The 248,042-nt window shown below is 37.9% G+C and overlaps 20 protein-coding genes and 1 pseudogene across 33 annotated transcripts; 12 read left to right on the top strand and 9 right to left on the bottom strand.

Annotated features, from left to right (window-relative positions):
• Positions 1-3,467: 3,467 nt before the first annotated feature.
• Positions 3,468-4,847, top strand: LOC116287850 (uncharacterized). Its single transcript, XM_089030802.1, has 2 exons — positions 3,468-3,848; positions 3,924-4,847. The coding sequence occupies exons 1-2, from the start codon at positions 3,584-3,586 to the stop codon at positions 4,046-4,048; spliced, it is 390 nt and encodes a 129-aa protein (XP_088886928.1). The 5' UTR covers positions 3,468-3,583; the 3' UTR covers positions 4,049-4,847.
• On the bottom strand, positions 4,234-6,285 carry LOC148913490 (uncharacterized). Its single transcript, XM_089030799.1, has 3 exons — positions 6,153-6,285; positions 5,766-6,073; positions 4,234-5,318 (listed from the first exon to the last, which is right to left on the bottom strand). The coding sequence occupies exons 1-3, from the start codon at positions 6,193-6,195 to the stop codon at positions 5,121-5,123; spliced, it is 549 nt and encodes a 182-aa protein (XP_088886925.1). The 5' UTR covers positions 6,196-6,285; the 3' UTR covers positions 4,234-5,120.
• A 289-nt stretch (positions 6,286-6,574) lies between these two features.
• Positions 6,575-7,988, bottom strand: LOC148913489 (uncharacterized). Its single transcript, XM_089030785.1, has 3 exons — positions 7,846-7,988; positions 7,286-7,708; positions 6,575-6,846 (listed from the first exon to the last, which is right to left on the bottom strand). The coding sequence occupies exons 1-3, from the start codon at positions 7,880-7,882 to the stop codon at positions 6,575-6,577; spliced, it is 732 nt and encodes a 243-aa protein (XP_088886911.1). The 5' UTR covers positions 7,883-7,988.
• A 599-nt stretch (positions 7,989-8,587) lies between these two features.
• Positions 8,588-29,731, bottom strand: LOC148913488 (uncharacterized). The gene is made up of 4 exons (XM_089030790.1): positions 29,641-29,731; positions 29,091-29,474; positions 10,524-10,574; positions 8,588-8,744 (listed from the first exon to the last, which is right to left on the bottom strand). Exons 1-4 carry the CDS (start codon positions 29,684-29,686, stop codon positions 8,590-8,592), a joined length of 636 nt encoding a protein of 211 aa, XP_088886916.1. The 5' UTR covers positions 29,687-29,731; the 3' UTR covers positions 8,588-8,589.
• A 2,018-nt stretch (positions 29,732-31,749) lies between these two features.
• Positions 31,750-41,185, top strand: LOC148913487 (uncharacterized). 3 transcript variants are annotated; one of them, XM_089030749.1, is made up of 11 exons: positions 31,750-32,025; positions 32,944-33,071; positions 34,177-34,251; positions 34,796-35,200; positions 35,387-35,449; positions 35,644-35,706; positions 35,905-35,967; positions 36,169-36,231; positions 39,356-39,421; positions 39,764-39,918; positions 39,991-41,185. In XM_089030749.1, exons 2-11 carry the CDS (start codon positions 32,978-32,980, stop codon positions 40,033-40,035), a joined length of 1,092 nt encoding a protein of 363 aa, XP_088886875.1. In that variant the 5' UTR covers positions 31,750-32,025; positions 32,944-32,977; the 3' UTR covers positions 40,036-41,185. The 3 variants fall into 3 exon arrangements, with proteins under 3 accessions (XP_088886875.1, XP_088886878.1, XP_088886882.1); XM_089030752.1 differs by lacking the exon at positions 35,644-35,706; XM_089030756.1 differs by lacking the exon at positions 39,764-39,918.
• A 39,729-nt stretch (positions 41,186-80,914) lies between these two features.
• Positions 80,915-85,057, bottom strand: LOC148913486 (uncharacterized). Of its 2 annotated transcripts, none has more exons than XM_089030711.1 (3): positions 84,774-85,057; positions 82,577-82,659; positions 80,915-82,015 (listed from the first exon to the last, which is right to left on the bottom strand). In XM_089030711.1, the coding sequence occupies exons 1-3, from the start codon at positions 84,812-84,814 to the stop codon at positions 81,936-81,938; spliced, it is 204 nt and encodes a 67-aa protein (XP_088886837.1). In that variant the 5' UTR covers positions 84,815-85,057; the 3' UTR covers positions 80,915-81,935. The 2 variants fall into 2 exon arrangements, with proteins under 2 accessions (XP_088886837.1, XP_088886833.1); XM_089030707.1 differs by lacking the exon at positions 84,774-85,057 and adding an exon at positions 84,423-84,580.
• On the top strand, positions 84,446-92,052 carry LOC148913485 (uncharacterized). The gene is made up of 8 exons (XM_089030656.1): positions 84,446-84,586; positions 85,454-85,581; positions 86,685-86,762; positions 87,139-87,534; positions 88,913-88,975; positions 89,129-89,194; positions 89,923-90,050; positions 90,144-92,052. Exons 2-8 carry the CDS (start codon positions 85,488-85,490, stop codon positions 90,207-90,209), a joined length of 891 nt encoding a protein of 296 aa, XP_088886782.1. The 5' UTR covers positions 84,446-84,586; positions 85,454-85,487; the 3' UTR covers positions 90,210-92,052.
• Positions 90,047-97,089, bottom strand: LOC116306463 (uncharacterized). Of its 8 annotated transcripts, none has more exons than XM_089030690.1 (9): positions 96,382-97,089; positions 95,456-95,530; positions 95,205-95,266; positions 94,417-94,468; positions 93,911-94,291; positions 93,319-93,396; positions 93,031-93,057; positions 92,801-92,883; positions 90,980-91,902 (listed from the first exon to the last, which is right to left on the bottom strand). In XM_089030690.1, exons 3-9 carry the CDS (start codon positions 95,211-95,213, stop codon positions 91,852-91,854), a joined length of 681 nt encoding a protein of 226 aa, XP_088886816.1. In that variant the 5' UTR covers positions 95,214-95,266; positions 95,456-95,530; positions 96,382-97,089; the 3' UTR covers positions 90,980-91,851. The 8 variants fall into 8 exon arrangements, with proteins under 8 accessions (XP_088886802.1, XP_088886816.1, XP_088886825.1 ...); XM_089030699.1 differs by having other exon boundaries at positions 95,456-95,494; XM_089030684.1 differs by having other exon boundaries at positions 95,456-97,089.
• Positions 97,090-97,217: 128 nt separating this feature from the next.
• LOC116306466 (uncharacterized) lies at positions 97,218-102,558 on the top strand. Its single transcript, XM_089030649.1, has 7 exons — positions 97,218-97,367; positions 98,591-98,688; positions 99,466-99,624; positions 99,940-100,164; positions 100,396-100,524; positions 100,763-100,890; positions 102,075-102,558. The coding sequence occupies exons 1-7, from the start codon at positions 97,315-97,317 to the stop codon at positions 102,174-102,176; spliced, it is 894 nt and encodes a 297-aa protein (XP_088886775.1). The 5' UTR covers positions 97,218-97,314; the 3' UTR covers positions 102,177-102,558.
• Positions 102,559-111,006: 8,448 nt separating this feature from the next.
• LOC116306471 (cell adhesion molecule DSCAM) lies at positions 111,007-118,452 on the bottom strand. Of its 2 annotated transcripts, none has more exons than XM_031716537.2 (10): positions 118,009-118,452; positions 116,331-116,696; positions 115,515-115,784; positions 114,449-114,727; positions 113,530-113,799; positions 113,159-113,182; positions 112,903-113,004; positions 112,575-112,599; positions 112,175-112,205; positions 111,007-111,970 (listed from the first exon to the last, which is right to left on the bottom strand). In XM_031716537.2, the coding sequence occupies exons 1-10, from the start codon at positions 118,085-118,087 to the stop codon at positions 111,638-111,640; spliced, it is 1,779 nt and encodes a 592-aa protein (XP_031572397.2). In that variant the 5' UTR covers positions 118,088-118,452; the 3' UTR covers positions 111,007-111,637. The 2 variants fall into 2 exon arrangements, with proteins under 2 accessions (XP_031572397.2, XP_088886761.1); XM_089030635.1 differs by having other exon boundaries at positions 112,575-112,602; positions 118,009-118,451.
• A 428-nt stretch (positions 118,453-118,880) lies between these two features.
• LOC116306472 (uncharacterized) lies at positions 118,881-130,630 on the top strand. Of its 2 annotated transcripts, none has more exons than XM_089030624.1 (9): positions 118,881-119,086; positions 119,219-119,629; positions 120,917-121,174; positions 121,776-121,897; positions 122,483-122,544; positions 123,483-123,622; positions 124,777-124,977; positions 125,400-125,509; positions 127,824-130,630. In XM_089030624.1, the coding sequence occupies exons 1-9, from the start codon at positions 119,020-119,022 to the stop codon at positions 127,992-127,994; spliced, it is 1,542 nt and encodes a 513-aa protein (XP_088886750.1). In that variant the 5' UTR covers positions 118,881-119,019; the 3' UTR covers positions 127,995-130,630. The 2 variants fall into 2 exon arrangements, with proteins under 2 accessions (XP_088886750.1, XP_088886753.1); XM_089030627.1 differs by having other exon boundaries at positions 118,883-119,086; positions 127,863-130,630.
• Positions 130,631-131,922: 1,292 nt separating this feature from the next.
• Positions 131,923-133,208, top strand: LOC116306467 (adenosine receptor A2a-like). Its single transcript, XM_031716536.2, has one exon. The coding sequence runs from the start codon at positions 131,963-131,965 to the stop codon at positions 132,881-132,883; it is 921 nt and encodes a 306-aa protein (XP_031572396.2). The 5' UTR covers positions 131,923-131,962; the 3' UTR covers positions 132,884-133,208.
• Positions 133,209-134,986: 1,778 nt separating this feature from the next.
• LOC116294107 (U-actitoxin-Avd11a) lies at positions 134,987-140,873 on the bottom strand. 2 transcript variants are annotated; one of them, XM_089030611.1, is made up of 4 exons: positions 140,741-140,873; positions 140,517-140,662; positions 136,219-136,289; positions 135,821-135,959 (listed from the first exon to the last, which is right to left on the bottom strand). In XM_089030611.1, the coding sequence occupies exons 2-3, from the start codon at positions 140,647-140,649 to the stop codon at positions 136,222-136,224; spliced, it is 201 nt and encodes a 66-aa protein (XP_088886737.1). In that variant the 5' UTR covers positions 140,650-140,662; positions 140,741-140,873; the 3' UTR covers positions 135,821-135,959; positions 136,219-136,221. The 2 variants fall into 2 exon arrangements, with proteins under 2 accessions (XP_088886742.1, XP_088886737.1); XM_089030616.1 differs by lacking the exons at positions 140,517-140,662; positions 140,741-140,873 and adding an exon at positions 134,987-135,397 and having other exon boundaries at positions 135,805-135,959; positions 136,219-136,295.
• A 4,447-nt stretch (positions 140,874-145,320) lies between these two features.
• Positions 145,321-145,904, top strand: LOC148913484 (uncharacterized; annotated as a pseudogene).
• A 2,286-nt stretch (positions 145,905-148,190) lies between these two features.
• LOC148913483 (U-actitoxin-Avd11a-like) lies at positions 148,191-168,736 on the bottom strand. Its single transcript, XM_089030602.1, has 4 exons — positions 168,719-168,736; positions 149,157-149,215; positions 148,923-149,068; positions 148,191-148,733 (listed from the first exon to the last, which is right to left on the bottom strand). The coding sequence occupies exons 1-4, from the start codon at positions 168,719-168,721 to the stop codon at positions 148,624-148,626; spliced, it is 318 nt and encodes a 105-aa protein (XP_088886728.1). The 5' UTR covers positions 168,722-168,736; the 3' UTR covers positions 148,191-148,623.
• A 2,492-nt stretch (positions 168,737-171,228) lies between these two features.
• LOC116302841 (hemicentin-2) lies at positions 171,229-179,074 on the top strand. The gene is made up of 12 exons (XM_089030589.1): positions 171,229-171,400; positions 171,983-172,330; positions 172,819-173,070; positions 173,548-173,805; positions 174,311-174,577; positions 175,037-175,291; positions 175,564-175,824; positions 176,402-176,668; positions 177,066-177,320; positions 177,714-177,992; positions 178,318-178,467; positions 178,805-179,074. The coding sequence occupies exons 1-12, from the start codon at positions 171,331-171,333 to the stop codon at positions 178,819-178,821; spliced, it is 2,679 nt and encodes an 892-aa protein (XP_088886715.1). The 5' UTR covers positions 171,229-171,330; the 3' UTR covers positions 178,822-179,074.
• A 788-nt stretch (positions 179,075-179,862) lies between these two features.
• On the top strand, positions 179,863-182,646 carry LOC116302849 (uncharacterized). The gene is made up of 6 exons (XM_031712237.1): positions 179,863-180,020; positions 180,914-181,282; positions 181,607-181,741; positions 181,853-181,907; positions 182,074-182,137; positions 182,516-182,646. Exons 1-6 carry the CDS (start codon positions 179,960-179,962, stop codon positions 182,582-182,584), a joined length of 753 nt encoding a protein of 250 aa, XP_031568097.1. The 5' UTR covers positions 179,863-179,959; the 3' UTR covers positions 182,585-182,646.
• A 1,314-nt stretch (positions 182,647-183,960) lies between these two features.
• LOC116302847 (uncharacterized) lies at positions 183,961-202,759 on the top strand. Its single transcript, XM_031712234.2, has 18 exons — positions 183,961-184,217; positions 186,447-186,809; positions 187,209-187,529; positions 189,065-189,169; positions 189,388-189,696; positions 189,817-189,864; positions 190,687-190,995; positions 192,265-192,312; positions 192,931-193,263; positions 194,005-194,259; positions 195,029-195,280; positions 195,895-196,158; positions 196,689-196,946; positions 197,291-197,557; positions 197,934-198,206; positions 199,773-200,039; positions 200,320-200,565; positions 201,022-202,759. The coding sequence occupies exons 1-18, from the start codon at positions 184,151-184,153 to the stop codon at positions 201,558-201,560; spliced, it is 4,524 nt and encodes a 1,507-aa protein (XP_031568094.2). The 5' UTR covers positions 183,961-184,150; the 3' UTR covers positions 201,561-202,759.
• A 2,163-nt stretch (positions 202,760-204,922) lies between these two features.
• LOC116302843 (hemicentin-1) lies at positions 204,923-219,082 on the top strand. Its single transcript, XM_089033209.1, has 19 exons — positions 204,923-205,346; positions 205,627-205,884; positions 206,536-206,796; positions 206,978-207,235; positions 207,666-207,926; positions 208,622-208,879; positions 209,327-209,593; positions 209,712-209,969; positions 210,226-210,498; positions 210,800-211,063; positions 211,669-211,938; positions 212,164-212,424; positions 212,677-212,792; positions 213,070-213,128; positions 213,211-213,344; positions 213,580-213,705; positions 213,957-214,047; positions 214,127-214,193; positions 218,031-219,082. The coding sequence occupies exons 1-19, from the start codon at positions 204,923-204,925 to the stop codon at positions 218,481-218,483; spliced, it is 4,359 nt and encodes a 1,452-aa protein (XP_088889335.1). The 3' UTR covers positions 218,484-219,082.
• Positions 219,083-221,322: 2,240 nt separating this feature from the next.
• On the top strand, positions 221,323-233,129 carry LOC116302848 (immunoglobulin superfamily member 10). Its single transcript, XM_089030578.1, has 15 exons — positions 221,323-221,569; positions 221,863-222,225; positions 223,579-223,833; positions 224,189-224,443; positions 225,093-225,356; positions 226,081-226,329; positions 226,651-226,896; positions 227,019-227,285; positions 227,815-228,072; positions 228,575-228,844; positions 229,756-230,010; positions 230,518-230,811; positions 231,380-231,526; positions 231,838-231,865; positions 232,040-233,129. The coding sequence occupies exons 1-15, from the start codon at positions 221,485-221,487 to the stop codon at positions 232,431-232,433; spliced, it is 3,630 nt and encodes a 1,209-aa protein (XP_088886704.1). The 5' UTR covers positions 221,323-221,484; the 3' UTR covers positions 232,434-233,129.
• Positions 233,130-238,845: 5,716 nt separating this feature from the next.
• Positions 238,846-242,833, bottom strand: LOC148913482 (lactadherin-like). The gene is made up of 4 exons (XM_089033160.1): positions 242,462-242,833; positions 241,647-241,752; positions 240,651-240,958; positions 238,846-240,424 (listed from the first exon to the last, which is right to left on the bottom strand). The coding sequence occupies exons 1-4, from the start codon at positions 242,831-242,833 to the stop codon at positions 240,278-240,280; spliced, it is 933 nt and encodes a 310-aa protein (XP_088889286.1). The 3' UTR covers positions 238,846-240,277.
• Between the last annotated feature and the right edge of the window lie 5,209 nt (positions 242,834-248,042).

The following is a 248,042-nucleotide window of genomic DNA, read 5'->3' as shown; positions in this document are numbered from 1 at the left end:
TGTTACTTATGGTAAATATTTTATTGAACCCATACAGGAAAAAACAAAACAACCATGGAGATGTTGGACTCAGACATAGTTGTAAGTACTTTTTTCATTTTAATAAACAATTTTTTTCTGGACACTTTCCCCCTTACCATACCACAAACAGATCTTGTTCACAATCTCACCCTCCTCTCAGTACATGCTAATGTGCTAACTAGGTTCATGACAATTAACAATACTTATTGTGCAATTGTAATACAGTAATCTCCAAGTACAAGGTTGCAATGGCAGGTCTCTTATAACGGTACCCATTGCATATGTATTATTTTGCTGATTATCAAACAGTTGGAAGAAGGACCCCCAACGCAAACTCTAAAACCTAGACCTTGTTAAAAAAACCTTAGGCCTTTTGAAGTCAAGATTGGACCAGCATGGGTTTCAGGTCAGCTTGAAACAATAATAAACTCATAAATAATACAATTATGTATTGTGCATCTTATTCCTCTGTTGTAGTTAATAGTTGTAACCACAACATAGGAATATGACGAGGGACATACATATACTTACTAGAACCTAAAAATTCTTCTTATCATATATGATAGTAAACCCAGCAACAAGTACCACATTCTACAAACTCTCCATCTGCCACCTGGCACAGAAACCTGTGCATTAATTAATGAGAATATATACAGATGTCAATGTTTATTGACATTGGTCATAAGCATCCACTATAGAGATACGCAGAGCACTGAACTTTCAAATGGAAAACATTCATGAAGATGCTAATCGCAATGTAGGTAAGTTTGAAAAATTACTGTTTTTCGTTATGGAACAGTTTACGTGCCATGGTAACACTCAAGTGATTATGTTTTGTAAACTGGACAATTTACTTTTTTCCTGACCACAAGGTGTTGTAGAGCCCCATTATATTGTGATTTGGATGGGACCCTGCTAGTGATGCTGATTTATTAACACCGGCTTGGAATGCACTACATCTCCGAGAAAGATCTTCAATCTTTTCAAAAGCAAACAGTTCATGCACCCACCAAGAGCGGATCTTCTATCCAGGTTAGATGCCATAACTGAGATGAAGAGAGAAAATAATGGGAATATACAAAAAAATCCACAGACAAACCTGCATAGAGCTACCAGGAGTATGCTTGAGAGGACAGATGGCGTTGGCTGTGGGACCCGGAGGGAGTTTTCAGCAATGGCATTAGATCATTGAGAAGGAATATCGTATCATCATTTCAAAACCACTTATGTTCCTAGAGGGGGAAACTGATCATCGCCTCCCAATACATGATCAGTCTCTTCGTGCTATTGGGGCTTTTAAGGCTGTTGGAAGGATGATAAGTCACTCTGTCCTGCATGGTGGGCCATTTGTATATGGGTTATCTCCTGTGGTGAAGCAATATCTCTCAACAGAAGCTAATTGACAAACAGCTGTCTTTGACACTAGCTATTGAAGACATACCAGACATTGAATTGAGACAACTAATATCAGAAGTAAGTGTCAGCATGTGTAATTTTGACAATCCAGTTTCAACCATTTAAAATGCTATTAGGAGGGCCTTGTCAGAAATTTGCAGGTGGAAAACAAAACCATATATTGAAACTAGAATGGCAATTCTCAAATTAAAAAAGGACAAAAGTCACTTGTGGATGTTTTGTATATTAATGAATTCTGTGCAAAAACCTATTTACAAAGTACTGTGTAAGCTTTAGGTGCATTTCAGTGACCCCTCACAATTAAGCAAAGGATTGATTTTTCTAATCAAGGAATTTTTCGTGACCTTCCTTTTGGTGGTCTATTAAATTTAGTGACCCTCCCCTTTTTGGGTCTTAAACTTGATGACTCTCCCCCCTGTTTCCAACCCCTGCAAATTGCTGACAAGTCCCTTACTTTAAACGGACTAGGATATCTCTGACATACACATGTAGATGATAATTATTTCAGTCAATTGTCATATTAGCACAGTTGGGCAATCACTTTGCAGGCAAAATGCCATGAAAAATGGTAACACGTGGCTACACCTGTGAAAATTTTTTCTTAAATTCTTAAAATACCTAAGCACATTGTATTTGTATGCTACATGTCTATTTTCCCATCTATTCAAGCTTGATGAACTGCCTTTGGACCGAATGTAAGTCCAGAGCAAAGACTTGCCATTCAGCCTTACTTGTTTGAGGCTGGTTTAGACCCAGATGAATTAAACCCAGAAGAGGAAGTTCCTACTGGATGGTCTGATGACCTACAATGTCATAGACAAGAGACGCCTTGAGCTAGACGACATCATAAAAGGCAAGTCGAGTGTAGGGTAGTAACTTATAAATCATAAACACACAGTCTGGGGTACACAAAGATGTGAGTGTATCGTTCATATTATCAACTTAGAAGTCTTTTTATACTCCTGTGAAACAAATAATTGTATCCCATGAAACTTTTTTTTGGCTGTCAATAGACCTTTTTCATACCACATGGGAGAATGGGCACTGAAGGTATGAGATACATTATCTTAAATAAGAAAGCCTTGCATATCCATCTTTTTTCCCTTGATAAATGCTTCTAAGCAGTATGGTTGGCCATTTGTTGCAAAATTCAACAATTCATAGATTTATATTATATTATAACATATATTTGCATTCAACTACACATTTTTGTTGAACTTCAACCTTACTTTTTACATTAACATCCATATTATTTATCAAATTCTCTAATACCTCCAGTGTCTATTCCTCCACGTGGTACTAAAAGGTCTATTGATCTTACCCAGCACAAATGTAATTTTACATGTTATAATAATAAATTCAATACAGTTTATACATTTACACAGTTGTTGTTCATTGATATTTGTACAGGAATGATGAGGTTTCACTGCACCGTTTCTTCGGCATATCGAATTCACGGAATCAACGGAATCAAACGGAATCAACGGAATCTCTTTGAAACATATGGAAGTCAAACATCATTAAAATAAGACAAATCAAATTAAAAGAAAAAGTTAAGAACTTTGTGCTCGGTCGTCCTCTAAGAAAAAAATTATATAAAACAACTCGATCGGAAACCCTATTATTAATATTATTATGATTTATCTACATAGAATGATTACCCAGGAAACAATGACATGTCAAAAACATAACTTTAGTCCAAATCATAGCTAACCTTGAAAGAATCTGTTCATGGATCCAGCAAAACATTGCACATTTTTCCATCGTTTTATGACAAGTTGGACGCCATTTTGTAAGCACAGGTAGCCCAATTTTCAAACACAGGAAGCCCATAGACATAAAGAAGAAGAGATAGGAATGCAGAAATAAAGAAATATGTTGGAAATGAATTAGGGAAATTAACTAAATTTAATAATGATATCGTTTATTGTTTACGTTTTGCATAATGCAAGGTTAGCTATGATTTGGACTAAAGTTATGTTTTTGACATGTCATTGTTTCCTGGGTGATCATTCTATGTAGATAAATCATAATAATATTAATAATAGGGTTTCCGATCGAGTTGTTTTATATAATTTTTTTCTTAGAGGACGACCGAGCACGAAGTTCTTAACTTTTTCTTTTAATTTGATTTGTCTTTATTTTAATGATGTTTGACTTCCATATGTTTCAAAGAGATTCCGTTGATTCCGTTGATTCCGTTGATTCCGTGAATTCGATGTGCCGCCGTTTCTTAACAAGATTCCCTACTTTGGCTACCCTGATATTCCCTTCAGAATGCGAAAGAGTTATTTATGGTTCTGACATTAAAGCAGTAATTACTTATGAGGAGAAAGATTTAAATGAGTGTAATAAAAGGGCTGCATTATGGTTCAATGATTACATTGATGACATTGAAACAAATTCAGAAGGTAGGAAGTGCTTAATCATAACAACAGAGCATAACACTAGACAGTGGTTAAATTCTTTATTTACTTATTTATTAGATGGCGCTAAGCTAGTAGACCTGGTATGTTTCTGGACTGCAGGTGGCTTGCAAGTTCAAATGGACAGCTGTTGGTCAAGTTTGATGGTGGAGCAACAACCTTCCATTGTCAGAAACCTGCTTTAAATCTATCATACTTCCGACAAAACATGAAGAATATTCTTCTTTCAAAAAAAACATGGACATTGCTTTGAAATATGGGTCCAAGGGCTTCAGTTTTCACTGATGGCATGACAATAAAATTGGTATAAGGATTTTCTGTTGCCAAGTTGTCAGCAAAAGTGGTCTTGTGCATGATGCATATATATCTGTTGTTAAAGTTTATATACGTTTTACAGTATTTTTTAATACATTTGTAATTGATTTTTGTAATTACAGTTGGTAAAATTTTACATTTCCAAGCTAACCATTATGGTTTGAGTGTTAAGATTTATTGTTTCAGTTACAGATCTAGATATATCACAGTTTTTGCAATGAGACACAATGTCACCAATATATACACCAAATTGCAAGAATGTTGCCATACAAAAATTTAAAAAATTGCAATTTTGATGCAACTATTTTTTAAAACTGTTTTCAAGCTATTGACTTTGTTTTTAAATAACTAAGCAGTTTCTATTGTACTTATGGGGATTTAGATTAAAACATTCTTGCAATGTCAGGTGTATGACAAGGACATGTACTATATATATTATGTCAGTGTAAAGGACTGCGGTTGTCCCATGGTGCAATTATGTGTAAAACTAGAAACTGATAAAAGATTATTGAATTCTTAGATGATGAATATATATACATGCTTACATACTTTATTTACAGTGGAAAATACACTTGGCTATGTTACCTAACCTGTGAAATACAAATTACTTCTGTTGTTGTGTAATAGTCAACTTAAAACAAAGGAAATAAACTTGAAAATGTAAATGGACTTGCAAAGAACAAACCATAGAATTATATATATGTCACCTATGTCAAAAATGATCGACAACAGGAGATCTGAAATGCTGAAAAGATCTGAGAACAATGGCAATTGTGTGTCAATATTATTTTTTGGTGAATTAATGCAAAGAAAAAAAAATTATATGTAATATATATGATTCTAGCTAAGATTTCCCATGGTCAATGTTACTCAAAATACAAGTAGGTCTATATAATTCACTATGGAAATATTTCACCATTTCCTATTGCAATATTTTGAGGTTTAAGTGTCAGCAATCAGAAGGATCTTGATTTGGGTAAAGGCATCTACTCCTGCAAGATAATTCATGTTGTATGTGTTTGGCAATACATTAATTTGATCTTCAGTGAAAGGGCAGTTTGTATCAGGAACCTCAACGGAATCAGGATGTTGCTCAGGAATTGGTCCTTGCCAGTCTATGCCATAATTGCAAGGGTCTTCCTGTAAAACAAAGAAATGATGAATTGCTATCATCCCCAAGATAGTCAGTAGCACCACCACCATGGTGATGATGAGCTAACATGCAATCAAAGAATAAAGAAAAAAAATAGAAAGAGGAAATGAGAACAGGAAAAAAAAAGGTGACTGTGTAATAATCCCTTTTCCTCTCATGCACAAGATTTGTTCATTATATCACAGTATTTCCCAAATAATTAACTGGGGAAAAAAATTAATTTATTCAATAATTTTACTTTTCAAATATCTTCTAGTGTAATTCTAATGCTTGACAACAATAGCTGTTAACTCCCTATGAAGGTTTGTTCATTTGGTCATGGAAGTAGGAATTACATTATTGTTTTAGAAATGATAATTCCCTGCATTATAGAGGTCAGAGAAGATTATGACTAGTGACATTGTTGACAAAACACATTGATGACATTCCAATACCTGAAAAATTTCATTGTCGAAAGCTTGTAAACCACATGCTTCATGTAGTCCTCTAATCCATAGCTGCATGGGAGATTTGCTTTTCTCTGTTCTTAGTGGATGATGAATCCAGGCATTTTTCCAATTAATCAAGTGCCTATTAATGATAGGCAAGAACACATAATGCAGGCACCATAAATGAGATTCATCATCAGGATTTAATATACCCTGACCTTCCAAAGAATGAAAGAGATTGTAGAAAAGACTAAGGCAACCACTAAACACATCTCTCCAAAGCCTTTCAATCCTCTGCTTGTGAGTACTCTTCCCTAATTACAGAAAAGAAGGAAAATTCATATTTTTCACCTTTACTGTAATACTATACTATACTGTAGTACTATTCTGTACCTGTAATCATACTTCCCCTGCCAGTTCCTCGTCGACTTAGCATATATGCTGAAACATCCACATTTTCACCACCCTTATCAGCACGAACACGAGATGGGAGACCATATTCAGACACAGCTTCACGAAAAAGTGATAGAACAGTGCTTGCTTTGTTGTTGTTTGATGCCTTCAGAAAGACTGGGATTCTCGAGTATCCGTCAATCCCACCATGCACAACTATTCTCCACCTTTTTTATTTATAGAACAATAAAACTCTATTTAAGACTCTAAATCATTTAGTTACATAAAGTGATTAATAGTTATTACTATTAAGTTAAATGCCATTTTATGTTACCAAAATATTTAGAGTCTTAAAGGGTATTAATGGAAAAAAAGGAAGGTCACAAGTGATTTGGGAAATGTTGTCTTTGAAAACATTTTTATTAACTGATCAGCTTGTGATTCCCATCTATGTGCCATAGTGCTAAGGGATACTTCACTCTATAATGACGCCTGTGCACAGTATTTCGCCACCTCTGAACCAAGCCAATGGGATCTGTACGCAATAAGGAGGACCTTATTCGTTCACGCTGAATACGGTGATCCTTGCTTTGCAGATAGCTTTTCACCATTCTAATTCCTACACCGGGATGTTCATTTAGAATACCTACAACAAGTTGATCCAACTGGCCATCATCTATATGACTGTACATAGCTGTATAGAAAACAATCAGAAAAAATTAATAATTGTTCAATGCTCATTATTCAAAGTATGAGTAACAATTTAACTGGGTGGAATTAGGTCAGTTTATATAAAATATGAATATATATTTCTTATAAAAGTGACTGACTAGAGAACAAATTAAACAAGCAACATTGCCAATCACAATGGGCTACATAAAATAATATTGAATATTATAATCATTATTACTATTATTATTACAAATGCTATCATAATGTATTAAATATTTTACTAAAAACTTATCAACATGCTATATTTGATTAAGAAAGTAAATATGCATAATTTTGCATATTAAAGGCTAAAAGGTGTCTGTTAAGAGTAAAACATTAGGACGTTTTTATCAGAAATACTAAATAATTAATTGTCATTAATTATTCACATAATATACAAGCTTAATTGTTAAATGCTGTACCTTTCACACTAAGTCCAAAGTGTGACATCCTCCTTTTGACAGTTCTGACACTCACACCAAGGATATTACTTATATCACTTAATGGAAAATTTTGTTCCAATAGAAATGAAATCTGTTCCTCATTTATTTCATACGATGGTCGTCCACGCCACCCATTCTTATTTAACGGAGCTTTATAACTAGCACATTGAACTTGGTTCTTCTTTTCTATGTCGGACAACATTTTGAAGGCAGCTCCTACCATCTCAGTCACAGAATCGTCAATATCAAGACCTACTACCATTCTTTGTAGGTAGTCTAACTTGGAAACCACTGGTTGGAAGTCTGTCGAGACATCTCCTGAGTCTCTCAATCTGTCCAAAGCATTGATAACGCTATGAACGGCTTCAATCAAATACGTTATGTCGTCCATGTTTACACTCGCTATAAGAAAATTAAGTTAATTCGAGTTGTTTGAAAGAATCAAAACTAAAAAAATAGTATCAACAATAATGTAGAATTAAATATTACGGTAATTTCAGCTTTTAATGCACATTCATTCATTCATTTAGTGAACTTACTTGTTACTTGATATGAAGGGAAAACTACGTCCGCCATTGCAATTTGTGACAAAAATTTCAAACGTCCGGGATGGAGTGCTGCTTCCTGGCCTACCCTATTCTTTGCTTGCAATCACGTGACAATTTGACTAAAATTTTGCATCCGGTTTCCAAGTGACGGTCAAGTAAACAAAGATGGCGGCTCGCTTGGGTCAAGTTAACGATCAATCTGCCCCAAAAAACGCTCTTTCAGAGTACGCTAGTTATCTTGACTGCATACCCAAGTCAAGATATTTAAACAAAATATCTATCTGTGATGGAATTGATCCATATTCTATGAAACCAAAGGACTTTTCGAAGGATTTCGCCGCCATTCCTGACTTTCAGTTCCCGGACATTTCCAACTATCTTGTAGTGTGTAAACATCGTTTTTTATTTTCATTTAATGTCTTTGCCTTCAAGTCGGAGTGCTTTTGAGGTGTTGTATTTAACTCCTCTTCCATTGCACACAAAAGATCGCTGGTGAGATCCGTCTGGCATATTCTGCATCCTGACGATTCGGGTTTTCTGTCGTTTCTGTCTGTGTGTCTGTAATAAAAAAAGGGAATCGTGGCATCAATAACAAAGCTAAGTAGATGATAAATAAGTTACATGTTTTTACCTTGGAGTGATGAGTGATAGGTGCGGATCATATATGGTTTGTTCATAAGACATTTCTTCATCAATCAGCCGAGCTTGCTTCTGCATTTATAGTCAAGCAAGGCACTAGCAGCTTCGGAATGGAGACGTTTCAGATCTCTGTTTGCTTCTCTCACCGCGCTTTATAGAGCTCTCTGTGGCTTGTTTTATCTTCTGATTGCCAGGCTTCAATTTAGGGGCCCAATCTATGTCGTCTTCGTCATTTATATTGCTTGGACAACCTAGATAAGATATACATGTATAGAATTTGTTTAGTAAACAGACTTCGATACGACTCGACGAACCTACAAACACTCTACAAGCATCATCGTATTTTCATTGTTTACAACAAACCAACACGTGCAAAGCAAAGAAATAACATCTGAATTTCAAACTCAAACAAATATAGAATTGTTGAATACTTTTTACGAAGTGATCGCTACATACACGAGCGTGTGAAGATTCAACTCCTTTCGAAGATACAGTACTGTTAGTCAGGATAGCAGCCATCGGTGGCGACGTCTTTTTGATAAATCTCTTGTCCGATCTCCCTTGTGAACCACTTCTTTAGGTATTCTAACAAACCCTTTTCTTTTTTCTTATTAGATCGGTTTGAACAACCATAAACTGAACAGGAATCGGGCATATTTTACGAAAATTTTCTTTTGACAACTTGTAAACACATACATTGCTTTGTACGCCAGCTGAATGCTTGACCGTCAGCTGGAAATATGCATACATAATGACCGGAAGTGACGTGCATTGCAAGCAAAGAATTGGGGAACGTTTTGACATGTCCTACTTGGGGGTGGGGGACAACAGTAAATGAGTCCGCGATACATTTATCTCTTGGATTGCGGTTGGATGTCGAATGAGAAATCTTGCATGTTATAACAAAGGTATATATCGGAATAGCAAAACTAGCAAGTAGAATAAGAAATGTTGGAAGTCGAATATGAAAACTAAGCATTTATATCTTCAAAGTTGTATGTCAAAAACATGATGTTGGCAAAAAAACAGAAAGTACAATGTAAAATGCAAAGTTCGATTTTTGGCCCCGAATGTACGCCATAGACCACCTGTGGGTATCAAGCTATTGGACACCTCCAAACACGACCCCTTGTTGTAGCTACACAGAGGTCATTTTAAACAGTCGCTTCAATAGTTGTTCTCTAGCTTATAGCTTTTTGTCTAAATTTCATTCATGGATATGATTCGAAAAAGCTATGCCGCAGCAGTTGCTGGGTATTCTTCGGACGAGGAGTCGCAAAAGGGCGAAAATAAATAAGAATAAAGAATAAAAGTGAAAATACTGACTTGATGTTTACTTAAACGGCAAACGCCCAATTAGACGTCGAGAAAACATAACGCTTTAAGTCAAAATATTAGCAATTCATGTTAGTAAATAATACTAGTCGTTGCAATATGTAAGTGGAATCTTAGTGCTGCGAGTGCCATACAATGATGTAATGTTAATAAGATATAAGTTACATGTAACAAAATATCCAAAACCGTCTAGATATAAGTAACAAGGACGAACATAAACCAGGGAGTTTTCTTGTATTCATTATTATTATTGTTTTATACTATATTTATATTTTCATGGTTATTCATCATATGAATTATTGATTTATATATTTTACCTGTTACCCGTTACCCGTTACCCGTTACCCGTTACCCGTTACCTGTTACCTGTTACCTGTTACCCGTTACCCGTTACCCGTTACCCGTTACCCGTTACCTGTTACCCGTTACCCGTTACCTGTTACCCGTTACCCGTTACCCGTTACCCGTTACCTGTTACCTGTTACCCGTTACCTGTTACCTGTTACCCGTTACCCGTTACCCGCATTTTAGACACGCCGCTATTGTTGTCTATTATAGACCTCTTTACGTTCGTTGTTTGTTATCCCATTTCATACCTTGTGATGCCACTCTTGAGAGTTGATTCTTTCATATGCAAATATTTTCAAATTTTACTTTGCGTTGGAACTTATTGAAATGTTTTGATTATTACTCACTTGAGCTAGTGGTTGACTTCCTTGATCCAATGGTGCTTCTGGCTGATGGCCCTAATATTAATGTTAAAATGTTAGTAAACATCGAATAAATATATATTTTAGCAAAGGTCATGGTTCAAACAAAAATTAAAAATCAAGTAAATTCGAGAGAATAAATCATATTCTTCTTGGAACTGGCCCAACATAAATAGAAACTTCCAGTTATCTCGTTAATAATTTATTATATTATTTGTTTTTACCGCAATTTTCATTCAGAAATGTTTTTTTTTTATGACGAATACTTTAAGCTTGGTTTTCACTAGCGACGGAAGCAGAAGCAGAAGCGTAAGACACTTTATGTTCCTGTGAAAATCAAAAAACGGAGACGTAAGCAGAAGCAGAACATCGACGGAAGCAAACGTAGAAGGAACGGAAGGTTTCCTTTTTCTTATGCTTATGCTTCTGCTTCCGTCGCTTATGTCGCTAGTGAAAACCAGATTCTTATCCTTCCGTCGCTAACATGCAGAAGCACAAGGTGGTAAGCCAATCAAATTCTCGTACTCAGTCCCCTGCACGGGAAACTTCCTATTGTTTCTCTTATGCTTCCGTCACATTCATTTACACTAGAACATGACGATCTTATGCTTATGCTCATGCTTATGCCTCTGCTTCCGTCGCTTATGTCGCTAGTGAAAACCAGATTCTTATCCTTCCGTCGCTAACATGCAGAAGCACAAGGTGGAGTAGTATAGGGAATGGGGGTTCCAGCGCAATCTCAACACGGGGTAAGACCCGCGTCAAAAATCCATTTACGGACGACCCCCACTCCAAGTGTGGTTGAGGGCAACAGCGCACTTAAATATGTTAGTCTATATATGGAGTGCGAAGAATGTAAAGAGTTTGTTTATGATTTCTGTGTAAAGTGCTTGAAACCCAAGTTTGTACCTACTAAGCCAAATAAGTATATTTGTTGTGGTAAGAAAATGCAAATAGAAGACGACACCTCAGCACAGTGTTACGAGTGTGGTAAGAATATTCGTAATGCCGTACCAAATGCTACCAGAGAGCAGTATTACGCCAATGGAGGTCGTAAGAAAACGGCATATAAGAGAATAAAATACTTCATATCCAAGGTTTACATCCGATATATTTAAGCGACGAAGTAAAGAAGAAAATCATAGACCATTTAGAAGAGCCAACCCCACAAAGTCTACGGAAAACGTTGAAAAAATTAAAGCTAGGGAAATATTACAAAGCTATTCCCTATCTTTTGTCTGAAATTACCGGTAAGTCTATTCCTGAGGTTTCTGATATGACAAAAGCCGAGTGGATGTTTTGTCGGCTGGATAAGGATATTCCTTATTACCCTGACGTAATCTACGAAATATTTCACGAAATCGAACCCAACCACCCCCTCTTGGGATGGATTCCAAGAAGATAGTGAATCTTATGGTATAAGATGAGAAATTACGCGTAATAATTCGCCAAATAAGGTCATGCAAATAATTTATATTACGCGTAATAATTCGCTAAATAATTTATATTACGCGTAATAATTTACTAAATAAGGTCATGCCGTGTATTATGGTATAAATCTTATGGCATAAGATTACGCGTAATTTCTAGACTGACGTTCGATATGTAAATAGAATCCCGTCACGATATTTACTGAGCAAGCTTTCTTTGAAGCTCTTCTTTTGCCTCCTGGTAGATCTTTTTGCGAGATTCCTCGGAAAGATCTTTTACGACTGTTTTTTTATTCCTTATGTCCGACTTTAGTTTCTCGTATTTGTCTTCTTCGGCCAGAATAAGCGAGAATTCTACGTCGTCTATCTTTCTGTCACGCAAAGCCTTTGCTTTGAGACAAGATCGGTAATTGTATTTACTTTAGCCCTTGACAGAGCTATTGTCGTGTCGTGTTTTGATATTTTGCTTGACAACTGTTTCATAATGCCCGTAGCAACAGCCGAAATAATACCACAGGCTGCCCCAACGCCGGCCAAAGGAACTCCAACGATTATTCCCGGCCCAGTAAGCGAAGTAGCAACGCCGGAGCCCGTTAACACGACAGATATGGATCCTGAAGTTATCGCAATCTTATGTAGCGTACTCCGGGCTCTGACGTATTTCTTCCTAACTTTTTCGTAGTGTTTTGTCTGCCCTTCCAAGTAAGCCAAGATTAAGTTCGCTTTATTCAGACGAAAGTTTTCGGCGTTTAGTTCGTTAGGTGTAGTATAGGGAACATCTGGGTACAACTTAGGTGCTGATGGTATAACATCCATTATATATACTAATGTACGACGCTTTTGGGAATGATATACAGGAGCAGCCACATCACAACAACCGGGATTACTGGAATTGGAGAGCATTTAGGAAGATGTTTCCGCATGCAGACCCTAGTAAGTTCGAAAGAAGGCCCGATGGTATTTACTATAAGGGCTCTAGGATGTACAGCAATGCGGACTTGGAGCCAAAGCATCCTAAGATTTTACAACCAAAACCCGAGCATAAAGAAAGGCAACCTAATTTTCCAGAGAATCTATTGCCGGCAACCCAGAATTACCCATTTTACGACAACAAAGGTGGAGCGAATGACTTTGCTAAGATGGTTACCTCCTTAGAAATCCCCGTGGGTCCTACGACTTTCAAGACAAAGGTCAGAGACATCTTTAGAGAAACTGCCATGAAACATACCTCAGGGAAAGAATCCAGAGAATGGTTATCAGGTCCCAACATGCGGTATTGGCCGCAGCAGTTAAACTTTGCCGTCTGGGCTGCTACTAAAGGATGCGGTATAGCCGCGGATATGTTCCATATTCCTTTCCTGCGATTTCATGTTGCTTTTACTATTCGTAGGATATTGTTTGAGTTAGGAGCGCCGCTTCCTAGTGACACTATCTTTAACCCGAAGGATAACAAATATGACAAAGTCGCATGGGAGCGATTAAGGAATGAGTTTAAGCTTACCAACCCCGATTTTCGTAACAAAGAGGGTACCGCCCATGGTTTAGGAGAGACTTATACCTATGCTTCGTATGTTGGTGCCAGCATAGAAACGCCGGGCATGGGGTATCCTAGCTCTTACGAATTCTCGGACTTAGGAGGCAGCGGAACGAAGGGTAATTTAATTTACTACATAGAAAGCAAAGAAAAGTATCCTTGGGCGCCTTTCTTTGCCGCAAAGGGCATTGGACTGAAAAACCTAGCAAGGATTAATCGAAGCATCGAAGCCTTTGTTTACTGCATTCTAGGGGCCCAGGTTAGCACTCGCAGCCCCATCGTAGATGCCTCCGGTGCGTCACAGGAAACGCAACAAGTATTCCTTGTCCTCTTCGAAAGCGCTGTTATCGAGAATGAGATCTCTAAGTCGGTGCAGAGATATCAACTTGCAGTGCAGCAGTCTAAAGTGCGACTGGATTACGCTTTGTCGCCTGGTTGTTGGTTGATGCCAAGTAATTTGGTTATCAACGCCAATTCCGTCGTGGGTTACAACAATAAGCTGCAGCGAGCTACCAAGGACATGAAGTTTGGGGTGAACGACGTGAACTCTGACACTCTTAGAAGCATCCCCCATTTCGTGGAGAAGCCTAAGAAGGAGCACGTAGAAAAGCCCGCACCAAAGAACGTAAAGAAGAAGCCCAAAAAGAAGGTCCTGCCTGCGATACCTGAGGAATATGACCATAACTTACTAAAAGCCGGCTTAGCCGCCGCAGGCGTTGGTCTGAGTTATTATATATGGCGATGAACAACCCCTACGTAGCTGGAGTAGATTGTGTCTATACGACTTACACAGGCGAGAAAAAATACACCCAGGCATCTTGGGTTGATGTCACGGGCATGTCTGTAGACTTGAATTACTCAGGAAAGAAATTGATCCTTTGTAGTATTTGCATTGGCACGAGTAGTCACGCCAACGTCGGCTTTAGGTTCCTGGATGAGAATGGCGTACTGCAGCCTATGAGAAATAAGACGAACAACAGGGAGCCTACGCATTTCTCCGTAGAGCCCAACCCCGGCAGCGCCGAAAATCTATCGGTTTGGACTTTCCACATGGTCGCCGATTGCCATGGGAAGGTAAAGCTGCAAATGCGCGTAGATGACACCGGGAGCGTTAGCATAAATAGCATAGAAAATCAGAGAGATACAGCCTATAATCACAAGACCATTAGCACTCTTACGGTGGTGAGCCTTTAGATATATGAACCCACACGCGAAGGAAGATTGGTTTCTACGTTTTTTGGAGGAGAAGGACTACTTAGAACAGCATTGGCATGACACCGGGCTGTGGGTGAAGGTTGGGGGCCTGGGATTGATCATGTGTACCATTAGCATTTCGACGGGGTATTCGTGTAATGTCGGGTTTAGGATCGTTGATGAGAATGACCGCCCATTACTACCCTACAGAAAAAAGATAATAATAGGAACCCAGTTCATTTCTCGTCGGAACCCCCACCGCCGACTGTAGAAGACTTAACGCCGGTAACTTTTCACATGATAGCCAATTGTCAATATGCGAAGCTTCAGGTTCTTCCCAACGACGTTGCCTACCTTCGGATAAATGCCGCCCCGGCAAAAAATCCTCCGACGGATGCTGTTTGGAATCATAAGCCCATTAGCACCATGAGTGTGCTGCCGCTAGTTCCGCATTATCAAGGCGGTGTGAATACTATCTTTACTTATCCCCAGTCGAGGATGCCTCGGGTACCCGACGACGATAAGCCACCAGTAACGTACCCAGATAAGATCATCCCCGAATCTTCTTCAGGAGTACCACTCCAATAGCTACGACTAATATCCAAATGTTATTCCCCACAAACTTTAGCAGTTCTCCGCCGGCCCTAAGTGCCAAGGAAACAACCGAACCCAACAGCCCAGGAAGACCGGCTGCCATCTTTTTTCCCAAGTCCGTTAGTCCATTGCCTAATTTCTTTACGCCCGCGCCCGTAGCCTTAAGCGCGGATAGGATAACTCCTACTACGGTGCTAATAGCAACCGCAAATGCCAGCGGAATACCATACTTCACCAGAGCTCTTTTTATTTTTTCCTTGGTGGTAAGCCCCAGCTCCTTTTCCAGCTTTTCCTTTTGCGCTTGTAATTCCGCAAGGCGTATTTCGAGCGTATCTACTTCCTTTTGAGCTGCCTCCCTTTCTTCTTCGGGGCGCGCCTGGTCATTGATTACTTCTTGCTGCCGCTCTATTTGCCCCTCCAGGTCTTCGATGGCCTGATCTCTTTGCCGGATTTGTTCCTCCTTAGTATTGATTTCAGCCATTAACCGTCGCCGTTCCACTAAAGAGCCGGCTATGGTGGTTTGCAGGTTATCGGTATCGTCTTTAATTAGATCCAACTCTTGCAGGGTGAGGTTAAGAGCCCTTTGAGTTTGATTTCTTTCGCGTCGAATTTGGGTTCTTTGGTCTACCAGCTCCCTTATTTCTTGATTTTTAAATTCAACCTCCCTCCTATGCGCGTCGGCAAGCCGCTGGTTTTGCTTCATGTATTCCTCCTCCCTTTCTTCCAACGTTTCCCGCAGTGCTTCCACTGAGGCGCCAGAGCTTTGGGCTTCTCCTAAGTCCTCCCGTGCTTTATCCCTGTCGCGCAGGGTTTTATCCAACTGGTTTCTCATTTCTTTCATTCTTTCATCTTGATGGGCGGACTTCTTTTCAGCATCAGCGAGTAGTTGACCTTGCTTTGCGTACTCTGCGTCTCTTTTTTCTAACTCCCTTTGCAGCTCCTCGGCACGCTTTTCAATTTCAACCCTTTCGGTTAGGGCTCTCAACCTTTCTAGCATGCTTCTAGTAGCCTGCTGAAAGCCTTTTAATCTTAAGACGTCGCCCCTAACGTTGCCCTCCTCATCAAAGAGGTTTTGCGGTTTTGTCCAGCGGTCTTTGTCGGGAAATCTTAAGTCTTGGACGCTCATGAGGACTTTGTTTCCCTTTTCCGTGAGCTTTACGTCGTCAGCATCGAAGTTGTCGTAGCGCAGCTCTAGCTCTTGCGTTGCCCACTCTACGGTTTCCCGCGCGGCTGCTTCCGGCTCGCCCATGTTTTGAAGCTCTATGTGCTCACGCGGAAACGTGTACTCGCGTGCTTTGGGATGTCTTAGGACCTTTGCAATCCTATCCCTTAGGGAATCGTCGACTTGTTGGGTGGGAAGCAGCGGTTCTCCATCACCGTCGTTAATGTCAGCCTGACCTTCCTCAGTGGTGGGATCGAAGTCGGGGTCTGTTCCTTCTACTTCTATTATATATGATAAGCTCAAAGTTAAATCCCAACGTATTACCTAAGCAGGTTGGCGGGCTGAAAGCAGAACGCACCTTTCACCGGGTCACATTCACACCTTCTAGCGCTAAGCCAGGGGAAACCCTGTACGTAGGCGTGCCCCGCCTAACGGATAACCTAGTCTTAGTTCCTGGCACCTTGGCGTTAAGGTTCGACCTAGCGGTGCAGTCAAGCCACACAGACGAAAGGATTATCGTTAACAACGTGGGTCGCAACATTGTTTCTAAGATGCGCGTAAAGTTCGCCGGGGAATCGCTATTAGATTTGAATAGGTACGATCTGTATACCACCTATAAGGATCTATGGTTAACAGCATTTGACCGCGCGCAAAGGATAGAGCAGGGAATTGGTAGTGTCATTCTACGTAAGGTCCGCACACCTACGAAAACGCAACCTACTGACGGCAGCGGAGAAACCGCAGTGGCAGACGCAAAGCGAATAAAGACCGCCTATGGTAGCAAGTATGTCATACCATTAGACTTTGAAGTAATCACGAATCACGGTGTGTATTACCCAAGACAGTTATCCGAGTTACAGTTTGAAGTAACTTTAGCAGATGCTAATAACATCATTGGTGGGCTAAGCACTGCACTTACCACGACAACCCCATACTCTATTACCAACTTAGAGCTACAGTATGAGACCGTGTACAGCGAAGAGCTGGCCCGTAGCGCTGGCATGGAATACAGCGCCGGAAAGGCATTCCTTTACGACCACGTAGTAATGTATAAGACGTTTAGCTTCTTGGATAAGACGGATGAGGTTATCAACCAAAGCATTAACCTCCCCCGAAGAAGTCTCACGGGGTTAATGTTGGTGTTTGCCAAACCCTACGAGGCCGGTAAGCGCGACTCCGAAGCCTTTCACAACCCCAACATTACTAACGTAGGGGTCAACATAAACGGCGTTCCAAACAAGGTCTACTCCCAGGGGATAAAGCCCGCAGACGTGTACAGAGAGGCCATGCGCAAGTTTGGCGACCAAATTAGCCCTGAGGAATTCTTTAAGGACAAATATGCGTTATGGATTGACATGCGCACCATTAACGACGAAGACCTACATGGGCAGGGTTTACGTCTAGTAAATACGCAGGATGGTATAACATTGGAGATCAAACGCACCAAAAACGCCAGTGCGGGCGACGGCGATAAAATAAACTGCTACGTCTTCGTCGTCTCAGACGCGCAACTGAGCGTAGAAATGAATCAGCTAAAGAGCGTTGCATATTAATGTTAAAATATTTCTTAAATATACAATGCTTCGCGTATTTGAAAACAACGACACGAAACTGCAATGCATAGTGCAAGGCGACAAATTATACTTTAAAGCCCGCGAGGTTGCTTTGAGTTTGGGTTACAGTAACACCAGGGATGCAATCGGAAGACATGTTTCCCCAGAAAACCGGTTCTTAAGGGAAAACATAAGGGGCGTCGGTCAGGTCGACACCCTTAATGAACAGCCACATTCCAGGTATTTAAATGAAGAAGGTCTCTATGAGTTAATATTTGGGTCTCAGTTAGAAGAAGCAAAGAAGTTTCGTAAATGGGTCCTAGGAGATGTACTGCCGGCCCTTAGGAAAACCGGGGAATATGCTATTAACAAACGCTTTGACACCCCAAATAAGTTGGTCTTTAAGATCGAAAACGAATCCGACCTGCATTTTAAAGTAGTGGATTACATACGCAGGTTTCACCCCCAAATCATCCTAGTGCCCGGCCTAGGAGAACTACAGGATTCTGCAAAAAAGCGCATCGTGTGCTGGAAGAAAGGCTACAAACGTGGTCAGCCTGACCTCCTCATCTTAAACGCCCATAAAAAATACCGGGGATTCGTCATAGAATTAAAGACCCCGAAAGGAAACGGCGTCCTCTCCGCAGACCAAAGTCGGTTGATTTCCCAGTATGACCTTAATGGCTTTAAGACAATGGTCTCCAACGACTATGACGTCCTCTGCAGGGCTATAGACGAATACTCCGCGGGCATTAGAATTCCTTGTAAGTGGTGTATAAAGCGTTTTAAGACACCTGAAACTTTAACAACGCATTTAAAAATATTTCATAGATATAATGCGACTTAACTTAATCCACTGGCGCGACCTGGATCATGGTAAAGCATACGAAATAAAAAATTACGTCCACTTTGAGGAATTAGACCGCCTACGATTGGTCTTAAAGGACGACGTAGGCCAGGAATATTCCCTTTGGGCGCCGGATTGCGTGCGGTATGTCCTCCAAGGTGAGGAATACACCCATTTACGCAGTTATGGTAAGGTCGACGGCCGTTGGAAGTTTGACATCGAACGGAATAAGGAGGTTAATCCTCTTTGTGATTAAGTGCATCCGCTAGGGTGCGGTGTGCCTTAGGGTCGGCAAAGCACCAATGGTCGTCAAAGGCGTCTTCTAAGAATACCCTGCCACAATAAAGGCAGGAGTATTTTTTCTCCTTATGGGGGATTATGCAGTCAGCAGCAGGTTCACAAGTAATACAGTCCATATATTGAAAGGGTGATTAGAAGGCGGCTGCGTAGGCTAGCATATACCTTTAAAAGGGGTCCTTATATTTATTGTTGTTTTGTTAAATGTTGATGATACTTAACAAACAACAAGAAAAATAAAGTCGTATTTTGAGACTCTTTGCACAAGTCGTACTTTACTACCTAGGAATATGAATCGACGTCTTTTGGGACACGAAAAGAGGTCTATGCCTTATTTGTTCTTAGTGCGCAACCTCCTTTAAAAGGGGTCCTCATTTTTATTGTTGTTTTGTTGATGATACTTAACAAACAACAATAAAAATAAGATCAGGATTTGAGACTCTTTGCACAAACCTATCTTACTATCTTAGGTCCCCTTTCTAACTTCTACGGGCTTTCCTTGCCGCCTCGTTACTGGCATGCCAAGCATCAAAGCGATCTAAGTACTCTTTAAAACCGCCTTGACCCTCATACAAACACTGCCAAATATGTTGACCGCTCCTTTGACAGCCGCAGCGCTCACAAATTGCCTCCCAATATTCCCTATCTTCCCACCTTACACCTTCTACGAGGTCAAACTCCGCAAACGTTTCGTCTATTTCTTTCTTCCTTTGCGTTAACTCTTTCGTGGTGTCAACCGGACAACATCGGGCGGCAACGTCACCGTGCTCCTCACATGCTACGCCCAGCAGATCGTAATTACCAAGGCATCTATGTCGGTGCCAGACGTCGGTAACGTCCTCGTCGCAGCGCACGCATACATTCTTTAAACAAACCCTTCTGCTACGATGGTACTCCAACGCCTGCGCGCTGCTAAACTGCTTATCACAGTCCTCGCAAACGGTAACGTTGTTTACTTCCTTACTGCATACCCGTCTTTCGACGTGATATTGCAATCTTTGCTTGCTGCTGAACTCCCTTTCACATTGCTTGCACTTCATTATAACTAAGTGTTATTTAAGCCTTATAAGGGATGCTTAATAAAGTCCTGCACGCTTTCTTTTGCCCAACCGGCCATCGTCAAAAGCGCACCAAACCTTTCCGTGCGCTTCAGACCGCACATTTCATCGTACAATTCCTGCACGCGCTCTTTCAGCCGATCGATCTCCTCCCTTTGCATTTCTATGGTGTCTCTTTTATCTTTTGCGTCGGCGACAATTTTTGCACTGCTTCCACTGGCTCCATCTATATATCTAGTGAAAATCCCTGTGATTTTCTAAAATATAAATGAACCCAGATCACATGCCTTGTAACGCTCTGATAGTAGGACCCACCGGCTGCGGAAAGACCCAGTTCGTGGTAGAGCAGCTATTAGGACCCTTTAGATACCGCTTTGACTACATAGTGCTATTATGCCCCACCTACGTGAATAACCGCACCTGGACGGGCATAGGAGTGAAAGACGACGACTCCTTCGTAGATATCTTAGACCCTAACGAGTTATCCAGCCATTTGAAGTTTTGGCACAAACAATTCCCCAAGGATACGCAGACTTTACTCATATTGGACGACATTGCCTGCGGGGACGACGTAAAAAGACGCACTTCGGAGTTGGTGAAGCTTGCCTTTAGCGGTAGGCATGACAATATTAGCGTTTGGTTGCTTTCCCAGCAGCTTACCAGCGTCTCTAAACCCTTTAGGGAAAACATAGGCTCCCTGGTCGTATTTTATACTCCGAGCCGTAGTGATCTGGAAACCATTCTCTCTGACTACGGCGGTGAGATAAGCAAGGAACAGTTACACGAATACATGCGGCATTTAAAGACGCACCAACATTCCAAAATGATCTTCTCTTTGAGGTTTCCCTACACGGTTGGAATCTATGATTCCATTAACATATATGGACATTGAGCAGCTCTTAGATGAAGTCCCCGCGCAGTTAGACGAAAGTAACCTTAAGGAACAACTTAACATCCTTGTGTCTTCGGGGAAGTGTAAAGAAATGATAGGCAAGGAACTTACCCATGAGCAGGTTAATAAGTTGTCAGAAGATGAAGTCAAGAAGTTCCATAAGAGGTATGAGGCTGCCCTTGCAAGTAAGACCACGGACGCCGTAGCAGACTCCGCTATCCGACTTGCCACCAAGCTTCTCGGACTTGCGCTGCCCATAGACGACGTGGAGCAACTACAGAAGGACATAAGAGATGACTATGTCATATCCCAAGAACTTAAGATAACCTGCGGGTGGTTGTCTTTGAAGTGCGGTAAGTTAATGGCAGTCGCCTCTGCGGCTTTGCGCGTAGCTCAGCACGTCGACTTGAAGGAGGTACTGGTGTCTTGGAAGGACTTCAAGAAGGACAGAGAAGTCGAAAAGGTCTTCCAGGCAGCACTTGCTGAGGTACCTGATCAAGTCGCCTCAAGTACTTAGTCAAGTCGTCCTTAAGTACTTGGTCAGGTCGCGCCCAGGTTATTTCCAAGTCGTCCTTAAGTACTTAGTCAAGTACTTATCAAGTCCTTCAAGTCCTTAGATATAAATGAGTGAACCAGAGTCGAAGGTAGAGCAGCCCCAAGAGGAGCAAAAGATTACCAAGGTTAAATCTCCAGGCAGAGTCGCTGCCGGTAAGAAGCTCGCGGAGATGAATAAAAAGAACAAAGCCAAAAAAGAAGAAAAGGTGGAGGAAAAAGAAGAGGAATCCTTCATTAATCCTGGGTACGTCATTGGCGCGTTAGGAGTTGCTATAGCAGCAGGCAGCCTTTACTTACAATGGCGGGCTACGAAGCCAAAAGTAGAACCGCCAACATATCACGCGCCCGTGCACGCACCTGTGGAACCAGCTGTTAGAAAAAGTAAGATCCCTGAAATGGAGTAGATTTATCACCACGTGCCGTGGCGACCTAGATTTTCCTTCTCTCTCTGTAATATAATGTCAACCGCGTTATTGAAAACTGTTGAAGAAGCAGCTATTATTACTTCCATCGTTGCGGGTATTGGTTGGGTAGGTAAGAAAGTGCTCAAAGAAGACTTTACTGAAGACCCAAGCAAGAGCTTCGCTAATTTTGCCAAGATGACCGCTGCCGTAGGCGGAGCTATCATGGTAAAGGATTACCTACGGAAGGAAAAGTACCTGCCAACGACATAACTCGTGAAAATCCCTGTGATTTTCTAATATATAATGGCTAGCGTGGTCGTAGGTGGAGTCATTGCAGCTTTAGCATTCACTGGAGCTAATTATGGTGGTCAGTATTTGGATAGATTAGTCAGAGGCGACAAAAGCGGAGATTTGGCCGCTGAGAGGAAAAGGCATGATTTAGCGCTGGAGAAATATCAGCGAGACGTTGCGGCTTGGAATGAAAAAAGACAAGCTTACAGGGATTGGTTGGACAAGAACTACCAAGATAAAATGCAGGCAGACAAGAACTTTGAAAATACAGACTACGCCTTTAAGCTCTATGCGCAAGCACACCCCGCGGCATTAACGGGGTTGAGAAAGCCCCAGTTTAAGAATTACTACCAGCCTTCTAAGAAACAAAAAGATAGCGAGCTGGTCTTCGTAGGAGTCGCAGGGCTGGCCGGAGGCGTAGCTTTGGCGTATTTAGTCTAAGTCAGCAAGCGTAGCTTGCTTCTAGAAGGGGACTTGTCCCCTGTAATATATGATCGTCTTTTTGGAAAGCGACAAGAATGACTTTACCACTTATCTGAATCCCCCCATCAAAGCCCATAAGGTTAGGCTGGTTAGTTGTTCTTTGTACAATTCTTGGTATAATTTAGTCAATGCCTTGGTCACTGAGCATAAAGGCGGCGGCAATTATCAAGGCGTATTGCTGCCCGATGGACATTACACACCAATCACCCTTGCTAAGGAATTAGCAAAACACGGTTATACGCTCACCACAGGATTGCCGCACGAAATGACCTTCAAACATAATATGCCAAACTATTCAGTAACTTTTGGAAAGTCTGACCCATTGGGATCTTTATTATGTGCCTCGGGCAAGACAATTACCGACACAGCCATACCTGTGAAATGGAAAGTCGCATCCTCTTATGAAGTCTATTGCGACTTGGTCCATAGTTACAACAATGGAGAAAAGTCTTCTCTTATGTCCAAGTTTCTGCCCAAAGGTAATCCATTTGACCTGGTAGAATACACCCCCATTTCTTTGGAATATGATTTGTCTCATTTGGTAGAAAGCATAAACATCACCATTAAGGTGGACGGAAAGACGGTGGATTTCAACGGACGTAAGATCAATCTCGTCCTGGAATTCATATAATGGGCCGCGTAGAGGACAAACTCAAAAGGATTTACTATGGACCTGAGGGCTATTGGAAAGGAGCGTCAGCTATCAAGAAACTCGCGACCGCGGCCAGGGTATCAGAAGAAACGGCTAAGAATTGGTTAAGAAAACAAACCCTCTGGCAGGTTTATCTTCCCGTGCCCAAGTACATTCCCAGGCCCAGCTTTACCGTAAATGCCCCTAATGAAGTTCATCAGGCGGATTTGCTTTTCTTACCGCACGACAAGGTGAGAAAAAAGACCTATAGGTACGCTTTGACCGTAGTTGATATCGCAAGCAGATACAAGGACGCCGAACTCATAACCAGCAAGGATTCTGGGGAAGTCGCAGAAGCCCTAGGTAGGATTTATAAGCGCGTCTTGAAATGGCCTAAGCTGCTGCAAGTGGATGCGGGGACAGAGTTCATGGGCGTGGTTACTAAGACCCTGAAAGACCACAGCACTAAAATTAGGAGAGCCGAAGCAGAGTACCACAGGGGTCAGAGCATCGTCGAAAGATTCAATAAGACCTTGGCCGAGCGTCTCTTTGGGTACCAGTATTGGAAAGAGCTGGAAGATCCCTCCAAACGCAACAGGGAATGGACTCAGAGGCTCCCCCAGGTCGTCGCGGCTTTGAACAACGAGGCGGCCAGGGCTACGGGAATGAAACCCAAGGATGCTATGAAGAAGAAACACGTGGAACACAAGTCCTACGTCAGAAGTTCAAGGGCGGTCTTCCCCCATGAAAAAAAATTAGGTAATGTCACAGTCCGATATCTCTACGGACCGGGTGAATTAGAAGGAGGATCCAAAAGAGCTACGGATCCTAATTGGTCTTTGGAAACTTACCAGATCCGAAGCGTAATAGCTAAGAAGGGTCAGCCCATCTTGTATTATCTTCACGATGGCCCCACACGTGGGTTCGTCATGGAAGAACTGCTTATCGTGTGATGTCCGAATGCTATCGTATGCACTCCGTCATCACACATCCATCGCTTACCGTCAAATGCAGACAGCGACACCTTCTCCTGCGTGACGTTATGTATCTGATGACCATAGCTGCGCAGGCTGTTCATCTTATGCCGCTGTTCCTTACGTGTTCGTAATACGTTGAGGTAGGACTCGTGCGTAATGTCCTTCTTAACCACGTACTTTTTTACGCCTTTAGCTTTCTTTTCTACGCCGTCTAACTTTAGCACGCTGTACATCTTTGGTTTCAGACCCACGTACTCTACTATGGGTTTTCCTAACATTTCGTCTTTCATCTTCCCAATTACCTTCTTATTCTTCGCAGAGTAAAGGAAGTGCTCCTTCGGGTAACCGCTGGTGTCGTACTCGTCTATGTCGGGGAGGCAGTCTTTGTAAACGTCTTCCGTTTGCACTTCTAGAATTAGGGAGTCGGTGTCTGTGTACAGGAGGCGACAGCGGTCTCCGTACTTTGGCTTAAGCTTATCGTAGTAGAACTCATACATAAGCAGCTTCGATAGATCCAGCACCGTAAAGCCTGTGTAAACGGGCTTGTTTAGTAAGAGGTTTGCCCTTTTCATGTGAATCACGTAGAAGTTCAGCATTTCTACGTATCTAACGAAGCCTGGCTGTGACACGTATGCTTCTGCTTCCTCTTTGGTGCTGACTATTTTTACGCTTACGCGCTTGCGGATGTTCTCCATTGTCTTTCCGAACACGCTGTTGTTCATCAGTTTGAAGAGGTTTTTCTCGAAGTCATTTTTCGCTGCGGTACGCTTTTGCGTGTTAAAGTCAATGTAGGGGCGCATCCAGGGTTCCTGCGTGAATTTTAGGACTCTGTGGATCTTCTCTACGCGCATTCCGTGTCGCACGTAGAACTGCAGGTTGCGGTAATGTACCACATACTTCTTCTTATCCATCAGGTTCATAGTTAGTTTCCTGTACGGTTTGTAACCAGGGCACATTTGCTTTTGCAGCGGACTTAGCTGCTTAAATGGTATCTCTATCGCTTCTGGTGCTAAGGGGAACTCATTGTGTTCGTCGTGCAGGCGCTCTGGGTACTCCAGATCCACTTCTAAAACGTAACCCTTGTCTTCCTCCTTTCCTACCTGCATGTAGAAGTCTATCGGCTTCACTGGATCCCATTCGAAGTCTCTCACAGGTAGGTACTGTGACATTGCCCAACCATAAAGGTTATTCGCATCCAGGTAGTAAATGTATGTGGTTGGTTTCTCTGGGTCGTGCTCTACTAAGGGGTTGTTTGCGCGGGCGTAACGTCGGCTGGGCCCGCATACGCCGCCACGAATACCGTCTTCCATAAACCGATACATGTCGTATTCCGTTAGGAGATCCAACTGCGCATTTGTCTTCTTTAACAAAGCACTCTAGTTGAGCCCAGGAGCCGTGTAGAAATTAGCGGGATCCAATCCGTAATATTCCATAGCCATCTTTCTGAAGCTTTGGAAAACATCTGCAAGCAGCACTACGTCAGACCTTAGGTAGATGTCGTGGTAGTCCCCCATGTTCTCACAGGAGTACTTTTCCCACACGTCTAACGCATGCTGGTACTCCTCATCCTTTATACCGGACTCGTTTAGGGTGCTGTAGAAGCGATCTTTGGGTGGTAGGGACTCTTTGAATCGATCCCAGGAATCCATGTATTCGTATGGGTAGACTCCTTTCCTTTCCGCGCCATATTGACTGGAAATGGGAAAGTTGGTGTTATACTTTACGAGGTTTGCTAAGGAGTCCGCCATGAACTGCTGCGAATCTAAGAACTTTAGCTTACCCACAGTTACGGACATGTAGCGCTCTTTGTTGTTGGGTATGCATTTGACGTCGGAGCCGTCTGTTCCTTGTAGTAGCAAATGGGAGTCGTAACCGCGGAGGTTGTGAAAGAACACCGGAATCTCCATGTCTGGATTTACTTTGAAGTTTATATTGCATTTCCAATGAGCCGCTCCTCTGTATTTACCCGTGATGTGGCAGTGATCCCTAACCTTATCCACATAGAAATCCTCAACAAATGCTTTGTGGCAGTGAATGCAGTGCGTGGAGGGCTTTCCCGGCTTCTCATCCTTCTTAGCATACTTCCCGCATTTAAAATGAGCTTCTCCTAGATACTTTCCATCTTCATCCCACGCTTTCTTGGCTCGTCTTCCAAACTGAAGAAGCGTATGTTGGCAAATGTGGCATTTTTTTGCCTTGTTAAAAGCCTCCTGGTTCTCTTTGGTAAATTCCATCTTCTTTGGACGTCTTAATTGTTCTCTAATCTCCCCCTCCTCTTCTCGCAATGCTTCTAGAAACTCATTAGCTGCGTTCTTACCTCGGTAAATCACAGGAGGGTTTGCTTTACCGTCTGATCTGACTACTATGTAACCAAAGGAGCAGATCTCGTGTAATCCTACCTTATTCGTGGCACCACTTTTCTGCTCTTCCTTAGTTATCAACGCTTCGAAGTCTGCATATATCACGTAAGGCACTTGCATCTGCTTTTGATGGTCTGCGTATGAAAGCTCTTTGTTGGTGGGTATCTGGATCCGTTGCGCCACTTCTTCGACTCCGCGGCAGATCTCATCGTGTTTCTTTAGGGCATTTAAGGATGTAAATGACAGCAAGCAGCAGTCACAGAAGTACTTTTTGCCTTTGTGCTTAGTATGTCTGTAGAATAGTCTGCTAATGTGTTTAACCCATGAGTAGTGTCCGCCGTGGTAGAATAAATGTACGCGCTCTCCTTTACTTTTTGACAGAACTAACGGTACTATCGTCTGCTCTCTGACTCCGTAAACGTTAATTGCTAGATCGTTTATTTCCTCGAATATGGGGATGTCTATCAACTGCATGGGAAATTCCACACCATCCCACTCTAAATCATCTGTGGGATACTTACTTGTCCTACAGGGATCCTTCTCTGCTGGATACAGTGCAGACCTGATTGCCCAGATAAAGCATCGATTGTCTTCATTCTTCACGTTTACAATAGCCTTCTTCCTTTCTACCCACGTTGGTAGCGGTACGTAACTCCCCCCTCGTATGGGTACGTACCTGGCTATACTTATCTCTATTCCTTCAACCTCCTCTACTGTCCAACCCGATCCTTCTTTCGTGTAGTTAGACAGCGACTCCATTATTGCTTCTAAGGCTTCACTGAGTGACCTATCCAGATTCGTGGATTCTAATATCACTAACGACTTTGATCGCAACATTGCTGTCGTCATTACCTCGTCTTTTGACAAACTTACTTCTACCATTATGCTCGCTTTCAGGGCTCCTAATTCTTCTATACCTTTTCGGAGAGTCCTTTTAACCTTCCTTTCTGACTGACGCCAAAACTGTCTAACGTCAATCTCACCGTTACCGGGTATTGACACCGTGCTGAAGTTGCTTTGGGATTCCATCTATATAATAGGAAATATTTTATACCTAATACCAAGCACTTTTTAGGTCGTCGTAGTCGTACTCACAGTCCTGACAATGCCAAAACAATTTAACCTTAGTCTCAAACTTCTTACCACATCCACAATCATAACTGCTCATACACTTCGTCTTCATTTTCAAATGCTTTTTCAAATCCGCTTCTTTCTTAAAAGTTCTCTTACATTCTTCGCACTCCATATATAGACTAACATATTTAAGTGCGCTGTTGCCCTCAACCACACTTGGAGTGGGGGTCGTCCGTAAATGGATTTTTGACGCGGGTCTTATCCCGTGTTGAGATTGCGCTGGAACCCCCATTCCCTATACTACTGGTGGTAAGCCAATCAAATTCTCGTACTCAGTCCCCGGCACGGGAAACTTCCTATTTTTTCTCTTATGCTTCCGTCACATTCATTTACACTAGAACATAACGATCTTAAGCTTATGCTCATGCTTATGCTTCTGCTTCCGTCGCTTATGTCGCTAGTGAAAACCAGCCTTTAATGTTTAAAAGATCATAAGTACGTATACTCAGCGAACCATTCATTTTTCTGTCTGTACCATAACTTATGGACCGCAAATTGATCAATTATAGCGCATGGAAATACCTTGCCATATAATAATACCTCTTGTTATAAAGCAAACACTCTCATTGGTTGAAAGATGACTACGCGACACTAGTTAAATCCAAATGTATCCCGACCAGGAAAAAAGTTGCATGTGTCAGTAGTCGTGAAAATAAACAAGTGCACGTGATCGCGAACGTGAAAAACGCTGATGGCATCATATTTTGCACCAATCACATACAAAAAAGCGGGAACAAATATTTTGAATTATACAAATGGAACTAAAAAACAAACAAAACAAAACAACAGTTTTTCAGGGGTTTATTTTCAGCCTACAGAGAAATTATAGACTTTCATTGAAAAAAAGGATTCGGAAAATACGAAAAAAGCGACTAAGAACGCGGTTGAGCACTACTCTCCTCGCTTTTTGGTAGAGAAATACAAAACCGTATGTGAGTCGTATTTGTACTGAATCATCAGTTTTCATGCATTTAGCTCGCTAAATTAAGTTCTAGCTTATTTTCTAAACTGAACTCTCAATATTTCTTAGTTGCTATTAAACAAAACACTTTAAAAATGTCTGGTTGCGAGGGAAATAGTTTTGTTTTCCCGAGTCTATAAGTGTATATTATATTAGCTACTATCCTGCAGTTGTTAGTTTTACATGCAAACTTACCTCTTTTCGATGAGGGTTTTACAGACAATTTTACTTCATACATCTTACGCTTTAAATCGGTATCTTGACGAATACAGGCCGCATAAACACCTTGGTCGGCCACAGAAACATTTATTAAGCGAAACCAAGCATGACCAAGTGAAATATTTCCGATAAAGTGGGCTCGATTCTTGTATTGCCTGTCTGATGCAGTATCTAGGTCTGTTCCATGTGTAACTATTTGTGTGGTGACAATAATCAGTTTCATCGTGTGGTCGCATTCAAGAGAAGTTTTTTTGCCAAAATTGGCAGCGCGGATTGAGTTCCTATCTTTGGTTGTAAACTTGAAGTCCACGTCTTCACCTTCATTTCTTTTAAGCTCTTTTGGCTGTAAAATCTCCCCAGCTGTTGATGTGAAAGGAAGCGTATTAGAAGTAGTTAAGCGTATTTTAAGTAGTTAAGATCCAAGTTCCAAATTTTGGTGCAAATAGAAAAGTGGTTTGAACTTCAAGTTTATGTTTCAAATTACAGAGCAGAAAATAAAACATAAATTAAAAGTTGGAAAACTTACATATCGTCAAAATAAAGTGCAAGATCCAAACGAGCTCGAATGACATTTTTCGACAAATGACGAAAATATACGTTTAAATGAGGAAGTTCAGTATTGTTGAAATCAGGGAAATGGAACTGGCTAATAAAGAAATTTAGAAATTATTCATTTACACTTTTGATAGTAACAATGAAGACAGCAAGATTAACTGTGACTTATGCTTAAAAAATGAGCTTACGTAGCGTTTCTAATTAGCGCTAGTATAAATTAACCAATGAGGTCGCTGAACCGCTACACTTTACTTCTAGAATCTGACACGATGGTGCAATATCTGGTACTTCCATGATGGTGCAATAACTACGTATATACGTATTGACATAAACATATATACTTTAATTAGAATCACAGACAAACTGTGAATATATCGAATATAAAAACGATTCAACATATCTTAGATGCCCAATAACCATGAACGCTAAACTAGGTAAATAGCTAAAATAATATCAATCTCAGAATGATCAAAAGATCAATAACACACAAAAGGTCATTATAAACGTACTGAAAAAAACAACTAAACGAGATACAATGAAAATATACAAAAATAAGAAGTTAGTATAATTATTTAACAGATATGTCAAAACGAAAAGAAAATAAAGAAAACATTATACAATGATCATGGATAATGAGAGAATAGGTGGTGCAACTAAGTGATATGAAATTTGAATTATGTGTTTAAGATTCAAGTAAATTATTGATTAGCTTTTCTTTAATTCTATCTTTCTTCAGATTTTCCAAAGATTAATCAATTTCATTCTATATTTTAGCGCCCGAAAATTTGACGTTGAATCAGTCCCACAAAGTGTCCTAATTGTGGGTTAAGTATACACCAGTACACTTAGACTTAGGCCATTCTGTAAGAATGACTTTGATTAACTAAATGAAAGAAGCATTCAAAAGATTTGGTTAGTTTATTTTATACAAGTCATGCATAAATAGAGCAGTATGAGACCGTATAAGATCATCAAGTTTCAGTATTTTTAATTTGATACAGATAGGATTCGTTCGTGAGTCGTAATTTGAGAAAGTACAGTCATTAGACGCAAGAATTTGGCAGGTACAAGGTTGACTCTGATTTATACCAGCAACCTTTGCATTATTAATTCCTGCTAGTATTATTTCTGATTAGAATAGGTTGCTATCAATAGACGTCACTTCCGGTAATAGCTCTTTTTTGATGGCTTGTAGAATCCTGGAGGTAGTTTTGATCTCTTATTTTCTGGTTTGATGTCGTGAAAATAGTCAAATACAATAGTTTGAGGACTTATTTTGATATGTTTTGACTTAGCATCCGCTAGTTGCCCCCCAGCAAACCGCTTGTTTGCCCCTCAGTCAACTCCAAAAAGTCACGTGATTGATAGTAAGCAATAAGCATAATATTCTACAGTATTGAAAGTCGCTGATAGTCAATTTTCATTTGACTTAATCTTATCAATGTCAAAAATTACCGAACAACGTACTTTCCAATAGCACTTTGACAAAAATAATATTAATTGTATATTCAAAGTAATTGATTTTGAGGTTAGTAATCCTAACTCCATCATGGTTTGACTTTTGAAAAGAGGAATTTCCATATGACAGCTGTCACTGAGAGTAGTGTAGCAGCATCTTGTAAGATCTACTGTGATTGGTGAGATAAAACAATAGAATGCATTGTTTTCCCCTTCTATTGTATTATTATTTTTGTTTTACAGCAAGGGTATCAATCCAATAGGCTTAGATCTTATGAGCACTGCTACACCACCCGTCACTGAATAAAAAAGTTTCAAAACAATACCGGAGTTACGCAGGATAATTGTAAAAACTCGGAAGATAAGCATTTGTTTACTTAAAGTACCGGTCAATGAGCACATAAGAAAACACTAGGCTGCCTTTCCTTGAAAGCTGAAATATTTTATCCAAGTATATTCAAAGTGTGATTTTTCAAAATGTGTCAGATTAGTTTTGACCCCCCATAGTTTCACTTACAATCGTTCCGTATAAGTGAAGGCGAAGACGCCAAACATAATTATTGGGAATGCGATGGCCAGCCAATAAAAAAGCGAGAATCTAGGCTGTACGACAAACATTTGCATATTCAGTCTTCATTGAACACGGCCTGCAAAAACATTTTGTACCAGTATTTTATAGTGAACCGGATTTTTCGTATCATTTTTTTTTTACTCTGCTTTAGTCGCTTTTCCTACCATTTAGCTACCACCATCGAGTTTAATTTTGTACATACCGAAGACTGGCTTTTCCAGCGACTGTTTCTAGACGTTACATTCATTTACTCGTGGTATAGTAGACATATTTTAGAAGTCAGATCATCAACGCCAATACGATAAACACTAAAAACGACATTCAAAGGTAATCTCAATTAAGCCTATATACTCATAATAGTAATCATTATTGCTAGAAAGAAAGATATCCGTGTAGTAAGATAGAGTTAGATCAGACCCATTGCTTTCTAAAGCGTCGTTGCGTAATTCAGGGTCACATACGTGCTTTGGAAATGAAACGAATAAATTCATAAGAACTCTAAATATATACTTACCGTGGCCACTTTACCGTTACCAGTATTCTGATATCTCTCATTTGACTTTCTGATGGTTTCTTGAGCTTTTGAAGTCTTTATAGTTAACCATTAAGGCCGCATGTACCGCAAAAGCATTAGACTTTCATTAGTTGCAACGCAGCATGATTGAGTAATGGTCTTATTCGATGACCTTTCCTTGTCTCCGGTCAAATCATGAATAAAAGACTATGTATACAGCAAGTAAAACATCATTCAGCAAGTATAGCAAGCCCGGGGAGAGGAACTCTTTGATAAATGTATTTGGGATGCTCGTCGGAGATTCCCGATGTCTTCTTAATGGGCGTGGCTTTATTGATCTTTTGAACCTTAAAAGATACCATATATAAATTTCTAATGGCTTAGTCGGCGTTAATATATATCAACTATAGTTTTCTGTTTCGTCACCCTAAAAAATAACAAAGTAATACTGGGGTTCTAAAGCTCAATTTCAATACACTGAAATATATCTAGTTTAATCCCTAATAACTACAAGTACTGGATTACGACGAATATCTATTGGTCTCTGCTCTCTGTGACAGTCAAGAAAGTAAAGATATTTTCACAATTAATACTGCTGTACAGCACTGAATAATGCATGCGACGTCCAAAAACTGTTATTTCTCATTCCTGGTATCACTTTGGTTTTGTTTGATCCTTTATTTATTTTTTTTATTTATTTATTTTTTTTTTGCTTCTTCTTATATCTTTAGACTAGTTAGACGTTTCTCAAGAGCTTGTGTTAAGATGACTTGGCAAAGGAGTTTCTTATTTCGTATGATCATGTTTCTGACCTTTTTTCATCCGGATTGTTTTAATAATTCCAAGCTCGAAGATCCAGGTAAGTTATATACACAGTCACATACAAAAAAATTTACTCTTGACAAATATTAAAGTGGGGGTTCACATTTGATACTTTTTTAAAAAGAAATATTGACTCACCTGGTTTTTGGGTTGTAACGGGTGTGGTCTGTAAAGGAGGTATGGTAGGGACATGTGTTTCGGATAAATAAAAAAATACCGTTGGTCCTCACTCATTACAAAATTTTGTGATATACACTTATTTCAATAAAATTAGTCACCTGAAAAGCTATACAAAGCTGAGGCCGACCAAGATTATGGACAGATACATTTTACATGTTTCAACCGCTCAATAACTGTTGATGGATTTGCATATCTGTTACAAGTTACAGTCTCACCTCTGAACATCCTGCAAGCTGCAGTTTGTATCAAAAAAAGCTTTACTTGTTTGATCGAAATGAATTGTTTCCCATGATCCTCAGTGATCTCAGCTTTCTAGGTTTTTGGTGACTAACTTTATTGAAATAAGTATATATAAATATGTTAAATATAAATATGATGATGGTATAAAAAATGATGAGAAGCTTTCTTTGTACACATGAAAAAGTATATCAAAAATAAATCTGATTATAAGGTATACACCGAATCGACTGACTAGCCTATTATACACGTCAGTCTAGAACAATAGTTATTCAAATTGGTCGCCATATTGGGATTAGGTGTAGAATACCTGATTTCAGAAACACAGTAATGAATGTATATCTGTAAAGATTAATACCGTATTTACTCGTTTTAGCGCCGCAGCGCTTATTAAATTTTTGGGGTTTCACATGCGGCATTAACGTTAATTTGAGGGAGGCGCTTATTTAAAATAAAAACTGGATTGTTTACCACATATATAATGAGTATCTAGTGACTTAATGCAAAGTTAATGCACACGTACAAAATAAACAAAATATAATTCTTTTAATGCATGAAAGCGGCGCTTATTAGGGGCGGAGTTTATTCGAGGGCGCAATTATTAATATCTTTGGCCTTAGGTGCGGCTCTTATTTGAGGGCAGCGTTTAATCAGGTGTGGCATTTAAACGAGTAAATACGGTACTGATTTTTTTTTTTTTTAATTAACAAGCATTTGTTTATTAGGTCCTGCACAAAAGGAAAATGTAAAATGCATAACAAACCAAATTGAGGACGATTTGATGATTCAATCATTGAGAGGTATGTGGCCTTGCTATCTTCCTTCCACAAAAAAAGATACATTTTTTTAAACCTCTCTCACTATATATATAGTAGTAATAAATTATGCGTTCGGTGTGTATATAATGAAGTAGAGAGAATAAGAGAAAAATATCAAATGCCCTTGGCAGGATTCGAACCCACGTCTTCGATATTCTAGTCCGATGTGTTAACCACTACACTACAAGGACCAACCACGCTGGTAACGCAGCCAGAATATGAAATGTAGGGTATTCGTGAGGGTATTCACTATATATATATGTTAAGACTGAACTGAAGTTAAAATATTGTTTCGCATTAATTCTTTCGAACTAATATATTTCACTTACTTATCATACAGCTCAATCGATTATATTAATCTAAAATTAACCTTCAGTGAAGGTCAATGATGCCATATCATCCAAGTCAAGTTTTTGCCATTACTATTTCTGCTGAAAATTTGTTATGCATAGAGCTAAAAAGAAGTAAGCCACATGCGACAGGACGTACATTCCATTATTTGTAACTCGCTTTTTTCAATCTACAGATTTTTCCGAGCCAGATAAAAGGCAGAAAAACCCAGTAATAGAGAGGAGAGTAGCAGAAGGTACAAACTTCACGTATGAATGCTGTGGTAACTTGACGAAAAAGGCCATATTCAAATGGGGTTTATATAAGCGAGGAGAAGTTTCCCCTTGGCGCTCGTTTTCAAGAGTGAAACTTGCTATGGTTGATCCTTTTTGCTCGGTATTTTGGACACCTGAGTTCAAGAACTCGACATATTTTGGGAGGACGTTCGCTGAGTATAACACCTCTTCAAATTGCGTCCTATGGATTCTATCCAACCTAACCAGGGAAGATGAGAATATTTTCGTTGCTGCAGTTCGTGATAATTTTGCACAAGGCCATGGCTTTAGGGAGTGCACTCCAGTATCCTTAAGTGTGTTTAAAGGTTTGTATGCATTCGTGGTTTTATCCATTTGGTTTTCAGTTTCCTTTGAGCATGATGCTATTCTTTTCAGATACTTTGAAGGATTTATTATTCCTTCTAGAAGCATTACACTTTAGCAAACATGCAAAGTAACGCTTCATTTGGCTCGAAACTTTTAACTAACAATTTGGTATTTTTGTTATTTAGCTAATACACCTGTCCCTACTACGCCACCTTTACAGACCACGCCCGTTACAACCCAAAAACCAGGTGAGTCAGTGTTTAACCAGTTTCTGAGTACCTTTTCAGTTACTTTCAAATATCTAATATTTCGTCTATAGAAATTACACTTTAGTAAACAAACAAAGAAACGCATCATTTGGCTTGAACCTTTTGTAACATCGTAACATCGTATGTTTAAAGCTGGTATTATGATGTCACAATTTGGTAATTTTGCTATTTAGCTGAAACACATGTCCCTACAATACCTACCTTACAGACCACGGCCGTTACAACCCAAAAACCAGGTGAGTCAGTATTTCGAATTCTCTTAAACCAGTTTTTGAGTACCTTTTCAGTTACTTTGAAATATTTATTATTTTGTCTATAAAAAATTACACTTTAGTAAACAAACAAAGAAACGCATCATTTGGCTTGAAGCTTTTAAGATCGTATATTTTAAAGCTGGTATTATGATGTAATAATTTGGTAATTTTGCTATTTAGATGAAACACATGTCTCTACAATACCTACCTTACAGGCCACGCCCGTTACAACCCAAAAACCAGGTGAGTCAGTGTTTCTTTTTAACCAGTTTTTGAGTACCTTTTCAGTTACTTTGAAATATTTATTATTTTGTCTATAAGAAATTACACTTTAGTAAACAAACAAAGTAACGCATCATTTGGCTTGAACCTTTTATAACATCGTAACATCGTATGCTTAAAGCTGGTATTATGATGTAACAATTTGGTAATTTTGCTATTTAGACGAAACACATGTCTCTACCATACCTACTTTACAGACAACACCCGTTACAACTCAAAAAGCAGGTGAGTCAGTATTTCTTTTTAACCAGTTTTTGAGGACCAACTATGTAAAATTTACAGTTTTATTTGTTGTTCAAATAACTTGCCATTGGCAATCCCCACAACCCCCCCTCTCTCTCTCGCTCCTCCGCTCACATACATACATCATTTATCATTGGTTTTAACCAACATCAGTTAACACTATGTAAGTTTGTGAACATTGTTGAAAGAAAAAATATGTAAAACATGCTTAAATACAACTGCTTAGCAACGACATTTTATGGAAAATACTCTTTTAACTTGACTTTGTGCAATACTTAATGTCTATGATACAATAGAAGATGAATACGACCAAATAAGTTACTTTTTAAGTTTTGCATCTCATTTGATATCTTGCATCTCATTAGATATATTTATGAATGTATGCTACAACCTTTTTGCAATCAAGTGTATATATTTAACACTTATTTACTGGGACCGAGGGAAACAGTATGTTTTGTGGTCCCGAGACCGCAGCGGTCGAGGGACCACAAAACATACTGCTTTCCCGAGGCCCCAGTAAATAAGTGCTTTATTATTATACCAGGTGTCAAAGAGAACAAAACATCCTTTTTCCTTGCATTTGCGTAAAACGATTTCAACAGTTCATTGAGGTCTTCTTTGTCCATGTTTTCAAAATCTTGAGGTTTGCATATTTCCTCACAAAAAATCTCGTAAAATCTTATCTGCTTGTTTAGTCGATTTTTTTGTCGATGTAGAATCCTTGTCTTCTAGTAACTTGGATATTTCCGCCACTCCGCGGCAAGAAAATCGGGAAGACTCCATGTTTAATTTGATGTTTCGTGAAAGAAAACGTGTGAATGATTTTTGCAAACGCGCGCTCTAATGTGTTGCTTTCTGGTTTCCGTTTTTATATTTTTTCAATCACGTGACTTCCGGTTTTGTTATTCCCGGTCCTAAACATAATAATCCCCTCCCAGAATGGTCACCAGGAAACAGTCGAATTTCTTCACGTTCAGAAAAAGAAAATTAGAAATTGAGGAAAATTGAACTGACACTTGGTATATAATAATTGTTTTAGCACTATACCAACTTGTGTACAGAGTAACTTATTTATATATACAATAATTAAAAAAACACACAAACAAACAGAATTCTTTTTGTTTGCGGCTACGCCTCGTGTTTCCCTACGACTTCTCTCTTGCTCTACAGCTCCCATCGTGTTTATATCACGGTATATAGACACGCGCGCCGTTTTATATTCTTTAAATAATTATAATATATATACAGCCATTTGCAAAAAATATGGCCGCTTCCAATATATATATACAAGTATATCAAAAGCATATCTGAAATTATGGGATATCATCCCTGATATTTTTTTGGAGTTGTCTATCACTATGGCTTTCTGAAAAAAATATCATGAAAGATATCCCGACATGTCTGATATTTTTTTGATATACTTGTATATATATGTATATATAAATTTTTTTTTTTTTGATATACTTGTACATAATTTTTGCAAAAGGCTGTATTTAAGAAATATACACCTACTTGCAAGAACGTTGTCATACGATATTAGAACATTAGTAATTTAGTTAGAAAAGATAACATTAAAAGACAGAAGAAAAAGTTCAGCTTCAGTGATCTTCTTTTGTTTTTTAATATAATTCCTATCCCACTAAATTACTAATGTTCTATTTTCGTATGTCAACGTTCTTGCAATTAGGTATATATATATATATATATATATATATATATATATATATATATATATATATATATATATATATATATATACAGCGATATGCAGAAATTCTGATCCAACCAAGTATATAGTATATAACTATATCGAGTGCATTATGGGTAATAGACACGGCCCGCGGGATTCAAAGCTAAGTACCAACGCGTTGGCTGGCCTACCGAGTGTTGTTTATGAACAGCGCTAAAGTCAAGAGGCGGGTACTATGTGTTCACTTTTTAATACCTCTACTCTATTTTAAAAAAATGTCATATTGTTAACGGTTTTATTGATGTAAAGTGAAACATTGGAAGTTTTGCAATTGGTTGAGTTTAAAATCAGTTCTAAAATCGCTCTTCTTGGAAGTTTTGGTTGAGCTGAACTCAATTCTGAACTCGTTCTTCGCTTATTTATATGTGCCCTTCTAAAACAATCAAACACTCCGAGGACAGCAAAACCAAGAGTCGGTAATATGACTTATGACAAAAGTGGTACAAAAATTGTTCATGAGCTATACTCTGGATAGGATATTTTGCTTTATTCGTAGTCTACCGTGTTATTGTTATTGAGCATCAACTCAGTCAAATCTCAGTTGACGAACAGGCTGAATATAATTTCTAGATAAACGGAGGTTATTCTTACTTAAAAGAGGCATATTCTTCCACTTCTCCTCTGATAACTTAGTAATTCTTTGTGGTTACTTTTTATTTTATTTTTCTTTCTCTCTCTTTTCGCTCAAGCTATTAAAAGATTTGCAATTTTATGAAAAACAAGTTCACTCAACACTCACGAGAGTGAAAGTTTGAATATTAATCATCATTGCATTAAAGCCGTTTGTATTAATCAAAATTAACAGCGTAAAATAAACAGCGGGTTATATTGAAAATAACGCCGACTGTCGAGTCCTAGGCAGGGTGAAAATTATTTTTCTGGTTGAAACAAGCGGAGTTTGTTTTGAAAGGTAACTTATCTTTAAGCCAACCAACGCTTTGGTACTTTGAATCCTGCTTTGAAGCCCGCGAGTCCATTACCCATAATGCACACGAATAGTTATATACTATATACTTGGTTGGATCAGAATTTATGCATATAGCTGTATATATGTATATATATATACCATGATCAATGTGCAATATGCTCTCATAAAGCACGCGCTCCAAGCCAATCAGAACGCGGCATCCATAACAGTTATTATATATATATATATATATATATATATATATATACTCGATTGCAGAAACGTTGTAGTATACATTTAACATCTGTGCTGCTTATGTGGGATTGTTCAAATACTTGGATTGAAATACTTTGTAAAATCAAGTATAAAAAATTTTAGCAATAAATTATGTTTTTATGTCATTTATTCTTTCACAAGCCTCAATTTATCTATCATGGTTCTATATTCAGAGCCGTCTGCTACCACTCAAGAACCAACCTCGACCACTACACGTGTATTAACACCTACAAGTAATTGTAAGTGAATATACTTCTTGGTAAGAATGAACATGCTCTTCATAGGAAATATTAGAGTTACTCTGTTGATTTCAAATAAGTGTTTGTTGGCATTTGGGCCAATTTCAGTCTGTACAATTCATTGATTTGAACCAAATGCTTCGGCTTGAAAAAAAATTGATCAACAGAATCACTGACTGATCGGTGGGTTGGTTGGCGGGTCGGTGGGTCGGTGGGTTGACTGTTCGTCCGTTCCTTCGTTCGACCGTTTTTCTTTTCTTCTCAGCTTCCTCTATTCACATGTTCACTAGTTCATCGGAGAGAGGAGGTATTTTTTCTAACATTTTGATATTGTGTTCGCAGCTTCCCCACCTAATGAAATTCTGGAATGGTTGCTTCCGTTGATTATTTCGTTGGTGATTGTGATTGTGATTGTGATTGTGATTGTGATAGCAGCGGTGATTTGCTTTAAACGCTGGAGGAAATTGAAAGATCAGTGGGATAAAATAATTGACAAGGTTAGAAATGTTGAAATGTTAATGAATTTTTTGCAATTTGAATTGAAATGTAATTTGCTTATTTCTTTTTAGATTCGGCCTCCAGACGAACGACGAAGACGAACGCAGATCCAGTGATAACGTATTGCTTAAAGAAGTTCTCTTGAATGCAGTTGGTAATCAGTCCAATGACATTTTGTTAAAGTGCTAGTCTTACGAAAATATTAATAACGCAAAAAAATCCCCGATTTTGTATATGCTTTTATTATATGACCGTAAATCTTAGAGCCTGGACACTAGCAAATCGAGCAATCTGATTGGATAGATCGCATCGCGGTCTAGATTCTCCGGTATTAACCGGTCCGATCGCATATTAATCTTACGGCGAAAACATTTTGTCCTTTTCAATGAAAAGTGGTGATATGATAAAACTCTTATCAACCGAGTTTGGTCGGTCTGTACGGGATAATCTTGACCTCGGTCTGTACATTTCGACCTCGGTCAAGATTATCCCGTACAGACCTCCCGCTCGGTTAATAAGATCTAAGAATAGGTTATAATGTTCACCAATAAACAATAATTGGTTCGAAAAAGAAACTTTCCCCGTCTGAATTCTACTTCCGAAAATTGTTAAAAGCTCGTCCGCGATTTTTAATTTGTGTGACGTCATATGCGCAACTGGCATACTTTTTATTCACACTGACTCTACAGCATTCTCTGTAAGAAGGCATGACTTGGTTTAAGGCTTGTTTTTAAATCAAAAATAGTCGAAATTTGGTAGCCTGCGTCACATCCGGAATTTTCTTCGTAAATACCGTCTGCGAAACATCGCCAGAAAGCTTGTTCTAGACCCCCCGCAAATTGCGCGATTATATATAATAGATTCTGATTGGCTGTTAGCCAAGCTCATTCTAACGTGGGCAAACTTTACCGGCTAAATGCAACATCTTTCCAGTCTCGTATTGAAAAAGAATTTGGACAGTAAGCTATATTACATATCCAGTTTTATATGGTACAATTTCCAGGGATGGTGTCATTTTCGTAAGACTAGCACTTTTTAAAACCTTCTACCTAAAGATATGGAAATTTCATATTTCGTTTCTTAGTCATGTAAACATGCCTTAAGCTAAGTACCTTTTACACTTAAAAGTGTTCTCACACTTCCCCCTTCCTAAATGCTAAGTTATAAAGGTTCACGCTCATCTTTAGTTAGCAACTCGAATATCCCGTTAAGTCTGCTAACTTTTAATTTTAATTTCTGAAATATAAAAAAACTTTTTTCAGTTCATTTTAGCCTAGATACTGTAATATACCAACACTGAATGCCGAGAAAAATACTGCTTAATTTTTGTTTGAACATAGTGCAGATCAAGAGAGCCTTCAAAAAATTAACGTGAAGTAGTATAGGGAATGGGGGTTCCAGCGCAATCTCAACACGGGGTAAGACCCGCGTCAAAAATCCACCTACGGAAACAACCCACTCCAAGTGTGGTTGGGGGCAACAGCGCAAATATGTTAGTCTATATATGGAGTGCGAAGATTGTAAAGAGTTTGTTTATGATTTCTGTGTAAAGTGCTTGAAACCCAAGTTTGTACCTACTAAACCAAATAAGTATATTTGTTGTGGTAAGAAAATGCAGATAGAAGACGACACGTCAGCGCAGTGTTACGAATGTGGTAAGAATATTCGTAATGCCGTACCTTGTGCTACCAAAGAGCAATATTACGTCAATGGAGGTCGTAAGAAGACCCCATACAAAAGAATAAAATACTTCAGGGACTGGATGAGTCATATCCAAGGTTTACATCCGATATATTTAAGCGACGAAGTAAAGAAGAAAATCATAGACCACTTGGAAGAGCCAACCCCACAAAGTCTACGGAAGACATTGGAAAAATTAAAACTAGGGAAATATTACAAAGCTATTCCCTATCTTTTGTCTGAAATTACCGGTAAGTCTATTCCTGAGGTTTCTGATATGAGCAGAGCCGAGTGGATGTTTTGTCGGCTGGATAAGGATATTCCTTATTACCCTGACGTAATTTACGAAATATTTTACAAAATTGACCCCAACCACCCTCTGTTAGGATGGATTCCAAGAAGATAGTGAACGATTACGTCATATGTTTTCAGCCAATCAAAACCTTCACAATTGTGAAATTAATTTGCATATGAACCAGACAGCCGGCGTTCAATATGCAAATAGAATCCTGTCTTGCTTTTTTCAAAGCAGATGTTTACTGAGCAAGCTTTCTTTGAAGCTCTTCTTTTGCCTCCTGGTAGATCTTTTTGCGAGATTCCTCGGAAAGATCTCTTACGACTGTTTTTTTATTCCTTATGTCCGACTTTAATTTCTCGTACTTTTCCTCTTCGGCCAGAATAAGCGAGAATTCTACGTCGTCTATCTTTCTGTCACGCAAAGCCTTTGAGACAAGATCGGTAATTGTATTTACTTTAGCCCTTGACAGAGCTATTGTCGTGTCATGCTTGGATATTTTGCTTGACAACTGTTTCATAATGCCCGTAGCAACAGCAGAAATAATTCCACAAGCTGCCCCAACGCCGGCCAAAGGAACTCCAACGATTATTCCCGGTCCGGTAAGCGAAGTAGCAACGCCGGAGCCCGTTAACACGACAGATATGGACCCTGAAGTTATCGCAATCTTATGTAGCGTACTCCGGGCTCTGACGTACTTTTTTCTAACTTTTTCATAGTGTTTTGTCTGCCCTTCCAAGTAAGCCAGGATTAAGTTCGCTTTATTCAGACGAAAGTTTTCAGCGTTTAATTCGTTCGGTTCCTTAGGAAGTTCAGGATAAAGTGGAGGCGCTGATGGTATAACATCCATTATATATACTAATGTACGACGCTTTTGGGAATGATATTGAGGAGCAGCCACATCACGACAACCGGGATTACTGGAATTGGAGAGCATTTAGGAAGATGTTTCCACATGCAGACCCCAGTAAGTTCGAAAGAAGACCCGATGGTATTTACTATAACGGCTCTAGGATGTACAGCAACGAGGATTTGAAGCCTACGCTGGTTAATCAAATAGACGATCAACTGAAGCATTCGCCAATGCATAAGCCAACGCCAGCGCCAACGCATGTTGAACCCAGTTGGTCAAAGGAATTATTGCTTGGTACCAGTACTTATCCGATACCCGCAGTTTCATTTGATAAACAACCAAGCTTGGACCTAACGCTGAACATGCGGATTTCTAACAAGCATTCCTTTCCGTTAAAGGTGCGGGATATCTTCAAAGACGTACCCATTATTCATACCACCGCTAAGGAATCTCATGAATGGTTAAGTGGTCCTAACATGCGTTATTGGCCGCAGCAACTAAACTTTGCAGTTTGGTGTGCCACTAGCGGCTGCGGTGTAAGCGCAAGCTTGATGAAGAATTCAATATTTATGTTTCATTTTCACTTCACGGTTAGAAGAATACTGCATGAAATGGGTGTTATTGCGCTGCCGGGAGATGTCACGTTTTATCCAAGAGATAATAAATACAGCGTTCCGGCTTATAACAGACTTTGTAAGGAGTTTGACGTTGTAGGGAAGGATTTCCGATGCACTGCCGGCGCTAACAATGGTCTGGGGCATATTTGGGCTTATTGGGGGATTGGTGGACACGAGCTAAGTGATAAGGAAGTTCATGCGTTGAATCTACGATGGAACACTGGGTATCACAAAGAAACTCACGACAGTAGCGCCTTCTTTGAACCAAACGCTAAGACCACTAAGGAAGTTAGAGACGGACCTTTGTTCAAAGACGAGGGCGGTAAGTATGCAGGGGCTAATCCACTGATTATCAAGATTACCAACGACGAGCAAACGAAGCAATACTTTAATTTCATACCCCCAGAAGGTAAAGGACTAAACAAAGCCGGTCTTGCCCGTTTGAACCGCAGCATAGAAGCTTACGTGTATTCCATCCTTGGAGCTCAGGTAAACACCCGATCCAGCATAATCGGAAATACTGGCGCCGCAGAAGAAACGCGAGCCGAAGCCTTGATCTTATTTGAAAGTTCAATCTTGGAGGGCGACATTAGCAAGGGCGTACAGCGTTACCAACTAGCCATACAAAATTCTAAGGCGAGGTTGGACTATGCAGTAGCCCCGGGTTGTTGGTTAATGCCTAGTAACTTATCTATAAATACTGGTTCTGTAGTAGGATACAACAACAAACTGCAGCGAGCTACTAAGGATATGAAGTTTGGGGTGAACGACGTGAACTCTGACACTCTTAGGAACATTCCTCACTTCGTAGAGAAGCCAAAAAAGTCACATGAAACGAAGCTACCCACAGTTAAGAAACCATCAAAGAAGGTCCTACCTGCGATACCTGAGGAATATGACCATAACTTATTAAAAGCCGGTCTAGCAGCTGCAAGCATTGGTCTGAGCTATTATATATGGCGATGAACAACCCCTACGTAACTGGAGTAGATTGCGTTTATACGACTTACACAGGCGAGAAAAAATACACCCAAGCATCTTGGGTTGATGTCACGGGCATGTCTGTGAATTTGAACTACTCAGGAAAGAAGTTAATCCTTTGTAGTATTTGCATTGGCACGAGTAGTCACGTCAACGTCGGCTTTAGGTTCCTGGATGACAATGGCATACTGCAGCCTATGCGCAAAAAGACAAACAACAGGGAGCCTACGCATTTTTCCGTAGAGCCCAACCCCGGCAGCGCCGAAAACATCTCGGTTTGGACTTTCCACGTGGTTGCTGATTGCCATGGGAAGGTAAAGCTGCAGATAAGAGTAGATGACACCGGGAGCGTTTGCGTGAATAGCATAGAAAATCAGAGAGATACGGTATACAACCACGCTACCATTAGCACTCTTACGGTAATTAGTCTCTAGAAGCAAATTTATTTGCTTGTATATATGCATACTTACTGTCTAGACCAAAAGGCGTATAGCGAAGGGAATGAGTGGATTGATATCGGAATGTGGGTTGAAGTTGGAGGTTTGGGATTGATAATATGCACTATTAGCATTAACACGGGTAATGGTGCAAATGTGGGGTTTAGGCTCATTGACGAGAATAACCACCCATTGCCACTTTACAGGACAAAGGTCAATACTAGGGATTCGACCCACTTTTCGTCGGAGCCCCCTCCGCTAAGTGCAGAAGACTTAACGCCGGTTACTTTTCATATGATAGCCAACTGCCAATATGCTAAGCTGCAAATTCTCCCCCACGATGGCAATGTAAGGATAAATTACGTCGGCGGGAGCGACATTCCCGACAAACCCTGGAGCCATAAGCCCATTAGCACCATGAGTGTGCTGCCGCTAGTTCCGCATTATCAAGGCGGTGCGAATACTATCTTTACTTATCCCCAGTCGAGGACGCCTCGGGCGCCCGACGACGATAAGCCCCAGTAATACACGAGGATAAGATCAACCCCTCATCTTCTTCAGGAGTACCACTCCAATAGCTACTACGAGGATCCAAATGTTATTCCCCACGAACTTCAACAGTTCTCCGCCGGTCCTAAGCGCCAAGGAAACAACCGAACCCAGCAGCCCAGGAAGACCGGCTGCCATCTTTTTTCCCAAGTCCGTTAGTCCATTGCCTAATTTCTTTACGCCTGCACCCGTAGCCTTAAGGGAGCTAAGGATTACTCCTACTACGGTGCTAATAGCAACCGCAAATGCCAGCGGAATACCATACTTCACCAGAGCTCTTTTTACCTTTTCCTTGGTGGTAAGCCCCAGCTCCCTTTCCATTTTTTCCTTTTGTGCCTGTAATTCCGCAACCCTTTCCTGAAGGGCCTCTACTTCCTTTTGAGCTGCTTCCCTTTCTTCCTCGGTACGAGTTTGGTCCTCGATTACTTCTTGCTGCCGCTCTATTTGCCCCTTCAGGTCTTCGATGACCTGATCTCTTTGTCGGATTTGTTCCTCCTTAGTATTGATTTCAGCCATTAACCGTCGCCGTTCCACTAAAGAGCCGGCTATGGTGGTTTGTAGGTTATCGGTATCGTCTTTAATTAGATCCAACTCTTGCAGGGCAAGGTTAAGAGCCCTTTGAGTTTGATTTCTTTCGCGTCGAATTTGGGTTCTTTGGTCTACCAGCTCCCTTATTTCTTGATTTTTAAATTCGACCTCCCTCCTATGCGCGTCGGCAAGCCGCTGGTTTTGCTTCATGTATTCCTCCTCCCTTTCTTCCAACGTTTCCCGCAGTGCTTCCACTGAGGCGCCAGAGCTTTGGGCTTCTCCTAAGTCCTCCCGTGCTTTGTCTCTTTCGCGCAGGGCCTGATCCACCTGATTTCCTATTTCTTTTATTTTTTCATCTTGATGGGCGGACTTCTTTTCAGCATCGGCAAGTAGCTGACCTTGCTTTGCATATTCTACATCTTTTTCTCTTAACTCCCTTTGCAGATCCGCGGCACGTTTTTCCGCGTTGGTCCTTTCGGTTAAGTTGTGCAGCCTTTCTAACAGGCTTCTAGTAGCACGCTGAAAGCCTCTTAATCTCAAGACGTCACCCCTAACGTTGCCCTCCTCATCAAAGAGGTTTTGCGGTTTTGTCCAGCGGTCTTTGTCGGGAAATCTTAAGTCTTGGACGCTTATGAGGACTTTGTTTCCCTTTTCCGTGAGCTTTACGTCGTCAGCATCAAAGTTGTCGTAGCGCAGCTCTAGCTCCCGCGCTGCCCACTCTACGGTTTCCCGCGCGGCTGCTTCCGGCTCGCCCATGTTTTGAAGCTCTATGTGCTCACGCGGAAGCGTGTACTCGCGTGCTTTGAGATGTCTTAGGGCCTTTACAATTCTATTACTTAGGGAATCGTCGACTTGTTGGGTGGGAAGCAGCGGTTCTTCATCACCGTCGTTAATGTCAGCCTGACCTTCCTCAGTGGTGGGGTCAAAGTCTGGATCCGTTCCTTCTACTTCCATTATATATGATAAGCTCAAAGTTAAATCCCAACGTATTACCTAAGCAGGTTGGCGGACTGAAAGCAGAACGCACCTTTCACCGGGTCACCTTTACCCCCAGCAGCGCTAAGCCAGGGGAAACCCTGTACGTAGGCGTGCCCCGCCTAACGGATAACCTAGTATTGGTTCCTGGTACCTTGGCTTTAAGGTTTGACCTAGCGGTGCAGCCCAGCACTGCGGATGAAAGGATTATCGTTAACAACGTGGGTCGCAACATCGTTTCTAAGATGCGCGTAAAGTTCGCCGGGGAATCCTTGCTGGACTTAAATAGGTACGATCTGTATACCACGTACAAAGACTTATGGTTAACAGCATTTGACCGCGCGCAAAGGATAGAACAAGGAATTGGTAGTGTTATCCTGCGTAAGGTCCGCACACCTACGAAAACGCAACCTACTGACGGCAGCGGAGAAACCGCAGTGGCAGACGCAAAGCGAATAAAGACCGCCTATGGTAGTAAGTATGTCATACCGTTGGACTTTGAAGTGATTACGAATCACGGTGTGTATTACCCAAGACAGTTATCCGAGCTACAGTTTGAAGTAACCTTAGCAGATGCTAATAACATCATTGGTGGGCTAAGCACTGCACTTACCACAACAACCCCATACTCTATTACCAACTTAGAGCTGCAGTACGAAACGGTATACAGCGAAGAGCTGGCCCGTAGCGCTGGCATGGCATATAGCGCCGGAAAGGCATTCCTTTACGACCACGTAGTAATGTATAAGACATTTAGCTTCTTGGATAAGACGGATGAGGTTATCAACCAAAGCATTAACCTCCCCCGAAGAAGTCTCACGGGGTTGATGCTGGTGTTCGCCAAACCCTACGAGGCCGGTAAGCGCGACTCCGAGGCCTTTCACAACCCCAACATTACTAACGTGGGGGTCAACATAAACGGCGTTCCAAACAAGGTCTACTCCCAGGGGATAAAGCCCGCAGACGTGTACAGGGAGGCAAAGCGCAAGTTTGGCGACCAAATTAGCCCTGAGGAATTCTTTAATGATAAGTACGCGCTGTGGATTGATATGCGCACCATCAACGACGAATCTATGCACGGTCAGGGCTTACGTCTAGTAAATACGCAGGATGGCATAACATTGGAGATCAAGCGCACCAAAAACGCCAGTGCGGGCGACGGCGACAAAATAAACTGCTACGTTTTCGTGGTGTCTGACGCGCAACTGAGCGTAGAAATGAATCAGCTAAAGAGTGTTGCCTATTGATGACCATAAAAAATATGTTATATATACAATGCTTCGCGTATTTCAAAACAACGAAACCAAACTGCAATGCATAGTGCAAGGCAAAACTTTGTACTTCAAAGCAAAGGAAGTGGCGCTAGCGCTGGGTTACGAGCGCCCAAAAGATGCAATTAAGGCGCATGTTCGCGATAAAAACAAGGTAAAGCTTAGCGAACTTAGAGTGGAGGTGAATCGCCTCCCCTCTTATTCACAGCCTAATTCCCTGTACGTAACTGAATCTGGGTTGTATCAGTTGATATTTAGCTCTAAGATGCCAACGGCAGAGACATTCCAGGATTGGGTTTTAGAGGAAGTTCTCCCTACCCTCAGGAAAACAGGTAAGTATGAAATTGAAAGGCGCTTTGACGGTCCAAACAAGTTGGTATTCAAAATAGAAAATGAATTTGACCTGCATAAAAAGGTAGTGGACTACATCCGCAGGTTTTACCCCCAAATGCTCATAGCCCCTGGTCTGGGTGAACTGCAGGATTCGGTTGGTAAACGTATAAAGTGCTGGCAGAAAGGATATCAACGCGGTCAACCCGACTTAATGATCTTGAATGCGCATACACATTACTGTGGATTCTGCATAGAGCTAAAGACCCCGAAAGGCAACGGCAGGTTATCTGAAGATCAGCAACTACTCTTACAGAGGTATGAAGAAAACGGCTATAAGGTGCTCGTAGGCAGCGACTACGACGAAATCTGCAGGGAGATCACTGCGTATGCTGAACACCTACGAATTCCCTGCAGGTGGTGTTGTAAGGTCTTTAAAACCTCGGAGACTTTGGCAACACACTTAAAGATATTTCATAGAATATATGGACAAGGATAAATTTAACGAGTTAAAGTTCATCCAAACACACTGGAAGGATTTAGGAATAGGGGAAATCTACGAGATAAAGAATTATGTGGTCTTCGAAGACTTGGACCGCCTGCGCTTGGTCTTAAAGAATAAAAAAAGAACATACACCCTTTGGGCGCCCGATAGGATAAGGTACGCCATCGAAGGGCAGGACGTTACCCATGTTATGAGTCATGGTAAAAAGGATGGCAGGTGGGTATTTGACGTAGTCAAGTATGAGCCTGAGAGTCCTCTGCATTCGTAAGGACGTCTGTTAAAGTCCGCTGCTCCGCAGAGCACCAATGCCCCACAAAGGATCCTTCGGAGAATACCCTGTCGCAATGAAGGCAGGTGTATTTTTTACGTGTTTTGGGAGTTGTAATGCAGTCGGCAGGTAGTTCGCAAGTAATACAGTCCATATATTGAAAGGGTAATTAGAATGCCTCCCAGAAAGGCAGCTGCGTAGGCTAGCATATAACATACCTCAAAAAAGATGTCTGATAACGTTGACATCTAGGTTAGATCTTTGTTAAGACACCCGGAAGCTATTTCAAAGAGTGTCTTAGAATGTTAACAATTAGGTTAGATCTTTGTTAAGACACCCGGAAGCTATTTCAAAGAGTGTCTTAGAATGTTAACAATTAGGTTAAGTAATTGTTAAGCAGTTGAAGATATGTTCTTCTTCTCTGACACAACCACAGCGATCACACTCCTGCCTCCAATACTCCCTTTTAGTCCACGGAACGCCTTCGGCGCGTTCAAAGGAGGGGAAAGTACGGACTATTTTCTTATGGTAATCTATGCGATTCCTTAAGTAATCCTCTTTATGCGGGCAGCGACTCATCATATCCGCACATTGGTAGCAATCCACGCCTTCTAAGTCGTAGCTCCTAAAGTGGAACTTATAACTTAATTCATGTGTTTTCCGGTGCGTTTGAAGACGTTGTCGACTACTAAGTATCTTATTGCAGAAACCACACTGCCTGGTCTGATCACAAACTTCTCTCTTTAAGTGTTGCTGCATTCCCAAAGGGAATTCCTTATTGCAGCCCTTGCAAAGTATGCAAATACGCTTGTCTTGATGTTGTCGCATCTTTTGAACAGTACTGAATTCCTTACCACAATCCTTACAAACTTTACTCAATTTCTTTGTGCAAACACCATTACGGACATGGTATTGTAGTCTTTGCTTGGAGCTAACTTCTTTTTACACGCCGCGCAGTCCATCTATACATAACAGTACGATAACCACTATATAACATCTTAACAAAGATCTAACCTAATTATTAACATTCTAAGACATCTTTATTTCGAGGTATGTTATTCCTTAACAAAGATCTAACCTAATTGTTAACATTCTAGGGGGGATATTGAATGAAGTCCTTAACGGACTCCTTAGCCCACGTCGCCATCGTCAACAAGGCGCCAAACCGTTCTGCACGCTTCAGACCGCACATTTCATCGTACAATTCCTGCACGCGCTCTTTTAACCGGTTTATCTCCTCCCTTTGCATTTCTATGGTGTCTTTTTTATCTTTTGCGTCGGCTACGATTCTTTGCATTGCTTCCACTGGTTCCATATATATCAGGGAACAAGTTCCCTTCGAGAGGAGGGATATAATGAACCCAGATCACATACCTTGTAACGCTCTGATAGTAGGACCCACCGGCTGTGGAAAGACACAATTTGTCGTGGAGCAGCTATTAGGACCCTTTAGATACCGCTTCGACTATATCGTGTTATTATGCCCCACCTACGTGAATAACCGCACCTGGACGGGCATAGGAGTGAAAGATGACGACTTCTTTGTAGATATCTTAGACCCTAACGAGTTATCCAGCCATTTGAAGTTCTGGCACAAGCAATTCCCTAAAGATACGCAGACTTTACTCATACTGGATGACATTGCCTGTGGGGATGACGTAAAAAAGCGCACCTCCGAATTAGTGAAGCTCGCTTTCAGCGGCAGACACGACAATATCAGCGTTTGGTTGCTTTCCCAGCAGCTTACCAGTGTCTCTAAACCCTTTAGGGAAAACATAGGCTCCCTGGTCGTATTTTATACTCCGAGCAAGTCTGATCTGGAAACCATCTTAAGCGACTACGGCGGTGAGATAAGCAAGGAACAGTTACACGAATACATGCGGCATTTAAAAACGCACCAACATTCCAAGATGATCTTTTCTTTGAGGTTTCCTTATGACGTTAATGTATATGGAGATTGAGCAGCTCTTAGATGAAGTCCCCACACAGTTAGATGAAAGTAACCTTAAGGAACAACTTAACATCCTTGTGTCATCTGGGAAGTGCAAAGAAATGATAGGCAAGGAACTTACCCATGAGCAGGTTAATAAGTTGTCAGAAGATGAAGTCAAGAAGTTCCATAAGAGGTATGAGGCTGCCCTTGCAAGTAAGACCACGGACGCCGTAGCAGACTCCGCTATCCGACTTGCCACCAAGCTCCTTGGACTTGCGCTGCCCATAGACGACGTGGAGCAACTCCAGAAGGACATTAGCGATGACTATGTCATCGCCCAAGAACTTAAGATAACCTGCGGGTGGTTGTCTTTGAAGTGCGGTAAGTTAATGGCAGTCGCCTCTGTGGCACTTCACGTAGCTCAGCACGTCGACTTGAAGGAGGTACTGGTGTCTTGGAAGGACTTCAAGAAGAACAGAGACGTTGAAAAGGTCTTCCAGGCAGCACTTACTGAGGTACCTGATCAAGTCGCCTCAAGTACTTAGTCAAGTCGTCCTTAAGTCATTCTCAAGTACTTAGTCAAGTCGTCCTTAAGTCATTCTCAAGTACTTAGTCAAGTCGTCCTTAAGTCATTCTCAAGTACTTAGTCAAGTCGTCCTTAAGTCATTCTCAAGTACTTAGTCAAGTCGTCCTTAAGTCATTCTCAAGTACTTAGTCAAGTCGTCCTTAAGTCATTCTCAAGTACTTAGTCAAGTCGTTGTCAAGTCATTGCCAAGTCATTGTCAAGTCGTCATCAAGTTACTTGTCAAGTCCTTCAAGTCCCTTAATATAAGATGAGTGACACCGAAAAACAACCACCCGTAGAAGATACCAAGATTACCAAGGCTAAATCTCCGGGCAGAGTCGCTGCCGGAAAGAAGCTCGCGGAGATGAATAAAAAGAACAAAGCAAAGAAGGAGGAAAAGGTGGAGGAAGAGGAATCCTTTATCAATCCTGGGTACGTCATTGGCGCGATAGGAATTGCTATAGCAGCAGGCAGCCTCTACTTACAATGGCGGGCTACGAAGCCAGAAGTAAAGTGGGAGGCCCCAACATATCGCGCACCTGTGGAGGTTAGAAAAAGCAAAATCCCTGAAATGGAGTAATAACCTTCTCGCTTTGTAATATAATGTCGACCGCGTTGTTGAAAACTGTTGAAGAAGCAGCTATCATTACTTCCATCGTTGCGGGTATTGGTTGGGTAGGTAAGAAAGTGCGCAAAGAAGACTTTACTGAAGACCCAAGCAAGAGCTTCGCTAATTTTGCTAAGATGACCGCTGCCGTAGGCGGGGCTATCATGCTAAAGGATTACCTACGAAAGGAAAAGTACCTGCCAACGACGTAACTCGTGAAAATCTCTGTGATTTTCTAATATATAATGGTTAGCTTAGTCGCAGGTGGAGTTATGGCAGCTTTAGCATTTACAGGGGCTAATTATGGTGGTAGATATCTGGATAAATTAGTCGGCGGCGACAAGAACGCAGAATCTAACGCCGAAAGGAAAAGACACGACTTAGCGCTGGAGAAATATCAGCGAGACGTGGCAGCTTGGAATGAAAAAAGACAAGCTTACAGGGATTGGTTGGATAAGAACTACCAAGACAAAATGCAGGCAGACAAGAACTTCGAAAACACAGACTACGCCTTCAAACTTTATGCGCAAGCACACCCCGACTTTAGAATGAAAAAGCCTCAGTTCAAGAATTACTACCAGCCTTCTAAGAAACAAAAAGACAATGAATTGGTCTTTGTAGGAGTCGCAGGGCTGGCGGGAGGCGTGGCCTTGGCGTATCTAATATAATGATCGTCTTTTTGGAAAGCGACAAGAATAACTTTACTACTTATCTGAATCCTCCCATCCGCGCGGAAAGGGTTCGGCTGGTTAGTTGCTCTTTGTACAATTCTTGGTATAATTTAATTAATGGCTTTGTCGTCGTGACTTCCGGCACCAAACCAAAAATACCAGATTCCCATTACACCCCTATAACACTGGCTAAGGAGCTAGCAAAGCATGGATATACTCTTACCACAGGATTGCCCCATGAAATGACATTCAAGAAAAATAATGGGAGCGCCAATCTAAAGGACAGTTCATTGGTAGAACTCCTGGGCCTTACTAGTACCACGATAAATAGCGGCAGTACATATGATGTGAAATGGAAAGTCGCATCCTCTTATGAAGTCTATTGCGACTTGGTTCATAGTTACAACAATGGAGAAAAGTCTTCTCTTATGTCCAAGTTTCTGCCCCAAGATAATCCATTTGACCCAGTGGAATACACTCCCATTTCTTTGAGCTATGACTTGTCTAATTTGGTAGAAAGCATAAACATCACCATAAAAGTGGACGGAAAGACGGTGGATTTTAACGGACGTAAGATCAATCTTGTCCTATCCTTCGCTTGAATCAAGCGAAGCGCGATTCTATTCATATAATGGGCCGCGTAGAGGACAAACTTAAAAGGATTTACTATGGGTCGGAAGGCTATTGGAGAGGAGCGTCAGCTATTAAAAAACTCGCGACCGCGGCCAGGGTATCAGACGAAACGGCTAAGAACTGGTTGAAAAAACAAACCCTCTGGCAGGTTTATCTTCCCGTGCCTAAGTACATTCCCAGGCCCAGCTTCACCGTAAATACCCCCAATGAAGTTCATCAGGCGGATTTGCTTTTCTTGCCGCACGATAAGGTGAGAAAGAAGACCTATAGGTACGCTTTGACCGTAGTTGATATCGCAAGCAGATACAAGGACGCCGAACCTATAACCAGCAAGGATTCTGGGGAAGTCGCAGAAGCCCTAGGTAGGGTTTATAAGCGCGTCTTGATATGGCCTAAGCTGCTGCAAGTGGATGCGGGGACGGAGTTCATGGGCGTGGTTACCAAGACCCTGAAAGACCACGACACTAAGATTAGAAGAGCTAAAGCTGAGTACCACAGGGGTCAGAGCATCGTCGAAAGATTCAACAAGACCTTGACCGAGCGTCTCTTTGGGTACCAGTATTGGAAAGAGCTGGAAGATCCCTCCAAACGCAACAGGGAATGGACTCAGAGGCTCCCCCAGGTCGTCGCGGCTTTGAACAACGAGGCGACCAGGGCTACGGGAATAAAACCCAGGGATGCTATAAAAAAGAAACACGTGGAAAATAAGTCCTTCGTCAGAAGTTCGAGGGCGGTCTTCCCCCATGAAAAGAAATTAGGTAATGTCACGGTTCGATATCTCTATGAGCCGGGTGAATTAGAAGGAGGATCCAAAAGAGCTACGGATCCTAATTGGTCTTTGGAAACTTACCAGATCCGAAGTGCGATAGCTAAGAAGGGCCAGCCCATCTTGTATTATCTTCATGATGGTCCCACGCGTGGGTTCGTCAAAGAAGAACTGCTTATCGTGTGATGTCCGAATGCTATCGTATGCACTCCCTCATCACACATCCATCGCTTACCGTCAAATGCAGACAGTGACACCTTCTCCTGCGTGACGTTATGTATCTGATGACCATAGCTGCGCAGGCTGTTCATCTTATGCCGCTGTTCCTTGCGTGTTCGTAATACGTTGAGGTAGGACTCGTGCGTAATGTCCTTCTTAACCACATACTTTTTTACGCCTTTAGCTTTCTTTTCTACGCCGTCTAACTTTAGCACGCTGTACATCTTTGGTTTCAGACCCACGTACTCTACTATGGGTTTTCCTAACATTTCGTCTTTCATCTTCCCAATTACCTTCTTATTCTTCGCAGAGTAAAGGAAGTGCTCCTTCGGGTAACCGCTGGTGTCGTACTCGTCTATGTCGGGGAGGCAGTCTTTGTAAACGTCTTCCGTTTGCACTTCTAGAATTAGGGAGTCGGTGTCTGTGTACAGGAGGCGACAGCGGTCTCCGTACTTTGGCTTAAGCTTATCGTAGTAGAACTCGTACATAAGCAGCTTCGATAGATCCAGCACCGTAAAGCCTGTGTAAACGGGCTTGTTTAGTAAGAGGTTTGCCCTTTTCATGTGAATCACGTAGAAGTTCAGCATTTCTACGTATCTAACGAAGCCTGGCTGTGACACGTATGCTTCTGCTTCCTCTTTGGTGCTGACTATTTTTACGCTTACGCGCTTGCGGATGTTCTCCATTGTCTTTCCGAACACGCTGTTGTTCATCAGTTTGAAGAGGTTTTTCTCGAAGTCATTTTTTGCTGCGGTACGCTTTTGCGTGTTAAAGTCAATGTAGGGGCGCATCCAGGGTTCCTGCGTGAATTTTAGGACTCTGTGGATCTTCTCTACGCGCATTCCGTGTCGCACGTAGAACTGCAGGTTGCGGTAATGTACCACATACTTCTTCTTATCCATCAGGTTCATAGTTAGTTTCCTGTACGGTTTGTAACCAGGGCACATTTGCTTTTGCAGAGGACTTAGCTGCTTAAATGGTATCTCTATCGCTTCTGGTGCTAAGGGGAACTCATTGTGTTCGTCGTGCAGGCGCTCTGGGTACTCCAGATCCACTTCTAAAACGTAACCCTTGTCTTCCTCCTTTCCTACCTGCATGTAGAAGTCTATCGGCTTCACTGGATCCCATTCGAAGTCTCTCACAGGTAGGTACTGTGACATTGCCCAACCATAAAGGTTATTCGCATCCAGGTAGTAAATGTATGTGGTTGGTTTCTCTGGGTCGTGCTCTACTAAGGGGTTGTTTGCGCGGGCGTAACGTCGGCTGGGTCCGCATACGCCGCCACGAATACCGTCTTCCATAAACCGATACATGTCGTATTCCGTTAGGAGATCCAACTGCGCATTTGTCTTCTTTAACAAAGCACTCCAGCTGAGCCCAGGAGCCGTGTAGAAATTAGCGGGATCCAATCCGTAATATTCCATAGCCATCTTTCTGAAGCTTTGGAAAACATCTGCAAGCAGCACTACGTCAGACCTTAGGTAGATGTCGTGGTAGTCCCCCATGTTCTCACAGGAGTACTTTTCCCACACGTCTAACGCATGCTGGTACTCCTCATCCTTTATACCGGACTCGTTTAGGGTGCTGTAGAAGCGATCTTTGGGTGGTAGGGACTCTTTGAATCGATCCCAGGAATCCATGTATTCGTATGGGTAGACTCCTTTCCTTTCCGCGCCATATTGACTGGAAATGGGAAAGTTGGTGTTATACTTTACGAGGTTTGCTAAGGAGTCCGCCATGAACTGCTGCGAATCTAAGAACTTTAGCTTACCCACAGTTACGGACATGTAGCGCTCTTTGTTGTTGGGTATGCATTTGACGTCGGAGCCGTCTGTTCCTTGTAGTAGCAAATGGGAGTCGTAACCGCGGAGGTTGTGAAAGAACACCGGAATCTCCATGTCTGGATTTACTTTGAAGTTTATATTGCATTTCCAATGAGCCGCTCCTCTGTATTTACCCGTGATGTGGCAGTGATCCCTAACCTTATCCACATAGAAATCCTCAACAAATGCTTTGTGGCAGTGAATGCAGTGCGTGGAGGGCTTTCCCGGCTTCTCATCCTTCTTAGCATACTTCCCGCATTTAAAATGAGCTTCTCCTAGATACTTTCCATCTTCATCCCACGCTTTCTTGGCTCGTCTTCCAAACTGAAGAAGCGTATGTTGGCAAATGTGGCATTTTTTTGCCTTGTTAAAAGCCTCCTGGTTCTCTTTGGTAAATTCCATCTTCTTTGGACGTCTTAATTGTTCTCTAATCTCCCCCTCCTCTTCTCGCAATGCTTCTAGAAACTCATTAGCTGCGTTCTTACCTCGGTAAATCACAGGAGGGTTTGCTTTACCGTCTGATCTGACTACTATGTAACCAAAGGAGCAGATCTCGTGTAATCCTACCTTATTCGTGGCACCACTTTTCTGCTCTTCCTTAGTTATCAACGCTTCGAAGTCTGCATATATCACGTAAGGCACTTGCATCTGCTTTTGATGGTCTGCGTATGAAAGCTCTTTGTTGGTGGGTATCTGGATCCGTTGCGCCACTTCTTCGACTCCGCGGCAGATCTCATCGTGTTTCTTTAGGGCATTTAAGGATGTAAATGACAGCAAGCAGCAGTCACAGAAGTACTTTTTGCCTTTGTGCTTAGTATGTCTGTAGAATAGTCTGCTAATGTGTTTAACCCATGAGTAGTGTCCGCCGTGGTAGAATAAATGTACGCGCTCTCCTTTACTTTTTGACAGAACTAACGGTACTATCGTCTGCTCTCTGACTCCGTAAACGTTAATTGCTAGATCGTTTATTTCCTCGAATATGGGGATGTCTATCAACTGCATGGGAAATTCCACACCATCCCACTCTAAATCATCTGTGGGATACTTACTTGTCCTACAGGGATCCTTCTCTGCTGGATACAGTGCAGACCTGATTGCCCAGATAAAGCATCGATTGTCTTCATTCTTCACGTTTACAATAGCCTTCTTCCTTTCTACCCACGTTGGTAGCGGTACGTAACTCCCCCCTCGTATGGGTACGTACCTGGCTATACTTATCTCTATTCCTTCAACCTCCTCTACTGTCCAACCCGATCCTTCTTTCGTGTAGTTAGACAGCGACTCCATTATTGCTTCTAAGGCTTCACTGAGTGACCTATCCAGATTCGTGGATTCTAATATCACTAACGACTTTGATCGCAACATTGCTGTCGTCATTACCTCGTCTTTTGACAAACTTACTTCTACCATTATGCTCGCTTTCAGGGCTCCTAATTCTTCTATACCTTTTCGGAGAGTCCTTTTAACCTTCCTTTCTGACTGACGCCAAAACTGTCTAACGTCAATCTCACCGTTACCGGGTATTGACACCGTGCTGAAGTTGCTTTGGGATTCCATCTATATAATAGGAAATATTTTATACCTAATACCAAGCACTTTTTAGGTCGTCGTAGTCGTACTCACAGTCCTGACAATGCCAAAACAATTTAACCTTAGTCTCAAACTTCTTACCACATCCACAATCATAACTGCTCATACACTTCGTCTTCATTTTCAAATGCTTTTTCAAATCCGCTTCTTTCTTAAAAGTTCTCTTACATCCTTCGCACTCCATATATAGACTAACATATTTAAGTGCGCTGTTGCCCCCAACCACACTTGGAGTGGGTTGTTTCCGTAGGTGGATTTTTGACGCGGGTCTTACCCCGTGTTGAGATTGCGCTGGAACCCCCATTCCCTATACTACTACGTGAACATTTTGGACACAGTCACCTAAAATGAAATTTTGACCAATCAGAACTCGCGTTATAGTATTTTGAAGTTATTAAACAACTAATCTCTTGAAAGCTATTGAACAAAGAAAAAAAACACAAATGAACAAACACAAACAAACAAACAAACAAACAAAAAACAACAACAAACAAACAAAAGTCATATAAGAAAACTTTCGAGTATCATTTTGAAGAAAAATTTTCAAATCATGAATTTTAAAAAAAAATTCTATCTTCTCTATTAGATTTTGGTTATTGTCCAGAATCATTTCATCAACAAGGTTAATTTGTGTATTGTATATAAAGAAGAATAGACTGTAAAAAGAAGTAAGAGAGAAATAATAAAATGGTAAAAAAGGATAGGAAAGATAATGAAAGGAAAGGAAAGGAAAGGAAAGGAAAGGAAAGGAAAGGAAAGGACAAATAATGGCTACATTTACAATCGTTAAGTTTTTTTAAATTTTAATGATGAACCATGAGGTTGCTCTTACTGATGTAAAACACATTGACTTGTGTTCATTAGTTATAGTCTCAGTCATTTTCAGCTTTTTCCGCGCTTTTCTACCCACCCCTCCAACCCTCCCCCCAAGTAATGACCAAGCTGGAATCTTTGCCGATTCTATTTACATGATATTACTCGAAATGTATTTATATTACAACAAAGTTTTTCTACAGCAGACATTTTTGATATATTTGTAGAATAATAGAAGGTGTTTTATGACCTTCCTGGTTAACTTAAATCCCCAATATTCCAGCCTTGTTATTCTCAATCGTGTATGTGCGCACACGCGTGATATTTTAACTCATCGCTATTCGAAATGAACGTAACAAACATGCATGATAGAGCGTAGTACGTAAATCGCCTTGGGCTAATCAAGTAATTTTGACATGAAAAAGTTTGTTTTGCTTTGTTTTTTCTTTTCTTTTCTTTTCTAATGTTAATTATTGTTAACATTTCAAAAAGATATCTTGTTAGTATTCTCTTATTTTTTATTTTATTTTTTGAAAATAAAATACCTGATTTGCTAATCTGTCTTGAATTTTTATTATCAATGCATTCAAAAGCAGACTCTACAGACTCCTATCCATTGTTTTACCACTTGACTTAATAGTTAAGTTATCTATCGATTATTAGAGTGAGGTCATTAAATCCGTGAAATAGTTATTAGGCTAATGCACTTTGGTAGGGAGTCGTAACACGTCGAGTTGGACTTCGAGTTCGAGTTCGAGTTGGACTTCGAGTTGGACTTCGAGTTCGAGTTCGAGTTGAGTCCGTCATAAATAGCTACTCAATAGCACAAGATCACTAGCCAGTGGGAATTTACCGTTATATTTTCTATCAATCTTTTTTAAAGAACTCGAAATGCGAATTTCGAAATAAACCTGAAGATATCTTGTGACTTCCTTTCTGGGTCTACTACTTTAATTCGCGAATTAATTCGAAAATAAACATACAAAAACCACTCACTCGTTATATATAGCTGGTATATTGTTTAACATGTTAATGCCCGAAAGATGTTTATTACAAATGACAGAGTGGTATAAAATGCTTTAGCGTATTTAGAACTACTTCACTCTAATTCTTTTGTTTGCTGTTATGTTTATTTGACTAAATATACACTATAATTAGTACAATATGAATTCATATAAAATTATATGGATCGAACCCAGACTTTCCAAATTCCACTCACCACTGAGTATTATCTACATTTTTTTTTTTTTGCCAGAGGTTCATTTATTGAACGTTAAACGCCGTGTCGATATGGCCGGCAGCCGGCCAGGGCCTTCGAATTACTAAATGGCCGGCAGTCAAGAATTTTTGTTTATATCTAGCTGGAAATATAGCCAATCGCTTCCAAGCTACTCTAACTTTATTCTATTACCCCAAGCGAACACGAAAAACGTTTTAGATCTCATATTGTACTTTTCGTCGATGCCCGACATAGAATACGAAGCCATGAATTCAGTGAGACAGAGAAATCACCACACGACTGCCGGTCAAAAGGCAACACGAATTCCTAAATGACCGGCAGTCAAAAAAATGCACTTTTTTTCCAACCCAATCGCTTTTTAAAATCAAAAAAGGCTCGGTTTTTTTAGATTCGTTTGGACTGCGACAATTGAGTTGAAGTATTTAAATTTCGGGGTAAAGGCGATGAGTGTTGAAGTATATACTGAACTCTATAGACTGCCGGTCGAGAAATATTTATATTTCTTCAAAACAAATTTAAAATAGCAATCAAATTAAAAAAACTTTATTTTAAGAATCACCAGGCACTTTTTCACAACCCTGTGCTATTAGAATACAAATCAGATTGGGCTGAAAAAAATGTGCATTTTTTTGACTGTAGAGTAGCTTTGAAGCGATTGGCTATATTTCCAGCTAGTTATAAACAAAAATTCTCGACTGCCGGTCATTTAGTAATTTGAAGACCCTGGCCGGCTGCCGGCCATCCAGCCATTTCTTAAACTCTTCAAAAACATACCTACATGGGTCTTATGCTTTCATCAGATTTGGTGTTTGGAGCTAAACTGATCCAAACACTACCAGCAAAACATTACAAAACTAAACCAAACTCCATTAAATGACTACGGTGTGCCTGATTTAGCATATCCCTGATAACCCGAGGTATTTGGACTAACGATGAAACAAAATAAGCCTGTTGCCTTTTAAGACAGCCCCTGTTGACGTGGTAATATACATTCCCAGGTCTATCTCTCAGTAGTCCTGCCTGATCGTAATATGACCTGGTCGTGTTAGATACAATGACTAGATCATGTGGGAGGTTACCAATTTTACCCCCTGGTTTTAAAGCTTGTCCACACCCGAAACACGATTTTACTTGTGGTGGACAGAATTGCAGGAAGTAGACCATATAACTACCATAAAGAGGGTTGGGATAACCAGGAGAAGGGGCGAATGGATTGTGCCTATTCGGCCTAAGTTGCGTATGATGTGTTGTAGATTTGTCTCTTGACTGCTGCTGTAGGAGTTGTTGTTGCTGTTGTAAACTAACAGGAGCTAAACCTCGCGTGTGTTGTCCTGATGAATTTGTCAACAGGAGAACAATCAACTCTGCATATATAAAAAGAACTACCGTTCAGCTAGCTGCGAGATTGCATTAATAGTAAAAAAATTTTTTACCGTGGCTTTTGAGGACTGTTTTCAGAGCTGGACAAAACGGTGACTTTGTCAACAGGAGGACATTCAGCTCTGCATATATAAAAAGAACTACCGTTCAGTCAGCTGCGAGATTGCTTATATATCACATAATCTAGTTTTTGCATGTATACATTACCGTGTCTTTTGAGGACTGTTTTCTGGGCTAGACAAGATGGTCACTATGTTGGATGGAGAACTATCAACCCTGTACAAAGAACGTTATATTCTCTTTATTTTCTTATAAATTGGAATTTATAAAAATTGCCTATTTTGTTTTTTCTTACCTCTTAGTCTTATGACTTTTCTTGTTTAAAGCTTTACGCCACAATTTACCTAAATGTTTAAAAAACATCACAGTGAAGAGCAGGATAACTATACTGGAATGTAACATTTTCAATTAACGTGATATTTTCATAACATTCCGAATTCCAAAACCTGGCCAGGAACGGCAATGCCGTAAGCTATAACAAAAAAAGTGTTTACCTTTATCTTCCTTTTTAGTAGCATTTTTAGGCCTTTTGCGGTAGCGCTGTGCCAGTGGAGGGTTTTCAAGTGCGCTATAGAAACAAATATGTGGATTGATAGCGGTTTTTCACTCAATGCTTTTGCATGAGTTAGAAAATTTACTCCTCAGAGAAAATAAAATTTCTATTGTTTTACCCTTAGACATATTGCTGCCGTCACGTCCTAATGCATGATCATTTTTTACCTTATACATTTTATAGTGTCTGTTGGCGTAAGAGGTTAAATTTCAATTTCCGGTTCAGATTCAGACCTCTTAGGATTGTCAAGCCTATAGTTAGTATGGAATGAATTTGTATCTCTAAAAGAAGTTTTAAAATTATTTTCATGCCATCAAAAGCCAAGAAACAGTGGTGCAAACGTAGGAGTGATGATAATACATAAAAGAAAACGCCCGTTCAGATAACTTTATATGTGCCGCTATGTAATCAGCTAGTGATAGTGCTGATAATCGGTAGATAATCGCAGTTTCCTAATTTCCTAGCAGCAGGTAGGGGGACTCGCGATTGATGCCAAAGATATACGGGTTTAACCCCCAGAATTACGAAGACGGGTACAGCAGATTTACCGCAAACGGAGGTAAAAAATATCTTATAAATATACGATGCACGAATGTAAGAAGTTCGTTAACGACTTTTGCATAATTTGTCTAAGACCTAAAGTTATCGTACCTAAGCCAGAACCCTTTTGGTGTTGTGGTAAAAAAATGCAAATAGAAGATGACACGTCAGCACAGTGTTACGAGTGTGGTAAGAATATTCGTAATGCCGTACCAAATGCTACCAAAGAGCAATATTACGCCAACGGAGGTCGTAAGAAAACGCCATATAAGAGAATAAAATACTTCAGGGACTGGATGAGTCATATCCAAGGTTATCGACCGGTATATTTAAACAACGAAGTAAGGAAGAAAATCATAGACCATTTAGAAGAGCCAACCCCACGAAGTCTACGGAAAACGCTGAAAAAATTAAAACTAGGGAAATATTACAAAGCTATTCCCTATCTTTTGTCTGAAATTACCGGTAAGTCTATTCCCGAGGTTTCTGATATGAGCAGAGCTGAGTGGATGTTTTGTCGGCTGGATAAGGATATTCCTTATTATCCTGACGTAATTTATGAAATATTTTACAAAATAGACCCCAACCACCCCCTGTTAGGATGGATTCCCAGGCGATGATTTTACACAAGTTTTTTCACATCTGTGTAATATTTTGTGAAAACGATGCAGGCTGTGTAATATTTTGTGAAAACGATGCAGGCTGTGTAATATTTTGTGAAAACGATGCAGGCTGTGTAATATTTTGTGTAATATTTTGTGTAATATTTTGTGAAATTAATTTGCATATGAACCTGACAGCCGGCGTTCGATATGTAAATAGAACCCTGTCACGATATTTACTGAGCAAGCTTTCTTTGAAGCTCTTCTTTTGCCTCCTGGTAGATCTTTTTGCGAGATTCCTCGGAAAGATCTTTTACGACTGTTTTTTTATTCCTTATGTCCGTCTTTAGTTTCTCGTATTTGTCTTCTTCGGCCAGAATAAGCGAGAATTCTACGTCGTCTATCTTTCTGTCACGCAAAGCCTTTGAGACAAGATCGGTAATAGTATTTACTTTAGCCCTAGATAGAGCTATTGTCGTGTCATGCTTGGATATTTTCGTGGATAGCTTTTTCATAATACCCGTAGCAACAGCAGAAATAATACCACAGGTTGCCCCAACGCCGGCCAAAGGAACTCCAACGATTATTCCCGGCCCAGTAAGCGAAGTAGCAACGCCGGAGCCCGTTAACACAACAGAAATGGATCCTGAAGTTATCGCAATCTTATGTAGCGTACTCCGGGCTCTGACGTATTTCTTCCTAACTTTTTCGTAGTGTTTTGCTTGTCCTTCCAAGTAAGCCAGGATTAAGTTTGCTTTGTTGAGCCTAAAGTTTTCAGCGTTTAATTCGTTAGGTCCCTCCCTAGGTAAATCAGGATAAAGTGGAGGTGCTGATGGTATAACATCCATTATATATACTAATGTACGACGCTTTTGGGAATGATATTGAGGAGCAGCCACATCACGACAACAGGGATTATGCCAACTGGAGAGCATTTAGGAAGATGTTTCCGCATGCAGACCCTAGTAAGTTCGAAAGAAGACCCGATGGGATTTACTATAAAGGCTCCAGAATGTACAGCAATGCGGACTTGGAGCCAAAGAACCCAAAACCCGAGCATAAAGAAAGGCAGCCTAATTTTCCAGAGAATTTATTACCGGCAACGGAGGATTACCCATTTTACGATAACAAAGGCGGCGCAAATGACTTTGCTAAGATGGTTACCTCCTTAGAAATCCCCGTGGGTTCTACGACTTTCAAAATAAAAGTCAGAGACATCTTTAGAGAAACTGCCATGAAACATACCTCAGGGAAAGAATCCAGAGAATGGTTATCAGGTCCCAACATGCGGTATTGGCCGCAGCAGTTAAACTTTGCTGTCTGGGCTGCTACTAAAGGATGCGGTATAGCCGCGGACATGTTCCATATTCCTTTCCTGCGATTTCATGTTGCTTTTACTATTCGTAGGATATTGTTTGAGTTAGGAGCACCGCTTCCTAGTGACACTATCTTTAAGCCGAAGGATAACAAATATGACAAAGTCGCATGGGAGCGATTAAGGAATGAGTTTAAGCTTACCAACCCTGATTTTCGCAACAAAGAGGGTGCCGCCCATGGTTTAGGAGAGACTTACACCTATGCTTCGTATGTTGGCGCCAGCATAGAAACTCCGGGTATGGGATATCCTAGCAGATGGGAATTCTCCGACTTAGGGGGTAAAGCGTCAAAAGGTGACTTGATTTACTTCATAGAAAGCAAAGAGAAATATCCTTGGGCGCCTTTCTTTGCCGCAAAGGGCATTGGACTGAAAAACCTAGCAAGGATTAACCGCAGCATTGAAGCCTTTGTTTACTGCATTCTAGGAGCACAGGTTAGCACTCGCAGCCCCATCGTAGATGCCAGTGGTGCGTCACAGGAAACGCAACAAGTATTCCTTGTCCTCTTCGAAAGCGCTGTTATCGAGAATGAGATTTCTAAGTCAGTTCAAAGATATCAACTTGCGGTGCAGCAATCTAAAGTGCGGCTAGATTACGCCTTGTCGCCCGGTTGTTGGCTAATGCCAAGTAATTTGGTCATCAACGCCGATTCCATCGTGGGTTACAACAACAAACTTCAACGAGCTACTAAGGATATGAAGTTTGGGGTGAATGACGTGAACTCTGACACTCTTAGGAGCATCCCCCATTTCGTGGAGAAGCCTAAGAAGGAGCACATAGAAAAGCCCACACCAAAGAACGTAAAGAAGAAGGTCCTGCCTGCGATACGTGAGGAATATGACCATGACTTATTAAAAGCCGGCTTAGTAGCTGCAAGCATTGCTCTGAGTTATTATATATGGCGATGAACAACCCCTACGTAGCTGGAGTAGATTGTGTTTATACGACTTACACAGGCGAGAAAAAATACACCCAGGCATCTTGGGTTGATGTCACGGGCATGTCCGTGAATTTGAACTACTCGGGAAAGAAGCTGATAATATGCAGTATTTGCATTGGCACGAGCAGTCACGCCAACGTGGGCTTCAGGTTTCTAGATGACAACGGTATACTGCAGCCTATGCGAACTAAGACAAACAACAGAGAGCCTGCGCATTTCTCCGTAGAGCCCAACCCAGCCAGCGCCGAAAATCTATCGGTTTGGACTTTCCACATGGTCGCCGATTGCCATGGGAAGGTAAAGCTGCAAATGAGAGTAGATGACACCGGAGCGTTTGCATAAATAGTATAGAAAATCAAAGGGATACTATCTACAATCACAAGACCATTAGCACTCTTACGGTAATGAGTCTATAGAAGGGAATTTATTCCCTGAAATATATGAACCCACACGCGAAGGAAGATTGGTTTCTACATTTTTTGGAGGAGAAGGACTACTTAGAACAGCATTGGCTTGACACCGGGCTGTGGGTAAAGGTTGGGGGCCTGGGATTAATAATATGTACCATTAGCATTTCGACGGGGTATTCGTGTAATGTCGGGTTTAGGATCGTTGATGAGAATGACCATCCATTACTACCCTACAGAAAAAAAGATAATAATAGGAACCCAGCCCATTTCTCGTCGGAGCCCCCTCCAAGAAGCGGAGAAGACTTAACGCCGGTAACTTTTCACATGATAGCTAATTGCCAATATGCGAAGTTACAAGTTCTCCCCAACGACGTTGCCTACCTTCGGATAAATGCCGCCCCGTCAAGAAATTCCCCGACGGATGCCACTTGGAATCATAAGCCCATTAGCACCATGAGCGTGCTGCCGCTAGTTCCGCATTATCAAGGCGGCGCGAATACTATCTTTACTTATCCCCAGTCGAGGACGCCTTGGGCGCCCGACGACGATAAGCCACCAGTAATACACAAGGATAAGATTAAGCCTTCATCTTCTTCAGAAGTACCACCCCAATAGCTACGACTAATATCCAAATGTTATTCCCCACGAACTTCAACAGTTCACCGCCGGCCCTAAGTGCCAAGGAAACAACCGAACCCAGCAGCCCAGAAAGACCGGCTGCCATCTTTTTTCCCAAGTCCGTCAGCCCATTACCTAATTTCTTCACGCCCGCGCCCGTAGCCTTAAGCGCGGACAAGATCACGCCTACTACGCTCGAAATAGCGACCGCAAATGCCAGCGGAATACCATACTTCAAAAGGGCTCTTTTTACCTTTTCCTTGGTGGTAAGTCCCAATTCTCTTTCCAGGTTGGCCTTTTGCGCTCGTAATTCCGCGACTCTTTCCTGAAGGGCTTCTAATTCCTTTTGTGCTGCCTCCCTTTCCTCTTCGGGACGAGTTTGGTCATTAATTATTTCCTGCTGCCGCTCTATTTGTCCCTCCAGGTCTTCAATAGCCCGATCTCTTTGCCGGATTTGTTCTTCCTTAGTGTTAATTTCGGCAACCAACTGCCGCCGTTCCTCTAAAGAGCCGACTATGGTGGTACGTAAGTTCTTAGCTTCTTCCTTGCTTATGTCTAGGTCTTGCAGGGCAAGTTCGAAGGCCTTTTGGGCTTGGTCCCTATCGCGTAGGGCTTTGTCTGTTTGTTCTCTCATTTCTATTATTCTTTGGTTTTTATCGTTAAGTTCTCTCTTTTGAGCATCGAGGAGTAGTCGGTTTTGTCGCATGTATTCTGCCTCCCTTTCCTCCATTGTTTCCTTTAGTCCTTCGACTTCCCTTATCGCTTCGATGCTTTTTTGTTGCCGCTGCATTAGGGTCTCGAACTTTTCAAAGGCTTCGCTGGTGTTTTCATCGTTTTCTCTTAGTCTTTCCACCAAATTAGGTCTTCCTAATGCGTTTTTGATTTCTTTTGGGAGATTACTGGTGAGCCTGTCGGAGTCTCTCCTTTGGTAGAGATTATACCACTTATCCCTTCCTTGATACTGGATTTGAATTTGCCCCTTATCTCCGGTTTGGAAATTAAGGCGGGTCAAGTCCACATTTGGAAATTTCTCCCTTACGTCGTCTAAAAGCCCCCTTAGCATTTCGGTTCTTAGGTCCGTGGAATCCAAGTTTTGCAATTCTAAATATTCTGGAATAGGTCGCCCTGGGTTCCTTGATTGCCACTTATCCTCTAAGGAACGCCAGGCCTCGCGGGCCCTGCTGCCATATTTGCGTCTTAGCTTGTCAAAGAGACTTCGTCCGTCTACGTTGTCATTAGGAAGTAAAGACTCGTATTCTTCGTCGTTAATGTCTGCTTGGCCTTCTTCGGTAAGGGGGTCAAAATCCGTTCCTTCTACTTCCATTATATATGATAAGCTCAAAGTTAAACCCAAACGTATTACCTAAGCAGGTTGGCGGACTGAAAGCAGAACGCACCTTTCACCGGGTTACATTCACACCATCTAGCGCAAAGCCGGGAGAAACCTTGTACGTGGGCGTGCCCCGCCTAACGGATAACCTAGTCCTAGTACCCGGTACCTTGGCTTTAAGGTTCGACCTAGCGGTGCAGCCCAGCATTGTGGATGAAAGGATTATCGTTAACAACGTGGGTCGCAACATTGTTTCTAAGATGCGCGTAAAGTTCGCCGGGGAATCCTTGCTGGACTTAAATAGGTACGATCTGTATACCACGTACAAAGACTTATGGTTGACAGCCTTTGACCGCGCGCAAAGGATAGAACAAGGAATTGGTAGTGTCATTCTACGTAAGGTCCGCACACCTACGAAAACGCAACCTACTGACGGCAGCGGAGAAACCGCAGTGGCAGACGCAAAGCGAATAAAGACCGCCTATGGTAGCAAGTATGTCATACCACTGGACTTTGAAGTGATTACGAATCACGGTGTGTATTACCCAAGACAGCTTGCCGAACTGCAGTTTGAAGTAACTTTAGCAGATGCTAATAACATCATTGGTGGGCTAAGCAGTGCACTTACCACGACAACCCCATACTCTATCACTAATCTAGAATTACAGTACGAAACGGTGTACAGCGAAGAGCTGGCCCGTAGCGCTGGCATGGAATATAGCGCCGGAAAGGCATTCCTTTACGACCACGTAGTGATGTATAAGACGTTCAGCTTCCTGGATAAGACGGATGAGGTTATTAACCAAAGTATTAACCTCCCCCGAAGAAGTCTCACGGGGTTGATGTTGGTGTTTGCCAAACCCTACGAGGCCGGTAAGCGCGACAGCGAGGCCTTTCATAACCCCAACATTACTAACGTAGGGGTCAACATAAACGGCGTTCCAAACAAGGTCTACTCCCAGGGAATAAAGCCTGCAGACGTGTACAGAGAGGCAAAGCGTAAGTTTGGCGACCAAATTAGCCCCGAGGAATTCTTTAAGGATAAGTACGCGTTATGGATTGACATGCGCACCATTAACGACGAAGACCTACATGGCCAGGGTTTACGTCTAGTAAATACGCAGGATGGTATAACATTGGAGATCAAACGCACCAAGAATGCCTCCGCGGGCGACGGTGATAAAATAAACTGCTACGTCTTCGTCGTGTCTGACGCGCAACTGAGCGTAGAAATGAATCAGCTAAAGAGCGTTGCCTATTAAAATATTTGTCTAATATACCATGTTGCGCGTATTTGAAAATAACAACACCAAACTGCAATGCATAGTGCAAGGCGACAAACTGTACTTTAAAGCAAAGGAAGTGGCGGCTGCGTTGAATTACGAGAACACCAAGAAGGCTATTAGAGACCACGTTTCTGAGAAGTACCAGAAAAGATGGGCTGACGTGCAAGGGGTCCCAAACCGTTCCCCTTCTACTATTCACCCACATTCCGTGTTTATCTCCGAGCCTGGGTTGTACGAACTGATATTTAGCTCTAAGCTACCCAAAGCCGCGGAGTTTCGTGATTGGGTGTTTGAAGAGGTGCTGCCTACGCTAAGGAAAACAGGTAAGTATGAAATAGAAAGGCGGTTCGATAGTCCTAACAAGTTAGTCTTCAAAATGGAAAATGAGTTTGACCTGCATAAGAAAGTCGTGGACTACATACGCCGCTTCTACCCACAGATGCTCATAGCGCCCGGCTTAGGGGAATTGCAGGATTCTGACAGCAAACGCATAAAATGCTGGCAGAAGGGTTATCAAAGGGGTCAACCCGACCTCTTAATACTGAACGCGCATTTAAGGTATGAAGGGCTTTGCATCGAATTAAAGACGCCGAAAGGAAATGGCATACTCTCCGCAGACCAACGCAAGATAATTTCGCAGTATGACGCGAATGGTTACCTGACCATGGTTAGCAACGATTATGACGTCATCTGTCGTGCCCTTAGCAACTACGCGGAAGGCATCCGTATTCCCTGTCGGTGGTGCTGCAAACGCTTCAAGACTACGGAGACAAGGGCAACGCATTTAAGAATATTTCATAGATATAATGATCGTCAACCAAATACACTGGCGTGACCTGATTTGCGGTAAAGCATACGAAATAAAAAATTACGTCGTCTTCGAAGACATCGACCGTTTACGGTTAGTCCTCAAAGACTTAGAAGGCAAGGAATATTCCCTTTGGGCGCCGGATTGCGTGCGGTACGTAATTCAGGGCGAGGAATTCACCCACTTACGCAGCTATGGTAAGGTAAATGGCCGATGGAAGTTTGACATTGAAAGAAGAGTCACTCCATCTCCTCTTTGTAGTTAAGCGCGTCTGCTAAAGTCCGCTGCGCTTTAGGATCCGCGGAGCACCAATGCCCCACAAAGGATCCTTCGGAGAATACCCTGTCGCAATGAAGGCAGGTGTATTTTTTACGCGGTTTGGGGGTCGGTGGCTTACGAGGGGTAATGCAGTCGGCAGGTAGTTCGCAAGTAATACAGTCCATATATTGAAAGGGCGATTAGGAATCCTCCTAAGAAGGCGGCTGCGTAGGCTAGCATATACCTTTAAAAGGGGTTCTTATCTTTATTTATTATTATTAGATTATGCAAGCGCCCTTAAAAGGGGTCTTTATTTTTATTTATTATTATTAAATATTCTTAATAATAATAAATAAAAATAAGGATGGGATTTGAGACTCTTTGCGCAAACCCTACCTACTATCTTAAGCCGCCTACTAATCATTACGGGCTTTCCTTGCCGCCTCATTGCCGGCATGCCAGGCCTCAAAGCGATCTAAGTACTCTTCAAAACCGCCTTGGCCGTCGTAGAGGCACTGCCAAATATGTTGGTCACTTCTTTGACAGCCGCAACGCTCACAAGTTGCCTCCCAATATTCTCTATCCTCCCACCTTACGCCTTCGACGCAGTCAAACTCCGCAAAGCGCTGGTCAATTTCCTTCTTCCGGCGCGTTAACTTCCTTTGGGTTTCCTTTGGGCAACATCGTGCAGCAACGTCGCCGTGCTCCTCGCAAGCCACGCTCAGCAGGTCGTAATTACCGCGGCATCGATGTCGGTGCCATTCATCGTTCTTGTCCTCCTCGCAGCGCTCACATACGTTCTTTAAGCAAACGCGGTTATCCACGTGGTAATCCAACATCTGCGCGCTGCTAAAGAGGCGATTACACTCCTTACAACGCCTTTCGCGTGCCTTCTTAGCGCATACCTTCTTTTCCAGGTGGTATTTTAACATTTGCTTGCTGCTGAACTCCTTGTTACACCGCTCACACTCCATATATAATAAGGATTTAATAACCACTATAAGGGATACCGCATGAAGTCCTTAACAGCCAGAAACTATTTTAAAAGTGTCTCAGAATGTTGACATTGTTAAGGATACCTGGAAACTATTCCAAAGAGTGTCTCAGAATGTTAACAATAAGGTTAAATCTTTGTTAAGGATGCCTGGAAAGCCCGTAATGGTCAGTAGGCGGCTTAAAATAGCAAAGCAGGGTTTGTGCAAAGAGTCTCAAATCCCATTCTTATTTTTATTTATTATTATTAAGGATAGTGAATAATAATAAATAAAAATAAAGACCCTTTTAAGGGCGCTTGCGGGATTCAAAATAGTAAAGCTAAGACACTTTTTAAATAGTTTCCACATATACTTAACAAAGATTTAACCTTATTGTCAACATTCTACAGGGGATATCGCATGAAGTCCTTAACGGACTCCTTAGCCCACGTTGCCATAGTTATCAGCGCGCCAAACCGTTCTGCACGCTTCAGACCGCACATTTCATCGTACAACTCCTGCACGCGCTCTTTTAACCGATCGATCTCCTCCCTTTGCATTTCTATGGTGTCTCTTTTATCTTTTGCGTCGGTGGCAATCCTTCTTACTGCGTCCACTGGGTCCATCGTATATATAATGGATCCGAACCATATTCCCTGCAATGCTCTGATAGTAGGACCCACCGGCTGCGGCAAAACGCAGTTCGTCGTGGAGCAGCTATTAGGACCCTTTAGATACCGCTTCGACTACATCGTGCTATTATGCCCCACCTACGTGAATAACCGCACCTGGACGGGCATAGGAGTGAAAGACGACGACTTCTTTGTGGACATACTGGATCCTAACGAGTTATCCAGCCATTTGAAGTTCTGGCATAAGCAATTCCCTAAAGATACACAGACTTTACTCATATTGGATGACATCGCCTGCGGGGACGACGTAAAAAGACGCACCTCCGAGCTCGTTAAGCTCGCTTTCAGCGGCAGACACGACAATATCAGCGTTTGGTTGCTCTCGCAGCAGCTTACCAGCGTCTCTAAGCCCTTCAGGGAAAACATAGGATCTCTCGTAGTATTTTATACTCCGAGCAAGTCTGACCTGGAAACCATCTTAAGCGACTACGGCGGTGAGATATCCAAGGAACAGTTACACGAATACATGCGGCATTTAAAGACGCACCAACATTCCAAGATGATCTTCTCTTTGAGGTTTCCGTATTCCATAAAGATCTGCGATCTTTAATATATATGGACATTGAGCAGCTCTTAGATGAAGTCCCCGCGCAGTTAGATGAAAGTAACCTCAAGGAACAACTTAACATCCTTGTGTCTTCGGGCAAGTGCAAAGAAATGATAGGCAAGGAACTTACCCATGAGCAGGTTAATAAGTTGTCGGAAGAGGAAGTCAAAAAGTTCCATAAGAGGTATGAGGCTGCCCTTGCAAGTAAAACCACGGACGCCGTAGCAGACTCCGCTATCCGACTTGCCACTAAATTGCTTGGACTTGCGCTGCCTATAGACGACGTGGAGCAACTGCGGAAGGACATAAGCGAGGACTATGTCATCGCCCAAGAACTTAAGATAACCTGCGGCTGGTTGTCTTTGAAGTGCGGTAAGTTAATGGCAGTCGCCTCTGCGGCTTTGCACGTAGCTCAGCACGTTGACTTGAAGGAGGTACTGGTGTCTTGGAAGGACTTCAAGAAGGACAGAGAAGTCGAAAAGGTCTTCCAGGCAGCACTTGCTGAGGTACCTGATCAAGTCGCCTCAAGTACTTAGTCAAGTCGTTGTCAAGTCACCTCAAGTACTTAGTCAAGTCGTTGTCAAGTCACCTCAAGTACTTAGTCAAGTCGTTGTCAAGTCATTGTCAAGTCGTCATCAAGTTACTTGTCAAGTCCTTCAAGTCCCTTAATATAAGATGAGTGGCACCGAAGAACAACCACCCGTAGAAGATACCAAGATTACCAAGGCTAAATCTCCGGGCAGAGTCGCTGCCGGAAAGAAGCTCGCGGAGATGAACAGGAAAAACAAAGCCAAAAAGGAAGAAAAGGTGGAGGAAAAAGAAGAGGAATCCTTTATTAATCCGGGATACGTCATTGGCGCGTTAGGAGTCGCTATAGCAGCAGGCAGCCTCTACTTACAATGGCGGGCTACGAAGCCAAAAGTAAAGTGGGAGGCCGCAACATATCACGCACCTGTGGAACCGGCTGTTAGAAAAAGTAAGATCCCTGAAATGGAGTAGATTTATCACCCGCGGCGACCTAGATTTTCCTTCTCGCTTTGTAATATAATGTCGACCGCGTTATTGAAAGCTGTTGAAGAAGCAGCTATCATTACTTCCATCGTTGCGGGTATTGGTTGGGTAGGTAAGAAAGTGCTCAAAGAAGACTTTACTGAAGACCCAAGCAAGAGCTTCGCTAATTTTGCTAAGATGACCGCTGCCGTAGGCGGGGCTATCATGGTAAAGGATTACCTACGGAAGGAAAAGTACCTGCCAACGACGTAACTCGTGAAAATCCCTGTGATTTTCTAATATATAATGGCTAGCGTGGTCGCAGGTGGAGTTATTGCAGCCTTAGCATTCACTGGAGCTAATTATGGCGGTCAATATTTGGATAGATTAGTTAGAGGTGATCGCAGCGGAGATTTGGCCGCCGAAAGGAAGAGACACGACTTAGCGCTGGAGAAATATCAGCGAGACGTTGCAGCTTGGAATGAAAAAAGACAAGCTTACAGGGATTGGTTGGACAAGAACTACCAAGACAAAATGCAGGCGGATAAGAACTTCGAAAATACAGACTACGCCTTTAAGCTCTATGCGCAGGCGCACCCCGCGGCATTAACGGGGTTAAGAAAGCCTCAGTTCAAGAATTACTACCAGCCTTCTAAGAAACAAAAAGATAGCGAATTGGTCTTCGTAGGAGTCGCAGGGCTGGCGGGAGGCGCGGCTTTGGCGTATCTGCTCTGAGCGCAGCTCAGATCACTAGAAGGGGACTTGTCCCCTGTAATATATGATCGTCTTTTTGGAAAGCGACAAGAATAACTTTACCACTTATCTGAACCCCCCCCATCAAAGCCCATAAGGTTAGGCTGGTTAGTTGCTCTTTGTACAATTCTTGGTATAATTTAGTCAATGCCTTGGTCACTGAGCATAAAGGCGGCGGCAATTATCAAGGCGTATTGCTGCCCGATGGACATTACACACCAATCACCCTTGCTAAGGAATTAGCAAAACACGGTTATACTCTCACCACGGGATTGCCGCACGAAATGACCTTCAAACATAATATGCCAAACTATTCAGTAACTTTTGGAAAGTCTGACCCATTGGGATCTTTATTATGTGCCTCGGGCAAGACAATTACCGACACAGCCATACCCGTGAAATGGAAAGTCGCATCCTCTTACGAAGTCTATTGCGACTTGGTCAATAGTTACAACAATGGAGAAAAGTCTTCTCTTATGTCCAAGTTTCTGCCCAAAGGTAATCCATTTGACTCAGAAGAATACACTCCCATTTCTTTGAGCTATGACTTGTCTCATTTGGTAGAAAGCATAAACATCACCATTAAAGTGGACGGAAAGACGGTGGATTTTAACGGACGCAAGATCAATCTTGTCCTATCCTTCGCTTGAATCAAGCGAAGCGCGATTCTATTCATATAATGGGCCGCGTAGAGGACAAACTCAAAAGGATTTACTATGGGCCTGAGGGCTATTGGAGAGGAGCGTCTGCTATTAAGAAACTCGCGACCGCGGCCAGGGTATCAGAAGAAACGGCTAAGAACTGGCTAAGAAAACAAACCCTCTGGCAGGTTTATCTTCCCGTGCCCAAGTACATACCCAGGCCCAGCTTCACCGTAAATACCCCCAATGAAGTTCATCAGGCGGATTTGCTTTTCTTACCGCACGATAAGGTGAGAAAGAAGATCTATAGATACGCTTTGACCGTAGTTGATATCGCAAGCAGATACAAGGACGCCGAACCCATAACCAGCAAGGATTCTGGGGAAGTCGCCGAAGCCCTAGGTAAGATTTATAAGCGCGTTTTGAAATGGCCTAAGCTGCTGCAAGTGGATGCGGGGACAGAGTTCATGGGCGTGGTTACTAAGACCCTGAAAGACCACGACACTAAGATTAGGAGAGCCGAAGCTGAGTACAACAGGGGCCAGAGCATTGTTGAAAGATTCAATAAGACCCTGGCTGAGCGTCTCTTTGGGTACCAGTATTGGAAAGAGCTGGAAGATCCCTCCAAACGCAACAGGGAATGGACCCAGAGGCTCCCCCAGGTCGTCGCGGCTTTGAACAACGAGGCGGCCAGGGCTACGGGAATAAAACCCAAGGATGCCATAAAAAAGAAACACGTGGAACACAAGTCCTACGTCAGAAGTTCGAGGGCGGTCGGACTGAAGGGAAAAAAGCTACCCCGCGACATAGTGGTCAGATACCTCTATCAGCCGGGGGAACTCGAAGGTGGCAGTAAGAGAGCCACGGATCCTAACTGGTCTTTGGAAACGTATGAGATTTCGAAGTCCGTCACCAAGGAAGGGCAACCCGTGTTGTATTACCTAAATGGCCTAAGTCGCGGATTTGTCATGGAAGAGCTGCTCATAGTCCCCAAAGACTCAGAGTAGCGCAGCACCACGCGCCCGATTACACTCTAGGCATGTCAGTCTTACGTTGCCTCTACAATGCCCGCGTTTGTTGTTGATACGATCCACGGAGAACTGCTGATCATCACTCGGGTCAAACCTCCATAGTAGAGGTATGTTGCATTTGGCACACCGTGCCCCTTTCTTATAGACGTCGTCCACGCATAGGTCAAACTTTATCCCCGCATAGCGGGGATCTTTGCTCTTTTCTTCGTCGTGCCGCTTGTAGCGAAGGAGTTTCTTAGCAATGTTCTCCTTTGCTATGTCTTCTGGGGTGCGGTCGTAACGCATTTGTGGCCCCCAGGCTCTTTTTAACTGTTTTGCGTACTCCACACGGCTTACAGCGGTGTAGATAAGGTTGCTCCAACACAGCCGCTGGTCTATGATCCATAAGGTTTCTTTTATGGTAAGCCCACCTTTTCCACCTTTTCTATGGGTACCCAGGCTTTATCATGTGTTACAGCATTTTGTAGTTGGATGTCGGTACCAGGTACCCAGACATCTCTTTTTTGCATTCGGGTATCGTGGGGTTTGTAAGAAACAGGTACGGGATGTGTAGGGAAGCGCTCTCGGTGTATATTTAGCAAGTCTTTCTGTATGCGAGACTGTGATGCGCGTTTGCTGCTTAGCACCAAATCCTTTGGATGCCATGTGTGAAGGAAGTCCTCGTATTTCTTCGCTCGTACCCTCTTGCGTAGTATCTTGTTTTGTTCCGCGTCACTAAGGCCCCGAAGTTCTGCTTTCAGGTTTCTTATTTGATCCTTACTGCGGTAGTCGGTGTTAATTTCTTCGGAGTGGTCTACCATTTCTTTTAACCATTTATGGGGCATCTCTCCGGTTATTGGAGGAGGCTGGCAAGGATCTCCGGCGAATATCACTTGACACTTTCCACGGAGGAATTCTACAAATTCCTGCAGGATTTCTAAAGGAACGGTGCAAATCTCATCCCAAAGTATCACCGGGGGTATGTCGTGGATGGCTTCTGGTACCCACTTTTGACCATTCCAGCGGAAGAAGCTGTGGTAGGTCTGCGCGTCGTAACCCATCTCCGTTAATTCTCTTTCCAGACGGTGCGTTGGCGTTAACACCTTTATCTTTGGAAAGAGTTCCAAAACCCTGGTAGTTTTACCACTGCCTCCCGTTCCGTAAAGGTAAGAGAAGCGTTGGTAAGAGATTGGGTCCGCAACCGACGGTAGAGGCTCCCCGGTTGGTTCCACGCTACCGTAAAGATGTTCTCCGTGATATTCTACACGGCCTCTCCATGCTTTTATCTCCTCATCTTTGACGCGCCATTGACCACTTTCTGCAAGTTCATCGGCAGTGTAGAACTCCTGCATCTTCTCTAACACTTCTGGCTTTACATACAAGGAATCCGTGGCTACGCGTGGGATGTCCTCTTTGTCAAACCGTAGCAGCATTGCTAAGAGATTGATGTGCGCATATGCTAGCATGCTGGCACGCAGATGGTAATACTGTGGTCGATGGTCTTGGTAATAACACAGCGCATTCCATTTCTGTTCTTTTTGACCTTCTATGAAGTAGTCCCATTTCTCTACGGATACCATTGTTCCTTGGTCATGTGCACGTTTTATGAGGAAGCTTAGCTCACCGGCGTCTGTTATTAAGCGTCGCTGCATGTGTTTTTCGCCTTCTTTTGCGCCCTGTGTGAATTTACCTATGACCACACGCACTGTGGGGTTGTGCTCTGGAAGCCATTGTGTAAAGGCGCTATGGCAGAGTATGGCTTCATGCGCTGTGTATTTTAAAAGCTTGCGCTCTTCGAGGAACTTCAGTAGGGGTATGGGTATCCATTCTTTCTCCTGCAGGTGCTTCCCATACCACGCGTAAATTATGGGATGTAAGTCTTTTGCTAACTCCCAGGTGGTCAGTCTGATGAACCCCGTTGCTGGGGCGTCGTAGTAACCCGGTAGTGACACCCTAAAGAATTGGGAGTCTGGACGTCCGTAACGGTCATAATACTCCTTACAATCCCCAAGGCCTTTGAAACTGGCGGGGTAACAGTGTTTCATATCCAACGACACGTACTCGTCTTCGTTGTACTCCATATTCCAAAGACCGCCGTGACCGTGTTCTACGCAAGCTTTGGAGATATCTTTGAACTCTTTTGGGGTAGGTTTCCAGCCGTTCCTTTTCTTCGCGGCTAAGAAGTCCAAGCTGCGAGAGCTGAGCACTTCGTCTGAAAAGTCCTCACCAAGGGTTTCGCAGGCGCTTTTAATGCGTTGATGTTCCACTTCTGGTCGGTATAAAGTACCATCTTGCGTCATGAATTGACATCCTTCTGAATCCATTAACCAAATAGAATTCTCATGAACTAATTCTGTCAATGGGGAATTCTTATAGACCTTTGTCTCCTTCTTTCTTGGGAACCTCAACTCCCTCCACGCGTGCGCGTTGTGTTGGTAAATGACTATGGGAGCACCTTTGCCTTCGTATTTATGCGTTCCTGGGTAAATAAAGCCGTCGGTGATATCTTTCACATGGATTCGCCTTCCTAACGTGGTTTCCAACTTCTTGATGTTTTCGATGGTTCCTCCAGTTTTACGAGTAGAATGCTCCCATTTCCTGATGGCTTCTCTTCTTTTTGGCGTAAGCTTACCACCCCGAGAGGAATCCTCGAAAAACTCCCTAACCAGCTTCCCAACGCAGTTACCAGGATGTCGCATTGGTTTAAGCTTCCTAACGTCCGGCTTCTTAATTTCGTATGCACCGTAGATGACCACGGTAACCGGGTAAGCGACCTCGTAGAAGAGCATGTCTATTCCCTCAAGTGCTCCCGGTCGTGTGTGCTTATTCAAAACGAACAGGTTCTGCTTACCAGACGCTCTGATAGGATTACGACCCTTTTCTATTATCCACTCACCGTCTAAGTACTTTACGAATGTCAACTCCAAACGGTAGTCACCGGCCGGCATTCTGTTGATTATCTTTTCAGCCATTTTGTGATTCATAGTTTTGTCTGTCTTTCCCTCCATAAATGTAGCGAAGACAAAGTCAGCGTCTGAGCTTTCCATCACCTGATTTCCGAGCCTGCGCACAGTTTTGTTTTGAATGTCGTTGATGGTGGCCATGTATATCTAAGGAATATTTTAACCTCCGTTTGCGGTAAATCTGCTGTACCCGTCTTCGTAAATCCGCGAGTTAAACCCTGTATATCTTTGGCATCGATCGCGAGTCCCCCTACCTGCTGCTTTCCTTACTGTCTACCCTGTCATTTCCATCACGTTGACAATAAACGCGTTCCTCGGTATAAAAAAGCAAATTTTGTTACAATGGTATCTAGTTAATGATCGGCAGAACGAAATATGGTAGTGGCTCTGTATCTCGCACACGAGGGGGGGGGGGGGGGGGGGGGGGGGACGAGGGGCGCATTTCATCAGTTTTCAGTCAACGGAAACCCCATTGTTGTTCTTAGCATTGTTGTCGGTTAACTTTTCAAGAGCCTAATGTCTAAAAGCCGATACTGATAGTATTTCTTTTGGGCTAGGCTTTTGCTCTCAGAAAAGATAGATAATAGAAGTCAAACCTGAGTTTGCGTCATCCGTTAACAAAAAATATGAACTACTTATTGTTATTTAAAAAAGTCTTATCTTGCTAGCCATCACCCCAAGACCACCATATTTTAAAAAGCCAGCTAATAGCCTGTCCAATAAATTCCGGCTTATGTGTATTCAGAGAATTCCTCCGAGAAAAAGACTAAACTTAACTGAATAAATCTTTGAAATTTTCTTTAGATAACACAGGCGTTTTGATCATTAAAAAACTGCACAACATGCAATCTTCAAATAGCATCATCGACAGGTATGAAAAAACTAAAAACAGCGTTGGGGGTCATAATGATAAGGATCGTACCAAGCAACGATGACAGTAGAATTTTTTTTTACAAAAACTTACACTAGGATTTATTCTTAAACCTTATCCCAGTATTTGTTCAATGAAAATAACAATAAAAACTTTACACTTAACTCTCACCTCACACCCATATTTCCAATGTTTTGGGACGATCCTACAGTCCCTACAGTAGAGACAAATCCACGTGATTACGGACACAATAAATGATAAATTTGAATAAACAATTTGAAAGAAATTTCCGCCTTACCTTTGTTAGAAACAACAGATCTGCATAGCTCCTTTTGCTCATGTTGGTGAAATTTTTCAGAGTATTTCTTATATTCTTATATATAATAAATTGAAAAAGCTACTTCGTGAACAGATATCCGAATATCAGTTTCAACCTCGTGTAAGTTAATTTTGTAACTTTGTGTTTTTCTAGTTATCAAGTTACAGCAAAATCATCGATCAGAGGGACGAGTGTGACGGGGACGGGGAACAATCAATGGGGCAAGGGAGTGAAGCGTTGTGCGACGACAATGATAGCGGCTGCGGACTAATAAGGACGAGTTTATTTTTTTCGAAATGACTTGTTATGACATGAACAGATGGCCGCTGATTCGCGGAGATATCTTTTCTTTTATTATCATTGAGTAACTTTGTAGCTGTTCGTGAACTCTATTCATGTTCTCATGTAAATATTAAGTTTTATTACATCTGTAAAAGCAAAATATCTGCAAAACAGATTTCGTTGTTAACGCAATGGTTCGTCATCGTTGCCCTGAATATTCGAGGTGACGAATCTAATAGTTTAAATAAATAATATATTTATCCATGGTAACTCGAATTCGAACTCGAAATCCAACTCGAACTCGAACTCGAACTCGAACTCGGTATCCAACTCGAAACATCCGGAATCCCACTTTGGTAGACCCTAATTCCATTGTTATCTTTTGTGACTATTTGACTATTACACGTTGACTAGTTAAGCAATTAGAAAACTTTTTCCGTGTTTACATAGCCTGATAGTAACACGAGGGGAGGTTGGGAGAATTCGAGACAGTTATGCAAACCCGAGACGTAGTCGAGGGATGCATAACTGTCGAGAATTCTCCCAACCCCGCGAGTATTGCTATCAGCCTATGTAAACACAGAGAAAAAGGTTTTCTATTGCTTTTATAAAATAAATACTAAGGGAAAACATTACCACTTGCAAGAAAATAAATATTTATTTGAATTTGATTCTCATATCAAAATACAAATTCTCCATACATAACGAGCTTCGATCGTTAGCCAATCAAATGTCGTGTAATAAACGCCAAGGGGGCAAATGTGAAGCGAGAAAGAATCGCTAGCTATATATTTTAAACAGTTATCATTCTAAAACTTTAAAAAAAATACAAAGAAATGTCCAAAGATTGAATAGAAATCTTAATAAAAGATTTCAGAATTGATTATCTTTACGAAAGTGATCAAAAGTAGATAACGAGTGTCACTGTGACTGGAATTCTCGGTTGAAAGAAACGTGGTTTTGCTCAATTTGACAGCCAGAAAACATAGCAGCGAAGTTGATTGTTTCGTCTTTCCTCGAGAAGATATTTTGTGGAGCTGAAGAGCTATCGCTGAAAAAAGTTTGAAGCTGCTGACTGTTTCCTTGAAATACTTGTATTCCTTATCGGGCGGTGCATTTAAATCATGAGAAAGCACGTCGCTGAACAACCGAAGCTGTCCTGACGAGGGACGTGTGTTGTAGCTCCTGAGGGAATTCTCGTTACGGTGACCAACAAGAGATTGTCATGATCGATATTACGACTAGAAACACCTGCATGAGACCATAGGGTTATGCCTGTGGCCCTGAAACAAGTCAAAATTTGGAACTTCGTCTTCCAAATACATTTTTGGGTTTGTTTTTTTTTCCTCGAAAGAAACTGTAAATTTTTGAACTTGTACCGGGAAAACACGAAAGGTGTGACGTCACAACAGTGTTTACATACCCTCATGCAAACATGACTATCAACCAATCACAGCGTGCGTACTATTTAATTTATTTTATAATAATTTATATTTCACGGTTAAATACCTTTACTCTATACGTGTAACTATGGAAACGGGTCTATTGACTTGTATAAATATTTCCGGTAAATGAGGAATATTGCGGATCGCTATTATATCTTTTAGGCCAATTAACGGTACCTAAGACGTATAAAACGTAGATGTCAAAGTACAAGTATACAACTATATGTAGTGCTCGTATGGATATTCATCCACCTTTTTGAATGATCCTTCACTGATGGTTGTGGTCAGTTGAGACGAGTCTAAAAAAATTAAGAAATATATGTAACTTTATTTCCTACTTTAATTTAGTTCAAACTTCACTTTATTAACTTTTTATGTGTATTGAATCTATTTTAGTTTGCTACTAAGTTACCTTGTAAGTTCTTATTTGAAAGTATTATATAGTTCCAAGGTGCAGAATTATTCTCTTAACCCTTTTGGGTTGTTTTTTTTTTTTTTTTCCCCTGCTCCTCCCAGTTAAATGTCTTAACAGTGATATGTAAAGTATAAAATCTTCATTCTGGGAAAAAAATAAAAAACCTTGAACCTTGAAACCTATGTATTATTTTTTGAACTAGGGTATTTAATTATGATAAAATAAATAATTAAATCCTACTAACATGAAACAATAAAGAAAAGAATGAGACAAAACCGTTTAAGAATTAAGTAAATGTTTAAGATCAAGAGAGTATATTTATGCTCCATTGTTGAAATGCAATAAATAAATAAATAAATAAATAAAAAATGAAAGGAAGAGAAAATGAAAACGTACGATGAAACTTGAAGACATGATCCTCTCCATAGCACTTCTTATAGCTTACCTTCATATATAATGTATACATTGCATATACAAAGGTTATGGCAGTAGCCAATGCAAGCTAACCATAAGGAGGGTCGCGATTCACTAAAATACAAAAATTGAATAATAATCTTATCAAGGTCAAAAATTACTGAACAACGTACTTTCCAATAGCACTATGATAAAAATAATATTAATTGTATATTCAAAATAATTGATTTCGAGGTAAGTGATCCTAACTCCATCATGGTTTGACTTTTGAAAAGAAGAATTTCCATATGACAACTGTCACTGAAAATAACAAAGTTTCAAAACAATACCGGAGTTACGCTAGTCTCCCCCACAACCGCTTTCAGTGTCGTCACGCCACGCTTTCTCCCCTGAGTAGCTACTCAGGGGAGAAAGCGCTGCGTGACGACACTGAAAGCGGCTGTGGGGGAGACTAGAGTTACGCAGGATAATTGTAAAAACTCGGAAAATAAGCATTTGTTACTTAAAGTACCGGACAATGAGCACATAAGAAAACACAAGGCTTCCTTCCCTTGAAAACTGAAATATTTTATCCAAGTATATTCAAAGAGTGATTTCTCAAAATGTGTCGGATTTGTTTTGACACCCCGTAGTTTCACTTACAATCGTTCCCTATATGTGACATCGAAGACGCCAAACATAATTATTAGGGCTGTCTTTAAAACGGGGAACGGGGAACGGGGAACGGGGAACGGGGAACGGGGAACGGGGAACGGGGAACGGGGAACGGGGAACGGGGAACGGGGAACGGGGAACGGGGAACGGGGAACGGGGAACGGGGAACGGGGAACGGGAAACGGGAAACGGGAAACGGGAAACGGGAAACGGGAAACGGGAAACGGGAAACGGGAAACGGGAAACGGGGAATTGGTAAAATCTCTACGCAGTAAAATATATTTCTCGTTACAATATTCTAAAAAAATCTTTTTATTTCTATTTATTTTTATATTACAGTCCGGGAAACGTACTTATTTCAGCCCAGCATATCTATGGAGTCGCTGAACGTAACAAAAACACTACAAAAACACTACAAAAACAAAAACAAAAACAAAAACAAAAACAAAAACAAAACAAACAAAAAAAGAAAAAGACGAAAGGGTTTGAGTATCATTTCGGTATTTTAAATAACAAATAACAGAGATACCAAACATAGGGTCTTTGCGTAAAACAATATGTCAAAGAACAACCCTCGAGACTCTTTCTCTCCCTCGGCGGGGCTAGTTGAGATTTACAAATGTGATTAGTTATTTTCTTGACCAAAATGTGGCCTCAACTCTGGATTCATGTTGACGCCGTAACAACTAATGACCTGAATTTATTCCGTGCCAAATGCATATGATTCTGTTAAGAATCAAGAAAGTTTTGACGTTTGACAAAATTTGGTCCTGCTTCGAAGCAGGCCGACGGTGTCTTTGAAGTTTGGTAAAGCGAGACACCTTTTGGTAAGATAAAAAAAATTGCGTTCGCACCAGGAAACGGCTGATGTTGACAGATATTTTTGCAAAGCAAACATAAATTTAGCCTAGTGCAAACGGGCCCTAAAACTCATAAAATACAATATTTCAACTGACTATTTCATTAATAAATTCTATTTACAATATTGAGAGAAATATATTTTACCGCGTAGAAATTTTACCAACTTCCTGTTCCCCGTTCCCCGTTTTAAAGACAGCCAATTATTGGGAACACGTAGCCAGCCAATAAAAAGGCGAGAATCTAAATATAGGCAGACGACAAACATTTGCATACTGTTCATTGAACAATGACCTGCAAAACAAAATTTGACCAGTATTTTATAGTGAACCGGATTTTTACTCTGCTTTAGTCACTTTTCCTACCATTGAACTATCACCATCGAGTTTAATTCTGTACATATCGAAGACTGGCTTTTCCAGCGACTGTTTCTAGATGTTATATTCACTTTGCTCGTGGTATAGTAGACGTATTTCAGAAGTCGGATCATCAACGCCAGTACGATAAACACTAAAAACGACATTCAAAGGTAATCTCAATTAAGCCTAAATACTCATAATAGTAACCATTATTGCTAGAAAGAAAGATATCCTTGTAGTAAGATAGAGTTAGATCAGACCCATTGGTTTCTAAAGCGTCTTTGCTTAATTCGGGGTCATATACGTGCCTTGGAAATGAAACGAATAGATTCATAAGAACTCTAAATATATACTTACCGTGGCCACTTTACCGTTACCAGTATTCTGATATCTCTCATTTGACTTTCTGATGGTTTCTTGAGCTTTTGAAGTCTTTATAGTTAACCATTAAGTTGCAACGCAGCATGATTGAGTAATGGTCTTATTCGATGACCTTTCCTTGTCTCCGGTCAAATCATGAATAAAAGACTATGTATACAGCAAGTAAAACATCATTCAGCAAGTATAGCAAGCCCGGGGAGAGGAACTCTTTGATAAATGTATTTGGGATGCTCGTCGGAGATTCCCGATGTCTTCTTAATGGGCGTGGCTTTATTGATCTTTTGAACCTTAAAAGATACCATATATAAATTTCTAATGGCTTAGTCGGCGTTAATATATATCAACTATAGTTTTCTGTTTCGTCACCCTAAAAAATAACAAAGTAATACTGGGGTTCTAAAGCTCAATTTCAATACACTGAAATATATCTAGTTTAATCCCTAATAACTACAAGTACTGGATTACGACGAATATCTATTGGTCTCTGCTCTCTGTGACAGTCAAGAAAGTAAAGATATTTTCACAATTAATACTGCTGTACAGCACTGAATAATGCATGCGACGTCCAAAAACTGTTACTTCTCATTCCTGGTATCACTTTGGTTTTGTTTTATCCTTTTTTTTTTTTTTTTTTTTGCTTCTTCTTATATCTTTAGACTAGTTAGACGTTTCTCAAGAGCTTGTGTTAAGATGACTTGGCAAAGGAGTTTCTTATTTCGTATGATCATGTTTCTGACCTTTTTTCATCCGGATTGTTTTAATAATTCCAAGCTCGAAGATCCAGGTAAGTTATATACACAGTCACATACAAAAAAATTTACTCTTGACAAATATTAAAGTGGGGGTTCACATTTGATACTTTTTTAAAAAGAAATATTGACTCACCTGGTTTTTGGGTTGTAACGGGTGTGGTCTGTAAAGGAGGTATGGTAGGGACATGTGTTTCGGATAAATAAAAAAATACCGTTGGTCCTCACTCATTACAAAATTTTGTGATATACACTTATTTCAATAAAATTAGTCACCTGAAAAGCTATACAAAGCTGAGGCCAACAAGGATTATGGACAGATACATTTTACATGTTTCAACCGCTTGATACTGTTGATGGACTTGCACATCTTTTACAAGTTACAGTCTCACCTCTGAACATCCTGCAAGCTGCAGTTTGTATCAAAAAAAGCTTTACTTGTTTGATCGAAATGAATTGTTTCCCATGATCCTCAGTGATCTCAGCTTTCTAGGTTTTTGGTGACTAACTTTATTGAAATAAGTATATATAAATATGTTAAATATAAATATGATGATGGTACAAAAAATGATGAGAAGCTTTCTTTGTACACATGAAAAAGTATATCAAAAATAAATCTGATTATAAGGTATACACCGAATCGACTGACTAGCCTATTATGCACGTCAATCTAGAACAATAGTTATTCAAATTGGTCGCCATATTGGGATTAGGTGTAGAATACCTGATTTCAGAAACACAGTAATGAATGTATATCTGTAATAATTAATACCGTATTTACTCGTTTTAGCGCCGCAGCGCTTATTAAATTTTTGGGGTTTCATATGCGGCACTAACGTTAATTTGAGGGAGGCGCTTATTTAAAAAAAAAACTGAATTGTTTACCATATATATAATGAGTATCTAGTGATTTAATGCAAAGTTAATGCACACGTACAAAATAAACAAAATATAATTCTTTTAATGCATAAAAGCGGCGCTTATTAGGGGCGGAGTTTATTCGAGGGCGCAATTATTAATATTTTTGGCCTTAGGTGCGGCTCTTATTTGAGGGCAGCGTTTAATCGGGGGAGGCATTTAAATGAGTAAATACGTAATGATTACTTTTTTTAAAATTACACAAGCATTTGTCTATTAGGTCCTGCAAAAAAAGAAAATGTAAAATGCGTAACAAACCAAAACTTTAAGAAGGACGTTTTGCTGAAACAATCCACAGGTATGTGGTATCTTCCGTCCTCAAAAAAGATACATTTTGTAAGAACATCTATCTCTCTCTCTCTCTCTCTCTCTCTCTCTCTCTATATATATATATATGTGTGTGTGTGTGTGTGTGTGTGTGTGTGTGTGTGTGTTAAGAACTGAAGTATTGATATTATTATGCATTCATTCATTTAAACTAATATATTTTTACTTAGTGTTATCATTCACCTCAATCGATTATATGAAGCATAAATTAGCATTCATTGAAGGTCAATGATGCCATATTATCCAAGTCAAATTTATTCAATACTATTTCTGCTGAAAATTTGCCATAAGTCACATGCAACAGGAAGTACATTTCATTGATTGTAACTTGCACTTTCAATCTACAGTTTTTTTCGAGCAAGATAAAAAGCAAAACCTAGTAATAGAGAGGAATGTCACTGTAGGTACTAACTTCACGTATGAATGCTGTGGTAACTTGACGAACGAAGCAATATTGCAATGGGGATTGTATGAGCCAGGAGTGCTGTCCCCTTCACGTCTCTTTTCAAGAGTGGAAGTAGCTAAGTCTTCGTGCTCGGTGTCTTGGGCATCAGACTTCAAAGATACAAGGTATCATGGAAGAGTACATGTAGAATACGACACAACGTCACAGTGTGTCATATGGATTCTATCCAACGTAACCAAGGAAGATGACAATATTTTTGTTGCCACATTTCGTGATAATTTTGCACAAGGCCAAGGCTTTACGGAATGCACTCCAGTATCCCTAAACGCAACTAAAGGTTTGTGGCATTGTTTGCTTTATCTATATGGTTTTTAGTTTCTATTGAGCATGATGCTTTTTCAGGGGCATAAAGTCCGGACCCAGATCCGGTATGGCTAATAGGGCTAGGAAGGGCTAATGGAGGCTAGGAAGGGCTAGTGGGGACTAGGACGGGCTAATGGGGGCTAAGAAGGGCTAATGGGGGCTAGGAAGGACTAATGGGAGCTAGGAAGGGCTAATGGGAGCTAGGAAGGGCTAGTGGGAACTAGGAAGGGCTAATTCGGGCTAGGAAGGGCTAATGGGGACTAGGAAGGGCTAATGGGAGCTAGGAAGGGATAATAGGGACTAGGAAGGGCTAATGGGGACTAGGAAGGGCTAATGGGGACTAGGAAGGGCTAATGGGGACTAGGAAGGGCTAATGGGGGCTAGGAAGGGCTAATGGGGACTAGGAAGGGCTAATGGGGCCTAGGGAATTTGACAGATATATTATTTCTTCTATAAACATTACACGTTAGCAAAACAGCAAAGTAACACATTTGTCTTCAGTTAACTTAAAACACGGTGCATTGTAAAGATGGTATTATATAGAAGATATTGCATGGTGGCGCTTAGATACGGATTTTATCTTCGAGTATTGAGATGATATCTTTAACACGAGAAGACTTAAAATCCATATCTCCAGTCGGCCATGTAATATTCTGTTTTATAGTACACTCAACAAAATTACTCGACTCTGATTGGTCGAGAGGAGTACAATTATAGCGTTAATTGTACTCCGTAGGAGTACCGAATTAAGTCGCTATGGCAACACGGCCAAAACAATGTCAAAACAATTATTTTCAAGTATAATTTTGTACTTAAAAAACATACAAGTAAAATTTTAAAGCCGTAAGAACTTATCTTTTTTATGCATTTCAGTTGCACGATGGACTGAAAATTGGCCGCCAAATAGACAAAGATGAACGGCGTCGCTTCGCATTTTTTACTGAAATTTTGTTGAGCGAACTATAAACAAAAAATCGCACGATCTTCTCGTACAATTTGGAATTAATAGACACTCGTAATGTTTGAAAGTTCTTTAATTGCACGAGCCTAAAGGCTAAAGGCTCAAGGCTCGTGCAATTATAAGAACTTTCAAAACATTACTCGTGTCTATTAATTTCCAAATTGTACTCGAGATCGTGCGATTTCCTTTACTAATATATTATCGATGGAATACAATTTTGGTGGATTTTTACTACTTAAGAATTATTTCTAAAGGTGTAATTTTTTACTTGAAGATATCATGTAATACAAACACATGTGAAGATCACTGTTTAGTGATAGAGAAAAATAGATATTTCATTAATTGATAGTTCTATATTGAAATGTTATAATTTGATATTTTTGCCATTCAGCTGAAACACCTTTCCCTACCATACCTCGTGTACCGACAACAACTGTTACAACAAAAAAAACAGGTGAGTCAGTATTTTTTTCAGTAACCAGTTTTTGAACTAGGTAAACAAACTACCACTACAAAATATGAAATGTGTATAATTAGGTGTTTATTTATTTTATATTATTCATTTTAAATTTGTTTTATTTAATATTTTATATGGTTCTATATTCAGATCCGTCTCCTACCACCCCAGCACCAACCTTGACCACTACACAGCAGTTAACACCTACAAGAATACGTAAGTGAATATACTTGTTTGTATTTAATTAACCTACTCATTAAGAACATCCCCGTCCATAACCATTTGCTAAAGGCACAAAATTCAACAGGAAATAAAAATCTAAAATCTAAATTTTGAACTATGATGGTATTTCGATTCAAAGAAATCAAATTATCTGGTATGGAAACAATAGTTTACTTCATGACATTATCATGAATTATAAAAATTGTTCGAAAATGGACACATTATGCATAAATAACTGCAATTGATTATGCTTATGTTTTAAAAAGTGGCTTAAAGTGCTAAAACATAATGATGAAACAGTATTATTGAATCTAAAAAAAGAAGATATATTTGCTTGGCTCTCTTTTTTTTTATAACATGCTATTATAAATATAGTTGATAATTTTTCACCTTCTTAGATTTTTTATTGAAATTTTATTTGTACATATTTATTAATATAGATTTATATATATATATATAGATTCCCCCTAGTTGTTAAGCGCTAGAGAGTCAATGTATATAGCGCTGTAGAAATTTAATAAATTATTATTGTTATTATTACTAACCCACGAACAAAAATTTGAGCGATATTGACCCAAACCATTTATTATCACGTTCTTTTGCTTGTTTTTCTTTTTCTTTTCTTCCTCCCTCTTCTTTATTTACATATTGATATAGACATGAGGGGAGGGGACAAAGGAGGTTTATGATTTATTTTTGACATTTTTATATTGTATTCGCAGTTTCCCTACCTAAAGATAGTTTCAAATTTTGGAACGGGTTATTGATTTTTTTTGGGATCTTCCCCGTGGTAGTGCTGGTGGTGTATTGCGGGGATAAATACATGAAGCAGAGAGGAGAAACGCACAAGGTTAGAAAATAAGTTTATTTTCACATTTTCACTAAATAAATATCAGTGGAATTCAAACTCATAAATACTTTTCATACTTTTCTTTTTCTCCAGATCAACCTTGGCGAAGAAGATCATGCTGAAAGAAATTCCAAAGACAGCCTGTTGTCAGATCAGTGAAAAAAGGATATAAAGGTGTAAATCTTGCATACCTTCTTCCCTAGGCTTGGTTATTGCCAGAAACATTTTTTATAAAAGATAAATTTGTGTATAATAAATATAAAACAAGAAAGAACTGTCAAAAATAGAAACAAAAACAAACAAACAAACATTTACATTTTGTATTCAGAAACTGAGGATGATGCAAGCTGCATCGGAAACGTTCGTTTCTTATACTTAATTTTGTACTTCGTAGTACATCAAAATCGCAATTGATTATACACACACAAAAAAACAACAAAGAAAACAGAACAAAGCAAAGCAAACCAAAGCAAACCAAAGCAAACCAAACCAAACCAAACCAAACCAAACCAAACCAAACCAAACCAAACCAAACCAAACCAAACCAAACCAAAACAAACCAAACCAAACCAAAACAAAACAAAACAAAACAAAACAAACTAAAATAAACAAAACAAACTAAATCAAACAACAACAAAAAAAAAGAAAAAAAAGAAAAGAAAAGAAAAGAAAGAAAGAAAGAAAAAAAGAAAGAAAAGGAAAGGAGAGGTAAGGTAAGGAAAGAAATGGAATGAAAAGGAAATTGTGAAAGGAAACGAAAGGAATGGAAAAGAAAAAATAATGGCTACATCCACAATTTTTATGTTTTATTTATTTTTTTATATATTTTTAAAAAGTTTTGATGATGAACTATGGGAATGTTTTTATTGATGTAAAGAGAATCGAAGTTAGTTCATTAGTTGTAGTCACAGTGATTTTCAGCTTTTCCCCCGCGCTTTTCTACCCATCCCTCCCCATGCTGGAACCTTTGGCGATTCTATTCATATATATTACTCGAAATGTATTTATATTCCAAAAAAGTTTTTCTACAGCAAATATTTTTGATATATTTATAGAATAATAGGTGTTTTAACTCATCGCTACTCGAAATGAACGTAACAAACATACATCGAGCGTAGTACGTGAATTTTTACATGAAAAATTTTGTTTTGTTTTGTTTCTTTCTTTCTTTTTTTTTCTTTCTTTTCTTTTCTTTTCTTTTCTTTTCTTTTCCTTTCCTTTCCTTTCTTTTCTTTTCATTTCTTTTCCTTTCCTTTTTCTTTTTTCTTTCTTTCTTTTTTTTTATTTAGAAACATCATGGATTATTGTTAACATTTCAAAAAGATATCTTGTTAGTATTTCTCTTTTTAAAAAAAAAAAAAAAAAAAAGACTACCTGTTTTGCTAATCTGTCTTGAATTTTTATTATCAATGCATTCAAAAGCAGACTCTAGAGACACCTACTTATTGCTTTACCACTTGACCTAATAGCTAAGTTATCTATCGATTATTAAAGTGAGTTCATTAAATCTGTGAAATAGTTATTAGGCTAATACGCTTTGGTAGACCCTAATTCCATTGTTATCTTTTGTGTCTATTTGACTATTACACGTTGACTAGTAATTTATATTTCATGGGTTAAATACCTTCACTCTATACGTGTAACTGATGGAAACGCGTCGATTGACTTGTAAAAATATTTCCGGTAAATGAGGAATACTGCGGATCGCTATTATATCTTTTAGGCCAACGGTACCTAAGACGTATAAAATGTAGATGTCAAAGTACAAGTATACAACTATATGTAGTGCTCGTATGGATATTCATCCACGTTGGTGAATGATCCTTCGCTGATGGTTGTGGTTGAGATGGGTCTAAAAATAAATAAAAACATATGTAACTTTATTTCCTACTTTAATTTAGTTCAAACTTCACTTTATTAACTTTTTATGTGTATTGAATCTATTTTAGTTTGCTACTTGTAAGTTACCTTGTAAGTTCTTATTTGAAAGTATTATATAGTTCCAAGGTGCAGAATTATTCTCTTAACCCTTTTGGGTTGGTTTTTTTTTTTTTTTGTTCCTGCTCCTCCCAGTTAAATGCAAGGGCGGATCCAGGGTTTTTTTTGAAGGGGGGTTTCAGGGGTAAATTTTGTGGGCAAAGGAATCCCAGTCGCATTTTTACCACAAGAAGCCCATTTGACCTCAGGAATGACAGGGGGGTCGCGACCCCCCCGACCCTCCCCCTGGATCCGCCCTTGAAATGTCTTAACAGTGATACGTAAAGTATAAAATTTTCATTCTGGGAAATAATAAAAAACCTTGAACCTTGAAACTTATGTATTATGTTTTGAACTAGGGTATATGAGAATAAAAATGAGAATATGGTAGTACAATTCCGAAGGTCGTGGGTTCGATTCCCAGCGAGGTCGGTAATTAATTTTTCCGAATTTAATTCCAAGGGTCTTTCGCCCGGAATAACCTCGTTCCCAAGCACTATAACTTATCTATATCTTCATATATAATTATAATAAAATAAATAATTAAATCCTACTAACATGAAACAATAAAGAAAAGAATGAGACAAAACCGTTTAAGAATTCAGAAAATGTTTAAAACCAAGAGAGTATATTTATGCTCTATTGTTAAAATGCAAGCAGATAAAAAGTATAAAAAATAAAATAAAATAAAAACGAAAGTAAGGAAGATAAAATGAAAATGTACGATGAAACTTGAAGACATGATCCTCTCCATAGCACTTCTTATAGCTTACCTTCATATATAATGTATACATTGCATATACAAAGGTTATGGCAGTAGCCGTTGCAAGTAAACCATAAGGAGGGTCGCGATTCACTAAAATACAAAAATTGAATAATGATGTGATGATGATAATCAGGGCATGAGAAGAAGAAGAAGAAAAAAGTTATACAACGATGTGCCATCGCAGCCCATACTGATTAACTAACTTAAATTTTACTGACTTTAATTATTTAACTTTACCTTCAATGGGTTTCGGAATTATCTTCCCTGTTAAAAAAAAAAAAGAAAAAAACTAGACGGAAAGAAAAAGTTATATATATACACTGATAATAGTTTGATATTTTGATGGAGCAATAGCACCTAAATTGATTCCAATTGAGGTTCAGCTTAGGTTCTTAGGTTCCCATTTGTACAATGGGTTAGTTACTTAGTCATTATGTCCTTTATTTTTGTGTATCAGATAAAGACAATGTCTTTCTTAACGATAATCGGATATTTATGAATTAAATGCATATTTTTTTAGTTTACCTATAGGATTATTAGTTGTAATCGCCTTTGTTTTTGTCTGTTTGGTAGTTCCAGACGGTGTCGTGGGTGGCGATGTCTCTGTAAACAATAAATATTACGCTTGACTATACAAATTTAATTAAACGTATGAAATTAATACCCTTAAGTGTAGTCCCTCTACATCTTAAGACATCGAGTCATTTGAAGGCAATTAGCCATTAATAACTTGTCAAAAACGAAATCTCGTTTCGATGGCTCCGGTTTAACTTTTACGGTTGTTCCGGTGGTTGTTCCGGTGGTTCCGGATTTTAGACAATGCCTCCTTGCTATGATATCATCTTTTTTTCGTGTGTGTGTGTGATTGCGATGTACGCTATCATAGTACGTTTCGTGCTTCGTTGCACGCGTATAGACAGAGGGAATATAGTAACTACCTACTTGAGAATTAAGGACAAAATTTCATCCAGTTGTGTGTTAAAATCTAGTCTAGCATGAAACAATAGTTTTTGCTCCATGAATTATTACGAACCAGGCAATAACCATGCCTAGTCAGTATATAAAACTTTTTAAGACAACGGAATCACGTTCATTTGTTAGACTATTGTTTACGTACCAGTTTTCCTTTTCACCACTAATTTCACAGTGTACATTTTGTACACTTCGTCGGTGTTCTCACGAATCCCCACTTGATAAGTATTAATGTCATTTTCTTCCACGTTTGTAATCGTAAACCCAGCACGACCTGCCGTAATGTTTCCAACGAAAAAAATTCGGTTTCTATAACGATATCCTTCGGAAGAATTGAAATCTTTGCCACACTCTATGCCATGTAACTGAGTCACGATGATAAATTTTGCCTTAAGGTATTCTCCTTCTCCCTTCAAACCGAACTGAGCCGCAAGAATTGGGTTCCCATTCTGTGATGTGAAGTTAAAGCTAGCATTTTCCCCAGTTTCCACCACGATTTCCTTTGGGTGTAAAATGTTTCCTGAAACTTCGAAAAAAAAGTGAAATTCATGAAATAAATAATTTATACCCACATCTTCCCCTTACACTGTGAAATTGAATAAAAGCCAAGTAATCAAAATCAAAAATCAAAATTTAAATATCTAAACTTACTTCGAAGTCCTTGAATAACTATTGATAACGCTAAGAGAACGATCGAAGTTGTCTTCGCCATTGCTAAGGAATTTTCATGATACTAGTGTCGTTCAACATGTAATAAATGCATACTCGGCAAAAAAAAAGGCGCAAGCATTGCAAAAATAAATGGATGATGGCATAACTACGTGGCTCGTTTCCTCAAAGTCAGTGACCCGGAAACTTTCGGCGTCTGCATTGGCACAGGGGTGCCTTTGAAGTTCGTCATAACAATACTCAGCTATAAATACTATAGTAACAGTACAATTTGGTCTAAGTGTAAACACTTTTTGTATTTATTCCTCGTCCAAAGGCTCTTCTTTCAACAAGATGTTTGCAAATAAAATTGATGGAAAGCAATGTTAATAGAACAGGAAGTGAAAGTTATTGTCGCAAAGTATCAGCCTCATGTCCATCATATTGGACTTTGAAACTCACTATCAGCTTAGACCATCAGTTCCGGTACAGAATTTTTAGCTTTTCTTCTACTTTTATTTTATCCTGGCGGGTATCGAAGAGGATGATGCTTAGATCAGTGCGAGGAATGATATCAAAACAGCTCAGTGTCTTATTGATATGAATACGGAATCATGGATTAATACAACGTGTGTAGTTCTATTTTATTAGTTTGCTGTTCGTATGCCTTTAACATACACTTCTCAGGGGTGGATCCAGGGTTTGGACATGAGTAGTTTACTCTGACAGACCAATCAATTTATACCCAACCCACCATACCCCTAATAGTTATAAACTACCTAAAAGGATACATCTAGCATACCATGCTGTCTGCAGTCAAGATCCTTGTACAGATTTATCTCAGTTGAAGAATCTAGCACATCAAAGGACATCATGTGAAAAAATGACATCAAAAGTATTAGTATGTAAAAGTACAATGCAAAATATATGCTATTAAAGGAAAAGTGGCATGGCAGCAAATTGAATACTTTATGAAAAATAGAGAACATACAGTCACAATATCATACATGTACTAGCAAATTATACAAAATGAATACATTACCTTATTTAGATTGAGGTGTTCCACTAGATGAGTTCATTGCTGAGTTCAGTTGAGAATATGTAAAGACCATTCAAGCTTAATTAAAACCCAGTGAATAATATTATAGATTTCAGAAAAGAATAAGTTTTTAAAAATTCCACCTTGTTCCTGTACTGTTCCCCATCAGTTTAAGGATTAAAAATCAGATAATTATTAATCCAGATGGAACATAACTCACAAGTACTCTAAGAGCACTGGTGGTCAAAAAAATATTATATAAAATATTACTGTAAGATATTCTCCATTCTCATTCGTCTAGGATTTAAAGTAGCAAATAAATCTATTATTTCCTCAAGATCTAAGTCCATGTCTCTGTGGGAATGCATCAGTGCCAGTTCATTCATTCTGTCTTGGGCCATAGTATTTCTTAAGTAGTTCTTAAGATTACGGAGGGTTGAAATGGACCTGAAAATTTCCTGATAGACTAGCATTTGTTGGGTCATCATCGCGTTGACCCCGGAGAGCTATGTTGTTTCGCCCACAGAAAATTATCGTTTCAAACAAAGACTTAAGGACCGTCCTATTTCTATCGATTTGCTGTTGAATAATATTATTCAACTGCTGATCTACTGGGACCGCTTGCTGCCTCATTGTTTTCAAAAAGTTATCCATGGCAATTACAGCAAAATTGTGCATCTCACATTTACCGCTGGCGTGTTTTGTAAGTCTCGAAGCCGCTGAAGTCCAACATGTGAGTGGTGACTTCAACAACTTGTCTAATTTATGAGCATTTCTACCAGATTCTACTCCAAACAAAACACACGGAAAACAAAATGCTCCATCGAGATATTTAGAGTATGCAAGCCAGGGATATCTTCTAAGCCATTCAAAGACAAACTTACGAGGCTTTCTATTTTCTATTGACACTGGGAAATCAAAAATCTCACCTGGTTTCCACACATTCTCAATGAACCCCAGCTTATCTTGTGGTGATGAAGAGCCAATTTCTTTTAAAGTACAAGCCAATGTCGAAAGGAGAACAGTCCTCCCTCCTGCAAATCGGGTCGCCACGCATTGTAGAATATTCTTTACTTCAAAATCCTTCGTTCAAACTACAGCAAGTCTATGACTCTAATCATAAGAACGAAAGAGACCCAACGGGGGTAGGCCTAGCTTTTTATAGTTTTGCTGGTAGTTTATGAGGTAGTTTGCAAAGTAGATAGCCAATCAGAAAAGGGTTTGAGTGGTTTCCAAAACAATCAATGTGTTTCCAGCCAATCAGAGAAGTCTTTGAGTAGTTTACGATTATCACACCGGCCTAGCTCTACAACTACGCACGCTCACTCCCTGAGGTTCTATTTGACAAAGGCTGTTTTCCGATCGTTTTCCGATAGCATTCCGATGCGTACCGACGGAGATATCCGAAACCCGAAACTTTTTGCGGGAATCGGTAAGAAATCGGCAGAAATGACGAGATTACTCATTTTTGTTTGACTTTTCTTTAATTAATTAACTGAAAAACAACCAAGTGAGTCGTTTCTAGTAGTTGCTAGAATAATGTAATACACATATTTTGTCATTATTTAGAAAGAAATGTGTAGCTTTGAAAAAAATTGAGTAGTTTACGGAAATCACGTAAACTACCCTGGATCCACCCTTGCTTCTCTCATTATCCTTGTGTTGGTGTGTTACTATTTTTTGGCTTCCTGTGGTTTTTACCTATATGTATGTATATGTATCTATATATATAGCTCATGTATATTAATGTATATATATAGCTCAAGCACGTGTACAATGCAAAATGGCGTCAGCTCCTACGACGCGTAATTAATGTCAAACCAATTAATATTTATTTTTACTATAGTTGACTTACATATTACATGTGTAATTTCTGTATGGTCAACTGTGAGATGATTAGACCACTTGTTACCGGGTAAGGATAATTTAAGCAACTGTACTTTGAAACATCTGTTACTTTTAAATATAAGTGTTTGTAGTATGGTAATTCATGACAAGAAATTTTGTTTGAAGTAATCTACGAAAAACCTAAAATATTATGACATCTTAAGAACTCGAGCACTCGATCCTAAGCTATATCTTTATATGATTTTCGCCATACACTAGTTTGTCTGATTAAAGACAAGTAACCTATTCGTTGGAAATCAAAGTGTTACTTGGATAAGTCATGCTATTTTGCACGTGCCTCTCTAGAATGCTGGTATTTTGGCGGTTAGACATATATACATCGCTTTATTGGCAGACGAACTAAAGAAAATCGTTTTAGTAGTATGAGTTAACATCATGATGAATTTATTTTAATTTCATAAATTGGTTGATGACTGCGGTTCCACAGCTGTCAATACAATTTGAAATGTTGAAATTTCTAAATAGTTTTTCCAAAGAAAAAGTTATGTTTATACGTAAGGACTTTCCCATATATCGTTGTTTACTGGATCAGTTGTCTTTTTATGTCTCATCTGATCAAATTTTATCTGTTTGCGGTAGTTGATAAGCTTTAAATATATCGTTTTTGTGTTATTACGAGAATGTCTCAGTTAATGCCCTGGTTCAAAAACTTGTGACCCTTATTCCAATCAATTTGAATCAATTTGAATTTAGAAGTTAAAAACCCAGAAAAAAATTCCTTTAAAATCACACAAAATTACAACTACGAAATCTGTTCTCAGTAAGCATAAAAATCATGAACTAAATGTAAGCAGCCTAGACCTTTTTTATTTATGCTTACTCTTTCTAAATTCATAACCATTGGTATATATTTTCCTCATGGTATCTTAATATTTAAGAATGATTATTAATGTTATAATAATAGAAGGATTTTAACAAAATATGATACAATTTTGTAAGAGTTAAATTTAAAGAAATATGTTCTATTTATATTGTACCTACTTATCATCTTTTATTTATGTTTTTTTAATGCAATGCTTATGTTATATTACCCTGCGAGCAAAGATTCCCTGCTCGCTGGTTAATGTTATATTTATATTTACGTTGTATTTATGTTATGTTATGTTAATATTTTAGGTTTTACATGTTACATTTTATCTATGTTATGTGTTATATATGGGGAATTGGGATTGTGAGATGGATGTGGTTGACTCTGATTCTTGTTCTGTATGGTTCTGATTTTATTTCTAGGGCAGCAGGTTTCCATTGCTGTATACCAACATACATCCATGCCCTGCCAATTGTACTAATTTCCTTTATTCATCTTTCATCTCAGAGCAATGAACAAGGTAACTTGGTAATGCAATTATAGCTGTACAGATATGTATATTTACCTAAGACCAAATTCACTTGGATAGTGGATGTGATGGTTGTGCCATTTTGTTTAATTAAGATACAGAAGTACCACAATTGCGTAGTACAATATGTTAATACATTAATGGTACCTTTTATATATGAGGTACCATCAATATATCGTACTATGTAATTTTTGTACTTCTGCATTTTAATTAAACAAAATGGCAAAATATATATGTCGTTATCTGTACCTGTTCATTCATACTTCAAAAAAATTTTGCTTTGAAATAATTCTAATTTTGCTTTGAAATAATTAATTCCTATTTTCTATTTTATTTTATTATTTTATTTTATTTAAACATATTTATCGTAACATTTGCCCCAAAAGCAACGAGACTTAACAGAGGGACTTACGTCTATATATATAATAAGTACAATAAACAAACAATAAATACAAACTAGAATAGTACAACAGTCACATAATGAGATAACGATAGGAAAAAAAACTATGTAGCATCAAAGTCGGATTGAAAACGATTAGTGGCTAAAACATATTTTTTAACTACAGAAAACAGTTTGTGAATTACATTTTAAGTCTAGATCACTTCTATTTTATTCCTGCAAATTATAAGGTGTAACTGTCTTCTCATTTTTTGTGCAGTCGTGAATGATTTGTATGATGCTATAATGCTTATGTATGATAAATATGTACAGTATGTTATCTTTTTTATTTCTTTCTTTCTAAATATATATCCATTTTTCGTGATCAGGCATCCCTAAATTCTTCAAAAGGGTGTTGCACATTGGACAAGATTTTAAGTATACTTGCTGTGCCAAGAGAAATGAAAACATCTGGTTTCGATGGGGTATATATTTACCTGGTTCACAACGTGATCCTGTTCCCCTTTACAGCAGGGCAACGGTAAAAAGTATGGTGATGCTATTGAATATTATTTATTGATATATTTTTTAGAGGACTGGCTTTTGTAATGCTAATCCAATGAACAAATGAACGAATGAAAGAATCAAAGAAATAGAGGAACCAATGAAAGAAGAGATAAAAGCATAAGTGAATGAAAAGAGAATGGAAGAAAAGTAGTCATGAGAAACGAAAAGAAAGGAAAAAAAGGAAAGAAAGCAATAAGATAACGTAGGAAACGCGCAAGAAAAAATAGAAGTGAAAAAATAAAAGGAAAGACATGCGAAAAGTCAAGCTAATAAATATTTAAATTTTGAAACAACAGAAACAAACCACTTCATTAACAAGTGGAGTAAAGACTTTAATGCATCAAGGTATAGGAACAGAGTTGAGGTTACTTATGATCCAAAAACCCTGTGTATGGCTTGGAAGATTTTAAGAGTTAGAAAAGGAGATGACAATACTTTCTTTGGTGTGTACCGAGACGACCCAAGTCTGGGGAAACAATTTCAACCCTGCAATACTACAGAGAAACTGGTCGTTTTGGACGGTAGGCTTTCTTTCTTACTTTTTTGTTTATTTGTTTTGGTATATATAGTTTAATTTTTATTTTTTAAATTTTTTGGTTGTTATTGTTAGATCAATTTTTACTTTTATTTGTTCAATTGGTGCATAGTGCAGTCCCATCAACACCCCAGATAACCTTCAAGAACAACAAAACAAGAAAACGAATTTGCATTATTGTTTTCAGTAACACGAATGCTATCCCTTTCATTTTTAGGAATGCCAACTTTTTCCACACCATCCCCTCCAACTCCTTCAAATGCAGAATTAGACACTCCCCCGACCAGTGAGGGAAGTCACGTGACCAAAGAGCACACTACAGAAGACGACACTGAGAACATAACAGGTTGCAATGCTGCTCTTCTTTTAGTTTGACTCGTATTTTCTTATTTATTTTTTAACAGTTTCTTTCTCTTTTTTCGTATTACTTTAAAGGTTTTCTCTCTGACTTTGAAATTGAAATAACTTTTTTTTTTAAATTAGTCTAAAGCCAGAGTCCTTTTCATCATCTCTTCTTGTTCCTTATGGGTATACGTTCTTTTTAATATAATTAATAGATCTTATTCTTAAATTTGCAATTACAGTTCCTTTGGATGTATCAACTGATGAGCCAAACCCATATTCGACTTTAACAATCATTTCCGTGGTTGTATTAATTCTTGCAATAGGTGGTTTCGTAATATATTGCCAAAGAAATCAGATATGTGGATGGGTGAGTAATTAAATATAAAATATTACAAAATTACAAAAATATGAATACAAAATGAAATGTTAAAATATTACGCTGGGGAAAAGGGGGGGGGGGGGAGGGAAGAGAAAGGGGGGATGGTGAGATACTCAAATCAATTTGAAACAAGAAACAAATGCTTACTTTAAAATAGTAAATATTTCTGACATAGACATATTTGCAAGAACGTTGTGATATAAAATATAGAATGGAAACTTTATTTTTACTATTTGTTGACTACATAGAGAATTGTAAATCTCTCTTAAAACAGGTAATTTACAACTGGCTGCTTGAATTAAGTTATGATAATATGTTTGATATAAGATTAACATAAGTAAATATATATATATATAATCTAAAAATTCATTCATTCTGGATTACTCCAGTCTTTATTTCTGGAGCAGAAGATTTAGTAAGTGGATCTTTCCAATATTCATATTTTTTAATCATAAACTTCCGATGTTTTTTAATGTAGAATTAATAAATCCGTGAACATTGATTAGTACTAATTAGTACTATTTCATACAGAATCCTTTGTTTTCTATTGTTTAATTATCACTATTTAGTGCTAAAAGTTAGTGTTTGTTTCACGGGTTTAGTGCGTGCAGTCTATGATATTTGATTTTTATTTATTTAAATATGACTACATCGTTGTTGCGAATAGGTGTATCTAGATATTAAACAATGCGCATACGTTCATTTAATTTGTCCTTCTTAATCTTATTATATTCCTAATCCGGCCATTTTCAAATCGATCACTGGTAATTTCTGTATTCTGATTTGGTCTCACCAGTGCGATTTAATAACGAATTGCACCACTTTGAGTTTTAAATCGTAAAGAGCCAATTAAATTGCAGAAAACTTTCATTCTCCCAATCGTATCTCATGAATAATAAAAAAATAAAAATAATAATAAAACAAAGAAAAATTGCAATGAGAAAATTAAGAGGGATTTTATATTCCAGGTGAAAGACAATGACTGAGTTTTACATAAATGTTAAAGTTTTTATCATTGCAGTTTTCAAAAAATATATAATTATGTGGTAACTGAACTTCTTGTCGTACAATTTTGGTCTGAAATGATCAAACTGGAGACTAACAAATTGCACTCAGTTCAAATCACACTATTAATGTAGAATTATTTTCATTGTTGGTATTTTTTTTTCCAGTTTAACTCAATACGTTCTCAAGATCGGTCAATAAATGAACAAGATCTTGCAAGAAAGCCGGCGAAAAAGCTCAGAAGACGATTTCTGCCTACCCGACGTTAATGTATAAATGGATTATGCAGAACAATGTTTTAGTCCGAGAGAATAGGGAAGAAAATAGCCAGAACCCAGACCGTTTCCAAAGCTTATCCCTTGCACTAATTGAAACCAAGCACGTCGATTTTGCAGGAACATAATCTAGTCTATCTGGTGCGGCTGTAATAATTATGTTTTCTGTGTGGCAGATTATTTCCAGCCATTTTCCTAGTTGCCGCCAAGGAGAATTTTTAAATAGTGTCTTTTCTCGGAATGTCTCCATGACCGGAAATCTGCCTCAGAATCAACCTCAGAATGGCTAATGTATTGCGTCCAACAGTCAGACATTCACTACTTTTTTTGCCAAACATTAGCTCTATTAAACATATATATGTATTTTGTGCTTGAAGTTGTTATACGTGCACTATCACTTGTCCTCAGTTGTTGAACTTTTGAATTTTTTTTTCATCTCTAATAATTTACCAAGCTTAAAAAGCTACGTTTTTACTTTTATTGATATATGAGCTACATTATTATTTCTTCTTCTGCAACAACGTATCAAATAAAGTGATTTGACCGCCTCGCGTATCTGTTTAATGCGCCATAAATAGAGAAAGGGGTTTGCAAGCGAATTCAGGGACATAAAAAATACGGTAATGTCGTAAAAAGTAACCTGACTAGATGAGGTTAGAGTAGGATTAAAAATATAGTAAACTGCATGCACAACATAAGGGATATAAAACACAGTGTATAAGCCAACAAATATAACAATAGTCCACAAAGTTTCTTTAAACTTTTTGACATTCGCGGCTGAATGTGGAGCTTTTATCTCATGGTTGGTGTCCACGGAGATTTTCCTGAGAGATCTAAATGCTTCCATGTTAAGTGCTACAATAACACAGAATACGATGGGACCAACAATAGTGACGGTCAAAAACATTGGAAATAGACTCCCACTTGCAAGTAAGGGAACTGCGATAACAAAACAAGCGCACAGCAGAATCGAAAATCCCCAAATTACTCGCCTGATTGTTACCAAAGTTTTGTACTTTGTTCCCTTTTTTATGGCAAGGAGACGATCAATACTAATGAACATCAATGTCACACCAGACACAGCTCCGAGAAAGAGAGACAGTGCTTGCGATAAAATCCCCAGAATGCAATAAGTAAGAGTTGCACTGAAATCCTTCATTTGGAAAAACAAGATGTTCAGTGGCTGCGACACGGCTCCTGTACACAGATCTGATATCGACAGACCAAGGATAAGAATCATTGAGGGCTTCCATAGAGAAGGTGTCTTCCAGATAGCAAATACAATAATCACATTGAAACTTGCTGACGACAACCCAGTTATGAAATGAAGCACTGAAAGAACGAGATGGATATTGGTTTCTATGACTTCAGGACCAAACAAAAGAGAGTGACAGAATTTATCCATATATGTTGTTTTTTATCCGGAATTATGTCTTACACAAATTTTTGTTTGAAAAAAAAAAAAAAAAAGCCATAATACGTATAGTCTTCGAAGAAAGGAGATTCCAGGCTAAATACAGCTTTGTAAATATAACTAGCAGATGTTTCTAGCTCAGTTGTAATACTTAGAGCTGTTGAGTGGCTTAATAACTTATGTTTCGATATTGGATTTATCATAACAAATGCAAAGGAAAAAAATAATTTGATAGACCTGTAATTCCGTTAATCACTTAAATCTCAAAACAAATTCAGGAAAACCAGTAGTGGATTTATTTTTTTTATCAGATGCTACCAAATAAAAGCAGTTTGATAATATTGTGAAGGCACACCTGTAGATCAGTGGGAATTTTTTTTCAAAGCCCATCATTAGACTGGAAGAAAATATATCATAATTTGATGTAAGCAATAAATAAATGTATCTTTCACTTTGATCTATAATTGTTTACGATCTCAATTTTATAGTGATCGCGATGTCGATACATTTTGTCTCGCGTCAAGTTCTTTTTTTTTAAGAACAAGACAAAGAAAGTATAAAGAAAATAAAAGAGAGAACAAAAGAAACTGATATGGTCCAACTTAAAAAAATTAAAGAATAAAAAAAGGAACAAAACAAATATATCTCAATATTATCTACATGTTATAATATCCACTACTCTTAACACTTCCATAATTTCTAGATGTGTGGGTATAGCCTTAGTTTTCAAACATAAAAAATAAGCCAAGTTAATATTTATTTATTATTTAATCAACTCCTCGAGACTTAGCCCACACATTCTTTTCTGTTTTTGTTTTCAAAAGTGAGACTAAGCCCGCACATTCTAGAAATTATAGTATTTTAAGACTAGCGAATACAAAATAAAATTATAAATCGCGAAAGTATTAGTAAAGACTGAGGAAGATCTCAAAACGATTTCGCCTGCAGTTAGCTGAGTGATCTTGCAGAGACCAAAGTCAGCGAAGACGATATTTTTTCAAAATAAAATAGGTTACCATGCGACTACACCAACCAAGGCCACCCAGACAAATTTTCATACAAATTAGCCAATCACGATTGAGTATTTAAACAATAAAATGTGTACAACTATTTACATTTTTCTCTGTAAAATCATATATTTTACTTTATACATGTGTGTGTATGATCAGCAGTGAACAAGAAACAGTTTAAAACCCAGAATTCACTTATTCATCTGTTATGCAGTGTTAGAAATTGTGATTTGTGAGTTTGATTCAAAATTTGTTTGGATGGGGCCTTGGTTGATGTAGTCGCACTGTAATAATTACTATTTTTTATTTTATTTTACAAGTTATTCTCTAATACCACAAGTCCTGCTGGTATCCATAATTTTGGATACTTTAATCTATCAATAGTTTATCTCGTTTCGATGATTTTTCGTGTATGTCATGCCCGAACTAAGGCATGATTCGACAACTAAAATACATTTAACTTCAATTTTATAATACAAATTAGCTGATAAAATAGAAAGAAAGAAAATAACGAAAAGAAACTTTTTCATTAATATTAATGCTAATTAAATAATATCCGTGGCGTATACCGGTAATCGTGGACACGAAAGAAATTGCGTGGAATTCAGCCAATCAAACACAACGTTCGTGTTTTTTCTTTTTTTCTTTGTTACTTCAGTTCTTATTTACTGTCAAGTTCTGGGAAAGAGAATATTCTTGATCATAATTCCCCATACCTTTCGCAGACAGGATCAGATCGACCTCTCAGTTCCAATGAAAATCTGAATATCTTAATGTACGGGCCATAACATCGTACTATAGTACTGTGCCACAATGAAGCCCGCCCTCGCTTTTCTTCTAGTTCTCTTAGCCTACTGGTTCGAGCCTACAATCCAGATTCTAACAAGGCGGCGATTTCTCAAAGAAGCAAAATTCGTTGTAGATTATCTACACCAGTTGTCTATTATCCCGCTCCGTGTCCACAACGTCAGTAATTCCTTTGACTGCGCGTTTAAATGTATCGAGTTGGATGAATGCTTGTCATTTAACCTGGGGAAAAGTCCTTCTGGAGGATCGAAAGAATGCCAGCTGTTGTCTTTTGACAAGTGTAATTCCACACATCACTTGAAAGCGAGCAAAAACTTCGATTATTACAGTGTTTCCTTGGGAGTGGTAAGTTACGTTGTTGTTTTTTAAATAATTAAAAGTACTCTTGTCAAGGATTCCTGTTAATTTGGAAAACACAAAAGACTAGGGCTTGAAGAAAGAGTTGACATAGGACAACTTTCTGTTGTGTACCTAAGTCAAGCGCCCACTGCCATGGGTGACTCAACATATTGTACTGTGCTCATGAGCCGGTGAGATTTGTTTAGAAAGAGAGTGAATGTATTAAGAAAATTATCCACACCCACTCGACCAATCATTGCCCAGTAAATCGATGCTCTATATCCCAAGAAACCTAAGAAAAAAAAGAAAAAATCTACAAAGCTTTTCGCTGTCGTATCACAGCGTGAGACAATCACAACAGAGCTAGGCTCCAACTAGTGAAAGCCCAAAGATCGAATTAGAATTAAGAAGTTGATTTTTGAGGACGGAGAAAAACCGGAAAACCCTGAGAAAAACCCTCGAAGCACAGGAGAGAACCAACAAACAACTCTACTAACATACGACATTGAGATCGGCAGGACTCGAACTCGGGCAGCATTGGTGAGAGGCGGCGCATTAGCAGCGCACGCCACCAGTGCTTCCCCTAGGTGTCAAGTGGTGGGTTCCTTGAAGCACAGGGATAGTGCGAGGTTATTAATTTAGTATTCTAATTTAGTGAAATGTAATTAGAAAATAATTCACACCCACTCGACCAATCAGTGCGTAGTAAATCGATACTGTATATCCCAAGAAACGTAGCGTCAAGTGGTGGGGGCCCATAGAACACTCGCATTCATTCTCTAACCCTTACTTAGTAGAAGCGGCGTGTTAGCTAAAAGTCCTAAATCGTATTGCAATACTCTTATTGTGTTTCTTGGCTCTAGGAGGTCGGTAAGGTGAAAGATGATCAACATTCCCATTCTTTCCGTTACCTTTAGCTTTTTTACATTCGTTCTCAATCAGTTCCGGGGCTCGAGGCGTATGTGAGTTGTTTGTCACTAAAAATTGGTCACTTTAGAAACTGGTGTGAGTTTTGAAATTGCCTCTAATTAGTATATGTAATAGGACTCCTTGCTGTCCAATTAAGAAAAAATTGGACGTGGAAAATTCCGAGGACTGACACTGAAAATTGGATGAGGCCGTAGTCCGAGTCCAATTTGGCAGTCAGAGGAATTTTTCGAGTCTAATTATTTCTTGATTGGGGAGCATGAAATCCCATTACCTATTAATTATATAGCTGCCTAATTAATCCCATATCAACAAGACCTGTCCAATTAAGAAAATAATTGGACAGTTACCTATATGGGGTTAACGAGAAGCTGTATAATTAGCAAAATGATTTTTCATATATATCCTCAATATTAGTAAGTCTGTGCCGGAAATTTGAATGCGTTGCGTTAAAACGAACCAGAGTTACAAGCCTTTATAAGTGTGAAAAGCTCACAAAGAATGTATGTTTACGGGGGGGAAGTGTCCCCGTTAACCATACATTCTTTGTAAATGTTCGAGACTTTTGAAAGCCAATAATTCTGTTTCTTTTCATTGGATCGTGTTCAATTTTGCCAGGCTTACCAATCTTGAGATGCTTTCTCAAATGACGAAAGTTTTTTTCCTAAGATAAGATGAAAAAAAATCAAAACTCGCCCCACTTATGCTCGTTTCTAAAAGGACTGACACGAGACTTTTGGTTGGGAGACTGCCGGATAAATTTCTCCCTGATCAACGTAAAATATAGTTATATCTACACATTACCAGCTATATTTTTTAATTAATTAACTAATTTATTTATTTCCTTTCTCGTCAATATTAAGCTATTTTTTTCAGAACAAATTCTAAATTTCAAAGGACTTTGGTAGACGTCAATCAATAAGTTATGGAATTTCATAGACTTTTTGGAGATCGACTTTTTTACAGTACTAGTTTTCCGCTAAATAAAAGGTTCAATGACAATCATGACAAAATATCATTTCTTTTTAAGGTCCACGGAAACAACAAGCTTTGCAAAAATGGAGGACAAATTCAGCCTTTCTATTGGACAGGAACATATAAATGCGCATGCCCTACTGGGACTGAAGGGATGCATTGTGGTAAAAATAATATATGTATACCTTTAGTGCCTGCAAATAGTTGAAAAGAAGCCAAACCTTTAAAAAGTCAGACGGACGGGCATTTAAACAGACAGACAATCAAACAAACAAACAAACAAGCAAAGACAGATAGACAAACGGAGGAGCAGTCAGACAGGCGGACATTTAGACTGACAGACAGACAGACAGACAGACAGACAAGCAGAAAAGCAAACAAATGAAAAAAGCAAAGCTTATCTATCGGGGCGTATTTACTTCTAAAAGTTTTCTTTTACGCTATACTGAAGAAGTTAATTTTCTCCAAATCCACCGCTGCTTCCCATATCTATATATGTATATATTTACCAGTTCTTTCATTTCCTGTCAGTTCACATACTATTCTGCTAATCTATTTTTTTCTTTTTCTTTCCAAAGAATGGCTGAAATTAACTACGAATGCCATTAACGTAGGGCCCAAAGACAATAAATTTGGAAAGTTTTACGCTCAAAAATCAGGTCAGATAAAGATTTTTAAGCTCGTTCATGTGTCAGGAGGATTGACATGTTGGCATCCAAGGACTGCGCTAACTAATTTTGGCTGCGGCTTATATAATAATCCTAATATGTTATGCATGATGATTACAGATAGCAATAATGCTGTGGTTTCCCCTCCCTACCCATATTATTCAGGCCATTGGTTGAAATGCTACACCATCCCAGGCGTGTCAAACAACAGTACGGAATTGATCCTTCCCGAAATTTCTCCTGCACTTAACGTAGTTGCAGGCCAACAGCCAAGAGTGTGGTATGCTGAAGATCTGTTTGATAATGTAGAGACAGACAATAATGGTTTGTTGAGTACGGATGTTTATGCTAACTATGTATAGACAAAATGAAATCAAAGCGGCTGGTTACTGAACCCAGTTGAACAAACCCATAAAATATGCCGGATAAATTTAAGAAACGCACTTTTTCGCACACAAAACGCTTTTTAAAATGTCTCCGTTCAAATTAAAACGCTGCGATTGTTTTTAAGAATCCTAGCCAAGTACAATGCATTGCGCGCCGGAAACGAAATGTTAAGCAAAGCACCATTTCTCTGCCAGGCAAAACGGGCGAATTTGAAGGTGAAGCAATCCAGTTCCATCGGTCTCTTATTCCTGCTAGATGTGTTATGACCATCGTCACTTAATCGCAAAATTTTGGCAACAATTACATGGTATATTTTTAAAAGTTGTGATGTTTAAAAGTTGGACGACCGAAAAATCATAATTTTACAAAGATAATCACTCTGGAAAATTGAACGAAATCAAAGGAAATTTTTGGGTATTTGAGAACATGGGCATAGTGAATTGGCAGAAAATTTGCTCAACCAGTGAATGGAAGAGCTTCGAGAACGATGTATAGGCGATCGAATGATGAATGATCGATTGATGACTAGGATTCTTTAATTAATTAATAAAGTTAATTGGCGACCTTCCATTCCCCGTGTTAGATTGCCTTCACCTTGTTTTAAGTCATATTACTTGCCAGAATTTTACTTGAGATTTAATAATGCTAAACGCTATAAAACGATTATAAGAAGCGTAAGAAGGTTTGTTCGAGTTTTAAGTTTGGTTTGTGTTCTCGTATGGATTGAGCTGGATTTGTAAAAATTAATGGAACTGCCGATCACTTTAGTATTTTGAAATTCTTGAACGGCTTCCTGTCATATAGACAGTCCTGAAAAATACTAAATGGCCGGCAGTTTCATTTCTTCCCAGGGATTTTACTCTGCTAGAATTTGGGTACACAGGAATAGGGTACTCAAAAATAGGAAAGTTTTTACTGCTCTATATTCTATTATTTAAAAAGTCAAAAATAGAATAAACCAAAAAAAAAAAAAAAAAAAAAAGCAAAAGCGTGAGTAGGTATAAAGTTTTGGTCACCCATCCAAGTGCTAACCCTCCCCAGACGAGCTTGACTCAGTATCTTGAACGACGATTTATCCAATGGACCACTGTTCCAGGTCAATTGGCATAACAATAGCCGTAAAAACAATGCATCAGATAGACTAGACTTTTTAGCAATAAATTTTCAACCGATTCCGTGCGTGGCAGAGATGCAAGGGATTAGCCGATATGGTCTGGGGGCCGGCTGGTCTCTCCCCTGATGCTTTGGCTAGAACATTTTCTTGCGTAATTCGCACACCCAAGGGCAGAAGGATTTAATTGCCGTCAGGTCCGAAGTCCATACGCCGCCTCAGCTCTGCGGATGTCTCGGGGGTATGGCAAAGTGGAATCGTTTTTTTTTTTTTTTTTTATTTCTTTTTGTGGGTTCGAATCTCATCTTGTCCACGTAAGTTTTTTCTTTTTTTTTTTCAATCCATTTTTATTAGATTTTAATCTTCAACAATAACCTAAAGCAATATTTTTAGTGAAAAACAATATCTATTCCTAGTCGGTTGCTTATAAGCCTGTACAAGTTCGATCAGACGCGTACGTTATCAGTCATATAATATCCGCGAAAAAGTAGATGCTATGCTTTCCTATCTTTCCTGGCAAAGTTTGCTGACAAGAACATTTACTGCACTTGGATCTCTTTATCATATACCCGCGGTTGGTGCCTTGAAGACTTCTGGGTACTATTAAATTTGCATTTTCTCACAAGGAAAATAAACAGCTATACCAGAAAATAACATATTAACAAATGGTCGTAAAAAGATACGAAAATTAATAAGCCTGAAGCGAGATGACGTTTTACCCCCAACTCTATACCATAATAGTTTTTAAAATTCTGTGAAAAGGATTATGGTCTAGAGACGGGGGTAAAACGTCATCTCGCTTCAGGCTTATTGGTGATTCTGACTGAGAAAATTGGGATACTCGATCTTGTTGCGTCATGGCGCAAGATCAAATAGCCAATGATGTGCACGAGCACGAATCTCTAGCACCAAGCATGATGGGAAACCGAGTACTACACACATCAGAACAAGGAAATCAATGTAATCAGAAAAAAAATTACTTCATAATTTTTGTCTGTCGAAATACTTACAGTTTCAAAGAAAATGTCGAAGGACAAATTTTCAGAGATTGCAAGAGGAGCTGAAAAACGTATATATTGTTTCCCATCATGCTTTGTTAGAGATTCGTGCTCGTGTACATTGGCTATTCACAAGCAGTGTGACATGTATAACGCAAAACTGTTTATATTATAGCCTAAAAAGGGGCAGAAGCTGCAATTATTTAATATTATTCAGAGAACACCTTAAGGGAGAAGATCTTCTTAGACGAGTTTGTCGACATCATTTTTTTCTGTGAAACATCCCATTGCTAGGCCTACGTGCATGATACAGGCAACCCAGTGAACGCCTATGGTGCGTCTTGTTGTTATATATGGTTATTTATTGATTTTCTCTCTCTAGTAAATTATAACAGAATGCGTGTAGCAAAGTTTTGGCGGGCGAGGGGTTTTAAGCAGCACGTAAATATTTGGAACGCATTGCTTTTAAGATATTTAAAATTCCCTCAGTCACTCAACACATATCACAAGGAAATAAAAAAACATTTTTGGTCGGCTGCTCATATATTTGAAATGCTTACCAAACACCACGCTTAACCGCTGTCAATAGAAACATTGCCTATTTCGAAATTCGGGTAATTAAAATCATATTTCGCAAAATCACATTTTGTTTTACTAAGATAACGGGAAAATAAATACACATCAGTGTACATTGTTCATTTAAAATATACTACTTTGCATTAAATTGTTTATGCGTCTCTGATAAAAATCGAATAAAATTGTTCAAAAAAATGTATGTGTATTCGTACGTATACAGAAAATAAAATTCACGTCTCTTTGTTATGCTAGCGAGAATTCGCCAAACTTGGGTTCGGCAACCGAATTTCCTGGCTCAATTGTGATTTCCTCATACTCAACGGGTGCAGACGTTCGTCCATTTTCTGAGATTTTTTTATCTACTTTTATTCTTTCTTCGTGTTCTTGTTCCGGGGCTTTTTCTTCAATGATTTCTTCTTTTATTGGCTCAAGGATGTGAAGGGGCTTCGACCTGGGCTGACCTGGTCGGCGTTTTGGTCGTTTTACGAAAGGCTGGAAACAAGATCCACTCTTATGACCGTCTTCAGCTCCAATATGACCATTGTATTTGCCTCTTTCCTCTGAATTTCGTTCATCCTAAAGGAACAAAATAATTAGGAACATTAGCTATATTTGTAGAAGATGTATAGAAAAGACAAAAATAGGAGAAGAGAAGAGAAGATAGGAGAGGAGGGGAGGGGAGGGGAGGGAAAGAAAGGGGTTTGGGAGGGGAGGGATGGAAGGAAAGGGGAGGGGAGGGAAGGGAAGGGAAGAGAAGAGAAGAGAAGAGAAGAACCTAACCTCTGTCGCCAAGTTCGTATCTAGGTTTTGACTGTGAAAATAACGTTAAACATATCATTATGTAAACAACAAATACCTGACTGTAATCAATAATATTACGTTTGTATTTATACTTGTCATATAAAAAGATATAAAACAGTTGAATTATAAAAATATATATTTATTATTTTGTTTATAAAGCCCCCTAGATTGATGAAAGGAACTGTTGTAGTAGTACATCCCTACAATTCAATATCACGTCTATCAAACTATACCTTCAAAATAGTGAAATAATCACTCCTGTTTTGATTAGAAAACAATTCCCATTTGTTATTTATTATTATATTTTATACGACAAAGTTCTTGCAATTAGGTGTATATTTAGGTTTATAAGTCAGTGAAAGAATTTGAAGATACTTACATTCCGCCATCTTGGTGGTTTACACCTTCTAAAAAAAACAAAGTTGACAAATATTAAATTTCATTGGATAAAGAAATGGTTGGACCTAAAATTTCAAATTCACATATAAAAGCTATCAAAAACATCCCTTTTTTGCACTATTTCACTGCTGCACAATACTGTCAGTGTCTCCTTCAAGTTGCCATATAGGAAATATGCTTTTGCAACTACATACAACCTCCTGGCTTAAATGATAGTTAATAAAAGTATATAAAATACGAGGTAAAAAAAAGAAAAAAAAATTGCGGATTTAGAAGGGGCATAACACTAGCAATAAAATAACACATACCTTTGAATCTTCTTTTTTTCCACCATAAATATATTAAAAGAGCTACTATTACAAGAAACAGAATAAATATGATTGGTAGACAAACTGCCAGCGCTATCTTACCTATATTGGGTAAGAAGAAAAAATAATAATAAAATGAATGTACTGCTTTTTAAAACATGTAGACCATATTAAAACATGGCCACCTGAAAATTATCAGATACAGTCAGATACTAATGGTATGAAGACTTAATAAAGAAAATACAAAATAGCTTACTTTTAGGAGACGGTACACTTGAATCTATACAAAAAAAAAAAAATTAAAATTAAAATCAAAAATTAAAACATCATCGTAAAGCAGACGTAGAATAATAACATAAAATGGGTAGATCTCACCCCATCTGGCCCTGCCCAACCCCATGATGGTACTGTTGAAATTCGACCTTTGAGTCATAATAACCCACTTTTAAGTACTCAAACATACCTAGGCTGATATAGTAAAAGATATTACATGGAACCAGGTCTGTGTGCATTGTTAAGCAATAAATTATATATTAAGCAATAATATATTTGAATTCAATTCAGTTCAATGCTCCATAAATCAATGCCATCATCTATGAATAACATGAATACCCTAAAATTATTTACCTTTTTTAGTTTTTTCAATGATACTTGTCACATTTCCATAACCAACAAGATTCCTGGCTGAAATATTTATGGAGTAAATGCTATTTTCCTCCAATGCACCAATAACAATAAAAGTGTCCTTCACAGAAACCTCTTTTACAGGATTAGTGTTAATAGATATTTTATAGTCTATTATGGGACTCCCACCATCATTAGGAGCCCTTCGCCATTTGATTGATATTGAAAATGGTTTGCTAGTAATTTCCCTTATCACTGGTGGTCCAGGAACAACTAAATAAAAACACAACAAATCACGGTTAACAAGTTAATAATATTGATAAATGGATGACTTATAGTCTATACTATAATAATAATAATAATATAATAATAATAATAATAATAATAATAATAATAATAATAATAATAATAAACTCTTTATTTACTGAGGGTAGCACTAAATAGCAATATGCTAACAAACCTGTGGCCCTCTACTCTACCCTAGGCATACATTACTCTACTATATATTGCTTTTCTCGACTCTACATGACTCCTACACTACACTAGTATAGAGTGAAGGCATTTAACTTGTGCAATTAAGAAAATACTAGTCAACGTGTGATAGTCAAATATACACAAAAGAAAACAATGGAATTAAGGTCCACTAAAATGTATTAGTCTAATATCTATTGCACTGGTTAAATGCCTTCACTTTATGACTTTACTCTATTTTACAATACCCTATCCTAATTTACTCTTTTTTACCCTGTTCCACTTTGCATTACTCTACTCTACTACGTGTGTGCTCTACCATATTGTTTGTTCCATGATGATACCATTCTTGTTGAAGTTTCCATTTCATCCTTACTTCGATCCTTTGGTTTTTGATCTTCTGTTGTTTTATTTATTTATTTATTTTACAAACAATCAAACAAGGACCTACCAATCTTATAAACCTTGTAAATCAGCTCAGCATAGCCCAAAGTGTTTGTTGCACGACATTTATACTCCCCATAATCATCCTCTTCCCTGGTAGTCAATGTCAATAGACTTCCATCCTTGGTACTGCTAACACCATACTGGATCATATATCCATTTGGGTTTTTCCATGATATCACTGGTGAGGGATTACCAATAGCCAGACAGTGTAGGATCACTAGATGGTTATTCCAGGAAGGGGCATTTAGTAATGTTGATGGTGCTACATCAACTGTAGGTCGATCTGTTGATAGTTAATGGTTCAATAAGAAATTGCAAAAATATTTATTTTTAAAATATTTTATAAATAATCACATAAGCCAAGCAGCTTCAGTATGCCTTTGTTGGCTCGTTTTTCATATATCTTTGCCTTTGATTGAAAAGGAATAACATTCTATTTGATGATGATGTTATTTTTGTGGGAGGGGGGGGGGGGGGGTTGGGGGGAATTAGCCTATTCAACACAGTCCTCTTCAGTCATTCCTTTGGCAACATAACAGGCTGTTCATTATTGTCCTCAAAATCTTGTTGGTGTTGTGTGCATCATTTTTTGTTTTGCACAATGTTCCAGCTTGTGGCAAAATATAATTCATCTGTCTCCTTGCCCACATCTTAGTACAATATATTAAATGTCTCATGCATCTCTTCTACTAATGCTATGTTGACTGGTACTTCTAATTGGTAAGTAGTGTCATCATTTATTATTTTTTCTATTTCTTTTTGCTTCTTCTCAAACACTTTGATAGTTACTATGATCTCAATGGCCAATGTGCATGAGCACAAAACATGATGGCAAACTAAGTACTTATTAAAAATGCTGTGGAAATGCAAGTGATTTCAACAAACGAATACAATTAAGAGAGTCATTTTTCTCATAGTTCCTTTGATTTCCATTATATTTTTGCCATACTCGGTTTCCTAGAGTGCTTGTGAGCACAACACCTATTGGGAACAATAATAAATGCATATAAAAGCTGTATAAATACATATATAGACACTAAAGCAATGGCCCTTTGCAGTGTAGTACTTACAATATATTATTACTGAGACCCGTTTGGTGATTGGTTGTTGAAGATAATTGTTGGCTTGGCATTCATACGTTCCATTCGAATATCTTCTAATGTTTTGGATTTTCAAACTAGCACTTCCTCTTCCACTACTTAGGATTTTTGAACTTCCTTTTGGACCATACCATTTGACTATTGGAACAGGATTACCACTGGCCAAACATTTCACATCTAAGACTCCACCTTCTAATACCTCAATCGTATCAGAAGGAGCATTAATGAAAGTAGGAGGATCTAAATAATACAAGAACAAAAAGTTTATATAATTGGTCTACCCAGTTTCTAAGTGTCTAACTAGATAATATTGTATGTATTGATATGTAAGTTTGAACCTGGGTACATAGTTGGTTAACTATGCTGGGTATAATCAATCCACTAGCTATACCTCCTGTCGCCCACCTCCAAGAAAAGGGGAAAAAAAGAGAAAACAGCTGAGAGAAACAAAGATAAACACATGGTCATTACTTTAATAAGGTTTTCTTTTTTTCACATTACAGTTGTAAGAAATAATATTTCAACAGGGATCTGAAGCTATGGTTAGCCAATACGTTTGTAGCTCTACTTTATCACACCTGAAAATTACAAGTTACTATGGATGGATTAAATAATGTGATGTAAAACAGCTCTTGATATACATGAAATGTTTGAAAATAATCCAATAGTTATAATAATGTTGCCATTATTAATGTTGAAATTGACAAGTCACCTAATTGTAATATAGCTATATCATTATCAAAAAATTGTACAAAATATACTGTACTAATCATGCATGCAACTTACCAAACACAACAAGATGTGACGTGTTCGTTAGAGGTTTCCCAGAATTCAATATCAAACTGCATCCATATATACCAGTGTCCTCTAATGTTACTCGTGAAATAACTAGTGCTGCGGGCAACTCAATCTTTATGCGAGCTCGTAAGTTTAAAGGACAGGAATCTGATAACCTCCAAGATCTATTATTAGTGTTTTCATAGGCAAGTTGCGTAGAGCTTCCATTTGGTAAGTATAGATCCCATGTTGGTGAGTGATCCTTGAGTTCACTCACTCTATCTGTTACTGTATAATCCCAGTTGAACTTGGCTGTTCCATTTACTGGTATATAGAATACCTTTGGAGGAACAGCAGTAAACTCAAAAGCTGCACCTGTAAGTAGGAGAAATTTCAAAATTGTATCAGTAAAGGGATTCATTTTATGGTAAAGTCAACCTATGAAGACACAACTTGTTGGCTTTCATTTATTGAAAGGATTTAGCGTAGACATATTTTTAATCCTATTTTTTTTCACTGTTTTTGGTGCTCAGGGGAATAATACAATCATGTATCCAATTAAAGCTTAATCATCTATACTTTCATGAAGGTCAAATGTCCACTCTTTCAAATTTAGCTTGCCATGGATCCGTTAATTATAACCAGTCCATCAATCTTCAATGAGAAAGTAAGCAGTTTCTTTAAGGGATCACTGGGCTGGAGAAAAAAGGCCAAGTGCACTGCACTGCACAACCACCTTGATTAATTACAGCCCCAATTTCCCTTTACAAAACATCAAGGCTGGAGATTAAATCTAAGTACAAATTAGTGGAGCAATTCATTAAAAAAATACTTGGAAAAAAATCCTGGGCATTGGGAAGCACGGGTGGCCTAGCAATGTGAGTGTTCGCCTCTCATCAATGTGATCCGAGCTCGAGTCCCGCCAGGTTCGGAGTTGTATATGAGTAGAATTCTTTGTTGGTTCTCTCCTGTGCGTTGAGGGTTTTCCTCGTTCTCTGGTTTTCCTCCCTCCGCAAAAATCAACTCCTAAATTCCAATTCCATCTCAGAATGAGGGCCACAGGTTTGTTAGCCACTGGCTATTAAGTGCTACCCTCGTGAAAAAAGGAAAGCTTTTCTGAACATATGAAATAATGAAATATCTTGGAGTGCTTTTGCATTTGGTGCAGGTATGTATATGAATGTGCAATATTGATGCTGATGGTTGCATATTATTCAGTTGCACAGCAAAACCTACAAAGTCATGATCGATGAGCTTCCACATATGTTGTTCGAGTTCATCTCAACACAAAAATCACACTATGATCGTAGTATATATTCTGTCCTCCACTATCTTTCATTCCCTGCCTTTCAATTCCTATTTTTCCTTCTGTTTATGCATTTTCATTAAAATATGTTGCGATTCACGTTAGATGAGAAATTCGAAAACGACATATGAGTTTGAAACATACCAAGTTCAAACGAATGACATCTACATCGATCTACATATACATAATTTATTTGTAAAATCCAATGAACGGTATATATAGATATAGATATGTATTTAGCAATTCCAGTTCATAGTGAATCTGTTCTGATTCAACGTTAGCCATTTCTTTCGAGGTTTTTTGTTTCTCTCGAGGTTTTACTGCTCTATTTACAAAGCAACCGTAATTGTAAAATATTAAATGATGTCGAAGTTTACTCACCTACATACGACATAAACAACGTTAACTCTATAAGATGCAGGGAAATATTCAACCATTTCGAACGAAGCCGCCACTCCATGAACTCTTACAACCAATAAATATTCTTAAAGCTGAGTAATGAGTGCTAGCGTCCATATCTTGCCATCCATGATTCAAACGCTACATTCATAGTTGTACTAGTAAATCTCAACCACAATATAAAATATACCCATTTTTTTCTCAATGGATACTACTGCAAGTCATACTAAACGAATGTACTGCAATAGGAATTTCTTCGTTGACTGAATCCCCGAGGTCGGGCAAAAATCTAAGATCTAAACAATGCTTGTCCTGAATGCTGTCATATGTACTTGCACGGCAGGACGCCTTAGCTTCCGTTGGCGCATTCGGATTCGGTTCGGTGACTACAGTCTGGATTTTTCGGAGACTTCAGGCTCATTTTCAATGGAATGTAAAGAAGAAGAAAAATTCTAAAGTTTGTGAAGGTTTTTTTAGTTCATATTCACAGAGCGTATATACTTTTTTTGGGACAACTCGAATGAGTCTTTGAGGAAAAGATGAGGTGACAAAAAAAATACGAATCGAATTTTTTTACCCGAAATACTAGTTTGTAATTTTGTTTATCAGATCTTCTACTTCAGTTATTTTCGTCTTACTTTTTTTAATCGTTTCTTAAAAGAAGAATGACTTCATATTTTTCCCACACATCTTGATTACTCACATATGCAAATTTCAGGAAATGACGCACAATACGAAGAATTTCAACAATGGTTTCCTATTGTTATGAAAGCAGTTGAACTACGGTTACTAGGCAACGAAAGGGTTTTCAAGCCCTCAAAACTTGGCTGCGCTGGCCTGGTGATAAGTGCCGTTGGAATGTTTGATGGCAGATATAAACGATACTGAAGTCAAGCGAAGCGAAGGTGACTCGGTTGCATCGAAAGCGATTATTTTTGGAATATATTTATACTTTTCGTATCGCATACAGGCTGTAAACCTCGATCGTCGATAATGGCTGTAAAATCGACGTTATTTCTGCTTGCTTTAGTGGTAATGTTCGCAGAACTTCCACGATCATGTAAGTTTTAAATGTTGTTTATATGCGAAGAAGACGCTTTGAATATTGTTACCTTATTACAGAGAATATAAGAGCTTAAAACTTATATTCACTATATATTTCGTCTAATTTATGTTTGTTGTTCTATCTCAGCTTCTTTTGAATTCACAAAAAAGCCCGATAAACCACTGGTTGTGTATTATAGAAACAGGACGAATGTTGAACTAAGATGGGAGTGGAAACTTTCATCTGGAGAAGTACTGGCTCCTTTCAAAATCAGGAGATTTCGTAAGGATAACCCTGCGAATACAGATATCCTAATTGTTACGTACTATTCAGATGCGAATAACAATGTAGATCAGGGCAAATACAGCATGACCGTTGTAAACTCGATGAATGGATATGCAAGTTTTGTTATCAAGGACATTACGAATCAAGGCCTAAATAGAGACGGTTCTACCGTAGATGTTATGAACGGGAATGCAGTCTATGTTTATAAGATCTTGGTGGATGAACAAACACTACCCAAAGAGTATTCAGACGAAGTCGAGCTAAACGTGTTTAGTAAGTATTAAACACCATCTACTTGTAGGTGACTTTTATAACGAGGGAAGCCTTTTCCACGCTTGATTCACTTCTTTTCCTACAAACATCATTTAGACTCCAGTTACATCTCGAATTTTCTTACAGAGCCATATACCCTCATATATTTTGCGTCTAAAGAGATAGAATTCAAGTGAGGAATTAAAAGTAAATACATACACGTCGAATAAATATTTTGAACATTTGAAATAAAACTTTTATTCATTTCTGTGCTGCTTTCTAATTTCATCAAAACTTTTATTGGCCTTTAAAAAATATCGTTCGCTTTCGATATAATTAAATAAAATATATTACTTCATTGCTTTCATTGTCGATTTCGTTTTTCCATTATAAACATAGTCCTCACCGTTCGTTACACGTACGGAATGCATCCTGTAATAAGTCACGGGGAGACAATCTAAAACTTCGAACATGACGTGATTTAAGCAATGGTGTGTCCCTTCGAAGCCGCGGGTTTGCTTTTATTTCGTCATATAGCACACAGTTGCTCATGATATATAAGGCTATTCCGGTTCATCACCCTTGTGGGTTTCCTGTGTTTCACCGTAGCCAGATACAAGGACTAATATACACCAACATGTTTTAAACATCTACATGAAATAATAATAATAATAAAAGTCTTTATTTGAATCGACTTAAAACAAAAGTTTAAGGCTTACAATAATTAGTCAAAAACTAAAAATAATATACAAATTATTGCCATATGTATATATGTGAAAAACTCAAGAAGCTAAAATGGCCAAGTATAAGAAAATAGACATATATTAATAAAACATTTCTTGACTCTCTCAGTTGTAACTCTGGGTAAGACAAAAGGGTGTCCCGTGGGCCTTATTAACCTTCTCCGTTCAGGTGGTAATGCAGACATGTAGACTTGACCAGTGGCTTTCAAACACAGAGCTCTTTTGCTCTTCTTGAACATCTCTCTTTTAAAGCCATTAACAACAACTAGTAGAATGAAAAATGAAAAATATGAAAACGAGAATCCAAAGTAGAATCAAAAGATTATAGGGCAGGATTATTAAGTATTTCAAAGAAAACATAATATTATAATATTCTTCCTCTCTGATTTTCATGTTCATGTTCATTTTTTTTTTCTTTTTTCTTTTTCTTTTTGCTATTCCTTCAAAATCTAAGATATCTGATTCTTTTTATTTTAGGACTTTTGATGGTATATGTTATTTTGGGGCCTTCCAATATTGATTTTTGAACAGAGCTTCAAAGTCTACATTTTCTTTCAATTTACAGAGATCCCAGTCATCACAACATACCCCAGGAACCAAACAGTATCAGGAGGAACTGTCATATTTGAATGTGCTGCTGGTGGTAAACCAAAACCAACAATAACATGGAAAAAATTTGGAAGCTCCCAAGCATTCTCTCAAGGAAGCCCATTAACTATAACAAATTTTGACGCCTCTAAGATCGGGGTCTACAGATGCACAGCCAAAAGTACTGGAATAGCCGAGACTGCTAATGCAACTGCATTTGTACAGTTTTCAACATGTAAGTGGATATTCCTATCAGTTGTATTTGATATCAAACATCAATGATAATGCATGAATCCCCCTCTACTAGACATTTTTATCAATAAGCAATGAGCTTAAAATAACGGCTAATCAGTTACCAGTCATGATCTCACGCCAAACTAGTTTGAGCTTATATTAGTCAAGCCTCATTTCTGGCTAAATGTTATTGGTCATAATGACTGGCAAGGTAAATATTTGACCAGACGAGTCCCAGTTTTGGCCGGACATTGTCCGATGTCTGGCTGTTAATTTAATCCCTGGTAACACATTTATATGGGATTTAAAAAATCCTGGGCCTATGAAACATAGCTGTTTCTTCACCATTACAGCATTTCAACAATACCAGCAATAACAATATATGATATATGATCATTGCAGTTTTAAAAGTAAAGTATCATTTTTTCCCCTTAGCTGTATTGGCTGTTTATTAGTTTATAAATTACGAGTACTCTATATTTGCAACTAAAATTTTGTTGCAAATATATAGCACTTGTAATTTATTTGATATATTACTGCATTTAAAAAAAAAATTTTAATTATAAGCAGTGCCTTATTTTGAATGTTCTCCACTATAATAGGTGGATCTGGATGTGATAAGGAGGAGCTGGCCATTGAGTTCACTGACTTGACATACAATAATGAATATGACAACCCCAGCTTTAAAAAGTACAAGGAATTAAAAAACAAAATTGAAACTGAGGTAACCATTTTGTACATGACTAATTCAATAATAATAAATATCCACTAACTGAGCTATGTTTTTTTTATCTTGGATTCCATTAATCAAATTCCCAACAGTCTGAATTAGTAATGTTTTGGTTGCAGAATTATATAAATGGTATACAAAAAAATTAGTGCAAAGTTAAAGTCAATTTTTATTTGTTTTTATCTGATAGACTGTTAAAGCTTATGGTGTGGCTACAGCAACGAAGGCCAACCAAAGCAATTTATGGTGTGGCTACAGCAACGAAGGCCAACCAAAGCAATTTTTTTATGATATCCTAATTATGAATCACATTAATTTTTTGTAACTTTGAACTACAGGATGTTGGGGAATTAAACAGGTTTAAATTAGCTGTACTGTTTCTTATTCACTCTTGACCTCATATTATACACACAGTATAAATTAAGTAAAATGTTTAAAAAAATATTTTAATATTTCTGCTTATTGATTTGTTAATAGCCTTTTTGTATTGAAATTTGTTTGGGTAACCTTGGTTAATGCAGAACTTTGTGCTTTAACATTTTAAACTATGCTAAACAAAATTCATTGTTTACATTATAGTGCCTAACTACATATGCCTCGAAAGGCAAAAACATTCACAAGTGTCAAGTAGTAAGATACAGGTAAGCCAGTCTACATGTAATATCAAAAAAGCATATATATACAAATCTTTCTTAATACAAACTGCCGCTCGATGATGCTCAGAAGAGGTGAGACTGTAACTGTTAAAAGATTCGTAAGTCCATCAACAGTTATCAAGCATGATAGATGTGTTGATCATCACAGTTATCAAGCAGTTGAACGTGTAAAATGAATCTACCCATAATTCTGGTCGGCCTCAGCTTTAAAGCTTTTCAGGTGACTACCTTTATTGAAATAAGTGTATATTTAAAAAAAATGCCAAGTAGTTCATCTGGTTTTCCAAACCCAAAGAAACTGCTGAAAGCATGAAGCTGTAGTTGAAAACTAGTGCTTTTACTATTCTAAGGTTTTTAAAACTCCTGATGAAGGAACACGTTTTTGATTTGGTATCTATAACACCTTTGATCAGATGAGATTTTGTGTACCACGTGAGAATAAAAAAGGTTTCAAAATGGCAATAATGCTTGTTGCAGTCATAAAAAGAAATATGGCTCTTGTCAAAATGGATCAACCTGTTGCATGAGTTCCGGTTAATCATGGCAATAGTTAGAGTTTGTTTTGAAGTGTGATTGCAATTGTTAAAGTTTGCATAAGATAATTCAAATTTAATGTTTCTGCTTCATCATCTGCTTTGTAGTCCATTGTCTCTATCGAAGCTACTACAATCGCATGCTACTCAAACATAAACCAGTGACTCCAGTAATTTCCATAGTATTCCTTTTTTGGCATTCAACAAGTGTTCGCTGTAAAATACACTGTAGCTGTGGAAGGCCAAAACACCTGATAAAATTGTTACAGTACTAGTTACTATATAGTTACAGTATGCCTTTATAACATATATTGTATTTAGTTTATATATTTTTAGTCATTTTTAATTCATAATACAGAAGGTTCAAATATAATGCTCTATACTTCACAGAAGAGGCAGTGTTGTAGCTGTGGTAGAGTTAGGATATCCCAAAAATACTTTGGATCCCAAGGAGCCTCTTCTGCTAGCAATAAATGGTGGAAATTTTGCAGGATATAAAGTGAAAACAGAATTTGTCAGTCCAACATCTCGTAAGTAAATTATGGTTATGCATTTTGCTAGTATTTCAAGGGTTTATATTTTCTTCCTCTGTTTGAGTACTGTGTGTTAGTGATTTAGGAATAATTAATTGGGCAAATATATACTATATTCAGAAAGCTTATCTTATGACTGTAATGAAATGAATGAAATAATGAAATGTGTCATGAAATTTGTTCGTTTCAGAGCAGTTATTCTGAAATTGATGAATGATATATTTTGTTATATTAAATACTATAATTAATATTCAATATTATTTAGATCTTATTAACCGAGCGGGAGGTCTGTACGGGATAATCTTGACCGAGGTCTGTACCCGACTGAGGTCAAGATTATCCCGTACAGACCGACCAAGCTCGGTTGATAAGAGTTTTATGATATGACCACATTTCATTGAAAAGGACAAAATGTTTTCGCCGTAAGATTAATATGCGATCGGACCGGTTAATACCGAAGAATCTAGACCAGTCCGCGATGCGATCTATCCAATCAGATTGCTCGATTTGCTAGTGTCCAGGCTCTAAGATTAACGGTCATATATTAATTATAATTAAATTCACATCTAATTGCAAGAAAGGTTTTGAAAAATCAATAATAACAAAGAGGAATTAAATAAAAATAATTTGTTACCAGTGATTTATAATCCCCCTAGATTGATAAAAATAACTTTTTTACTTTATACTAAGTAGATAATATCAGAAGTGTCAGTCCGCTTTTCAAAAGAGTTAATAATTACACTAGTTTTTCTAATAATTAAAAAAAAAAAAATTTCTATTAGTAATACCTATTTTAAAGCATCGGTTCCTCTTAGGCATATATTTTTAAAATTCTGTTTACAACATTTATATATGATTGTCTATTGTTTTCAAGCAAAACAATCAAACAAATGACATATATATGTTATTTATGATAATATACAACAAGAACTATAAAGCTGTACTAGTCTGGGTTGGGCTACACAGCTTTTTAATGCATCAATTCATCTATTACCTTTTGTAAGAAAAATAGGAGGCATAATGATTTATGGTGTTGGTAGTATGTTATTCTTATTCTTCTTCTTCTTCTTCTTATTATTATTATTCTAACTATAGTAATCTCCTTACCTCAGAAATGTTCTGTAACTTTAGTTTTGCTTTTTTTGTTCTAGCTCCAACTGAAAAGCCATCACCTACTGTACCAACAACACCAACAGCATCTTCTAAGACAACGCCTGCTACTGGAGCAAGAACAAATGAAGGTGGATTATCCAAGGGAGCAATCATAGCCCTTGTGGTTGTATTCTCAATCATCTTTATTGTCATCATTGTGGTACTTATTGTTTGCATGCTGAAGAAGAAAAAGCCAAGTGGTGAGAAACCATATCATACCATAAGTATATTATATATAAATTCATATTTTGTACATATATACACTTGATTGCAGAAATGTTGTAATATACATATACATATATCTAATGAGATGCAAGATATCAAATGAGATGCAAAACTTAAAAAGTAACTTTATTGGTTTTCCTTATCTTCTATTGCATCAGAGACATACGTATTCACGCATGTTTTAAATTCTGCATCTCATTTGATATCTCGCATCTCATTAAATATTTGTATGAATTTACACTACAACCTTTCTGCAATCAAGTGTATATACTTTGTTTGTTTTGTTTTGTTTTTTTTTTTGTTTTTTTATTTGTTATTTTCAAACTGTACTGGGACCCATTCAACTTCCTTTATGAAACAGAAGTTCTGAACTGATGGATTTTTTTTCTATTGAAAGATACCCGTAATAAACCTTATAAAGAGGATGGCCGAACCTATGATAAGTCAAGTACAACAGTTCCTTTGAAGTCACAGCCATTTGACCCAATGTATGATGACCCTAATGAGGTAAGCTTAGGAGCTTTGATGCTTTAGATGTGTGTATAAAATAGGAAAAAATGAGAAAGGAGATGAGAGAATAAAAGAGAAATCATGAATGGAAAAAATGTAGGAAGAAAGAGGGGAAGAAAAAAAAACCTGCATCAGCTCTATATTTTTTTTCCTTCATCACTCTGTCTCTCTTTTTCTTTCTTTCTTTCTTTCTTTCTTTCTTTCTTTCTTTCTTTCTTTCTTTGTTTCTTCTTTGTTTCTTTCTCTCTCTCTATGATAATCTATCTATGACTAACATGGTTCGTGTTGTTGACACTTTGCTTCGTCTATGCATAAACGACTTAAATCAAAGCAAAACTCTTATATACCACACATCTTTTCAAACCCCTAAACTATTTAATACATCTAATAATAAACCTTTGTTACTAATTTATGTACTTACTTTGAAAATTTATCCTTTCAATTCGTCTTTATCCAATAAAGCTAGTGACCTTTCGTCTCAGAGCACTTAACGGCTGTTTATAAAATTTTGATTTATCCGATAATTGGCTTGCTGTAATCCTATTCTTTCGAAAGTGGAAAATATATGTGAATGAAACAGCTTGGTTCTGCCAGTTTTTAAGCAATAAGTCGTCTAATGCTGATAAAAACGGGAGACTTTTACTTTCTTCTCCAAACTGCTGAGCTCGTGACGGCACATTGCTCCCACGTGATCAGAAAAGGCGCCAAAAAATAGTGCAGGAAGCCCAAATTACTTTTGGAAAATAAGTTAAGCACAGGAAAGAGTGCGGAATCTTAACTTAGTTAAAATAATAGTGACTATATCAACAACAGAAAACAAAATATTCTGCAGTGATTACTACTTGTTGGTAAGGTTATTGTATACATTTTGATGATGTTTTGGTTCAGCTATAAATATTTTTTTGTTCTCTACTGTATTTTTATAAAATTCATATTTTACGGGGTTTTTTTAATTTTTTAAAATCTATTTTTGTGTGTGTGTGTGTGTGTGTGTGTGTGTGTGACTGAAGTTTATCTGTTAGGACTTTTGTGTAGTAGAAATGTTTTTTTTTTCCACTTGGGTTGAACGGTTTCTGTTTGAAATTTCTCATCTCATTCCTTTTTCATATCTTTCCTCCAACTCTCACCCTTTCTCGCTCTATCTCGCTTTCTCACTCTCTGTTATTCATGGCACTATATTTCTAATGTATTTTCAATGTCTTGTCTGCTCAAAAATTGCATTATTTTTATACCTGCCTATGTATTAGCTCGATATTGTGGTTTAATACCAATTTGCATGAATAGTGGTGACAACTGCAGCTCAACCCACCACATGATGACACGCATGATCAGTAAACTTTGAAACTAAACTAAACTAAATTTAATAGAACGTGGCTTATAGGTTCTTGCCAATATTTGAGGTATTTTTGTATTTTTTCAAAAGTGCTTAACTGAAATGAAATTATCTCGTGGATGGATATTTTAAATGATTATGAAAAATATGAAAGATACTCCTCCTTTGATCATGATCAAATCAGCCCATCGTGCGTCACTGATGACTAGTGCGTCACGACTGATGTCTATCAACATTTGTTGTTTTCTTTTATATTCTTGTGAAGAGACTTGACTCAAGTCGACCCCTCTTGTCTCCTGTGGGAGGTTTTTTATATATTCGAGCAAAACTCTTTATATATATATCAGTCTCCAACTACTTGGTCATGCGTGGCATAAGTGAGACTGTTATGTGTTTTTTTTTAACGTACATTGTTGAGTTTGTTAATTAGTGTTTTGTAATGTTAGGTAATGTGTTTTATTTGTTCCTTTATTTTGTAATCCCAACGCGCGTTTTGTTGTTGTTTTTACCGCATTTACACCATCATTTCATGCAATAGAAAATGAACCAAGAGAAGTGATAACATAACCACCATAGGTATGGTTTGATGCAATTTTTTTATAATCCCATTTGTCAACCGTTGTTTTTTCTGAACATGCATGTTGAACGCGCACTTCTCTGTTTGCTCGGGTTTTTTTTTTTTTTTTTTTTTCCTTAAGTCTTTTTCTTTTTCTTTTTTCGTTTTTGTAAATCACAAGAAAACGTGAGCAAATAGCGAAGCTGCGCACATTTCACACGTGCAGAAAAACAAACGGTTAAATGTTCTAAGAATATGATCAGATATTCTAAAAAAATAGCATCAAAGAATGCTTATGATAGGGCACAGGGATTCCTTCTCTTATATAATTTTCTCTTGTTTCATGTCTTTTTGTTTGATCACTTTTTGTTCAAATTCGCTTTTTTTTCCTTGCTCGCGCATGTTATAACACTCATTCATAGAATCGTAAAGAAGTGGTTTATGCTGACCTGACTTTCCAGGATCGTTATCCCAACGGAGGAGGACCACCCCCACAGTACACGCCATCCAATTATGCCGAAGTCAAGCCAAACCAACCGGATGACAGCCAAGTCGAATGGGACAAATCAGTAAAGGATGAAATGTGGATCTAGATGGTACTTACAGCTATGATGTTAGATTGAGATGGCCAACATTCTTACCTCAGTGAGTTATTCAATATTCGAAATAGCAGTAAAAAATATAATTTGTAATCGCACTTGTCAAGATTGCCAAGTATAAGAGGACAAATCATTTAAAGATCTAGTTGGTAATTATAGCTTTAATGTTAGATTAAGATGGCCAATAATCTCTTCTTAGTGAGTGCGAATTCGTAAGAGCAGTAAATATAAAACCGTTTGTTATTGCATCAAGATTGAGCCCTGTCATGCATTTTTTCTGATGCGATTTCTGTACGTGTAACGGTGCACGTTGACCGTTAATTTTCTATGAATGAACAAGTTTAACTAGCTTATACTAGGAGTGAAAATACTGACAGCACATAAGCGTTCATGCTGGATTAATTGATTTAATGTTTAATCAGAAACAAATATAGCCGTTTGTAAAGGCTATCTAAATAAGGTGACATTATGCCATATTAAATGTGATCTAGCAACGGCTTTATCTGCAGTTGTCTTTCCGATATCTAAAGTAAGAAGCTTGTAAAGCTAGAGCTCGTGTTGCAAGGAATGAGTGGTTGGTTGACCTGAATTTGAGCCTAATCTCTCATCGCGTCTTGCAAAATGCACATATGCGCTTTATAAGTATTAAACATATATATTAAACTTGGGTTCTATACTGCCCCATAATCCTTTGCACCTGTAGCTGTCACAAGTTTTCTTTCAGACTTCGGAAGGACAATTTGATGGTCACATTATTCATTAGGATTCAGATTGCATTAATTATGCAATAAAATATTAGCCTACTTTAGTTTAGTTTAGTTTTTCTTTTTCTTTTTCCATAATTTAAATGTAATTTTTAATTGCAATTAGTAACACAATTATATCCATTGTAGTCATCGAAGTATAGTTTCGATTTAGTGTATTTTTAAGAATTGGCTTTTAGGAGCCGACCCCGTTTGGATCAACCATGCACCCACATAACGTGATTATAAGTATGAGTTACCAGCACATTCGCGCTTATGAGAATTTATTAAGAAAAAACAACAAAAAAAGAAAGATTATGAAAGAAAGAAAGAATTTCGTAAAATAAAATCAAAGAAGCATAATCAACGAAAAACCAATAATAACTATAGACTTCTAAATTTCTTCCAGAACATTCTTTTATAACATTTGCTGGTGTAGGACATTTACTGTCTTATCTGATTTCGGTAATTTGACGTCGACTGGCCTATCAACGTTGCCAAGTCAACGTTGGTGCCATTTGTTGTGGCTAATTAATTTCAGAAATTTAGAGTTAGGGCATTTTTAAAACCCGTGAAATAAAAATTATTGTAGTCAACGTGTAATAGTCAAATAGACACAAAAGAAAGCAATGCATTAAGGGTCTACTAATGTGTGTTAGTCTAATATCTATTTCACGGGTTTAATGACTTCACTCTAAGGAAAACAAGTTTTAACACTTACTATTCCGTCGGTCGCAAACGTTACTCGTATTGTCGACTTCAGCCAAGTTTATGAGAAAATTGTACCTGGTATAATCCAATAACAATACCAAGATTCTAGTTGAGTAATATTTGCTAGTGAAGCTAAAAATTAAAAGAAAATGATAAGGTTTCTGACCATGCCAATTAAATATATAGAAGTATATTTTATATAACACTAGTAATACTTAAAAAGTTAAAGTAGTAATATTTAGGTAAGTCTAACGCTTTTCTTCTAAATCTGTGGATATATTTTCGTAGGTCATATTTAAATTTCAATCTTTATCGACACGTTTTATACATATTACTCAACTAGTCAGAATACTTTGAAAACCTTCCACTGAATTAAAGATTTTCATGTTATTGCGACCTTTGCCCAGTTGCATGTAAATTTGATTGACTAAAGAAAATGAAAACTTGCCGCACAGACATGAAAAGCGTTCTAAGACACATCTTAATTTCAATTGAGGATGTTCGCTGTATTGCTATAACTGAGCAGAAGCCAACCTTTTTATATTTCGCAATAGGAAATATATGCATGCAATGATCAAATGTATGCTTAGAACTAGCCATTTAACGCTCTATCGTGGGCGGATCCTGGAATTTTAAAAAAAGGGGGGTTGACTATACAAAGGTTTTACCTCGAATTTGAGGAAAAGGGGGTGACTTGTCACCACTTTTACCACCCCTGGATCCGACTCTTGCTCTATGGAAGACTCGATTTTCTTTTCACGCTTTACACATGCGATACTGTCGCAACTTCCTCAGTTGGTAAAATGGTATGTTTTCAAAGTGTAAACTGGTACCTCAGGCAAGATAGATGTAGATATTTTAAAAGTATGCATTCGTTACTACCACAAACTATAGAGTGGGTTATGCCTGGATGTAAAAATCAACTGAAGAAGGGAGTTAGCGAAAAAGCAGTTATTAATGCATTGAATGCTTTCTATCTTAATGAATATTAATTATCGAAGCACATGCAGAAGACTGCTCTGAATTTGAAGATTGTAGTAATTATTGTTTTTACTCTGTATAGTCATTTGATGCACAATCTTAGGTTGTAAATGCGTTAAGTTTGTTTTTGTAGTATTGTGTAACTTATAATTATTGTTATTTGACTTTTAATTAAAATTCACCATAAGTTTAAAACGTTGTAAGTTCATTCTTTGTTGTTTTCGCAAATAGCGGAGGTAGAGAAATGAACTGGTACCGTTTAGTATAGTCTTACCTTTTGATTGCATGCCCAGACTAAGACCAAACGACGAAGAGCCGAACATAATGACATTAAAGACCGCCTTGTTACTCGTTCTTACAATTGGGTTCAACACCTGTGAAGTTCGACGTTTGGTCTGAGCCTAACTGGCGACAGTAGTGATTCGAATCAAGGAGATATGCGAGAACGGCTCCATGACAGACACCATTGGCTCAAGGATGCGGCGTACCAGCCTGCCGACTGAATTAATTCGGCATCACATGTGAGTAGAGTTTGTTCGGTCTCTACGCTATCTCTCGATTGTATTTCTCCTACAGTTCACCTACATCTTCATTACCTCCAAGCTAAACTGCAATTCGAATTGGTAGTGCGCGGAACGGCAATCAGCCCAGGGTATCAATAAAATTTAAAAACCCACTAACTTATAGATCTGGGGATTTGCTGGTCGCAAAGTGAATACGAAAATAACGGTGTGTAAGGTTTTTGTATGGGAAAATTGGGAAAAAGACATCTCAGTAAGTCAATTGACATATGTTTCATAAAAATGATTGCATCGGAAACCCGAATGCCCTGTTGAAGTTCAAAACGGGTGTGGTTCCTCAATAAACGTTTGAAGGTTATTCTGCTGAAATTGCGTACTTCATAGAACTATTCTGAAAGTTGCAAAATGGTTTATTCTAACTTACACAAATATATCGTGTTCAAGATTTCCGTCATATAGTGTTATTTGTTCCGATCGAAGCTAGACGAACCACTATGCATCCTGCATCCTCCTAGCGTGCGCAGTAGCTTCAATTTTCTATAGTGGGCAGCCACCTTAATTAAGCTTTAAGCAATTAAAGCCGCTTACACTGTCTAAAGTATATAGACACCTCAATGTGTTTTTTCTTCTATATAGCTAGACTTTGTCTGGTCCACTTTCCCTCAAATTAACGCTTATGTAAACAATATTGTCCTCGAAAATATCTCAAATTTTCTCTGTGAACTTCATTAAATAAAACAGGAAACAAAAGTAAATGAAATTGGTCTGACTTTGCCGGATAAAGGTGTCCCTATTTTTCAAAGAAACTAAATAAGCTTGACCAAATGCCAATGCTAACGTCAAAAATGTCACCAAAGCTTATCCAATAGGGGGGCACTGTGTGTAAATATATGTTACCGGGTAATATATATTTTTGTTCAAATTTTAAAATTCATATTAATCGACGCATTTGAGTTGAGAGACTGTACAAGTGGGACATCGACAGACTTTTGATACCCGGTCAAAGATGTTTTCTGATATCAAACTTGGGATGGACCGCTGTCTTCTTGGAAAAGAAGAAACCATTGCGATGAATTTCATAAATATTTTAATAACCATTTTGGGGAGCGTAGGTAACATAGTGGTTTGTTTAACGATAGCTTTAACTCCTAGTCTCCAAAATCTTTCAAGTTACTGCATCTTTAATCTATCGGTTGCCGACCTTCTTGCCACGATGATCGTGGAGCCTTGTTTGATCGTCATTTTGTTCTGGAAGCTGCATGGAATTTGTTTTGTGAAAGTCGAGTACGTTGCTCGGCTTGTGGGAAACCTTTCGTGTAGCATTTCAGTTTTAACACTTGCAATAATGAGTGTCGAAAGGTGCCTCGCGATAGTAAAACCAATGACATACAAGAGATATATAACAACTACAAGGCTTAAGACCCTTTTGATAAACTCGTGGTTGTTTTGTTTTATCACGCCGTGTTTGGACGCATTCGTAGATGAAGACAAGAAGAAAACATACGTATTATTCAGCATGATTTCAATGGCAATTCTTTTTGTAATTATATTAGTATCCTACGCGTTTTTGTTCAGGGCAGTGCGCAAGCAATCCTATGCAAGACAACAGCTTCGCAATACAACTAGTGTCTCACATGAAGCTGAAAAAAGACTTGCTCGAACTGTGGCACTTGTCATTGGGCTCTTCACTATCTTCTGGTCTCCGATCATAGTGAGGATGGCGTTCAAACCAGATAAAAACTATGGTTCTGATTATGTATGGACTGTCATAGCAAGTCTAGCTAACTCCGCAGTAAATCCTTTCGTATACTTTTTCCGTAGTAAAACTTTTAGGATTTCCGTGAGGAACATTTTCCAATGGGGCAGATGCTGTAAGAATAACAGAGTTGTGCAGGTTACGAGCGGTAAAGCTGATTCAAAGGTATAAATAATTAAACTTTACAGCTGTATTGCTGAATCAACTGGATGGTCAAATGAGTTCCTAGTATTTAGAACTGAATAAAATCCTATGACTAGGCGAACAAAAATTATTCAGAAAAATAGCAGATAGACATTCATCGGGTCAGACTTAACCAAAAATATTGTAAAATAAGCCGCAATTCATAGAGTCAGCTTACTAAGAGTTCAAATTCTAAATTCAAATTTGATTGGACGTTGAAAGTTTCTGCCTCAGAAGGCTGATGAGCAATCACGTCCCTGGGAGCTCACCTACAACGAAAAAAAAAAAACATTAAATAGATCGTAGATAAGCTTACGACTCTTTGTTGCATATTATTATTTTTCTTAGTAATTAAACATTAAACTTAATGGTTGTTTAAAATCTTGGATAAACCAAGGAATGTGAACAAAAATAGTTAATAATTTCTCTAACAGTGAGGTTATTTATTTATCAATCTCGTTCTAATAAAAATTGCTCTTCATCTCTAACGCCAAGTTAGCTTGTTATATTTCCCATGGAATTATATGCGTACATCATTGCCACCGTAACTCCCAAATTAAATACTTATAGGTTAATTAGGTATTCAGAGACACACCTATTATAATCTCAGCTTCAATAAGTTGTTTTTCGGAAATTAAAACTTTAGCGCTAAGTAATTCTTCACTATAAGGCAATTTCAATATTCGCTAGTCCTTGCTTCTGATGGATAAATAAGCACAAACATGTGTACACAGTATGAAATTATCGAGCTAGATAGGTAAATATAGTGGTTAAAATTCAATAACTATTGATGATTTTGTTTACTCTTGTATTTATTATTCGTAATTGTATTCGTTGTGTTTTTTTATTTTGCTAACAAGATGGTCATGAACTCGCTCAATCATATATATATATATATATGTATATGAATCGCGTATTGCCTTCATCCTTTTTTATTGAATTGACTTGTACATGTCGGGAGCAATTAATATCCCGACAATCGCAAATCATCTGAATTCTATTAATTCAATAAACCGCGCCGCAATAGTTTTGTTGAGTCTTACAGTACCTTGACGTAATAATTGCAAGCTCAAGGTAAAATGACCATATTAGTTTTGTAACTGAGGCCTTACCTAGGCCTTGCTATTTGTCGACTAACTTTGTGTAATATTAAAATTATCTTGAAGTTAAGTTCAGATAATGTCGAATGAGATTAATGGTCTTTAGGACACACATAACCGCACACAAATTTTGGAGTCCTTTTCGATCGTAGTCAGCAACTCTATGAAATCGGTCAATTCAGGACGGCCCACTAAGCATCATTCATGAACGGATTAGGTGGCTGTGGTAGCTTACCCAATTTATACAGAGACCGGGCACCGTCTTCAAACAGATTGGCGTGTCACTGAAAATGTCACTGCTTTTCACTTGGATACAGGCAATAATTCAAAAGTACATCCCCAGAATATTATTGCATGTCCTCTTAGACTTACGATATTCATCTTCTCGTTTTTAGAGACAATTATTTCATCTCTATACTTTTATCATCATTATATTTTAATTGGGGAAATTATTGATAGGAAAGGACCCCTATATTTCGAGTTATAACCAAAGCCTCTACGCATTTTCTAAGCTTTTCGCCAGTGAAAAATGTAAGGAAAAAAAAATTCAACAAAATATGGGTTTCGTATTTTAGCTTACTTTGTTTGGGCTGCCTGTGTTCTTTCAAGCTCCAATAATGCTTAGGGCCGGTCATTTTGTCACGCATCATTGTTCGACACTGGTTCACCGCTCAGTTGGAAACTAATGCGATTCGTGATGTATTATTAATTCAACTGCTGAGAGCCAATCAGATTGCTGATCACCAGTGAATTTAAAATGATTATAATTAATCAAGTAATATTCCACAAAAACGTTCATTCTTCTAGAAAGCTTTGAAGATCGTTGTGCCAGGCAGGCATCCAGTAAACGAAATTGCTCATAAACAAAGCTAAACCCATCAAAACGCTCCCATAATTCATATGCTCATTTCGCGGTATAAATCAAGTCATTACCCACAAAAAAAATTTAATTGAGTAGGACTGAGTACAAAAAAATAAAACCTGGCGACACTACGGCTTGTTATATCGTTTATTTCAACGTTTGTCACCGATCTCTAATTGACAATTTAAGCTCACTGTGATATACATAACTGGAAACTATACTTATCTACATCTATATTCTTATCTACATCTATATTCTTATCTTATCTATGTTTATTTAAGTCCATCAAAGTGAAGGTGAACCCATCACATTAGCCAGACTTATTTTACAAATGAGAGTATCAAACTCAATAGATGAATGATTATGGTTTTTTTTTAAATCTGCTTTTATTATTCTCTATTTGGTCCCCTATTTGGTCATTGTTCTTCAGTTAGCATTTACCACATGTTTTAGCACAGTTTTCTGCATATTGTGATTTCCAACAGTTATCGGTTTTTTTCGCCCTCTGGCAAGAAGCAGCAAAAAAAGTATCATAGCATCCTGCAAATCAACAAAGAAAATCTATAGCAACAAATTGAACTGATCTTCGCAGTATATCAAGCAACATTATGCAGCTGCAAATTAAAAGACTCAGAATTTTTTTTCTGGGACTTGAACGGGATTTCAACGATGGTAAGTTGATCATGTTAAGGTACGAGGTGGAAAAGACCCCACTTTACTGATTTTTCAACCATGAACGCTTCCAAAGAGTCAATCAGCAATCTTCTCAGGCTAAACGTTAACAACAGGCGATATTAATTTGCCTCTATCTTCCTATGCGTACGCACGATTCGAGGAGGAGTATCGATATTGCTTGATGTTGTTTTCTTCTTCTTCTGTGAAATACTAGCATATAAATATATATATCTTTTACGATAAAATAAGCATGTTCACTGACAGTTGAGTACCTCGTTTGGCGTTTCTTAAATAAGGACGCTCTTCCTCGTAGTCCTCATCCCTCTCGAAATCATCCCATTTCACACGCATAGAGGTCACGGAGACGACAAGGATGGCACACAAAAGAAACACAACGACAAGCCTTGAATTCATGATGGTTACACACCTACGACAATCAAAAATTCAAAAACTGAGTCTGTTTACAAATATCAAATCATCTTTCGTAGGACTGAACGCGCAAACTTTAATTTAAAGTTCGAGGAATAAACACAACAAGCAAGAAATTTAGGTGAAGAGAATATTGGAAATATGTGAGAATAAACCAAACCAAAACCAAAACCAAAACAATAATGGTAATCATACAAAGGAAAACCAAGATGAAAAGACCACATTTGACTCCATGCCATATCTTTGAATTGCCTTACCCTTTATCTGTAAATGTTATTCTTGAAATCTTGCATCAACGACGTCTGAAAGAAGAATGAATTGCCTTGCTCTGTAGAAAGAATAAATTGGTAATATTATGAAATAGTTGCTGTGGCGTAAGCTATTGTCATAAGCATATTGATTTAACATTACTTCGCCATTAAGAAAATACGAGCATTTTATTGGCCTTTCACTCGGGGATATCTGACCTCCTCCCCTTAGGTTTCCGCTTGGGCTCCGTTAGTGCTATGCCCTCGTGCGGAACCTGACGGCGGGAACGCTGAATCACGCATCCAAAATGAAAGGCCAATGCCTTCAGTCATAAACCCTTAATTAGTACTTACTTAATTATTAATCATTACTGGTTTTACTGCTAGTGTGAATATACCTTTGCCCCTGTTATGCTATTTCATCTTTGAGTTCTTAATGCAGGTCGATTAATTATTACTTAATCATATATTAATTCTTGTTAATGAAAGCTCTAGAACTTGTATGTTTTTTAGAAACTTTAGCGCCTAATAATTTGCTAAAGTCTGAGGGGCGTATTTTGTGTCGTTCGATTAAATGATATATATTTTCGACAGAGAACCTTACTTTACCTATATGAATGCAACTCTATGAAACCATACCGTTCATGAAACTATACACAATTGCAAATATTTGACAAATTGTATACTAGAGCATTTATGCAATCTGCAGTGCATTTGGTAACTTCGCAATACAATGTACTTCTAAGATAAGTTGTAACGAAGTTGTAATATTCAAGGCAATGTAAATTTAGAACTTGCCTGTGATTTTATTATATGTTTTATCATACATTTTTTTCTTTAATCTGAAATGAATGATTGGGAAGGGGCCTGATAATGTGAACAAAAATTAAGAAGATTTTGTCATTGCATTTTTGTAAGAAGCTTTCGCGCTTAAGTTAACATGCTGTCAGTGTCGCTCGAAGGGAAAGTCATTTGGTCTTTCATGCAAAGCAATTAAGGATATAATTATTCGTACTTGAGTCTCAGCTAATGTTTTCTACAGCGTAAAAATAAGTGCTTCTCAAATGTGGTGATCCGAATTATTGAGATAGAACGAAATGCGCACTCGATCATATATCGGCATGTGTTGACTGCCCAATATTTAGTAAATAAATATTATTATTATTATTATATGTTTATTTCAATTAACTTCAGACATTTTTGCTATATGAATACAGAATACTGCGGGCATGTATAGTCTAAGCAAATATCTGCATGACTGGTTTTTGCAAAGATCAATACAAATTTAACAATTGTACAGACGTTTCACAATCTAACAGTTCTGTGAAATAACCCATTTCTGACACTTTCTTACAATTTTTATACCATCAGTGAGGCCTACAACAGCCAGTTTACTAATCAAATCCGTGTGATATTATTATTATTATTATTATTATTATTATTATTATAAATGCTTGGTGAGTAAAAACAAAGTAGGGGATATAGCGTGGTCAAACAGTCGTTCCTACTTAGAATCAACTATCATATAGTTCAATTCGTAAACGGGTAGCATCGGAATTAAAATTAATATAAAATCTATAAAATTAGTTTGCGATGTTTAAAATGCATGAGCCATGAAAAAGGATATCACGTCCTGTAAGAACAGATCTAGAATGCTCCACTGAGAGAATGCAGTAATCATTAGCGCATTGCATTGACGTTGTTTGTAGTGTGTGAATGGATTTTCAACTGAACCATGCGACCGTGAAAAGTATAGCGTTAAGAGAAAGTGCCCAAAAACCTTAGTCATAGTCTTCTTCTAGAAAGCTTTGACGATCGTTGCGCCAGTCAGACATCAAGTAAACAAAATTGCTCATAAACAAAGCTAAGCCCAACAAAACGTTCCCATAATCAATATGCTCTCCCACCCCGTATACTTTAGTGATACTTTACTCGAGAAATAAACATAACAAGCAAGAAGTTTAGGAAATAAAGACTGTTTACAAATATCAAATCATCTTTCGGATGACTGAACGTGCAAACTTTAATTCAAAGTTCGAGAAATAAACACAACAAGCAAGAAATTTAGGTGAAGAGAATATTGGAAACGAAAGAGGATAAGCCAAACAAAGCCAAAACATCATCGTGACCGAGCACAAAAAAAAAAAAAAAAAAAAAAAAGATCATAGTCAAGTACAACATTTGCTTTTAAATATCTAGATTGCCTTAACCTTTATCTTTAAATGTTGATCTTGAGATCAAACTGCTTCTGAAGAAAGAATAAATGCTCTTATCTGGTTGAAAGAATTTAAAGTTGAGAGAACTTTTACTATCTTCTTTAATATCCGCAGGCTGCACAATAAGACTCAGGTACATTGCACCAATTTCCAATCACGTAACCGTTTTTAAATTGTTATTACAAAGGCAGGTATTAGTGATTTGCATCGACACAGACGTCGGCCTTGAAAAAGTCACGTTATTTAGATTATGCCTGAACACTGAAAATTTGCTACCTCTTTTGAAATAAGGTTGTTCTTCTTCATATTCTCATCTTTCTCGAAATCATCCAACGACTTTTCACGGCTCTGTTCAAAGAATGAATTACAACTTATCATCAGCCGTCATTAAAAACAATGGATAATGAAGCGCTTTATTCGTATGTAGTACGGTTCGTCTCTTTTGAAGCTAGTCTCCCAATTTGAAATTCACCTTTTGTATTTGGCCTTTTCCCAAGAAAAAATATATATTCAAGACCAAAAAAAGGGAAGAAAATATATTCTTAGGTTTTCTCCTGAAAAAAAGTATTTTTTGAATTCTTCGAGTTCTTTTAACTCCTGATTATTCATTAATTATGTAGTATTGCAAGCTCTTGACTTTGTACAAATGTTTAGCAAAACATTAGCGCCTAATAATTATAATCATCACCAGTTCTATGCTAGTCTGGATAAATTTTGAAATTATGAAATTGTTCTGTGTACTATAGAGCATTGATGCAGTTTGCAAATGCATTTTGGAATACAATATACTTATCAGTGATAAGCTCTTGACTTTGTACAAATGTTTGTAACAAACATTAGCGCCTAATAATTATAATCATCACCAGTTCTATGCTAGTCTGGATAAATTTTGAAGTTATAAAATTGTTCGATAAAATGTGTACTATAGAGCATTGATGCAGTTTGCAAATGCATTTTGGAATACAATATACTTATCAGTGATAAGCTCTTGACTTTGTATGTTTGTAATAAACATTAGCGCCTAATAATTATAATTATCATCAGTTCTATGCCAGTCTGGCAGAATTTTAAAGTTATGAAATTGTTCGATAAAATGTGTACTAGAGCACTGATGCAGTTTGCAAATGCATTTTGGAATACAGTACAGTGATAGCTTCTAAAAGCAACAAAGTCTTAATGATACATTTTTATTTATTTAATCCAATTATTTTACTATCTTAGGTAAATTTAAAATTTGCTCATATATTTTTATCATACCTCCCTTTTCCCTTTTCTCTAAATTGAGAATCATCATATCTCTTTTTAAGAATGAGACGTGCTCGTTGTCGTTTAGCTTTTCAGAATAATTAAAGTCTGAAAATTTATGTTAATGAAAGATTTTGACCTTGCCTTTTTGTTAGAAAATTTTGAGCTTAAGTTAATAAGCTCAGTGTGTGGCTTTTCAGGCGGATAATTATTTGGCCGCCAAATTAATCGAGCGGGATACAATTTGTTTTATTCTTAGCTAGCATTTCATCAAGCGTCAAGGCACAATATCCAAGGGAATGAAACTCGTTTGGAGTAAAACAAATCCAGTAATAAACACTCATTAGCAGATTGGTTGCAAACCATGTCCAATTCCTTTATTTGCAATATTTTCAGTTCAAGTTTAAGTTGTGTGCCACTTCTATCGCCCCTTCTCCAGTACTAAAGAAATCAAGAAATCTTTACCTAACTTGTTTTATCATTTTCGCTTAATGCTTTAAATTTTTCGGTTTATCACTAACTCTAATCTGTGACTCTTAGTGACTGTTTAGCAAGATACGCATGACTTTCGGCAATACGATCTGTACTTTGAGATACCACACTCATTGCGTGATTTCACACTATTACAATAGGTCGACGACTTGTAGTCCGAGCATCCTATAAGGATAAAAAACAATCAAAATCGCTTATCCTTCTCAACAAAATACTGGGTAACATCACGCTCTGTCGTTTCATCATTTGTAAACAAACATATTATTTTGCATTGTTACTTTTTAATTTTCTTCTTCTTAATAACATGTTTATGTATACAATAAAACACTACTGCATGAAATAACTGTTTGATACCTCGTTTGAAAGTCCGTTTTTCTTCGTATTCCTCTATCCCTTCCAAATCATCCCACGAACGTTCAGGCCTTGAGGTCACGGAGACGACCAGGATGGCGCACAGAAGAAAGACAACGATGAGCTTGGAATTCATGATGTTCAAATACCTAAAACGAGTGATTCGATGCTATAAAACTAAGCAAAGCAAAGCAAAGCGAAGCAAATCAAATCAAAGCAAAGCAAACCTCAGGTGCAATATTTGTGGATTGCCTCGCCCTTTATCCGCAAATGATGATGTTTGATCGACGTCTGAAGAAGTATGAGTTGTCTTGCTCTGTTTGAAAAAATAGATAGGCAACTTATCATATGCCTTACGCATTGAAAACAATGGATAATGAGGCGGTCTATGCTAGTTTGGGTACGTTTCGAAATTACAAAAGTTTTTGGACATGCACTGTCACTCGACACCCATCAAAACGCCTCCCTTTTTAATAACTTTTCAAAGTTGTATGGTTGAATTGAAAATACATTAACGATCTAGAACGCCAATGCGCTAAAAATTACTGATGAATTCTGCAGAGCACATCGTATAGGAAATCTTCTTTCTTTCATGGCTCATACTGTTTAAAGATCGCAAACCAAATGCAATAACTTCCAATACCTCGTTTTAATTCTCGCTCGATCACTTTTCCAATGCTCTCAGTTAACAGTTTTGAACTACTTGCTAGCTGTTATTAATAGGAACAACTATTTTACCGCGCAATATTCACTGCTTTGTTTTTACCCACCAAAGCATTTCATTTTAACTCATTGGGATCACAACATTTGACAAGCAATTATGTTTGAGAACTCTATTGTTTGTCGAATTACCAAATGCACTGCGGTGCAGATTGTATAAATACACTAGTGTATATTTTATCAAGGAAACTAATAACCTGTAACTTGTGTATAGTTCTATCAATCTATGGTTTCATAGATGTGCATTCATAGATAAGGTATATACTCGTTCTCTGTTAAAAAAATATTAGAACCCAATTCCCAATTTCAATAATGGAAGCCAAACCCTTTGATATATTTTTGAACTTTGTTCTTAGCGCAAAAAATTTTTCCTGACAAGATATTGCTAGCTGCTTGCATTTAGTGCACCACAATTTTTTGATTATGAGAAAGGTCCTTTCAATAGATGCGAAATAGTCATGGTCCAATGCAGTGCACATACAGTGAAAGTACCTTTTTTGATTATGAGAAAGATCATTTTCATAGATGTGAATAGTTGTGGTCAAATGAAGTTCACGCCTGGGGAATGGATGTTTGTAGCTAGTGCAAAATCACTAAACTATATTCCTCCATTAAATGTATTTTATTGTATATTTTGGTGTTCTTTGACAAAAACATATAGCTGTTTTCTGTTTTCAGAAAATCAAGAAATAGAAAAATGAATCCTGAATTTGAATTTTCAATAAACAGAAGTTAAAAAACATTACACAGGAACCTGAAAAAATCGTTTTGCGTTCAGAAACACTGATTTAAAATGGAAAACGTATTTGTTTTCTGATATAATAAGAATATAATTGCTGCATGATTTGACGTCAATTAACCGGTAAGAACACATAGGTTAGTGACATATATCTATACTGAGAAGGGCAATTCCATTCTAAGTGTAGCTTTTTCCTTTCAACACCGATATAATAACATAGGTTATCGCCATCTAGAAGGACAATCCATTTGTAAGAGTAACTTTATCCTTTCAACAGTTGTGATAGCATAGGTTAGTACTGACCGTAGGTTTAGAAGGACAAATCCTTTGTCAATGGTAGCTTTGTCCTTTCAGCCGGTATGGTAACCAAGGTTAGTACTATCTAGTTGGACAATTCATTTTTGAGATTAGTTTGTCCTTTCAACAGGTAGCGATGGAGATTCGTCACTTCAAAAATATATATCATTGACAAATTGATAATGATACATTTTTTATATACGATGGGGCTTGAACCAACACATAAAAATTCAAAAAAAAAAAAAAAAAAAAAAAAAATCGATTCCACTTTGCCATACCCCCGAGACATCCGCAGAGCTGAGGCGGCGTATGGACTTCGGACCTGACGGCGATTAAATCCTTCTGCCCTTGGGTGTACGAATTACGCAAAAAAATGTTCTAGCCGAAGCATCAGGGGAGAGACAAGCCGGCCCCCAGACCACATCGGCTAATCCCTTGCATCTCTGCCACGCACGGAATCGGTTGAAAAGTTGATGTTAAATAGGCTAGTATATTTGGTGCATTGTTTTCACGGCTATTGTTATTCTAATTAGCCTGGGCCCGTGGTCCAGTGGGAAAAACTTGGGCTTCAATGACATTGGGTCATGTCCGAATGAGGCAAGATAGTACCCGGATGGGTGACCGTAAATGCATGGCCACTGAAAAAAAAAATCCCAATTTTTTTTGTTGTTGTAACTTTTATGAAATTCTATCCGATCTATGATAGTTGACAAATCGTCGAAAATTAAGAACTGCCGGGCATTTAATCCGTGATTTAGGAGTATCCCTAACCTTATTAAATGTCAGTCCTACCTGATTTAGGGTATAATGGCTTAACATGGTTTTGGAGTGTCCTTACCTGATTTAGAAGTATCTCTTAATCAAGCTTGACTTACGTAAAAATATATTTTTAGCACGTACACAGAGATGTAAAAGCCAGACTTCATGCATCTCATTACAGGAGTGGAGAATGATGAGTATGGATGAAGTTTTGATACTTTTAAATAGAAATATGCTTCATCTGTTGTTCTCTTTAAGGTGGATAAAATCAAAAACGAACATGATTATTCAATGTACAAATGCTTTCATTTAGAAGCAAAATTACTATCGTGATTTTCCACCGTATTCATAGACATGTCAGAGATTGCGTTCCACTCTCGACTTATGTTCTATTGTTGAAGGCGTTCAGTTCAAGCACCAAACAAGCACCTTCTTTACAAAATGGCAATATATTTTTAAGCTTCAAGCTTCGATTCAACTTCAAACGTGAATGTCTGTTATCGAAATACAATGTCTCCAAACTTCTTCTCAAACTTGTTGTTCGTCGCTTCGTCCATGCATAGTTAGTGCATGTTTTATCCTACTAACAATAGGCCCTTTGCAGTTAATATAACGGTCACGTGTTTGTACTGGACTGCAAAATTTTTGTTTTTATATTAAATTGGTGATTCTTTTTAGCTACTTGTAAAGAACTGAATGAAAACATGTGTATGCAGTGTGTTACGAAATGTAGTTTTATTACGATCTCTCGAAACAGGTTGTAGAAAGTTTGTTTGCAGTCCAGTAAATTTCACCCATGGGAATCATGATGTTCATTCATTTGCTCTCAGTAAATTAATCAGCACGTGAATGCTGAGCTGCAAAGGGCCTATTTATGTGGTTTTTCTCCGCTCGGCACACAGCTTCCGTACGAATAAGTCACACGAGCTTTTCGAAGGGCACTGAATTATCATTCATTAATTTCTTAATTAACGCCCCCCCCCCCCCCACTAGATTTTTTGGGGGGGGCTGGCCCCCCCAGAATATAATGCCTCACACACACAAAAAAAAAAACCGCATGAGATTTGGTTATGATTACCATTATTTATTATTGTGATATTACATAATTTTCTGTATCTAAAAAATATACGATATATCTGATCTAGCGACGACTTGCATCATTTTTGTGTCTCTCAGAACAATTGCAAGTGGTTTAATGCGAGCAAAATGTTACTGATTGAAATATCACACATACACGTTTGTAATCAAGCTAAACAGGGAGGGGGGGATCATTTCAAGGTACCGTGAAATATTGGAGTGCCCCCCCCCCCAAAATTTTTCAGCTTCCGCCGCCCCTGTTTAAGAGTATCCTTTTATTCAAATGACCATAATTAAGGGTATCCTTGACCGTATTTTAGAGTATCCTTTTATCAAGTGACCGTATTTAAGGGTATCCTTGACGCGGTATTTAAGAGTACCCGTTTTTCAAGTGACCGTATTTAAGGGTATCCTTGACCGTATTTAAGAGTATCCTTTTTCAAGTGACCGTATTTAAGGGTATCCTTGATCGTATTTAAAAGTATCCTTTTTTCGAACGACCGTATTTAAGGGTATATCCTTAACCATATTTAAGATTACCCTTTTTTCAAGTGACAGTATTAAAAGGTATCCTTGACCGTATTTAAGAGTATCTTTTTTTCAAATGACCGTATTTATACACACACACATATATATATATATATATATATAGTAAAGATTGGATTAAAGACGAGACATGTTCACTGTAACTCCGAGTTTCGTGCTTACGCACTCATCAGACAGACTTTAATGAAACATATTCCTATTACTGTGATATTTATATTTAAGAGGTGTAATGATTATTTACAAAAGAAGTATTGTTCGGAAAGGAGTTAATTAGCTAGGCCTGGATTTCTATTGTTCATCAGATAGAACTTGTTTTCATGTCGGCATTTGGAGATCAATTCGGATCGCTTGTTTAAAAGAGTGTCGCTGTTTGTTTTGATGATAAGTAGCTTTTCTGTTAAGCACAGGTCACACCTCTTAGAAATGTTGCTGTATAAATATATATATATATTTTTTTTGCAAGTGACCTTGTTTAAGGGTGTCCTTGACCGTTTAAAAGTATCCTTTTATTTATCAAGTGACCGTATTTAAGGGTATCCTTGACCGTATTTAAGAGTATGCTTTTTTTCAAGTGACCGTATTACAGGATATCCTTGACCGTATTTTTAATAATATTACGGGGATTTGTGCGGATTTGTGTGCGGGGATTTGTTTAATGTGGACCATGCTATGATCTGTAGACGTGGCGGATTTGTTATTCAGTGCCACAACGAGCTGCGCGATCTTGAAGCAGAAGTGTTGAGCATGGTCTGCAATGACGTTGAAATAAAACCAGTACTTCAAGAAGTTACAGGAGAAAACCTGGCCAGAGGTTCTAATAAAGCTTTTGATGCTCGCCTTGACGTTCATGCACGTGGCTTTTGGGAAAGGCAGAGATCTGCATTCTTTGATGTTAGGGTGTGTCACCCAAATGCAGAGTCCTACAGAGACCTCACCCCCAGCAAATATACCACCTGCATGAGAATGAGAAGAAGCGCAAGTATGCTAGCAGAGTCTTGGAAGTTGAACAAGCGACTTTTACGCCATTAGTATTCACTACAACTGGAGGTATGGCAGATGAGTGTAGAAGATACCACAGTAGGCTCGCCGAACTAATTGCCAACAAGAAAGGAGAAGATTATGCCACCACTGTATCCTGGATACTAGCAAAGGTTTCTTTCTCCCTTTTGAGATCAGCTCGTCTATGCCTTAGGGGCTCAAGAACCACAAGAAGAATACTTAGGAACATAAAGGACAATAGACTTAATAGATAATAGACTTGGATGTTGAGACTGCAAATGCAGCAATTAGCTAAATACTTAAAAAAAATATATATATAAATGTTTGCCATTATTATTATTATTATTATTATTATTATTATTATTATTATTATTTTTAACATATATTATTAGGATTAATTTTTACTAAATAGATTTTATGGTTATACATTAGTAGATATCTTTTTATTATAGTATATTTTATTATAGTTTTTCTTTTTCTTTTTTTTTTAATTATTATAAATAGATATATTTTTTATTGTAGGATGTGTGAAGAGATAATCTATACGTCATATATATTTATATAGATACCAAATACAAATTTTCTTTTCTTAAACTAAATTATTATTATTATCATTAAATTATTATAATTATTTTAAAAAACAAAATATAAAAAATAAATTATTATTATTATTATTATTATTTTCAATATTAATGATATTAATAATAATAATAATAATAATAATAATAATAATAATAATAATGGAGAGAAGGCATTTAACCCGTGAAATAAAAATTATTAGTCAACGTGTAATAGTCAAATAGACACAAAAGAAAAGAATGGAATTAGGGTCTACTAATGTGTGTAAGTCTAATGTCTATTTCACGGGTTCAATGACTTCACTCTAATAATATCACTGATGATATTATATTCTTATTATATTAATTATATCATTATTATTATTATTATTATTATTATCAAATAATCTCATGAACTTTCAAGAACATCTACAGCATCGAATTCGAAGGAAAGAAACGTTTTTTTATTGATTTGATGTGATAAATAAGCAAAGCAAAGCAAAACAAACTTAATGTGCAACATTTGTAGATTGCCTCACCCTTTATCTGTAAACGATATGCTGCGTGAACAACTTCTGAGAAATAATTTGAGTTGTCTTGCTCTGTTGAAAAAATAAATTGACAGCTTATCATAAGCCGAACGCACTGAAAACAAACCGATAAATGAGGCGCTGTTTTCGATTCGTCCTACGTTTCGGCTCCTTGCCTTGTTGCGCGCATTTCAGACCATGTTCTGCTACGCTTGTGAGTTCATATTAACATGTATTAACATATGTTTTGATCTGAAATGGACAATTTGCATGCAAAGCGAAAAACATCTGTTCCCTTTCCTAAGGAATAATTATATACAGGAACGAAAAAAAGAAAAAACATTTTTTGTTCTGATCTCCTTAAGAAGTATTTTTAGATTCTTTGAGTTCTTTTAAAGTGACTGCCTACTTTTGGAAAACAGTTTTTAAAATTGATTTAAATATATCTCTTCCCTTTTCCATCTTGGTCTCCTATGGAAAAACAGCATCTCCGTTTTTAGGATACAACGTGGTTATTTTTATTAAGCTTTTCAGAAAAAATGAAAAAGCTGAAAATATAGTTTAATGAAAGATTTTGACCTTGCATTTTTGTTAGAAAATTTTGAGCTTAAGTTAATAAGCTCAGTGTGTGGCTTTTCAGGCGGATAATTATTTGGCCGCCAAATTAATCGAGCGGGATACAATTTGTTTTAATCTTAGCTAGCATTTCATCAAGCGTCAAGGCACAATATCCAAGGGAATGAAATCCGTTTGCAGTAGGAATTATTAATTCAAAGGAAAACGAATGCAGTTATAAACACTCACTAGCAGATTGGATGCAAACCATGTTCAATTCCTTTATTTGCAATATTTTCAGTTCAAGTTTAAGTTGTGTGCCACTTCTATCGTCCCTTCCTCAATACTAAATACTACGCTCTTACGTCCCTGAGAAAAAGTGTATAGAATTAGTAGTACATAGTTATTGGAGCGGAATGGTTGGGAAACCTATTGTTCTATGTTTTTTGTTAGACTTTATCCATAGTTATATGACGTTGACCCTGCACAGAGAAAGAAAAGTTGCTCCTATATGATTAATACAAATTGTTTATGGAAAAGGAAATTGCCTTTTTTCATGCTTTCGTATTTATCATCTAGTAACTTAACTATATCTGCGCGGAAACATTTATTCGCATGGTTTTTGGTCCTCGAATGAGAGTTTTCACTTTCAAAATATTAATTCATGAAAATAATAAGGCAATGAGTATTTTCAGCCATACTTTCTTTGGTCCATTGTGCAGGGTCAGTTTCACGTGATGGTACGGTTCAACATCAAAAGCAAAACAATAGCTTTGTTCTAAGGAGTTTCCAAACCATTCCGCTACATTAACTATGAGTAGTAGTAGTAGTAGTAGTAGTAGTAGGAGGAGGAGGAGGAGGAGCAGAAGTAGCTTATAACTCATGACCACTTTATAGCTTGATTTTTATTGATATGTAAATTTTATTTATTTTCAGCCTATCAGTAAATCCACCTTAATTTTTTCTTCCAGCACATCAGTATTAAGATTGCAAATATAGGTCTTTTTTACTCTGGTTGATAATAGTCCCTTTCACAGTTCTCCGCGCATAGTGAAAGGTAACTGCACCTTTCCATGCATCGCAGCGAGACAAACGGTGATAGAGAACTGTATTACACCTTGAACAATCTTTACATATAAGCTCACCGTTTGTATCGCTTCGATGCATGCAAAGTCACGGCTACCTTTCGAGGTGGCAAAGAGAACTGTGACAGGGACTATTGTAATCGAGGTTACCAAGAAATCTTTACCTAACTTGTTTTATCATTTTCGCTTAATGCTTTAAATTTTTCGGTTTATCACTAACTCTAATCTGTGACTCTTAGTGACTGTTTAGCAAGATACGCATGACTTTCGGCAATACGATCTGTACTTTGAGATACCACACTCATTGCGTGATTTCACACTATTACAATAGGTCGACGACTTGTAGTCCGAGCATCCTATAAGGATAAAAAACAATCAAAATCGCTTATCCTTCTCAACAAAATACTGGGTAACATCACGCTCTGTCGTTTCATCATTCGTAAACAAACATATTATTTTGCATTGTTACTTTTTAATTTTCTTCTTCTTAATAACATGTTTATGTATACAATAAAACACTACTGCATGAAATAACTGTTTGATACCTCGTTTGAAAGTCCGTCTTTCTTCGTATTCCTCTATCCCCTCCAAATCATTCCACGAAAGTTCAGGCCTTGAGGTCACGGAGACGACCAGGATGGCGCACAGAAGAAAGACAACGATGAGCTTGGAATTCATGATGTTCAAATACCTAAAGCGAATGATTCGATGTTATAAAAGTAAGCAAAACAAAGCAAAGCAAATCAAACCTCAGGTGCAATATTTGTGGATTGCCTCACCTTTTATCTGCAAATGATGATGTTTGGTCGACGTTTGATAAATTGTGAGTTGTCTTGCTCTGTTTGAAAAAATAAATAGACAACTTATCATAAGGCTTACGCATTGAAAACAACGGATAATGAGGCGGTCTATGCTAGTCTGGGTACATTTTGAAATTATGCCAAGGTTATTAGACACTCTCATTATTTTTTTGCTGTCGGTTCGGAAAATATATAAGACAGGCGACATGTACTGAGAAGACACATGATCAAAACATACCAAAGTTTTGTTCTCTTCCTGGCGATTTAATAGCTAAAATATACTTGAGATATTTATTAAAAGTATTTTGTTTTTGAAAGAAAACTGCATTTTTCAAGAATGAAATTAAAATACACTTTACAATTTTCGACAATAAGTCGTCCATTTGTCATAGCAACGCTATCTAATACCGAATTAATTATTAGATCATTAGATAGTTTTGCTATGACAACTTATGTTGTTTTTTTTTTTATATTATCCAATGTTGTTCTTCTTAGTTGTGTTATTAAAACGGCGCTTATGTTTTGAAGAGAAGCAACTTTCTTTAAATTTGAAATGCCATATATATTTACTAGTCATTTAGCAGCAGTAAGGGGGACTCGCGAATCGCCGGCATTGCCAAAAATCACAAATCGAAAAACACCAGGGGGGGGGGGTGGGGTTTTTGGAGCAGTGACTAGGCCCTACAGGGGGTCTTGCGCGATCGGGTGGCAGCGCGAAAAGTCCCTTACTGCTGCTGTATTTGGGTACCGTAAACGGAGGTTAAAATATTCCTTAGATATAGATGGACGCCATCAAGAGCATACGAAACAAAACTGTGCGTAAGCTAAGAACTCAGGTGTTGGATCGCCTGGACGCCGACTTTGCCTTCACAACATTTATGGAGGGAGATACAGATGAGACGATGAACGAAGAAAGAGCAGAAAGAATTATCGACATGATGCCCGAAGGTAACTACCGTTTGGAGTTGACGTTTATAAAGTATTTAGACGGCGAGTGGATAATCGAAAAGGGCCGTAATCCTATTCGGGCGTCAGGTAAGCAAAACCTGTTTGTCTTAAGTGAAAATACGCGCCCGGGAGCGTTAGTAGGCATTGACATGATGTTTTACGAGGTCGCTTACCCAGTTACTGTGGTCATTTACGGTGCGTACGAGATTAAGAAGCCCGACGTTAAGAAGCTCAAACCAATGCGACATCCAGGTAACTGTGTTGCGAAGTTAGTAAGAGAGTTCTTTGAGGACTCCACCCGTGGTAGTAAGTTAACTTTAAAGAGAAGAGAAGCCATCAGGAAATGGGAAAAAGACACACATAAGGCCGGAGCCACCATAGACAACATCAAGAAGTTAGAGACTGCCTTAGAACGCCGCATACACGTAAAAGATATCACTGACGGGTTCATTTACCCAGGTACGCACAAATACGGAGGTAGAGGTGCCCCCATAATCATTTATCAGCACAATGGACACGCTTGGCGAGAACTTAGGTTCCCCAAAAAGAAGGAAACTAAGGTCTATAAAGCTTCACCATTGACAGAATTAGTTCATGACAACTCCGTTTGGTTGATGGACGCGGAGGGAAGTCAGTTTATGACGCAGGATGGTACTCTTTACCGCCCCGAAATTGAACACCAACGCATTCAAAGTGCCTGTGAAACCTTAGGGGAAGACTTCTCAGACGAGGGTCCTTAGCTCTCGTAGTTTGGACTTCTTAGCCGCAAAGAAGAGGAACGGATGGAAGTCCATGCCTAAGGAATTCGCCGACATAGCCAAAGCCTGCGTAGAACACGGTCATGGAGGTCTGTGGAACATGGAGTATGACGAAAACGAATACGTCTCCTTAGACATGAAACACTGTTACCCCGCAAGTTTTAAAGGATTGGGGGATTGTAAGGAGTATTATGACCGCTACGGACATCCAGACTCACAGTTCTTTCGTGTGTCCTTAGACGGCAGCTATGACGCTCAAGCTACGGGGTTTGTAAGATTAACCTCATGGAAGTTAGCAAAGGGCTTACATCCCATAATTTACGCGTGGTATGGGAAGCACCTGCAGGAGAAAGAATGGATACCGGTGCCCCTATTGAAGTTCTTTGAAGAGCGCAAACTTTTAAAATACACAGCGCATGAAGCCATACTTTGTCACCGCGCCTTTACGCAATGGCTCCCAGAACACAACCCCACAGCACGCGTTGTCATAGGAAAATTCACGCAGGGCGCAAAAGAAGGAGAAAAACATATGCAGCGGCGCTTGATAACAGACGAAGGCGAACTAAGCTTCCTTATAAAGCGCGCACATGATGAAGGAACAATGGTGTCTGTAGAGAAATGGGATTACTTTGTAGATGATAAACTACACAAATGGAATGCACTGTGTTACTACCAAGATCACAGACCGCAATATTACCATTTACGCGCCAGTATGTTAGCATATGCGCACATTAACCTTCTTGCGATGCTGCTACGGTTCGACAAAGAGGACATACCACGTGTAGCCACGGATTCCCTGTACGTAAAGCCCGAAGTGTTAGAAAAGATGCAGGAGTTCTACACCGAAGACGAGTTAGCGGAAAGTGGTCAATGGCGCGTTAAAGACGAAGAGATAAAAGCCTGGAGAGAACGTGTGGAATATCATGGTGGACACACAAAAGGCGCCATTACCCCCACAGAAGAGCCATTACCGTTAGTTACGGACCCCATTTCCTACCAACGCTTCTCTTACCTTTACGGAACGGGTGGTAGTGGTAAGACCACCAGGGTTTTGGAACTCTTTCCAAAAATAAAGGTGTTAACTCCTACGCATCGTTTGGAAAGGGAATTAACGGAGATGGGTTACGACGCGCAAACCTACCACAGCTTCTTTCGCTGGAATGGCCAAAAGTGGGTACCGGAGGCAGTACACGACATACCTCCGGTAATACTTTGGGACGAGATTTGCACCGTTCCCTTAGAAATATTGCAGGAGTTCGTAGACTTCCTAAAAGGGAAATGCCAGGTGATATTTGCTGGGGATCCATGCCAACCTCCTCCAATAGCCGGAGAAATGCCCCACGAATGGTTAAAAGGAATGGTAGACCACTGTGAAGAAATCAACACCGACTACCGCAGCAAAGACCAAGTACGTAAATTAAAGGCGGAATTAAGGGGCCTTAGCGACGCGGAACAAAACAAGATACTACGTAAGCACATACGAGCGAAGAAATACGAGGACTTCCTTTACGCATGGCATCCAAAGGATTTGGTGCTAAGCAGCAAGCGCGCAGCACAGGCCCGCATACAGAAAGACCTGTTCGAAATACACCAGGAGCGCTTTCCTGGTCATTTGCTGCCTGTTTGTTATAAACCCCACGATACCCGCATGCAAAGAAGAGATGTCTGGGTGCCGGGTACCGACGTTCGACTGCAGAACGCTGTAACGCACGATAAAGCCTGGGTGCCCATAGAAAAGGTGGAAAGAATTACCTCCCACCCAGACTGGCGCTTGGGTTATTGCATGACAGTCCACAGCGCGCAGGGACTTACCATAAAAGAAACCTTATGGATCATAGACCAGCGGCTGTGTTGGAGTAATTTGATATACACTGCCGTAAGCCGCGTGGAGTATGCCAAACAGTTGAAAAGAGCCTGGGGTCCGCAATTGCGCTACGATAAGACACCGGAGGACGTAGCAAACGAGAACATTGCTAAGAAACTCCTTCGCTACAAGCGCCACGACGAAGAAAAAAATATGACGTTCGACCTATGCGTAGACGACGTCTATAAGAAAGGGGCCCGCTGCGCCAAATGTAACATACCTCTACTATGGAGGTTTGACCCGAATGACGATCAGCAGTTCTCCGTGGATCGCATAAATAATAAACGCGGGCATTGCAGAGGCAACGTAAGACTGACATGCCTAGAGTGTAATCGGGCGCGCGGTGCTGCGCTACTTTGAGTCTTTGGGGACTATGAGCAGCTCTTCCATGACAAATCCGCGACTTGGGCCATTTAGGTAATACAACACGGGTTGCCCTTCCTTGGTGACGGACTTCGAAATCTCATACGTTTCCAGGGACCAGTTAGGATCCGTGGCTCTCTTACTGCCACCTTCGAGTTCCCCCGGCTGATAGAGGTATCTGACCACTATGTCGCGGGGGAGCTTTTTTTCCTTTAGTCCGACCGCCCTCGAACTTCTGACGTAGGACTTGTGCTCCACGTGTTTCTTTTTTATGGCATCTTTGGGTTTCATTCCCGTAGCCCTGGCCGCCTCGTCGTTCAAAGCCGCGACGACCTGGGGGAGCCGCTGAGTCCATTCCCTGTTGCGTTTGGAGGGATCTTCCAGCTCTTTCCAATACTGGTACCCAAAGAGACGCTCGGCCAAGGTCTTATTAAATCTTTCGACGATGCTCTGACCCCTGTGGTACTCTGCTTCGGCTCTTCTAATCTTAGTGTCGTGGTCTTTCAGGGTTTTGGTAACCACGCCCATGAACTCTGTCCCCGCATCCACTTGCAGCAGCTTAGGCCATTTCAAAACGCGCTTATAAATCCTACCTAGGGCTTCTGCGACTTCTCCAGAATCCTTACTGGTTATGGGTTCGGCGTCCTTATATCTGCTTGCGATATCGACTACGGTCAAAGCGTACCTATAGGTCTTTTTTCTCACCTTATCGTGCGGCAAGAAAAGCAAATCCGCCTGATGAACTTCATTGGGGGCATTTACGGTAAAGCTGGGTCTGGGAATTTACTTAGGCACGGGAAGATAGACCTGCCAGAGGGTTTGTTTTTTCAACCAGTTCTTAGCCGTTTCTTCTGATACCCTGGCCGCGGTCGCGAGTTTCTTAATAGCTGACGCTCCTTTCCAATAGCCTTCAGGCCCATAGTAGATCCTTTTAAGTTTGTCCTCCAGGCGGCCCATTATATGAATTCCAAAACGAGATTGATCTTTCGCCCGTTGAAATCCACCGTCTTTCCGTCCACTTTAATGGTGATGTTTATGCTTTCTACTAAATTGGACAAGTCATAGCTCAAAGAAATGGGAGTGTATTTTTCTGAGTCATATGGATTACCTTTGGGCAGAAACTTGGACATAAGAGAAGACTTTTCTCCATTGTTGTAACTATGGACCAAGTCGCAATAGACTTCGTAAGAGGATGCGACTTTCCATTTCACGTCAAGTTGACCATTGATCGTGGTACTAGTAAGACCTAGGAGTTCTACCAATGAACTGTCCTTTAAATTAGCGCTCCCACTATTTTTCTTGAATTTCATTTCATGGGGTAATCCTGTGGTAAGAGTATATCCATGCTTTGCTAGCTCCTTAGCCAGTGTTATGGGGGTGTAATGGGAATCTGGCAACTTTGGTTTGGTGCCGGAAGTTCCGATGACAAAGCCATTAATTAAATTATACCAAGAATTGTACAAAGAGCAACTAACCAACCGAACCCTTTCCGCGCGGATGGGAGGATTCAGATAAGTAGTAAAGTTATTCTTGTCGCTTTCCAAAAAGACGATCATTATATTCTAGGCGCCAAAGGCGCCACTAGAGGCTAAGCGTAGCTTAGACTAAATACGCCAAAGCTACGCCTCCTGCCAGCCCTGCCAGTCCTACGAAGACCAATTCATTGTCTTTTTGTTTCTTAGAAGGCTGATAGTAATTCTCGAATTGAGGCCTTTTTAACCTAAAGTCGGGGTGTGCTTGCGCATAGAGCTTAAAGGCGTAGTCTGTATTTTCGAAGTTCTTGTCTGCCTGCATTTTGTCTTGGTAGTTCTTATCCAACAAATCCCTGTAAGCTTGTCTTTTTTCATTCCAAGCCGCCACGTCTCGCTGATATTTCTCCAGCGCTAAATCATGCCTTTTCCTCTCAGCGGCCAAATCTCCGCTTTTGTCGCCTCTAACTAATCTATCCAAATATTGACCACCATAATTAGCTCCAGTGAATGCTAAAGCTGCAATAACTCCACCTGCGACCACGCTAGCCATTATATATTACGCCGTAGGCAGGTACTTTTCCTTCCGTAGGTAATCCTTTAGCATAATAGCCCCGCCTACGGCAGCGGTCATCTTAGCAAAATTAGCGAAGCTCTTGCTTGGGTCTTCAGTAAAGTCTTCTTTGAGCACTTTCTTACCTACCCAACCAATACCCGCAACGATGGAAGTAATAATAGCTGCTTCTTCAACAGTTTTCAACAACGCGGTCGACATTATATTACAAAGCGAGAAGGTTATTCCATTTCAGGGATCTTACTTTTTCTAACAGCCTGTTCCGGCACGGGCGCGTGATATGTTGCGGCCTCCCACTTTACTTTTGGCTTCGTAGCCCGCCATTGTAAGTAAAGGCTGCCTGCTGCTATAGCAATTCCTATCGCGCCAATGACGTAGCCGGGATTCCAAAAGGATTCCTCTTCTTCTACCTTTTCCTCTTTCTTTGCTTTGTTCTTCCTGTTCATCTCTGCGAGCTTCTTTCCCGCGGCAACTCTGCCTGGAGATTTAGCCTTGGTAATCTTGGTATCTTCTACGGGTGGTTGTTCTTCGGTGCCACTCATCTTATATCTAAGGACTTGAAGGACTTGACAATGACTTGATGACGACTTGACAATGACTTAAGGACGACTTGACAATGACTTGATGACGACTTAAGGACGACTTAAGGACGACTTGACTAAGTACTTGACAACGACTTAAGTAAGTACTTGACAACGACTTAAGTAAGTACTTGACAACGACTTGACTAAGTACTTGAGGCGACTTGATCAGGTACCTCAGCAAGTGCTGCCTGGAAGACCTTTTCGACTTCTCTGTCCTTCTTGAAGTCCTTCCAAGATGTTCCGAAGGAACCTAGTACCTCCTTCAAGTCGACGTGCTGAGCTACGTGCAAAGCCGCAGAGGCGACTGCCATTAACTTACCGCACTTCAAAGACAACCACCCGCAGGTTATCTTAAGTTCTTGGGCGATGACATAGTCCTCGCTGATGTCCTTCCGTAGTTGCTCCACGTCGTCTATGGGCAGCGCAAGTCCAAGCCATTTAGTCGCAAGTCGGATAGCGGAGTCTGCTACGGCGTCCGTGGTCTTACTTGCAAGGGCGGCCTCGTACCTCTTATGGAACTTTTTGACTTCCTCTTCTGACAACTTATTAACCTGCTCATGGGTAAATTCCTTACCTATCATTTCTTTGCACTTTCCCGAAGACACAAGGACGTTGAGTTGTTCCTTAAGGTTACTTTCATCTAACTGTGTGGGGACTTCATCTAAGAGCTGCTCAATGTCCATATACATTAGGAATCATAGATTCCAACCGTGTAGGGAAACCTCAAAGAGAAGATCATCTTGGAATGTTGGTGTGTTTTTAGGTGCCGCATGTATTCGTGTAACTGTTCCTTGCTTATCTCGCCGCCGTAGTCGCTTAAGATGGTTTCCAGGTCACTCCGGCTCGGAGTATAAAATACGACCAGGGAGCCTATGTTTTCCCTAAAGGGTTTAGAGACGCTGGTAAGCTGCTGCGAGAGCAACCAAACGCTGATATTGTCGTGTCTGCCGCTGAAGGCGAGCTTCACTAATTCGGAAGTGCGTCTTTTTACGTCGTCCCCACAGGCAATGTCATCCAATATGAGTAAAGTCTGCGTGTCCTTGGGGAATTGCTTATGCCAGAACTTCAAATGGCTGGATAACTCATTAGGGTCCAAAATATCCACAAAGAAGTCGTCATCTTTCACTCCTATGCCCGTCCAGGTGCGGTTATTCACATAGGTGGGGCATAATAGCACTATGTAGTCGAAACGGTATCTAAAGGGTCCTAATAGCTGCTCCACGACGAACTGCGTTTTGCCGCAGCCGGTGGGTCCTACTATCAGAGCATTGCAGGGAATATGGTTCGGATCCATTATATATACGATGGACCCAGTGGACGCAGTAAGAAGAATTGCCGGCGACGCAAAAGATAAAAGAGACACCATAGAAATGCAAAGGGAGGAGATCGATCGGTTAAAAGAGCGCGTGCAGGAATTGTATGATGAAATGTGCAGCCTGAAGCGCGCGGAAAGGTTTGGCGCCTTGTTGACGATGGCCGGTTGGGCAAAAGAAAGCGTGCAGGACTTCATGCGATATCCCCTGTAAAGCTGCTTTAAAAGACACCTCAGAATGTTAAGTATAAGGTTGTTAAATTGTTAAAGATATACACACGTGCTGTTTAAAAGACACCTGAGAATGTTAAAGATAAGGTTGTTATATTGTTAAGTATGTCTGCATGCTACTTTTAAAAGATGTCTTAGAATGTTGAGAATAAGGTTGTTAAATTGTTAAGGATGTGTGTGTATGCTGCTTTAAAAGATGTCTTAGAATGTTAAGTATAAGGTTGTTATATTGTTAAAGATATATGCATGAGTCATTTAAAAGACACTTCAGAATGTTAAAGATAAGGTTGTTAAAGATGTTACTTCTAAGAAAAAAAAGATGCCTAAGAATGTTAAAGATAAGGTTGTTAAATTGTTAAAGATGTGCTGATTTCATTAAGAATGGGATTTACACAAACCTCATTCTGAGACATCTCTTAAAATAGTAGTCTTAACAATTTAACAACCTTATACTCAACATTCTGAAGTGTCTTTTAAATGACTCATGCGCGATATCCTATGTAAATTGTGTATGCTGCTTTAAAAGACACCTCAGAATGTTAAGTATAAGGTTGTTAAATTGTTAAGGATATACTGCATGTGTAAGTCATTTAAAAGACACCTCAGAATGTTAAGTATAAGGTTGTTAAATTGTTAAGGACTATTATTTCTTTTTTTAAGAAGATACCTAAGAATAAGGATATTTCTTTTTTTTAAAGAAAGATAATAGTCTTTAACAATATGATAACCTTATACTTAACATTCTGAGGTGTCTTTTAAGCAGCACACTTATATATCCTTAACAATTTAACAACCTTATCTTTAACATTCTAAGGTGTCTTTTAAACGCAGCACATACACACATCTTTAACAATTTAACAACCTTATACTTAACATTCTTAGGTGTCTTTTAAACGCAGCTGTATGCTCCTGCAGACCTGTTTTAAAAGACACTGCAGAATGTTAACAATAAAGTTGAAAATACGTTATATTGTGGTTAAGGTACACTTAAGTATAAATAAACTGTTCAATGTGTAAAAAGGTGTTCAGCACCAAGCAAAGACTACAATACCACGTTCGTCGTGGCGTTTGCACAAAGAAACCAATTAGTAAAGTTTGTAAGGATTGTGGTAAAGAATTCAGTACCGTTCAAAAGATGCGACAACATCAAGACAAACGCATTTGTGGGCTTTGCAAGGGCTGTAATAAGGAATTTCCTAACACCTCCGAGCACCTGAAAAGGGGCGTCTGTGAACAAAGCAGACAGTGTAGTTTCTGTAATAAGATACTAAGCAGTCGTCAACGTTTACAGACGCATCGGAAAACACATGAAGTCAACTATCGATTTCTCTTTGGGAGCTACGACTTGGAAGGCGTGGATTGCTACCAATGTGCGGATTTGATGAGTCGCTGCCCGCATAAAGAGGATTACTTAAGGAATCGCATAGATTACCATAAGAAGACAGTCCGTACTTTCCCCTCTTTTGAACGCGCAGAAGGCGTTCCGTGGACTAAAAGGGAGCATTGGAGGCAAGAGAGCGATCGTTGTGGTTGCATCAGAGAAGAGGAACATATCTTCAACTGCCTCGACAAATAAACGTCCTTAACAATATGACAACCTTATACTCAACATTCTGAGACCCTTTTTAGAATGGGGTTTGTGCAAAGAGTCTCAAATCCCATTCTTATTTTTTTCTTGTTGTTTGTTAAGTATCATCAAAACCCCCTTTAAAGGTATATGCTAGCCTACGCAGCCGCATTCTTAGGAGGACTCCTAATCGCCCTTTCAATATATGGACTGTATTACGTGCGAACTACCAGCCGATTGCATTACGCCCACTCCTGCACCGCGTATAAAATACACCTGCCTTCATTGCGGCAGTGCATTTTTCGAAGGAATCCATTGGTGCTCTGCGGAGCAGCGGACTTTAGCAGACGTCCTTACGAATGCAGAGGACTCTCAGGCTCATACTTGACTACATCAAATACCCACCTGCCATCCTTTTTACCATGACTCATAACATGGGTAACGTCCTGCCCTTCGATGGCGTACCTTATCCTATCGGGCGCCCAAAGGGTGTATGTTCTTTTTTTATTCTTTAAGACCAAGCGCAGGCGGTCCAAGTCTTCAAAGACTACGTAATTCTTTATCTCATAAATCTCCCCCACCTGCAAATCCCTCCAGTGCGTTTGTATGAACTTTAACTCGTTAAATTTATCCTTGTCCATATATTCTATGAAATATCTTTAAGTGTGTTGCCAAAGTCTCCGAGGTTTTAAAGACCTTACAGCACCACCTGCAGGGAATTCGTAGGTGTTCAGCATACGCAGTGATCTCCCTGCAAATGACATCGTAGTCGCTGCTTATGAGCACCTTATAGCCGTTTTCTTCATACCTCTGTAAGAGCAGTTGCTGATCCTCAGATAACCTGCCGTTGCCTTTCGGGGTCTTTAGCTCTATGCAGAAGCCACAGTAATGCGTGTGCGCGTTTAAAATCATTAAGTCGGGTTGACCGCGTTGATATCCTTTCTGCCAGCACTTTATACGTTTGCCGTTTGAATCCTGCAGTTCGCCTAGACCAGGGGCTAAAAGTATCTTAGGGTAAAACTTGCGGATGTAGTCCACTACCTTTTTATGTAGGTCAAATTCATTTTCTATTTTGAATACTAACTTGTTTGGACCGCCAAAGCGCCTTTCATACTTACCTGTTTTCCTTAGCGCGGGTAGGACTTCTTCGAAGACCCAATCGCGAAACTTAACGGCTTGGGGTAACTTAGAGCTAAATATCAGTTCATACAACCCGGGTTCGGATATGAACACGGAATTTGGCTGTGCGTTAGCAGGGGCGCCCTGTTTTAGGGCCCCCTTTAGCTCATCCAACCTTTTCTGGTATTTCTCGGAAACGTGCTCCCTGATTGCGTTTCTCGTTTTTTCATATCCTAATGCAGCTGCCACCTCTTTTCCCTTAAAGTACAAAGTTTCGCCTTGCACTATGCATTGCAGTTTGGTTTCGTTGTTTTCAAATACGCGAAGCATTGTATATCTAAGGAATATTTAACCTTAATAGGCAACGCTCTTTAACTGATTCATTTCTACGCTTAGCTGCGCGTCAGACACGACGAAGATGTAGCAGTTTATCTTGTCGCTGTCGCCGGCACTGGTGTTCTTGGTGCGCTTGATCTCCAATGTTATACCATCCTGCGTATTTACTAAACGCAAACCCTGCCCATGTAGGTCTTCGTCGTTGATGGTGCGCATGTCAATCCACAGCGCGTACTTATCCTTAAAGAATTCCTCAGGGCTAATTTGGTCGCCAAACTTACGCTTTACCTCTCTGTAGATGTCTGCGGGCTTTATTCCCTGCGAGTAGACCTTGTTTGGAACCCCGTTTATGTTGACCCCTACGTTAGTGATGTTGGGGTTGTGAAAGGCTTCGGAGTCGCGCTTACCGGCCTCATAGGGCTTAGCAAACACCAGCATTAACCCCGTGAGACTTCTTCGGGGGAGGTTAATGCTTTGGTTAATAACCTCATCCGTCTTATCCAGGAAGCTAAACGTCTTATACATCACTACGTGGTCGTAAAGGAATGCCTTGCCGGAGCTGTATTCCATACCGGCGCTACGTGCTAAATCTTCGCTGTATACCGTTTCATACTGCAGCTCTAAGTTGGTGATAGAATAAGGATCAACAGTCCCGCTAATTGCGCTGTCCATGCCTCCAATGACGTTCGTAGTGTCCGCCAAGGTTACTTCAAACTGTAACTCGGATAACTGTCTGGGGTAATACACGCCATGGTTCGTAATTACTTCAAAGTCCAAAGGGATAACGTATTTGGTACCGTACGCAGTTACTACCCTTGTTGCGTCTGCTACTGCGGTTGCTCCACTGGAATCAGTAGGCGCCGGGTTAGTATCGCTGCGAAGCTTACGAAGAATAACGCTTCCAATTCCCTGCTCTATCTTTTGTGCACGGTCAAAGGCTGTTAGCCACAGATCCTTATACGTGGTGTACAAATCGTACCTGTTCAAGTCCAAGAGGGATTCCCCGGCAAACTTGATTCTCATCTTAGAAACGAGGTTCCTACCCACGTTATTGACGGTATAGCGCTTGTCTGCGGTATCTGGCTGCACCGCTAGGTCAAACCTCAAAGCCAAGGTGCCAGGAACCAATACTAGGTTATCTGTTAGACGGGGCACGCCTACGTACAGCGTCTCCCCTGGCTTTGCGCTGCTGGGCGTGAATGTAACCCGATGAAAGGTGCGTTCTGCTTTCAGTCCGCCAACCTGCTTAGGTAATACGTTGGGATTTAACTTTGAGCTTATCATATATAATGGAAGTAGAAGGAACGGATTTTGACCCCCTTACCGAAGAAGGTCAAGTTGATATTAATGACGAAGAATACGAGTCTTTACTTCCTAATGACAACGTAGACGGACGAAGTCTCTTTGATAAATTGCTGAGCAAGTATGGCGTCAGGGCCCGCGATGCTATGCGTTCCTTGAGAGATAAATTTAGGTCTAAGAACCCCCACACGCCCATTCCAGAATACTTACAAATGGAATCCCTTGGCGTGCGGTCGGACTTAATGGCGGACCTCATCGAGGACCTAAGAGAGCGATTCCCAAGCCTAAACCTGGCTCTTTTGGACATCCAAATAGGAGATAAAGGGCAGATTCAAGTTAGAGAATCGGGTAGGGAAAAATGGCACAACCTGTATCAAAGGAAGAATTCCCAGCTGCTTAACAACCAGCTTCCAAAAGGAGTTACAAATGCGCTTGGAACGCCCAACTTGACGATGCTAAGCACTTCGACTCAAAGGGATACAGAAGTTGCCAGGGAGGCCTTTGTTAGTCGCCTTTCACTGCCGGGTAGCGAAGATGCCCTCAGATCCGCAATAAGACTGCAAGAGGAGTGTCAGGAAAAACTTAGCCAATTAGGGAGCGACGCGACTGCTGAAAGGGAAGCACTTAAGAAGGAAATACAGGAAAATAACATAACCATCGATGACCTTACGCGACAACTCGACTACGTAACCAAGGAAGAAGGCGGTATCGTCAGTCGCTTCGAAGCCGTCCAGGAGGAAAACCAAGCATTGCAGGAACGTATAAGAGAATTGGAAGACGAATTCATTAAACAAAATGAACTAACTACTAAAAGCCATGCAGACGAAATCGTAGACTTTAGGAATAGACTTTCTAAGGCGTTGGACGAAAAAAGCGACGCAAGGAATCAGCTAAGGGCTGCTTTGAATGAAGCGGCAGGAAAAGACGTAGAACTACAGCGCTTAGGACAAGAATTAATGGAGTCTGTTGACAGAGAAAGGCAATTGATGGTGGACAAGGCAGTGGCGGAGGAACAAATACGGCAACTTCAACAGGCCGTCGAAGACTTGGAGTACGAAATAGATCGACAACGGGAAATAATCGAAGATCAAACTCGCCCTGAAGAGGAAAGGGAGGCAGCACAAAGGGAATTAGAAGCCCTTCAGGAAAGAGTCGCGGAATTACGAGCGCAAAAGGCCAACCTGGAAAGAGAATTGGGACTTACCACCAAGGAAAAGGTAAAAAGAGCCCTTTTGAAGTATGGCGTTCCACTGGCATTTGCGGTCGCTATTTCGAGCGTAGTAGGCGTGATCTTGTCCGCGCTTAAGGCTACAGGCGCTGGCGTAAAGAAATTAGGTAATGGGTTGACGGACTTGGGAAAAAAGATGGCAGCCGGTCTTCCTGGGCTGCTGGGTTCGGTTGTTTCCTTGGCACTTAGGACTGGCGGCGAACTGTTGAAGTTCGTGGGGAATAACATTTGGATCTTGGTCGTAGCTATTGGGGTGGTCCTCCTGAAGAAGATGAAGGGTTAGCCTTCTCATCGGGCGGTGCCCTGCTTTGAGGATAATGAAAGACAGTATTAGCGCCGCCCTGGTAATTTGGAACCAACGGCAACACGCTCACGGTAGAAATAGGCTTATGATTCCAGACTTCATTAGGCGGATTAATACCTATGCTATTTATCCTAGTACCACCATCATCAGAAAGGAGTTGCAGGCGAGCATACTTGCAATTGACTAACATGTGAAAAGTCACCGGCGTTAGGTCTTCACCTGATATCGTGTAGGGCTCCATCGAAAAATGGGCAACTTTCCTAGTGTTCGTCGAAGTTCGGTAAGGAAGCAGGGGCTCGTCATTTTCATCGACGAGCCTAAACCCCACATTTGCGCCCGACCCTGTATTAATGCTAATGGTGCAGATAGCCAACGCAGCGCCTCCAACTTCAACCCACATGCCAGTGTCTTTCCAAGCAGTAGATTCAACATGGTTCTTTTCCTCCAAATAGTGAACGTAACGAGTTTCCTTCTGATGCGGATTCATATATTTAAAGGCTAACCACCGTCAAAGTGCTAATGGTCGCGTGATTATAAGGCCGATCTCTTTGATCCTCTATGCTATTTACCGTAACCTTTCCCGTATCGTCTATTCTTATCTGTAGCTTTACTTTCCCATGACAATCAGCAACCATGTGAAAAGTCCAAACAGATAAATTCTCGGCGCTATTCGCTGGCGGCTCTACGGAGAAATGTGCAGGCTCCCTGTTGTTCGTCTTCGCGCGCATAGGCTGCAGTATGCCATTGTCATCACAAAATCTAAAACCAATGTTGGCGTGACTTACTGATCCAAGGCAAATACTACAAAGGATTAACTTCTTCCCTGAGTAGTTCAAATTCACTGACATGCCCTCAACGTCCACCCAAGACGCCTGGGTGTATTTTTTCTCGCCTGTGTAAGTCGTATAAACACAATCTACTCCAGCTACGTAGGGGTTGTTCATCGCCATATATAATAACTCAGACCAACACCCGCGACTGCTAGGCCGGCCTTTAGTAGGTTATGGTCATATTCCTCTTCTTTTTTAGGCGCTCGGTATACTTCTTTTGTTAGCTGCACTTTCTTAGGTGGTTGCGTATGGTGCATTTTTTTAGGCTGTTCAACGAAGTGCCTTCTAATAGTGTCAGAGTTCACGTCATTCACCCCAAACTTCATATCCTTAGTAGCTCGTTGAAGTTTGTTGTTGTATCCTACTACAGAGCCAGTATTTATAGATAAATTACTGGGCATTAACCAACAACCCGGGGCTACGGCATAGTCCAGTCGGGCCTTAGAATTTTGTATAGCTAGTTGGTAACGCTGTACGCCCTTGCTAATGTCGCCCTCCAAGATTGAACTTTCGAATAAGATCAAGGCTTCGGCTCGCGTTTCTTCTGCGGCGCCGGTATTTCCAATTATGCTGGATCGGGTATTTACTTGGGCTCCAAGGATAGAATACACGTAAGCTTCTATGCTGCGGTTCAAACGGGCAAGGCCGGCTCTAGTTAGTCCTTTACCTTCTGGGGGTATGAAATTAAGATATTGCTTTGTTTGCTCGTCGTTGGTAATCTTAATGATCAGTGGATTGGCCCCTGCATACTTACCGCCCTCGTCTTTGAACAGAGGTCCGTCTCTGACTTCCTTAGTGGTCTTAGCATTTGGTTCAAAGAAGGTGCTACTGTCGTGAGTTTCCTTATGATACCCGGTGTTCCATCGCAACTGCAGCGAATGAACTTCCTTATCACTTAGCTCGTGCCCACCAATCCCCCAATAAGCCCAAACGTGTCCTAGACCATTGTTGGCGCCCGTAGTGCATCGGAAATCCTTCCCTACAACACCAAACTCCTTACAAAGTCTGTTATAAGCCGGCACGCTGTATTTGTTATCTCTAGGATAAAACGCAGCATCTCCCGGCAGCGCAATAACACCCATTTCATGTAGTATTCTTCTAACCGTGAAGTGGAAGTGAAACATAAATATTGAATTCTTCATCAAGTTTGCACTTACACCACAGCCGCCAGTGGCACACCAAACCGCAAAGTTTAGTTGCTGCGGCCAATAACGCATGTTAGGACCACTTAACCATTCATGAGATTCCTTAGCGGTGGTATGATTAATGGGCACGTTTTTGAAGATATCTCGCACCTTTAACGGAAAGGAATGGTTGTTAGAGATCCGCATGTTCAATGTCAAATCCAAGCTTGGGTGTTTATCAAATGAAACTGCGGGTATCGGATAAGTACTGGTACCAAGCAATAATTCCTTTGACCAACCGGGTTCAACATGCGTTGGCGCTGGCGTTGGCTTATGCATTGGCAAATGCTTCAGTTGATCGTCTATTTGATTAACCAGCGTAGGCTTCAAATCCTCGTTGCTGTACATCCTGGAGCCGTTGAAGTAAATCCCATCAGGCCTCCTTTCGAACTTACTAGCATCCGCGTGCGGAAACATCTTCCTAAATGCTCTCCAATTCCAGTAATCCCTGTTGTCATGATGTGGCTGCTCCTCTATGTTATTCCCAAAGGCGTCGTACATTAGTATATATAATGGAATGTTATACCATCAGCACCTCCACTTTATCCTGATTTACCTAGGGAGGGACCTAACGAATTAAACGCCGAGAACTTCCGCTTGAATAAGGCAAATCTAATCCTCGCTTACTTAGAGGGTCAAACGAAACACTATGAGGAGGTCAGGAAAAAGTATGCTAGAGCCCGAAGCATACTACATAAAATCGCAATAACTTCCGGCTCCATGTCCGTGGCGTTAACAGGCACTGGCGTTGCTACCTCACTCACCGGACCCGGAATAATCGTTGGCGTTCCTTTGGCCAGCGTTGGAGCCGTCTGCGGCATTGTTTCCGCTGTTACGACAGGCATTATGAAGCAACTGTCCGGTAAGATATCCAAGCACGACACACACATAGCCCTAGCAAGAGCAAAGGCTAACACCATCGCCGACTTAGTCTCCCAAGCTCTGCGGGACCGTAAAATCGACAACGTGGAGTTTTCTTTGATTCTCGCGGAGGAAAAGAAATACGGCGAATTAAAGTCGGGCAACAAAAAAACCATCGTAAAAGATCTTTCCGAGGAATCTCGCAAAAAGATCTACCAGGAGGCAAAAGAGGAGCTACAAAGAAAACTCGCTCAGTAGACATTTGCTTTGAAAAAAGCGTAGGTGGATTTCGGCTGCACATTTCATCTTCTCGGAATCCATTCTAACAGAGGGTGGTTAGGGTCCATTTGCTGGAATATTTCGTAGATTACGTCGGGGTAATAAGGAATATCCTTATCCAGCCGACAAAACATCCACTCGGCTCTTGTCATATCAGAAACCTCAGGAATACGCCTACCGGTAAATTCAGACAAAAGATAGGGAATAGCTTTGTAATATTTCCCTAGTTTTAATTTTTTCAATGTCTTCCGTAGACTTTGCGGGGTTGGCTCTTCTAAGTGGTCTATGATTTTTTTCCTTACTTCATCGTCTAAATATACCGGATGTAAACCTTGGATATGACTCATCCAGTCTCGGAAGTATTTTATTCTTTTGTATGGGGTCTTCGTACGACCTCCATTGGCATAATACTGCTCTCTGGTAGCATTCGGTACGGCATTACGAATATTCTTACCACACTCGTAACACTGTGCTGACGTGTCGTCTTCTATTTGCATTTTTTTACCACAACACCAGAAACCCTTGGGCTTGGGTATGTTAACTTTGGATCTTAGGCAAATCACACAGAAGTCATTGGCGAACTTTTTACATTCATGCATCGTATATCCGACAAATATTTTAACCTCCGTTTACGGTACCCAAATACAGCAGCAGTAAGGGACTTTTCGCGCTGCCACCCGATCGCGCAAGACCCCCTGTAGGGCCTCGTCACTGCTCCAAAAACCCCACCCCCCCTGGTGTTTTTCGATTTGTGATTTTTGGCAATGCCGGCGATTCGCGAGTCCCCCTTACTGCTGCTCATTTAGGAAAGCGTATGCCCATGCTTACCAAATTTGATCCTATTTTTGTTAGCCTGCAGACCAGGCGTTCTTGTGATGGGTGATGCTTACCAAATTTGATCCTATTTTTGTTAGCCTGCATACCAGGCGTTCTTGTGATGGGTGATGCTTACCAAATTTGATCCTATTTTTGTTAGCCTGCAGAGCAGGCGTTCTTGTGATGGGTAGTGCTTACCAAATTTGATCCTATTTTTGTTAGCCTGCAGAGCAAGCGTTCTTGTGATGGGTAGTGCTTACCAAATTTGATCCTATTTTTGTTAGCCTGCAGACCAGGCGTTCGTTGTGATGGGTTTGAGGAAGAATCGGGCTTTTGGGGTTCCTGTTTCAAATACGTCAGAGGGAAAAAAATTGAACCTAGCAAAAAAGGAACCGTCGCTTCTTTTTTGCTCGGTTTAAATTCTCGTTCGTTTCCAAATTTACCAAAAGAACGGCTGCTTTGCTTGCTATATTTTCGTATCATTACAGACAAGGCACGTGGCAATATGATCTGAAACGTAGTCCGACAATGATTATACGTGTCAACGTTGGCAGTAACGAAACCTTAACAACAGTTAGCTAACACAAAAAATGCATTTGCAAGTAGCATGGGCCACAAAAAATTAAAAGATTTAAACAGAAAACAAGGAAATGAAATGAAATGATTAAAATAGACAACTCCAACTCTTTCCAATAATTTTCAAGTGTGATTCAATTCAGTTGCTTTTTCTTATTCAGCTTCTTCTACATTTGAGGGGAAAAACATGGCTACGTCTCAGGAATAAAAAAGACAAAGATATAACTATTAATAAGGAAACTCCAATTGCTACTAGTAACACTTAGTTTCTCTGATGTTATTTGCATCTTTCAAACCCGTTGCTTTATTTCTATTCCCTATTCATTTTGGCTTGGTGAGTACTAAGCACTCATGGATATCAGAGGACCACAAAGGCTATCATAAGAATAATATATGGTTTGCACTCAATCGTTTATTTTTAACAGTGTATAGACAATACTGTAGCATTGGTAAACTTGGTCAATTGAAGTCAAATTATACGAATTCCAAAACCAAAGCTGTTCCCTTGCTGACAGGAGCAATTAGTATCATCCATTTAAGTTAATTTGCATAAAGAGGTGGCAGCCATGATAGCAAGCACGCACTAGAATATTTTCTTCTGTGAAACAGATTTCTTTCTTATAGAAAGCAAGCATATTAGGCCATATTTATATGTATTATCCTATACTGTCATCATAATTAATAGGGGGAAATGGTTATGAAATCTATTGTTATATGTCTTTGTTCACTTTTTTCGAGCGTGACCCAGCACAATCCTTTGTTTTACCATTGTCTTACCATTGTTGGCAATGGCTAAGTGAACAGACAAAACTCTTTCTTTTGGCTGCTAGTTCAAAATACCTAAAGATTCATATAAGAGATATTTGAATATTCCTTACAACAATCCCATAGACTAAGTTTATGTTTACTTGTTTTGCAATTTCGGATGAGCTTAAATCAAACATTGTGCACTGTCAAGACCGGTTCAACATCAAAAGCGAACAAAGACCTGATAAGAATAGGTTTCCTAACCATAGTTATAGTTACGTATAGTTACCATAGATACCAAGCGAGGGTAAAAAGGAAGCCATTATTCCAAGGGGATTGATATTTATGTTGTGTACGATATCACAGCATCAATGCTATTCAAGTGAAAACAGAAAACGTGAGTAGTGATTTTTATGTGTGTTGAAATTGATGGATAAAATAGAAGCGCACGCGCGCAGCTGTGTGCAGTGTATATATATACATACATACATACATACATACAAAAAGGTCCTTTCAAGGGATGTGAAATAATATTAGTCTAATGGAGTTCACATCCAGTGAATTGACCTTTTAGATAATGAAAAAGGTCGTTTCAATGGATTGAAATACGTATGAATGGAGGTCAAATCCAGCGAAAGGACAATCTTTTGATTAATAGAAAGGTCCTTTTAATGGATGTGAAATATTCATGGTCTAATGCAGTGCACATCCAGTGAAGGAATCTTATCGATTATGAGAAAGATCTTTTTCAAGGATGTGAAATAGGTATGGTCTAATAAAGTTCACACCTGGGGAATGGCTCTGTAAAGCTCCAAATCACTCATAAACCATATTCGTCTATTAAATTTCTTTTATTGTATATTTTGGTGTTCTTTGACAAAAGCGTAATTCTGTTTTCTGTTTTCAGAAAATGAGGAAATATCATAATGAATCCTGAATTTGAATTTTCAGTAAACAGAAGTTAAGAAACATGACACAGGAACCTTATAAAAATCGTTTTGTGTTCAGAAACATGGAATTGAAAAATGTAACTAGAACACATTTGGTTTCTAATATAATAAGAATCTAATTGCTTCATAGTGAACCCTAAGCATTTGCTGCTATTTGCGCTTTCCCGTCCCAGTCATTACTGCATGAGACCGTGTTACTCGATATTTGGATCCATTCGATTGTGACCCGTGTTACTCGATATTTGGATCCATTCGATTTTGAGCCGTGTTACTCGATATTTGGATCCATTCGATTTTGACCCGTGTTACTCGATATTTGGATCCATTCGATTTTGACCCGTGTTATTCGATAATTAGATCCATTCGATTTTGACCCATGTTATCGAATAAAATGGGTCAAAATCAAATGAATCCAATTATCGAATAAAATGGGTCAAATTCGAATGGATCCAATTATCGAATAACACGGGTCAAAATCGAATAGATCCAATTGGATCCATTCGATTTTGACCCGTTTTATTCGATAATAGGATCTATTCGATTTTGACCCATTTCATTCGATAATTGGATCCATTCGATTTTCACTCGAGTTGTTCGACATACTCAACCATTCGATTTTGAACTGTGTTATTCGATAATTGGATCCATTCGATTTTGACCCATTTTATTCGATATTTGGATCCATTCGATTTTGACCCGTGTTATTCGATATTTGGATCCATTCGATTTTGACCCATTTTATTCGATATTTGGATCCATTCGATTTTGAATCGTTTTATACGATAATTGGATCCATTCGATTTTGACCCGTGTTATTCGATAATTTCTCCCTTCAACCTGTATGATAACATCATTTAGTACATTTCACTTCACCTTAAAATTACTACAATTACAAAAGGGTAGTAGGCCGTAAACTCCTTTCAACTTTTAGACCAATGAGCCCCAATTTAATGCTAACAGTTCGTAATGCTCGTTCACACGCTTCAAAAGGACGATTATCACTCGTTCAGACGTTTCAAAAGGACGGTTAGCAAGAACTCGTTCATACGCTTCAAAAGGACGATTAGCACTCAATCACACGCTTCGAAAGGACGGTAAGCAAGAACTCGTTCATACGCTTCAAAAGGACAATTAGCACTCGTTCACACTTTTCAAAAAGGGCCGATGGCGTAGAATGCCTATTGTTTTAAGGACATATTCATATTAGGCGCGCTAAAACACAAACATCTCAATGGCGCATTGTGATTGGTTTTTGTTGTCAGAATACTTTAGTATCTTCTCAATCATCTTATGGTTGACAAGAAACTTGTACTTTTACGGCATACGGCATCTTTTAGTTTATTTGTTGTCAAGAAAATATAAACAATCACAATCCCTGCGGTGCACCAGAAACCCCCTAATAATTCTTATCGCTGAATTTGCGATGCATAATATATCTATATGTACTTTTCATTTGGAACACCCCCGTAGCAAACTACTGGATCCTCCCATGCTTGTGCTCCCAAGGGATGGTGAGAAGGGGAAAGTAAAAATTATGTTGTTGAAACAACTGCTTAAGCTAGCGATATGATTTACTGAAAAAAATGATTCAAGATTGGTTCGAGTGATGGACGTTGAGAATTTATATTGAAACAGCTTGAGCAGATTTCGATGTAGTATTTTGTTAACGTGCAAACAATGTCAATGCAAACTCCTAAGGATTGGTCGATTTCCTACTAGCCCAGCGTGGGTGGTATATGTTTTTCGTAGTGAATTTTTATATTTCTGTATTTTCGCTTTATAACAGTTCCAATGCAATATAGTGCTTTTAGAGTGTTACTCAATCATTTATATTTGGGGGAAAAACTTTTTTGTTGTTGGACTTTTGAATTATTTTATGTTTATAAAACAAAAGGCAAAGTGCAAATCTAAAACTTATGAATGAAAAACTTCTCGTTAACATCGAACAACTATGAAGAACAACGAAAGCCTATGCTATCAAATGCTATTTCATATAATGATGTCTTATTTGACAATGTCAGGTATGTTATTGCAATTTTATACATATCTATATACCTCTATCAGTTTATTCCAGTACAATTTAGTTTGGAAAACCAAATAATAAAAAATGAAATTAATTGTCAGCGTATATGATCTTTAAGTGAACTGGTTTTGCAACTGCTGAATGCTGAATTGACTATTGATAGGGATTATGTGGAAAATGCTTATTACAAAGGTCTGTTTCTTCGATCATTTAGTAAAATCAAGTTATTTGAGGTTAAGATACCAATAAAAAAAAAATAAAAAAATAAAAAAATAAATAAAAAAAAAAAACCTTATTAAAAGCGCAACTATTCACATCTTTTTTTGCATTTTTGTCGCTTGTTTACATTTGTTAGTATCATATAATAAGAAAAGACATACCAAGTGTATATATATTCATGACGCAAAAATTATATTCATCATTTATTCTTTAATAATTTATGTTATCTCTATAAAACTGACGGATGATGACTCAGAGATGTGTGATGTGCGGCAACTCAATATCCTCCACTACATACTTTGCGTTTAATCTATTCACCAACTTCGAACTTAAGTAGCTTATTTAAAGTTATCATATTCAGATGGATTACTTGAATGGATACAGAAGCCTAACATCAATACAGAGTTAATTCGCGGACGCAATGCATCTCTACAGTGGAAGTATAATATTCCTAATGGCGAGGTCTTCAAATTCTTACTTATTACAAGATACAAAGATGCAAAGCACAGCTATGCTAGACAAACCATGGCGATCAAGATGGCTGACGGCCGTGTAGAGATATACGCAAGTTTTAGAAACATTATTAATGTAACTGGGGCAGTAACGTTGAATATAAACAAGGTGGAAATGAGCGACGAGACTATATATTGTTGCGAAGTACATTATTCTGCTAAAAGTGATATCAATTGTGTGCAAGCGTTTGTGCTAGGTAAGAAATTTAAATGAAAATAAATAAATGTTTACTATTGATTTCATTGTTACGCGCTGATTGAGACAATAGTCACGACGAGTCGCGACATAAAAAATTGGCAATAGACTTTATAATTAGTCAATCAAATGAATCGTTAGAGTACATAAAGGTTAATGGGGACCGTAGAAAGATTACTAGAAAACTAGTCTAATATTATGTTTGAATGATGGAAGTCTATTGTCCAATTTGCATGTTGCAGCATTTCTCTCGATCACCGTGGAGCAATGAAGTCAGTGCTATTTCTTTCGTAAACACTAAATAAGGCATGCTTACACAAGATGCAATAGGTTTGAATTAGTTTATTGCTTTTTATTCATGAACAAACGGGTTTCTAAAGGAACGTTGTCAACATATACAAATTATGCAGTGTATGGCCTCACTTGATTAATATCTACACATTTCATTGTCAACATACTTTTCCTTAAAGAATTATTCTCAACTTTCAGATCAACCAAAAATAACCCACTATCCAAGGAATAGAACGGTGCTTGAAGATACCGTGGTTTCTTTGTACTGTAATGCTACTGGGATCCCTGTTCCAAGCATTGAGTGGTATCGAATTGACTCTTCCTATCAGCGCATCCACTCAGGGAAGACATTGAATATATTAATGACAAGAAATAATAGTGGTGTATTTGTGTGCAAAGCATGGAACAGAATTGGTGCTGCAAATGGATCAGCCTACATTGACGTAAAGTGTAAGTCATTAAGCATCATTGATATAATTGTCGACAATTTCCTGACAATGGTAAATTGTCAATGGCACATGCTTTTATGTCTTTAAGTTGATTGTTGTTTGTTATTGGCTGTCTTGAATTATAGCTAAAAGCCATTACCTGTTGCATTGAGCCATATTCGATGCAGCCATGAGGCGCGAGAAAATAACACATACTTTTATGCCTTTACTTTGATTGTTTGTTTTCTGTGTTGATTCATAAGTAAGAGACATTACCCATTGTATTGAGTCGTACTCATTGCAGCCATGAGGCGCAAGAAAAGACAAATGCTATATTTATGACCCGGTGCACGGCTAAGTCCCCATGTGTCGATGAATATAACTTTGTTTTATAGCCAAAACCAAGCAGAAGTTTTTGCTTAGTTTAGGTATGCATAGGTTGACATTGAAAATTGACCATAAAATTAGAACTCGCACTTATGTTTTTTCTAAATTACAGATTCTCCTAAAGCAATTGTGAGTTTAAAAAGCACCGTCGCGAATCAGAGTGACCTCGTTAAAGTAAGGTGCCATGTGACCGGAAACCCCAAGCCATCAATAAGGTGGTATAAGATAGAAAAGCGCTCCCGTGTATTGTCTTTGGAAAGTACTCTGGACCTAAAGATCAGGAGCAAGTCAGATGAAGGAAGGTATCAATGCCAGGCCAACAATGGTATTGGGAATTCGAGTGATGACATAATAACAGTGTTTGTTCAAAGTAAGTATTATTAAATATGAAGTAACTAGTAAGTAGTATTAACAAATATTAGTAAATGTGAAGTAATCAAGAAGTAATATTAATAAGTATTATTAAATATTAAGGCATTCAAGTTAGTGAACACGGTGAAACGACCTGAGCAGCGGCCGAGTGTTTTCTTTCCGTTGAACCGAACTAACGCAATAATATTGAAAACTCAGGATAGCTTGTAAGCATATGGGAAGACGTGTTTGCTGTTTTCATAACTTATTGTTTAGAGAGAGAGAGAGAGATAAAGCTAGGGAGAGAGAGAGAGAGAGAGAGAAGAAGAAGAAAAAGGGGGAGAGATAAAGAGTGTGTGTGTGTGGGAGGGGGGTGGGGTTTGCAAAGAGAGCGGCGTGCAACTCCTCTTAACAGAGGTTTATGACAGAGGTCTCTTTTAATTTGGTTCGAGTGAGGGATTGCAACTGCATCACTTTGACACTTTCCCAGGTCTATCTCACCTTTCTTCTTAATTTGGTTTCAGATTACTCTCCCATTAATGCAAGCATCGAAACTTGTCCCCTGAACGAGCAAGTGGCAGAAAACCAGACGTTCGTAATGCAATGTTCGAGCATTGCAAATCCTTCTCCAACATATCGTATTTACCACAACCAGAAATTGATTAAAGAAAACCGTTCTGGTTATCACAAGATTTGTCGAGTCAAAAGAAGTCACTCTGGAAAATACACATGCATCCCCTCGAATAGCTATGGCGTTGGAAAAGGTGTAAGCACCCAGCTGGACGTGCAATGTAAGTTTTCTTAAATAAGATTTTTCGTGCTGCATTTTACATCAACATCTTTATCATCATCATCATCATCACTTTTATTAAGTCGTTAAAAGCCAATAGGCTGCGCACCAACTATAGGTAGTCTTAAAGATCCCCATCACTTTGACTTCAACTTTGCTTTTGATCCTTCTCATTCAAAATGTTACCTTGGATGCGAGGCTAATAACAGGAAAGTATTTCCATTTAGCCTTGCATTCAAGATTGTTTTGAGAAGGGTCCATATGCTGTCCTAGGTTTATGCCAGATGGATGACAATCCTTTTTTCAGTTGAAAATAAGATGCAATCTAGGTTAATGTTCAATGCATGATCACAGTGAACATTTGGCCTACCTGATGAAATAGCAATCAAACTGACGTATACATTGTTTGCGATATGTAAAGAACACTTTAGTATACCTAATGTTGGTTTCAAACCTCTAGATCCTCCAACCGTTACCGTCCATCCAAGGACTATAAAACTAAAAGAAGGCGCAGTTGCTACTTTAAAATGTGATGCTACTGGCAACCCCTACCCTAATATCATATGGCAAAAAGAAGGAGTTTCGGGCATTTTGAGTACGAGCAATGTTCTTGTAATCAACGGTACCCGACGCAGTGATACAGGAAACTACATATGCAGGGCGTACAATGGCATCGGGACATCGGTTTTAAGCTCAAGTCATTTGGAGATATACTGTAAGTGAGATATACCGGCGAGAATGGAGGGAACAAACTCCATATTCTTCTTTTGTTTTGCCTCTCTTCTCTTCTCTTCTCTTCTTTTTCCTATTTTTTGGTTTAAATTCAAGTTCTGATTTATTTTGATTGGTAAACTGATATCCTATATAATGGTCACAATCTCAAGTCAAGGCATTGCAATTGCGCTTCCTAAACGGATTATTCCCAATGAAAAGCATTTGATTATACAACCAAATATACGACATTATATGTTTGCTTCATTATTCCAGATACACCGGAAATAATCATTCCACCCATCAATGTAACAATCCTGGAAACTCTGAATACATCGTTTTACTGCGAAGCTGTTGGGAATCCAGAGCCTATAATTACATGGATGAAACTCGAAAATGGGATATTTAGGGCTCTAAATTCATCGGAAGAAAGATTGAAGCTTATCCATACTTCCAGAGCTGATGCTGGAGTGTATGTTTGTATCGCATCCAATATCATTGGGAATGTTAGTGTTTCTACAAAGCTTGATGTTCAATGTAAGTAGTTACATGTTTTTTTTTAAAGGGGAAGGGGGAGGGGGAATGAAGCAGAAAGACGGGGATAAGTAAAGAAAAAAAGAAAAAAAAAAGAACACTCTTTTCCTCAACAAAATGTCAGTGGCTTACACCGAGAACTAAAATAAAATTTAAAATAAACGTGCATTCGAAAAATAGTTAAATGGGTCTGGAAATCAATATCCATGTTCTTCTAAAGGTTGAGAATGAAAAATGCATATTGCATATGTCTCTAATTAGTTGTTTTTATATACACGACACATTACAACACGCAACACATGTTTTTAATAACAACACATTAAAATGTGTTATTATTATGTTTTGTTTTCTATTTATGTTCGTTACTTTCTGTTTACTATCTTTCGTTAATATTTTTTGTCAATTTGTTTGTTTGTTTTTTGTTTTTGATTTTTCTTTTGTTATTTCTTGATCTTCTAGTTTGTTTGTTTGTTTTTTATTTGTTTTCCTTATTTGTTTTTTTATTTACTTGTTTGCGGTTTTTCGGTTTATTATTTCGTTGTTTTTGTCGTACCCTTTTCATTTGTATATTTTTTTCCAGATAAACCTTCAAACACAAGGTTGTTCTCAAGTCCTGCTCAAAACACTGTACAGATCAAAGACTCAGTGACTATGTACTGTCAAACAGAAGCAAGTCCATCAGCAGACCTGTATCAGTTCTTTTATGGTGATAATCTCATTGCAATAACAAACAATGGCGCCCACCATCTGATAACTGTAGAGAAGGAGCACGAAGGGGTTTATCGCTGTAAGGCATTAAATACATTGGGACTTGGAGACACGGCAAATATGTTTCTTAGAGTTAAAGGTTAGTCAATTAGCAAAGTGCTTGAAACCGAAGACAGGAATTCGAAGCAAGAAATAAATACGCAAAGTTACAAAAGAATGCCAAGGAAGAAAAGAAGGAAAGAAGGGAGGGAATATAAAGGAAGGAGGGGAGGAAGGAAGAAAGAACAATGAAAAAAGAAAAAAAAAAAAAAAAAAAAAAAAAAAAAGAAAGAAAGAAAGAATAAAGAAGGAAAGAAAGGGATCTCGAAGAAAATAAAAACCTCCTTTTTGCTTCTCCTATACATCACTTTGTAACATCATTTTTTTCTCGTGTATGCATTTGCTTCTAGACCTTCTGTAATATTTTATTATAAGTACAAAACTCCTTCTATAATTAATATAAATGCAAACCAAATCTCAACATATTTTGTCCTTAGTCCCTGCATCCATCGTACTTTACCCAAAAAACCAGACGTTAAATGAAGGCGACACTTTGATACTGACATGCGTTGCAAATGGTGACCCATTTCCAAACATCACCTGGACGATGAGAAACAGCAGCATAGTGATCTCTAATGAGCAAGTCTTGGAGTTAAAGAATACCACCAGAATCAATGGAGGAGTATATGAGTGCTCAGCTGGTAATGGTGTTGGTGAAAATGTCATGGCAGTGGCAAGAGTTATGGTGAAATGTAAGCAAAAATCACAGCGAGCCCAATTTAGAAAAAAAGGGAAATGGTGAAAATATAAAAGGGAAAAAATCGGAGGAGAAAATGAGGGGCCCTCAATTTTTTTTTTATTTCAATGGAACATGTGGGACCTTGAAAGGTAAAAAGGAGGATGGAGGGGATTGGGAGGTTTTGAAGGGAGTACCGGAAAAAACTTGAATGCTATTAGGTTGGAGTCTGGAAAATGTTTTGCATCAAAAATATTTTCTGGTCCCTTATCTTTATAATAGAAGAAAATCTAAAACTTAATTATTAATAAGACAAGTCTATAGGAGATCAGCAATATCATTTCAAATGGCTTTTTCTTTGAATGGATCCACTTCTCTAATCTAGTTTATTTATTTCTTTTGTGAAAAGACAAACCCAATGTTGCAGTTGCCAGGACGAGTTTACACAGAAAAGATTCCCGGAACGAAATACAGTTATCATGCACTGCGACAGGGTATCCGTTACCAGTCATTGTATGGTCACCACGGTCACGAAATTCAACAGTCCTATGTAGGGCAATCTCAATGACAAAGAGAGTTAGCACTGTAGTATTCAAAATAGCGAAAACACTGGATGGTGTGGATGTGATTCGATGCTATGCATGGAATACTACGGGAAACGCCTTTGGAAACGTTACGCTTCGACGAGGTATGTTATCGGGTGCGTCCAGCCTGTTTGACGTGTAAAAGGATATTAATAACAACTTTGCAGTGCACACGATTTTAGATCGGATTTTGGAAATGGTACAAAAGCCTTCGCAGTCTTGCCCTTCATGATCACAAAATTCAACCTCTCTCGATCTTACTCTTTCCATAGACTCTACCTATACATGCACGTTTTGAAAGCTTCTTTATGTCGTTATCTTGTTTAAACTAAAATAAAATTAAAGAAAAAAATAGTCGAATCTTTGTTTTCTTTTTTGTTTTCTTTTTTTCCTTTTTTCTTTTATTTATTTATTACATTTTTTGAACAGTCGAAAAATACGAAAGCCAACATCACAGTGCAAATACCTGGTTTGGTCTGTCACTCTTCAATGTTTTAGGAATTATGATTGGATTTATGGCTGTGTTTATAGCAGCTGTAGTCATGGCAACGGTGTACAAACAGCGTAGATCTGGCAAAGGTACGTCAATTATCTTATTTTATTCCTGGGATTGCGAGTTTTACGTATGCTTTGTCTGTCTAGATACAGAAATATATTAACAAGCCACTTGCAAAATATGAGGCCTTTTTAACTACTTTATCGATTGGTTGGTCTATTGGTAATAACTCGGTCAGCTGGTTGGTCGGTCCGTCGTCGGTCGGTTGGTCTATTGGTCGGTTGGTTGTTGGTCGGTCGGTCGTTGGTCGGTTGGTCTGTTGGTTGGTTGATTGATTTATTAGTTGCTCCCATTTATTGTTTTTTTTTTTTTAATAAAAAACAAATGCTTATTGTGTAATTTTTCTCACTTTGATTTCAGTCGTGCTTTCAAAATAGATGAATCTGCTGAGCAACTGCTTCCTCTTCTGCAGCGTCTACCACTTCATAAATTTAATATTTTAGTAATATATCTAAGACTTTGATAAGTCAATCATTTAGCCAAATCATAACCAATAGGTCATTCGAGTCAAACGGAAATATTTTTCTCCCTTTGACTCATAACAGAACTAGATCAAAAGCTACTAGGTAGAATAAGAAGCCGACATAGTATAGAGAAAAAACAACCGATAATAAAAATACAATAGACGCACGACTGTAATTTGATATCAATTTGACACATTCACATTTCCATCTGGAATCCAGCACGCAGTCAAAATTCAAAATGCAGATTGTCAGGCTGTTGATACTTCTAATATTGATTTAATTTGCCTATCTATAATCCAGTTCCAGGACCTTGTTATTTTGACGCGCTTATCCAAACCGTCTTGTGTACATGTTTATTCGCCAGCTGCGTCCATCCTTACAATCAACCGAACTTTACTGTCTTGTGATACAATCCCCCCATAACTTTATAACTACTGGTAACGGTGATAGTGTCTCTCGTACGAGTTTTAGGATTATTATTTAAAGTGCTTATGACACCTAACTCAAAATTTTCAGCATTGATTCTACATGAGGTGAATAGTTAAATGGTAAAATATTCTTATATGATTTGAGTGATGCATGCGCTTGGAGATATCAAGATTTGTTCTTCCAATACGTTAATGAGTATGTTGTTCGACGTAGCAACAGTAACTAGGGAAGTAGGACAATGATTGCGGGATCGGCTATATTCGAAAAAGCTGTATTGGAATATTATATAATAAGTATGGTATCATCTTCAGATAATTTTTAGAGAGTTTGGCTGAGTTTATCTGTGTAATACCTTTTGGAAAGGAGTTCCAAATGTCGAGCTAACAACCTTTTTGTTAGTTGTCATACAAAAAAAAAAAAAGGTCAGATAGATGGGTACCAATGAGAAATAGCTGTGGTGATGTTTTCTTTATTAGAGTGTACGACTTCCGGTCAAATATGACCTCAACTTTCAGAAAAAACCCTAGTGACGTAATTGCGATTAAGAGCTTGAGTCCTGTCTGACCAACAGACAGATGTAAAGAATTTTTTGCTTGCCAGATGCCAAGAACCTTTCCTAATAATGGATATCGGACGGTGTTTTTTCGTTCTTTTGTTTCTATGCTTGAACAACCGAATTTCAGGTAAGCATTTTAGCTAGCCATCACGAAAACGCATTATCTTTCTTAGTCGATGAATTGCATCTTCTTGTTTTTATTATACCATTAAGGGAAACTTTTCACACAACTGTTTGCTTAGGTCAGACGTGATCATTTGATCTATCAATGTCTCAGATCCGGAGGAGGCAGTAGTGAAATATTTGACATTTTTTTCTTCTTCTTCAAAGTTGCTTTGGGCAATATCGAAAGCCAGCGGGGAAATATTTATGAGTTACAAACCATTATTATGAGGAAACAAAGTGCTTCTTAATGCATGAGTAGTGGTAGGGATTGTTTCATATCCATAAATGAAAAGCTTTCTCTTCATGCTATACCGAATAAATAATTGTTAATAATACTGCTCGTGAATCCCATGAAAAAATCCTTAACCGAAAAAATGTAGGAAATGCTAACTCTTAATCCTACAAATAAAGATAAAGAGACTCAAAAACCAAACAGTCCCAAGCGGCTGCAAAACCGACAACCTACACATATCTATATTGTGCAAACGCGGGCAAATTTAGTCTGTTGAGTCGCGCAATCCGATTGCAGAAGTGATTTCCCCCACAAGAAGCATTTGTGCTCTAGACAAACTGAATTATAAATTTTATTTAGTTTTTGTTATCTATATGTTCGTGAACTTGGTTGGTTACTTTGCCGTTTGCAAATAAAGTATTTTTATGGTTTGCTGTCATGTAGCGCCACGGCGACCTGGTGAGACATGCTTTGACCCAGTTTTGACATGCTTCGACAATTTGAAGCTCTGAAAGGTGGATGATACTCTTTTTACGCTTACAAAGCCGCCAACTAACTAATAGAGACACTTTCATATGTTTGATATGCATAATACTGACTCCTGTTTTCTTGTTTTATACCAGAGTCTTTCCGATGGACTAGGAATCAACAATCCAGTCAATCCATTGATATCCAGCTCGGTTCAGATGTTTCTCTTCCATGTGAATTTCTTCTCACCAGCGAAGAAGAGTCTGCCATGCAGGACTTCCATCTCATATACTGGACCAGAGAGATACCTGCTGGCAGCCAAAGTTGGCAAGGGATAGCGTCAAAGACTAACTTGGTCAGCAACTCTGATGCGAGGATTATGCACCATGATAAAAGTCGTATCCTGATGAAAAACAATTCTCTGACAATCCTCAGTGTTAAGCCTGAAGATGACGCACTCTACCAGTGTGAAGTCAAGAGCAGTTTTTATACCACTCCATCGGTTATCAAGCTTAATGTTTTGAGTAAGTAACAAATTGCAAAATTACGTCACCAGCTGCAAAATAATACAGGTATATATAAATGCATCCAGATAAGTTCTTCTCAGTTTCGTGAGTTCTACTAATTGATTATTAAAAAGATATTAATATAATTGACAATCCTAAATAAAAAAGTATGCTAAGAAAAAAAAGGACCTAAAAAACAATGATGATGAAGATGACAATGATGGTGATGACAACGACGACGACGATGATGATGATGAATAATGATGATGATGATGATGATAATGATGTTGTTGTTGTTGTTTTTCTGTTTAGTACTCATTTTTTCTTTCCTTTTAATCACAGAGCAAATTAAAAAGACGAGTGAACAACATTCTTCAATCTCCAATAAAGCTTCTGCCGGTATTGGAGTTGGTGTAACGCTGCTTGTGGTGGCTCTCATTATCCTTGGTGTTTTGTTTTTCAAAGCTAAATTAGCAAGTAAGTTGAACGACTTGTGAATGTGTTATTTCTGATCATAATTTCATTGTCACTAAACACGACGGCATTTTAACCCCTATATTGATCAAAGATAATTTTACTGCTTTATAGGAGGACAAAGAAGAACGGAAACTGAAAGATCTACAAACCTGGCATACATTCCGAGGTAAAATCGTAGAGCAACATACTTAGGACAGCGATTGTAGGCTAGCCGGCTATCCTTAAAATATATCATATTTGCATATAATCAATAAAGCTTAATATTTTGTTATGTTACTTGGTAGATATTACATTCTTGTTATTAATATTACATATATATTATTTTATCGAAGGAATAATGAGAATAGCATGGCGGGGGCATATGATGGACCGGCAGCCTTTAACAACAGTGAAATGGTAGGTATGACAGAATTGTAAACCATTCAGAAATAAGCTATTGTACATAGGCTGAGATGATGACAATACTAAGAAAACGAGATCGACGAGAGGGAATTAATTGAGCAACTGACTAGCAAGATGTGTTATTTGATCTGAGACTGAAGCATGACGGATCTTAATATAAATATATAGCAAGGAAGGAAACAAGAAAGGAAAGGAGGAAAAAAGAAAAAAAATAATAATGAAATAATAATGAAAATGTAAAGAAAATTAAGAAATTAAAGGAAAGACAAAAATAAATAAATAAATAAATAATAATAATAAACATATTAAAAAATCCAAGCTGATATGTATGCATGTTAATCAGAACTTTAATACGCGTCATTTCCCTTACAGAACATCAATGGAGCAGTGAACAAAAGTTGCCGTCTTGATGGTGCACCCACAAACGTCACATCATTCTAATTTGTTTAACAGTCATCACTTTGTAGTACTAAAATAGCAAATAAAAGTTTACTTTTGTTGTATTGACTTTGATCATAAGAAGGGAATGATTGGATTTTCAATGTAGTTAGCAAAAACTGGAATTTTTTTTTTCCTGATGTTCATTCTTGAATTATAATTTGTAAATATTTTGAGGTGAAAATGCAGCTTACCCTAAGTATAAAATGAGTATTTAATCAATTGATTGGAAGAGGTGTATTGCTGTGTTGGTAAGGTCATTGGAGGAATGGACATATCGCTACACACCACTGAAACCTATGGATAAACACACTGTATAAATAATCATTAATATATATGTCTGTTGATGGGCTGATTTGAAGTGAGCTCGATGTTATTTGAAAAAAGACTTCGTTATAGGTTTATGCGTTAGCCCAGGGTCATATCTTAGTAATCTGATGGAGAAGCAATGCTAAGTTGGGGGTACCGGGATAAGGTATGCGGAACTGAATGAGAAATATGATTATTCAATCAATCGATATTGTCTTTCATGGTATGCTAGTTACGAGAGTTGATTGTTTGTTCTAATGAATGCCCTACTGAATACTTTGATAGGAAGTATATATATATATATATATATATTTTTTTTTTCAACCTACAGACTAATTAAACTGTAAAATCGAAGGTTGTAATTCACTTCAAACCCATACTATAGGTTTCACATGTCCTTACAATTTGACCGGATACTGTCGTGACCATTAGCTATTTTAGTCTACCCAAGCCAGATTATCGAAATCAGACGTTATTCAATCGTTATTTGTGGGGAGAGAAGTGAACCGTAGAGGAATGGAGCGAGACTAAAGGCTGCTATGGAAACTAATCCTCGGCTGACCCCGTTTTTGTTTTTTGTTTTCTTTACCGTAATACATAGTATAAGTTGCTTTCAAATTTTATCGACAAGACATATTTCAGTGAAAAAAAAAAAAAAAAAAAAAAAAAAAAAAAAAAAAAAAAGACAGCAAAAAGTCATAATTACAAATAAACTAAAAAGAGGACGCCGTTCACAACATAATTAACGTTGCATCAAACGTTTCGATTAGTATACATGCATTCCAAAAGCACATCATGTTTCTCGGTTCATATTCTTAAATTACTCCATACATTCAGTGGCAGTAATTGTATGCTATATTTGTATGACAGACTTAGCCTTATAACCACATATTATGGAAAGCAAAATTCTTGGGGAATCTTAGAGAGGAAGTCATTCCTTGCAAGTTGCGCTGAAAACGGGTCACCAAAATGTGACCTAAACTTCATTGTAATACTTCATGGTAACTTAGTAACGTCTTTGACGTGCTAAGACAATGACAGCCTACTAAGGTTAAACAGTGGGATTATTAAAGTATGTAGATTGCTTATGTTGCAATAATTAAATATTTACTAGTGCATTGTTCGATCAGAGGAAAAATACCCGAGGGTGTTAGATCTCTTGCTTAATCCTGCACCGTGGTATTCGCTAGTAAGCTCACCTGCATATTTACTTCGTAAACCAAGATTAGCTGTAGTACATGGTCTGGCTGGACTGACAGAATGGCAAAATATAAAACTATTGATTTTCTTGTACTGGTGATATTTGGTCTAGCCTCAGCTGGTATTGGTAAGTAAAAACATACCGTGTTTAGTTAGATTAATAATAATAATAATAATAACAAAGGGAGCTTTTATATAGCGCATTTCAAATATCTTAATGCGCTTCACATTATAACCAGTAGAGGACTTTACGGGCTGCATATTAAGGCGCTATTGGCAGCCGTGCAGCTCACAATCATGAGTGTGATTTGTTAGTAGATTAGTATTATGCCTCCAAATTGGAATAGATTTAGTAGAATGGCATTTGGAAAAGAACAGACACAGCCCTAGAGAAAATTTGAATTTGATAAGTGTATTTTAAATCTTCCATTGTACAGATTTGCAAGGTATGCTAAGTTTGTTTCCGGGGGGAGTCAACTGAACGAGTTTTCTTCTAGTCCACTAGCTACAAAGTCATATGGAAAATTTCAAAAGACTCTTACGTAAATAATCCTAAAATTGCAAAATAAAACATTCAGTTGAATTCTCGGGGGAAAATTGGGTTGAAGACAATGAAACTTAATCGCACGAGAATATACCCCCTCTTTCTAATTTACCTGGAATTGTTAATTAAAAGATTTGAATGTAATGAAATCTAAAGTAAAAAGAAAATATTTTTTCAAATAATCTGAATATAATCTATTCTAAGGTATGCAAATTAATTATTGGAAGACAGTTGTTTCAGTTATTCGTAGATTTCTAATTGAAAAGAAAAGAAAAAATAAATAAAATAAAATAAAATGAAATGAATATAAATAAAAAATAAAATAAAAAAAAAAAAAAACAAACAATTTACATCAAGGGCTGTAAAGAAAATATTATTATAACTATCTTGGCTTACTGAAACTTGACTTTAGTTTGCCTAGCTACTTTAATTATTTGTCAATAGACAAAACCAATTGTGCAAATGTTCCAACCAATATCAACAATTTTATTGTCATTTGATTGTCACCTGTTTGTTGGTTAGCAATCAACATCTTCTAATGCGCAGCATTTTTTAAAGGTGCAAACCTTTTGTGGTCTTATGCAATTCCCGAAAATGCGCATCAGGAATAGTAGTGTTGTTATCTAAATAAGCCAACCATTAGCTAGCTCTCGCTTAGACAGTTTATTTTAGTTGAAACTGTAAAAGTTTTCTATTGTAAAGTGTTCTTTACTAGCCGAGCTAGCAAGCTTTATTGACGGTTTCGTTAGCACAGGTCTTGCGGGTAAGTGCTCATAATGTTTGCATTAAGTCAAGTGTTATTCCCAAGCCTTGCGTCATTCGTCATGGCATGACTGGTTCTATCTAGTTTCTTCTTTTACGAACCTGATATGTGACGTATTGCTCTAGATGAGCCCTCATATACAAGCCAATTCATAGCTGAGAGTTAGGTAGTCAGTACAGAGTCAGTCAGCAACCCCAAGAGAGTCAGTCCAGAGTCACTTTACTAGTCCAATATACTTATAATCATCTACAGTCGAGTGAATAAATAGTTCTAACCAAGAAGCAAGTCAAGCCGCTTCTCGATCTCTTTTGTCAACTTCTCTAGCTTCGTTTTACTAAACATTTAAGAAAAATAATATCCTCATCCCGTCTATAGATATTAAAAAAAAAAAACAATATACAATACAAATACAATATAAAAATACCATGTTCAGTACCTATAAATTTTACAATATTTGATTTCAATAATGAAATATAACATGACATAGGTTACTTGCTTTGCATAATTACCGCATGGCCAACCTAAGTAGTTGTAAATCCGTAGTATAAGATAGTACCACAGCGATTTCGTTTTTTAATTGCAGTTCAAATTCTATTATACTTGGCTTGGTATAAAACTAATATTCTTCAATTCTGAAACAAGACGGTGATAGAAATTAGATTGTAGCGTCATCAAGTTTAGGGTAAAAAATAAAACCAGTGCTGCCAGATTGAAAATTTTGAACGTTCAAATACAAAATTATTAATACCAAGTAATAATAAAAAAACAAAAACAAAAAACGATATAATGTCTCGCGGGAAATAAAAAGGTTAACGGTTTAATTAAGTGGGGTCTGACTTAAATGTAAAGTTTTGTAAGTCTACAGTCTACTGAGAATAATCCACTGAATTTTCTTATGTGTGCAAATTTGTGGAATTTCATACCACGTTTTAAACGAGTATGGTATGCACTCTATAGGTAAGAATTAATATTTTTAGTCATATTAGTAACAGTTTCATATGACGACAAGGATGACGGTGGTAACGATGCCATATTTAATTTCATACTAGGTCTGGCCTTTCAGTGGGAATCAAGCTATACTCCCAATATTCTACATCCAGGTAGCAGCTTAACACTTCGCTGGAGTTATACACTTACAGACAGAGAACATCAGCAAGCAACAGAATTCTCGCTGGTTGTAATCGAAAAGGAACGTCAAATATACAGTAACCAGTGGCAGGGTATAGCAGTAAAGATACCGTTCAGTTGGGTGAAGAAAAAGATCTCTCAGTCATCGAACATACGCCTACTACAAGGACAAGGTGCTGGGATAATCTTTTACAATGCTACCGACCAAGATATCACTAGATATAGGTGCACTTTCCTAAGTGGGTTTTCTGCACCTAAAAAAGTGATCATGCCCAACATAAGAGGTAAAACTAATAAATATTACATTTAATAATATCCGACTGACTAACATACGACTGATCAGCTGATTGACATAAATAGACCCCATAATATCTTGAGCGAAATGTGTTCCCATTTCAGACCACGTGTCATTCTCTTGATAATAAGATTATTTGTTTAAGTTGTGTACATATTCATGTGTCGTTTCATGGGCTACCGTTAAAACAAAGAAATAGTACTTTTGGGAATGACAGGTGGTGCGTAATGGAAATATAAGCCTTGGCCAGGCTAATAAGATCTATTGATTTGACTCAACGGTGATTGGCTAATTAACTGAATGACTCACTGACTGATTGACCAATTGACATCAAACAAAATCTAAACAATAAGATTAATAAATAATGTTAAAATTGCGTTTGTTTTAGTCACCATTGTTCGCCTAGTTGATTCATCTAGACAATCACGGGGAAGAGTAGAGATATTTCATGAAGGCCAATGGGGATCAATCTGTTATGACGGCTGGGATACCAGACAAGCTCAAGTCGTCTGTCGAATGTTAGGCTATCCAGCAGCATTATGGCATTACGGTATGAGATGCTATAGAGATTGCAGCAAGATATGGTTGAAGAACGTACGATGCAATGGAAACGAATTGTCCATTACTCAATGTGATCATGGTCCATGGGGGGTTTCAAACTGCAGTAGCGGTAGCAGATACGCAGCAGTGGAATGTCAGCCTCTCCCTGGTATGAATGATATTAAATATGTACATATATATTGCCATATTTCATTTTATAACCATAAGTATTTGGTCTAGGCCAGAAGAGGAGAGGAGACAGACCAGAGGGCGATCCTTCAGCTCCCTAGAACATCGGTTAATACCTGAAGGAACACTGACTTGAAGGAACACTTGGCCTTTACCTTGTGCCGAATAATACACTTTAAACTTTAAACTTTAAACTTTAAACTTTAAACTTTAAACTTTAAACTTTAAACTTTAAACTTTAAACTTTAAACTTTAAACTTTAAACTTTAAACTTTAAACTTTAAACTTTAAACTTTAAACTTTAAACTTTAAACTTTAAACTTTAAACTTTAAACTTTAAACTTTAAACTTTAAACTTTAAACTTTAAACTTTAAAACTTTAAACTTTAAACTTTAAACTTAAACTTACTTTAAACTTTAAACTTTAAACTTTAAACTTTAAACTTTAAACTTTAAACTTTAAACTTTAAACTTTAAACTTTAAACTTTAAACTTTAAACTTTAAACTTTAAACTTTAAACTTTAAACTTTATTGATGAATAAAAGAATACAAAAAAGAAAAATTATATAACCTGCATATAGCTAAAGCTAGTCTAGGCAGGTTAAATTCACAGAATATACACGTAGATTTACAAAGATGTCTTTATATGTTAATAATAAATAAATGTTAATATCAGAGTACAAAGAGCTGAATAGGAAATGAAAAGTAGTTCACTGAGTAGAAAATGAAAAATAGCTCATTACAGATAGACTTACTTAAAAAGTTTGAAGATCTCAGTATCATAGCGATTAATATTAAGATCGTTTAATAAAACGGTTTTGATTTCCTTTTGGAAGTTTTGTTTTGATAAACTTTTGACAAACATTGCGAATTAAAAAGTCAAAACGATGTTCATAATAAATATTAACTATATTTACCAAGCTGCGCATCTTATATGCACCAGAGAGGCAATCGGCAGTTGACAAAAATAAGCCATTCTAATGTATGAACCAAAAAATGTATTATATGGAGATCGGGTAGTTTTATAAAACAGCATCTTTGGCAATATCTCTCAATCATTTCTAGATTACCTTTGCACCATGCTAGTTATTTGTATAAACAAACAGTTTTTTAATCTGTGCGTTGCTTCAATTTAATTTTCAATCATTCACATTATGCTAAAATTTTAATTAGCTCTTAGAGACACGAGTGAAAAACGTCTGTCCATGCTCTAAATCCGTACGAAAATTAGTCAAAACATCTTGATGCTATTGTAAAAATATTTCAATTTGACTTTCCACTGCCCATGCTTGAAACGTGTTTGTAAATGCAGTATATTGTCCTTACAAAAATATACACGCGAACGTTTGGGTATACTCGGACAAAACAAGCATTTATTTTCTCACTCCAACTCCTCTAAATTCTTAGAAAACGTGTCGAAATGCACGCATGCGCAAACGCTTTTCTCTATTGTCGCCCTTAGATACATTTTTTAAATATTGAAATGTACGTATGTATATTTTTCTTTCTACCAGTGTCAACATCTTCACCCTATTATACCACAAGGCGGCCATACACTAACTGGCCTACCTGGCGGCCTTACACCACACGTTATCCGTATACTGCAAACCCTTCTCCAGGTATGTGCCGGGAATGGACAATGAATGATGATGCGATAAGCATGTGTTTTGTTTGTGTGTGTGTGTGTGGTATGTGTGTGTGTGTGTGTGTGTTTGTGTGTGTCCTTTACGGGTTATTACGGATTATTATGGATTTTTTCTTATTCCTTATTTACATTCAATGTTCTAAATACGCTTCCAACCAAATATTGTTTGAAACCTTGTTCATTCACTTTCAGGTTACAATCCAGTGCGATTAGTTAATGGAAATTCACCTTCTATGGGAAGAGTTGAGATACTACACAATGGAGCATGGGGAACAATCTGTGATGACAGTTGGGGCATGGATGACGCACGCGTTATTTGTCGTATGCTTGGTTATTCAACGGTTTATCGAGCATTAGGGTCAGCTTATTTTGGTAGAGGGAGAGGCATGATATGGCTGGACGATGTTTCATGTAGTGGAACTGAACCAACCATTTCCCATTGTAGACACCAAGGTTGGGGAGTAAATAACTGTGACCACAGTGAAGATGCAGGAGTCATGTGTAAGACTTGAATTGTATATTACCTGAAGCAATTAGCATTGGAATAAGTATTCATGTATATATATATATATATATATATATATTGTTTATGAATTGGTTATTATTGTTATTGTTTTCCAGGCGCGTTTTCTACATGGAGTCCTCCTTTAACTGGTTATACCACATCAAGTGAGTGCATCAAGTGAAAACACCTTCAGGGCTCTTTTCCTACCAAAACTCGGTATAATTTACCCATAACAAACACAAACAGTGCTCGTTTTCCCCCTCATTAATTCTAAGTACGTCATGGAAACATCTGAAAGCACTTCTAGGAAACAACGCTCAGCACACTTCATTAATGAAGCTTGTGCCTAGTGTATTGTATACAAAAATATAATTCCCAACAAACTTAGCTTACCTTAATTTTGCGAATGCACCAAAAAAACACGTTGGGCAATCGAAATTTGGTCACATATGTTTTTTCAAATTTAGAACATTTAATTTGAATAAGGAATAAGAAACAATATAATGACGTTTTCAACCATCAATTCTCAGATAAGTGAAATAACAAAAGACAAGGTGAAAATATTTGATGATGTAACAAAAGTATTAATTGACACGTCTTTTGTTCAATTCATTCAAGATGGTGGCAATGCTGTCATGTGCAAACAAATTAAAGAATATGAGAAAATTTCGGGAAAGTTATTTATAAACTACGAACTTATGAATGGATGGCTTGCATTTCAATGACTGCTGATAATATCCCCCATCTCACAATAGTCTTTTTTTTTTTTTTTTTTTTTTTGCAAATTGCTCGCTGATATACCGTACAATATATCGTTTATATTATTAACCGAAAAATATAATCTTCATGTATTATTTAAATTAGCACAGACGAATCATATTTCTTCTCCGATCCATAACTTAAGCAGTGTAAACACAATTACTTCGTGAGTACGATAAGTTTTTAATTATATATATCTAACTTAGTTCATGTACAATACCTTTTAGGTTATATTTACGTGAGATTGGTTAATGGCAGCTTGTCTTCAAGGGGTAGAGTAGAGGTATATTATAATAGCCAGTGGGGAACGATCTGCGATGATGGATGGGACATCCGTGACGCACGCGTTGTTTGTCGGATGCTTGGTTATAGAGATGCGTACAGCGCAGTCGGTTCTGCTTACTTCGGTAGCGGCAGTGGAAAAATATGGCTTGATGAGGTAAACTGTAATGGATATGAGTCCTCCATCTCGTCCTGTATACATTCATCGTGGGGTACACATGACTGCCGTCACAGTGAAGATGCAGGCGTTGTGTGTAAGCATATCAAAATTATTCTCAGTGCCCGAAATAAGACATGACGTCTACAAATCAGTTATGACTCCAAGAGAGCATAAACAAGAGAGGGAAACTTCTTAATGTAGCGCGCCCTATGTAAATTCCCAATTTCACTAATTTCAAAAACTCGACGCCGTTTAATTTTCTTCTTGCCCATCCTACTATCTGTGTCAAATAGCGCGTGCTCTTTCTTTCCGCTTGTTATTCTGATCTCGTTTTTAGTGATCAAAGCAACAAACGGAAAGAGCGCTATTTGACCACACGATATTAAGAAGTTTCCCTCGCCCCCCCCTCCCCCCACAACATTGAAGTGCATCCAATCAGAATAAATGAAAGGCATTTTATGTCCGATGATATGTTATAGTTCCTTTCCATCAGGCTTGAGGCCTAGGAGTATGTTAATTGTATTGGAAACAATTGTTATAAAAAGCTTCTTTATGACCATAGTATATCCCACTTGCCTCTTGTATTTTCTTAAAGTGTATATCAAGGGGAAACAAATATTTTCAAAATCACTTATATGTTACCGGTGTAGTAGTATGGTTCCAGTATTTTTGTATGTGGACCTCTCTTTTCAGAGATATAAGCATTTGAAATATCAATATGTAAATGAGATGATGTAAATTCAAGAAAGGGTTGCATTTTTCAGTGTAATTTACGACAAGCGTTCTGAAATGAAATAACCTAAAAGTGTACAAAGCCATATATTTCAGTTATAAGGATAATTTGCAAATGAAAAAACAGCAGTACTTTCCACCACAGCATTTTTGTATTATAAATTAGTCTTGAATTTAGGTCATCTCATTTGTATATTGATATTTCAAATGTTTATATCTCCTAAAAGAAAATTTGACATACAAAAATACTGCAACCATACTACTACACTATTCACATATAAGTGATTTTGAAAGAAAAAAAAAATCATTGATATGCACTTTAATAAACACAAAGGTATGAAGGCATATGTATATTCTTAAAAATACAAGTATTTCCGCATAAGATATTGAAATGGTAAGCATTGTATAATTAGTCTAACGGGGTCTTTCTTGATGTTGCGGGATGTATTTTATTCTGGGTTAGGGTTTGCAGGGTATTGCTAGCTCCAAACTCATTGTTCTCGGCTATTGTTGTATTGTCTTCATGGCTCAGGTACCCTGCAACACCAAGAAAGAGCCGTTTAACGCACTATCTTGACATATTGAATTGCTACTAGAGGTATGACTTTTTGTTCTGCATTGTTTGCATCAGGTTCGACATCAACATCCATCCCGATGACGTCAGCTATTCCTCCTTCAGGTAATGTGCTACTGAGTATTTAAATTTAAATATCTAATGAACGAGCTCTTCGCGACTTGTTTTTACTCAGCAATAAACAACGATAAAGTATATACCGGAAAGCTTCCCTTTATATAGTTCTATTAGTTTCTCGACGTAGCCAAAGTGAAACACCTTAACGGACCACACGCTTCACTCTAAAAATGTCTACTAATATTACGATAGAAGAATTGAGATAATTATATGTGTGTATTCGTATGCCGGAGAAAGCACTCATCTGCACTCATCGGTGTGGCCGATAGATAGAATTGTTCTCATGTTACTTTTTGATTGTCGAATGATCCCACGTGATTCCACTTCTCTCAGCTCGAACGAATTAGCCGATAAGCGAACATTTTTTCGAACATATTCCGTGAAAGTTTTGCCAAATATCTTTTAGAAATAGCATGTGTAGTTGATTTTTGTGGGAAAAAAATTTTTTTTAAACATATACTAGAAAGATACTTGAATAACTTGTGGAAAACAAAACTATTGGGTACATATTTCAAATCACTTAATCTGTGTGTTGTTATTAAAAGTACTATAACGTATAACAGAGACAATTGAAAATTAAAGGTCTGCGTACTTTTCTTACTATAGTTGGGAATAATACAGCAGCTATTCGACTAGCTGGATTTGGAAGCACGTCTCTCATGGGGAGAGTCGAGATATACTACAATAACCAGTGGGGGACGATCTGTGATGATGGATGGGACATCAATGACGCTCGTGTTGTTTGTCGCATGCTGGGGAATTTCACGGCCGCTAGAGCTGTTTCAAGTGCATATTTCGGTAGTGGAATTGGCAGAATATGGCTTGATGATGTTAACTGCGTTGGGAATGAATCTTCCATTACACAGTGCGGTCATAGAGGTTGGGGAGTAAATAACTGTGGTCACAGTGAAGATGCAGGTGTTGTTTGCCAGAGACCAGGTAAGAAAAAGAACACCGTGAATATTTCGCCAAATATCTTTTACAAATAGCATGTTTCGAGAAAAAAAAAAGACATAGAAAGTCTTTCTATAAACTCAAAAAAAGCTGTTGTGTAAACTCCTACATCTATATATTAAAGTTTTATAGAAATTTGTCATTTTAAAAGACGATGATATGCACTTGACATTTGCAACTGATAAACTTCTTGCACCGTATGTAATTCATTTTTAAGCGAGACGAGACAACATCTTATGTAATCAGAGGAGCCAATTGCCCAACCATTTGTTTATATTCTTAGTTTAAAGGTAGCATTTCCGAATTCCATTTTTTGAACCACTGATCTACGGCGCCACAGGTCAAAGTCAAAACCAACTATTAAAAAATCAAATTTACGCAGTTTTCAAAGTTAGTGAGATTCATTAAGTAAATATGAAGTGAATCAATTTTCATATAAACAGTGTGATTTTACATGGTTTGTAAATGTTCGCTAGGTCTTTAAAACAAAACAAACATTGGAGTTCATTTCACAATTAGTTTTCAAAGTATGTTAGTTATGGTCCACACAAGCTTTACAAATTGTATAAGATAAATTTTTGGTGTGTGATTAATATAATTATTTGACGTATTACTCTAATGATCTCTTTCAGTACCAAGTAAAATCCATTAAATCAGTTCTACAGTCTACGTAAGAAGAGGAGGTTATATTTTTATTTGACATATTACTCCATTGATCTCTTTCAGTACCAAGTAAAATCCATTCAATAAGTTCTACAGTTTACGTAAGAAGAGGAGGTTATATATATTTGTACTGCTATGCAACTGGTAATCCATCCCCTAATGTGAAGTGGATGCGACACAATATGACACTGGCAACGGGAATTTCCTATGCTCGATATCGTATATTTAGGGCTCTGTTCTTTCACGCTGGCACCTATAAGTGCGTGGCATCAAACATGTTTGGATCTGAGTCGAATACAACCAGGGTCTATGTTATCCGTAAGTGGATGGTATTCTTTTCTGCCGACAGAATCTATTTTTATTTTTATTTTGCTGGATCTCTTTGCTTAAAACTCGCCTCTGCCCCAACCGTCTCATTTTCTGTTGCGCATGTGTAAGCGTTGCTAGGCTAATGATGACATTGAAAATAGTGGGCCTTCAATAAGCAGTTATCGTACAATTACATGCTCACTAGTGCTGTGTGCTTAAAAATCTTATATTTGGCTTTACGGCTGTCAAGCGTAGGAGTGTTCCAGTAGAAAAGGGGTTTTTTCGTTTTTCGTCCACAAACATGGATGGCAGTTACATCAAATCATTTAACGGATCGGGGCAGATGATTCTTTTTTCTCCCCCTCCCCGAAAACAAAGAAGAAGAAAGACCTCTGCCAGCCGGGATATGGTATTCAGACTCATTTTATGTTCGATTACTTGCTTGGAGCATTTGTTTCTTGGTTCCTTTATTCGTCTTATTTTACTCATTTACCTATTTTACTTATATTGTATTTTACTAATCTGCTAATTATTATTTTAATATAATTTTCTTATGTGTATCGTTTCCTCCCTTTTTTTCTTCTTTCTTCTCTCCCCATCTCTCGGTTTCCTTTTCCTTTTCTCTCTTTCTTATTTTCTCTTCAATTTTTTTCTTTATTTTACCTTTATGCAACTCACCGTTTTGCTGTTTAGACAAGTATTGTTTAACGTTTTTATTCTTTAACTATTAAATTGCTGTGCGTATATTTTATTGTTTTATTTGTTTATCTCTTCGTAGAGAGCCCAATGAACACAATTGCCTACTTCAATGTTTCGCAAGGAGCAGCAATGATCGGAGAAGCTGTTTTAATCAAGTGTACAACCGACGCCTATCCCCCCGCAACATGTGATGTGTATCGCTACGGGAACAGATTAGGCAACTCTGGCTTCATTATACCAGATGTCACCTTATCTGATTTTGGAGCATATACTTGTAGTTGTACCAACAGTATTGGTAGTGGAAATGGAACAGAAACATTAACACTTTATGGTATTTATAATCATCTCATTTTTATTTTCGGCAAACAATTCGTTCTTTCTAGATTTTTAAGCTATGACTAGTCTAATATTATTTTTTAAACACGATCATTGGAATGAAGTCGTATTGAGCCAAATCGTGAATACACGATTTTTACTTCGAACTGTGCTACTTAATTGCAAACTAATTTAGAGCAGATTTACCTCATGTTAGCGTCAGAATATTAACAAATACCAACTTAACGGCTAAATTAAGGATACGCAACTTTTATTCAACGATACGAACACTTTGAAATTCTACGGACCTTCACTTGAACTTATGGATATTCTACGCAACATTGAGGCTAACCATGAGTAATAGATAACTCCCGAAACTGGAACTCTCGTCGAAATCCGTTTTGAACCAAGATTCACTACATTTGCAAACGTTTTTTTTTTTTTTTTTTTTTTTTTTTTTTGCACTAGTGAATCAGGCAAAACGAGTTTAACCTAACATCCAAGACTTGAAGCACAAGTGCACTGTTTATGCACTATCAGAAAGTATATTAGTCAAGAGTAATTCGGGTCATAATGGAAAAAAAGGTAAAACTATTAACGTTCTCCCACGTTACGTCATTTTTTAAATAGAAAATCCTACAATACAAGTCATCTTCCCGAAAACACAAAACCTGAGTGAGACGGGTTCTTTTGAGATCTTCTGCAACGCAACAGGCAACCCACTTCCTAAAATCTACTGGTTCCACTCTGGCAATCATAGTAAAAGACCAGTGGGGTTTGGAAACACACTATCCATATCGAATAGCTCATTGGACGATGAAGGGACTTACACCTGTACTGCAGATAATAGAAGAAAGCAAGCTAAAGAAAATGCAACTGTTTACTTGATATACCGTGAGTATATAGTACAGCAAAACTCATCTCATTTCATCTTCAATGTATTGGCTGCAAGCGCTATTGCTTTGTACCATGAGCCCCGATACACTGAAAAGTGCAATTCTTTGATTGCATGTTACGTCATCGCAGCCATGCTAGTACCATTTAACAAAATATTTCTCATAAATAATATTAGCATCCATTTCTAACGGTACCACAATGGTCGCCATAATTTTTTCTTTTGGATCTCTTGGGAATGCTTGCAATCCATCAATTGGAGGAGTTGAAATTTCATATTTTAAAATGAAAATTGCTGTAAAATCTATTTAAATTTATTATATTTTCAATATTGCAAAAGAAAAAAGGGTAGGGTTTTGGCTTGTAGTTGCAGCATACATCACTTTCATAACGTGATGATAACTCCGTGCATGTTCTTTGTAATAATGCTGATGCATATTATCAATATTTACATATTGCCTTTAAAAATTCGCGATTCAACGATAACATATTAAAAAATAAACATTATTTCAACTGGATTATATTTTCAGGTATTTCTCGTATCACTAACCCGCCAAAGGACGCCACGGTATCCAGTGATATTTATAGACGATATTACTTGTATTGCAACGTAACTGGTATTCCTAAACCTAACGTTACATGGTTTAAAGTTGGCAAACAAACTCCTGTTGGGGGAGGAGCGGTGCTAACTTTATTTGCACGATGGAATTACTCAGGCATATACGAATGCGTAGCGGAAAATGGGGTTGGAGGTGCAGCAAGAGCAAGAGCATCTTATCAAGTATTACGTAAGTGAATTAAATTAATTAAGTACATGCAATTAATCAATTTGCAAATTCAAAGTCAAGCAATGTTTAAAATCAAGGTATTTTGGTATATAATATTTAAAAACTTAAATTCAATGTTTAATTCTTTATAACTTTTTTTTTATTTTACTTTTTCATAATTTTGTTTATAATTGCACAACGTCCCAATAAGAATATTTTTGATTCACCTTTATCGATTTTTGTCTGGATTTATTTCAGGTGATCGGTTTAAGTTTTATCACTTCAAACAAAATCATAATTATTTGTTAATAACTACAAAAATATTTCCTTCATTTCTTCGTATTTCAAATATTATTTTTGAATAGACAAGCCACATTCCACACAGCTCAAGACAAATCGTGATAATAACGTTGTCATCGGCAATGCTCCTATAACCATCATCTGTACCACCATTGCCAACCCACCTGCTGACCACTATGATATATTCCTTGGTAACAAACACTTAGCAACTAGTTCCAGTGGACTGTATGTTATACCGAAAGCGAAGGCCGAAGACAAGGGTACTTACAGTTGTTTTCCAAGAAATACTGTCGGTAGTGGAGCAAACGCAACGATGGAATTGCACGTCTTTGGTGAGTAATCTAAAATTTTACTGAAACAAAGAAATTGTCTGCAGACTTCTTTCATACAGATTTGCTGTATAAATTAATTGTAATTTAGGCCGAGCGCGTATTTCGATAAGCACAGACGATGTTTCAGGATATCTATACATTTGAAGGCATATCAGAACAACATCCGTATTTTTTTCCAAACTGCAACGACAATAACTGTAGCATGTCCAATACATCGTTACATCTATTATATATTGCAAGCATTCATTTGCAAAAAAATCCTCAACCAGTAAAAAGTTTTGTTATTAGATTCATCCATAGTCTAGGTACAATTATGATTTGCATATTGTGCTTGTCTTCACTTGAGAGCTAAATAATGCTTGCTTTCATTCTGCAGGTGCACTTAGTATTATATCAGCACCTCAGAATACAACCGGCATAGAAGGAAGGAAGGTCACACTATATTGCAATGCCAGCTCTTCGCTTTACAATGTACAACTACCTGCCATAATACGATGGAAGAAAGTGGGTGAAAATGACGTGCATTTTCCAGATGGAGAAAAGCTTGTCTTGGAGGATGTGCGACCAAAGGATGCTGGAGTGTACGAGTGCGACGCAAGGAATGGAATAGCATTTCCTGATGTTGCAAGAGCGACCGTTATTGTCCACTGTAAGCATTATCTTGCCAAATGCAATGTTTGTCTAATTGATTGGCGCAGTGACAAATTCCATTTTTATAGAATGATCTCTTGTACATTATCAAAATATGTTTCTGTGATTGGAAAATTTTGCATTTCATGGACGAATACTAATATTCAGTCTTGTTTCTGGTAATCAAATTGAAACGAAGTATTTTGGCAAATACAATGATTTTGTAGAACTTCTTACTTTCTTTGACGGTTAACGAAGGCTAAATACAAATTAATATTAGTTGATATCATTTCACAGCTCTAGTGTAAATACTTTTCTTCAAGTTTCTGATTTCTGTGTTAGATAACGTTTATTATTAGTGTTTCCAATCCATCGAATATACATTGATAAATCCACCCATCTATCGACTAACTTTATCACTCAATCATATGCATCCATCATTTCATTTTGATCCAGTTACTCATTTCCTTTGCCTATACGAAATAACTAGTACACGGCTGTTTCAAATCGGAATTTTAATCCGCTGACCAAAAGTATGGCTGACACTATTCTTGCGTAAAACTATATATCATATTACGAGAAGCGTGGTTTCGAAATTGGCGACTTCTTCCAAACAAGAAGGGATCGCTGATCGTGAAGAAATTATTTACTTTATTCGTGGATGATATCAAATGCATGGTATTTGTGTCTAAATGATCCAGAAAATGAAAGAATGATAAGGTCTATAAATATTGTCTGGGAAAGCGAAGACCTCATTGGAAACAGTGACAGCGACGAAACTCTCGATTATGAGAGCGAATAATTATATATATATGACATTAAAAAAAATAAAAATAATAATTTAACTTCTACTAACAAATCAGTTTATATATCATACGATTATTTTTCTATTTCTTAAGAGTATCATATCATTAACTTGAATTTTATTTAAATATAAACATGTACTAGTACATAAGATGATTGTGAATGAGCGATAATATCACGTCAAGTATATACAGTATACCGGGCGCAACAAGTTTGAGAAATTGATGACACATCTATTCGTACAATCTGTTCAGATCTTTTCAAAAATACCTTTTCTATGGGTTAAAGGTCTTGCTATCTAAGATAAGCTTTCGCTCGAAGCAAAACACGGCATTAAAATTTGAAAAACATTGCACATTTTGGCACTACACGGGCTTACCCATAAAATCCCGCCTCGATACTGGGAGTTCTAAGAAGCATGGGAAAAAAAATCCATGTTAGCCCACAGAACGATTTTTCAACTTCAATCTCCAACCCCTCTAGTAAATGTAGGTCTTCTAGTTTATGCGAACTCGCTGCGCCCGATCTCCTTCTCGATTCAATCAAGTTTAAATCTCTTCTACGAAATTTGATCGGCTTTGATATTAAACTATTTACCATATATGGTAAATAGTTTAATATTAACTCGCAACAATCTTCGCGCATGACATCTAGCATACATTGCTAATTCGGGCATTTGAAACAGCCGTGAGTAGCTGAATCCATATTTACAATCGTCAATCATTTAGATATATAATTGTTAATGAATATCTAGTTTTACTTTATATCTATTTTCATTTAGATAAACCAAGAAACACAAAGCTTACCTTATCAACTGGAGGTGTTTATATTCATGTCAATGAAAGTATGTCATTGGTGTGCAATGCTGATGCTGTTCCCCCGGCATTCAACTTCAGGTTTTACCATAGAGGAGTTAAAATCGGCGAATCATCAAGCCACATGTTCAACGTATCGCGCGTGTCATCATCGAGCAATGGAACGTATTCCTGTGTAGCTGAAAACTCTGTTGGCGAGGGACCTACTGCATCTATAACAATCAAGTTTACAAGTAAGTAGTGCACGTTCATATGCACCTCAACATTTATAATGTGAATGTCTGAGTTAATGATAACCCCCAGGACCGCTCCGCTAGCGTATGAATTAAAGCTTCGGAGATGTTTGCGACAATCTTTCTAAATACCCCTAAGAGAATGTCGGGATGATTATATCCACGACCAATCTTCGCGGTTCATTGCATCGATTGTTATGAGCCAATTTTGATATTAATTTATTTCAGTTAATCCATTTTAAAAAGCTTTTGATTCTGTATGTTTTTTTGTATTACATAGGTTGTGGACGGAGAACATATAAAAGCTCGCCCCAAACAAGAATCGTTGGCGGCGACCCATCACATCACGGGGGTTGGCCTTGGCAAGTCCAAATGGGAGGACTTCTGTATGGGATATTCTTTCCTCATTGGTGCGGGGCATCGATTGTAAATGAACGGTGGATTGTAACAGCAGCACATTGTGTGACTCGAAGACGTTTTGGATCATACACTGTCTTCAAACCAAAAAATCTTACAATAACAGTAGGTAAGTTGTCCGTCGTGGGGCATTCAAAAGCCTCAGGAAATAGATAAACAGGCAGACAGACCTAAGGGGATGAAAGAAAAAAAAAAAGAGTATATATGGTATAACAAATGTTTTTTTTCTGAGTCTTTCAATATTTGCAGCCTCATAAGTTGCTTCATATACTGCGAGGATCAACTCAATTTGATACATTACAACCGCAGTACAAATATTTATTTCATATATATTCTCATACACAAATGGATTTAAATACATGAAAAATAGTAAATGAGGAGAAAAAGGAAGAAAAGGAAGAGACTGTCAGAATAAAATGGTCGACTTTTTTTAGTTTTAGTTATATTGAAAATCAACAATTCAGCTCTACTTTCCAATGTTAAATCTTTATGTATTTTAGTTTTAGTAAACAATATATGTACAGAATATATATCAAACTTACACGTTAACACATTGTTTTTATAGGAGAATACAATTTAAGCCGCATCGATGGAACAGAACAGCAAATACCAGTTGAAAAAGTTTTAGTCCACAGACAGTACAATCCCACCACTACTGATTATGACATCGCTCTTCTTCAACTCAAGAGACCAATGGTGTTTAACGCTCATGTTTCTCCCGTCTGTCTACCAAGTTTTGACTTCCCACCCAACACCATGTGTTACGTGACAGGCTGGGGGAGAACAACAATGGCCAATCGCAAGTCTTCCATTGTACTGCAAGAAGCAGAGGTGCCTCTCATGGAACGAAACCGTTGTAAATATCTTCTTCGAAGGATATCGACAGTAACAAGTCGAATGAGGTGCAATGGATACAATGGGTTTCCGAAGTCTACATGCCACGGAGATAGTGGAGGTCCTCTTGTCTGTTCGCGCAATGGACGATGGTTTCTTATGGGTATAACTAGCTGGGGCTATAGAGACTGTACAGACATGAGATACCCAAGTGTCTATGCTGACGTTCTGTACTTCAGGGATTGGATACTGAATACCATTACAGCATGAATGAGGATTAGAGTTTGCTTAACATGTGAGCTGAATTAATCAGTTATCAATGTCTAAACTAATTTGATAATCTATAGTACTTCTATATCTTTAGAATACACTCCTAGGTTCATTTGGATAGATTTGTCTCATTAACCTTTAAATGATGTTTTTATTTTGCCGAGCTTTCGAACTACGCGGGCATCACTTCAGGGTTACATTTAAACTCGTTACAACTGAGATATAAGATAAACTTCGCCATCAAAAATGAGCGCGCACATCAATCATGATCTTAAAAAAGCAAGGGTGGTCAATTAGTCGCTTGCGTTTGCTAGGTGACTAATTGGCCGCGCCCTCTTTCTGTGAGATCCTAATTGATGAGCACGCTCATGCATTTTTTTGATGCCGAATTTTATCTTATACAGTTGTAACGAGTTTCATATGTTACGATGAAGCCGTTTAAAAATAGGTTGATGGTAGAATTCCATGCTGCCGACTCTGTCTCTATCAAACAGAATGGTATTTCTTTTGGCAATGTGGCATACATCTTCCCATTAAAGGTTAATGAGACAAATATATCCAAATGAATATATGAATATATCCAAACCCACGTATAAACACCCGTTTGAAGTACGATTAGCTGTTAGAGGTGTGTTTATAGACCCTTGCATGTGACGTCAAAGGACGGCTCGATCTGGGGGACAAAACAAAACAATGCTAATCTCCTGAAAATTGGAATTGCTTAGTCCCCCAGACTGAGTTGCATTTCAAAGTGCTGCGAGGGGTCTAGTCAAATATATTATGACAAACTACTTTGTGTAATGCTAACATTTAAAATTTGCCATTTTGCTTTTTAAGAAAGAAAATTTACTTGCGTTTAGTTCAAATTGTTCAATTTTTTCAAAAATACTAGATCACATGCATGTTCAGTGTACGTCTAGGAACAATATGAACGACAGTAGTGTTTGAATAAATAAACACGTAATTTTAACTTTTGTCACTATGAGTAGTTCCTTAAAAAACTATCCCCTTTTTTACCATTTCAATGAGTCATCCTGTGAAAATGCAGTCTCAGTCATTTGCAAAACATTTTATCAGTGAAGACTGATCGAAATATTGAAAAAAGGAAAAATAGTTTGTTTTTAAAAATATAATTATTTATAATGTGTAGTATCTTCTCGTGATGTTGGTTATAGTCAAATAAAGCGTTTTCCCCCCAATTACATAGTGGTTCGTCTGATTTTTTTATATAGTCATATTATCATACCTTTTGAATATACTTGAAGATATTTCCCGCTCGTTTAAGAATGCGTAAAATTTAATCTTATATGAAGATTACATTTGCTTATTGATTCTCTGGTAACATTGCACAGCTGAAACGTACTTTAATCTTTGTAAGGTTCCTTTTTTGTCTACTTTAATATTTGGAGTTGTAATGCGAACGTCCCAACTTGGTGCAGCTTTCTCCTCTTTATATATTACATACTTACTAATAAGAAAAAGAAGGAAAAAAGAATAGAGAAAAAGGAATGATTGAGATGAGAAAAAAGAAAGAAAAGAAAGGCCGTACAGCGAGAAAGAGAGACAGACAGACAATCATTCATTGTGACTTGTTTCAGTGTTTGTTTATATATTACGGTAATAATTCTGGCTTCCCAAATGACACTCTGCAAATTCATTATCAAGCTATCATAAAGGAATTTGCTAAACAGTACATTCAAAACATTATATATATTGTATAGAACTACCTCATTAACACGTTCGCTTACGGTCTAAAGGATTACGATGCTTCGCATCGAATGTAAGTCTCATTAGCTTATGACCGCTTTATTATATTGGGTCTATATGCAGCGTACTCTTTGTTTTAAATAAAACTAATTAAACTCATGGTAAAAAGTTTTCTAAAGTTAATGCAGAATAAAAAATGAAATAAAGATAAATCGATATATCGCTTTCGAAATGTCTTTATTACCCCTCAACGTACTCTGTGGTGTTCCAAACAAGATTTGAATTTACTTTGATAAGTTGTGCGGATAATTAAGGATAACCGAAGAATCAAGAGAAAAATTCAGCCGTATGAAACAAAGGAGAGACCTAAACAAACATAACTCGCTGGTTGTTATGTTAACAAATTGAAGCCCGAGACCTCAGGGCTACGGTAAAGACAATCTACCTTCTTTGAAAGTAATTATAAACAATGCTCGTAAAAAATAGAAGTGTGAGGCACAACACTGTCTATTGTATGTTTTCCGTGCTTTACTTAACATCATTTTACTTATTTGTGTTGTCTTAATTTTATGTTGAGTCAGGTGTTGAGTCTATCAGTGAAATTCCAAGCATGATTGATGAGAGAGAGAAGAAAAAAATCAAATATAGACCCTAGACCTGAAATTCGATCCGGGTGTCAATGGCTTCGTTACCAGTAATTGTTTCCGGTACTTAGCGCTCAATTTGACGTAAATCTAGGCATTTCAAACAATGGACAGTTCGTTAACTAGGCGGTTTACTCACGAAAAAGGAACATTTTATTCCCATGCAATGGAGCTTGTTCATCTTGTACCTCAGTATTGTATTGCATAAATATATACATTTTTAACGAAGCGACCAGGAAAAAAGAGATCCTTATTTTGAGGGTACATTTTGAAAAAAAAAAAACCCGGCTTATTCTTCTTATATGATAAGGGAAAAAAAAACAAAAAACAACAAAACAACAACAACAACATGAAAGCATCTAAAGTTGTGCATCTAATAGGGATTTTGATATTTCAACGTCTCCTGACTTCAGGTAAGATATCAATTTCATCGTTATAACAAACTGACTATTAACTAGAACCACTACTAGAAACATTTTTTAATAGTGCAGTTGCAGTTTCTTTCATAATTTAACTACATTTTCTTTATATTTTCTTCAGATTAAAATTATTGCTTTTTTTCCTCGTTTCAAAAAAACTTGTTTGGACATGTGTTGTTCAATACCGAACGACAATCTCGTCTATGAACTTTATGTCTAAAAACATACGCGTTTGAGTCTTGGCAATGTATCGATGTTGGTATTTCAGTCTACTTCTTTGTTATTATTATAATTTTTTGTTGTTGTTTGTTTTAATTTTTCATAAATTTTCCTTTTCCTTCCTTTTTTTTTTCTTTTTCTTAGTATATATATATATATATATATATATATATATATATATATATATATTTGTTTGTTTGTTTGTTTTGTTTTGTTTTGAAAACATTTTGTTTTACAAATTGAGCGAATGGATGGAGGTCATTGAACCCATTTTATGCTCTTTAATCTTCTCCTTTCCGGTTCTTTCTCTTTTTTTTTTAATTTTTATTTTATTTTTTTTTATTTTTTTTTTTTTTTGTCAAAGAAGAAAATTATGTATTTTTTATATCACAATAGCTTGGTATTTCGTACGTCGCCATACTTCGTCTTTCACTCATGTTTTTTGTCAACAGATGCGTTGTCATGGAAAACTGTACCGGCAGGTCCAATCAATATATTGCTAGGTTCCAATCTCACTCTTGTGTGGGATTACACACTTGACGAAGGGGAAACCACTGAAGGCTTCTTCCAAGTAATTTGGTCTCGTTTAGAGTCTTCAGGATGGAATAATGTGGCAGTGAAATCTTCAGAGTCAGGGATAAGCATTCTGAGGGATCATGATTACATCAAGGTCGATCCCGATGCCAATGCAACCTTCATTATACTTAATGTACGAGAGACTGACCATACAACATTTAGATGCTCAATTGAAAGCAAGATGAGCTTGACTCCAACTACCGTTGACCTCAACGTACTGGGTAAAACACATTTGGCGCATTTTTTAAAATATGCTGATTTATGATATTAAAAAGTCGAACCTATTATTTATTTTGTTAATGTTTTCAATTCTAATTGTTTGCTATAATGGAATGTTATTTTGGACTAAATCTTATTTTTCTTGTGATTTTGACTTTCAATTGGTTGTGTGTGTTTTTTTTTTTTTTTTTTTTTTTTTTGTTTCTTTTTTGTTTTCTTTTTTTCGTACCGAAAACACTGTCTGTCGTTATTGCATTCATCATTATATATACTTTATTCCAGTTCCAGCCAAAGTCCTTTGGATATCTGATAATGAATCCTTCATCGAAGGGAATAGCGTCACATTAGCATGCAGAGTCAAAGGCAACCCGGTTCCATATGTATCCTGGATTTCACCCAATGGAACTGTTTTACAAAACAAGACCAACAGCGAGAACAATACATATACAATACAACATATGTATGGCTGGCATGTTGGGGCTTATCGATGTATGGTGCAGAATGTACATGGCGGAGATGACCGTATTACCTACATATATTGTACGTTTATTAAAATACTTGGAGTTACTCAGTTTTGTTAATTATTATTATGAATTATAAAAATACCCATTGCTTCAAGATGGTTTTGCCGTCCCCAAGTGTTTTTTTTTTTTTTTTTTTTTTTTTTTTTTTGTAGGTTTGTCTGTTTGATTGATTCATCTGTTTGATTGATCAATAGCGCAGCGCAGTCGTGACGTCATAAAAACGAAGACAAAGGTGAAATTCGGACAAACAAACCTTACAAGTTTACTTTCAGCAGATAATTTTCACAGCCGATCGCAGTTGATCTTAGTTTACATGGTTTATTATTGTAACTTTAAGTAAAAATAATAAAATCGGTTCGTATAATCCTCGTAGCGGTCAAACAGAATGCAATGTTTGTCCGAATCTTTAAGCTATTTTTAGAATGAGTGCGCTGCGCTATTACTTTTTTCCTTTAAAATATTGCTTGTGTTTATGCCCTGTTTTATATGTTATATTTGTTTGTTTGTTTAATTTTTGTTTGTTTTCTTTTCTTTGTATCTGTATCTGTATCAGCAAGAGTATGTCCCTTTTTTATCTGCTTCTCTGCGGTTTCGTTGTCTTTGTTAGTTGTTCTTTTCTTTTCTATTGTCATATTAATGGGCTTAATTATCTTACAATTATTTTTAGTACCTCCAAAGATCAATACCATTCATCCTCAATCAATCACCGTCAACGAGAGCAACACCATCACCATATTTTGCAATGCCACTGGTCTACCACAGCCTTCAATAACTTGGACGAAGGCAGACAGAAATGAAGAGGTTATTAGTTCAGGAGAAACGTTAACTATCCCCAGCATTAGGCGCAATCAGACTGGTGTTTATGTCTGCACTGCTAGTAATGGTGTGTTGGGTTCTGCATCCGGGAATTCTTCCATTAATGTACAATGTAAGTAATTTAAGTGCATTGCACCAAATGCTGCAAGTTGCACAGGAAAAAACCTTATATGTTTCTTTATTTTTCAGAAAGACAAGTTCTCTTCATAATTCATATCATAGCTCTCTTCTCCATTTTCAATTAATTATAACACTTTTTAATATCCTTTCCCATTAGTCTGCCTGATCTTTAGTTTCTCCAAGTATCATCTACACATCACCAAGTCAGTCAATAACAGAAAACGAGACCTTAACATTGTTCTGCAACGCGACTGGGAATCCCTTACCTCCTATCCAGTGGTTCAAGGTAAACAGTACCAATGTTGTGTTTCCTATTGGCAGTCAACTCACAATAGAAAGAATAAATGCAGATGACAAAGGGATATACAAGTGCGTTGCAGACAACGGTATTGGTCGACCAGTGGCGAAAGATATCCACATAAATGTGTTAGGTAATATACAATGAATGCTATAAAATTATTGAAACAAATTATAACAATGATAAATTTGATCAGCATTGTCATCGTCACCAGAATCATCAAAATCATTTTAGTCATCATCATCATCATCTCCACCATAACCAGTATAATCATTGTCGCGGTCACCGTCAACAATCCCCCAACCCCCTCCACCGTACCACCATAGATTTGAATAATTATGATCTATTCGAGTAATTGATTTGAGTTGTGTGTTAACATGCCTTGCTGAGATCATGTCCCGAGGTTGTTCCAGTTTTTGTACAAATTTAGTGTCGTGAGTTGAGGTTTTATTCAATTCATGGTCAAAATCGTAGCAAAAAGTCATGTTCGTGAGATGTAGATGAAAGCAATTTTTTTTTTTCAAAATAAATGAATAGCTAATGATTATAATTTTTCGTCACAGTTTCCCCTACCATCGACGTAATATTCCCAAAGACTCAGGTAGTCACCGAATCATCTTCGGCAACTATATTCTGCAATGCCACAGGAAACCCAGAGCCTAACATTACTTGGACAAAGGACGAGGACAGAAGCCTGATCCTCCCTAAAGGAAAGACCCTCATGTTATCCAAAATCAATCGTAATTGCACGGGTACATACAGATGTACAGCTGAAAATGGAGTTATCAAAACGGCGCAAGGAATTGCCACTATAAATGTACATTGTAAGTATTTCAAGATTAATCTTTAACCAACTGTCCGACGGGACTACAATACGGTAGATTAAGGCTACCTATTGAATATAGTATTTGTTTCACATATTGTGAAGTAGACTAACATCGTTAACTTTACTAAGATAGAGTTGTCTTTAAAATTTTTAATGGCATTTCTAACTCACAGATAAGGCGTTGTTAAGGGATATGGGATGCCAAAAATGAACAATTATTATGCGATTGAATCTACCAGTGTTTAAAGTTTATATTATACTTTGTTGTCCAAATGTCAAAAAAAAAAAAAAAAAAAAAAAAAAAGGAAAAAAAGGAAAAATCAAAATATTGAAATCAAATTCACAACAAAAATTATCAACTCAAAAAAGTTAAAAACGCACACTTGCAATCGAAATTACCTAAAAAGGTAAGCTAAAGTATACGAAACATCAAGGACACAGACAACATTTGTATTATCCCTAGCAAAAACAAAGCATACATTTTTTTAGGTAATTATATACATGTGTCTATGCCATTTTAATTTCTAAATATTTGAAACGAATAATACTATCTGTCACGGATCTTTTTATTTATCTTTTTTAATGCACAAATGTGTTACGAGATTATTGCAAATCTATTGATCTTTTCTTGCATGACACGCGCATGAAATAGATCCTTAGCACGAGGCAAATTACAAATATTTATGTTTCCAGATTCGCCTATGATAGTAAGAGCTCCTAAAGATCAATTTCTTAACAAAACAAATCCACTGATACTCTTTTGCAATGCAACTGGTAACCCTGCGCCTAATATAACTTGGGAGAAAATCGGTGGAAGCATCCGAGTCTTTAAACCAAGTCAAATGCTCTACATCAATGAAACGTCAAAGATAGATGAAGGAATATATAGATGCACAGCAGAAAATGGTATCGGGTCTGCGGTTAATGCCACAGCATACGTGAAAATCAATGGTAAGTTATGATTGAAGGCTAAATCCTATAGGTTTGTTATATTTTATGCACAATACATTATCCTAAAAGAAAATTGCTTAGTAAAAAAAAAAAAGAAAAAGAAAAAAAGAAAAATTAAATTGGAGTGAAAAAGGCTACAAAAATCAATTAGTAACTTTACGAAATGGTAGATTAATGAACATTAGTTAAAGTAGTCAGCACTTTTTAATCCATTTAGCGGTGCTTATTGGTAATTTGTTAAAATATATATTAAATTTTTGACAATTATTCTTTCTTGCTTGCTTTTGCCTTTTCCAATGTTCTCTTCTTCTCTTTCTCCTCTTAGTTGCTTTTTACTTTTAAAATGTATTAATTTATAATGTATTTTCACTTTTCCTTTATCTTGCGGTTAAAATACTTTCTTTAAAATGTTGATGTTATTTCTGAATGATGGATTTTTTCTTGCAGCATTCGTTGCCCCTATCTTCAACCATACTCAAACTAACCTAACTGTAAATGAATCCAGCTCAGCAATGCTACACTGCAATGCAAGTGGCAATCCTTCACCAACAATACATTGGTCATATATCAAACATGGACTCACGACCAAGATTTCTAACGAGGAAAGTTTGTTTCTAAACAATATCCAAAGGAACGAAACTGGAATATATAGTTGTATAGCGACCAATGGAGTAGGCGACCCAGCAATCACTGATACATTTGTCGATGTTCAATGTAAGCGAACTTAACATTATTTCCAAATCCCTTGTCATGCATTTGATGAATTTCTTTTATCGTTTCATGCAATGTTTTACGCCATTAAAGTAAATATTTTATGGATTGTTTTCGACAGATGGCCCAGAAATTTTAAACACTATCTCCCAACTAACAGTAAATGAACGTGACGTATTCACCGTTAAATGCAATACCTCAGGAAACCCATCACCAGATGTAAAGTGGAAGGAAGTTGGACTAAACCAAACATATATCATTTACCACCAAGAGGTTCTTAACTTTACAATGGTTACTAAACGGCAAGCGGGGACTTACGTCTGCGAAGCTAAGAATATTTTAGGAACTGCTTCCGCTTCTGTTAAACTTACAGTACAATGTAAGTAAGCAATTACAGTATTAAAGAATATGGTTTGGATATAGTTTAAGGCAGCTCGTAGCCTTGGATCCATTTTTCAACCAACTACATATTATCTCATTAATAGTTCTGCCATCATGGTATTGAACAAATTATGCCTTAAACCAGCTAGCTAGCCACGTATCATGTACTTAATTAATCGGTATCCATTCGTTACTTACAGTCGGACATACGGACTTCATGATTTAATGCAAACGCTTATGTTATACTGTTTCAGATAAACCCACTAGCACCGTGTTGACAAGTAATACTTCCAACAACACTGCTGAGTTTGGAAGTACTCTTTTCATAAATTGCACAACTGATGCTGTTCCTAAGGCCCATTTATTCAAGCTATTCAATAATGGTCAATTATTGGAAGAAAATGAGCTTGGTTTGTTTGTTCTTTCACACGTGAATCGATCTAATGAAGGAAGTATCCAATGTTTGCCGTATAATGTTCTTGGTGCTGGAGAATTAGCAGAGATGAATTTGACAGTACGTTTTGAAAGTAAGACTTTTTTCGATAACATCAAAATATATATCTATTTTTAATTTTTTGTCATCGTAAACTCTTTTTGCTTCTCCTGACCATAACATAACTTACGTTTGTATGTATCTCACAATGGCAACGTTGAAAGTTAAATATTCAAAGTTCCATTTACCTCAACGTAATGTATTCTCATTTCTCTCTCTCACTCTCTCTCTCTCTCTCTCTCTCTCTCTCTCTCTCTCTCTCTCTCTCTCTCTGCGAAACCAAATTATACTTAGAATCCTAACTTTCTATTTGTGTGCTCATTTATTGTTTGTAGTTGAACCAATGATACAGAACCATTCAGATAACCTGGTCACGAACGAAGGACAACATTTTATTCTTTACTGTAATGCCACTGGGTTCCCAGCACCATCAATTACATGGTTGTTTCAACATTCCGATCTCAATAAAACTTTAAGATCAAATACAAGTAGCTTGGTAGTGATGAATGCCACAAGAGAAGACAATGGAGCATATATATGCCAGGCTGCAAATGGGGTTGGGTCTGCAGCTGTAGCTATAGTTAATGTCAGTGTGCAATGTAAGTGGTTAAACTCGAGCTCGGATGATCATGAGAGATATATGCGCAAGTGACATATAAGTGAATTCATGATGTTTTGCAATAGCCTTTATATATTGCTATTATGATTCAGTATTGAAGAATAGTATAACCTTGGTTAGTTGTTCGAGCATCACCTAACATCATCTGGTTTTATAAGCTAAAGAGAGGCAATTATAAAAAAAATGAAAAATAATAAAAACGTGTTGTTTTCTCTAGCTAGAAAACAAAAATGATAAACATATATTTATGTTACCACTAAACGATTTTAAAATCGAAAAAGCTATTTTTGCGAACACTGGCAAAGAGTGTGCTTAGCTTTGCTCTGGAACTTGCAGATGTTTGGTCATTTTGCTTGACGTGCAAAATGATAATATTAGCAAATGAATGTTACAAATTTGTTTTATTCTTTCCAAACACATGGTGATATTACTAGCTGGTCTATTGCTGTTTCACTAGAGTAATTAATAAGCTTGCGCAAGCCTGTGTTATCAAAGAGTTAGAAATGCCATTCAAGTCTCTTAATTGTGTAAAAAAGTAAAACGAAAATGAAAGTATCCTGTTACCAAAATTATTTTTCATTATAGATAAACCAGAAATGCTGAGACCTTTGAAACGTTTTATAAATTCTTGGAAAGGAAGACAAGCTATATTAACATGCGAAGCCAATGGGAATCCAGTACCAACCATCACGTGGTCTAGACCTGGCTTACTGGATACTATTGCAATGAATGAAAGGACAGCAAAAAGTACCCTTTCTGTGATGCTGACAAGTTCTTCTCTATTTGGTACTTACGTCTGTAATGCACAAAATTCTGTGGGGAAAATTTCAAGCGAAATAAATGTTATTGAACTAGGTATGAAATATTTATAAAACACAGTAGTGAATCATTGCTTTGTTGTTGCCATGTTGTTGTTGTCATTTTCTTGTTCTTGTTCTTCTTCCAATTATTCTTCTTGGTAAGCGATCCGTGCTAGCTCCTACTATTTAGCCCAAACACTAAGTATGTGAACCATTTTATAAATAAGTTGTCAAGTACATTGCATTTTGTAAATGTTTCCAAAATGTTTTGTTGTTCAAGTTGCACCAGGGTCGCCATTCATTGAACGGATTGAACCAGGAAATGACACAATAACGATCACTTGGAACAAACCGAAAAGTGATGGAGGAACGCCAGTGACATCGTATGTCGTTGAAGTGAAGCGAGAAGGAGACGAGACCTGGGCTTCTTGTACCACACAAGGCGAACTTCGTTGCTCCATCCCTGGGCTAAAAATAGCTACTGGCTACACTGTAAGGATAACCGCCCAAAACATCGTTAGCAAAGGAAAAACAAATGAAGGTATAGTATAATCATAAAAATAGCTTATTCACATTTTAGAAATAAAGCAATTCAACATTATAAAATAACTGTGAAAAATATCGCGTTATGATTGGTTGAGAACACGTGAAGTACTATCACGAGAGCACACTTTTTATTGGGTCATTCTTATCCAAAATAAATGTCAATTGGTATTTGATATTCGGTCGAGTTAAGAATGTCGAAATATTCTTTAATTGAACTATAAGTAATCGATTTTTTATATACTTCTAGTCCAAATTGTTGTGACTGAGCACGATATCCGCCTTCTTGATGAGCGTTGGTCAGGTGTTTTGTATAGTACAACTAGTACCAATTTTACAAGACTATCGAGTAGGTTCGAACGAGAGGTAAATACAGAACTTGCTTTAGTGAACAAAATAGAAACGCTAATGTTTTATAATGGTTTATAAATCATTTGTATTGTGTTTATTGTTGTTATTTGTTAAAGATTCTGAATATTTCTTTTTTTTGTTCATGCTTTTTGTTTTGTTTATGGTTTTGTCTGTTTGTTTATTTGTGTTGTAGTTCTTGTTGTTGTTGTTGTTGTTGTTGTTCATTGTTTTTAATGTCATGCATGTATTTTTAGGGGCTCTAGTAAGTTTGCTATATGTTTGCATATTGCAGGTGTGGAATTCGTATTCAAGTGTTGACTACGTGAAAGGCATCAAAGTGATAAACTTCAGGTACATGGCTACCCCATCTTGGTAATGGTACATTCACCTGTTGTGATTTGTTTTTGATGATTACTTTTTTGTTGCATTGCAGGCCTGGTAGCGTCATCACAAAATTCCGAATCGCACGCTTAATAAACACTACGGATCATTTGAAACCGCTCGAAATAGCATTAGATGATGGGTATCTAGGTCAAATGAGGGCTGAATTCTATTTTGAAAAGCCAGGTATATTCCTTTGACGAAATCTTCAATCCTATCCAATTCCACTTTTTTTTTCTTCGGCAGTCGGATGTTGCAGTTATATTGATGTTTCTCTCTCGCGCACACTCTTTACTCAACATACACTCTGTTTCCTTTCTGAATTTGTTTTTCCAAGAAGATTAGATTCAATATTTTTTCTGTTTGTTTATTTTCATTCGCAATATTATTGGGTTTTTCCTTCCCTGAATTATGTTTGCAGGAACAACCGGTGCGAGGTCTTCTATACCTGATGATGTAGTAGGTGGCATATCATCATTCATCATACTTCTTATCATCATTTTGATAATATTATTCATCTGGTATCGATACCGCAAGACCAAAAAAGGTAAACAAATGCGTGCATGATCTATGATCATATCTACATATTTAAAATTCCTGCTAGTACATTATTTTTTTCCTTTAAAAGCTTTCCTTTAACGAAGGCAGAGGTGGGGGTGAATGCTATCTAGCATTAAATTCAAGAGTATTTATAAGTCAGTAATTATAAGTAAAAGTTATTTTTGTTTAAAAAAAACATTCTCCCTCTTTTAACGATCTGAGCTTGAAGAAACATTTTCAGTACGTATTCTAACTGAGAATGTGAAATTGATACTTTAAAAAAAATAACACATGTACTCATTTTTGCAGTAACTTTGACGAGGAACAAGGAACAGAATGATGTTGAGAGGTAAATCAGTGATATACAACATATGCAAACACATTCAATTATTTGAAAAGTGCTATAATCATTTTTTCTATGTTTTAAGCGAGAGTAATCAAGGTGAAGCGGATAAAGAGGGAAGCTCTGGGAAGAATGAAAGCAATACTAATGAGGTAAAGTATTTAGCTTTACATATGTTCATAATGTGTGTGGCCTGCATCCTTGAAAACGGCGTCCATCAATCATGATCAACCCATATGTTATGTCCTTATATAAAAAAGTTCTTATATTTTATCGTTCATTGTTTTACTTGTCTAATCATTTCATCACTTTTTCACGAATTATTTTCTTTATTATGACGAAATTCACGACTTTCTTTAAAGGGCCACTTGGACGAAAATCGTTCCAAAATAAAAACTCTTTCATTCGAGCTGGAACTTTGCTGAAACAATCTTGAACACATTAAGAACCTCTCACTGAAATATCTTTCTAATATTCGAAAAGGAATGGCCAAAATTTTACGATTTATTTTCGTCCGCCATTAATTTTTTGACTCACGGCCAACGAGTCATTATGTACAGCAGTTTTACGCTGTGACGTCATTTACTCAACACCGTCATGTTAGCGTCGTTTTGACTATACATTTCTTGTTAGATTACCTGAAGTTTATTTGATGTTTTAAACGCGTTATCGTGAAAAGAATCTCTAAACAGACTTTTTTTAAACCTTTGATACCTCTTCAAATATGATGGAAACTCCTTTGGACGTTCGCTTTGTCAATCCTGAAGAGTTAGAACCATAAGTTATAATGTATGAAGATGAAGCCGAACTAGAAGAAGAAGCAATGCTTGGGAAGAGGTTTTCATAAAAATTCCTTACGTTCATTTCACTATTTGTATTTGCTACATACTGTCCATGATATAAAGATCTTAAATTTGAAGTTTCAATGTAATCTAATAGTGATTGATGTTATGAAAACAACCGATGGCCTTTTGAATTCTGCGCTTGTGATATAAAGATTTGTGACAATATACTTAGATCTATGTGCCGAATAATTTAGAATGTGAGCTCGTAATTCTCCTAGCTGATTTACTACAGAACGGTTATTATTTGCTTCAAAATGTTTATTATGCATTGAATAGGTACAAACATACGATTATCTAATATCATCTTTGTAATAGAATATGTCAAAGGTTTCTTACTCGCGTGACAGCGGCGTCTGTCACTCAGCTCGTAGATTTTTCTTTCATTGTGTCGGATGTCTCGCGGACCCAAATTGTGAGGTTGCTCTTTGCCCTTGTATGTAAATATACCTTGAAAAATTGTTATCCTTAAAATGATTCGAATAAATCCCGAATATCTCAGTCACTTCGCGCGATGGAACCGCTAGAATCTCGTCCATGCGTCCTACTTTGTTGTGATTCTTGGCGTGCCGAGATGTATTGAAATTTTCGAATTATGATCGTCAATATTATTGAAAGTAAAAAATTTCAGCGCCTAGACGTTGTTTGGTCATATAGTAGTTAGGAAACCGAATGAAACATTATATATTTTCTGAATAAACCAAATAAACCGAGTTTTACGAACATGGCACATACATTACCCACCAATGTTTTGGTTTGGGTTGAGTAAATGACGTCATAAGTACTCGTGCCAGTCTTCTTGAGTCGAATTCTGTGATTCAAAGAAATTAATGGCGGGAGAAAATAAATCGTATTATCATATGACCCGTACGGCCCTGCTCGCGCGCTCTAATAAAACCATTGGAAAAAAGTCACGTGATGGGGGCCGGACGGGTTGACGTAAGCGGGCCGGAAAAACCCGTCCGGCCCTGCTCAAAATCCGTCCGGCCCTCTTCGGATGTAACCATTAAATTTCATTTAAAAAGAAGCTAAAATGACTGACAATTTAAGCGAACACGACGAAAGCGAATTCTACTATCCAGACGAGATATCTGACACTGAACTGGCTCAGCAAGCGACATATTTTGAGTCAAATCTGCTCAATGACGGTGAAATACAGAAATACATCCGAGCCCAACAGAAAACAAGTACAATCAACAAAACTAAGTATGACATGAACGTACTGAAGCGCTTTTTACAAGAATGTGGTGAAGAAAGAGAAATTGAGAATATCCCTCCGCCTCAACTTGACAGTCTTCTTTCCAACTTTTACATAAAGGCAAAAAAGAAAGACAATACTTTGTACGAACCTGATACAATGTCGTCCTTCTCAAGAAGTATCCAGCGATACCTCGACGATAAAAATGCAAAAGTAAACATCTTAAAAGATGAAGAGTTTAAGCTTTCCAGACAAGCCTTGATGTCCAGACGACGAGAATTAAGAAAAGAGGGCAAAGGAAACAAGCCAAATGCTACTGCTCCTCTGACAAGCAAAGATATTGATGCTATTTTTAATGAAAACGAGTTTGGAGTCCATGATCCAGAGATCCTTTCCCGTACTATGTGGTTCTTGATTACTTTGCATTTTGGTCATAGAGCACGACACGAAGCGAGACAGCTGAAGTTTGGAGACGTACTTTTGAAGAAAGATGAAATAAATGGCGAAGAGTATGTAGAGTGGTTCCAAGAAAGAGAAACTAAAACCAGACACGGCGATGAAAATGAACACCAGAGAGCTTTCCGACCAAGAGCTTATGAGAGCGGCGACAAGAAATGTCCTGTGGCCTGCTATAAGCAGTTTGTTTACAGGCGTCCCGAAGAAGCCAAAAGTCCAGAAAGTCCGTTTTTTCTTGCTATAAATCATAGAAGGATGCCAAATGATCAAGTTTGGTTCCTAAACAGACCGATGGGAAAGAACAAGATTGGCGAATTCCTGTCTCAAGCAACAAAAGATTTGAAGTTCACGAAGTCAAAAGCCGGTAAAATTACCAACCATTCCGTACGTAAAACTGGCATCACAACACTCCTGGATGCTGGTGTTCCACACAACATTGTCGCTCAACTGAGTGGCCATAAGAGCCTTAAAAGCCTCGACAGTTATGCGGTTGCCTCTGAGAGCCAACAACGAAACATGTCGAAGATACTGAGTGGTGTTGAGAACGTCAAGCACGAAGCCAGCAGCAAGCAATCATGTCTCCCAGCGCAACCGACTACAAGTTCAACTGTCGCTGCAGGTTCTTTTTTTGGGGGAGCAAACATTGGAGTATTGAACATTCAGAATCTTGTTCTTTCAGGCCATGAAGAAAGCTCTAGTTCGTGTCTGGTCAAACCCAAGAAACGTCGTTTTATGATCGAGTCAGATGAAGAAGACTAACTAAGTCTAAAAACGTTGAAATTTGTCCATGAAAATACTTAGAGTTGACATAGACATTCTTGAGTTCCCAAGCTGCTATTTTCCCCCGACTTTTGACCAAATAGCTATTTGCGAAGTGTATTAAAACAACTTAAAACTTTCAATGTATTAAAAACAATTTTACTTCTTGAAATGTGCCTCGTGTTTACAGTGACTGTGAAATGGCTTCTTTTCAATCAAATAAAAAGGAATTCTCCTATTGGTTCTCGTTTACGCGCGCTGTATTTATCAAGTTTAGCAAGATCTTTCAGCCTTTTTTTTACGATAAAAGTTGGGTCATATGATAAAATGCTTATTGACTGAGTTGGGTCGGGCCGGACGGGAAAATATTTGGCTCTTGGTCATTTGTACGGACCTTGCTGCGCTCGGTCCGTACGACATGACCTCGAGCCAAATATTTTCCCGTACTGGCCCTCCCACTCAGTCAATAAGTACATAAAATTTTGGCCCTTTTCTTTCGAATATCAGAAAGATATTCCAGTGGGTGGTTCTTAATGTATTCAAGATTATTTCAGCAAAGTTCCAGCTCGAATGAAAGAGTTTTAATTTTGGAGCGATTTTCGTCCATGCAAGTGGCCCTTTAATTTTTGATTTTTTTTTTTTTTCCTTCTTTTTTTCTTTTTTTCTTTTTTTTCTTTTTTTCTTTTTATATTTCACTTATAATAAGTATTTAATGATCATTTATTATACCGAAGGACGAAGGAATTGAGATGGACATATGGTCAGTGGATTTGGATGGCAAAGTATCTCGGCTTTCAGTGAACAGTGGTATTAATTCCCCAAGGCCACCACGACCCCACACACCAATGACGAAAAACCGAGTACATCCAGCCACGCCTGAAATGCTGCAAGACGACAACTCTCGACGTGAGGGAGTATACACTACTCAACCTGCCACAGGCATCCCAACAGAATACGCCCATGTGCTTGAGAGAAGTGGAACTCGGGATCGATTGTATGCAGAACTTGCATGGCTTGAGAAAAAAGGAAGGCCGAAGCGCAGGACGCGGCTACCGAGCATCTCAGGTAGTTCTGCCATTCAGCACCGGAAGTATAGTATCCTCGAGATTCTTCAGAAACAGCAACAGGAAGTGGAAAACTCAAAGGAAACAAACGAAAATGAACCTGAAAGCGAAATGGAATATTAGTATTGTTTTATGCATATGTTGGATAAGCAGAGGACATAATTATCGTCCTTCCTCTTCCTCCTTTCTATTAGCTAGCCATTCCGGAGTTGTAGTAAATCCTGGACCAAGGTTGCTTTGCTTTGCTTGCATATCAAAGGACTGTTTAAGGGGACGTTCTCTGAAAATGGCGTCTATAGGCCACTTCACGCATCCCGTTACTCAACCTCAGCCTCGTCAGCGTTTAATTATTCTTTAGAATTTGACTACAGTCCGCAGTAATGAAAGGAATTTACACATCAACGAACAATTGAAACACTTAAAATTTCACAGGTTGTAGGCAATTTCTAAAGAATATATTACACGCTGACGTGGCTGAGGGTGAGCCGCGGGATCTGTGAAAAGGTCTATTGTGTGCCCTAAAACAATCCCAAAACTCACTGTGAAAATCCAATTCGACCGAGTATTTTACTCAACCTCGGAAATGCAAATGTCATTTTATAACTAGTTTGTTTAAGCCAAAGTTATGAGTTATTAATAGCAGAGGAAGCTACACTCTAAACCATGTATAATAGAGTGATGTTGAAACAATTTACTTTATTTTTCAAGTGTTATTAGTTCATCCTTGTGTGAGAAATTATTTATAGCCTTAAAAATTGCTTTAAATTAATAAACAAAAAACTAATTAACGACGCGACTTAATTCGAAGGTCTTTATTGACAGCTCCATGGTCGGCAAGTGAGGAAAATAATCCACTGGTCATATTACATTGAATTGCTGGCTCTGAAAATTGAGCTGGTTCTGTTCATGCGCGAGCATCCAATTTATACTGGACTTTCTTTTCTCCGTGACCTGCGCCTGTGGAAGCTGACCGAAAGGGAGTCTGGGACTGGAGTATGCCATAGTACAATATTCTTCTGCGGATTTTCTAACATATTCTAACATCCCACATGGAAAGGAGTGAGAATGCATTCAAATGCCTCAGAGTCACAAACAATATTTTCGAGTTTGCTGGTCATAGCAAGGGGTTAATCATCTACGGTCTAGGGGCCGACTAACCTCTCCCTTAGGCTTCGGCCGAGCTTCCTGATCAGTCTGTAAATCTTCGGATAGCGGTGTCGGGGTCGAAATCTCCGGCGTAGCCGTAAATGCTTCGCGCTGCCATACGACGGTTCAGCACTCGATGTCTGGAAGTATGGTCCTTTTTAATGAATCAAAAAGTAAAAATCCCAAAATCATCTTTCCATAAAAGCTTTAAAAATAGATAACATTTACTACGGTGCACGTTCCGCTTAGTTTTACTAAACGCATCCCACATGGAAAGGAGTGAGTATGCGTTTAAAGCCATTAAGAGTAAATATTTTTCGCAATGATTATTTGCGATACCAGAATTTGCTGTTTTTCGTTTTTTCTTTTCATGTACCATATATATATGCAAAAATTATCGCATTAAAAGGCAATAACTTAATCGCAATTTTTTTTACAGAAAACGAAAAACCATTAACAAAAAAAAACAACAAAAAAACAACAAAAAACAAAAAACAAAAAAGCAAAAAAAACAAAGAAACAAAAAAACAAAAAACAAACAAACAAAAAAACAAACAAACAAACAAACAAACAAACAAACAAAACAACCAAAAAAACAAACAAACAAACAAAAAAACAAAAAACAAAAACAACAACAACAACAAAACCAGAATATCGGTAGGTATGATAACATATTCTTTAAGTGTCAAAGAAGGGACGTATCTATTTATCTAATGTCTATTGTTACGATTAACAACAAAAAGCATCAAGATTTAATTAAAGCAAGCAATGTGATTAAATATGCAGAATAACATAATAATTGCAATAATCATCAAGTAAAATATTGCCGAATAACTATATGTAAGAAAGGACATAGAAAAACGCCGTTCAAATGCTTGGCATTCACGATCACTCTCTCTCTCTCTCTCTAATAGAAGTGACTGGCTTTTCAATTGCATAAATTTGCAAGTTACTCAGCCACTTATACAAAATTATATACTCTGAATTTAGAGAGAGGAATTCAAGCAATTAATGCTTAATGCATGTTCCATGTTGAAGTTACGCCTAAGGTTAAGTATGTTATCAATTAATCCTTTCTGTGAGCCATTCTTGTCATTCTGTCAGATGAGATGAAGCGAACCCGTCGCGTTATTTACTCTTCGTCTAGATAGAAACACCTGGAAATATAAAAGAAGAAAGCGAAATCCATAGCCGTTATTTTGAGCCTCAAGAAGACTTAAAGAAATCCATTAGTTATCTTAAAATTACTAAATGTATATTACTTAGTATGGCCAATAATATGTAAGACATACTATTATCATATTTCACACGCCCTGTGGCTCTGCCGAATTCGACGTGTAACAGGAACTACTTAAGAAAGCAATAGCAGTAGCAAGAATATCCAAAATGAATAAAACGGTATTTTCATTATAAATAAAAAATCTTTATTCAAAGTTGACTTCTAATTCCTTTTTTTAGTATAATAATCGAATTATAAGTCTTTAAAAGCTTCAAAAGCAAGTCAACTTGCGTTTTCCGAAAATAGATGAATTAAAAAATAACAAACAATAAATATATTTTTAAAAAAACATAAACACTCGTTTCAACTTTTCGTTTAAGTTTTCATTTTTATTTTATTTTATTGGTGCTATTTCTTTTGTTGTTGTTGTTGATGCAACACATATCTATTTATAGTTGTTTTTTTAATCCCTCCTTATATTCAAACCATCTATTTTGTATGCATCAAGTCTGTCAACGTAATAACCTTTCAGACAAAAGCCTATCAGATTGCCTGTTTTGATGGGCGTTTAGAGACAGGCCATTCAGGAATAAGGAACCTAAAGCATATCGTGTTCGCGTGGCTTGTTGTAATACCACAAAAAGAAGAGAGATCAGATATAGACTTGTTTTGCTGCTAACCTTTATATAAAGGGCTCTTTTTGGTAATCTATAGAGAGTTAATGTCTCTCTACAGATAAGCGAGTACAAAAGCTACATAATGATCAGCTCAAAAGACACTCTAACGATCCGCCATTTGCTTTGTTATGTATTTATCTTTGGAAGCTTCTTCCACGTCTTTACAAGTAAGTTGCTTGTTACTCAGTAGTTATATTATTCATTTATAATTTATTTTACTCATTTTAAAGTAATTACATATTATATAAACATTATATAAACATTTTATTCTTTATTTTATTCTTTCTTTATTTTTCAGCTTTATGAATATAATTTTGTGAATTTGCGCTTTGAGCACCAGAAAAGGCGCATTACAAATGATAAATTTATTAGTATTATTATAATTTATTATTTTCTTTTTGTTTAATGATTCCTTGTTTTTAGATAATTAACGGATGGTATTATCTACTTTATATTCTAGGTGGATTTACGTGGATTCAAACTCCTAATGCAACAACAAATGCAGAAATTGGAAAGAGTGTGACCTTACAATGGCATTATAATCTTACAGAGAATGAAACTCACTATAGCAGTGTTCTGCTGCTAAGAAAAGCAAACAAGGGCGAGCAAAAACTTGCTGAGAGACGGTCTGACAGTCCTAAATTTACGATTTCTTTCATAAGTGATCTTAAGGGAAAGTTCACAATGAGCGGAACAAACAATATTTGGTTCTCTCTTCCACGTGTCCAAGAAAGTTTTGATGGTTCATTCTGCTTAAAAATCGAATACCACGCCAAAGGATCGATTCCTTCTAGTTCCAATTGCACGATATTATTTGCGTTTGGTGAGCCGAAAATAACGACTTGCATGATTTTGTATTTTGTGATTTTGTGTGTAATGCGCCAAATTGGGTGGATCCAAACACGATTAGTATTAATCGTGTGTTATATACTGTTTAATAAACGAGCAGGAGTACTTGAATTATCGGGTTTTAGACCTAATAAAGCACGATCTGCGAATTTATCATGAAAATTCATGAATACTTAATGAGCATTTGGGGTTCTTATTCATGCCATAATCTTGTACTCTTTTGGTCCTTTATAAATATTTCATAATCTTTATATAGACATATATCCACGTCATATCAAGTGAAATATTATCAGGTGTAAAGGCCATGCACGTGATGTATTTTAAGGACCTGATTGGTCTAAATGCTCATTCTTTATTATTATTAACGTCCCATCTCCTGCATTTTTGTTATTCTTGATGCACCTCATCTTACGCCTAGACTATTTTAGTGCAACTTGGTTTATTACACACAATCAAGTGCTTTGTGCATTTGTGCATTTTGTGTATGGATTTTAATTATATAGTCACTAGTGATCAAAATTGATATTTGAGGCGGTAGTGACTGATGAAAAGCCATATCATAACAGTGGTGCGACCCGAGAAGTTTAATGTCTATTTTACCGTATTTCAACAACCTTCCATTAAATAACTGGAAAAAAGAATTAGGAGGGATATTTTAGACTGCATTAAAGATAGTATTAGATAATTAGAAGATTAAAATATTTAATTCTTTCTGAAACCTTGCTCAACATATATTCTATTTTATTGTAAAGATTTCATTGACGGCCGTTGGCATGCTAGTCGGGAAACGAAACATCAAACTTTGCGGATCGCACCATGCCGTAATGGTAGTAACAAGATGATAATATTGGTATATAAGCTTACACATATTTCCATTTAAGCTAAACAAATAGAATAAATTTACAAATGACTGAATTAAAAGCAAAAGAAAGTAATAGTCGAGCTACAAACGTCCATTTAATTTTCACTTTTTTTTCTATTAATTAGTCTAGTATAGGAAATCGCACCATCTCGAGAACCATTCGGAATTTATAGACACTAGAGATGTTTTTTAAAGTTTTCAAAATTGGACGAGCCTTTAGGGGAGTTAAATTTGAAAGCTTTCAAAACATTACGAGTATCTGTAAATTCCGAATTGCAAGAGAAATTTGTGGGACTTTTTGCTTATAATACACTCAAAAAATTGAGCAATTTAATTAATTGGGATTCTACAGAGTACAATTTGAGATTTAATTGTACTCCTCTTGTCCAATCAGAATCGAGCAATTTTGTAGAGTGTAACATAAATCAATCAACTAATCAATTAATTATCTATTTATTTATGTAGCCTATCCATTGGTTGATTTCTCCCCGAAGGCCATGTTAGTGAATGTAACAGATCTTGTGCCCTTGTACTGCAACGCTACAGGAAAACCTCAGCCCAATATCATGTGGAAGAAAGCTGACAATCTATCAGAAATACTTGCATCATCCAGTTTGTTCAATCTTGATGTAACAGGACCTTCGGTTCAAGGTGTATACATGTGTATCGCCAATAACAGCTTTAGGACGGACAACAAGACATTCTTTGTGGAAGTGCAGTGTAAGTACTGCCTCATGCTATAGGTTTTTTAAATTTTATTTCAGAGAGCTACGAATGCTCAAACTTAATGCCTATAATTGTCCCCACCCCCTACTCTTTATCCTATTGTTATCATCCTTTTAAACTGTAAATTTACACATGATAACATAAACGTATACGTTTTTTTAATATTACAAAATTGTTGACCATGTCAAATAAATTATCCATGGCAACCATATGAATGAAGAGCTTAGAATAAATTCAGTACTGTCCATCACTCGATTTAGGCTAAAATATATAGGGAAAAAATACTGTAAATATCACTATTAATAGTAGATTCTTCGTTTTTTGTTTTTATTTGCCGTTGTCTCTACAGTTAAGCCCAAAATTCAGTATATTTCAATGGATCAAATACAGCCAGAGGGAGCCAGAGTTTCACTTTATTGTAATGCGTCTGGTAATCCGATTCCAAATATTGCATGGGAGGCCACGGGTAATACGATGATTAGTGGACACGGAAATGCAACATTGAAGCTTTCCAACATAAGCAAGGCAGATACTGCAGAATATAATTGCACTGCAAAGAACATCTTGGGAATGACTTCTAAAAGGACTAGACTGACAGTTCAATGTAAGTGTCACTAACAATTGACAACTAACAACATTGTTAACTTATATCATTTCATAATTTTATAATTAATGCTAAGATAATTTGAATGCAGGGTTTCTATCGTGCAAAAGGACTGGGGACTGAGACCAGACCAATATTGACCAGGCTTGATAAAGTGGACGTTTTATTATTATTATATGTATAGTTATGTAATATTATCAAGCTTAGCAAATGCAGCCCTACTTTGACCAAATGAATCAAAATTAAAAAAAGAAAAAAAAAAAAAAAGAAAAAAAAGTCATTTAAATATATTAATGGTTTCGTTCTCAAGATTTTTTCCTGTTTCGACTCTGTGGGTGGTTTTTCGACTCCTGTGGGTGGTTTTTTGGCTGATTAAAGGGAATCGCATGGTTCGTCCTGTTCCTTTCTAGCTGAGAATAAGAACAAAGAGATGTTGATAATTGATAAAAAAAGTCTTCTTCATTTTGTAAACACCGCTACTCAAGTTTGAGAGCTGGTCAAAGGTGCCATTGCCCTTTTCCTCCGTTTAAATATAGTCATGTTTATGATCATGAATGTGTTACTATGTAAATGTGTCACACTGTGCTATTATTTGGCTGTTTGGCTTTGTGATTGCGTGACTGCTTGATTATTTTGTTTTCTATTTTAGATCGACCCGTCGAAACTACATTAACTGCGGATCCTGGAACTGATGTTATTCTCGGTAGAAAATTAGTCCTTAATTGCACTTCGTCAGCCTTGCCAAAAGCCAATCAGTTTCATTTTTATCGCAACGGTTCTTTTCTCAAAAATGTGACAGACGGACTTCTCAGTGTAGATAATATCACGTCCACACAAAATGGAAAATACAAGTGTATACCGTCAAATACGTTAGGGGATGGAGATCCAGCTACGGTCATGATCAATGTATTAGGTAAACATTTATCAGTATCACAATTATAGATATATTATTTAGCAAGTAATAATAGAACATCATAGAAATACTTTTATTCTCTATGTTAAGATCCTGTTAGCCATTTTCGTGTACGGAAAAAGTGGGTGGCGTTGGTATTGAGTGCATTTGGGGTTTTTTTCCAGGGGACGCGGACGAAATAGACGCCATCTTGAAAATATGTATTCTAAAAGAGCCCCACAAAGCATTGCAATATCAACTTGACCCAGTCTTGTCCTCATTATGGGAATAGCTTATAGGCTGTCACAATCTTATGATTTAGTACATAATCAGTTGATTTTCTAAAGTGAATCCTGCCAAGGGCATTTGATATTTTTCTCTTATTCTCTCTACTTCATTATATACACACCGAACGCATAATTTATTACTACTATATAAATATTTACTGAGCTTTGGTACAAGTTCGATACGTTTAATTCTGTAGAATCAAAGCTTAAAACACAAAGTTAAGAATACAAAAAGCCATGAATTAAGCATATATGAAAATAGTTACCCAAAGACTGTACGAATGGGTCAATTTTAATAGATCAAAACTGACTTTCATTAACCTTGGCTATGCGATTCACATCATCAATATATGTGTCGTGTTTACATATTCCATAATTTTCCTTACGGGGAGAGGAGGTAGGGAAGTGGGGGTAATGATAGATAATCATCTTTCTTTTCTAATCTGCTTTTATTTTAGAACCACCAGTACTTTCAGAATCACTGAAAAATCGTACCATAAATGAATCTGAAACATTGGAGCTACGATGCAAAGCTAAAGGGAACCCATTACCAGTTGTAACTTGGACAAAAAATTCGAAATTTTTAAGTCACAACGACACTTATAAAAAGGAAAACACAAGCAGAAACGATGCTGGGGTATATCGATGCACTGCAAACAATAGTATTGGTGAACCAGTGTATTCTGAAGCCACTGTCATCGTTAATTGTAAGTCGTCCCTTAGGAGAAGAAAAAAACGTGTGGGAGTTGGTCATGCACGCATATTTGTCTTATCATATACATTTGTCTGCGACTGTTTTTAGTTTATTTTGTTTTTATTTTATTTTTATTTTATTTTCGCACTAAATAACTATTCCTTCATTTTGTTCCAATTTGCCTACTTTACCATGTTTCTCCAGTGAAGTTTTGTTTTTGTCTTTGAAATTTTTCTCTGCATTACGGTGATAAATCATCTTTGCGTGCCTCTGTCTGCGTGTGTCCGTATGTCTCTTTGACGTACTATTCCTATCATTTGGTTTCTGCAAACAGATGCTCCAGAGATCACCATAAACAAACCCAAACAAACTGTAAATGAAACACATTCTGCTTCATTGGACTGCCAAGCTTCAGGCAAGCCAGCTCCTCGAGTTCAGTGGTTTAAAGAAAATGTCTCCATTGGCAATGAATCTGTAACGCTATTAACAAATGTGACCTGGAAGGACGCAGGGAAGTACGTCTGTAAAGCTTACAATCTTCTAGGGATAAAATCTGCAACTACCGAACTTATCGTCAAATGTAAGTCATTCGTTATTCTATTATGTTTACTGTGTCAAATGTTTGAGGTGCCGTGAGTGAAGAGGGAAGCATACTGAGATTGCTGCTACATAACTTATGCTTATTCTTTTCTGTTTATGCAGACAGTCCTATCAACACGAAACTTACCACACATACTGGGGAATTCAAAGTTGCAGTTAACGACACGCTCATACTTAACTGCAGCGCACAAGCTTTTCCACCAGCAAATCAGTTCACGTTCTCTACTAATAAGACGAAGCTTCAAAGTTCTCCAAAGAGCACATTTATTATTAAGAAATCGATGTTATTTCCTGACGAAGAGTATACCTGCATACCAGAAAACATTATGGGAAGTGGGCCACCATCTAGTATCAACATAAGTTATCTTGGTATGTTTTGATTTCATCTTGTTATATTTATTGTTTTAATACTTCTCCCTTTTCCTTACACTTTCCTTTGCCCCTCCTATTTAAACATCAATAATGCTTTTCGAGGATGACGTCACGATTGTGTGTCATAAAATTGGAAAGCTGACAAGCCAAGCTAAGCGCACATGCTAAGTCAACTCTCGTTACAGCGGACATCCTTGGGACTGTCACTTGGTGTCCGTAATAGCGAGTTTTCGAAATAGTAAGAATTGCTTATTGTCATTTCTTTGTCAAAAAAGTTGACTGTAATATGCTGTCACAACGATTTGGGGTCTTGTTGTTAACAATTCTTGGAAAAAGTATGGTTTTAATGGTTTTTTTTTTAAATAGTTAAACCACGATATATATTATTTCCATAAGTTATTATCCGAAACTTTTGTTTACAAAATGTATCCGCATGTCATTCCCAATATTTTTTCCTATTTTTTTTGTAACCGTAAAAAAGGTTGTATCATTAGAATAATATTATACTTTCTTTTAACTTCACAAGGACAACCGTCCTTTCGTCAACAACCTGAAAAAAATATTACCGTGAATGAAGCTGAAACGATAAAATTGGTATGCCTTGTGCGCGGGAAACCTAAGCCAAACGTTACTTGGACAAGAGATGGTGTATACAATGTTATTGGAACTGGCGAGGAGTTTATTAAGAATAATACAAATAGCAGCGATGCTGGACAATACAATTGTACAGCGAGTAATGGAGTTGGACGAATCCTTAGCGCTTCATTTTCAGTAGAAGTTAATTGTAAGTGATTTGAACACATGCATTTTGCTGGTAATGGTGGTTATAATATGTGTAACATACTAGAGGTTCTCGCAAGTTTCATCATAACGTTCGCCCTTTATCCCTGTGTCTATCCTTCATTGCATTTCTGGTAAAATATTTTGCTTGCACTTAACTTTACCCCTTATATTCGAGTATGATATTCCATTATTTTCTATATATTTCGTTAATGAGCAACATTATTGTGTTTGTATTTTTAAGAAAATGTCGTTTGGAATTTTTCATGTGATTGATTTTGATTAGGCCGAAACGAGCTCCATTTCAATGTATTTTTATATGGAGTTGGTTATATTTTAGATAGCACTGAGGTATGTAAAATAATAAATATAGTGCAATATTTATCCATTTATTTATTAAGCTTCCAACAATTAAAATGTCGCGGAGAACTAGACAGGTAACATTCCACCTATAGGATAGGCTCCATTATTGATACTCTTTTTCTTTTTTTTTCATTTTCTTTTAGATAAACCTATCAATACAAGGCTCTCTATCACTGGACGCCGTGGTATTACGATAAACGAATCCCTCACCTTGAACTGCAGTGCACAATCTAATCCACCGCCACACATTTTCAGTTTCCAGGTCAATGGATCAAAAGCAAATCATACTCCATCAGAAAGCACATTCGTCATTAAGAAGGATCGGGCGTTTTATGACGAGAGCTACACTTGCATTGCCACGAATTTGCTTGGTGGTGGCGAAAAGTCAGACTCTCTTATAATAACTATGCTTGGTAAGTAAGCTAAATAGAACATATCGCCGCGCGAAATTAAATGTGTTTTACATGGCGAGGCTTGCTATAGGCTCTTGTTTAGAATACTTTTCTATAAACATGGCAGTCTTGTACCCAGAGCCTGCGTTTCTTCTGGCCTACGGCGAGGAACGAGGGCTCTGGCATAATCCATATTTTGCCACATGCGCAATTTTCGGAAAGTTAGATACACTATAACCGATCAAAATAATCAAAGTCAAAATTAAATCAAAGTCAAAATCAAAGTCAAAATCATAGTATAAATTGAAATCGGGGGGAAAATATTTTTAATTTTTGGCAAGTCTTTGAACGCGTGCGCCGTTATACCGGAAGTCCAAGAAATCCTGGTCTCAAAAAATGGATCATGCCAGAGCCCTCGTTCTTCGCCGCAGGCCAGAAGAAGCGCAGGCTCTGGGTACGAGATTGTAAACATGGTCAACGTTCCTCTGGCATGCCTATTTATTAAGAAATTATAGAAGATTATTTAGTTAACGTATGTAGTACAGTTTGAAGCGTTTCTTCAGCAGCAAATGTACTAAATAATTAAAGATTCGATTGAGGCCTGAGGTCCCTCGCGATCTTACATATTTTAGCATACTAATACTACATATTTTTCTGCGTTGTATGCACATCGGAGGTTATCAGTCTCTAGTGATGATGTAGACAACGAAAACTCAGTCTTATAATAAATGAGTCCAACATTAAGACAGCAGGCCTTACTCAAATCCTTAAGTATTTAGTAATTTAGTATAGTAGAAGTCTAGAACATTTGGTAGCCTGTTTGTGAAAGTCCACCAAAACGTATTTTGTTGCGAAAGAAAATTGTGAGATTTCGCGAGCGTAATTCAGAAGTGCTGTCTGTAGTTAATGTGCCTTAATTTTCTTCCTACCAGAACCTCCTACCATTTGTACTGGGCCCAAAAATGTTACAGTCAACGAAACTGAAGCGATAACATTGAAGTGCCAAGCACGTGGTAAGCCACCGCCAAAGATAACCTGGACTAAGGGGAGCTCAACGGATATTTTATCAACAAATGACACGTACAGCAAGGCTAGGGCAGAAACATGTGATGCTGGGGTATATCGATGTACTGCAAGCAATGGTGTGAAGACACCAGTATCAGCTCAATTTTCAGTGACAATTAAATGTAAGTAAAATATGCAGATTTACAAAAGATATTTTAAGCACTATACTAGTTAGAGGATGAACCCTAGGTAGGTTGGGGAAACACGTCCGCACAGTAAAAACCAAGAAAAGCTGGTATTGAAAAAAGAATAACTTTGAAAATTTGTATTCAGGTAGGCCTGTATTGTAAGAAATGTCATAAACTGTTGTAATGGAAACGGCCATCGTTCTTTTCGGTTAAATTTCCCAAAATGCTTTCAAAGAAAGCGAAAAAGGCCTAGAGTTTTGCCATATTCGGAATCAGTTGGGAAAAATATTTTCTGTATCTTTGTAATATTCAGCTAAACACTGTCCAATCCGTCATATGAACATACCTTCCAAAAACCCCTCTATTTATATTTGCAATAAACTATGTATGTATCCTTTTTTCCCTCATCTTCTTTCCCATTTATTTTTACTTGTTTTTTTTTTTTTTTTCCTTTTTGGTTTTCAAAAGCTAACAAATCGTTTCATTTATATTTATTACCAGCATTCCCCTTGGCTCCAGAAATCCTAAATATTGCCAAATCAATACCTAGTGTTGAAGTCCATTGGGAACAACCAGTTACAAACTGCAGTCTTCCTATCACAGGATACATTGCACGAGTAAAGAAAAAAGAGAGCCAGGACGAATGGACGGAATGCGAGGCATTGCATGTTAGAAACTACACATGGACTTGCTCTTTTAGAGATCTTCAGAGCAGCACAACGTACACCTTACAGATAATTGCAAAGAATCGATTTGGTAGAGGAAAACCAGCTGAAGAGGACTTTGAGACAAAAGGTATGAGAAATGCTTGCTTTTTATGACATCGTCATGGTCCCCCCACCCCACTAGTTTTCATTGTGCAAATTTAAAATTCTGTTTGTATAACTAATAAAGAGTAGCATAAAAGTATAGTAATCCACAAACTTTTTTTTTGTAATGTTGAATGTTTTGGTGGGATTGGAAGATGTGGAGTTGAAAATGAGAAGAATTAGGAAGTGTTATAAAACGGGAGTAATTTCATCCTGGTCATTTTCTGTAGTTATTTTAAAGGTTCTTTAGTCGACAAAATGTTTTTGTAAAAAGAAGTGATTGGGTGGGCTGGGAATCTATGGTGTCGGAGCCCCATTAGCCTCACCAAATATAATTAATGTCGAATAGCCCTGTATACGAAAAGACATCAAAAGAAAACATTACATAACCTCGTCTTAATAATATAAAGTAATATATACGACATTAAAAACAATTCTATCCAGTATTACAAAGTTATCTACATATTTCAAATATTTCAAATCGATTTGTGAAACCCCATACTGTGAAACATAAACAAAAATCAAACAAGAATGTCTTTTTTTGTACCCGACAGACGGGGGAAGTGCTTCTGGGTCTAGTGATGCAAGAACAGGGGGGCTGTCAAAGAAAAGCTACATCATCATTGGAGCGAGTGTTGGAGGGTTCTTTCTGCTCGTAATTATCATATTGGTGGGCAAGAGACTCAAGACAAAGCACGGAGGTAAAAATTATAATTTATAGCATGTATTTGAAAGTCGATCGATGGTAGAGTAAATATATTAGTTTACCAATCAAAAAAGTTAACTAGAGAAAAAAGTACGGATTACTAATAATATTGGCTTTGGACTTTCACCCCCTCAATCTCGCCGATTAAAGCCGCCAACCACTTCAGTAAATATTCAATTTGGGACTTGAGTGTGGATAAGAGATGTTGAATATTCTTTTCTTGTGTTTAAATCATATATTATTATTATACTACACTATTTGATACTGTATTATTGATTCGATTTAAATTCCTTTACATATTCGCAGAAAGTAGTCTTCAAACGCCAATAGAGCTGTAAGTAGCATTCGTTTAGTAATTTGTGTTTTCAAGGTTTTTGCATTTGCCAATTATTTACAAATGAAAGAAAATCAGGAAAAAGATGTCAAAGTGATCAAACGCAATAGAAAAAATAAAGATCTGTAGAAGAAGAAAAAATGGAATACATTTTCATCCTATCTATGCTTTTAGGAGAGAACCAGATGAGGTTCCAATTGATTTTACCATCAAAAACGAAATACAATATGGCCATGACGGACCAATGTCAGCAAGCCAGGAGACTTTAGAAGTCCAGGAAAAAGAAGATGGAAAACCAGAGGAAGATAGGCAAGATCAAAACGTCAAAGCGGAAGTACAAAATGGGCCTGACAAACAAATGACAGCAAGCAAGGAGAATTTAATAGTCCAGGAGACAGAGAAAAAAGAAGATGGAAAACCAGAGGAAGGTCGACAAGATCAAAACGTTAAATCGGAAATACGAAATGGCCCTGACGGACAAATGACTGCAAGCAAGGAGGCTTCTGTAGTCAATGAGACAGAGAAAAATGAAGATAATGATAGTGGCGAAGATAACCTCGCAATGTAGAATTTCTCATATCGAACAAGCAGGAAATGTGCTGGCTAGAAAAGGTTTAGTAGACTTATAATTGCATGTTAGTAGCAGTTTCCTGGTTCGAGAAAAAAAGCAACTGTCGATTTAGCATTGCGGTGCATTGTGGACTTACTTTTTTTTAGTCTTTTTTCGACATCGGAATAGCTAATGTGAATATTGAACAACTTTTACAAAAAACTAAACTCCAATCGTAAATTTTTTCCAATCAAGTTCTACCCCAAAACCCTTTCAATATTAATAACCAATGTTCAATAGTATATTAAAGACGCCTTATACGAAATAATAGCAAAACCATATAATCACGTTCTTGCTTTACAATATGTAGGAATGTATATATCAAATGCGACACCAAATATACACTGCGTGTCACACCAACCGCAGTAAAAGTAATATAAACGTACAGTGGTGAAAGTAACGGTTGTATAATCACTCATAATGAGATATAAAACAAGAGAGGAACAGGCATGCTAAAATAGGTTAGATCGGATGCATTCCACAAGAATAGTCTTTTAGTCCAGGAAAACTGGATTAGGTTAGACCAGATACGATTGTTCCTGTCTCCTGTCATAGCTCCCATCATGTGATAGTATGCATGTTAAATAAGTATTATTGCATATGGCATTTTTTTAGGCTTTTGTAAAGCGTTTAAATTAAATTCAGTTCAATGTACTCTTTCTCAATTTGATAGCGAAAGCTGAATCGAGTTCACGACTCTCAAAAATGCATAACTTGTAGATCTTGCTGGCTTAGCATAAGAAAAGCGAAAATTAGAATAATATTTCTAAAATTCCTGGATTCCAGGCTAAACTCGCAGAATCTAGAAACTGAAGTCATGGACCCAAAAGAACCCCATATGCGCTCGTATTCGAAACTCTATTTTTTTTTTTCTCGTTTTCGTTTGTTATTTTAAATTTTTTTTTTCTTTGTTACGTTGTGCAATTCTATATTAATATTTTTGTATTAACAAAGCTTTCTATACACAGCGAAAACGGTAAATATACGATACAACAATACAACACAGTTATTGAATATGCCAATCAGATTATTGATTTTCCACAATGGGTTTTAAAGGATCAATAAACTTATTGATTCTTTTTCAATTTTCAAAAAAAACAAAAACAAACAAACAAACAACAACAACAAAGAAGAAGAAGAAGAAGAAGAAGCATCTCCAAATTTGTTATTTTACAATTATTATTTGAACGAGATATTTTATTCACTCGGGCTCTCACGGTTAGTTGGTGTAATTTCACCTTCTATTAGAAAATTAAAGAAGCTGCATGACAGAGTATGGGGAACAGCCTGTGATGAAGGAGGGAATGGCACGATATGGCTGGACGATGTTGACAGCGTGGGACTGTGCCAACATTTTCTTACTGCATGACATATCAATGAGAAATATAATGCTTCGAACCGTCGAAATACTGTAGCGTATTGCGAGTAATGAGAATGTAATAACTTATCCTTAGTTGACCTTTTAGCTAAGTTATGTACAATTATATTTGGCCTGTTTTTGAAAGAGGACATTTTAAATTGTTCAAATGATTTAGATATATTTTAATATGATATTTTAAAAATAATAAGGAGCAAGGGAATTACGCATTCTTAAACCACCAAATGAATAATATTATCGTAACAGGTTTTTGTATCCATCCCGTTTTAAAAACTTCAATTAAAAACGGATTTCATTGAGTAATCAACAGTACACTTTAAACATAGCAAACATACAGTTCAATTCTAAAACAAGGATATCCATGGTATTGGTAAAAGTCGCACAAACTTCGCTGTGAAGGGTTCTGTCAGCAGGTTCTTGACAATAACGCTGTGTCTGGTATTTCCTTGAAAGGTCTGAAAAACAAAATCTTTATCAGAATTTGTTTTTGTTATTAGTCAAAAAGTTTCTGGTCCCTTCACTCTGGAAAGGTAAGTTTCTCCTTTCTCGTTTTCTTTCTCTTTTTTTTTTTTATATTTATATTTATTATTATTATTATCATTATTATTATTATCATTATTATTATTATCATTAGTAGTAGTAGTAGTAGTAGTAGTAGTAGTAGTAGTAGTAGTAGTAGTAGTAGTAGTAGTAGTAGTAGTAGTAGTAGTAGTAGTAGTAGTAGTAGTAGTAGTAGTAGTAGTAGTAGTTTTGCACCAAAAAATAAAGAAATAAATAAGTAAACTAACCCTCGCGATTCCTTTCTCTTTTTAAATGTTCCAATATGCCCCGTCATCTGAGTAAGACAGCTGATAAGTCTTTGTGGACTGATACGCATCGTGCCTTCCTTGAGTAGCCACACCCTTGATGAATGTTTTCTTCAGCAAGTTAACCTGCAGCCACTGAGAGACCGTACTGGACGGAAGCCAAGAGCCAGCAGCATTATTCAGTCGTCCTTTGTGAGCTGCCCAAGAAAAAGATTATACACTGGAAGCTGTTATTTGAGAATCAAGGATCCTACCATCTTCCATGCCAAGGGCATGACACTTGATGTTACCTGTCAATGATAATGTTGTTGATAATAAATTCTCTAGTATATATGCACTTGACATTTGAGGCCGTGTTGACATCACGTCAAGGCGGGGCTGAGCATTACATTACTACACATTGACAAAGACCTTCGGATGAAGTCGAAAGAGATATACTTTGCTACTTTTGATTTAGAGTAAAATAAAATATTTCCTAATATAAGGTATATTTCGTTTGTGTGCTTTACTGTGTTTATATGTTTTTGCGTTCGCTTTATTTCTTGTCGGTTATTTCAGTTATTCATTCTTAGCTTCAATTCTTTTCCCTTAAAAATGCATGAATACTATAAATCTAACATATATCAGCAACATCGAAATGAAATAGTGAACGTTCAGTTAATAAAAATAACTTTTTACTTAACAGATATAATTGAAGAAATGGAAAACACGCGCGCGTGCTGTGTGCAGTAATAAAGCACGCGGGGGTTGGCAGAACAGGAGAGAAGTGTTAGGAGAAACACGAAACGCAGCGGAGTACTTCTCGACACTTCTCGAGTGTTCTGCCAATCCCCAAGTGCTTTATACTGCACACAGCACAGCAGGCAAGTTTTTTTATTTCTTTAATAAAATACAAATTATGAATGACGAAACTGAAATTGCGCGAGCGTGCTTTGTGCTCTCATAAAGCACGCGCTCCAAACAATCATAACATGAGATTTATAACAGTTATTTTATAAAAGGAATTATAAAATAACTGTTATAAATCCCGTGCTCTGATTGGTTGGATGCGCGTGCTTTATGAGAGCACACAGCACGCGCGTGCCTTATTAATTTTGTCATCCCTGTAATTCTACTAAAGAAATAAAAAAATTGCTTGCTGTGCCGTGTGGAGTTATAAAGCACTGGGGGATTGGCAGAACACTCGAGAAGTGTTGAGAAGCACTCTGCTGCGCGTCGAGCTTCTCCTAACACTTCTCTCGTGTTTTGCAAATCCCCCAGTGCTTTATAACTCCACACGGCACAGCACGCGTGCGCGTTTTCTATTTCTTCAATCAAATGATCGAGCCCTGTAAATATTTCTGCTCATTTATTCTTTAGCGAAGGAACATGATTTGTTTAGTTATGCCATTTATGTGGGGAAAAAAAGGAAATTGTGGTAGGAAAAAAACAAAACAACAAACAAATAGTATGTGTCCTTTCCATCATCATGTTTCGTAAAAGGCGGCCTTCTGATAGAGGTAATCAACTGTTCTGGCTTTTTCGTGAGCGTAAATTCGATGTGTTATATTAATATTTCCCTCCATTATTAACTATATTCTAGAAGACGCGTGTACCATTTTCCCGCTATCTTTTAGAATTAGCAACCCAATTGTAAACGAATGGATCGCCTTTAAAGATATCACCTCTGATAAATGCTAAAACCTATTTATATTGTAACTTAGTAAGCGTTTCCTACTGTTGCTCACTAACTCCAACGAAGGACGTCCGAAACGTCACTGCTTTTCACGGTGATCCAACTTATCTACAAGTTTCTACTGTTTTATTCAGAAACACCGACGCAGTCCACTCTAGTTCTACTAGTTGTCACCTACTGTTGTTTGGGTTTTCAACGGTATTTATCTGAATATATCTTAATCACCACATGCTGGGTACCAAAAACGTGTACTGATTGCTAATGAATATTAACACTTACTAATGAACTAAAATGACTATACGCTTTGTTGTAAGTGTTTTTCTGTTTATAAATGCATTTTGAGTGTACTTGTTATAAACTTAAGGGGACCTCGTCTGAACAAAACTAACACTACCTTGGCAACGTCCAGGACAGTCACAGGTGTAAGGCTGGTCAATGTTTTCAGGATGTGGCAAACAAACAATCTTTTCATTTCCACATGGATTGGAGGAGCAAATTGTCTGAGAAAAAAATAGATAATTAAAATAAATATAGTTATTGTATAATCTGAACTATGAATGGTAAATGTTTTTACTCCATCTTCTTCATTGTTTTTTTTTTTTTTTCATTTTTTTCTTTGGTATTAAATGTTCAAACCATAGGGAGAAACGTGTAGTAAAATGTATTCAAAAACCATTTAATAAATACGCATATGTGGGATTTTGACTCTATATAATATACGCAGCAATGGATAATTTTGCACCTGAAATTGAAAGCACGATATTTTTTTTATGATAGTCATGGCGGACTAACCACGTCTCTAACCATCGTTCATTTTTTTTCCTTTAAAAAAAATAGCAACACTAATGTCCAACAAAGAAAAAACGTCCCCAGAATATGTCCCCATAGTAATCATGTTATTTTTAAGTCACTAAGTGAATGCATTAATTCCAACAGAGGCAAAATGAAGAAGATCTCTCGGAGTTTACTCACCTCCAGTCGCATGAAGAAGAACTTCTCTTTCTTAGTAAGGAAATTCCGATAGTCTGTTCCTCCATAGTTCAGTAGTTCACACAGTACTTTTCCAGTAGTGTTTGCCTCGGATCCAAAATTTACTGACAAACATAATTTGTTCATCACACAGAAACTTGCACATTCTATGTCGCTGTCAACCTTGAGTGCCGAGATAAGCGTGCCTGCCTTTCTCAAAACCGACCCGTTGATTCTTTTATGAAAGTTGCCATACGTAAATGGCCCTTGTTTGCCCACACGTAAGGAAACATCCACCGTACAAGTCGTAATCTCGAACAGGACGAAAAGGAAATAGAAGAGTTGGAGTACTTGAATTAGTGCTGTTGCCTCCATCACGACAGCTGATGTGAAAATGATGTTTAAGTTATGTGGTATGGAAAAAGTAAGCATCCTTCTAATTCTTAGGTTGATTAACGAAGTATTGTTTTTCTCTTTCGGCAAAATAATTCACCTGTCCCCATTTTCCATTAGATGACAGTTTTAAATTTCGAGATAATAAATAATTTATGTAATTATAGGCATATATATATATATATATGTTTAAATGTTTAAACAACTTCAATACTTAATAACTTCCAATTAAAGTATACTGTACTTTGGAGTTAAGGGTATAGAAAATGAAATGCAAGCTTTAACGTTTCCACTATTGTTTGATTGAACTAAATTATTGTAAATGTAAGTTCTATTTATATTTTTAGACCCGCATTTGTCACTTATATGACCAACTCCACTGTCAATCACAAATTACTTCATGATCAAGGATGCTATTACTGTTAGTACCTGTAGTCATAACTTAGTCTTAACCAATGTTTGCATTGCATAGAAAAATTACATATGACACTTCTATTCGTTAAGCATTTATTTTCGCACAATTCGTGTCACAATTGACTATAGAATCAAAGTTTACAACTGCAAAAGCAATAAACTACTACACTGCCTTTAAGGCGATTTCATACTCGAAGATGTTGATAGAAGAAGGGGTAGGCCCAGTTCTAATCATTTAGTTCGTTTACTTAATAACTGCTTTTCTACTGATATCAATGACCATAGTTCTAAATCCAGTTCTAATTCCATCCATCCATAATCAATTCATCAATCCATCCATCCATCCCTCCATCCCTCCATCCCTCCATCCCTCCATCCCTCCATCCCTCCATCCCTCCATCCCTCCATCCTCCATCCCTCATCCCTCCATCCCTCCATCCCTCCATCCCTCCATCCCTCCATCCCTCCATCCCTCCATCCCTCCATCCCTCCATCCCTCCATCCCTCCATCCCTCCATCCCTCCATCCCTCCATCCCTCCATCCCTCCATCCCTCCATCCCTCCATCCCTCCATCCCTCCATCCCTCCATCCCTCCATCCCTCCATCCCTCCATCAATCTAGTTAATCCTTCCTCTTCCAAACTTCCTTTCTTCGCCCTCTTTCTATCGCAATTCAAATTTTTTATTTTCTTTTATGAAAATATCAGAAATTATTAAATATATGTATAGTATTAAGTAAAACAAAATTCATTAACTCTATATTTTTATTTATTTTTTATTGTTTGTTAACACTCCATTTCATGCAGGTAATGTAAGCAGAGATATATCTAACATGCGCCTTTGTCTGTACGTCAAGGGTAAGGAAGCTTGCAGGAAGTCTCAAAAGTACAGGAAGAAAGACGTGTAAAATAAGGCATGCAAGATCAAATCGATTCATCCTGAGAAAAAGTTGCACTGAAATAAATGTGAAAACATTGTATTCAGTTTGTCTTACGAATAATCCTTCTAAATCTAAAAAGAGTTATTGAGGCTGTCAAGACTTATTCATTAAAGGAAAACATGTGTAATGAAGGTTGGAATTAAAATCGTGTGTATCAGTTCAGAGACTATTTTTTACTGTTTTTCAAGGCAATTCATAGTGCAGTTTTCGTATGACTGTGAAAAGTTCACGGCACAAACATGGTCGTGACACAGCAAGGGATACGCCAGACAAATAACATTACATGAGAATTTACTCTCCATCCAATCAAATACCCGGAACACGGCATAAACGCGGCGCGGACACGGTCACACCAATATCGCGGCATATCTAGACCAATCATATTGCGGGTGAAAAAAATCAGCCAATTAAAATTCTAGAAAGTATCACGGTCACGGCACGTCACGTTCAAGGCACTGAGCTTTTCACAGTCATACGAAAACTGCTCTATAACATATAATAACGTGAGTAAATAGTGATTAGCTTTGTCTGGAATTATACTGATATAAATAAAGCATAATATATGCATGTATATAGGTGACAAGATGAAGTGCCCATTACCCTTACTCAATATTTTTAATATTGATCCTACATGACGTTGATAGATAGATGGTGAAATTATTTTATATGATTCGAATGATATGTCTTGGAGATATGAAAGTCCTGCAGCTATTTCTTCAAAAAAAAGGTTGAAAGGGGGCGAACGGAAAGTGGTGCTCGGCGATTTCACAATCCGCGAAAGGCAGTATAATTAAGAATAATCGAGGTGTTTTACAGTCAAACCAGCTCAAGTATGCGTTCCTATCAAGGTTCAAAGATTCAGTTCATTATTCAAAGTTTAAATTCCATCTTGGTTTGAAGTAACGAACGTCGTACATTTCACTCTCCGGTCTTTAATTACCTCAGAACATCAAAATGTTTATTTGTGAAAGAATCGGACGTTTTAACATATCGGAAGTATAAGCTTTGATCTCCAAGGAAACGTCACTCAAATCATATTTAAAAAATATCATTCAACTATTCATTTCATGAGAATCAATATTGAAAATATATAGAGTTAGGGGTAAGTATCATCAACGGATTTTAGTCGCATCTTTGTGTTTTACGTTATGCTGTTGTATTCTTTCAATTGTTTTTGTTCTAGCTTATGTCAGCCAACAATTTCCCTGCAGCTATAAACAATTTACTTTAAACATGGCACCCATACAGTTCCATTCGTAAAACAGCCCGGTTTCCAGGGTATGGTGTCGTTAAAAGTCGCACAAACTTTGCTGTGAATGGTTCTGTCAGCATGTTCTTGACAATAATATTGGGTTGGGTATTACCTTGGAAGGTCTGAAAAACAAAATACATAGTAGAAATTGCTGTTAGTAATGCTACAATTTGTGGTAAAGATTTTACACTCACGACCAAACTGCAGGATATTTTTTGTTTTTGTGGCTATTTTGGATGGGGTGTGTAAAAATGTCAATGTCATTATTCGCTAATTTGTTATTCACTCTAAAATTAGAAGTATTATTGGAACTAAAACTATTATAAACTATTGAAAAAGTAAACTAACCCTCGCGATTCCTTTCTCTTTGTAAATGTTCCAATATGCCCCGTCATCTGAGTACGACAGCTGATAAGTCTTTGTGGACTGATACGCATCGTGCCTTCCTTGAGTAGCCACACCTTTGATGAATGTTTTCTTCAGCAAGTTAACCTGCAGCCACTGAGAGACCGTACCGGACGAAAGCCAAGAGCCAGCAGCATTATTCAGTCGTCCTTTGTGAGCTGCCCAAGAAGAAGAGTATACACTGGAAGCTGTTATTTGAGAATCAAGGATCCTACCATCTTCCATACCAAGGGCATGGCACTTGATGTTACCTGTCAATAAATGATAAGTTGAATAACCATCATTATCATCATCATCATCATCATCTATCTTCATCATCATCGTCATCAAAAACAAGAACATAATAATAATAATAATAATAATAATAATAATAATAATTATTATTATTATTATTATTAAGGATGGTTGTGCTTCTATCATAGTTAACTCTATTAACTATGCTCCTATTGATAGGTGGTGGTGATGATGGTTGGAAGTGGTGGCACAAGCCACTCAGTAATTAGCTTTCCGGGGGGGAGGGGGATCTCAGTAATTAGCTTTCGGGAGGGGGTGGGGGGGGGTGGGGGGGTACTCTTGCCCGTTTAGGGTAGCGATGTGCTGGTAAGCCCTCTGATCACTGACCCTGTTCCAGAGTAGGATCGCTGAAATTCATACCCTGTTCCAGAGCAAGATCGCTTAAAACCATACCCTGTTCCGGTATTGCGAAAATAAATACCCTATTCCAGATAGGGGAGGCGTGATTTCATATACCCTGTTCCAGAGCGAGCGTGATTTTATATACCCTGTTCCAGAGTAGAATCGCTGAAAACCATACCCTGTTTGGTGGTACGTACCCGTATAGCGAATATAGGGTAGTACCCCCCGGGTTAGCTTTCGTTCAGATCAATCGAAAGATTTATGTTTTACCTAAAAAACATTCAAAGCTATAAAAATGCATACCTTTACAGTTTCCGGGGCAATCACAGATGTATGGTTGATATGAGTTCTTCAGTTGAGGTGTGCATACCAAACCATCGAACATGCAAGGATTTTTGGAGCATATGTTCTAATATAAACATCCACACAATAATTATTAATATTATGTGTCTTTTTTTTAAATATTTTTCTTTGTTTGTACTGTCCCAGGTTGGTTTTTCTTTTTTACACACAGAGAAAATAAACGTATAAGTTCGAAAAATTTCCAAGGATAATGACAAATGTATAATAATTATAACATAATTCAAAAAAAAAAAAAAAAAAAAAAAAATAGAATAAGAAGATTTCGAATAAATAAAGCATAAAATAAATCATTGAGTGAAAAAAGTCGCGAAACAGTGTTCAGTATCATAAATGAAGAAATATTGATATGGATTTTATAAAATAAAATCTGTGTCTGTGTGGATATATATCCATATATCAATATATGAAGTAGTATATGTGAAAGAAAAACCTTCAAACATCGTTTTTGTCAGGTGAAACGATGTTGAAAGTTGAGAAAATAGCTTCATTTATTATTTACGATTTCTACGAAGAAGTCGCATCGCCGAGATTTTTGTTCAGTGTAAGTTAGAAAATCCCTGAATTTTGTTTTCCTGTCTTCTCTTTTAATTTATTTTATTATTTATTTATTAATTTATTTGTGTTTGTTTTTTCTTTATAGCCTTTAGTTACGGTTTTGATTTTTCTAAATTATTTTCCTTGTATTGAAACCTGCTTTCTGAAGTTTTGTGCCTTAAAACTCGCTTAATTAATTTGCAATTAACCATGTTACCTACCTCCATTCGCATGAAGAAGAACTTCTCTTTCTTAGTAAGGAAGTTCCGATAGTCTGTTCCTCCATAGTTCAGTAGTTCACACAGTACTTTCCCAGTACTATTTGCCTCGGCTCCAAAATTTACTGACAAACATAATTTGTTCATCACGCAGGAACTCGCACATTCTATGTCGCTGTTAACCTCGAGTGCCGAGATAAGCGAGCCTGTCTTTCTCAAAACCGACCCGTTGATTCTTTTATGGAAGTTGCCATACGTGAATGGGCCTTGTTTGCCCACACGTAAGGAAACATCCACCGTACAAGACGTAATCTCGAACAGGACGAAAAAGAAATAGAAGAGTTGGAGAACTTGAATTAGTCCTGTTGCTTCCATCATGACAGCTGCTGTGAGACTAACTTCCGGGATTGTTTTTTTTACATTACAAAGTATTTTTGAAAGTTCAGGCAATTAGCAAAAGAGAAGACAGAAATTTGCATATATTCGTTTATAATTTCAAATGCATTTATTTAATATTAATAGCTAACAATTTTTGGCAATGTAGATGAAAGATCAAATATTCAAAACTCTACAACCGTGTCTCTTTTTCCCCGACGCATTCTATATTTCTAGAGGAAGTAATCAATGATTTCCCGTTTCAAAATATTCTAGTTTTTCCAATAATTTCATATTGATAGAACATAAATACACCCAACTTTCAAATCAAATTTCATTTTAAATTATATTATATAGATTATCACGAGAGAAAAAACAAAACAAAACAAAAAAACCCGATACTTATCATAAAGACATTAGTGTGTTACTAAGGAATACGTCACTTGTATTTTTCACACAAACTACATCCGGGACCTCAGTGACATATTTTCCATCTTGTTGCTAAGGAAGATATCGATGACGTATTTTCCGATGTTTCTCAATTTTCCACTTTAAATCAACGTATCAGTGCGTGGCAGGTTGCAAGGGATTAGCTGTAGATATAACTATGGGGCGAGTCTCTCCCCTGGTATATGTACGTGTTTTTATTTAGCGAACATATTTCCTCAACATTAATTAAGTCTTTATTTGATGCTAAAAATCAAACTCCACAAATGGTAGCATGTATATGCAGAGATTTAACACGCCTACTTGTCTGTACGTGAAGGGTAGGGGAGCTTGCATGAAATCTCAAAAGTATAAGACTATAAAAAGACGTGTGGCTTTTGTTGAATGAAAACACATCCAATATGGCATGCCAGATAAAATCGATATAAAGTAGTTAAAAATTACCCCTAAGATAATTGTAAGAACATTGTTTTCTCTTTAGCAGAGCTTCCGCGCGGGCCCGAGCTCCCGAGCGGAACACCATACTTAAGAAAAAAATGGTAAACCATCGAGTTGATTTTTCATGGCTTGGCTGACGTCACTTCCGTTCGTCCGTACGTCCGTCCGTCCGTGTACACCACACAGGAATCCCGCTTGATGTCTAAGTAAAACTAATCAGAAATGCGGCTATGCACAGAAAAAATCGCTTTAGGACAAGTTATAGACCACAAACAATTAAAAATAAACTTTCATGTAGTCAAAGATGAATCAAGAAGTGTTCTTTAAGAATTCAGGTGTGTGTTTTTTAGCAAACAATCGTATATTATTATTTTTTTAACAAGCATTTTTCTCGACGAATCGACAAATCAAAGACTTTCTCTCAACACTTTTTATATTTCTATAGATAAGCTTAATTTATTTTAATGCTGGAGGAAAATTGACACGGAGAACATATTACGACAACAAATATTCGTCCTTTATTTAGCTTTGTAAATCTTTAACAATTCGGTTGTTTTTAACCAACTATCGTATGTTTTTCGTTCAAGAAAAATGCAGCTTTGTTCACCTCCTATCGCGGGGTCACATCGGCAAGACAAAGAAGACTTTCATTTAATAATTTTATATCTTTCTACAGATAATTTATTCAATTATTGAATGAAATATAAATTTGCACCAAATATTCAACTGTTTATTAAGCTGTTCGAGCAAGTATGATTATAAAAATGAGCTTAAAATTGTGTTGTTGCGATATGTTATTGTATAAAGACCTAGCCTTTCACTTTAAAGACCCATTGCCACTTAACGTCATGCATCACAATTTGTTTACATTTTGAATCGTGTCTCCACTGAAAAAACAATTCCAACATTTTGAATAAACTCTTAAATAGTCCCTAAAGCCATAAAATAATGTAAAAGAATCATAACTGTGCCTTAGTGCTATGTCGGAAAAGGATTCAATATGAAGTTATTATTCAACATATGAATCTTTGAATTTCATGGACCACGAAATTCATCTGTGACCGCGGTGCATCACGATAAGTGGCAATGGGTCTTTAAAAAGCTAAAACATATTCAAAAACATTTACAAACGCCAATTTACTGACAAAGAAATTCGTCATTTTGTATTTTGCATTGCCTTTTGCATTATTTTTTATTTTGTCTCAGTTGTAAGGTAAACTCATTTTCTTCCCTTAACCAGTTTTCAAGTCTGTTTTTTTAGTCTTGATTTGTCCTAAATCTCCAGATTTTCGATTTCAATGAAAGACATGCGAAGTAAATTTCACTAAACTTGATATTGTAATGGATTATCTGTAGTTATCTTTCGTCTTTTTTTAAGAAGTTTCCTAAAACTGTCGGCCTTGGAAAACTTTGTCGAAGAATCTTCCAAGAACAAAACTAGCCCCTGGGGGTGGTGCTGAGTTTAGTACAAATTCCTAAGTGGGAGAGTATACTCGCGCAAAATAAAGAACAAAAAACAAACAAAACAAAACAAAACAATGTAGTGCATTTCGATTCGATTTCACTCCTGCATGGTTTTTATTATGGGAGAAATTATCTTCATCTCGAATAAAAGCTAATTGAAGATTTTTTCCCCGATCTTATTATTACCTTTCAGTTTCATTCAAATTGTTCACCCTGTGACTTCCGTATCGGGAGCTCCGCTTTTAGGCAGTGCCTAAATATATATATTACCTGGTAATTGATGCTTTCAAGACTAATGTTTTTGTTTAAACGACAAAAATGTTTTAATAAAAGTTGTAAACAAATGATTGTTTGTGCACTTAACGACTAGACGGTTTGTTTGGCCTACTGATAGAATATTAAATAAGGCAAAGAAATGAGTATAGCGTGTCGGTTAGTGTTTGTTAATGTTTTTCTATCCATCATTTTATTTTCAATTACACTCAAAACGAATTCCGTCCTTTCAACAACCGACAATGCATACATACTTTAAACATGGCATCCATACAGTTCCATTCGAATTGAAGGGTGTCCATAGTATGATGTCGTTAAAAGTCGCACGAACTTTGCCGTGAATGGTTCTGACAGCAGGTTCTTGACGATACTTTTGTGATGAGTATTACCTTGGAAGGTCTGAAAAACAAAATGATCATCAGAACTAATTGATGTTATCATTGCTTTAGATGTTGTTACTCGGGCTTCCGCAGGAATCCGAGTCTAAAAATGCAGGCCGTTCTTTTTCGTCGTAGTTGGTCGCCAAAATGGGGGTCATGTTCCCAGGCGTTCCTAGCTGAGTCACTAGGAACAGGGGATGAGAATCATAACCGCATAATAATCAATGCTAACCCTGCTTTCTTCGTTCCTTCTGCTTCGGTTCGTGGGATTATAAAGTTGTTGCGTGAAGAAATCTTTGGAAAGTGCTATGCTATATATGATCATCCCACATACAAACGCACTCGCCATCCGTGGTAGGCCCACACTAAAAGATGTAGAGCTTTTTCGGAACGGGTCGGTCCACGAATCTTATAGCTTAAAAGCGTTGAAATCTTTGAAAACATGTAAGCCGCCTTACTACCCAAATTCATACTAGTTCTCACGAGGTAACAAATGAGCTATATTCGAGCACAAACCTCGAAAAGACTGCCAAAACTATGAATAGTGACTCAACAGAAAACTATGACGCTGAAATGAACACCTCAGATGTTGAAATAACAGAAAATCTCCTTGAGCAGAACCTCGAAGGTGAAGCAAACAACAATAAGCAATTCGCCATATTGGATAAAGAATATAGTAAGGGAAGCAACTTGAAAAGTAAATATCTAAGTTTAACTTAGTTGTTAAATATCCTGATTCATTTGTTTGTTTTTGCTGTATTCAATAGTCGTAAAATACGATTTGATTTTGCACAAATTTTGCACATTTCTGTTTATATCGTACAAGCGATTGTGAACATTGGTTTGTATTACGTATGGAGTCGCACGTGCTTAGTAGAAGACGTGGTAAATACTCTTGGTGTCTGTAACATACTAAAAAAAGTTATCCATTTTACAAATGTACATGGACATAATGATGTTTTAGTGTCATTAAAGGTACAAGAATTCAGATCTCGTTATGCAAAGTATGTATTTCATAATTGTCATATTGAATGTGATAGTCATGGCTCTAGACGCGATCATGAACCAAGCAGGGTACCAGTGAACAGATTAAAACGTGTCTTTCAGAAAAACAGAACTAAGTAAAAACACACCTAAGTCATCGAAAGCTAGTTCATTGTCTTATTTAAAATATTGCAACGAAAAAGAGAAGTATACAGTACAAACCAAGTGTCAGATTTGTACAAAAAATGAGAAGGAAACCAATATTTAGAACAGGAAAACTTAACTCTTCAATGAGACATGTTTACAATTCCAGTACAGATAAATATAGGGATAAATATCTCAAATACATATGGTGGTTTTCGTGTAATTTTCCATATAGTGAGTATAAGGGTTTAGATCATAAAAGCAGCTGTGCAAATTACAAGGTTTTAAATGCTATAGAGAAAAACCCAGGTCCTGTCACCCACCATGTTGATGCTAGTAAAACAGTAAGTACAGCATATAGTCAAGGAATGTTGTTATATTTGGGGAAAATGTCGGGCAACAATGTGTTGCAATGAGTTTATGTGCTTTAATTTATCTTACTGTGCTGTGACTGTGTTCGTAAGCATTCTGATTGGAAAAGCAGTTATCTCTCACGCTCTACTAGTTGACAGAATGCTGCAATTTTCGTAACACAAACATACCGTGACTTCACACGCAAGAAGAAGCCCGAGTACACGATCATGGATCGTCTAGTTTACTCTTAAATAAGAATTCAAGCAAACAAGCTATGTAAAATCTGTTAAAATTTGATTTTAAAAAATTATGAAAATTTTTAAAATAAAGTAAACTAACCTTCACGATTCCTTTCTTTTTGTATATGGTCCAATTTGTCCCGTCATCTGAGTACGACAGCCGATATGTCTTCAAGAATTGATTCGCATTGTGCCTTCCTTGAGTAGCCACACCCTTGATGAATGTTTTGTTCGGCAAGTTAACCTGTAGCCACTGAGAGACCGTACTGGACGGAAGCCAAGAGCCAGCAGCATTATTCAGTCGTCCTTTGTGAGCTGCCCAAGAAGAACCGTATGTACTGGAAGCTGTTATTTGAGAATCAAGGATCCTACCATCTTCCATACCAAGTGCATGGCACTTGATGTTACCTGTCAATGAAAATGTTGTTGACAATAAATTGTTCACTTAATTATAAACCTTCTTAAAATGATTTTGATTATTATGCC

The sequence above is a fragment of the Actinia tenebrosa genome, unplaced genomic scaffold (genome assembly GCF_029948245.1).
Source record: "Actinia tenebrosa isolate PJP-AT-01 unplaced genomic scaffold, QUT_ActTen_1.0 PGA_scaffold0__85_contigs__length_37466705, whole genome shotgun sequence".
Taxonomy (NCBI): domain Eukaryota; kingdom Metazoa; phylum Cnidaria; class Anthozoa; order Actiniaria; family Actiniidae; genus Actinia; species Actinia tenebrosa.
This window is presented reverse-complemented; position numbering and strand designations above follow the sequence as displayed.

What these genes read in the sequence shown, in the direction of transcription:
- LOC148913483 (XM_089030602.1), bottom strand. An exon ending in TCATCATTTGCAGATAAAAG is followed by an intron (nt 149,069 to 149,156) that starts GTGAGGCAATCC and finishes CATTCGCTTTAG; the next exon opens with GTATTTGAACATCATGAATT. An exon ending in AAGACGGACTTTCAAACGAG is followed by an intron (nt 148,734 to 148,922) that starts GTATCAAACAGT and finishes TTATCCTTATAG; the next exon opens with GATGCTCGGACTACAAGTCG.
- LOC116306463 (XM_089030663.1), bottom strand. Translation starts at nt 95,402, where the DNA reads ATGTTCTCTATTTTTCATAAAGTATTCAATTTGCTGCCATGCCACTTT. An exon ending in AGTGGTGAAAAGGAAAACTG is followed by an intron (nt 93,397 to 93,910) that starts GTACGTAAACAA and finishes TATTGTTTACAG; the next exon opens with AGACATCGCCACCCACGACA. An exon ending in AATTCCGAAACCCATTGAAG is followed by an intron (nt 92,884 to 93,030) that starts GTAAAGTTAAAT and finishes TTTGTATTTTAG; the next exon opens with TGAATCGCGACCCTCCTTAT.
- LOC116302843 (XM_089033209.1), top strand. Translation starts at nt 204,923, where the DNA reads ATGTATTTTTTATATCACAATAGCTTGGTATTTCGTACGTCGCCATAC. An exon ending in TTCTTCCATTAATGTACAAT is followed by an intron (nt 206,797 to 206,977) that starts GTAAGTAATTTA and finishes CCTGATCTTTAG; the next exon opens with TTTCTCCAAGTATCATCTAC. An exon ending in TATCCACATAAATGTGTTAG is followed by an intron (nt 207,236 to 207,665) that starts GTAATATACAAT and finishes TTTTCGTCACAG; the next exon opens with TTTCCCCTACCATCGACGTA.
- LOC116306471 (XM_089030635.1), bottom strand. Translation starts at nt 118,087, where the DNA reads ATGGAGTGGCGGCTTCGTTCGAAATGGTTGAATATTTCCCTGCATCTT. An exon ending in GTCACATCTTGTTGTGTTTG is followed by an intron (nt 115,785 to 116,330) that starts GTAAGTTGCATG and finishes TGTATTATTTAG; the next exon opens with ATCCTCCTACTTTCATTAAT. An exon ending in AACCACCAAGATGGCGGAAT is followed by an intron (nt 112,206 to 112,574) that starts GTAAGTATCTTC and finishes TTATTTTCACAG; the next exon opens with TCAAAACCTAGATACGAACT.
- LOC148913489 (XM_089030785.1), bottom strand. Translation starts at nt 7,882, where the DNA reads ATGGCGGACGTAGTTTTCCCTTCATATCAAGTAACAA. An exon ending in CCCTTCATATCAAGTAACAA is followed by an intron (nt 7,709 to 7,845) that starts GTAAGTTCACTA and finishes ATTTTCTTATAG; the next exon opens with CGAGTGTAAACATGGACGAC. An exon ending in CTTTGGACTTAGTGTGAAAG is followed by an intron (nt 6,847 to 7,285) that starts GTACAGCATTTA and finishes TTTTCTATACAG; the next exon opens with CTATGTACAGTCATATAGAT.
- LOC148913485 (XM_089030656.1), top strand. Translation starts at nt 85,488, where the DNA reads ATGACTTGGCAAAGGAGTTTCTTATTTCGTATGATCATGTTTCTGACC. An exon ending in TTTGCTGAAACAATCCACAG is followed by an intron (nt 86,763 to 87,138) that starts GTATGTGGTATC and finishes TTCAATCTACAG; the next exon opens with TTTTTTTCGAGCAAGATAAA. An exon ending in ATCCCTAAACGCAACTAAAG is followed by an intron (nt 87,535 to 88,912) that starts GTTTGTGGCATT and finishes TTTGCCATTCAG; the next exon opens with CTGAAACACCTTTCCCTACC.
- LOC148913488 (XM_089030790.1), bottom strand. Translation starts at nt 29,686, where the DNA reads ATGTCATTCGAGCTCGTTTGGATCTTGCACTTTATTTTGACGATAT. An exon ending in GCACTTTATTTTGACGATAT is followed by an intron (nt 29,475 to 29,640) that starts GTAAGTTTTCCA and finishes TCACATCAACAG; the next exon opens with CTGGGGAGATTTTACAGCCA. An exon ending in AAAACCCTCATCGAAAAGAG is followed by an intron (nt 10,575 to 29,090) that starts GTAAGTTTGCAT and finishes CATTAATATTAG; the next exon opens with GGCCATCAGCCAGAAGCACC.
- LOC148913482 (XM_089033160.1), bottom strand. Translation starts at nt 242,833, where the DNA reads ATGGAAGCAACAGGACTAATTCAAGTTCTCCAACTCTTCTATTTCTTT. An exon ending in TTGCCCCGGAAACTGTAAAG is followed by an intron (nt 240,959 to 241,646) that starts GTATGCATTTTT and finishes ATTTATTGACAG; the next exon opens with GTAACATCAAGTGCCATGCC. An exon ending in AAGAGAAAGGAATCGCGAGG is followed by an intron (nt 240,425 to 240,650) that starts GTTAGTTTACTT and finishes TTTGTTTTTCAG; the next exon opens with ACCTTCCAAGGTAATACCCA.
- LOC116306466 (XM_089030649.1), top strand. Translation starts at nt 97,315, where the DNA reads ATGTGTAATTTCTGTATGGTCAACTGTGAGATGATTAGACCACTTGTT. An exon ending in ATTAGACCACTTGTTACCGG is followed by an intron (nt 97,368 to 98,590) that starts GTAAGGATAATT and finishes TTTTATTTCTAG; the next exon opens with GGCAGCAGGTTTCCATTGCT. An exon ending in GAAACTGGTCGTTTTGGACG is followed by an intron (nt 100,165 to 100,395) that starts GTAGGCTTTCTT and finishes TTTCATTTTTAG; the next exon opens with GAATGCCAACTTTTTCCACA.
- LOC116302849 (XM_031712237.1), top strand. Translation starts at nt 179,960, where the DNA reads ATGGATATCGGACGGTGTTTTTTCGTTCTTTTGTTTCTATGCTTGAAC. An exon ending in TTTCAAAGCTAAATTAGCAA is followed by an intron (nt 181,742 to 181,852) that starts GTAAGTTGAACG and finishes ACTGCTTTATAG; the next exon opens with GAGGACAAAGAAGAACGGAA. An exon ending in CCTTTAACAACAGTGAAATG is followed by an intron (nt 182,138 to 182,515) that starts GTAGGTATGACA and finishes TTTCCCTTACAG; the next exon opens with AACATCAATGGAGCAGTGAA.
- LOC116287850 (XM_089030802.1), top strand. Translation starts at nt 3,584, where the DNA reads ATGATGTTTGACTTCCATATGTTTCAAAGAGATTCCGTTGATTCCGTT. An exon ending in CATTGAAACAAATTCAGAAG is followed by an intron (nt 3,849 to 3,923) that starts GTAGGAAGTGCT and finishes CTTATTTATTAG; the next exon opens with ATGGCGCTAAGCTAGTAGAC.
- LOC116306472 (XM_089030624.1), top strand. Translation starts at nt 119,020, where the DNA reads ATGGCTGTAAAATCGACGTTATTTCTGCTTGCTTTAGTGGTAATGTTC. An exon ending in CGCAGAACTTCCACGATCAT is followed by an intron (nt 119,087 to 119,218) that starts GTAAGTTTTAAA and finishes GTTCTATCTCAG; the next exon opens with CTTCTTTTGAATTCACAAAA. An exon ending in ATTTGTACAGTTTTCAACAT is followed by an intron (nt 121,175 to 121,775) that starts GTAAGTGGATAT and finishes CCACTATAATAG; the next exon opens with GTGGATCTGGATGTGATAAG.
- LOC116302847 (XM_031712234.2), top strand. Translation starts at nt 184,151, where the DNA reads ATGGCAAAATATAAAACTATTGATTTTCTTGTACTGGTGATATTTGGT. An exon ending in TACTGCAAACCCTTCTCCAG is followed by an intron (nt 189,170 to 189,387) that starts GTATGTGCCGGG and finishes ATTCACTTTCAG; the next exon opens with GTTACAATCCAGTGCGATTA. An exon ending in AGCGACCGTTATTGTCCACT is followed by an intron (nt 198,207 to 199,772) that starts GTAAGCATTATC and finishes ATTTTCATTTAG; the next exon opens with ATAAACCAAGAAACACAAAG.
- LOC116306467 (XM_031716536.2), top strand. Translation starts at nt 131,963, where the DNA reads ATGTTTTCTGATATCAAACTTGGGATGGACCGCTGTCTTCTTGGAAAA.
- LOC148913486 (XM_089030707.1), bottom strand. Translation starts at nt 84,580, where the DNA reads ATGTCGTTTTTAGTGTTTATCGTACTGGCGTTGATGATCCGACTTCTG. An exon ending in TCGATGGTGATAGTTCAATG is followed by an intron (nt 82,660 to 84,422) that starts GTAGGAAAAGTG and finishes TTTGTATTTTAG; the next exon opens with TGAATCGCGACCCTCCTTAT. An exon ending in TGTATACATTATATATGAAG is followed by an intron (nt 82,016 to 82,576) that starts GTAAGCTATAAG and finishes TAATTTTTTTAG; the next exon opens with ACTCGTCTCAACTGACCACA.
- LOC148913487 (XM_089030749.1), top strand. Translation starts at nt 32,978, where the DNA reads ATGACTTGGCAAAGGAGTTTCTTATTTCGTATGATCATGTTTCTGACC. An exon ending in CGTTACAACCCAAAAACCAG is followed by an intron (nt 35,707 to 35,904) that starts GTGAGTCAGTAT and finishes TTTGCTATTTAG; the next exon opens with ATGAAACACATGTCTCTACA. An exon ending in GGGATAAAATAATTGACAAG is followed by an intron (nt 39,919 to 39,990) that starts GTTAGAAATGTT and finishes ATTTCTTTTTAG; the next exon opens with ATTCGGCCTCCAGACGAACG.
- LOC148913490 (XM_089030799.1), bottom strand. Translation starts at nt 6,195, where the DNA reads ATGCTAAGTCGACGAGGAACTGGCAGGGGAAGTATGATTACAG. An exon ending in CAGGGGAAGTATGATTACAG is followed by an intron (nt 6,074 to 6,152) that starts GTACAGAATAGT and finishes TTCTGTAATTAG; the next exon opens with GGAAGAGTACTCACAAGCAG. An exon ending in TCGACAATGAAATTTTTCAG is followed by an intron (nt 5,319 to 5,765) that starts GTATTGGAATGT and finishes TTTGTTTTACAG; the next exon opens with GAAGACCCTTGCAATTATGG.
- LOC116302848 (XM_089030578.1), top strand. Translation starts at nt 221,485, where the DNA reads ATGATCAGCTCAAAAGACACTCTAACGATCCGCCATTTGCTTTGTTAT. An exon ending in GACTAGACTGACAGTTCAAT is followed by an intron (nt 224,444 to 225,092) that starts GTAAGTGTCACT and finishes TTTCTATTTTAG; the next exon opens with ATCGACCCGTCGAAACTACA. An exon ending in ATTTTCAGTGACAATTAAAT is followed by an intron (nt 230,011 to 230,517) that starts GTAAGTAAAATA and finishes ATTTATTACCAG; the next exon opens with CATTCCCCTTGGCTCCAGAA.
- LOC116294107 (XM_089030616.1), bottom strand. Translation starts at nt 135,946, where the DNA reads ATGAATTCAAGGCTTGTCGTTGTGTTTCTTTTGTGTGCCATCCTTGTC. An exon ending in TTTAAGAAACGCCAAACGAG is followed by an intron (nt 135,398 to 135,804) that starts GTACTCAACTGT and finishes GTTGATTTGCAG; the next exon opens with GATGCTATGATACTTTTTTT.
- LOC116302841 (XM_089030589.1), top strand. Translation starts at nt 171,331, where the DNA reads ATGAAGAACAACGAAAGCCTATGCTATCAAATGCTATTTCATATAATG. An exon ending in AGCCTACATTGACGTAAAGT is followed by an intron (nt 173,071 to 173,547) that starts GTAAGTCATTAA and finishes TCTAAATTACAG; the next exon opens with ATTCTCCTAAAGCAATTGTG. An exon ending in AAACGTTACGCTTCGACGAG is followed by an intron (nt 177,993 to 178,317) that starts GTATGTTATCGG and finishes TTTTTTGAACAG; the next exon opens with TCGAAAAATACGAAAGCCAA.